Source organism: Parambassis ranga, chromosome 3, assembly GCF_900634625.1.
Source record: "Parambassis ranga chromosome 3, fParRan2.1, whole genome shotgun sequence".
Lineage (NCBI taxonomy): Eukaryota > Metazoa > Chordata > Actinopteri > Ambassidae > Parambassis > Parambassis ranga.
In genome coordinates this window covers 25258036-25546393 of record NC_041024.1, presented here as the reverse complement: position 1 = coordinate 25546393, position 288358 = coordinate 25258036, and the positions used below count along the sequence as shown (strand labels likewise).

General features: G+C 40.7%; 3 protein-coding genes across 6 annotated transcripts; all 3 read right to left on the bottom strand.

Annotated features, from left to right (window-relative positions):
- Positions 1 to 41645: 41645 nt before the first annotated feature.
- mex3b (mex-3 RNA binding family member B) lies at positions 41646 to 46430 on the bottom strand. Its single transcript, XM_028402027.1, has 2 exons — positions 45836 to 46430; positions 41646 to 44192 (listed from the first exon to the last, which is right to left on the bottom strand). The coding sequence occupies exons 1-2, from the start codon at positions 46056 to 46058 to the stop codon at positions 42787 to 42789; spliced, it is 1629 nt and encodes a 542-aa protein (XP_028257828.1). The 5' UTR covers positions 46059 to 46430; the 3' UTR covers positions 41646 to 42786.
- Positions 46431 to 78002: 31572 nt separating this feature from the next.
- Positions 78003 to 128195, bottom strand: efl1 (elongation factor like GTPase 1). 2 transcript variants are annotated; one of them, XM_028402176.1, is made up of 23 exons: positions 127976 to 128195; positions 127752 to 127867; positions 127338 to 127405; positions 127162 to 127246; positions 126602 to 126735; positions 125885 to 126022; positions 125563 to 125777; positions 123371 to 123494; positions 119881 to 119960; positions 119374 to 119510; positions 119160 to 119282; positions 115617 to 115716; positions 108542 to 108708; positions 107970 to 108133; positions 106973 to 107108; positions 91162 to 91293; positions 90864 to 91011; positions 84843 to 84972; positions 84116 to 84239; positions 83375 to 83579; positions 82756 to 83279; positions 82144 to 82328; positions 78003 to 78587 (listed from the first exon to the last, which is right to left on the bottom strand). In XM_028402176.1, the coding sequence occupies exons 2-23, from the start codon at positions 127840 to 127842 to the stop codon at positions 78399 to 78401; spliced, it is 3399 nt and encodes a 1132-aa protein (XP_028257977.1). In that variant the 5' UTR covers positions 127843 to 127867; positions 127976 to 128195; the 3' UTR covers positions 78003 to 78398. The 2 variants fall into 2 exon arrangements, with proteins under 2 accessions (XP_028257977.1, XP_028257978.1); XM_028402177.1 differs by having other exon boundaries at positions 127752 to 127796; positions 128022 to 128032.
- Positions 128196 to 132727: 4532 nt separating this feature from the next.
- On the bottom strand, positions 132728 to 287893 carry adamtsl3 (ADAMTS-like 3). Of its 3 annotated transcripts, XM_028402649.1 has the most exons (33): positions 287665 to 287893; positions 285205 to 285311; positions 267686 to 267805; positions 199197 to 199324; positions 194674 to 194719; positions 191159 to 191395; positions 183765 to 183891; positions 177935 to 178009; positions 172455 to 172612; positions 170787 to 170898; positions 170538 to 170676; positions 169635 to 169685; positions 166077 to 166287; positions 165826 to 165973; positions 164353 to 164437; positions 160737 to 161032; positions 160527 to 160656; positions 157432 to 157642; positions 157176 to 157355; positions 155840 to 155993; positions 150011 to 150691; positions 149523 to 149721; positions 146137 to 146261; positions 144942 to 145082; positions 142167 to 142349; positions 141958 to 142083; positions 140612 to 140866; positions 139219 to 139402; positions 138091 to 138295; positions 137909 to 138012; positions 137011 to 137225; positions 135364 to 135498; positions 132728 to 134525 (listed from the first exon to the last, which is right to left on the bottom strand). In XM_028402649.1, exons 2-32 carry the CDS (start codon positions 285262 to 285264, stop codon positions 135380 to 135382), a joined length of 5205 nt encoding a protein of 1734 aa, XP_028258450.1. In that variant the 5' UTR covers positions 285265 to 285311; positions 287665 to 287893; the 3' UTR covers positions 132728 to 134525; positions 135364 to 135379. The 3 variants fall into 3 exon arrangements, with proteins under 3 accessions (XP_028258450.1, XP_028258449.1, XP_028258452.1); XM_028402648.1 differs by lacking the exon at positions 132728 to 134525 and having other exon boundaries at positions 134650 to 135498; XM_028402651.1 differs by lacking the exon at positions 132728 to 134525 and having other exon boundaries at positions 135374 to 135498; positions 136945 to 137225.
- Between the last annotated feature and the right edge of the window lie 465 nt (positions 287894 to 288358).

Below are 288358 nucleotides of genomic sequence, written 5' to 3'. Positions count from 1 at the left end.
TCATTTCGGCCGCTTGTATTCGCGATCTCATTCTTTCAGTCATCACCCATGCTCATGACCATAGATGAGGGTAGGAACGTAGATTGACCAATAAATCTTCACCACAACAGACCGGTACAGCGGCCGCATTACTGTGGAGGCCGCACCGATCCGCCTGTCAATCTCCCGCTCCATTTTCCCCTCACTCGTGAACGAGACCCCGAGATACACAAACTCCTCCACTTGGGGCAGGAGCTCTCCTCCCACCCAGAGAGGACAAGCCACCTTTTTCCAGTCGAGAACCATGATTCTGATTCGCATCCCGGCCGCTTCACACTCGGTTGCAAACCGTCCCAGTGCACACTGGAGGTCCTGGCTCAATGACGCCAACAGGACAACATCATATGCAAAAAGCAGTGATGAAATCCTGTGGTTCCCGAACCAGACCCCTCCGGTCCCTCGCTGTGCCTAGAAATTCTGTCCATAAAAATTCTGAACAGAACCGGTGACAAAGGGCCAACATGCACCAGGAAAAGGTCTGACTTACTGCGAACCAAACTCCTGCTCCGGTCCTGACAGCCCTTAACAAAGGGCCACAGACCCTATACTCCCAGAGCACCTCCCACAAAATGCCACGAGGAACATGGTCGAACGCCTTCTCCAAATCCACAAAACACAGGTGGACTGGTTGGGCGAACTCCCATGAACCCTCCAGCATCCGTGGAGGGTATAGAACTGGTTCAGCGTTCCACGGCCAGGACAAAAACCACATTGCTCCGCCTGAATTCGAGGTTCGACTATACACCAAATTCTCCTCTCCAGTACCCTAGCATAGACTTTCCCAGGGAGGCTGAGGAAAAATGTTTTTACAGTCTAAATTTTACACGAGCCGGTGCTTTAATTTGCAGAAGAAGATGTCATTAACACAATTTCACACACAACACAGATAAAACAAAGGTGCCACACTGAACTGGACACTGAGGCACTTAAACACAGCACAGTAATAGATAGTTTAATTTAAGTGAGGAACGTTTTATGGATTGAGAGCAGATCAATAGTTACAAAATGAAAAGTCTCACATTCAAGTTACCCAAGAAAAAAAAAAGTTTCCTGGGCAAATTGGGCTTATCATTGACCACCAACCTCATGGTTGTCTAACCATGAGGTTGGTGGTCCTGGCTGCATGCTAATTTGTCCCTGTGTAGCTGGCCCTGTTGGATTCATTCAGTGCCACTCTTTTGTGTAGAAAAGTAAATACAGACCATTTACTGTAAATGTCCTGCTGCTGGGCTAGGTGCACCCCAATCACCTTACTTGTTGCTTTAAAAAGCTTTCCCAGTCTGTATTTACTGGACATTGAAAGACTTTTACACCAAACCAGACTGGAAAATGAGGACATATTATATATAAAAAACTGATCAAATAGTCAATAAAGGAATAAAGATATGCATTGTGTCTTGTATTTCCCAGGTGTTACACAAAAAAATGCATGTTAGAATAACGTTTGCTGCACAACAGTTAACTGAGTAACTCACTTTAGCTTGCAGACCAATAGGTATCCAAAACAAGGCCATGGATGTGCCACATGGATGAGGCACCAGTGCGATATCTGTTAATTGACAGATCAATGCTTTCACACCCACACAACTCATTTAATGATTTCTCTGATCTAAATATTGTGCCTTCCACATGACCTCTTGTGAAACTGCTTTCTTCTCTTTAATGAGGCAGGAGAGAGATCATCACAGTGCATCAACAGGACAGCTTACTGATGTAGTAAAAGCTTTTAAGTGTAGACATACCTTTAGCAGTTTAAATTTCCTATTGCTAGATTATTCACCAAAGGCGATTTATAAGACTGTTGGATGAAAATGATTAAAAACAGCTTAAAGGAACTAAAAATGATCAACGGGACATGAAATTGAAGCATGCTAACCACATAGCTAGATTGCACAGCCAATGAAGTGGTTCATATCATGGCTGCAACTAGTACAGTGTACAAGTGTACTGCATTGTCTGTTAAAGGTAGGGGTAGGAGATTTTGAAAACTCGGTGATAGTCAGCCAGATTTTGAAAGTAAACACACACCGAAGCCACGCCTCCCAACCAAGTCTGTGACTTCGGCCATCATGCACGTACCTCTCTGATGCGCGCAGAACAGGAAGAAGAGAGCAGCCAACTATACGCGCAGGTGCGCCTCATAGGATTGGCTGATGTTTTTAGTGTTTTATTGCTTCCACAGATGATTAATATTCTTCGTTTTGAAGCAAAACTGCAGAACTAATTGGTTGCTATCGGATTGTAAAGAGAAGTTTAACTCTTGTTAAACAAAAAGGGCATCAGAATGAAATCTCCTACCCTACCTTTAAGCTGTTTGCGGTTAAGCGGTTTGTTAGAAGATGTCAAAATACTGAACACAAATAATGTTTATAATAAGCAAAGTATGTCAGTGTTAACAGTTAGCATAACAACAGGTAGTGCAATGTGACATGATACTCAACTATTCAGCACCAACAGTTATAGTGCTACAGAAGCAAGGACAGTTTAAACAGTGTTTTGTTAGCTTATGTGAAAAATGTTTTTACACTCACACTATATTTGAATATGTGTGTATGTATTATCTTTTTTTCTACAAAAGGACACATTTGGATGTTGTGGATTATTATTACATGTTTGGGAGTAGACCACGAATAAAAGAGTTCTCTTTTGTCTCTTATTAATAGCTAATAAAGGGAATACAACTTATTAAATAGTTGGACAAGTTTAACAACAATTGTTTTGTGACAGAAAGAACATAAAGATCTTTGTGGAGACTGTTATGGTGGAGTAAAAAAATTCAAATGTCACTGCCTTGATGAAATTTCCTCTGTGAAAACAGACTTAAAAATCTCATAATGAGTAGATGAATAGCTGCTTCAATCATACTGAGCTGATCCTGCTGTGAGCTGCTAAATGCCAGGAGAAATACTAATTTAATCAGAGGGAAGCTGAGGGAGAGCAGTGAGGGAAGCAGATCAGCAAGAGAGATAACCCAGCTAGTAGTTGTATGTTTGAACATGCTTTGGTCGGTTTGCATTGTTAGCTGATCTGCAAATGAGTACCACATGCAGTCAAGGAGTGGATGAATTAATTCTATCTATCTATCTATCTATCTATCTATCTATCTATCTATCTATCTATCTATCTATCTATCTATCTATCTAATTGTCTGCCTAAACTCCCAATACAGCCAAAGGAGGAGGTGGAGCATGAGAGGAGGCAGGTGTGCAGTCTTACGGGGTCTGACTGTGTGTGGTTCTCTGTGGGTGTGGTTTCTAGGTGGTGATCTCCTGGACAGTGCCTCCCTGCCCTGCTCATTGAACACACCTGCGTGCAACCAGTGAGCCACGCTGATTATAAGACCCCATTTACACATAGGTATTTTGAAAAACAAATATATCCTACCCTCCGTTTTCAAAAATAACATTGTGCATACATCATCTTTTTCAAAAAAGTTTCCATTTACATTTAACCTGCATAAATACGCCCCAAGAGCCATCATAACTATGCCAGGCCTGTGGGTGGCAGTGTAGGCAGAAGGAGAAAGCCGTGCAAGCCAATCAGAAGCCTCATCAACGCAGTCTGGCTCTTTGTGTCAGAAGTTGTTCCAAAATTTCTGAACCTTGAGACATAACATGTCTCTGCTCCTCTACATAGTAAGAGGAGCTGTATTTGCAAATGCAAACATGTAAAAGTGCTTACACCAACAGAAATGCAAACGCTACCCGGAAAGCTTCTATTACTAGACTACAGCCTACTCTGGCAGCCGTACTACACAAAAAAAGGTTGCACGAACTGACGCGTAGATTGCCGCAAACTCCGTTTTTACAGTTTTTAGAAAGATTCATTTTCAGAGGCGAAAACCCTGTTCATGTGTAAAAGAAAGGCACAAACACCGGGCAAAGTCTTTGATTTTACAGATACCCGGCTATGTGTAAACAGGATTTAAGAGGATCTGCCTTCCAGTACCTCCTTTCCTCCTTTGTTCTGTCATCCACTGTTGTTACTTCTGAGCCCTTTTTTTGACCAACTCGGTTTTTCTCTTTGCCTGCAGTTCCCTCCTGGTTTTCCTTGTGGCTTCTTTCTCTGCGTTTCTTCCTGGCTGCCAATCTGGAGATCCCACTGACTGCTTCTGTCCCCTTTTGCACATTTAGTCATGCCCTGTCTGAACATTCTGCATTTGGGTCCTAGTGTGAACTTTGGTAATACCTAACCTACCTACCTGTCACCTGTCACTCACAGCAGGCACACCCATAATTATGTAGAACTAAATGATTATGTAGAAGTACAATTTAATTTAGAATTTTAAATCCACAAATTTCAAAAGATTGAGTTACAAAAATATCCCTTTCCATACAGTTGTCACAAAAAGTGATCCAAAATGGTTTCTGTACCAGGCTCTAGACAGGCTTAGTTCTGTTCATTTTGCAAACTCTGCAAAAGCGAGTCAATACCATAGACTCCCATGTTAAAATCAATCATGGAAGCTTTATCTATAGTTTTTACTGACAATGGTATTCACCCACTCTTGGAGCCAACCCCTAGATGCTGTGGGGGGGAACTGCAGTTTTTAACACCTGCATGGGCTTAATTTCTGAGCCCTAGATGTTGCTGATTGATTCACAGATGCTCCAATCAAGTAGATTGTTTTTCTTTTCTCCTTTTCCTCTTGCTTCCCTCACTCCTCTCAGCTGAATCTCTGGCACAGTGTGTACTAAGCAGTCTAAGCAGGGACACCCAAACTTCCCTCTCACCAGACACTTCTTCCAGCTCCTCTGGGGGAATCCCGAGGCGTTCCCAGGCCAGCCGAGAGACATAGTCTCTCCACCGCGTCCTGGGTCTTCCCCGGGGCCTCCTCCCAGTGGGACATGCCCGGAACACCTCCCCAGGGAGGCGTCCAGGAGGCATCCGAACCAGATGCCCGAGCCACCTCAGCTGGCTCCTCTCGATGTGGAGGAGCAGCGGCTCTACTCCGAGCTCCTCTCGGGTGACTGAGCTTCTCACCCTATCTCTAAGGGAGCGCCCAGCCACCCTTCGAAGGAAACTCATTTCGGCCGCCTGTATTCGCGATCTCATTCTTTCGGTCACTACCCAAAGCTCATGACCATAGGTGAGGGTAGGAACGTAGATTGACCGGTAAATCGAGAGCTTCGCCTTCCGGCTCAGCTCCTTCTTCACCACAACAGACCGGTACAGCGACCGCATTACTGCGGAAGCTGCACCGATCCGTCTGTCAATCTCCCGCTCCATTTTCCCCTCACTCGTGAACGAGACCCCGAGATACACAAACTCCTCCACTTGGGGCAGGAACTCTCCTCCGACCCAGAGAGGACAGACTACCTTTTTCCGGTCGAGAACCATGGCCTCAGACTTGGAGGTGCTGATTCTCATCCCAGCCGCTTCACACTCGGCTGCAAACCGTCCCAGTGCACACTGGAGGTCCCGGCTCGATGAAGCCAACAGGACAACATCATCTGCAAAAAGCAGAGATGAAATCCTATGGTTCCCGAACCAGATCCCCTCCGGCCCCTCGCTGCGCCTAGAAATTCTGTCCATAAAAATTATGAACAGAACCGGTGACAAAGGGCAGCCCTGCCGGAGTCCAACATGCACTGGGAACAGGTCTGACTTACTGCCGGCAATACGAACCAAACTCCTGCTCCGGCCATACAGGGACCTAACGGCCCTCAGCAGAGGGCCACGGACCCCATACTCCCAGAGCACCTCCCACAAGATGCCGCGAGGGACACGGTCGAACGCCTTCTCCAAGTCCACAAAACACATGTGGACTGGTTGGGCGAACTCCCATGAACCCTCCAGCACCCTGCGGAGGGTATAGAGCTGGTCCAGTGTTCCGCGGCCAGGACGAAAACCACATTGCTCCTCCTTAATCCGAGGTTCGACTATAGGCCTAATTCTCCTCTCCAGTACCCTGGCGTAGACCTTCCCAGGGAGGCTGAGGAGTGTGATCCCCCTGTAGTTGGAGCACACCCTCCGGTCCCCCTTTTTAAAAAGAGGGACCACCACCCCGGTCTGCCAGTCCAGCGGCACTGCCCCCAATTGCCACGCGATGTTGCAGAGGCGTGTCAACCAAGACAGCCCCACAACATCCAGAGACTTAAGGTACCCAGGGCGAATCTCATCCACCCCCGGTGCCTTGCCGCCGGGGAGCTTTTTGACTACCTCGGCAACTTCAGCACAGGTGATGAACGAGTCCACCACTGAGTCATCAGCCTCCGCTTCCATAATGGAAGGCGTGTTGGTGGGATTGAGGAGGCCCTCAAAGTACTCTTTCCACCGTCCAACCACCCCCTCAGTCGAGGTCAACAGCTCCCCACCTCCACTGAATACAGTGTTGGCAGAGTACTGCTTCCCCCTCCTGAGGCGCCGGACGGTTTGCCAGAATCTCTTTGAGGCTGACCGATAGTCCTCCTCCATGGCCTCCCCGAACTCCTCCCAGGCCCGAGTTTTTGCCTCTACAACTGCCCTTGCTGCAGCACACTTGGCCTGCCGAGCTTAACTACTTGCTTAACTACATTACACCTTTAAATCTTTGGTTAGATCAATAAGTTTAGATGTAGTTAAAGGAGCAAGCACAAAATAAGACACTCTCATATTACGTCTTTCTCTCTTGTTGGACAGATGTCACAGGCTACATTGACAAACTAGCCCATCTAGTGTCTGAATATGGATTACAAAAGGAACAATATGCAGCTAGCTGGTTTCATTTAAGCAGCAAGAAATTAATCCCAAGCAGAAATGTTGCAAAATTGCAGTTTAACCCCTCTAGGGGTTGGCTCCATGAGTAATCCCAGTAGCAGTGTCATACAATGACTAGCAAGGCGCGCCACACAGGCACAGGTGAAGTGTCTTGCCCAAGGACACACAACAATGACTTAGGGAGGAGTTGGGATCCAACCACCAACCTTCCATTTATTGGACAACCCTGCTATACCACTGAGCCACTGCTGCCCCAAGTGAACATGTTTACAACCGTTCTAAGGTTCTCCTCTCACACTCCTCATGCTTGCCTGTATTGGGAGTTTAGTGGACTTTGACACTGCCAACATGGTGACAGTCGAAGCTTCCCACAGAGGCTCACATGGATATAAACATAATGTCATCAAAAGTTGTTTTAAGCTTAAGTTAATATCCTAAATGTATTTTCACAACATTTCAAACTCCAAGATGCTAAAAATGAGTCAATGAGTGTTCCCACATTTGAAATGCTGAAGAGGAACAACCAAATCACTTTCTGCCACCTTGGTTAAGAACAGCACATGGGAGAGAGAACAGATATTTGTGGTAACTTATTTAATTATCACTTTTACTGTTTGTTCATAACTTAAGAGCAGTGAAGACACATCTTTTGAACATTTTGTTTCATTGTATTGTATGTTTTACTATTATTATCTTTACATTAACGGTACGTTAGCATGGATGCTGCAACCCAAATTTGGAATAGTTGGGCGCATGTGTAAAATGTACATACAATCAGGATGCAATCTTTCTAGCATTTGCTGCAAAGCATATAATATAAAAATAGGAGGCTGCAATTTGTAGAGCCGGACATGGAAACTGTTTTCCCTGATGACTGTAGGATAATGCTGTCCTAAAAACAAGGGTTACTCCTGCAACAGCCCATTTTTGCAGCTTATAAAACACCACATTGTTCAAATGCACAGCTGTTGGTGCAGGTAATTAAAAACATTTGTGGTTTCAGTTTCAGTGGAGTGTCATACATACTGATTGTAAAAGGAACTGACTGAACACCAGACATGGCCATTATGGCCAATATAATTGAAACCACATTCTCATCAAGACCTGCACAAAGGTTTCATGTGAAAACACACTACATTAAAACACTCGACAGGAGTGACACTGTAAATCTTCATGACTGTTACAATCAACAGTCTCCAGGTGTGGATTAATGGTGCAGTAGGAGATGGGATGTCAGAGAGTTGATGGTAAAGGAGAGGTATATTAATCAGTCAAAAATTGGGATCCAGGTCTTTGGTAAAGCTTACTTGTACATCAGTGTTGTTAAAGACGTTTGAATCTCTGTTGTACAGTAAATGGTATGGCTGATCTTTATGCTTTAACAAGAAAAGCAGGGTTGACTGAATCATCAAAGTGGACCAGCTCACTCCCTCTCAGAGGTGTTTCACTTTACAACCATGACAGCATGTGACTGAGGTGAAGCCTGTGTCCATTGCTACTTTTTATGGTGTCTTTCCACCATTCACTCCCCAGTTTATGTGCTAATATTTGCTAATTTAAGTGTAAATTATTTAAGTTGGAGGGGGCCTGTTAACTGACATGGGTGGGGAGCTAGAAGTGGATTTAAACTGAAAGCATCATTAAGGGTTTTGCCATAGTGGGAAGGATTATACATGTAGGAAAGGGGAAATAAGGCTTATGTAAAAGAGACCAAAGCTGGGAAATAACTGACTTCTTTTCACTTGCTTATGTGTATTCTTACAATATAACAGAACAGACATAATTGTTTTTCACCAATTATGTTCAGCTCAAACATGTATGTATTGATGAATACAAATGAATATAGTAAATTAAGGAAAGCACAAAACGGCACCATGTAAACCATGATGAGTTTCAGTATTAGAAACAGTTTACTTGCAGAAAACAATGGTGAACGGTCCCAGTGAGACATGGAGGGCAGAGTGCTGGTCAGCACAGAGGACTAAGGATCACTTCAGTCACAAAACAGAATCACAAAGGCGCCCAGTTTTCATTCTACTAGCTGCTGCACACTTTACAGTTACAGATGTATAAGAAAACATCTAATGAAATTCATTTTCACTGACTACAATAAAAGAACTGTTTGGGGAAATATATAAGGTGTTGCCCTTGTTTGAGTAAAACCTTTCCGTTCATAGTGTTACAAGTAGTTTGTCATCTAATATTTACGTAGAGAAGATTGAAGCAAGGCGTCTGGACTTGTAGAGTTTTCTAGAAGACGTTTCGCTGCTCATCCAAGCAGCTTCATCAGTTCTAACTGTTTGGTGGGGAAACATGGTTTATATGTGGTTACAGACCTAAGTGGGTGGGTCTGGGTAAAACTTTAAAAAACTTACAAACAATAGCACTAAATGTTTCCATACTTACCTGTGATGTTCTGGCTGACTGGGCCAGGTGTGTCTAACGACTGGCTAACGACTATGAAACTGCCGGAGGGGGACTGGTTGACAGCCCTTTGTTCTTACTGTGAGTATGTGTAAACTTCCTGGGAATGGATGGAATCACTGCATTGTATGTGGTAGAAAGATGATGTCTGAGGCCACCACCTCTGTTAAGGGAAGGTTTTTCCAGCTTAACATAGATGGCTTCCTTAACTCCTCTTTCATAGCACCTTTCCTCCCTGTCTAAAATGTGAACGTTGTTGTCCTCAAAGGAGTGTCCTTTGTCTTTGAGGTGGAGGTGAACAGCTGAGTCTTGTCCTGAAGAGGTGGCTCTCCTGTGCTGAGCCATTCTTCTGTGGAGTGGTTGTTTAGTTTCTCCAATGTACAGATCAGAGCATTCCTCACTGCACTGGACTGCATATATCACATTGCTGTGTTTCTCCCTGGGAATCTTATCCTTCGGGTGAACCAGTCTCTGTCTCAGTGTTGTCATAGGTTTGAAATGGACCGGGATGTCATGGTTGTTGAAGATCCTGCGGAGTTTCTCTGATACTCCTGACACATATGGAATGGAGATGTTCTTTCTCCGCCTGGTGTTGTCCTTCTTCTTGTTGTTGGGGGGTCTTGTTTTTGTGGCTTTGATGAGTGCCCACTTCGGGTAGCCACATGTTTGCAGGGCCTTCCTGATGTGGTGTTGCTCCTTCTTCTTCCCCTCTGAGCTGGTGGGTACAGTTTGTGCTCTGTGCTGCAGGGTCCTGATGACTCCAAGTTTGTGTTCCAGTGGGTGGTGTGAATCAAACAACAGGTACTGGTTCGTGTGTGTGGGTTTCCTGTACACTTCCACATTGAGGCTCCTGTCTTCCTCAATATGTACTGTGCAGTCCAAGAAGGCCAGATTGTTGTCCTTGGTGTCCTCGCGAGTGAACTTGATGTTATTATCCACTGCGTTGATGTGTTCTGTGAACCGTTCCACTTCGTTAGTCTTGATTTTGACCCAGGTGTCATCCACATATCTAAACCAGTGGGTGGGGGTGGTTCCAGGATAGGAACTCAGGGCTCTTCTCTCCACTTCTTCCATGTAGAGGTTGGCCACAATAGGAGACACAGGTGATCCCATCGCACAGCCGTGCTTCTGTCTGTAAAAGTTCCCATTGTACTGGAAATAAGTGGTGGTCAGGCAGAGGTCCAGCAGGTCACAGATGTGGTCTGGCGTTAGGTTGGTTCTCTCCTTGAGTGTGCTGTCTTGTGTGAGGCAAGTCCTTACCATCTCTGTGGCTTCTGATGTAGGGATGCAGGTGAACAAGGAGGTGACATCAAATGAGACCATGGTGTCATCTGGGTCCATTTGGATCTTCTCCACTTTGTTCACAAAGTCCTGCGAGTTGTGAATGTGATGTGGTGTGTCACCTACCAGTGGTGTCAGGAGTTCAGCCAAGTGCTTAGCCACGTTGTATGTGACTGAGTTTGTGCTGCTGACGATGGGTCTGAGGGGGACTCCTTCCTTGTGTATCTTGGGGAGTCCATACAGGCGTGGAGTGGCTTCCCCCGGATACAGTCGAAAATAGAGCTTGCGGTTGATGATTTGGTCCTTCTCCAGTTTTTGTAGGTAGCTGACTAGTTTCTTCTTGTAGTTTCCGGTGGGGTCCCTCTTCAGTGTCTCATATGTGGCTGTGTCACTGAGTTCTGTCACTTTGGCGTGGTAGTCCTGTGTGTTGAGCACCACTGTGCATCTTCCTTTGTCTGCTGATAAGATGGTTATGTCCCGGTCCTTTTGTAGTGTAATCAGGGCCTTCCTTTCATCACTGGAGAGGTTGGATGGCGGTGCTTTAGCAGTGGAGAGTGTGGCTGTGACCTTCAAGCGGAGTTGCTCAGCTTCTGTGTCTGTCAGGTTGTTGTTCTTGATGGCTGACTCTGTGGCTGTGATGAGGTCCACCACTGGAATCTGCTCTGGCGAGATGGCAAAGTTGAGTCCTTTGGCCAACACGTCTTTTTCTAATATCTAATATTTACTCACACAGCCCAGTATTCTATTTGTATTTGACCCATAAGTTAGAAAAAACAATTTGGAATTTGGAGTCATGGGAACAGTAGTGTTACGTTTCCAAAGTTGCAAGGGATTGCCACACAACCTGACGACACAGAAAAGCTATCAACCAGACACAGTGGAACAGGAGAGCTAACTGAACCATGATACAATCAATATATCGAGGGACATCAGAGGCCTAAGACCAAAAAAAATCATTTTTTATGCTGCTAGTTAAAATGACAATGGCCAAATGGTAAAATAATTAGTTTTTTGATCAGATCGTATAATCTGAATTGCATGAGTTTTTCATGTAATCTACTGCATTTGGACTGTGTTCCAGTTCACACTTCTCACACATCTTAAGTATTCAACAAAACAGACAGACTTGTCAATCCAGTCCCATGCATACAGTATATGCAGAACATACTTTGTTGCTGCAGTCAACCAGACAGACGGTCAGAGTTCAATCATATTGAGTTGTTTTCTGGGACTTTCTCAGTGGGCTCATCAGGCTTACTGCAATGGCTTTTTATTGATCACAGATATTCTGTCTGATGCTACAGCCCTGAACTATCAACAATGCACTTGCCTGAGCTTTTCTGTGTTCCTCTGTGAAGATGTCCATTATGGTTTAGCTAATGGATCAATATCTGACATGGAGAATCACCACGGTCACACTAAGATGTAATTCATTTTAATTTAATTTTATTCATATAGCCCCTTTTACAATCAAACTGTTAATGCTTTTCAGAAACCCAGACCCTGTTGAGCAAGTGAGAACTTGCTCTTATGTGTGAAGGGGAACAGGGCAACAATGGTGGACCTTCCACATCTGGTGCTTATGATATCAAACAGGCTACGTATTTTGTAGTGCTCAGTACTGCTCTTGTTCCTCGTCACACAAACTAGCAGGTGATAGTTTTCATGGGTTTATGTCTCATGTCTCTCCTCCATGCTGGTACAACAGGGAGACACAGTAATCTTACTTTGAGCACAAGGGACACTAACTAAAAGCATCAGTTAAGAAGTAAAAGGATGTCTATGGGGTCTATCTTGCAGACATTGGGGTGTGCCTTTTCCTGCAGAACTGTCCTCATGGCCAGAGATAAAACCGACTCAAACCTAGAATCTTCTGATCCGTAGTCAAAGATTTTTTTCCATTGTACCACAATCTTTATACACATTGGAACAGAATTCTGGAATTCAGTTACACATTACTAGCCCTTTTGGTTTAATAGCTGTTCTTGCCTCACTTTCTACTTTAAATGTGCCAATTAGGATTGAGATGTAGAGGAACTTCATGGAAATTGTGTTTGTTGGCACCTTACAGTCACATGCACATTTGGAAACATCATAGATAGTAACAGTGGGAGATTTTCTAGCTTACACAGAGAAGAAAACCTTTACTTTTATTTAAACTTCTTAAAATACAGAGTCATTTTGGAGATGAAATGATTAAAATTTAGAAGATGGAGTATACTTAACCAAGAGCCTAACCTAGACTGATACCTACCAAAATGCATTATAACCATATATCTATTTAACAATATATATATATATCTGGTTAAGCCTCAAGCAGAACCTTAATGTCGGAACCTTGGGTTGCTGCAACCACAACGCAGAGTACTAACCATTATATGATCACAGACCTGTTGTTACATTGCTGTTCCTGTGTTACCCAAATGGCAACACATTTGTGACTTTATTACTTCAAGGTGGAAAGGAACTTCATTGAAATTGTGAGCGCTGGCACGTAGCAGTTGTAAGCACATTTGTAAATGTGTTGTCTGTCTCCATTGTATCCAGTGTGCGCTTGCAGTCTTCCAGCACTCTGCCTGTCTGGCCATAGATATGCTACCCAATTATATACACACACACACAAACAAACACATCAAATTATATGTCATGTACAAATATATACAATAAACTTAAATACAATAAGTTTTTTCCAGACATTAGAAAACTGTACCAGTGTATTGTCTTTGGTGGTGTGTAGTTCATCAGCTTCAGGATCCATATCTGTCGGTAAATAGTCATAAAAGAACAACAATAGCAGAAGAACAAGAACAAGAAGGCCAAGCATAATGTTTATCAGAACATTAGCCTAACATAACATAATAGGTTATTGTTGTTGTTTAAACACAATATGTGTGTACTGTGTTATCATATAATTAAGAGTTTGTAGCACTTTTTACAACAAAAAAGGGTGGCCCATGCCTGCCATGACCCGGAGTCAAACTGGGGTTGCTGCGACCACAACGCAGAGTACTAACCACTATACAATCACAGCCTTCTCTTTTTGTTGCTGTCCTTGTGTTGTCATAACCTCAAAACAAATATTACTTCAAGATGAGAGAAACTTCATGTAAATTGTGAGCACTGGCACCAACCAGCAGTTGTAGGCACATTTTTAAATGCGATGATCCAAAGATTTTCTGGCATATACAGAACACCAAGATTTGATTTTTAATGACATAGACATTTTCTTTTGTGTGTACATAATTTGTCCTTCATGACCATGTGCGAACAACAGTATCACTGGTTAAATGTGAAAGTTGAGCCATACCATAGGAAAATGTCATTTATTATGACAATTCTGTCCAAGACATAACGTTTACCTGAAGCTGAAGTAACCTGGAGCTAACTGCTAAGCATTGTACAATCACAGGTTTGTTTAGTTTTGTACCTCTTGTCTCATCTCTTTCAGAGATGCACAATTTTTCCAGCTAACAGAACATGTTAAAGAAATTCTTGAAGAACAGGTGTTTATACATTTCTATAAAAACATTTCTTTAGGTATCAAGTAAGTAGTTAAAACATGTATCAAACATAGATGAGGGTGTGAACTACAATGTGCTGTGAGCTAGTCTGAAACTGAACCTAGACTCTTCTGAGCCATATGGATGGGGTGTTTTCTAACAGCTGTCTTACTCTAAGATCAGGCCTTATCAAGTATCAGGGCAGTTTGTTTAATTTTTGAGAAAGTCTGGTGACACAAAAGGGTAGTAAATTTTAAAAATGCTGCTACACAAAAACTAATAATGCACCAAACTCAATATTTTAGCTAAATATTTAAGAATATATCACTGAGTTTTCAAAACAAAGAGAGGAAGAGGTTGGAGCATTTTTTACCAGAAAAAATGTTGACCCGTGCCATGACCCGGAGTTGAATCTGGTTGAGTGGAGGATACCATGAGTGAGGGTGGCTTCCTCAGTCGGGGATGGGATGTAGTTCTGCTGAACTATTATTACAATGTTACAGAGGACTATTTATTTCTTTGTTCCAACTTCCAAGTGGCCTATAGCCTAAAACATCATAATAATAAATTATTTTAACACATGTATAAATGACTCATTCTTGACAAAAGGCAAAAGATCTGTGTGCATGCGCGTGTTTGAATTATGTCAGGCTGTAAACAGGTTCAGGCTTTAAAAAGCTGTCAATCAAAATTTTCAGGCTCGGGTGGGGCTAAATTTTGTTGGGTTCGGGCCGAACCGGGTCTAACTGTTAAGGACCGATTACAGCTCTAGTTCTGGGTACATACTAGCTTAAAGAATCATTAATGGTTTAAACTTTGACACTTGAACTAGTGACTGGTTCCTGGTATAAATCAAGTCTGGCTGTTTCCCTTCCTGACACATTTTATGACTACCAGCAGCCAGACTACAAAGAAGCTGTTACATTAGCAGTGACTTACGCCAGTGACTTTATCCGAGCCACATGGTCTCTGTGCACAGTGCTGATCAACACCGCCTGGGAAGTCTGCTTCACCAGAACTGTAGGCATGTGCGCTGTGTTTTGTGTTTTGTTTGTTCAGTGTATGTGTCTAAACATGGTCACATTGTGCATGTTGCATGTTCTCAATGCTTATCTGTTCCTCTCTATGAGCATATGTGCACACACATGCATGTGTACTCCATTAACTTCAAGCAGGTCTATAATAACTCTGTGACCCAAAGTCCCACACCTCATCCCTTACCGATCGCAGACTGTGCTCTCAGGACAGCAGTGAGAGGGAGCTGGTATAATGGGAGAGGGACCAGTGATAGTTGACGAGTCTCTGATAGAGACAGAGGAAAGCTCAGAGAATGATAGGGTGACTTGCAGTACTCAAGTCCATCCATCTTTCTTTTTAACCCTGTGCAGTGGGCTGGTGCCTCTCAGCCATCAGGGTACAGCTTGGACAGCTCAGCTGACTGACAGCAAACAAAAATTTGCATGTTTTTAGGTATGTGAAAGGAAGCTCCAAGAAACCCCACGCAGTCACAGACAGAACATGCAAACTCAAGCCAGATTTTACATAGGAACACTCTTTCTGTAAAGCAATAGTATTACCTACCCTGCTCCTGGTCAATCCAAATACAGGCAAATATGTGGAGAAAAGGTGGACAAGCGGTTGTGTACGTAGGCAAGTATCATTTGTAGCAGTCATACTCTTGGTTATGCAACCTATTCAGTCTTCTACACTGAGGTAATAAATTAATGGGTAATTTATCAGAGTGTTAGTATGTTTATTTATGCTGTAAAGTTGGACAGTTTAACATGTACTCACTCTCTAAAGCCAGCCTCAAGTGGCCATTTGAAGAGCTGCCATTTGGCCTAATTTCTCAGCCCCTAAAACATGGTGGATTGAATGCACTCTATAGATTATGCTAATCTCTTGTTTGGGAACAATCATATCATAATCTTAATATTTTCAAATACCACTTATAGTTTTCCTATTCGTACTCAAAGGGGTGTTGCGACTGATTGAGCATTTACCCAGGAAGAAACCCATAATTACAATAAACCTACATTAAAGGAATATTTGCATTCAAACTATGTTCTCAAAAAATGTCACTACCACTTTGCCACAATAATTTAATTCAACAACAATGTCAGTGACCCTATATTCATCATGCCTAACTAGGACTTTGTATGTATGTATACCTTACATTAGCTAAGAGGAGTTTGGAGAGGGGCATCTTTCTCCTTCATCCTCCCTCCCTGCTTTCTAGGCAGTCATCCACAAATGGGCCAGCCTTTCCCAGTGCGCGCCCTGACAGGTCGTTCTTCATGCATGACAGAGGCCACTGCTGCCACACAGGACCAACACATGTACCAGTCTGTAGCCCAGTTTAAACCACATAGCAGCGACTGAGAAGGTCATAAGAGTATATTAGAGGTAATCAAATGACAAAATAAAGTGTTCTTGTGACTGTTTCATTCTATACATAGACACAGTTCTTCACGTAATAAAGACATATGGATGAGGAAGTGGTTAATGACTTTCATTATGCTGAGATCTGTGCTTTCTCACACCTGCATTTGCAGCACAGTGGACTAAAACAAAGCCTGGTAATACAATAGAGACATATGGTTGCAGGACCCCAGAAGTTGATGTTGGTTACTATAAATATTTGTAAAACACACACACACACATTGGCACAATGCCTTTTCAGAATCACATCATTCTCTTGGGAAGACCAGCTGTGTCAATGCACATCTGTGCTAGACCAGCTGTCCCACCTACTATAAACTGTACTGTATGTCCCAGAAGAATTGTAAATTTGTGTGTTTGTGTGCAACCATTGTCAGAATAAATGGGAAGAGTGTGTGCAAACTCTACGTAGATGGGGTTTAGGCAACTCAAGGACAGTGAGACCTGCCTGAAGCCACCCCAGCATTATCTTGGCAGTTTTATTTGTTCTACCATTGTGCTGAAAGGACAGTCCAAGGAATCAAAACTTTTAAAAGTTTGCAATGTTAGGGCCTGAGGAAGTTCTTAAGCAACTGTATATTTATGTGCTGTACATGTTTAGGGTTAACGCTTTCTGGGGAGTGTGGGGATTAAACTGACTCTTGGCCTCAATTGAAAGCTCTGTTAGAATAAAATGGCAATGCAGAACACTCTGTTTCTGTAGGGTTCCTGTTGATGGTGTGACAGACCAAAGGAAAGTTAAATTTAAAGGGCTCATTAGAGACAGTGTTTAGTCACTAAAGGACAGGGTCATATGGCTAAGGGGTCAGACTGCCAAACAATCAGCCACCACAGATGGGTGCTGTCTTCTTACATTTGGTCCTCAAGCTATTTTCAGCTAATCTTGTAAAACAAGCTACATGCCTACTAAATGAATGCCAGATTTTGAACTGTCATGCCATAAGAAATTTCTTTATGTAGAAAAAAATAAAAATTATTGCTTTACTTATTATAATAATTAAAATAGTTTTTCAAAAGTAGTTATAGTAATATTCAACCTCCTCTGACTTTGACTAAAATTGCTTTATGCGCCGCTTGTGGTGAGACCAATGGTAAATTGTTTATGTAGAAGTACCTAGTAGAAGTAAAAAAAGTGAGAAATAGTATCTGCTTGGAAAGTGAATGACCAATGTTTGGCATCCAAGTCTGAAATTTTGACTTTTTAACATAATGTAAAAATATATCACTGGTTTAGGCTACACTCAAAGATAAAATCTGTTGGATTTACTTAAAAATGTTATGTCAAGGGGTTCCACATAACTCTGTTAAGCAGGTTTTAAAAAAAATTGTTTACATATGATCTACTTTATACATTTAAGTATATTTTAAACCAGAAACTTAAGTAACTGCTACTTAACTGGATTACTCTGTTTTAAGTATAAAGCTTACATTAAACTTATATGATATGGTTAAGTTGTGAATAATATGAATATACATTAAAGTAATACAAGATTATTAAGTAAGATTAACTCGATGTAGTTAAGTTGGTCTTAAATGAGTATATTTTGTCCAGTGAATGCCTAATGATGTATAGAAAAAGCTCCTAAAACAACATTTGTCAAAACAGCACTTTTATTTAGAGCAGCCCCAGTTTTTCCAGGTAACACAATAAAAACAGGTACTACAGCTCAACTGAAGAGAACACATAAAAACATATTTAGGCACATTGAATAGCCTCCAGGTTAACGCAGGGTAACAACAATGATCAGTCCAGCAGTTTGTTTTTCAACACCTGGACTTTCGCTGAAAGGCAACGTGAATCGAGCTCCATCAGGACCTTTTGAATAAATTCGAAAGTGTACCTGAGGTCAAAGGTCAGGGTAGCTCAGGTCCAGGTCATAGATGATACCGAACAGTAGGGACAAGCACTGGCAACATCTTTGAGTCCCTCAAGCACCTGCACGCCAGAAGATGCCAGAATCTTCGGGTGCCTGATCAGCATCTGCAACAGGATGTGTGATCACATAGATGTCAATGACCATCTTTTCCATTTCTGCACTCGTTTTATCAGGGGTCTCACTCTAAAAACAGACAAAGAAGGGAAAACTGTTTTAAAACAACAAATCGTACAGAAGCTTCAACTGAAAGCACACAACTGACATGAAACATGCACCATACTATTACTACACCTTAACTGACTCAGCTACAAAATAGCTTTTTTCTTCTTGAAAGAGATGATATTGAGATAATTTAATTTCTAGTCTTTGTTTGCATATCTGCTTTATTTGAGAGGAAAAGAAAGAGGAAGGGCAGAGGGAGCGAAGATGACACAGAACATATGATTTACCAAGATTGAATGCCTCAGTGAACAAGTTTGAATTTTACCTCTACATTCACTTGGATTTAAAGGGCCAAAGAAGCTCAAACCATGTTTCAAATCTAAGGATTCCAAAATAATACATCTATACACTTAAAAAGTATCAGTAATAAAATGATGCTTGATTTGTAATTTTTGTGCTTAGTATTTGTGTCATTGTCTTTGTTCTTTAAGTAAATTATCATTCAGTGATTTCATGATGGAATTGGACAATAAAGTTAAAATGGTGGAAAATATGAAAATGAAAATATCCTATCAAGAAAAACCCCATAACAACTGGTATTGTATAGTTTTTTTTAAAGTGTACAAATAATATACTGTGATGTTGTTAAGCGCAAAGACAGTGAAGGTAAAAGTCCACACCTCACCATCAGAGAGGCATTAAATCGTGGCAACTTAGTGTAATAGACACAGTGTTGAGAGCATATGGAACCCTATATTCAATGTTCATTTCAATGAAAATAACACTCCGTACTCGTACACCAGCTTTGCAGGGTCTTCATTAAGATACACTGCTAGCGCCCGGAGGATGCCATCTCTCCTTTTTGCGATTGAGTCATTCTGCAAAGCACATTACATCAACAGCATTTTATGTACATTTACCATCAGCTAACCTGTAGTGTTTTAGAAGATCTTGTTGATGCAGTTGTCCCACACTCTTTACAAGCCCACATACGTATCTGTTGTAAGAAAAGAAAAATGTTTTTTTTATTAACATTTTTAAACAATACTTCCCCTTCAAAAACGAATATTAAATGGTTAAAAATTTAAAACAGGCATCACTGCGCCGTTGCATTTGTAATAAACAGAAAATATCTGTAGCATATTCGTTATGACTTTAACCTGTCTGACTTTTCAATGAAAGGCTGCTTCAAAACTGACTCCATCTCTGTATTGTATGTGGCTGCATGACAGCAGGGGCTTCTAAAATTTCCAGGGGCATATTTGTTAGAGTTGTCTATATTAATCACAGATATACATATTAATTGATTGATTTTAATGTGCAATCTCAAATCTCAAGTCTCACGTCAAGTCTTGTTGCACTCTAAATTACCCGTAGGTGTGAGTGTGAATGGTTGTCTGTCTGTATGTTGCCCTGTGATGGACTGGTGACCTGTCCAGGGTGTACCCCGCCTCTCACCTGTAGATAGCTGGGATAGGCTCCAGGTCCCTGTGACCCTGCACTGCAGGACAAAGCGGGTTCGGATGATAGATGGATCAATATTTTCATCTGGTCTTGTCATTAGAAGTTCCACATTTCCACATCAAACTGCACTACTATCACTGAGGCTGATGGGCTACTTTTAAACATCCTGATGTCTGCCCACAACTCTTTCAAATGTTTTTTACAGCCCATGGGTCACGAGTGGTGAAAAGCTTGCTTTCTACCTCATTTCACCACAACCATTATACCTCATGCCATCCTCTTGTATCTGAAGGGTGCCAGCCTTTGAGTATGGTGCCGTGGTGAGAGACTGGAACATTAAAACATGTGGAGGTGGCCCACAGCCAGGTAGATAAAATGAGAGATGATAGATGCCATTGAATTAAGTAGGAATATGATCACATGATGGAAAGCTGTAGAATATATATCTACAACCCTTTTTAGCTGTAATAAATCAAATACGGTACATATAGATCCTTATTTCTTTATCAGTGTGAATGTTAATCTTAATAACAGGAAGCTAACCTTACAAGAGAGCGGCCAGTGTACAGCAATGTACGGGTTTTGACTTTATTCTCACCTTTTGGTCTTTCATTAATGCAAAGACTTCTTCTGGGGCCCCTTGAACACGCATAAATCTTGTTAAATCCAATATTTTCGGACTAGTTACACATGGAGGACCGTGACTCAATGTCGCTCTCTCACTTAAGTTTGCAGTTATCTTGCCTCCCCAGTTTCCTTGCTTTGGCTGTGGTCTGACCTAAAATAAGTGAAAGAAAATGGATGGATGAAAATATTCTGACTATGATTGTAGAATTTTAAGTGGGCTGGTTGGTTTGAGAAATGCACAACCAAAAAACACTACAAATGTTTTGAAAAAAGTAGTCTTTTCTAGACACTGCCTAGAAGAAGCAACACTAAGGTTTGAAAATGGTCATTTACAGCATGCCTCAAACTGGAGAGGACCCTCAAGGAAACTCAAGGATTTGAGCATCATAAATCTGGAGAATCAGGACCGTATTAGGTACAGTGAGCTTATTGAAGCCTTGTTCACTGAGCTTGTTCGTTTCAACATGTAATACCCTTTAGGTATGCCAAGGCCTAGTCTCAAGTAGGTTCCTGTTTGCCTACCTTTCTACCAGCTTTATATTCCCCTCAGCAGCCATTATTGTGTTAAATTCCAGTTCAAATTTTTCAATGGCTCTGTTGGGTAGTGATGAGAGAGTTGTAATATTAGATGATAAAGTTGCATTTGATTTATTGTACTGTCTTCTGTTCTGCCATCTTCGTCTGTTTTACCTGTTTGGGCATACTGGGTGTAAAGGGATGTCGAATGCTTTCATACATACAGGGCAACAAGTAAATCAAGACCTTAAATGAGGAAGAGGACCTACCCTACACAGTCAATAATAAGGTGCTCAACTGATGACAGTGGGAACACATTTAGAGAACGCCCACTGTCTGACGACACACGCTTTGTCATGAACACTAGCAGCAGCTGACCAAAAATAAATCCCTCTGTTATGTGTTAATATTACTTGATTTAATGCATATGTGATCACTGTGTCTTTACCTCCTGTTGTTGTGTCACCACAGAGATATTCTCAACTTATCAACTTGTTCATGAGGCAGTAACTGAAGAATGTCGCTTGCTGAGCTACTACTTGCTCAGTACAATTACCTCACAGACCAGTGTGATTATACTGACACACAGTTTGAGTGGCTTTAGGATGTTTCTTGCAAATGCACACACATAATTTAAGAGCGCTGTTGTGGTTTTTAATAAGTGTGGAAAAAACTGAGGAGCAATCCTTACTAGACCTAGTCCTAACTAAATCTGATAACAAGCTGGAAATTAAGGGACAGAGAAAGACATTCTACTGTAGATGTACACAAAGAGTGTGATTACCAGACAAACATGACTAAGAATCTTACTTAGGTAGGTAATTTATTCAGCAGGGAGAAAATACCTGGTATTTATTCACTTATAATGAATCATTTTACTTTTATTTTGAAAAATTAAATGTGCCATTTTTAACAATATTACAGGATACAAGCTAAAACACAGTTTCTAAACCAAACAAATAGACACACAAAAAGTGAGAGCTCAGATACAGCACATGCTAACACTTTGCGATCAAGGCCACATCTGCCTCGTCTCCACTGCCTGCTGGCTAGGATCTATATGTGAAAACAGCCGGGCCTCTATTTCTAACAGCATACCCCTGCTCAATAATCACGATGGTAATTTTAGGCTGTGCTCAGCGTCAGTGACAAGGCTGAGCCATCATTAGTATGTGATGAAGGCAGCCACTGTATGGGGTCATGGAGGGGATGCTGGAGTGCTGCCAGGACGTTGGATAGGATCAGACCGTAAACCAGAGCCAGGCTTTGTTACAGTTCTTGTTGCATGCTTAGCTGATGAAGGTTATTGATCAGAATAAATTCTGTTCTTTTTCAGTCCTCATCAAGCTTGGTCAAGGCGAGCTGTCAGGGTAATATGAGTGTTAGCATTTTTTGTCATGGTGAAAGCAGAATTCACAGCCTCAGAGCTTGCATATCCCCCCACATGCTGCCACCTGCTCCACAGTGGGGTGTGGGGATGTGGCAGTTTATTGGGGGGTGGGGGTTCCAGGCATAGCAGGGGAGCTCAGTCACTGTGGAGCAGCCAAATCCCAGCTGCTAATCAGTGCTGGAGTGATTCTGAACGCCTGAGCTGCCATATTAGATTTGTCTGAAGATCAGTGAAAATGCTCAAACCTGCCAACCTTTTTACTGACATGCTTTTAGACAGGGTAGCATTTCTATTTCATCAAACCCATGACAGTGTTACCATGTGCTACAGAAGTATTAGAGGCATGACACATCTGTTGCTTTCTCATTTTCTTGTATGTAATTCATGCCTAAGCTGTTGCTAGACAAGCCCAGCACCTGTCTGTATTTTAATGCCAAAAGAGATATGTCTGCATGCCTGCATAGACAAGCACACATTTAAACACTACATACACACTGCAGCTGCAGCCCACTCTGCACCTCTCAGCACAGCTCTCCAGGAGCAACAGTACAAATGAGTCAGGAAAATGTGTAGGTGGACTCTACATTCAACCCAGTCATTAGAGGGACGGGTGTGTGTGCATGTGTGTGCTCGGGTTCTAAGAAGCTTTTAATTCCTGTTGTACTTGTAAGCCTCCTCTGTTCATGTTCATATTTGGTTTTTGTTCATTTCAATTACTGTGCTTAGCCATGCTGGGGATAGAAATGGGTTCTCTCCTCTTCACTAATTAAATTTGCCCAAGTGGCTTAGGAAGCACACTTTATTAGTTAATGATGTGATCTGTAGTGTACAGGTCATTGTGAACTAGGCTCACTGGGCAACCACAACCAGTCACTTCATGAACAATGACATTCTACTGTGTATACATAATCAACACTCACTCTGTAGAAGACCGTTTTAGTAAGCGCAGGCAGTGAGCGTGACAAACACAGTGAACTGGATGCAGTGACCTTCGTGGCTGTTTGGCAGAAAGTCACACATTTATGTTGGCTTAATGTTGACTGCTGTCATCCGTAACTATGGCAACAACCAGGAGGGCAAAGTGTAATTAAAATGTTTCTGCATTTAACTTCAGGGACTGTCCTTCATAGACTAAGCAAATGATTAAAGTAATATTTAATCACTGAAAGAACTTTGTTTGGGACCAGAGGAAGCAGAATCTGTGTGGTTCCATTATGCCTAATGTAAGTAAAACCTTATCACAATGCACAAAGTTAGGTTTGTGGTGAATGATAAACTGCACTGACAGCGACTCCACCAGCTGTCCCTGCATTATCCCTGCATAGTACCAGACACCTCTGCAATGACTCTCCTTTCTGAATAGCAGTGCCTGACTTTCTAATCAGGTGACCTCTTCCTCTTCCATTTTTTTCCATACATTCTCTTAACCTGCTCATCAGTATCAGGTTATGGATCATTAGGCAGCAGCATCCAGCAGAGAAAAAGTGATTTAACTAGTGTGCAGGGTTTTTTATTTTGAAAAATACCTGGCTTTGCTGTCTATCACATCCATTTGTGCGTCTTGACCAGCACTTCAAGACGTCAAGGCGGTGTCGGCCTGCTGGTCAAGACGGTGTTGGCCCTTGGTGTAAAGAAAGGCTGGAGATGGGTGGTGGCTGTCCTCACTACTGGGGGTAGGCACAATACAGACAGAAGTCGAGGCCACACAACTATTCACAGCTACAACTATACACTCTCAGAATCACGGTCACACCTATGGCCAATTAAGAGTCCTATTGACCTAACATGCATGTTTTTGAAGGAGGAAGCCAGAGAAAACCCCTGCAGGCACAGAGGGAATGTGCTAATTCATTCTTCCTTTCACTTCCACCTAATTCCTCTGCAGCATTCTCTGGTTTTAAATGTTGTCTGTCTTACTGTTATAAAGATATTTCTGTATCAATTTTAGTGGTGAGCAAACCTTGTGTCCAGACTACTTGCGACTTTCTGAAAGTATGTTACATAAAATACACTGCTGTGCTTGCTTCCTGGGCTGCATTCCCTCAGCACTCCTTAACCTCTCTCTCTCTCTGTTTTTTCTCTCGCTCTCTCACAGACAGTCTGACTGGCCTCCTGAGTCCGCTGTGACTCCAAAAATACAAAGAGGAAATGCTTACAGAGTGATATCATGTTCAGGAAAAGAACAGAAAAGCTTTCAAAAAGCTTGTCAAGTTAGAGTATTTTTCCAACCTGTTCATTTCTCATCAAAATTACATCTTTGTCTTCCAACGTTGCTCCTACTAGTTCTCTTGTGACATTGTAGATTGTTTTTAATGCAAATGCATGTGCACTGATTAGTCTTATATGATATATGTCCATTATATTACATAGGCAACTTATTCATAACATTACAACCCAGTGAGATCCATGGCCTCGTATGGGCTGGTGAGATTATCATGCAGGCACATAATTGTGTAGCAGCTAAATGGCAGTTAATGTCAAAAGCACTTTTTGAATCAGACATGTTGTAGGATGTGGTCCTAATTTAAATACATCTGATTGATGTTAATGAGAACAGTCATGTTGGATTGTAGGCTTTTAATGTGTGGACTGCTCAGTACATCATGTTGAGGTCTCCTACCAGTGTAAGACAATGGCTAATAAGGGTTGCTTCACCAAACCTACAGAATGTCTGAACACTATGCTAGAGTAACAGCAGGCTTTCATAAACCACATGCATCTCACAAATACAAATGTGAACCATTACGGTGAGTAAATCCATCCACACACAAAAAAAATCTGAATTGAACTATGTGGCTTGTGATGTATACATGTTTGCCTCGTTTTTTATAAACTGGGATATGTGGCCAACCTGCCGGCAGTCCTCCCACATGGACTAAAAACAGGCTCAGAAACCTGTGGGTGACATCAAAGAAAGTTTGTCCATATTTATTTACAGCCTGTGGCAGCAGTATCATATCTAAGTTGCTTCTGATATGTATCAATGGCTTCTACATAGGAAACACTACATAGTGGATAACTCTTTAAGTTTTCAATGTCCTGATATACAGTCTGTCAGAAATGTCTATTTTGAACCAGTTTGTATATTGAATTTTTTTGAGGCTGTATTTCTCTTGTCTTTGTGTCAAACAAGGTTTGCATTGTAACATCGTGTGTGCCAGTAAAGATATTACAACAGCATGCAGTGACAGTATGCTATTTCTAGACCTCCTGCTGTGCAGCAGATAGACCATTGCAGCTCCAGCACATTCAAACTTCCCTTCACCCCCATCCACTACAAACATTCTTTCCTCCATAGCACAAAATAAATCCCATGTTTCTTTCTTTTCTTAGTATCTGAAGGAGAAGGTCACCAGGCTATATTTACTTCTATAAGTAACCTTCATACAACATGATCCTTAGTTACACGAACAATCAATAGCACACACACACACACTCATACATGCTTCCACACAAACCTTTGTGTGGAATCAGAACAGAGCTGTTTCATATAAAAAATCATACATAAAAAAACTGTCTGTGTTTCTTCATATTTGCCACTTCCTCTCTTGTTTGTGTGCTCCGGGCTCTATATCACATTGTTTGTTTATATGTGTTTATGCTGCTAAGAGCTTGATCACATGCAGTATCAGATAATACATGCCATCAGATATTAATTCAGCATCTTTGGCCTATCATCATTTCTTGTTTGCTCACAAATATTTCCCTGTACATTAAAAAATCTGAAAACCAAATTTTTTTGTTCGCAGCAGTTTGGTTCCTCACTTGCTCCCATATACAGCTAACATCAGCCATCCAAACACACTCAGCTTAGGGAGAAAACACAAACACACACACAAGCACAGAGGAGGGGGTCTTCCCACTCAGTTCATGAATGTGTAAGGCCCTCTGTGCTGCTCTCTGAGCCGGAGGGGGAAAACTCAGCAGCAGCAACAGCAGCAGCAGCAAAGCAGCCGTTTGCATCACTTCACACACTGTCTGATCAACATAAGAAATGGGTCAGTAGGGTGGGGGGCTGTTAGACGGGGGTTTGTCAGGGAAATAGAGCTCCCAGTTCAGAAGAGCATGGCAAATGTTTTACAGTAGAAGCACTGCAGGGAGAAAGAGGGGGATGGAGAAAGTGCTAGGAGGAGGAAGGAGATGAGCATGGTGAGAAGAGGTCAGCGGGTTCATCGCGGATAAATGCAACCAGTCATATATGCAATATGTTTTTGTATATTGTTATTACACATAACTGTTGAACATGTTTTGTTGCTAATTGGCTTAAAGCACTGAGCTCTGTCTAAAATGTAGAACATGCTGACAGGGCTGGTATAACTCTGATCTACATTTATCATCGTTATTCCAGTTTTATATTTATTTATTATAAAACATGTCCATCACACAAACATGGACTGCTCTGAATGTGCAGTGCTAGACTCTGCAGGCATTGTAACTGTGTTGTGTTGACATTTTTATGTTTGGGGATAAAGGATATTTGTCCCTATCCCCCTGCTAAATGGGATGTTAGTCAACTATAAGAAATCTGTAAACAGACAATATACAGACAAAAATGGATTTCTTGATTTTCCCTGGGAGAAAGTGTGTGACCAGCATATTCAACGTAACACACTCAAAATGATAATGTGATCATAAGTTTCCTTAATAGACTTAGCATATATATAATATTTGTACACTTAAGCAAAAATAAAATCTAAATACAAATAAAGGTATTTTTCAAATATAAGATGCATCAGACAAAATTGAGTGTAATCTTTTGTTGGCTCTTTCACATACTGTTACATCATGAATACAAGTGGCCGAAATACGTTTTCGTTAAAGGGTGGTTGGGCGCTTCCTTGGAGATTGGTCACTATGACAAACTAAAAATAATTAGAATAAAAGTTAACTGATCCAAAGCAGGATTGAATAATTACAGATACAGTGGTTGAGAACACGCTGAATGAAAGACATGAGTCAGGCCGATCAATCTCTGTAGGGGCAACAATTACTTCCAAAGCCAATCAAGAAGGCAGGCCTCAACACAGCTTGCCATTCTCATGCATGCGGCAGCCTGGATAATCATCTGCCAATCACTGACAGGAAGCCTGAATGAAAGCACAGGGGGTTGAAGACACAAGGCAGCTGTTTATTAACCCCTTGTTTGCTGTTGCCGTTTTTATTCGATCAATCAACTCAACTTCCAGCAGTTACAGAGACCATAATGGACTCCATTGTGCTTTATGGAAATGAATGTGTGTGTGTGATGGTGGTGAGGGGTGCACATACATGCCAGGGATCAGAACTTTGATGTTGGAGGCCACTTGGACCTGTCGACAGCTGTGGATGTAAACACACACACAGTGTGAGGTAATGACGATGACCACTGATCAAGAGATTTTCGCTCCTTAAACCGTTACAGGCCGAGCTTTCAGCAGAGAGATTATTGTGCATTCATGACTTCACATACAGCAGCATTCCTTCTACAGCTAAGCTGTACTACATAATCCTGTCCAAAGAGAACCCACACACTTCTACATGCAGTGGAGATCTACACTAAACCATAATATACAGTAGCTGATGATTAGCCATGAAGATTAACTCCAGAAGTCAGGATTTCTAGCCAAGTAAAAGCCTAATACTGCGTGTCCCTGTGTATGTGTATGTCAGCATTATTCATCACTGTGGCAACTGCAAGAATGTAAATATAATACATTTAGTAGAATTTAGGATTCAAGACAAACAGCACACACACAGACTCAAACACAATATATAATCAGCTCCGGAAAATGACCTACTTTCTCACCAGCCCTGCACTTTTAGTTTCTACTATTCTACAGTCACATTCAAAAGTTAGTACAGCCTCTTTTAATTCTTGTCTAATGTGTGTGTGTGTGTGTGTGTGTGTGTGTGTAAAGCATAATACAATCATGTGATTGTTGTGGTTTTAGCTAAGTGGCCCCCATGATATAATAGTTTATAGATCCACCTCTAGTAGCAATAACTTGAAGTAATGATGCAGCAAAACAACCCTCTCCACTGCTGTGCTTAACAGTGGCCATGCAGTGTTTCTTTTCTCCTGGTAACAAACAAACAAACTGTACGTGGTCAGTCTTCTTCTCATTGTGCTGTCACATTAACACTGAGCATGCTCAGTGAGGTCTGTAGGCTCTGACATGTAGCTCTTGGGTTTTTTTGTGTTTCTCTGATCTTGTGGTGAATTAGCTGGGACGTCCACTCCTGTGAAGACTGACAGCTGTCTTGAATGTTTCCACTTGTGAATAATCTTTCTCACTGTTGTCTATAAAACTCTGTGTTAAACACTGGTGTCATGGGTGAGAGGCAGGGTACACTGGACAGGTCACCAGTCCATCACAGGGCAACATACAGACAGACAACAGTTCACACTCACACCTATGGGCAATTTAGAGTCACCAATGAACCCAACAAGCACATCTTTATAATGTGGGAGAAAGCCGGAGGACCCGGGAGAACATGCAAACTCTACACAGAAAGGCCCCAGCCAGAATCGAACGAGGAACCTTCTTGCTGTGAGGTGAGTGCTCCCACTATTCATATAACAACATAAAACCTGATTGGTTGAATAGCGCAGCCAAATGTTGTTTGGTGTTAAGCCGTTTTATACCAGAAGCGTAATGCAAGAAGTGCGACAGCCGCTGTGAAACACTTCTATTTTAGTCAATGAGACTATTTACACCAGACGCGTAGCAGTGCGCTTCAGAAGCTCCGCACTGCTCTGACCCCGGAGCACCCACAGAGATTGCAGAGCACACACGTGTGCCAGCCTACACTTGTCATTGATTTGACATGACCACTCCCCCGCTATCAACACATTGCATTGTGATGTTAGATAAACTGGTGGCAACTTGCTGATAAAACTAGCATAGCGGTTGATTTAGCCAACAAAATGGACAAATGTAGCTCTCAGCGTAAGTTCAATCAGGAAGACTCTATTTCCCATCATTCACCATTTATCCCTATCCGCTTCCTAATCTTTCTCCCTCTATCCCTCACTCCTCTGCTCCCCCTCTCTTCCGCTCACTTAGTCAGGTGCTTAATAGAAAGCACCTCCCTCACCAATGAGCTGTCGCTTTCTATCCCTCTCCTGACCAATCACAGCTTAGCACGAAATTTAAAAGTCTTCGTCTCTTCTCCAGCTGTCTTCTGATCGAACCCGGCAACCCTCCTCCACCCCAAGCACCACCAGATCCACGCCAGTAAGGTCTCCTATTTCCTGCCCTCCAGCTCTCCACCACCACCAGGTCTAGACCCCGGGGGGGATCTTATGATCCAGCAGCCTCTCCTCTTGCGTTTTCCCCCCTTTCCGGATGTGGTCTTCACGATGGGGTCTAGGACGCCAATGCACATTCAAACTTTGTACTTAATAAATCTTTCTCATTCAGTTCGCTGAGTCTCTCATGATTGAAATGTGTGATAAACATACCAAAAACATCCACCGACCAGACACCGAAAGTGTGTAAACTGTGTGTGTGTTTGTGAAAGTGTACGCGTTGCTGGAGTAAGCAGAGGTTTCCGTAACATGCTCTGTAACCCAGCCTGATACATGCAGAGAGGACATTAACCATCATGTATACAGGCCCATTACTTCGTGATTTTGTAAATCTCGTGGGAGCTTGTAACATACGCACGGATGTGCTACGCTTGAGAAATGCATGGTGGCGCATTAATGTCGCTTTGGAGATGCGGTAAAAACGCACCACTCACACGCTGCAGTTGTTTAGCTGCTGGCATCCGGGGTCAGTCTGACACAATGCAGTGTTGATTGTAACTAGCACTCAGATTTTCCAAAATGAAAAAACTGTGCCAGTAAAGAGGGGGTGGTTCAGATGGGGCCTTTGAAATGATAGAAAAGTTGGGCTCCCAGGTTAAATCAAGTCCAGCTCCACGTGTGAGTGAGCTTAATGTTACTGCTCTGTTTCCCTTTTTAAGCACTCTACTGTACACACTGACATCCAGAGAGAGGAGCCTCGCAGCACTGAAACAAAACATCTCAGAGCACACAACAATAATTACTGATCCAAAGACTTCTACGCCTACTTAATTGCACTGCCTGCTTAAAAATCCCAGGGCAAGAAGATACAAAAGGAGTGCATATGAAAAATGCATAAGGGAGACCGTCTTATCTATCATTAGGATTGCTTTGTTGTGTTCTGCCAGCCACCCCTGTTATTACGTTTTCTCTGCTCCAAACAGTCCCCTGCTACTGACTCATTCTGCTCTTTCATAAAGTATTCTCCTAAAACAACAGCCAGACATCCTACACACATACAAGCCTTCATATAATCTTGTGATGATATCACTGAATACATTTTATCCAGTATCTGCTGAGACTGAAACCATTATCATCTACACATATACTGTCTGTCTGCAGTAGCGGGTGTTCCAAACCAGGAAGTGATTTTACAGGAGATACTTTGATAAAGAGGAGAAAAGAGAATTTAAAAAATCTGTCAGAGCATTTCTTGTCACTGAAAGAAAACGTTAGCAAACGGTGGCCTCATGCTGCGTAGGTGTCATGATGCGATATGCACACCCTCTCCATTCATTCTAGCCTGTGAAACCATGTGGCTGAGTGATAACATTTTACGCAGTGAGATCTCTGTTGAATTTCTGTGACGCCTCCCCCACTGTCTCCCTCCAGGTTGCCTGTTGAGGGAATGAAAGAGAGGCTGCATCCTCCTCATGAGATATGCAGTGGCTCTCATTCAGCAGCCTGATTTACTCACTAATCTGTGCCACTTTGGCCCTCTACTGTCTCTGCGTGGGGGGAAGAGAGGGCTTTGTCTTGGAAATGCCTGCTGTATTTAACCCTGAGCGCTGTTGCGTTGGCTTCCCCTGAGTTTTCTGCCAGCGGCCAAACATTGGTAATGCAAATTGTCTTCAGCCATGCTGACAGAATAAAATAGAAGAATGTCCTACTGCTGGGGTTTCTAAAAACTAAGATACTTGCTCTACATACATAATTTATTTCATACAAGCAAAAACTGAATTTTGTGGTGCCCTATATTTTCAGCTTTATACCAATTTTATAGGGCCCTGTCTCAGTTAATATATGTACACAAAAAAGGCATGATGAAAAGTTTGGAAAGAAATGGACATTATTAAATTGGTTACACACCTATACAATTATCCCCACAATCCCACAGTCCATGCTTAGTAACATTATGTGGAGAGGTTTGTCGGGTGTATCTGGAATTTCACCAGTCCAGGTAAAATCTTAGCAATTGTACTAGAATTTTGTTACAAAAATGTTCAATTTTCATTCTATTGTAGCCATAAGCATGAAAGGCAGTTTGTCAGATGTGGTCTTGTTGTCCGATGTGAATATCTTCAAGTGAGGATTGCAGCATCATGAATGATTTTAAAAACCTTTCTGTGCATTATCAATAACATATGCATCAGTGGTGATATTAATAAGAATGAGCTTGCCTGGCTAGCCGTACCCATTCACTTAGACAAAACTATGTCTATGAAATGTGTTTAAATCCCTCTCCTCTACAAACAGTGCCACCTCGGAACAAACCCTATGGTACCAATCATAACTGCATAACCAAAAAGGACGTACGGATTACGTAAGGATACGTAAGGATTTTCTGCTTGGCTCATTGGAAAATATTTGCAGAATTGCTAATAACAAGTTTTAAGTTTTTATGGAAAAACAGACAAAAGTCATTCACCAGTGTATCTACTCACTTCACCTCATTTGTGATGTTAGTTTATTCTACATCCACTGTTACTGCCCAGTGGACATCAAAGTCAGATCCACAAAGACCACACACGTTCTAGTTGGTCAGGCTATGAACTAACATGAAGAGCATGAACACGTGGAACATTTTCATCCAATGGTTCATCACAAAATATGAAAAATATATAAGAATCATTTATCATCAAATACGTATTTGATGTCTTGTGTGAGAAAGTCTGTCTTGCAAGATTTCATTTATCAACCCAAGCAGAGAGTTGGGTCAAGTGTAAGCCCAGATGTTAACATTTATGCTGATTTCCTTGGCTCTGTCCTATCAGGACACAAACACAATGCATCTTTTATGTAATGGCAAAATGACAAATGAATCAGCTCACACATTCCAAATCTGACAACCAATAATCGGTGATCAGTGACCACTGGTGACAGCATGTAAAGCCTAAATTAAAACTACTGTATTTTCCGGACTAGTAGTCACACTTTTTTTTATCCTTTGGCTGGGTATGCGACTTTTACTCAGGTGTGACTTATATATGAAAAAATATAGAATTAGTTAGCCTTGTGTCCTGACATCCCATTACAAATATAATGGCAGCTGTTCTGTCCCTCTCCTGACGGTTCTCTTCCACCTCCAGCTTGTCCACATTGCTTTGCATTCCGAGCATAGGTGATGCTCACGTTCATGGAACGTGTGCTTGCAGCTGAGCCGATAGGCCGATAGGTCGCTAATTCCAGACAGCTATAGCGCACAGTAGTCTGCCTTTTATTCATTTACAGGATATTTATAGCAATTTCTGTGTGGTGAAGAAGCTAATCATTTCTCCGCATGAGGACTTGTTGAAATGTGTGTGTCTCACTCTCAATGACCTGCAGCCGCACCACTTAAGTTAGGAGGAATTCAAGAGGCAACGTTACGCTAAAAACTTAGTTATTTATGCTGGCCAGCTGGTGCAACTAATACTCCAGTGCGACTTATCTATCGGTATGTTTTTTCTTCATTACGTATTTTTTGGATGGTGCCACTTATGGTATTTTGAGTTCAAATCTCATTATACTGTCTTGTACCCTACACTATATAGGCTACTGTAATGCGTGTCATCATATAAAATCAATAACCTACATTGTGTGTGAATTTAAAACCACATCCCCATTACATTTAGTCTTTTTAAGCTTGGGTAAGCTAGGCTAACTATGTTGTGAGCATGCACGCACACACAAATAAAGTCTAAGCTTATATCTGCACTTCATAAAGCCTTCATAAATCAGTCTAATTTCATCTAAGCTAATCCAGCTATCCATCCAAGGTGTGAATGCAGCACAGAGGGACAGACTGGGTCTTTTTTTTATTTTGCTTACTGCCATGTCGTGAGTCAGTGTCAGCTCGCCAGACAGCATAAGACTGAACCGGATGCAGTTGGCACATTTGCATAAAGCCAGGATGGAGTTCGGCTCACATCTTGCAAGCGTGGGCAACAGTCTTACTTTAGTCAGCCACAACACAAGCAACATTTGGAGGGAGCTGCAAATCACTGTGTGGCATTAAGTGTATATGGGGAGGGGTAAATATAGAAGTGATGCACAGAGAAAGCATACAGCGTGTAATGATCTGCTTCTATTAGGAAATGCTTAGACTGCACCTATCCTCCTACACATACACACACACACGGGATAATCAGCAGTAGTGTGTGTGTGTAGGTTTATACATTTAATGGTTCAAAGTAAAGTTTAGACCACAGGACTGTGGGCAAACATGGAAGTGAGAGGTGAAAGTGGCAGGACTCAAAGGTCGGCACAGTGTGTGTGTGAGAGAGAGAGATACAGCGACAGAGGGCAGACACTGGCCTGATATGTCTCTGCTGATACACTCTCCGTCTGGCATAATAAAGACCATGTGGAGTCAGACAAACTGTGACCGCTGTGCTCTGCGAAGGATAAAAATCCATTATGCACATAGAGACACCCCCCCTACACACACACACACACAGTGAGAAAGAGAGAAAGAAATAAAGAAAGAAAGAGAGAGACGTGCCTCAGAACCCTGCTCATTTATAATGCATATGCCTAGCTTGGGCTTTGAACAACAAATCCAATGCTTTTTTCCTCCACCCCTCCTCCTCTTCCTCCATCATGGAGGGGAAAACCCACAGCCTGCTCTGACTGCTTCTTACAGGCAGGCTTCTTACACGCTGGAGGTTTATCCATTATGAGGTTTTGAAGTCAGCTTGTGTAGACCACACTGAACAGCTAAGATCGGATTCTGGACGTAAGGATTAGAGTGCAAAAGTATTTATTAGGCTAATCTTTACTGCATGAAAGTGTTAAGGTACACCACATGAGCAACCACACTATATGATCTAACACAATTCAAAACTATTTGTTGTGTAACCAGTAAACCATTCAGTTTGCACTTGGACTAGACTAGAGAATCAGACTTCTGCTTTTCATTTATTTATCAGATTGTGGCTTTGTTGATCCAACCTGCAGGGAATGGATGTTCTACTAACTTATCATGTCTTGTTAACTTTACAGTGTTATCTTTGGAGCCAAACAGAGGACAAGAAAAGCAAGACACTAAAAAACAACTGATAGAAAAAATTTATTGTGAATGTAGAGCCTGAAGCAGAAAACATGCACTGACAAAAGCACTTACAGCTAACACTGTGATAGCTCGGTTTGCAAGCTTAGGCTTTGTTTGTCCAGCTCAATCAGCGAAAGCCCAGCTTTCTTTTAGTCAAACCTGCTTCATGGTGAACCCCAGTGTAGGAAAACAAGACAAGGAACACAGGCTGTGAACATGTGGGTGAAACAGTGGGTAACACAGAGAATATGGTAAGAAAGTATAACAGACAAACTGACAAAGCCACAGGGGAAGCACCTCAACTAAACACACAGGTGAGAGTAACGAGACAGCTTCCAAGGGTACGTACTTCTAGTGCAGAGTGCAGCTACTCCAAAGGGACGTTTGCATACATGTAGTCCAGAGTGGGACATACTATGATGCCATAATGTGAATATTGTTGACAAAATGATTGCACCATATTTCCTTTCCCTGAGATATAACAAAATGCCATTAGCCAAGCTGGCAGAACCGCTGTTGCTTTGAAATGTTATGAAATCTTAAGGTTGATTGATGTTTCTGCACCCTATGTTTCTTCCACCATAAATGAAGCAAGCACAGTATGGAATGAGAAGCAGTGGCAGTAGCAGAGATTCTAATGGTGCATGTAGTTTAGTTCCTGTGCTACAGACATGGAGACTAAAAATGAGTGGATCATGTTGGAGTTGGAGTTAATATATTTTCAAAATTCAAACTTAATGAGAAAATCCCATCCTACCAAGCAGACCCATACCATCTATGAGTGGAACAACACTTGTTCTGTCCTGTCAAGGTTTGTTAGAAGCGAACACAGGTGAAGGACAAAAGGTAATGTTCTAAAGATTGGGTTTTATTCAAAAAGGTCGAACAAATAGGCAACAAGTAGGAACTAAGAACACAAACCTGGAAAGAGGGAACCACCAGGAACACACAAGGTTACAAACAAGACAGCCTGGAAAGAGCAAAGGGGAACACAGGATGTAAGCCTCAAATGCACTGTATGATTTTGGGGATGTTTGTGTTCTGGCACACTACATTATACACACAAATGATTTCTCTGGCATATTATACTTTACACAGCCCCATTTCCCTCCACAAAAGGGTTACATGTCAGAGGCAAATCAAGGAAATGATGACCAATGAGACCCAATCAGGTTACATCACACACCAGAGTTATGTTAGCACTGGACTTATATAAAAACATTATTTTCCAACAATTCCAGTTATAAAAGACTAAATTGGCATGCAGTGTCAACTGCTTGTTTGGGGGGAAAAGTATGTTTAAATGGGTGAATCACATCAAGTAATGGCTAGACTACAGAGTGGTGACAAGCAGGGAGCACAGCATGAATAAAATATAGATATTCACCCCAGTTTTGTAGAAAGGAGGAGTGTGTGTGTGTCTCTGAGTCTAAATGGAGGTCCATTAATGCATGAGATGTAGGTCAAAGCATGGAAGATCCCAGACATGCTCTGCTGTTCCTCTGCTGTTAACACAGACTGGCACACCAGACATATTTATGTGCAGCCAAATGCTCAGCCAGATGGAGCTTTTTAAAATATACACCACGGATGAGGAGTTGTCATCTCTCTCAAAGATCAAGGCTGCTATCCTGTTTCTATTCTGCGTGAAAGCCATCAAAGGAAGTAAGGGACAATTCACATCCTCAGCACTTTCCAGGTTTTCTCATTTTTCTCACAGAACAAATTGATTTCCACCTCTACAAACTTGCTACCTACAGATTTGGATAAATGGATGAAATATTAGCAGCAGATCATCTAAGTCCTGGAAGTTGGAAGGTGGGGGCTTCCATGGTTCAGACTTGTTTGTCTGACACATCCCAAAAATACCTCTAGGGGTGAGAGCACTGACAAAATGCAAAAGTGAGCAAGCAAATCAGGCAGAAAGGATGAGAGCAGAGAAATGGTCTGTGGTCAGCACCTGCAGAACCTCTCCTTTATAGGGGCTGTCTTGATAATTGCCTCTCATTTCCACCTGTTGTCTGTTCCATTTGTTGTGTGTTCCCTTTATTTTATTTAGCAGTGTAGTATGTAGCCTTAATAATTCTTACCAGAAAGAGCTTCCTGATGCATGCAACGATAACAATAGCAACAGATGGCGATAGCAATAGGAACTACTGAATAAACTATTATCCCGCTTTGATTTTAGTTAGAATCATGTGCACACACTGGACCTCATAAAGGCAAGAGCTATGCTGGTGATATGCAGCTGTATTATCATATCATATTATCTGCAAAGCCAGAGAAAAAAACGATCAGTTAGTGAAACCAAGGCATGTCTTAAGACATAGGACTGCATGACTTGTAATTGAATACTGACAAAAACTGAACTAATAGTTTTTGATCCCAAACATCTCAAGAATAGGTCATGTGACCATATTGTTTTTTCATTAGTTTGGTGCCCAGTGCAAGTCTCTAAACAGCTTTCAGGAGCATCCTGTTTTAGAGTGATGCTGGAAACAAATTCATGCATTTGTTACTTGTATTATTATCAGGATATCCAAATAACTCTGAGAAGTCTGCAACTGATCCAGAAGAGCAGCAAGAGTACTGACAGAAACTGACAGAGATCATATTTATCCTGTTCATATGCTCCCAGTAAAATCCACAATAAACTTTGAATTTTTCTACTTGCCGACATGACCTTGAGATGCCAAACTCTACTCGTACTTGCAGGACCGAATCCTACCTTACGTGCAAAATAGAACACTCCACTCTCTTACGGCTGAGCCTTCAGTTATTAGGCACCTCTCTTGTGGAACCAGCCCCCAGTTTGTGTTCTGGAGGCAGAAACCACTTCCACCTTTCAGATTCAACTTAAATCCTTCCTGTCTGACAAAGCCTACAGTTAACCTGAGCTATAGTGTGCTAGGACCTATAGTTATAGCCATCAGAGTTATGAGTAAAGCTACAGCTAGAGCTATAGGCCAATGCTGCTGAGGAGCCCCAGCACCATCCACTGTGCAGTTCGCACCCCTCAGGCTGGCTCCGTTGATTCATTCATAATTCATTAACTCTGTCTGTGTCTCTGTCTGCAGGTCTCTCTGCCTCTAGAGCTACATGTTGACTTGCAGTCCAGCCCTCTGACCCATCCAGTGTTTATTGTCTCACTTGTCTATCTTAAGAATACTAGAACACATAAATACCACACTGACTTTATACCTTAATAACAAAATACTGATGTTTGCTGGTTGTTTGTTGCTCTCTTTCTGCTATCCTCTCTCATATCTACCTCCTCTTCTCCTCCTTTACCCATCTGGCCATCAGGCAGAGGGTCCCACCCACTTGCCTCTGTTTGACTTAACTTCTTGCTCGGGGTCAGGATCTAGTTTCTCTACAGATAATTCCGATTTTAAAAGACACTATACAAATAAAATTGAATTGAATTGAAATCCTGTTGTCCTCAGAGAATGAGAAAGCAGCATCAGGGACACTGTCAAAACAAAGCCAAACTGGCCCAAGTGGCACCAAAGACATTGCTGTATGTCGACAAGCAGCATTGTTACTGGTTTTTGTGGGGCGATGTGGGTCTGGTTTTGTGGATGCTACCTGTAGGTATTGCCAGTGTCCTCTCCGTAATACCTTTCCATTAACCCATTTACAGTGCAAATCTAATCCAGCCTGTACACCCACTCTCACTCCATTTGCATGTGGAGGGTGCGCCACATTAAGTGCTGTTCCAAGTCAGCAGACATCAAGTGGGAGTGGGTTACAACGCCCTCCAACACCAACTGCATCAGTCGATGATCACTGATCACACTCCTGGCAAGGGCAGCACCTGTTTCATGTCAATAAAGGAAACCTGCAATTGGAAGCTCTGAAGTGTTATTTCAGAAGACAACCACAGTAGGATATATTGACAAGAGAGAGAAAAAATGTACATATGGAAAATTGTTACTTTTTTGTTCACTGTAATTTTAGTGACCTGAATTACATGTTATTGTGCTAAATCTGCGGCATGTTGTACCTTCAAATGTCACTTGTATCATAAAAATGACTAGTTTAATCAGATGAACTGTGAGTCAGGATCATTTCTTTCCTTCCTTGGACAGGAGAGGCACAGACCTTCTTCTTCTGACCAGTAGTAGCAGCATGTGAACTCCATTAGTTGCATATTTGACTAAAAACACTTGTCAGCTCTTTTCCGCGGTGGTAAGATTGCTTCCTAATAATATGGTTTACGGGGCCAGTTTCTGTGTGTCTGTGTTAGATGTTTCCATTTTAAACTTATCATTAGAGCCTGCTCTGTCCGCATTTACTATCTTGCAGCGAAGCATGTGTTTAAACGTCAATGTTTCCAGCACAACCACATGACATGATGAGGATGCACTTGAGAACATGGGGGAGGGAAAAAACAAGCAGAGCAGAAGCTGTTCTGTTATGACAGAGGGCAAAGGATTCTAAGTGGTTTTATAAATACTCTTAGCTTTGCTATTAAAATTAAATCAGGGTGTGACCTAGATGCAGATTTTGAGTGATATGTTGGAATGCAGGTGCTTTATTACTTATAATTATTGTGCTTTAGAAAGATCATCAAGATTTCCATTGGACATGCTCCTGGATTAGCATAGGTGTCCTTGTCACAGCTTCACTTTCTCTCAGCACAGAGAAAAATGAATACCATATAAATACCACACACTTCTCTCTTTGTGTCATTGTGGGTCAATTATTGTCAATCAAAACACCAAACATACACATGTTTTTCTAATTTGTTATTTCAATTTCTATACTCAGGTGAGTTTTACCAGTCATCCTAATTCTTTTTCTATTCATTGTACTGAGTGGAACTGGCTGCAGGGGATGTTTTCCAGACCTATTGCCTAAGAGAATTTGAATGGGTATGGCTGGTCAAGCAAACTTTTACTACTACAAATCAGGGCCCTTGTTTCTGATCTCAAATACTACTACTACCATAAAGGTTTGCTCTTAGTTGGTTAATGCACAAACAGAACTGACAAAAAGGTTGATTTGCCCAACAACATAAAAATGATCTACAACTTTTTCATCCGAAAATGTCAAACACCCCCTATAATTTGATACTTTATAATATATATATAATTTGATACCCCCTGCACCTTCAAAGCCTGAATGTATTGTGACCAGTTTTTTCAAGTCCTATAAACTGTATGCAATATTATTTATGTTATCATCTTTGTATTTTCCTGCAACAGCCAGGAGCTGAAATGATGTCAGGATAACAGCATCTGCTGCAGGGTTTTGAACACACCTCAGTTCTGCTAAAATGAAGACTGCATGTACAAAAACATCAAATGCTGCTGCCTGCAGGATTATCACACTTTACAACTTCGGCTAAAGGTCAGAACAACACAGTTGACACAAGTGTCAACTGGCTGCTAGCTAACATCAACCTGTAACATTACCTTTTGTGTTAAGGGTCATCTAGAAGGAAAAGAAACAGCATTACTTCTCTGAACCCTTGTACTTTTTTTAATGTGTTGGATTTCAAGGCAGAGTCCAACTATCTAAACTATGGTGCTTTTTCCTATTTTTTACTATTTTTTTTATTTTAAAAAAAAATATTTCTAATGAAATAGTTACTCTTCACTAGTGTCACTCACTTACAGCCAGTGACACAAGAAATTCACATAGCACATGTTTCTTTTTTTTGTTTCAGTTCACATAAGAGGAGAATAAGCATGAACTTTTCAAAAGCCAGTCAATGAAGCCATTGGGGCTGTTTCCAGTTTAAATAATTTCCTTTTTAACTCAGTTACAGCCCCTTGGGGGGCTGTAACTGTGTCCACTTCAGGTGTGTGCTGTGTGATGAGAAAAGTGTCTTCTCACACTTCTCAGTGGACACCTGAAATGAGGATAACTTTACTACAGAAGATTTAGTGTTAAAGCAAACAAAACAAAAAAATCCCAAATGTCTTAAAGATAGGCCAGAAATGTAAGTGAACCCAACCTGAAGGCATAGCAGTGAAATGTGCTGACTGCAGTGGAAAGAGAAAAAGAGAGGGTTGGCAAAGGGGGGTGGGGGGTGCTCAACAAAACACAGCTCTGCTGCTTTTTATTGGTATTTGCGTAGTCATGGTTTTCCTCTGTCCAAGGTGAAGTGCTAAAGTATTACTGCATGTTTTAACAGACTCCACAGAGGAACCCTTTAGAGACATGATCTCCACCTGGGTCTCTTCAAAGCACCTACAGACAATGTTGATTGTAAAAGGTGCTATATAAATAAAATTGAATTAAAAATCCTTGTTTTTCATACGGGAATTATGTCACCAGAACTGTCCTGGACCAGTTATCTGCAGGGTTGCACTCACTTTTTACCATTTATAAAGCTGATTATTTAAGCAGTGAACACTTTCAAAATAAAGTAAATGCAGTTTCCAGGATTTAAACAAACCAAATTCGTTGATTGTTTTTTTTGTGTGTGATTATATGACAATAAAGGGACTTCCATTACAAACCAGTTATAAATCACACAAACTAATCAAACACCACACTATAAACTCTCAGTGGTTTGATAAACTGTTCCATTAGTCCATCAGCACCCAGCGGAGCCAGATTATGGTCTTTTGCAGCATTGTACCTGTATAAGAATAGGCCACATAGCACTTCTAATTAGTGATAAGGCCACACAAGTACGCCTGTCAAGGCATACCCTCAATAATTAGGCCAGTGATGATCCCTGTAACAATCCCAAACCTCAGGAAGAACACGGAAAGCAGATGACTCATGAATGTACCATTTTTATTGGACTTATATAGAAATACTTAAAAAAACATGAAGTAGCACCATTACTTACTTTTTATCATGTATAACTTTAAATGTCAGAAAAATAAAACTCTTGATACATTTTCAAATCTTGTCTCAGCAAATATAATATTAGTATTTGACCATGAGGTTAAAGGCCCTTTATCATAAAATAAAATATACTTTGTTCTTAAACTTTGCTCAATAAAGTACATTTACGCTCAAGTAACTTCACCTACATATACATAAAGAAGTGGTAAACAAATGTATTAAAATAGAAATACTAAAACTATAGTGGTGCAACAGAAGCCTGTAATTCCCACTGGAATCTAATTCATACAAATTTTTAGAAAGCATAAACGGTTTCTTTGTGTTCAACTTACTAAGTTTTGTACAGTTCAATGTTTTATAATAATATAGAATAAAATATGCTTTATATTAGTGAATAAAAATATGCTGGGTGAAGCAGATTTAAAAGACATTTTTTGCTGAACCTATAAAAACTCCATCCCAACAGAATACTGTCAAATACAATACACAATTTTGTAGACTTGGATTTCCTCCCACAGTCGTGTGATATTAAAATAATACAGTGATCAATGCCATAAGGCCATACTAAAAAATAAACAATATTTCAACCCAGCTACAAAAAAGTTCACTGAACTTAAATTAAAATATCTGTAAACATCTTTGCAATAAGAAATATAATCTTTCAAGTCAAAAAAGAATAAAATACTTCAATCTGTATTAATGTCATTTAAAACTTTCAACTCGTGGAAATTGTTTTTATACATATATATGTAGGATATGTCGTTGCTCTCCCCTGCTCTCGTGTGGTGTCTGACCTCGAGCTGCAGTATCTTTGTATCAAAGTCAATAGTCCTGCTTGGCTGGAAGCCCTCTGCTTCCTAGCCACAGCCTCCCCTCTCACTACATTCGATGGGCAAATCTAGAAGGCTCATCCTTCTAACAGTCTACACTTTGACGTACGTACCACTGTCTGAGTCTTTTTCTCTTCATAAATATAGGGTACAATTAACTAGAACTATTGATTACTATACTGTAATATTTAAAACATGCACTTAGATGTTGAAAATATTTCCCCAAGCTACAGTATATTATTAACAACTCTGACGGAGAAGGGGCATCTGTCCCTCCTGGATACTGCAGCCTCTTACATACATATGTATATCTATGTACACTTTCCAAATTGATGATTGGGTGTTCTCATTAAAGCGGTATGAAGAGTCTGTTGTTGCTATTGTACCCTTGTCTCGCTGATGAGACGGTCAGAGTCACACTCCTTATGAAAATATACGTATAGCCTGAGTGACGCCGGTGTGGCAGACAGGGCATTTGGGCTCGCTCCTCTCGCAGATACGATTGGCACATTCCATACAGAAGAGGTTGTGCCCACAGGGAACCAGGGCAGCAATGACCTCACTCTCAAAGCACACTGAACAATCGCGGCTGCCTTTTCGGCTGGTGCCAGATGAGGTGGAGGAGGAGGAAGAGGAGGAGGACGAAGAGGCTGAGGAGTCACACGGAACCCCGGGGAGGTGGGGGCCGGGCAAGGAGGCGATAGAGCTTGAATAACCAGGGAAACTGAGTGGGCCCCCACCTGGGTCACTGCGCACCCTTCGGGCCAGTGGGTGCTCATTGGGCCCTCCGGCGTGGTTATGAAGGGGAGGTGACAACCTAGGCTGCGGGGTGCACCCATTGACCCTTCTCTGGCTGACCACTAGCCCGTTGGCGTTAGTGGACGTGTTGGATGGGAACATGGCTGAGTTGGAGGTGGGGGAGCTGCCTCCATTAGAGGAGGGGGTCATGCGACTATCATATTGGGACCACAGGAGGCCTGGCGGGGCTGGTGTGGGATCAAAACCTGGAGAGGAGTCAAAAGTCAGATCAGCGCAGTCAGGCGAGATTACCTCACTTCCGTAAACAAACCCGTTGCCATTGGTGTTGACGTTAATGTTGTTGTTATTGTTGTTGCCGTTGTTGTTGGTGGTGGTGTAACTGAGGGCTGGGCTTGGGGGGCTGTAGTCGGCTATGCGTGAACTGTTGTTACCAAAGTAGGAGTCTGTGGAGGCGCTGCCCAGGGAAGATGATGAGTCGTTGCGGTAGTTGGAGAAAGGTTTGCGCACCGAGCTGGGTGTCATTCCAGCACTGGGTTTGGACCACAGTGTGGCATTCCCATGCAGATCAAAACCCACATCAGTCCCATTGGCGTGGAAGTCGTTTTCATCCTGAAGCTCAATAAGGCCTCCTGTCCTCATGGCAATGTGGGCTTCGATCTCCTCGCGTGCCCGGTCCACATTCTCCGGCATCCCAGTCACCTCAAACACCGGCTCCTTGTCTCGGCTTGGTGTCACAATGTAGGTGTGGGTCTGTTGCTGGATGCGCTTGATAGTAGCCCCTTTGGGACCAACAACCAGACCAACCACACGGTAAGGCACCCGAACCTGGATGGTGGTCTGTCCAGGCAAATTGGGCGGTCCGGGAACCGGGGTGCCGCTCCCATTCAGGCTGGTGTTTTTGTTCCTGGAGGCTCGGATCATGGAGAAGTGCTCGGCAGCAGAGATGATCTCCCTCCTGGCCATGGCTACATCCTCCCTCCTGCCAGTCACCACAAAAACTGGCTCCTCACCTCGAACCGGGGTCTTGATGTAGGTGTTGGTCTTTGCTCGCAGTGCTTTGATCTTGCAGCCTAGGGAAAGAAAGAAGGAAAAACACCATTATACAATTTCATATGGACTACTACATGTATTGCTGTCTTTCACAATGCCATGCACCGCAATTAGAGAAAAACAAACCAGGTGCTAACAACACGAATCACTATAAAAAAAACACTTCTACATGAATGACATCAACAGCTGCTATATAGCAGCATAATAGGAATTATGGAAAGCTGGGAACAGCTACATAAACACTTTATAGTCTGGCAGTGGTGCATTAGGTTGCATTCCAACCCCCACCTCAGACACAGACACACAACTCTTTATCATCAAAATGGGCCCAGCTGAGGAAGTCGCCCTGGAAGTCTGACATAATTAGCAGAGCAACGCCAACTGAGTGGGACGAGTGATGTAACCAGCAGAGAAGGGCACTTACATTCTCTAAATAACAACAGAAAGTATGACAGTTAACACCTGCCGTTAAATGTGTCTGGAGTGACCACTTGTGACTGGATGTCTGTATGCAAATAAACACCTACACTGTTTTGGCTCATTCAGACAAAACGTGATTTTTAACCCCAGGGGGGGATCCAAACAGTATGGACCAGTCAACACATTGGTGTACTGGAAAACCAAATGGCATATCATGTATTGTGGTCAAACCCCAAATTTGTGATATATTAAATGTAAATTGGCACACTTATCTACTTATAACTGGGCCTTATGACAGTCAACCACTCCTATTGAGTTAGCATCACCACTGGGTTAGATAAGGATAAGAGTCACTTACATGAGGCCTAAAAATAATCTTATAACCTGATATAACTCATAACAAGTGAGGGCACTGGATGTAAACACGACACTGCACTAGAGTCACAGCTTGGAGTTCCTTCCAGGTCCTTTGTTTTGTTTGTTTTTGTTTTTTCTGGGAACAGCAGCAGCAGAAGCAGCAGCAGCACAGGGAGGGGATTCCGCATATGTAACCAAGCACCAGTACCGCCCTGCAGCCCTACAGCTGGAAGTCTGTGCAGCTATGGGCGTCTGCTGCCTGTGGCAAGGTAAGATCGTGACCGTTGTCCTAATTTGATCTTGTAGTGATCATTACCGCGGTCAGGAGTCGATTTAAGAGGACAAAACACACTCACACAATGTGGGGTTATATCAGGCAACGATGTGACCTACATGTTACCAGATGATTATAATAACAGCCATCATGTCAGCTACACTACATCCAAAGGAGCTTCTTCTAAGCCTTAAGTCCACTGATTTTATAATTTGATGATTTTTCTACTACACACTTAATGGTATGACCTACTACATTTTCGAAGATGCCTAGTAGAGTGCTTTAATTCGGCACAGACAACATAATCCCACTTATTTCACTTAAATCCAGCTCCTTGAATTGGTACTCGCTGCCGCTGTGTATTTATAGAGGATGAACAATGTGTGACTAACCGGCGGGACAGTAACAAAGTTCGTGCTCACTGCCTGTACTGTAACACAGACCAGTCAGATACATGTAATTAAACTGTGCATTAAAAACGACTGTGTGGACAGTATAACGTGCATTATGTGGATGTGTACTGGCATTCCGTTCCTCCCACATAGGATCTAGATGTGTTTGGGTGTCTGCACTGTCCAGCTGCATGGCAAATAAAAACACCGAAACACACACCTTGTCTGCCCACAATCTCAGCCACATGCTCGGAGCTGGGAACTGGGACGCACTCGGTCATGTTGACGCTCTTTTTCCGGGGTTCCTGGTTGTTGTCGTACAAGGAATTCTCGTCGTTGTCCAAGCCAAGCAGGGAGAGCTGATCCAAGGCGATCTGCAGGGCTCTCTGGTCGTCCAGCGCATCCCCTTGGACGCTGTTGTCGGCAAACAGCGAGCTGGGCATCTCTGCGGCTCCGCAGCGTTGCGGATTCGGATAAAAAGGCAAAAAAAGAAGGAGGGTAAAAGAAGGAGTGATCAGGGGAGAAAGAAGGAGAGGGGAGGAGGGGAGAGGCACCGGACCCGGTTTTCAAAGACAACTGGTCAGTGCAAATAAATCAGTGCGGCTGAGTGGGGAAAGGAAAACAGTGCAAGGAGCTGCAAAAAACGTCCACCCCTTTGTTTTCCCGATAGAAGCTGGATGCCCCGAGCCGAGCCGAGCTGCGAAATAAAACGGAAAGACCGCGAAGAAAAGCGTGTTTATTCCAGGGCCGGCGGTGCTGAGAGTAATAATATTCCTTCCCTGACAAAGGACCCCTCCCCGGCTTCCTTCCCTCAGGTCCTCTGTTGCTTCTGTCTGAATCCTCGCAGAGCCAGACAGAGAGAGATGTGCGGTGACGTCACCGCCAGGGCAGGGACGATGCGGTGCAGCGAGGTATTTGCATACCCGGCAGCTGATTGGCAGGAAAGTGTTGATTGGGCGTGTCAATACAAAGCCACGCCCATTTCTTTGTTCCTAGTCTTGTTTGCTCCTGGCTCAGGCTGCTGGCATGACAGCACTGCCACATGAAGTTACAACAGTAATATGAAGTCAATAAACCAGCAGACATATTTATGAGGCATCATCTGTGTTTTTCTTCAGTCTGTCTGAGCTGTTTGGGGTTTTCCTGCAGTTGACCACACACACAATATTATCAATTTATATGATGGGACTGCCTGTAACACATGGCTAGAACAACATTAGTGCTGGTTTGAATTTGTACTGTTGTAGTCTAGGAATAATACTTTGTTTTTTTATTTTCCCAGAATTAAATGAAGAAGATAGTTCGGTTTAACTTGGATTATAAAATGATATTTATTTTAATGGAGATAGAACAGAATAGAATAGAATAGAATGTATTGACACATGTGATACAAGTACACAGTGATACAAACATGGTCAAACAGTAAAGACCTACTGAGCATTATTGCATTATTTAACCCAGCCATATGTGGTTCTTTTTATTGTCTAGTCACATGTGTCCATTATAATTGCATCACAATGTGTATATAATTATACAGTCACTGTATGTTGGAAAAGGCCAGGTCACAGAGAAGTTGCAAACTTCTGATAAGCAAAATTTAATAAACAATTTGAAAACAAATCTGAAAATACCCGACCTTGCATCACAACTTAATCAGGACATGAGTGAATTCTCTGGAACTCAAGCTTTTAAAATTTGTAAGGGAGCTTTTTGTTTCATAATGTTTGTGTTTAAGTCCAGCAGTAGTAACTACAAGCAGTTAGCATTCTGCCTTTGTCCTTGGTGTAGTGTGGCGTTATGAAGCTTTTCATCAAGAACATTGCAGTCTGATGAGTTGGTAGTCTTTGTGGAAGGCTACGGGAGAGAGGCAGGAGGAGGAGGAGGATGGTGGTGGAGAGGGGGTGGGGGTGTTCGGTCAGGGGGCTTTTGGCCAGCACAAAAGGGATTTGAAGCCGATTCAAAACCGTTAAGACTAGAAGCAGTTTGCTTTGTCACCTCAATCCTGGACTACAATACCAATGCTAATGAGGAACCCCTCAGGAACCAGAGGAGGTGATGGGATGGGACCTTGTTAATATTTGACACCTCAACCACCCATCCCTCCCTGCTCCCCACCTCTCCATTCCCTGCAATCCTGCAATGTGTTTTCCATAATCCTGCATTATAAACGATGAACAGTAGACATGTACTTCTAATTCAGAATCATAATATTGACATGATATGTGTGTTTGGTTATTCTCAAAGAGATGTCCCAGAATCTTAGTACTAGCCAATATGAATTAAGTACTGGTACTAAAATCCTCAAGTTCTGTTCCTAGAGTTTTTCTGGTTGCTAAAATCCCAAATTCAATTCTTATCAACTGACTGTTTAATCCTTACAGGTATGCACTGGTGCATTCAAGACATTCAACATAGCTAAAAAAACAGAAAGGCACATGTATCTACTGGGATTAGGAAAGATATTAAAGTTAGTTGTTGTTAAACCCATGTGGTGGGGGAAATAACAGATGCATTTTTTTCTTTTTTTGTTTTGTTCATTTTTGGTTCTTGTAAAGGTGGAGGTTTAAAAGAACTTAAAACGGTAGCAGCTGGCAAACAAATAGCCATGACAATTCTTTAGAAGCTGTTTTGACCACATTACTGAAGCCATTGACTTTGAAATTCAAATTCAAGCTACTTTCAGTTTTGTTGGACAACCCCCTGAAGCCTGATGAGGACCACTGACCATTCATTTGTTGTGAGGGAAAAGTTTCACAGTGGGTTGTAATCTGAGTGTTATTTTAATATTTGAAAATAATTTCAAATGTTTAGCCAGACAAACGGACACTAATATTTTTATCTTTCTTTTTAAGTCTTCCAATGTTAATTAAGCACCTATCCTGGTATCCGCCAGAATCATAATAATAATGTCCAATATAATATCCAAGTATTAAGCCCTGCAGAAATCACAGTAGTGTTAGAATAGAAAAATGCACCCTCATTGACTGTTCTTACAGAGAAATAATCCCACGGACCACTTCTTGCTGCTGCATTTATCTGCATTTTCATCTCTCTATACAGGCTTGTAACATTTGTTCTGTAAGTCGCTAAGCAGTGGATGCCAATAAGTGCCTGGTGTTTGCTGTGGTGTGCATGGACCCACAGTGCGTCCCACTGCTCTTTCTTAAGTCCAGATGGACACTGATTGCAGCATCATCGCGGATATTTGTTGTTTGGTATTAGGCGTTAGCCAGCTGCTTAAAGGCGATTACCCGTATGCCTTTTAATGAGAGAAAGAAAAGCTTAGCCCACTCTAACCCAGAGAGCGGCAGAGACAGACAGGGCTTAGTGATCGCTCTGCCAGTCACTGCGCTGTAGCTGCAGGGCTGCAGACACAGACACTGGGTCACAGTAAACAGCAGGTCACAGGATACAGAGCAGCCTGTCTGCACACTGCTGCTCACTCTAACACCCTGACCTCATGCGCACGCATACAGTAGAGGCTTCCTGTTGCCTCTGCAGGTTATTCACACTACTGTACTGCGTGATTTTTTTCAAATGTGTGCCTAGTTACAGCTACAATATGTAAACACAGAAATGTGACTAGATCAATTTTGCCCCTGATTTCCAGTTTAAAGCTGCATGATTAGCTAACTATTGTAGCCTGCTCACGTCACATTCTGCTGTGTGTGTAAACAGGTATACAAGTAGATGTCAACTTTATTATGTCATAATGTGTCAGATATCATTTTGAACTACTTCTGCTGCCACCAAGTGGCCAGATATACATTGTTATAAAATAGATTTTACAAGGGCTCTATGATAATTGTTTCTATACTAGTGCTCATATAAAACCTATGTGTCTATACCACTGCACAGTAATCAGTATCCAAAAGAATGCGATTCAATGGTTGCTACTTCTTTCGTGGCCCCTTCTATTTAACCTATAATGTGAGCACAAACAAAAGAAAACAGTGTCTGTCCATAATGGTATGTTTCAGTGTGTCTAATAAAGGTGCTGCTTAGATGAGGGAGGCAGTGGGATGCTGAAGGACTGTATGATGACTTCAAGAGAACAAAAATCAAAGGTCAGAACATGAGGAAATACCTCTATCTTGGTTTCATGAAACCCCCAGAGCTTCATCCATATTTTATACACTGAAGCTACCACTGGGGAAAGTCGACAATATTGGTGGTTATGTTCTGCTTAACATGCCACATTCATATGCTAAAGGAACATATGGACAAATACAACTTGCTAATTAATGTTAACAAAACATGTTATTGTGTTACAGGATATCATTCACACATAGGACTGATACAGCTGTTAAGCATGAGGAGGCAGGGCTACATGCAATGTGGCAGGCTTTAGCTTAGTACAATCTACTTGGTTTAAACTTTAAAACTGCGTAGTTAGGTTTAGATAAATATTGGATTAAAACATACCCTTTTTAGACATTTTCTGAGACAAAAATGTCCCAATTCTTTGTGTCACTTCCAGCCACCATGGTGACAAGTGTCACCTTGAACAACACAGTTAACTTGTGCTAAAAGTGGCGACCTAGTGAAGAGAGTAGACAACAAAAAAGTGCCAAAGCCTGTAGTTCCACAAGTGGCTTCTTGAGTCTGGCTCCAAAAGTAGTGCCTGTCTTTGGATGATATCAACATGTGTCTTTTCGTACAGTCTAGTATTTGCATATTTCTTCACTGACTGAATGAATTTAGGAATGTCCTTGTTCAAATAAGTTGATATTAACCCTCCTGTTTCTAATCCCAACACTGCAGAAAAAAAAATGTTAACTGCTGAAAAAAAGCTGAGGCTTGAAAGACGAGAGCTTTCAAGGATGTCTTTGGTAGAACAAGGTTTTTCAGTCAGCATTACAGCCATTCAGGAAAATAACAACAGATGACAAAGGAAGGAAAACAGGAAATGTGTGATTCATTCTTGTTGACAGCTCTGGAGGTAAAGGTACGGATGGGTGTGAGCTCATCAGTATGCATGTAGTGTAATCTCTTTTGTGTGTTTTTTTTCTTCACGCTGACTGCTTGATGTAACTGCTGGAGAAATAACAAGGTTTGATGTACATGCAGAGAGGCGGTCTGCTTTGAAGTGTTTAGAGCTATAGAAATGGTGCAGGCTATGTGTTGTTGCTGGATCCTGAGGTATGGATGCAGTGCTGTCTGCCTCCACCCCTTTCCATCTCTCTCTCTCTTCTCATCCCTCTCTCTCTCTCTCTCTCTCTCCCCCCTATTTGCTTCTTCCATGCCTCCTTCCTTTCTTTCTCCCTGCTCCCTCCTCTTGTGTTTCTTACATCTCTGTATCTCCACCCTCCCTCTCCTCCCTCCCTCTCCTGTTCGCTCTGACACACTGAACTGAAGTGGCACTGCTTCCCTGCACTGTGATTGGCTGCCTGCCAGACGCTCGGTGAGCCAAGCAGCACAGCGGCAGGGCAGCTGGAGCCGCCAGCACACAATGCAGCACAACACACCGTTCACCCTCCTCCTCCTTCTTCATCCCACCATCCCCTCCTCCTCCTCCTTCTTCTTCTTGTCCTCCTCCTCGTCTTCCTCCTTCCCCTCAACAGCCAGCCACAACCAGCCACAATCCAGCTCTTTGTCTTTGCCTTCCTCCCTCTCATTCTCGTCTCATATTCAGTCAATAGCTGACTGTGGCATCAGAAAAACCAAATTCCAAATTTTGGCTAGAGCTAAACATATGTCTTACTCACCTAAGATGAACTAATAATGCAGTTCTTCTGTGAAATGAAAAATTATCTGACCTTATAAAGCTAGTTTTTAAAATAAAGAAATCATTTTTTATTTGCCTTTTTTTTTACATTAGGATAAGATCATTGTATTTTTTTTTCATTCCAGTTTTTTCCTTTGTGCTTTGCTTTATCCTAACCCACCCAGGAAGCTTTTAACACATCACATTTTTATTTTTATAATAATAAGCTTAGCATAATGATTGTAATCTATGAATTAAATTATGTTTCCAGTGTTGATCAGTGAGGCACCAGCGTGTGGGTGGATCCATTTTCTGAGGCCTGGAAAGAATAACATGGCGATCCAGATACGAAAGCCTTCGTTAGTGTTTTAACTAACTACAATAGCTCACTATTACATTGCTAACATGCACTAGTATCCATCAACTTCCTTAACCCGCTCTGTACTACAGGACCCAAATAATGAAGAAGGGCATGTGTGCAATACGAATCCAATGAAGACCCATGGATTATTTTCTCCACTGGTGTGAGTGGGGTTTAAATGCAATCTGCTTCTATAGAAGCAGGTCACTCTCCTGCCTTTACTGTATTCAAACACAATTTGTTTTTGTTAGAAAGCTGTTTCTGAGAAAGAGGATTCATCTGTAATGATAGATGTTTCTACTGTTGATAATAACAATATATATAATACCTAATGTCTGTGCATTAATTCACAGTGTATCAATATAAAAGTGAAAAGCATTATACAGTCAAGCAAAAACGCAACATGTCCACTCTCACTGCGAATTCTCACTCACACAGCTCCTGTGGTGATGTCAGGGCTCTGGTTATTGTGTGGAAGGGGCTTATGGTATATGTCCAGCTACCTAATCATAAAGAAACATATTATATCATTTAATCATGAGAACCTATTGGAATCTGCTTTTTTCAATCCCGGATTAAAAACTGCACATATGAATATCCACCTCTGTGTTCAGACTCCGTGCAGTAATGTCTACTAAAAGCTTGCTGATCACCAGGCAGCCCAGCAAGAAACCCCCTTCCCTCTTCCTTGCCAGTGCCTCTGCCAAATGCATATACGAGGCCGGTGTATAAACAGTGACAGGAGGGGGAGTAAGTGTGGAGGTAAAACACTCAATCACATCTTCTCCTGGCTCAGCAGAATCCAGTGGCCAGCACTTATGAATGGAACATAGAGAAAAGGCATTTATAAAACACAGCCGTGCCTTATAGAGAGTTGTCTTTCTGGGCAACCAGCCCTTCAGATGTGTTTTTTTCTGTATTATATTCCCAGTCACAATTATAGTGAGTCACATAAATGTAATCAGTATAAATAAAATAAACTGTGCCATTTGATGGGTCACATAAAACACTGCAATGGCGTTTACCGAAGTGATTCTAGCTAGGCAGTGGAATCAATAAGATGAGTAACCTGTAGTCACTATCATGTACAGAGTGTTTATTGTTCTTTATTTGTTGTATATAAAGGGATCTAGCTATAGTCACATGATCTGTCATTCACATTACCCTGCCTTTTTTTACTCTGTTCTTTTACAGTTTTTTTCTGATTGCTTAAGCACATTTCTGTAACTATTGGCTATTTGTGCAAAACTCTACACACAAATAAAAAAACCTTACACCAAATCAGCAAAACATTGTAGATCTCTTGCAAAAGCCAATACATCTTGCTTAACTCTTCAAACCTTTGTAAAAATGGTATTTTTGTACCACACAGTTAACACAACCCATCATATTACTAAGCACACAATGTGCCAACTACACACTGATGGTATCAACTGAAAACACATCTGGCTTTTGCTTTCTCTGTGCACAAGGTCTGTCTATGTGAGGTCAAACCTTTGTCATAAATAGTTCTATAAACACACAGGGATTCAAATTTCAAGTATGAATGTTTATTCACACACATCAAAACAAACACAAGAAAACATACAATTTCACTGAAAGAGAGAGAGAGAGAGAAAATCAGTCTCATTTCATCAACATCACATGCAATGTCTTCTAGTCCAAGGCACCGGGGAACATGTCTCCTGGAGTGCCGTATCTAGGCCTGACATGATGCCTGGTCCATATCCTCGCATGCCTCCTTCCAGATGCTGGATGTCTAGTAATTCTGTGGAGTAACAGTTTCAGTTTTACATGTACAGTATTGATGTTTTTCTCATTAGAGTGTGGTACTACTACAAAACTTAGAGTGAAGGAACTGTACTAACCCATTCTCATCAATATGTCCTTATGATGCTTGCTACAGTGTAGCGGCTCAGGCTGAACCCGTTGTCCAGCTTCCCTCAGGGTCAGTCCATGGTTGATCACATGATCCACTATTGTAGCTCCGATGACATCAGTAATTCTATTTCTTCTTACCCTTCCTCCTTCCTCTTCATCTCCTTGTCCTCTTCCTCTAAATTCACGTCCTAGTCTTCGTCCTCCTCCTCTTCCTCATGTTCCTCCTCTAATTCTCTCTCTTCTCAGTCTTCTTCTCCCTCCATTGTTCTCCACACTGAAGCTTACCTGAGGCTTATTCACAGAGCTCATGCTGATTGCAAAGTGAACTAATGATGTAAAACAGTTCTCACATGTGACAGTGTAGCCAGACAGTTGGCAAAATAGTGTAAATACCAGCCATAAATGTGTGTAGTTTTACTAGGAGTGTGTTGATCATTTGGAAATTGTGTGTAAAGCAGTGAGTTGTGTTTACAGTTCAGCAAAAAGAGTGCTGTGAAGTTGATTATATTTATACATTTGCAAATTGTGTGTTACAAAAGTGCAAATTGAGTGTAAAGCAGTTTTTTTGCTTTTAGTTTTGCAAACTCAGTGATTTTGTTAAAACTATTAATAGTTTTAGAAATTGTGCTATAAGAATCATTGTTAGTGTTTAAGCAATCAGAAAAAACTGTATATTTATACAATTGCAAATTGTGTGTTACAAAAGTGCAAATTGAGTGTAAAGCAGTTTTTTTGCTTTTAGTTTTGCAAACTCAGTGAGTGATTTTGCTAAAACTATTAATAGTTTTAGAAATTGTGCTATAAGAATCATTGTTAGTGTTTAAGCAATCAGAAAAAACTGTAATGCAAGAATCTCTGTATAAAAAAAGCTCACCACAGCAGTCAGTGTTATTCATTTAAATACTATAAAATATAGTATTTTTACATTATATACTAACTCAAGTAGAACTACTGGACCTAAAAACAGAGCACTGGTAAGGGCCTCATCCTAAATCCCTCTTCCTCAGCTAGAAAGCTGCAGGCGTTCCTATATAAACATTAGATCATGGTTTTCTGAGTCTCTGGGTGGGGCTGCCTGCCCTGCTGCATGTAGAGAGGAAAAGATGGATGGATGGATACAGGGGATGAATGATTTCTCCAGGCAAGCTGGTAGAGATGGTACATTACAGACACTGAGACGGAGAATGGGTGCTGAGTGATGTTTCCATGCCGGAAATCAGATCCTAATGGACTGGAGAATGGCACCAGTGGGCAAGATCCAGTAGAGCTCAGAGACTGCAGTAACTCACAATGAACAGAGCCTGCCTGCATTAGTCTGTGATGGAGATAACACTAATGCCTCTTTGGCGACACTTTAAACCACATGGTAAGGCTACTTTTGATACTTTTGATTCATATTCCTACTGCTTATGCTGCTAGATATTAGTAATAATAATAATAATAATAATAGCAGCAGGACACCAAAAACCTCATAGCACACTTGTCCCACACAGAGAGCAGTGTTGCATTTGTCATAGTATTACTTCTTGTGTCTGGATACATTAAGATATACAGAACCTTTAGTATGATTTTCACCCAGCTTTGTATGCATCATACAGCCTTCCTGTCACCTTCAGATTCTCTTACTAAGGCCAATGTGCTGACTGGATGCAGGTCTGCATGGTGACTTCCATCTGAAGTAACTGTGGGCACACATGGGTGCAAAAAAGGTCTCCACCCTTAACTCAGCAACAACAACAAACGCCTAAAGTACTGCCATATTTTGCTGCTGCTGAAAGTGTGTATTTTTAATGGGAAACTGCCTGTAGCAGGTTTGGCCTTATGAAACCAGCCTTTGTCCCAGTAACTGCGCCTGGTCACTACTTTGAACTGCTGGGGAGTGTGTGTGTGTGTGTGTGTGTGTGTGTGTGTGTGTGTGTGTGTGTGTGTGTCACTAGATCCACCAGTGCTGCATGGATTAGTCCGAAAATTGTCTCACTTTCAAATCAAGAATTAGTAATATAATTAGCAAGTTAAAGAGAGTTTACTTTTTATGATCTCCAACACATAGAGAAAGGATTTGAGGTGTAGTCTTCAGTTTTCTTGTCTTCCTTGAGAACTTTCTGTTTTATTTTGAAAGTTGAGTTTTCTATTTAAACTACTGTAAAAATTATAGCTGTGTCCTGAACTGATGTCGGTCCCGTTTGCAGGCCTGGTCCAAATATGGATTTGGACAAATAGAGGCCTCAGTTATAAGCCTGGTCTGATTTTTAGATTTTGGCTGTATAAACTCTTCTAAAACCCAACCGATCGCCTGTTTCAGCCAGTTCTACCCAGCACAAATATTCTAAGACAACCGTTCACACTGGGGAAATCAATCTGGCTAGAGCAGGATTCAGGCCGTATATGGATAGTTTTTTTTCTGAGTCTGAACAACGCAAATGCAGATATATCCGAGGTGGAGGTGGATCTAGCCGGATTGGCTCAAACATGGCTTAGGTCTGTACGCAAATGCGGCTAGCGAATCCGGCTAGCAACGTGATACTTCAGGTTCAAGGGGACAGTGTCCAGGTCACGTAGAAAAGCTGTATGTAAACAACCGTCGCACTATGACAGCTTTGCCGCGAGTTTATTTTCCACAGGGCTACAAAGGAATAAACTGCTTTTTAAACCGGAAAAAAACAAAAGAACTAACAACATAGGACAAAAAAAACACACATGACGCGGTCCTACCACAGCCTGAACAGACTCTGTATATTACGAGGCAGATTTGAAAATAGGTCTGAATGTATCCAGTTTAAAGGGTATCCTGATTCAATCCTACTCTAGCTCGTTTGACTTTCTCCAGTGTGAACGGGGCCTAATAGTTACTGCTTGCTTGACATCCCTCTAGAATTCATTTGTTCAATTTAATGCCCTACACCAGTGGTCCCCAACCACCGGGCCGGGGACCGGTACCGGTCCGTGGGTCATTTGGTACCGGGCCGCACAGAAAGACTGAGCAAAACATATATTTTTCATTATCTGAGTCTGAAAGCTGTTTCATTTATAAATCGATCAGATTCATCCGCCTGTGCCTTTAAGCACCTGCCCTTGTCTCGGTCACGGGATACGGCCCCAAAATTAAGCCCACAAGCTAGCAAAAATGAATAAAAAACAAACGTCTTTGGAGAGCTTCTTCGGAAAGGGGAAAAGGCCTAACAAGGAGACAGAAGAAGAGGAGCCTACCCCTTCAAAGAAAAAGAAACCCGCATTTAAAAGACTATATCAGGAGTCCTATTTAAAATACGGATTTATTGCAACAGGTGATTCTCACACACCAAGTCATGATACCGGTCCGTGGTGCAAAAAAGGTTGGGGACCGCTGCCCTACACCATACCATCAAATCCCAATGTGTTTTTTTTTTCTATTAAAATATTTTCTCACACCTCTTGTTTTTGTTATGCTGCCGGCATCAGCAGACAAAAAGTTCATGACCTGTCTTTGTTTACTCTTCACGTATTCTCAGAAGCCAAGTGCCACCATGGCGACAAAGAATGATAATGATAAACGATGAACAGGCTTGTGATTAATTTTGGGATTGTTTAATAGGTGTGTGGCTTAACAGTATGGATGGACGTGAGCCAATAAATGGTCATTATTTGGACATTTCCCACTATCATCTTTTCAGTCTTATCTCTCTACGTGCACATGAGGTTGGCCTGTAACACTAGATCCAAGGGATTTCATATCAATTAAAATGGTCTTATGCTAAAGGGAGGACATTTACAATGACTTAAATTATCAATTTGATCATGTTTTCTCATTTTTGAAGAGCAAATGTTTTCGCCAGAAAAATTAAAGGCCTGCCCCAAATAGCTGCCTGTCCCAAAGTTTCCGGGCTATAATTTGAAGTTTTACGCTTGCTTTGTCTTTGGCATTTAGTCTGTACTGCCAACTGCCTTCTCAGTGTAGATCTCTTTTCTCTGTTTGCCTTTAGTATTTTTTAATAAAGCTAGCATTATTTTTGCTTCCTGCCTCCTTCATCTGCAATTTAAAACAACTGGCCTCTAATATTTTGAACTACACAAACTAGAATGCCCGAAACCAGATATTATGTGGAAATAAGGTAGAAGCCCCATGTAGGACAAACGTTATGTTCAACAGTTAGCACCCCGCTTCTAATTCTATGCTTTTTGTGTAAAAACACAAAATAAAACTTTTAGAAGACTCTGGTATACAGAGGAGTTCATGGTTGATTCAATGACTGCAAGGTGTCCAGATCCTGTAGCTGTAAAAGTCCAGATCATCAGTCCTCCTCCACCGTGCTTGATAGTGTGTATGAGGTGTTTCATGCTGTGTTTTTTTGTGGTTTTCAGCAGACATGCTGGTGATCATTATGAAAAAACAACTCCACTGTGGTCTCATGTGTCCATAGGACATTGTTCCACAAGTGTTGTTCTTTGTTCAGATCAGTTTAGTGAACCTCAGTCCTGCTTCCATGTGCCTTTTAGGCAGAAGAGTCTTGTATCCTAGAAGATCCTCACCTTGTTGTTTTGGCTTGGAACAGATTCCTAAGCCTTATAATCTTCTGAACTGTTAGCCATGCAGGCCATGGTCATGTATGCTAATGTCAGAGCATGCTGAAAAAGACATTGTATTTGCCTTTATCCTTTGCTTTTCCCAGGCATTACAGGGTTACACACAGCTCCATCATAGGTTTATTTTGTTTTATTAACCACAGTAGGATATATTTAGGTCTAAATATAACATTACTAATGTGACAAACAAAATACTTTTTTTTTACTATCTACTATCTAACTAACTCTGATCAAGGTCTAGTAAACGATTTTAGAAAATGACTTACTGTTACTTTTTTGCTGTCATTTATTTTAAATTGCACTTTGTTTTGAAAAGTCCTTTATAAACAATAATATAGCATTATCACAGAATGAAAAATAATAGCAATAGAATGATAGAAACCGTATTGCATATAACCTTCATATGATTAAATATTTTATTGTAATTTCCAGCTATTATCCTTTAAACGTGTTTAGCATTTGCTCTAAATGAAATATGTCAACATTGTATTAATGGAAAGGGGGAAATGGACTTTGAGTTGTTTATGTTTACAAATCTTATTAAAACTTTTAAAGAGACATTTAGCCCAGGTTTGCTACATTATATTAGCAGATGGAACTGCGGCTATTCTGTCTGTTAGAGCTTTATGAACTTGGCAAATATTCAGCAAAGAACAGGAACATTCCATTCACTAATCTGCCTTCAGGCTGTCCAGAGCGAGCACAGTGATATCATGTTGTATATGTATTTATGTCATTCAGCGTGGAATTGGGTCAGTCATGAATACTATGAGAAGAAAACTAACATAAGCTTGTGTTGTGTTTGTTCTGTAGACTGCAGAGTCCTGAAAACAGAAGGTAATATAAAGGAACAATAGTGAATCATTTCCAGGATGGGTGTTGCATATCCCTGCTCTGCAAAGAGGTAGATGGATGGACAGAAAAAAGGAGCTGTGATTCTTGTCTCCATCGACCCTAGGCTATATTGATTGGCTGCTTGGCAGTGATCCAGAACAAGGCGAGTCTCCTGGCCTCTCAGCTCTCTCAGAAAGGCACTGCTGCAGTGGGCTTTCCAGAGCTCAATGATGGCCCTGTTCTCTCCATGTGGGTCAGGCCACCATCTGATAACCTAGCAAGTCTCAGCACACAGTGTATAAGCCAGGACTCTTGTTCCTGTCCTTGTCTCCTCTTTGTCTGGAATCCTGAGCCTATAAAAGAATGGGAGTCAGCTCATGAAGGCATCCATTACTCCTCTGGTTTAAGACAATGCAGACAAAAAACAGAAAAATTCAAGCAGCGGCATGAACTTTAAACAAGCATTTAGCCATTTATCCAGAGCATTGGATATACTTTGGATAAATGGCTGAAGACTCACTGTGTAAACAGGGACGTTTGTGTACCAGCAGTGCTACTTCAGAGCGAGCAATAAAATGGGCATAGCTGGTGCAAGTGAGGACAAAAGTCATGTCCTCAGGTAGATGTTTTTGATGTTTTTGTTTTGTGTAGATAAATGATTGTAATAATGCTCTCAAAGGCCATATGGATTCTGTGTGTTAAATTTATTGATCCACTTTCTTTCTGTTCCCCTCTTCTGGCCAATCATCCATGCTAAGTGAATCCATAGACCGCAAAGTCCACTTACTAGGTTTGTGAACATGGCCACTTGCCAGATATGCCAGTCTGGATGCAGCACACTCTCATTGGTCAGGTTTCCATCACCTCATATTATGACGCTGCAGGGGCCTTCTTAGTGTGACAAAAAATCTTCCTGTCTGTGGGAGAATGTCCAAGGCACACTGAAAATTCATTTTCACATGCTGCTTATGTTCACTTGTGCCATTATTTTTTTCTTTCAGTCTCTATTTAGTTTAGTTAGCTTTATGTATAAAAACACTTAGTTGCACAGTTAGCTCTGCTGTCGTACAGCAACAAGGTGCTTAGTTTGATTCTGCTTTGGCCCCTTTGTGTGAATTATCTCCAGATTCTTCAGCTTCCTCCCACGTACCAAAGACATTCATGTAAAGGTAACTGGGGAGTTTAAATTGGGCATAAGTGTGAGTGGAGACTGCTTGTCTCGTCTCTCTGTGCTCAGAGTGTACCAAACTGTGATAGGCTCCAATGCCCCTGGATATCTGTAGTACAGGACATGTGGGTTAAAAAATAGATTGATAATTAGTTGGTTAGGGTTTAAGGATAGAAAATCTTAGTTACTATTTAAGAGGCAATGTATCATAGCATCTATTTCTGCCACTAAAGCACTAAAGCTCTTTAATACCTCAGCACTATAGGTGCTGTACTATATACTATACTTGATTTATATATATATATATATATATATATAGTATATACAAGCCAATATACACTATATTACCAACAGTATTCGCTCACCCATCCAAATGATCAGAATCAGGTGTCCTAATCACTTGGCCTGGCCACAGGTGTATAAAATCAAGCACTTAGGCATGCCGACTGTTTTTACAAACACTGGACTCTAGAGCAGTGGAGACGCGTTCTCTGAAATGATGAATCACGCTTTTCCATCTGGCAATCTGATGGACGAGTCTGGGTTTGGGGGTTGCCAGGGGAACGATACATTTCAGACTGCATTGTGCAGACTGTGAAATTTGGTGGAAGAGGAATTTAGGTGTGGGTTGTTTTTCAGGAGTTGGGCTTGGCCCCTTAGTTCCAGTAAAAGGAACTTTGAATGCTTCATGATACCAAAGCAGTTTGGACAATTCCATGCTCCCAAACTTGTAGGAAGAGTTTGGAGCGTGTCCCTTCCTCTTCCAACATAACTGTGCACCTGTGCACAAAGCAAGGTCCATAAAGACATGGATGACAGAGTCTGGTGTGGATGAACTGTGGCCTGCACAGAGTCCTGACCTGAACCCGATAGAACACCTTTGGGATGAATTGGAGCGGAGACTGAAAGCCAGGCCTTCTCGACCAACATCAGTGTGTGACCTCACCAATGCGCTTTTGGAAGAATGGTCAAAAATTCCTATAAACACACTCAACCTTGTGGACAGCCTTCCCAGATGAGTTGAAGCTGTAATAGCTGCAAAAGGTGGACCGACATCATATTGAACCCTATGGGTTATGAATGGGATGGCACTTAAGCTCATATGTGACTCAAGGCAGGTGAGCAAATACTTTTGGTAATATAATGTAGATCCTCCATGTCAGCCAGCCTGTTGTTGTAGAGAGTACAGGAACATTTAATGACTTTCACTACATTCACTTTTGCTGTAGCAATAAAAAGTGTAAACATTTCCTTCTTCTGCTTCTTCACTTGAAAACCTTGTGGTTCCGTATTGCATTCAATGGTATTGATATCTGCAGATATGCACTATTAGTAATGCAACAATGGGACTAATGTATCACAAGTATCCAACAGAGCCATTTATATCATGTAGTTTAGAAGACAATAAAGGAAGTGCTGTTGATACGATGGATTTTCTTTCACTCCTGTGTCCTAAGTAGTAACACTTAGACTAAAATACTTCAATTTAGGACACAAAAGGCCCAACTACGGACAACTTTCAAGCTGATCATGCAAAAGACAAAGATAAATAGCAAGGTACCTAAGGAGGAATCAAACCAAACAAGCAGAGAGAGAAAAATCCATGGACTAAATACACCAGCAGGCAAGTAATGAGACCCAGGTGAAACAAATCAGAGGCCAGGTCTGTTCGCTCATTTCCAGCGAGTGGACAGTCCAGGCAACAGTTCAATAAAAACATGAGAAATGTCTCTTAATGACTAATAAGAAAGTTTGTATTTCATCATCTAAATCTTTATGGATATAAAAGTAAAACCATGACATACATTTGGCTTTTAAATTGAAGTGGCTCACCAGCCATGGTTGGCAATACTGCTAAATTTCTAAATACTGAATCCCTAAAACAGTGTGTTGTTTAAGGCCAGGATTTAATAATTGCAGGATTGTCACTCCAAACTCCTACTGTGTAAAGCATGATGCTGTCAGGGGGAGAAGAATCTCTGTGCGCATGCTTGAGTGTAAGAGATTGTGTGTGTGCCACATACATATTAATTTGGATACATTAAACACAGCTTCTACTCACATTTTTACGGAGCCCCCCTGATGACATTCGTGGCCACGAATTAGTATTCTTATTGACGGGGTGCACAGGAGCGGGCTGCCCAGCCAGGGAGCACCCTTTCCGGGCAGCAGGTAGAGCATCCCTCTCTGGGGAATGTGCTAGAGCGCTAGAGAGCTCCAAGAGCGCAGGTGATCAGGGTGCCCAGCCAGGATGCATGCCTCCCCAGGCAGCAGGGAGCAATGATTGCGAGCCATTGGAGGAATTAAAGCGACACAATTTTCCCAGAGAGGGACGCTTATTGTACCCACTGCCCGGGAAGGGTGTTTCGTGGCCACGAATCACTATTTCGTGCGAACAAATTAGTATTTCGTGGCCACGATTTATTTATTTTTTCACCATGTCATCAGAGGGGCTTCGTACATTTCCACTCAGGTTGTTTTTTATATTTTAATATTCCAAGCACCACTCTTACTACAAAAGTAATTGTAATTGATTATGTATGTAGGGTTTGTTGTTGTTGGACTCTTTCAAACTATGCTGAAAGGTAGTATACTGTACTTAAAGATATGTCAAATAAAGGTAACCTTGTATATTCTTTTCACAACTGAAAACAAAATAAAAATGCAGCATTATATGGACCCTGCAATAGGGATTCTTCCAAGTTGTACAAGTAACTCACCTGTCTTCCATTGACACCTCATATGATAGGCAACCCTGTTAAGGATCACATGAAAATGCATCAATATAGTCAATTATGATGTATTTAAATAAAAATAAAATTAGACTTAAGTGGTGCACTGTACAGAGCCACGCATTATTATTTTATTTTATTTTGTATCCAATGTCACCAGAGGGGCTCTGTAGCACTGATTATAATGTGTGTCTTAATCCTGAAAAGTCAGCCCAAGAGTGGAGCATTTACATTACCTTACATGGTGCATGCATCCGAAGTGTGCACAATACTGCATAATATTTTTATATTTATTATATATTACTTAAAATTAGCATTGTTTATTAAACATTATTCATTGTTTATTATATTCATATTAATTAGCATACTATTACTAAAGAATTCAAGTAATTCAAACCTGAGCCAGCTTTTCAAAGCTGAGTTTCAGAAATATTTTTCAGAAAATTCTGAAAAATATTGTGAGGCTAAAGCAAAGGACGCCTCTCTAAGTTTAGTTTATCTGACCTTGACTCATTCCACTAGGAAAGCATCTGATGTAACATGCATGGAGAGGGTGAGAGGACAATACAGAAGAAGTGTTCTTTTCCTCTTTTGTAATGTCCTTTTGTAATATTATTTTTCAAATTCTCAGCATTAGATGTTGGAGAGTATTCCACACTGCCAAGCAATAGTCAAACTACAGCTACCCCAACCTCTGACTTACTCTCTTTATTCACTTCCAACCTACTCATCCACCCACACACTCCCAGTAAGAGTGCCCAGCCCTGCAGCAGCCTTACTGGGAGTCAAAGCGCCATCGCTCTGTTAGGTTGGAGGCAGCCATTCCAGACAGCTTCCAAACTGCATTAACAGACTGCTTACAGCACTGTGGTGACATGTGTAGATCAGACTGTAAGTGAAAAGTCATCTATGGATTTGAATGATGAACTGGATCTATTTTTTTTAGCTAGAAACAAATTTTCCAACTCCATTTGTTTATTCCATTCATGTGGTAATCCCTTTCCTGACCACCTGCTCCTATGAGATTTTTATTGGGTTCCATCTCCAATGAAGTCTTCTAATACAGCTGTGATGTAAAGGATATTAACCAAATCCAAAAACGCTTCACGCTTCAGTTCGTTATCAAAGCACCACCAGAAGACATCTTGGCATATTCCAGTTTTACATTCCTACACAGGCTCAGCGTGTAGGCGGGTGGGTTGGAGTGAACAGGAGGGTGGTCATGGTGGGTGTTGGTTTTTTGGATCCTTTAGGAGGGAAAAGGCTGACTGCGGGGTGGAGAGGGGTGCTTCTAACAACGGTCTGATAGAGAGCCTGGCTCACAGTGCCTGAGGACACTGATCTGAGGTCACCTCATCTCGCTTATTTACCTTCTCTGCTTTGCCTTGGGATTTGAGAGTGTGCAGGCCGATTTGAGATCAGAGCCCTGGGGCAACTGATGAGACATGAAGTCTGCTCTTAGCAGGAGTGCAGCTGGAGGTTGAGTCATGGGGTTCAGACAGCAAACACACCCACACAAAAATACAAATCTAGACCATGAAACCTCAAAAATATGTAACAAATGTAAAATGGAATAAACAAAAATCAATGGCTAGAGGGTCACATTTCCCAGTGTCATTTAAACACCTCATGATTGGGAGCTTTCCTAATTGTCTGCTATGGTAATCACCCTAAAGATATGAGTTTCTACCTAACTGATACATTGACATGATTTTTCATTAACAGACAGATTATGCAAATAAATCATGCTAACATATTGAATGCAATTATTCAAATGACAGTTTGTTAAGCACTTGAGAGAAATATGGTTTATGAACAAACGAATCGGAAGCTCAAGGGTACTCTGGATAATTTCTAGCGCTTTAAAATGCAAATACTGCTTCCACTTCGCAAAGCTAAAAAAGATAATACTTGGTCATTTCAATAACACATTCTTTTCACTTGACAAAGAGGGCCAACACTTGCATAAATGTAACTGTGTGGGTGGATAGAGAGCTTGGAGAGAGATTAAGCCATTTAAGGAGACAAATATACAGCCAATCCTAACTAGCCAGCTGAACAGATCAGGCTTACTAAGAGAGGAAAAAATCAGCTACAGTAAGATGGGAAATGTTCTTCAATTTTTAGTAATTAACCAGGGTCAGCAGAACTCATTTATTTGACTCCACAAGGCATTTATATTGGCTGAAAGGCAGCCTCAGTCACATAATCACCTCTCTGAATACCAAACGACTTGATTACAGGAGCTGGAGGTGTTTGAGATGAGCCTGCAGAGTGCACTACACTGTCTGCACCTCTCAAAATGCTAAATCAAGTGTAACGGATAGCTGCAGAATGCAATTTGTAGAAGACAAGCAGTGATACATTTTCACAAAGAAACCTGGAACAGAATAACATGCATATACTGAACCCAGGCTTGTCCATTCATACCATGCTCTTGGCTAGTGTTCTGTTCATTTTCCTAGCTGACTGCACTCCACTGCAAAGATTTTTTACATTTTTTTTTTTTGCAGTGACCGTATTAATTTCCGCAAGACTTTTCTTGATTGTTGACAAAGAAGCATGTTCACTAACATCCCATGATCCTGTGTTTTGTTTGCTGATGTAATCTTTAGTTCTTGGTTATTTCAGTGTATTTAGGGTTTCATGATGTGTGTTTGTTATTTTGTTGCCTTTGTATTTTTTGTTTCATGTTTATCTTGATAGGATCAGTTGCCTCCTGTATCTGTGTGTGTTTTACTTCCTTTACTTCCCCACCCTAATGTGTCTCACCTGTGTCTTATTGTCTCCCTCTCCCTCGTGTATTTGGTGTGTGTTGTCTGTGCACTCGCTGCCAGATTGTCTTGTGTGGTTACTTGTGTTTGCAACCAAGCCTTCCAGCTGTTTTTCTTTTCTTTCTGGGTATTTTTTTGTATTTTGAGCCTTTGGATTACTTGTGCCTGTTTTTCAAGTTAGCCTTAGCCTGCCCTCTTTGTGTACTGACCTCTGAAATAAACCTGTTTTTTGTGAATGGAATGCCTGCGACAGAGTCTTCTCACCTGCAATCCTGACAATCCAAGCATTCTGTGCTAAAGTTTTATCACCAAATAAATAAAAATGCACAGACCTAATCATGTTGTGTTTTTCCAGTCATCTTGTGGCACATGCCTTTGTAGAACTCTTTAGTTTTTGCCAAGCACCTATGGTCTTTGAGAAGGGATTTGTTTATTTTCACTTTATTACCCCTTTACAGTGACAGCCAAATCCACTTTGGTCTTGAATGTAAATGTAAAAAAATACACCAAAACATCTTATCAAAACCATCCGAATGATTGCAGCTTGTAATTCATATTGAATGTGCTGTAATGCAGAGACTTTGTAAATTCCCTTTATATATTGCAGTAAGCACAAAAAGTGCACTAACCAAAGAAAATGATCATATCAGATTTATTTGGTTTCACTACAAGGAGCCTCAGCTCCTTAACATAATATTGTTTCACAATGTAACATATTTTGTATTGCATAATGTATTGTATTGTATCATATCATATCGTACCATAATGTAACCTGTTGAAATGGTATTGTGTAATGTATTACATCATACATTATACCATCATGTAATGTTTTATATTGAAACATATTCCAGCGCAATGTGTTGTATTATACCATATTGTACTGTTACTGAATATATAGTAATCTAACATAACCTGTTGTATCAGAAAGTAATATGTTGCATCTTGCTGTAATGTAACATATCATATGTCATAGCATGCCATGTCGTACTGTAATATAAGGTATTGTAATATAACATTATCGACTATGGTGTTGTAATGTAAATATTGTACTGTAATGTAATGTGTTGTAGTGTAATTTAATGTCAGATTCCTAGTCTTTTGAATCTGTTGATATGATTGGTTATTAGTAATATTTGAAAAGGGCCTCTTTCTCTGTGGTGGAATCAGGCGAGACTGGAATATCAAAACAGTGACAGTGAGTTCTGTGGTTGTTGTGGCCCAAAGTCAGACTGTTCTCTTCCTCTGGCTGCTGTTTCTAATAATAACTATTAACTAGTTCTAACCTCTAGTAGCTCCAGGATGTTTGCAGACATCTCCATAGAGAGCAGGGTTTTGACAGGAACTCGGCGCTCAGTGCAAACTCACAAATCCTCGCTGCAGGGATTGTCCATACACACATATACACACACACTGGACTCTCATTTTGACACTGTACTCCAAACAAAATCACATGTGGCATTTTTGCAGATGCTGTCACACTGTTGTAGCACACAGCACTGTGAGCACATTTTAGAGGAAAGTCTGTCTAAGTCTGTCTAATGCACAGACAACAGATGGAGGAGCTTGTGATTCACAGTAGGAAATGCTTCAACCGACAACTCATATGTTATTATTGACCATTAGGTCAACCTGGAGGCAGCGAACCTATGTGCATCATAATTCATTTTTTTGCAAATCCACCTAAAAATAACAATAAATAATTTCATCTGAGGGGTCTCAGGGTTTCAGCTGTCAATAAGCATAAATTAAATTTAAGTTTGCCAATTAAGCTCACTCAAACATTACGAAAATAATATGATCCATAGAGCCACATTAGTCATATTGATGGTAAACAAGTGTTTTAAAGGAAAGAAGGAAAAAAGGATCTACAAACAATTCTACAAACAGTTCTACAAACAATGTGAAGCCAAGCTTTTTAACATTTACTCCTAACATATTTGCTGCAAGGATTGTAAAATAGTGTAATATTAAATCACGACTCTCCTCCTTGGACCGCCACCTTATCATGGTGGAGGGGTTTGAGTGCCCGGATGATCCTAGGAGCTATGTTGTCGGGTTAATGCCAAGGCAGCAGGGTCTCCCAAGGCAAACCCCCGGACCTGTTTGCATGGTGCAGCCGGGGCCTCACCCTGGAGCCAGGCCCAGGGGTTGGGGCTCAAAAGCGAGCGCCTGGTGGCTAGGCCTTTCCCCACGGGGCCTGGCCAGGCTCAGCCCAAATAAGTGATGTTGGGCCAACCGTAAGAGGCCGGTGCAAAGTGGATTGGCTGCTTAGACTGCTGCCCCTGCAACCCAGCCCCGGATAAGTGGTTGAAAATGGATGGCTGGATGGATCATGACTCTATTGGCTTCGCCTTATTTCTGTACAATATACTGTAAATTCAGGCAGGATTGGTCAGTTTTTTCTGTGCATAATCACATACAGCAACATGTTTGAAAACTATTATAAGAGAAAACTGACTGAAGCTTATTATTAAATTATTTATTAATTAATTATTTGCTTTTTATGTATTTTTGTTTATGTATGTATTTTTTGTGTGTTCTCTTCACTTTCTTTACATCATTCTCTCAAAACACTATAAGACCAGTCAAACAAAGATAGAATGTAGGTTTCCTGTGATTTCACAGCTGTAGACATCACACAGCAGCAGATCAATATGGGTGTCTCTGAAGAAAGGGACCATGAGCCTCTGGCACAGCAGCTGTGACTTCATCCATTATTTAAATCTTCTGACGTATCAATGATCTTACAATAACCTTTTCAGCTGAGAGCTTTCTGCAGTATAAACAGACAGCTACGGAACACATGCTTGATTTTAATGTGACTTTAAAGGTGTGCAGTGCTAAGCTCACAGGCCTTTTTTGTCCTTTTTGTAAGAAAAAAGTAATAAGGCTATATAAGATGCAGGTTTTGCAACCAAAGAGCAACTGTTTTGAAAAGAATTGTCAGTCATCATTACCAAATAAAATATTATATCATTTTGGGAATTGTTTTTGTCATCAAAATAATCAAATAAATTAAATTAAATATTAGAATGTCATTTATTATCCTATTTCTTTCCTTTTGGGCAAAGATTCTTTTGCAGAACTAAATGCATTCAATTCACCAAAGCAGTCTGTGGATGAACTTGGAACATGACCTGAGTCCCTTCCCTCTCTAATAAACCTTGGTTTAGGAATGTTCCCAGTCAACAAGTGACACGTTTTATGTTTTAGATGTCGTTATAGTGACCTGTGCTGAATACATTTTAGCTGAAAGCATGTCATTTAATGTTCACCTGAAGTAAATTCAGTTTCCAGCAAGGCTAGTGTCCAGCAGAGCACACGTTTCCATTACTTCTAAGAACTTGACATCCATTCACTTCCTGGAGACTTACCTTAAACCAAGTCTTCATAGTAGAATTTAATGACCATATGGTCTGTCAAATGATTGTCATTACTGTCTACAGAACACTAGCAGGACATTCTCGCATAGGGCTGCATGCATGGAGACACACACATCTCTCAGCAGGGGTCACATCTCTTTAGCCTTTAATTGGACAACTCATGTATAGTCCATTACCTCAGCAGCTCATCTGACTCCATTGCATCAACTCATCAAGTCTGCTGCCACACACTAGTAACTGTTACCCACTGCCTGGGCTGTATTTCTTCCTTATTGTATTTCTGGAGAAGCAGCACAGAGAACAGCAGCGTTCCGTGGTGGAGAAGCACTGTGTCAGGAGGGCTTTTTTTCTTGGAAATGGATTCCTGTGTAGATCAGGCTGTGTGCAAAGACAGCAATCCTCCGGCAAGCTGGGGTCTTCAGAGAGCGTGGGTGAGAGCCTATAGCAGAGTTTTGCACAGTCAGTACAGAGAGTATATTCCTGTGTGTGTGTGTAATACAGAAAGCTTTTATCAAGCACCTACACGAGTCTGATGCCGTCTTGTACTGTATCTTTCTGATCCAAGTGTGTTCCGAGTGATCCGAGTGTTTATTACAGACAAAAGCAGCTTGCTATGCCCACTTGGTCTGCAATGTTCACTCTCCACCAGTCCGTGGATCATTTGTGTCCGGGCTACAGCACAGGAAAAAATGATTTATGTCACTTTTAACCATCAGAGTGTGCAGGGTCTTTTATGTGGAAAAATGATCTAAACCATAAATACTTGACTTGGCAGGAACTCTGATTATGGCAACTTGTATTTTCAATTTTGATGGTTAGCATAACTGCATTGGCATAAAAAAAGCTATGGCAAGGTAAGCAGGAGGGACTCCTACTCCTGTCTGTGAATGTTATTTATGAGATGTTTATTTATTATATATTTATTAGTCTGACCAATAACAAACTGTGGATTTATGCAGTAATTTTTATCTGCATAAATCTTTAGCATATGTTTTGTTATAATGTGGAATTATAGAGCAAAGTGAATGAGGCAGTTAAAGAGGGGTTGTGGTTGTGCAGAGATCTGTGTGTGCCTTAAGCCCCTAGTTATATGTTGTTGCAAGCCTCCTCTATCTGCAAAACATTTTCCTACAAATATGTTTTTAGAATTGAGATATCATTTAAGGTGGCACATAGAGGTCGGTTTTCAGGTCAGAGGAAGGAGGACAGAGGATTCAGGAGACGAGCAGGCGCAGAGTAGAGAAATGAGAAGAGCTAGACTTTGTGGCATGAATAAATGAATGCTATACTCTTTACACTGTAAAATATTCAGTGTGTAATAATGCAAAAACCTAAACGCAACCTTTTTAGCAAAACGTTCAGTTCAAAGTCCCCTCTTATCGCTTCCATAGGATTTAATTGTGTGAGCTGCAGCAGGTGCTGCTGATGATCAGTCCTTGATGAACTGATCATCAGCAGGTGTACAGACCTCTATAAAAACAGAGGTTTTGACAGTTTGCTGCTCTGGAACATTCAGGTGTGTGTGTTAACACAATGACAAGAGAGAAAGACAGAAACAATGGTGTTAGAGAAGCAGCTGTTGCTGCACATCAATCTGAAAGACTTATAAAACCATTTCAAACTATTTGGAGTTCAACGTTCTACAGTGAGAAAGATCATTCACAAGTGGAAACATTCAAGACAGCTGTCAGTCTTCACAGGAGTGGACGTCCCAGCTAATTCAGCCCAAGATCAGAGAAATACAAAAAACCCAAGAGCTACAGCTGAACAATGTCCTATGGACAGATGAGACCAAAGTGGAGTTGTTTGGTCTTAATGATCACCACCATGTCATGCCAAAAGAAAGGGGTAGGCTACTAACATTTCAACATGACTACTTCAAGTCTCTTCATTTATGCACAAATGTTAAAACATGTTATGACTGTGCAGAGTTCAGTTACATGTCCAGAGATGCCCTAACTTAAACCAAACCCTCATGAAGCAGCAGCACACTGCAGCTGTCTGCTTTTCTCAACACCACCTATTACACCAGCTTTATGCTTTTCTGTCAGTTTCAATCTCTGCTGTGTCTCCAGTGTCAGCTCCTGCAGGCTGGAGTCAGTGAGGCAGAGAGCATGCGGCAGTGTGATCTAATGGACTATTACAGTACACAGTCAAACAATCATCGAGGTCTGCTGGATGCTGCATTAGCATCCTGAGCTAATCCTTGCACACACAGTACACAGAGTAGAAGAAAGTAGAGGCTTTCATTGAGTGTGACCAAGACTCACACAAATGGGTGTAAGGTCAGACTACTAAAGGCCTCAGTTCTCACATGCTTGGAACACAAGAACAAAACACACAGTCTTTAACACAGGCCTGTTGGCCTGGCACAAGCTGGCACAGAGGCCCGAGTAATTGGACCCTCAACACACTCTGCTCCTTTACAGCTTGAACAAATGAGAGAGGGAGAATGAATGAAAGCAGCTGGCACATGATTAGAGAGCCAGCTAAAGATTTGTGTAGCAGATAATTCAGCATACAACACCAGTATGACAAAGCATTCACTTAACCACATCACCGTCCTGGCATCAGTGTAAGACCGAGTGAGTGAGCTTGGCTCAAATCAAGCAGACAAATACCTCAAACAAAAGAAGTCCACACACAGACACACAAGTTCCCAATTCATCTGTTTTGTTATATGTCTTGTCCAATATGTTAGCGGGGTTAATTGTAAAAAATCTGAGGTATAACAGCTTTTTTAGGACTGGGTGTGTCAAGCAAATTGAAATTTTAATTTCAATAATCCTACTGACAGTGTACACATTAAGTCCCTAAAAAATAAAGAAATAGGGGTGATCAAGTTACCAAACAGAAGATGGAGCTTGGTGAATTTGTGAAATCGGTGTAAATCTACAAAACGTGACTGTAAGGCTGCTTTTATTAAATTGAACACTTCCAAGCACCAGTTTTGTCACCTCTGCGCTGAGTGTCTTTTCCCTAACTTAAAAATACAATACAGTATATTTAAGAGGATCAACTGTAATATATATAAGATAAGAAAGGAGTGTAGCAAAACAACCCACAGTGCGACAGATATGTAGAGACCATAAGGAAGACACGAGGAGAGCAGTCTGAGCAGTTTGTAACTTTTCTAACCATAACCAGTCCCACCTCTCAGGTGCAGCCACTTCTCAGGCTGTTTCCTAACAAAGTAGAGCAGAACAGGGAGTCAGGAGTGTGTGTGTGTGTGTGTGTGTGTCAGGGCCGTGTATGTCTCAGATGGACAGCAGAGTGTATGTTGTGTCTACAGAGAGCTTTTAAAGAGGTTCCTGTAATTTCTCCAGAAGATTAGCACTGCAGAACACATCGTGTCAGCAGAGCCATATAGAGAAAGAAAGGGGGTAGATAGTGTGTAGACAGAAAGGACATACGCCATATGGCAGCAGTCAAAACAAACTGTATGGAGAGCCAGGAGATAGAAACGTGCTGTGTTACTGAAAACTCACAGAAGCTTTCCCCTCTAAGACCAATATACAATATTTATTTATCACTGTGGACTCATATAAGTAAATCTGGATAACTTCTTTATAGAGGATGTCTGACTTGCCATGGCCATGGCTGAAGCGTGTGACAGAAATGTTTTTTTTTGCAGTTAATTGCAGAATAATGTAAAAACTGCTTTGTAGAAGCTGTAAACTTTATTATACATGTTCAACTGCTTATTAATGTGAAATCTAACCAGACAATCAGATGCATGTAGACATGGCAAAGACGACCTGCTGAAGTCCAAAGTGAGCATCAGAATGTGGAAGAAAGATGATGTCAGTGACTCAGAACGTGGCATGTTTGTTGGTCTGAGTGTTTCAGGGATTTTTATGCATGGTTTTGAAAAAAAGTGGACCTAAGGTGGCTAATGAATGTGTGACATGCAGAACTTCCAGTGGGCAAGTACATGTGTTTTGCAGATGATGCATTTATTTACCATTTTAAATGGAGATGATCGATTTTTTTGGTTGTATTGTTGGATGTAAATACTGGAATAAGTTGGTTAGCTTTCTTTCACTCCACTTAACTGTTCCATCCCACAGCCCTCTCTGCAGCACATCAGTCTCCCCTACTTCCTCTCTTCTCTTCAGACACTACAGCTTCTCCAAAATATTTAGCACTGATTATGTGTAACATAATGTTAACAAGCTGTGTCCACAAGAAAATCAGCTGTCTCCAGTGAATCCACACACACACAACCACAGGGGAAATCTGCCGAAACTAAACCTTTAAGATGTGTGCAAATGCTCACACTAATACTGTCTAATGTGTTTATGTTGACACAGCTCAGCCTAATAAGACAGTGTGTGTTTTTGTGTTGAGAAGGAGGTGAATAACGTAATGGCAGAGGTTGCCCAGCTCAGCTCACCAGAAACAAAGGCATTTCATTTGAGCGCCTCCAGCCAGGCCTCACCTCGCCTCACCTCTCTAAAGACAACAGCCTGCTGCTGCTGCTCACTCAACACAATAAACTGCTCTCTGCTTTCCACACATGTCTGCTCTTTACAGCCTGCCGGGGCAAAGACAGGAAGAGGCATGCTGATGCAGCAAAAAGGAGGCCTCTATCAGGAGATTCTAGAAATCTGTTTGTTGTATCAGAGATTCTGTTTCTTGTAATATCTTTGCTCTTACATTTCCCATTTGGCATCTGCCAAAGACTGTTTCATATACATATTTTTTCTAAGAAGGGATTTCTTCAGTTGTCAGATATCACAATTTTAATGGAGATACTTTAATGGCTTTGCTGGTGGCTGACAGCTGCAGAAAGAGCATCTAGCAGGTTGTCACACATTCAGAGAGAATAAAAAGTCTGAGAGTGAGGTCATGACAGTGTGAGGATGCTTTCAGTAAGCCAATTACATGTTAGAGCTGGCTGACATCATCAAGTTTCTGCAAATGGTCTGTTTTTTTTATTTCGATTTCTGTCCACACAGAGATGAAAATGGCCGTATCTGCTAAAGTTTTCTATATTTAAGGCATTTCAGAGGTGCGAAAATGATGGTTCCAGGGTGGATAAGTTTGAAAACGATGTTTCCATGTCTATGTGTGGACGCCCGCTACTTTACTTAAACGATGACGACACAGCTCCACCTCCCCCTCAACCCGTATGCGCTCACTCCGACAACAACAAACTACTGATGCGTGCATTTCCTGAAACAACAGAGTCTTTACGGAAAATGTTTTGGAAACAAAAACGACTTGGTCTCCGTGTGGACGGGGCCTAAGGAGATGCACTTCCATGCAGTCCTCCAGCATCACTATGGCATGCTGCCTGCTGGTGATAACACTCAGCGACTGTCAAATACTGACTGGTTGGAAAGTTGTCTGAACCCAGAATGTAGCAAGGCAAAAATAATATATTTAATAACACTGTTTCTCTCCTGTGTACGTCTGCAGGGACAAAGCAGAGAAACTGCAATAAAAAAACAGGCAAAAGCTGCTTGCAGCATTGGTTTTTCAAATGTCTGTGGGTGCTCTCATTCATCCAGGTCATAGTCATGTCCAAGAGTTTAAATTGAGGCAACTGGACTCAAGGATTATTTATGTATTTGTTTAGAGAGATGGAGATTAATGGGTCTAAGACCAAAGCCAAGTTTTCCCATAAATTAAAAGGTTGTTACACTAAATTTGGAAATTTACACACACTTGCAGTGATTATAGAAAAAGTTAACTATAGAAATGCACACTAAACAGTAGTCTCTACCAAAAGTGAGCTCAATCCTACACCTGTGGGTAAACATATGTTTAACCAAAGGCATAAGCTCTGAGTAACACCAAGATGTTTGAATACTTCTTTTTCCAGGTTGAACAAAGCAGCACCTCAGAGACATCACTTTTCACTTACTAACTTTACTTAGATTACTAACAAACTAAAAGTGTGTGTTACAGCTGTCTGGCCTGTAAATAAGCCATGTGAGATGTAAATAGTGCAGGTCTCTCTTTCTCTCCCTCTCTCACACAAACACACACATCAACAAGAGGGAGAAGTCAGTTCTGCCTGTGTGTAAATCTTCACATCTTCACATCTTTCTTAAGTATTTACGGGACACACACCACCTCAGCAAGCAAGAGATGGTACACCCCATTAATGTTAACAATTCCATTTTGACTGCTACATCTTGTGCATGTGTGTGCATTTTTGTAACCGCTGGCCTTAAAAACCATCCACTTCCTTTACACAGCTCATATTCAGATCACAGCTCAGTGATTACTTCCCTTCCTGTCTCTCTAATACACACATACACAAACACACACTCATACCCTGAGGCACCTCGGGGCATTTTCTTCCTCTGTGTGACCCCTGAATGCCCCTTTAGCTCTGCCCTCAACCATTAACATCCACCCAAAGACACCTGGACTAAAACTGTGACACACAAGGTCTCCATCAATCAACAACCCCCCCCCCCCCCCTCTCTGTGTGTGTGAGAGAGTGTGTGTCCTTTGTGCTCTCATGTTACCTCTCTCCGCACATTGATACTGATCTTGATCTTTCGGGGTGGGAGTGGAAGCATGAGGGAAGATGGAGGGTGTGTTAACACAAAGTACTCCTTCTAGAACATTCAACTCTTCTGATGACACTTTACATTTACTCCAACAAAGTCGGTTTTAGTCATGTATTAGTTGTGTATCCACTACATCACAGAAGGATGTTAGTCAGGTTGAAGAAAATAAAGAGATTTTGATTTTTGAAATTGAGTCAGATAAAAGATGCAAGAGAGCTGCATCATGGGTCTTGTAGGAGCTTGTAAACCTTGTCTTACAGTGACTCTCTGGTTGCTTCCACATCCTTAAAATGTTAAAGGTGGTGATTCACAAGAACAATGTCGTGCAGTAGATACTTGGTGCAACAAAGAAACAGACTGACGATGATCCAACTAGTCAATGAAAAGCAACAGGGAACCAACAGGAAACAACAAAGAGAAAAGGCAAAAGAGCAAAACCCAAACTAAGCTGTGATGAATCCACCAAGTTCTGATATTTAAACTCAAAAATCTGTGTTCTGTGCTGTCACTGCTTTCAGTCAAAAAAAAGAAACACAGAAAACACTGGTCAGGGATACCCTGTAGAAAATAAAATAATACCAGGTAAATGAAGTTCTTTCCAATAAATGATACTATTAATACAATAAATACATTTAAAATAACCTAAATAAATATTTAAAGAACGAAACGTTTGTGCAACTGGACAGATGCAGAAAAATTATCAAGGAAAACACAAAGAGGCTGCGGCACAGCTGTAACACCAAGGGTATGGCTTCAGGCTTGCAAAGGAAGCATGTGGTTACAAACTGTACTACAGATACAGTAATGGAATATGTACACATTACACTCTCTTGTAATGACCAACACCTCTGTGTATTCAAGTTGGATTTCCAGCAGGCAGACAAAACCAATCAGAGAATGCATGTGATGTGCAACAACCAGACTAGCATCAACTAAAGATGTCCACAATGGCATAAAGTAGAGTGGGTGAATGACTGTTGTTGGTTTTGCTATAAAAGATAAAAGCTCCAAGGTGTTATTAGCAATCCTGCAACATTCTTTGAATGAGACAAGCAGCAAGTCATCAACTAAACCCCTTTTGGATGGTCATGATTGGTACAAAAGGGTTTGTAGAGTGGAACCGGCTGTGAAGGAGAGGGATTCCAGGCATATTTCATGGAGAGAAAGTGAATAGACCTGTTCTCATCTCCAATAAACAAAACAAAACACATAGCTCCACATCCATCCAGCCATCCATCTTTGATATCACATTCCAGCTCATGTGTGCCCTCTGACGGGCTCATCTTGGTTTTATCACATCATTAGCAACAAGTGATTGTCTTGTAAGCTGTCATTGTGTGCAACCTCTACTCCCTCTATTCAAAGTGTATTGCGGTGCAGGATGTGTTAATGTACTTAGAGTTAAAAAAAAGACTGAATGAGATCTACAAAGTGTGCCTAATGAGGGAAAATTATGTATGGTTTTGCAAAAAAAATAAAAATAATTGTGTTTAGGCTATTTGATTTGGAGAATAGGATTACACTGCAAGTGTCATACAGCCCAACACGTGTAAGAAAAAAAAATTACTTTGTGAAAAGTCTGAGGTGTGAGTAGAGCAAAGAGAAGTGTGTGACAACATACTCTGCTGAGGGTGTGTGTTTACATGCCTGCAGCCTTTGCTCATAATTAAAACCCTTTTTTTCATTTTTTCCATGTTTGTATTTTCTGGATCACAAAGCTGTCTTTAGGCTAGGTAATGAAATGTTCAAGCCAGAGGTTAGGGGGTGGGTGGATTTGTAGAATTAATTCAAGCCTCCTGACCAAAGCAAAATGACCACGATTTGTTGTGAAAAAAAAGACCTTTTCAATTATGCATGGCTGTAACTGACTCCTATGCGATGCAAGCCCATCCTGTTTGTTGCATTAGGTGAGGTCTCACAGGAGGAGCTGCCAGCCATTAGCAGGCTGTGGACCAGCGGGGTGGGGGGTGGAGGGAATAAGGCTATTTGCAGCCTTTGTGAGAGCGTGACACATGGACAGATCGGACTGTTAAAGTGTTGTTTGATTGCATTAGTGCAGAAATTGAGTGTTGATTTAATATGTAATTATATCTGTTTTAGTGTGACTGTGGAATTGTATTTAAAGTAATTAGACAACAGAAGGATGATTACAGAAACTTTTTTTCTTCAAAAATGTTTTATATGCATGTTTGTGGAGGAACTACACATTTTAACATCAATTCAGTCATTGTGTGCTAATTGTGCAGTGCACTATAAAAACCTGATATAGAAGCAGCACAATCGTGGCTGCAAACATGTCATTGTGCAGTACCACAGCTAGAAAGGCATGAATCATACAAAATAAAAATAAATAAACTGGATTTACAGTCTCTACAAACCAGTTTTCACTCTATTCTGGAGATCAGCCATTGAAAAATGAATAAACAATTTCAAGAAGAAAACGCAACACTGGAAATATGAAATTACAACGTTTTATTTATCATTCAGTACTGAACAATGTCTGACTGGTCAGTATTTACTGTACATGCTGTCTTGAAGCATAAACATCCAGGGACCTGCAGAGCGAAGCAATCGTCTTCATTGATGACAACAAGTACGCATCCTTCACTCTACATCCAATGCTGTGTTTCATGTAATCTGCAGGTAGAGTCTGACTACATGCAACTTGCAGTATGAAGACGTCTTTGGAAACAGAGCGACAGCTGCATGTGGACCTGACATCTATCCCTCAGCTGACTATCATGGCGGTCACGCTGGATGAGCACACGCTGATTCTGGATGGATCCGTGCAATGTGTCTTTCTCTGTCTGACAGGAGCAGTTGGTACAGACTGTATCTTCTTTTGCATCTACTCTACTTGTTCTTGCCGAGCGTCCTCTGCTTCTCTGCGTGCTCCACTATCTTCTCTTCCACGTAGAGGCCTTTGCGACGGCGGACGGCGTTCATGTATTTGAGGGCCTGATTTGCTGAGTCAGCTTTCTCTCCAAAGTGCAGGTACTCTTCTTCTGTGGTGGGAACCCAGTATGGATCACTGCTGATCACCTGGAAGGAAAGAGAGATTATTTTACAACATAAGTACACAATTACTGTAAACACTTTTTAATGGACTTTCAATATGTCTAAATTGATTTTAGTGTTTTAATGTTCTATTTTATTGTTATCTTTAGCTCTATTGCCTTGTTTTAGATTTTCTTTCCATATTTCCAATGTTTCCTCATTCTACAAAAAACTAGACTCACTGAAAAATGACGATGGATAGATAGATTCACTGATTCCTGTTTTTTTAATATGCATTTTAAACCCACAAAATATAAACCATGAATTACATATAATAAAAAGAAGTACAAATATATTAAAAAAATGTTCTCTGATCCACTCACTTATTAACTGATGGTTGGTATCAAAACACTGAAGACCAAAACTCCTTCTGTCACTACACTAGATCAACCAGGAACACAACTGTTGGGATCTCTCTCTCTCTCACACACACACAACCCATAAAGCTCAAAAGACATGAGCGGAGTGTGTGTGTGTGTGTGTGTGTGTGTGGATGGGTCATGTCCAGACAAGTGCTCTGAATGCTGCAAATTGATGCGTGACACACACACACACACCCACTCACACAATTACAGTAGCAGCACACAGGCAGTATGGTCCTGCCCCTGGCTCTGGTTACACTGGGACAGATGGCAGAGAGTGAGCTGCAACAACGGATAGACCACGGGAGACACACACAGCGCACCTGCGCAGTGCTGGAGCACAATAGGACCCAGCAGGGGGTGAAGAGGGGTGGGGCTTTGTGTAACAGTCAAGTGCTTGACTGCCTAGCTGTCTGAATTAAGGGTGGTGGAGACACAATTTCAGGAGGATATTTCCATTGTTCCACTTGATCATTCACAGAGAGCAGCGACAGGAGCAGTTGTGTAACAATAACAAAAGACAGACGTACTTTATCATCTCTGCACAGCTGGCCCATTTGTGAAGATTATCCTGCTGAACAAAACGTGTCAGTAAAGATGCTATCCTCCAAGTTGGGTAACAAAAAAATATATCATTCCTGCTGTAATATAAACAGCAGGAGTGTTGGTGTACTAAGCATCAGCGTATTCAATTTACACACTTCAGTAGTTCCACTTGTTCAGCTGCCCGTTAATCTAAGCAGCCAATCAGATGTCAGCAGCTGGGTTCATTTTTTGCATGTAGACATGGACTGTGTTCGAAATCACTCCCTAATCACGATATAGAGCCCTATATAGTGCCTTCATCATTTTGTGGTGCTGTCCGACATCTAAGTGAGCAATTAAAGCTGAAAGCAGCATTGCGGGCCCTCGCACACTTTGCGATCCGCGGGGCCATCACTGTCTCCTCTCCTCTCATTTCCAGAGACGTACAACAAACACATGTTTACAACAGAAATTTCCAGAAAAGTGGCATGGTGGTTCCAGTGGTCCAAGCACACTTATTTAGGTTGCTACACAACCTGTGTTTGCATTGATCTGCCTGTTGTGTGTAGTTGTGTTGTAATCCCATATATAATGCATATATTTGTACTTTTACTTTCCAGTATGTTTCATAAATTTGATTTTTGAAAGAATTATCTGTGCTAAAGTGAAATCAGGCTTATCATGTCCAACGATGTATAACACAGACACAGTCACTGTCAGACAGATGCTTTGGTGGATCAATACAATACCTACTCACACAATTCTCCAGTCCGTTGCTCAACAAAAGCTCCATTCTGATGGAAATCTAATGTAAACGTCCCCACAGGAGCCACTAACCCTCCAGTTACACAACAATACAAGGCTTAGAATCAGCTCTCTCTGCCTCTGTGCTCATTCATATGTTAATTCAATATCCTGGCCATATCAAATCGCTGTCAGAAGGAATGCTGACATCAGCACTGAGCAGCAGGAGAGTCCTGAAGCTAAGAGGGTGGAGTTGGGAGGGGGGGATGGTGGGTGTTCAAGACAAGCTCTTTGTCGGGAAGCGTCTGCACATGAACTACGTAAATCAGGCAGACAACTTTTGATGAGGCAAAGACAATTGCTGCAGGACAATAAGCCTGCTGGACATGTGTGTTACAAAGCACTTTGAGATGATGAAGATAGTCACGGTCATACAAAGGTTCTACAGCCTCTGCGGTGGTTAGTGTTCTATCATGTGTTTTCAGACTGCAGGACTGATGTCTGCTGATATTTTAATTGATAGAGTGTCCATGTTAGCTGAGACTTTTTTACATAGTGTGAGCAGGCCTCGTCTCCATTCAATAAAACACTATCAACGCTTTCTGGAGCTCATGTATCAAAGCATGGCAGTTCAATGAATTGGACAGTGGCTTCACAGTAAGTTGCAAGTAGTTGACATGTTGGAAAGTTAATAAAAAATGGCCCAGTCCTTTTCCCTTTTCAATATACTCTATTCAGTATATAAATATTGAAACATTTAAAGAGGCTCCCCTCTCCTTTCCTGGTACTAGCCAATCATGTTTGTTTTAGATTTAGACGTATCACCTTTGGTGTGCACATGGCATGTACACATGAGTGTGCATGATCACAACCACTGTATGTCTCTATCTCTCTCTGATAATATCACAATCATTATATTGATTCATTATATTATCATTATATCAAGTTCAAAGAAAAAAACTAAATCATTAGAAAACCTCCTATTAAGGATTAGTTTATTTTGTTTTAGTTTTTATGCATGCATTTATAATAAGTAACAAATAATAATGTAATACATTTAAAACAATGTATTTAAAAAAATCATTGTTTTATTTTATTTTTATTGATGATACATAAAACATGTATGTGTCATCAAAGAGACAAAGAGAAATACCTTAATGGAATTCAATATATTTACTGTGAGTTATTAAAGTGTGCTGTCAATGTGAGGCCTTCAGTTCAAAAGCTGAAGGTACATTTTGCATGAACGAGCTGAAAACGGTTCAGCAAGCAGATATTGGAGACTGAGAGACAATCATACAAGGTGAATGGGCCAGTGTGTACTGTAAGTTCATGGCGGTTTCATGCCTTTACTACTGGCACAAGGCAAAGATTCAAATCAAAACAATGTAAATCATGATGAGAACACTGTGAGACACGTTGAGTATCATCTGTCTCTGCTTGCAGACAACTTGACCCATTACCCCAACTGACACTGTCCATATGGCCTGCAGGATGTAGAGACACACGCTAGCCAGCCAAGCGGCAGGTATAATGGCCTAACGCACATGTTGTCTAACGCCGCTTTGATTCCAACTCCCCTGAGGAACTGCCTCATTAACCAGACGGCCTCATTGACCTGCAGCCTCACAGCGCAAGCTCGGGCACACTGCCTGTGTGTGTGAGCGTGTGTGTATATTGTTTTGACAACAATATACTCTTGCATTCACATTCATTCTGATCTCCAACAAAGCATCTAATCAACTGATCAACCTGTCAAAACTAAAGAAAAGCCTACAGCTGTCACATTATAATATAAAATGTTTGGTGGATGGATGTTGAGCTGTTTTCTTCTCATTTTTTTTAACATATTGTAGCTGCTAATGCTAATACAGCCTAGTTGCGCAAAAAGTTTGAGTGACAATGATCACCTCCCAGTGGCTGAAGACCAGCTGCGGACTGGCCAATCCACTGGTCCTCTTGCGGATCTCATCTGCAAATCCGAAGCTCTCTGCTACAGGCAGAACAGCTCTGATGATGAACATGTCCGTCCCCTCCTTCATCTCTTCCTGGATGACCCGACCCTCCCGTTTCCCCAGGACGCCGTACACTCGGCCTGATGCAGGAAACACAGAATAGTTAGGGAAAGATGGAGCTCTCCAAGCCTGATCTTTAGCATGGATGCTATCTCTGTACTGTTTCTTGTTACACAGTAAGTGACTCACTCATTCTGATGTTGTGTGATGGTGTTTTTATACAAGTATACAAGTCAACATTTAAATATAGAAAATCTAAAAGGAGGACAGCATTAGAATAAATTATTGAAGACCGAGCTTTAGTATCTGTAATTATGAATAATGGTTAATGTTGGTTATGATTGTAAATACTCATATAAATACAGTATATGTTTTCTAAGACATCCAGAAAACACTGAAAGAGATAAACAAAGAGACAGAGTCTCAAAACTTGCACAAATACACTTAATTTACATGTATAGCCTAAAAATGCTAGACAAGTTTTAGACTTAAAACTTTATTTCTTACCCAGCACTTCTGCCGTGGCCATGATGTCACAGGTATACATAGCAGCCATGAGTCTTTGTGGCTGAGACTGGAAGGCACGTCTGCATGCTTCCTTCATGGCAGCAATCAGTTGGCCAGACACCGGCCCGTAGCAGTCTGCAGAGGTGGCTTCTGTCCTACGTGCAGCCTGGCTAGGCCCCGCTGCTGTCCTCTCTGCCTGTGCAGGCGTCTCACTGCTTCCTTCTGCCCCATTGTCTGCTATAGCCTCATGGGATATGGAGTCCTCTTCCAAGGAGTCCTGATGTTGTGGTGGGGCTGAAGACTGGATGTCCCACCTCTCCACAGAGAAGCAAACTCCCATCAGGGGCTCCTCACACAAAGGCCCTGACAGAGTTGCTAGCTGGAAGCCACTAACGATGCTGTTGTCGAAGTCTCGTAGGACAGCAGCTGGAGTCTCGCTAGCTTCGTCTCCCTGGCCCAGACACTGCCACACTGAGGGCCGCTGGTAGCCCTCCACACTGTTCAGGAGAATGTTGGGACCATACCTAGGAAGAAGAACAAGAATAAAGGCTTCTCTCTCATTCTATAATTTCAATACAAATCCCTTCTGATTAGCAATAGAACATCACTGCAGTCTGACCTTCGAGGTCCAAAAGCCCAGATCCGTTCCACTGCGTTCCTCCACTTCCTTCCCTGCAGCAGGCTCTGCAGTTTGGTCCTTAGTCCAGCAATGGCCTCCATGGTCCTGAGGCTGATGTCCAGACTTTTTCCCTCTCTTAGGGACATGTTTACCTGCTCCAGAGTCCGGATCACCTCCGAGTTACTCTCCAGCAGGTGGGTTACCTCTGACCAGAAGAACATTATTCATTTAAGTCATACACCAGTGAGAGCATTCCTATAATAAACCTGAGCTGAACTCATCAGAGGAGTTCACAACAAAGTGGAGAGCCATGCCACAGGCCAAGGGAGGAACACCACTGTATAATTTGGTGTATTACATTACCAATGCTAATTGATGTCTGCACACATCGCTTCAACTCAATAAAGTCTGTGGCTGTTTCATTTACTCTGAAGTTTTATGCCTGAGTTTCAAGAGCTTCTTGGACTAAACACCCATGTACATTTGCCAATGGCCTGATAATCAGATGCACTTCACAGTGATTGCTAAGGCCTGTGAAAACAAGGTGAAAACAAGGGCAGCATTTGCATTCTTGTGCAGCATTGTTCTCACAGGGTGTTGTTCTGCTTGTTGGTGTTATGGTATGGCATTGCAGATTAACCACGCTTTTTTCCTATGACATGGCTGGAGACACAAGATACAACACTAGTGTTTTAGGTATCCTGGGACGTCCAGTCAGCTTGGTATGTGTCCAGGTCTTACCCTGTGGTAGAGGAATTGCTCGGACGCTGACTGTGGCTAGTCTCTTGGGAGTAGTGATGGTAACAACGCCACTGGAGTCCATATGTAGAGTGTCAGAGCGACTTTGAGAAGTCTCTTCTTTCACCTAGCAACACATACAGATTCACCAAACAAAAAAGAAATGAAGTTCAAAGAGAGTCAAATAGTGCAGACGAGACTGACAAAGACAGGAAGTGAAATGTCTGGAGAGCTCTGGTAAGATGTGAAATTGAAGTGACACAAGATTCATGCAGGAATGGACTGCAAGTTTCAGCAGAGAAAACCTCCAAAACAGATTGAAGTACGCTAAAGACAAAGAACATGGTTCTCACAGCTAAACACAGCGGTGGCAGTGGCAATGGTGTGGTGATAGCTGGAACTGGTGATCTTGTCAAAGTGGGAGGAATCATGAAAAAAGAAGAGCTGAATGCCTTGAAAGAAAACTTAAATCAATAAGCCCTAGAACTAGGTCTTAGTTGTGCTATTTTCTTCTGAATGACAATGACCTGAAACATAGTTATCTTATAGTGAAGCACTACCTCCAGAAGACCATGTGTGTTCTAAAGACCAGGGTCCATGTAGACTATCAAATCAGAAGGAGCTTGAGAAATTCTCCAAAGAAGAATGGGCAAGGATTCCTCGACGTGCCTCATACTTGTCGAAAACTACACCTAGGCTGTATTCGCTATTAACAATATGTCCTGCTCACCTGATGAATGATGGCTACTTTCTGTTGCTTGCCCAGCTCCTCGTTTACCATGTCTACTTTTGGAGGACGAACCACTGTTTCTCTAAATGGAATGATGGGCTTTGATGCGCTGATCTCAATTTTGGCAAACCTTTAAGACAAAATTAAACAAAAACATTAAGTGTGCTTTGCATTATTTATTTGATCTATTTTCAGGTATCATTTTTATATAAAGTTAAATACACACAAAAAATGGGCAGTTCTAACTAATTTGTGTCACACACCTTGATCTCTGATTTCCCTGCTATTCAACTAATACATTATTATAAACTGTGGAGGAAAATAATAATTACATGCAGATTTATTACATTATAATCTGACATGTTTAATATTCTCACTTGACAATAAATTCAGCACTTTGTGGATGAACTGTTGCTTGAAACAATGAATATTTTTAAACCAGAATATTTTTATTTTTATGTCACAGTGCTTAATTGAAACACATTATCTGACCACACTGTTGCTCTGAGTGACACACTGCATTCTATCACTACAACAAGCACAGAAGTTTCAGTCAGCCATATATACACCATGCTGCAGTTGAAATAGAACATCAACTGTGGATTCAGGAGGAAACAATCACTACAATGTGCTTATTCCTTCTGTCCAGTGGGCCTGATGCCTGTCTTACTCCAAACAGTTTACTACAAGAGATGTGTCCTGCTAACCTTTAATCTCATGTGTATGGAAAACACAACATGTTGGCTGGAGCAACACACACTGATTAAACTGCCACTCTGTATTATAGGCTTTACTGAACAGCACAGATGCTGCTTGGTTGGCCCAGGGGTCACTGGGTCATTCCAAAACAAAATGTCTGAGTTAAGGTGGCTGAGACAGCATTACTTACAAACATAGACAGAGGAAATGCACCCTCATCTAATCCAGTTATCTGCAGTAGACATGGCTGACATAACAGTCTTCTGTATTCATCAACAAGATTGAATTTTTTTTTTATCCATGACAAATAAACATTTTAATCATTTTACATAACATTAATGAGTGATTAATTCCCACTTTGTGTTGTCCCTAAGCAAAGCCAATCATAACTTTAACCCTAACGCTATTGTATTGCTATTCAATGTTATTGTAAATAGTATTCCAGCTAAAACTATTTTTTCCAAATTATGGACAGAAAACAGAGCACATACAAAACAAACAGAAATAGACTGTTGAAATCACAAACTAAATAGTCCACATGCAGGTGATTTACCAATCAGCTGCATACGTGAGCACTGATTAACATAACAGCCTCTGATTACTTGGCACCTGACCCACTTCTGATGAGAGAGAGAGAGAGAGAGAGAGGGGGAGAAGTGCCAATCCCTTGTGATGTCACAGTCTTGTGTTCGCTCAAGTGGCAGAGCAGTGCTGACCTCATTCTGAGTGTAACACGCTGCTGGTCAGGCCGTCCGCCAGCGATGTCACACGCCAATGTCTAGTCTAGCAGCTAGTTAGCCAGACAGCCTGTATACGGACTAGCCATCCAGTCACACCACCAGCCAGCCACAAGCCAATGAACCAAAACATAGGCCAATCATCTAGTTGCCAAGGTGCCCATCCGGCCAATCAGCCTTCTGCTGAGCTAAGGAGCCAGGCGGCTGGCCGGTCCCTGTCCTCCTTTGCCATCCCCTTTGTCCCAAGCTGTCTGGCCTGGCTCTAAACATAGCAGCAGCACTACACATGGCCTCTTTTCCTTTGCTGGAATCCCTCGAACACAGTGCAACACAGCAGAGAGGAATCCTAATCCATTTCACACTGACAGAGACTTACTCACAAATCTTGTCTCAGACAGCAAAAAAGAGCCAATTAACTCTGTGAAAAACATATATTATTGAATGAATAGCAAAACAACTGCAAACTAGTCTAATCCATTTTTATTATGACACAATGAGATTAAGGTATTGACTACAATTCTTATGATAAGATGCATTATATAGTTAGGTGTTTATCATCACATTCCATGCATGGTGTTTATAAAACACCATGCTCACACCAATGGCAAGTATTCAATAGAGTCACACCTCTGTTTATTCAATGTAAACCTCAGAAATCACACTGAAGAGGGCCTTATCTTCAAACGTGATGAGGTGTACACACAAAGCAAATGTGCAGACTGTCTGCACATAAATAACATAGCCATGCTCCAATATATAGAGAAAAACCACTTCATTATGAAAACATGTAGAAATCTCAGCAGGAGCATCATGCAAATATAAGTACAATAATAATAGAGTTTTTCATCAACACACATGCTATTTTGCAACTGGTGGTGTAATGAAAGGGGGAAAAACTACCATAAATAAAACCACCATTCATACTTTCTAGAGCATTATCCAGAGCAGGATCCATATTAAATTATTGCATTTTTGACCGAAGACAAAGGAGGGTAGTATGACTAGGATATGTGCAGGAGTCAAGTGGGGTGTCACAACTGTGGAGAGGTAATACTATTCATAAAAACAACTGATCCTATGATTACCTCTATAACAGTGAGAAACAGCACTAAATATTGCCACTCTGACCGATCAGACATATCATTTTGTAACAAAAGAACCATTCAAACTGCTAGAGTTAGTGTATGGGTATTACCTGTTTACAGTCAATCATAAATGATGGTGATGCTAATATTGAAACTTACCTAACCTTATGCTGAAGATGGATTGTCACATAGAATGGTCTAGGAGTTTACTGTCAAAATTGTTTGCTTATTTATGTAGCACTATGTAGAATCCATACTAAAATATAATAATAATAAAAAATAATCTAAAATATCGCACTTGAATATTTAATCTTATTACAAGAAGATGGCTGGTATTAACTGTTCTCAGCACAGCCAAGGAGTGAAGTGCAGTTTGTGGGCCACAGATTCACATCTGAGCTTTTGTGTGGATTATGGGGTCCTGTTTGCCTCATTGAGCTGAGACCTCCAGCTCCTATTGGAACAATTTGCAGCCAAGTGTGAAGCAGTGGGGATGACAATCACCGTCTCTAAGTTGGTCTTAAGTTAGAAAAGAGTGAAATGCCCTCTCAGGATTGAGGACAAGAAACTGCGTGAGGTAAGAAGTATTTTAGGTCACCAGTGAATGGGGGTGCTGACAAATGGACTGGTGCGGTGTCCACAGTAATGCAGGTTCTGCTAAGGTCCGCTGTGATAAAGAAAGATGCCGAGTCCCATCTGAGATAGGGTTAGGAGCTCTGTCATCAGGGAAGTTACTGGTGTAGAGCTGCACCTGCTCCAGGAAAGGATGCCTGCTGGCTCAATGGCAGGTGGACAAAAACGTTTTCCACCCAGCATAACCAACCCAACCCCCATAAAGCCCCCTACTGTAAAAGCTCTCTGACCATATTTGCTGTAATGTAACTGCACGAATGGCTGAGCATAAATACAGAAGCAGCATTATCAGTGATGAAGCCAGTGAGCACTCATGATAGCCTGAGAGTGCCTCTGCAGGAACAGGAGAGCCTGACGTTCCTCTCTGGAGTACTCAGACCTACATGGTAAAGTGGCTAGATGGAAGTCGCTGCTGAGTGAAAGTCACACACAGAGCACCTGGAGTTTGCCAAACAGCTGTGAATGCTGTCTGGCCAAAGGATGAGAACATTTCACATGTAGCTGAACACTAGGAACAGCACAATGAAAACAATACATCACTTATCATGCAGTTATGATGAAGTTGCATGTTTATGCAGGATCAAGAGAAGACAGGTCTGTAAGTAAAGTCAAATACAGACTGGTCCTTGTTCTATCACAAATGATATCACAAATTGATAGAACATGTTGCAGCAGCCACGCTTTGTACAGACAGCCCTTTGGGCTGCTACTGGCTAACAGGAGAGTCCATCAACATGATGCTGCACACCCGGAGGCAAGTGGACAGGTGTGCCGAAAAGGTATGCTGATCATCACAGACAGGGAAAGGGAAAGAGATCTGAAGTATAGTTATATTTGTCAGTAAGTATATCAGTAAGACACTGCTTACAAAATGAACTTTGAATATGTCGTCAACGTTTTGGGACTTGGAGCCATGTTGTAAAATACAATAAAATTATCAGATTGTAGTAAAACTTAGTAAGATACCATAGGATGTAATTGTGTGAGCTGCAGCAGGTGCTGCTGATGATCAGTCCTTGATGAACTGATCATCAGCAGGTGTACAGACCTCCATAAAAACAGATGTTTTGACAGTTTGGAACATTCAGGTGTGTGTTAACACAATGACAAGAGAGAAAGACACAAACCATGGTGTTAGAGAAGCAGCTGTTGCTGCACATCAATCTGAAAGACTTATAAAACCATTTCAAACTATTTGGAGTTCAACATTCTACAGAGAGAAAGATTATTCACAAGTGGAAACATTCAAGACAGCTGTCAGTCTTCACAGGAGTGGACGTCCCAGCTAATTCAGCCCAAGATCAGAGAAATACAAAAAAACCCAAGAGCTACATGTCAGAGCCTACAGACCTCACTGAGCATGCTCAGTGTTAATGTGACAGCACAACTGAACAAGTACAGTGTGTTTGTTTGTTACCAGGAGAAAGACTCTTCTGTCTAAAAAGCACATGGAAGCAGGACTGAGGTTCACTAAACTGCATCTGAACAAAGAACAACACTTGTGGAACAATGTCCTATGGACAGATGAGACCACAGTGGAGATGTTTGGTCTTAATGATCACCAGCATGTCTGCTGAAAACCAAACACAGCATGAAACACCTCATACACACTGAGGACTGATGATCTGGACTTGTTTTACAGCTACAGGATCTGGACACCTTGCAGTCATTGAGTGGACCATGAACTCCTCTGTATACCAGAGTGTTCTAGAGACAAATGTGAGGACATCTGTCTGACAGTGGAAGCTTGGTATTTGGGTAAAGTGGTACAGTAGGTTAAATCAATAAGGGATCACAGCTCGATTTCACATGTGAGTCACTTCCAATATGAGCACTGGCAGAAAAATCAACATACACACGACTTTGAACACAGCTTAATATGAAACACACTGGGTTTATTATCATCTCAACAGCTATGCCTGAAAAGTGGCTCCTCTGATTTTCTATGAACTGATTGATTTCCATTCCCTGCTGAGCTGAATGAACAGACACGGCTTACTGTCTTGAATAAATGAATAAATACAGCAACACTAAAGATCTGAATATATGCTTTTCAAAATGTATGTGTAAATGTCTGACCTATTACTGTACACACACTATCTGTATGGTGTACTGTTAGAGTGTATGATTGATTGCTTATACATTTACGGTCCCTCTCCTTTTGACCTGTAAAGCATGGCAGCCATTATGTCTAAAGGAAAATTATGATTTGATTTAACTTTGATCAAACTTGTTTCTGTGGAGCGCACTGTGAGTGTGTGAAATATGCAGTAGAACGGTATAAATGTGGCAACAATAGACTCAGCAGTAACATCTGCATCCTTAAATACTTCTCAGTGTAGTATACAATATTATAAAAAACCATATCATGTCCATACAAACGTCCACTCTGCCTTCTTTTTCACCATGTAGACACCATGTAACTTCCACTACAGAACTACTACTACTACGTAAAAAAGTTTTGCTGTCCTCCTATCTGCTGTCAGTACTCTCACATTGTTTCTCTAAGCAGCTGACAGCATCCAGTCCATAGAAAGAGATCAATATTTGATGATAGTCACATAATAACGGTGCTTGTTCCATCCCTATCACGCGACAAACTCTGGGAACTTCTTTCCTTTTTATAACTTACTTGTGTTATTTGTATTAGGACTTACAAATGATACATAATATGCTTTAACTGACAGGAAGATGCTGAAATATAGTGCAAAGTGAATGCTCCACTCATGCTCCACCTCTTTGCCTGTATTAGGAGTTTAGGCAACAACAGTCAGGGCCTCTCAGAAGGACTTGAGCTTCCTTCATTACTATGTACTGTCTATAATCACTACATGAATACACTGTTTTTTAACAGTAGCAGTACTGACCTGTCTCTGAGGTCGTCCAGGCAGCGCTGCAAATGAACCTCACCAGCAGTGACCAAAACATGCTCTCCTGTTTCTTGGATCAGAACCTCAGCACAGGGATCTGCCTGGTTTAGCAACCGCATCCCACGCACCAGCTTTGGCATCTCACCTAACACAAAACAAATCAAGTGGAGATTCATCTGTATTAACAGTTCATTAGTCATAATATTCAGTGTGAAGAAACACAAATGGTTAGTTTTTGTGACTGACTGATCCCAACTATACGAGGGTTTATGTATGCATTTGCTGCAGGATTTACTTGGATGTTTGGGTTCTATGGCCACCCGAACAATAGGTGTGGCCTCAAAGTTGAGCGGGGTGAAGGGCGGGCAGGCAGGTGCAGTGGACAGGGTGGCGGACTTCAGGACATACTCCTCCAGTCCTCCGATACCTGGAAGAAGACAGAATTAGAACAACAACAATCAACTGCATCATCTTTAAATGTGTCCCAGAGCTGCCATATACAAGAGGAACAGGAGTGCATATTGTTATGGCAACTCCTTTAATGTTTCCAAAAAGCTATAACCTGAACAAATCAATAATCCTGACTCGGTAGCCTGGCTAGCCATCCTAATTCTTTTTCTACTCTATAAAAAGAATTAGTCCGTGGATTAGAGGAAGGTTTTCAGGGGGCAGTACCAATGGATGCAAAATAAACTGCCTCTGGATGAATTTAGATAGACTTACAACCAGGTGTTATTAGCAATTCTGTAAGTATTTCTTTAACAAAGCAAGTCATCACATAAAGCCCGACCCATTTTAGATAAACAATTTGTATGATAGGGTTTGTACTGAGTGAAGCTGGTTGTGATGGGAGGGATTCCAGACCCATTTAACAGGAGGATTTTCAGTAGACACAGGAGCATATGGTTGGCCAGGCCACTGGCTCAGTACATATACGTTTGTTGGTAATATAAGAATTTTAAAGCTCACCTCAACACTCTGAGGTTATCAGTTGAATATTAAGCACTTTAAAGTGCACGAGAGACAAGTAATAAATAAATATTTAAGTGTGGAATTGGTGATGTGTGTGGCCACTTGAGTAACTGCACTTGAGACACTTGTTCTAACAAAACTCCTGATACAAATGTGAAGAACAAAGTGCAGAGCTACACTGTTGAACACTTGCTGCTTGTTTGCTTGCATTTTCCTCCCTGTTTTTGTCCGGTAGATTTTTTTAAAAGACTTTTCCAATTCTCACAGTGAAGATGAAAATCATAACACCAGCTAGACCTACATAGACTTTTATACATTGCAGGTTTCATAACCACACTGTGTGTGTCTGTGCACAGGGCATGCACACATAGACACACAAGGCTAAGAGCTGGCTGGCTTGCAGGACTTTGTTGGCTGCTCCTTATGTAACTTGATACTGTAATTACTCGAAGGTGGCTTGATCCCCAGAGGCCTTCCGATCCAACAAAGAACAATAAAAGATGGAAAAGAATGATCCCATCCAGCCTAAAACTGCTGCTGCAGACATTCAACAGACTTCATCTGAGTGCAGCAGCTTGAAAAACAATGCAGGTCTTGACAAAGCAAGATGTGAAACATACATACACACACGTTCACAAGTTCAGGGTAAAGCATGGCCACAAGCCAACATGACATAACTCCTGCACCAAAGGAAAAGTTCAATCAAGTAGAAATCCAAGTTTGGATAAGTGGATCACATCATTCTACAGATGCTTTTCTTAGTGAATGTCATTTCATACTCTTAACTACAGTTAAAACCTTTTTAAGAGGGGCTTGCAAATTATTATTCTACACTGAAAATAGTGCAAAGACAACACATTAAATACTGAAACCGACATTTTCTTGTCTTTAGAAAAACATATGCTCATTTTAAATCGGATGCCAGCAACATATTTGAATTGCTCACACACACTCTGTTACGTCCAACTGCGGAGCTCGGAATGATTCAAGCCTAAAGACATTTCCTCCAACCACAAAGACAGTTGGCTGTGACTCTGCTTATATAAAGATGATTTTCCCCATCCTTTCCCACCGCACAGGACTGAATGATGTAATGAAAACTGAGAGGATGTACTGCATGAAAGCAGAGACAGAGATACATACAGGATCATGTGGTTTCAAAAAGTTGATCCCTTAATTTAATCATTTTCACTAATATTACTATTTTTATTACTCCTGAGAAATCAATTTGTAATTCTCAAGCAACAACCTCTGTGGCTAAGAAATGAAGCCCACGCTGAAGTGCTAACAATTGCAGTTCCCCTCTGCAGCCTCTAGGCACTGAGTCGGTCTTAATAAAACTCCATGTTAAAATGTCCAGCTTTACAAGAGAAACAAATATGTGTAATGTCTGGTAAAAATGTAATAGATTCTGAATTTGTGACAACTACACATGTCCTTTCTGGAACCCATGGGATTTTAATACTGAAAAAAAAGAATGGTTGTCTACCTCCGTGACATAGACATCGAGGCAGCATATACACATTTCAAATACTTCTATCTATCTCTGTGTCTGTCTGACACAGTTTTGCAAAAAAATGATCCTTAAAATATGTGTAATCGAAAGTACAACTCAAGAAATAACTTATCTCTCCATTCATTCATATAGAATTAGGGTCCCATTGGATCCACAGCACTATTGCTGCCAGCATGGTGTTGGTCAGAGCTTCTCACAGAGAATCAAAATGACTCCTCAGAAACCTATCCATAGTTGTATACAGTCTATGCTTATGCCTTACTTCTTATCACATGTAAAGTTTTGGATCAATGAAATTGGCACCATAACATTGGTTCTCTATGCAGTCAGTTCAGATATCTAAACACATTGTAGACACCATAGGTTCAATATTCACTGTAACAAGTCAAGAGATTTCAAGAGATTCCAAAAAATGTTAATAAAGTGGGATCCGTATGACCTACTGCTCACATGCAAGTGAAAAAAAAATAGCAGCTCCACCTTAAATATATTTATATTTACATTTAGTGTTTTTGCAGCCTCTGCAAGCCAGTTTTTACTCATTCCAAACATCAAGTGCAGAAATCCTGCAGATCAGCCAAGTCATGTGACTGCTGATCACAAGTGATAATCACGGCTGTGTAGCTGCAATGACAAGTGGAGATTTGTTTGTACTTTCTGATGAAAACTAATGACACGTGCATTTGAGGAACATTGGAAACACTAAGGGATTTTATTGTATTTATATAAGCATGTGCTTCAAGACCTTTTGAGGTTTTGAAGGTTAAACTTCAAAAAAATGTTACTATGTACGACACAGAGAAGCCACTATGGCAGGGGGGCTTCTTCAGAAAGAAAACAATACTGTTGCAGACATCAGGTGTACATGTATGTATGGATGGTGACATCCAGCACCACGAACACCCAAGCCTGACTTTAAAAAAATGTGATTTCTTCATCATTGTTTGAGAGAGCTGCAGCTTAGGAAAGAAGAGGAAGTGGGACTGACTTATACATGGATGTAATACAGGAAGTCTGTCATCCTCAGGAGGCACAGCTGAACCAGACTTATGGCATGAATTAAGTTCTACTTTTTGTCACCTTAGGAAAAAAATGCTTTTGAGAAGTGCTGCAGCAGTGGAAAAAAACAGCAGACTGAAAAGCAATAAATATGATGTGGGGCTGGAAATTGTTAAATGTTCAGTGTGGATTGTGTTTTATTAAGTACAAGGCCAGAGCCTTGGAAATGCTGCTCCTTTTAACATCCTATGGAATTTCCCTTGCACTGGAAAGTCCCACTTATGCTTCAAAGAGCCAAGTGTGCGTGTGTGTGCGTGTTGTTTGTTGCATGTGTGCATGTAGTCTAGATATGAGCATATTTTAACTGCATCGGCAGTGATGGGGAGCTGCACTGCTGGCCAAATAATACACTTTACTGTATTACTGCTGCTGGGTGATCTAAAAATAATAACACAATAAATTTGGATACATTTGCCATTTTTTACAAATTAAGAAGGAAGTCATGTTGGTACTAGAATTACAGGCACCTATACTAAACAATCAAGCTTAACTATCATGGAATGTTTCAGAACTGCTTAACTTGCTAGTGGGGTGCAGGGATTTACACATTTGAGTACTGTATTTTCCGGAATATAGATTGCACCGGCTAAAAAATGTGTAATAAAAACTAACTCAATAGGTGTCCTTTATGTAACATAACAGTTATTCAGACAACTATAGCATAAATGGACATGGACAATCCCTCCCACCCTCTCCACAACACTGTGGACAGACTGAGAAGCAGCTTCAGCAACAGACTCCTGCTGCCCTGCTGCTCTAAGGAACGGGACAGGAAGTCATTCCTGCCGTCCGCCATCAGACTCTATAACTCCTCTGTGACTGTCAGAGCTGTGCTCACTAACTCGGACTAAAGCATCACCACAGGTGCATTTCAAACTTCTCAGTTACAGTAACTGTGTTTTTATCTTTTTATCTTCTCTTTGATCTGCTTTATGTGTGTGTATGTACATTTTCTAAACGTGTGCACTGATTTGCATTTGTACAGGCAGCCAGTGGCAGCATTTAAATAATCAGTGGAAGACACTGAAGCCCTGTTCATACAGGATCGTTTCTAGATGTGGAGCTGGTGTAGCATAGTTACAGCCACAGGTAGAAAGCTCTTTTTATTGGATAGATATTCTTAGAAAATAAATGTATGAAAATGATCACCTCTCTCATTTTCTTGAAACAACACAGTGTAGATTTCTGGTTAAATATAGTCAAGGTGAAAATAACTATTCATACTTAATTATCCAACATTTCAATAACACACCCTGGTCTGTATGTGTATGTGTGTGTGTGTGTGGGGTATATGGTAGCACTTTTAAAGGTCTCCCCTGTGACTGACTGAACACCTTTCTCATGACTCAACCAGGATCTGTGAGATGGTAAGGGGGCTGGTGGCATGACATACGTCAACAGTGTGTGATGCATGCCTGGGCAAAGAACAAAACAGCTCATGCATTCACACCAGTCACCTTTTTGCTTTTTGAAAGCTGACGCATGAGCACTGACAAATATAATGCCCCCAGTCTCCCTGCGTTTTAGGCTCCAAATAAGCCTAATTACAGAGGGTCCTGCTGTAAAAGTTGCACTGTGACAAATGAGTCACCTGTAGCTTAGGTGATGTTTATTGTTTCACTCTGAATAGAAGCTGCGGACTTCTGCTCAGGGCATGACCTGGAGTGTTTTGCATGTGTTTTAAACAAGATGCCCTGTCACCTTGATTAGCTCGTCTCCAGGATACCACGATTCAAATTGCATGCTGCTTAGCTGATACGCCTGTAGGATGTTCCTGCATGGAGCAAACCAGTGTCATTTCTAGACAAGTGTACTTGTACAGTTTGACATCACAACACTCGTTCGCCAACCTCACCGAGTCTGGGTGGCAAAGGCAATGTTTTCAACCCATTCTAAAGTTTACAGACCTGTCCTCCTTACACAACAGGACATATAGCTATATAGTCAGCCTAACAAAATGGAATCTGTGCACTAGCTTTCTTGTTCATCAAGTTATTGGGAATTGATGCTATGAACCCCTCAGCTGGCCCCACCAGCCTTTTCAGTCTACTGCTGCTCTCTATGACACAGTTAAGTCAGAACCCTATGTATTATCTTGTTTCAACAATACTGTATTTCTGCCAAGAATATGTGGCAAATGACAAACTGTGTGGAACATTCGTCCCTCACAAGGTGTAAATACATTGTACTAAACTCCATGTATCAAAAAGTTTTCACCACATCTTTGATGAACAGACTACTTTAACATGTGCAGGTACATTAAAAGTAAATAATTAGAGGAGGAGAGCTGATCAGGTCCGTGGGGAGAAACTTCCTGTTATTCCTTAGTGTAATACAAGGGGCCCGTCATTCATCTCAGTGCTATTAAAATGTCTGCATTTTCCGCCTCAGTGGAACGATTAGATGTTTGTTGATTTCTATGCTATTATACCAGAGGGAATCAGGCCCACAGCTATTTAAAGGCTGAAAAAAGCCACTCCACAGAGATCTTAGACTTCTCTTCAGTTACAGCCAGTCTACATTCAAATGTATTTCCTCTTCAGCTCTGGCAAGACAGACGCATGACTCATAGATGTATTCTTAACAGTGTAGGCTGAAATGTCAGGGCGACTGCTGGCTTCATAAAGCACATTTTTTATATATATATATTTTCAATAGAGCTTGAATGAAAAGAAAAGAAAAAAAGGTATATTCTGACATGCCTATAGTTGCCTTAAGTTTCTTTTGTGCAGAGCTTTTGAGACCTGTTGCCATACACAATGACATGATTCCCTCTATGTAATCCTTTATATAGTGTTTTTAGCAGAGGAAGGCTCGAGGATGATGGCGAAGAAGCAGGTCAGAAGGTAGGAAAAGCAGACAGAAAATAAAGGCAAAAATGTCCAACACTGCAGGCTTATTGCTCACCTCAGCTCACCTCTTTGCCTGTATTTGAACTATACACATATGATGTCTGATTCTAAAGATAAATTGTGTGCATTGAAAGATGTGGTCCACAATGCAAACAAATTAAACATTTCTTTACATATTTGTAACAAAATGTGACTTAGAATTTGTAAAATGATTATGTATTATCATATATGGAATCCATAGTGCAACTCAAACGAGATCAAACAATTATTTGTCTCTCTCCATAGACCACCGAATTAGGGACCCATTAGAAGGGGATGACAGGCGTGCCTCTTTCCTTCATCCCATGGTTACACTGCTGGTTTCTCTTACCATCATTGCCTTAAACTGCTAAAGGCAGGTCTGAATAATCAGTAATGGGCAGTAATCAGATTTGGTGAGACATTATCACTATAGCAGAGCTGTCCCTGCTCTGTGTAACTTCATCTGGGTCTGTTACAGCCTTTGTTTCTCTGCGCTCTTTGTCTGGAGTGTTAGAAGTGAATCACCCACTCATTTTCACTCCTCACATACGCCATCTATTGGCTGTGTTCAAATCTGTCAGCATGCCTGCACCGCATGGCTCAGACAAAGAATGAGGGCAGGCTGCCAGCAGCTCTCGTACAGAACAATGGAGAAGAGGAGAATGGAATGGCAGAGAGATGTCTGTGATGCTGTGGGATGAGGTCAGGCAGGACCTGGATCAGAGCTGAAGATCAGGTCGCCGCTGTACAGGTGAAACAATGAAGGTGAGCAGGAAATGTAGGTTAGCGGCCAAACTCTGGGGGTGGGGTTGGGGACAGCTACCTGCCAGAGGAGGAGTCCCTCCCCTCTGCCCTCTCCTCTCAACACACACATGCCCACACATACTTTCTCCTTCTCTCCTGGATGTCTATTTAGGCCACTGACTTTTTAGCTCAAAATTCTTAGGGCTGACCCACCTAGGCTGTTTTTCTTACATGATAAGCAGAAGTAATAAGTGAGAAACACTTTGACAGACACGACTAATGCAAGCAGACCTACTAACAAATGAGAATTATTTGAACAACACTTTTCCAACACCAGCAAACACCAGCAAACATGGCCTTTAAGCCTAGTAGGTCAAGACTGACTTGGTTTCACCCCACAGGAGCTCTGAAAACACACTCAAAACACTTCGGGGGCATCCTGTTTTATTTTATTAATCCTGTTTTATTTTATTAATCCTGTTTTATTTTATTAATCCTGTTTTATTTTATTAATCCGGTTTTATTTTATCAATCTTTTTATTTTATTGAATTTTATTGCATTTTAGCTAATTACTCATTGATTTTTACTTTTAGTTTTTATTGAAAAGCACTTTGTAACTGTGAGTTTTGAAAAGTGAAATAATATAAAGTTATTATTATTTTCTGCTGCAGACCAGGCCCAGAATGTGGAAATATGTTTTTTTGCATTTCTTTCTTTCTTTGACTTTTTTGGTCATAACCCAAGTAGTATGTGCACAGTGCACAGTAACACCACAACAAAGCCTTGATTGCACAACGAAAAGCTAAAGATTCAACCTAAAGATTTACAATGACAGTGTCTAAAAAATCCATCATATCCTGTCCACAGATGTGTCACTGTTCTCGAGTGTAATCCATTAGTCTTCTCAAAGAAGAACCTAACTCCATTCCCATGAACATCAAAAGACACTTGAGAGACAATAACAAGCGACAGCTGTGAGATTCTAGCTTGTGAGAACAACATCCAGGCACAATCATTTGTAAATGATATAATAGAAAATCACATAGTGGTTGGTCTTTTTCCACATCAAAACAGAAACAGGTCATTTTGTATTTTCCAGTGTCTGTGTCAAACCCTGTGTTCTTACATTGAACCTGCTGGCTATCTGTTGTTAATGTCCTACCGGCCACAACTATTATGAAGCTTCTGTTTTGCAAACATTTTACATACACGTACATTATTTTTCCCTCTGGGGTAAACTTTCCACACTGGCTTTAGAAAACTGCTTTAGAAGTAGTCAAAGGTTGCAGTTTCACATTTCTCTTAGATCATCTTTCACTGTAAATACACATAAAAGTCATTCTGATAATAAACTTCCAGCTCAAAATCCTGTCTGAATCAACAGTTCTCAAAGCTTGACATACTACACGATTCAGGAAGAACCACATCAGAAGAAGTGGTCAGTTCCACTCGGTACAAACCCTATCGACTTGCAGTTTGCCTTGTTCAAAAATATTTGCAGAATTGCTACACCTCAGATTTTCAAGTTTTTATAGCAAAACGGACTGCAGTCATTTTATGGTGTACATACCCCACTGCACGCTGTTTCATCCATTTTGTTGGTTGTCACCTATGTTACATGCTTTCTTTATCTGATTGGTTTTTATGTCTATCCAAATGTGTCCAGAGGGAGTTTATTCTCCATCCATTGGTACTGCCCCCCTGGAACTCCAACCTGAACCTGAGACCAGACTGTTTGCATAGGGTAGAAAAAGAACTAGAGGATTCTCTTCCTAGATACATATTTGCTAAATCAGACTAGCAGACTTATTTATGTGACCTTCATAACCTGAGAATACATTTCAGGATGTGAAAAAAATATCTAGATCAACGAGATGAGAGAGAGAGAGAGAGAGAGAGGTGGAGGGGAGACCAGACCTAGACAGGGATAGGCAGTGAAGAAAAATGCAGTGGAGGAGAAATAAGCAGAGGAGAGGAGAGGAGGGGTTTGGAGGGAGGAGGTGGTCAATAAATTTCCGAGGGGAGAGTGGAGGACTGATGAGGTGGAGAACGCTTCATGGCTGTGGGATCCCAGCAGGGCTTGGCTGAGACTGAAAACTGTGTCAAGGACGAGGATGAGTCAGGAGCATCAGAAAACTCTGAGTGCTGTATGGACGTTCAGGATCCACATGCAGAGAGGTTTTCTCCGGGTTCGCACCAAAGCAAACACGTAGATGGGTTAATATGATCAAACTGATGCAACACACTCATCTGCCTTTCAAGAATGTGATATGTCATCATCAGTTGTTGATGGATTTTTCATAAACAGATGCTTTTTTGGGGGGGACTTTTCCAAAATGACTCAATAGCTGTGGGATCTTGCGTGGGCTGCAGGCATCCTTTTAATATTGTGTGTAGTAAATCAGTTTCAGGCATCAATAAATGTCTATCTGCATGGAAGTTAGAAGAACTTTAACAACTTCACTGTTGGACCTTTATATGCCATTAAGTGAGGCGGCATGCACCCCTTCAAATACATTCAAATGTGGGTTTGTCCTGAACTGAGGCACCAGATGTTTTCTTACTCAGAAACATCTGGCAGAAAATAGTTCTGGAAAGCAGCAGCGCTCTCAAAAGATAGTGGTGACTGGAAGAACCATCTGTCACTGTCAATCACAGGCTACCTTTTACCAATCAGATCAACATACGAACAAAAGTATGTGGACACCCATATGTGTCAGCTGGCCCTCTCCAGCCAAATAAGCAATAGAAAGTCTGGTAAAGGACGTTGAGGGAAGGCATTGGGTGGCATTGAAGTCAGGACAGGAAATCCAAACAATCATTAGCTGCAGCACTGAGAGTTCCCTCATAAAAACGGTATGCTGAAGTTGCACATGGCGTCCATTTACGTTTGGTCATATAGTGTACCTGAATACAAGTTTGTCCTGCAGAGAGCATAACTTTTTAAGTCAAATTTTATGTTTGCTATGAACAATGGGTTTGGAATTTTCATATTGGAAAATTTCTCTGAACCGTTTGTTTAGCATGTCTTCCAAATCTCATGTGTGTGCGCATTTTTGAGCGTATCTAAAAATACCTCATTTATACTGATCTCGGTCTGAGAAAAAGTTTCCCTGGCTTCCACCACAGACCAAAAATAAATGTGTGTGACAGCACATGTTTACTTTAGAAATCAAACTTCTAATCATCTGCATACGGCAATAACAATATCGGTTTTTACAATGAAACCCCTTCCAGTTTTATGCCCCAGGTAAACATGGTTTTCATTGTGACAAAGCTAGATTTCTGGAAGAGAAGATTAAAAAGCAAAATGACTCTTTATGAAGATGGACTGGGGGGTATGCTTTACATAATCTGAGGTGGAACACAGCGGGAGCCGGTGTCAGATGAACCCAGCTGGCCTCTGCCGTCACCCCTGGTGTGGTTGACATCAGTAAAATCATTCAGTCGGTGCGTTCTGTTAAAGATCTGGGTCGCTAGTCACCGCTGGCATGCAGAGAGAGAGAAGCCTAATGCAAAACAAATGTTTTCATAAAGTCGCCCAGTGTTGAATCAGCATCATTCATTTCACTCAGACTCGTTTTTCTCAGTCTTTTTTCCCTCCCTGAGGATTGACTTGGATGACGGGCTGTGGCTGTGTCTCGTCAGACAGCTGCTTTCCATTAGGTCCTGATGATTAGAGTTTGATGCTGCCCACGTCTTTAACCCCTGTGACAAACCGTTGGCCTTAGTAAGCTCACCATCAAACACCATCGAGCTGGCTGTGTACTTTCTCTCAGCTGCAATCACAGATAAATCCTAGCGTTGGCTGGGTGTACGGTACTAATGGAAAACACTGAGGAGAGCTAAACAAAGGACTTTTGTGAAGGTAGACTTTCAATGGCTGTGCTAGTTTCACTACATCAGTACATTTATTGGGGACCAAGCAAACCAAACTTACCCAGGCTCTACCAATTTATTTATAATTGATTCTTTTTGTTAGCAAAGACAAACTTACCCAACGGGGAAAAAAACAATCAACACACATCTGTCCTTGCCAAAATGTAAAGGTGCTTCTTAAAGCTCTACTGCCCTCTGTACCGTAATTTCCCTCAGACTACAATTATCACATACAAGCCCGCATTTATTTCTGCCCAGACTCTTGAGATATAATATTCTGATAAGGTTGAGCTGATACCTGTAACCTTGACTCCTGTCTTCATTCTGGTACCAGTTCATCTGGTTAAGTGACCAGTGCTCGCAGCCTCTGTGTTTACATTCTTAAATCTTTCTCTGACTGTAGACTTCGACAATGACACAGTTACCTCCTCCAGAGGTAGCTGTGTCACATCTTGGTGTTTCATTTCAAATGAAATGTGGTGGTGTAGAGAGGACATTGTTCCAGAACAATGGCTCAATGACCAAAGAGCGGAAATCCAAAAGCATAAAAGGGGTTGCTGCCTAACCTATTACACAGAACCATCTGGGGTGGTCACAACAGAGAGGTGCTTCTACAGAATACCTATGAGGTGAATGTATTGATCTGTCAGTCACTGTCTACTGCTAAGCAACTTTAATCAATCAAATCAACAAATTACAGAGAACACAAAAGCTGCTGAGGATGCTTGACAAATCCATACCAGCCATGTATTTGCTCACAGAGACCTGATTGGATTGGACTATCAAGCATGTAGTTTGAAACCTGCAAAATGGATTCGACTGTGTTCCAGCTGTTTTGTAGTCAACTGCTGCAGCTACGAATTTGACACATTATTAGTTAACACCTAAAGGTAGAGTAGGAGATTTCATTCTGATGCACTTTTTGTTAAATTAGAGTAACTTCTCTTTACAATCCGATAACAACCGATTAGTTTGGCAGTTTCACATTAACGAAGAATATGAATCATCTGTGAAAGCTATACAACACTAAAAACATCAGCCAATCCTCTGGAACGACCCTGCGCGGAGGGTCGTCACTCTCTTCCTGCTCCAGAGAGGTACGTGCATGATGGCTGAAGTCACAGACTGCAGCTTATCTTCATGTAATGCGCGTCCATGTGATTGGAGGCGTGGCTTCGGGGGGAGCTCTGAGAGAAAGGGGCGTGTGTTTACTTTCCAAATCTGGCTGACTCTCACTGAGCTTTCAAAATCTCCTACCCTACCTTTAAACAACTACCACCTATGGATTTACATGACTATATACTGCCCTGCAAAATATATCACCGACTGGATTTAACTAAGCAAATTGATAAGAGCCCTCAACTGTATACTTACTGCAATGATTAATATGTTTAAGTTCAACATAAGTTATGTCAAATTGTTGGCCTATATCAAACAAAGAAACCTACTTAAACTACAAAAATTGAACAGTCAAATGGGTTTTTAAAACCTGAAACATAGTGTTGCACCAAGAAATACAGTCTAAAAAAATCTTGCATGTTTGTAATTGGATATCACTTAAATACTTGTAGAACTCAGAGCTAGGGTTAACTGTGAAAAGAGCATTTACGCATGAAAAGTCTGAGAAGAATTTAAGAGTTTGAGACTAATCTATTGTATAGCCTTAAGAAAACCACTTATCAGTAAGGTTAATGCACAGAAAAACAAAACATTCTTATAAATCAAAACTGCTTCCAAATTAGCAAAGATTCCATTTAACATGATCACAAACCTAAAAGCTAATTTTAACTGATTCATACATTTCTTTTCATTACTTTTCCAGACCTAAGAAAGTAAGAATTCAGTGACTTTTCTCTGATATTCATGAGAATTACAATCCTTTTTTTCCCCCCTTTCTCGGTCTCCATGTTTCTGGCATTTAATGAAACCACGTAAATAGGAGACAATATTTTTAAAACCCGGAATGGAAAACCTTGTTTATTGCCTGACTGAAGCTGCAGGTAGGATAGAAGAGTGAGCTGCAACATGATGGGAGGCCTTCATTTCCTGAGGCTGCTGTTTCCAACAGCTGGCAGGAAACAGAGGAGGGCAGTGCTTACAGTACAGCAGCTGCCTTTCCTTTGTCTGTCTGCCTGTGTATGTGTATGTGTGCATGTTATTCATTTAAAACAGCCCTCGTGTAGGGGGGTCTCACTCCCACATGCACTCGGATGATACACTGACTGCAGACACACAAAGACAAACATAGCGCTTTGTCATGCAGTCTGTGCGGTGTGCCATCATGTGGTTAACAAGAAAATGATGTTTTCCACATCAAATGCTGCTTTGTGTGTGTATTAGTGTGCGAAAGTTTTGTGTGCGTGGTTCTCTCTTTATCCAATTACTTGCTCCAGCCGTCAGATAATAATGGGAGTCTAATCAAGGCCAAGCCTGGTGGGGTTTACACACTGGCAACTTCCTCCCCTGCCCACAGTCCACTAACAGGACAGAAATGATGGCTCCCACATGGCCCAACCACACACACACACATACACACAAAAGTCAAAATGGGTTTTGGCGGATCGAAGGGCAGAAATGGTTTCCACCCTGCCTGCCAGTCCAACTTTCTGCTTAGTCATCAAGCTTCTTAATGGAATGTAATGTTATCCCAGTGGAAACAGGAAGACTATGTGTTACAGTATCATGAGCATAAAGGAAAACACCTTTAGGTGTATCACCTACTGCGGAGTGTGAGCAAAGGCACCATTAATGGGGAGATACATTTTTTTTTCTATGAATTCATAGATGCATGTCTACATGTTGTAACTCGTGTCATTTGGTGACACAATCAACAAATGTGGAACAACCACAGAGCATGTGTATGCTACACAGCTATTGTCTGTAATTCCTGTTTTTTCTGGAATGCTTCTTGCCTTTGTGTTTGTTTATTTATTTTATGGCATTCTTTAAACCAATCAGGACTCAACATGTGCAAGACATCATCACTGAAGGATGCAGGACTGCCTGGAAGAGTGTTTCTGTAGCCTCATCTTTGATTGAATTCCCATAATCCTTCATTCTGTGCAGGCAGAATGCGAACAAACAACTACTGATTTCTCACATCACCTAAATAAATGGGTGTTTTGGTGTGGATCACAATGTTTATGCTATTGTGTTTTTATACTTTCAGAGGTAGCTGAATAATGAAATCTCTTTCATTATTGAACAATGACAATAAAGACCTCTATTCTACACAGCCCGGTTTTGTACATATTGATATCAGTTAGGCACTGACAAAGCTAGCGGTCTATCTAATGCTTGTCAAATGCTTGGACCATACGACACCTGTGTGGCTTTTTTACATTTCATATACTCTACATGTGACGCAAAAAGTTTACATGAAGAGGACTTGTCAATGTAAAACATGAATGCAGTTTGCTGGTTAAAACACAGCCACGCCAACACAGCAAATATATTGTAAAAGAAGCCTCATTTTTGTACTTTGGTAGCTTCTAATTTTTTTTACTTCTATATGCAATCAAGTCAGGATTATAATATCCGTAAGCGACAATCAGTGGTACTTAAAAGAGCCGAGAAGTCTGACTCAGTCTCATTTAATAAGGCTTTATCTGCAGGCCACTCCCAAACACATTAACTGCCCACTCAAGGGCAGACTGTCTTATTGATAATGCCTTGCTGGTGTACAGCCTGCCCCATGTCAATACCAACTGATGACTGGATGTCAATATCCTAATGCATGCCTGATTCATAATTCATTACAGTCTCACAGGAGGATTCACATAGGTCAGTCTTCTGTTCTGGTAGCTCAAAGTGCCCAGAAACATTCATGTCAGGTTTTCAACTTTCAAGTAACAACCAGCCTGTATGAGCATACACAATGACACACACACACACCTGTTATATAGGCATCAGCAGGTCAAAGGGTAAAAAAATACAATATAAATACATATTAACGCTATAATACTATTTATAAAATAGACTTTGAGCTACATCAGGTTGACCACAGAACATTTATCATTACATAGTTAGTGTCTACTGAGGCTGGGGCTTGCAGAGAGCGCAAAAATCATTTAATTAGGTGTAATGTGTGTCCAGCTAAGCAGGTCATCCATACGTTTTTTTTCAGAGAATACAGGTGATAGTAAATGTGTTGAATGGAAATCTGTCAGCAGACTGAAACCAGGAATGCAGACACAGAAATGATGTGAGGTTTTTGGATAAATACTCTGCACATCTGTAATGTTTAGTCAAATGGATAAGGTGTTTGGAAGAGGGAAGCCTTCTCACTGACAGTGATTGATGATGTGGGAGTAGAATGCTGGTTTTAGGAGGGAGACGTGCAGAAGACAAACATATGTTCAGTATCAGTATCTTTAGTCACAATACATGCTGACATTTCAGTACAATTTGATGTCATTTTCTTAGGGTGGTGATGCTATTTAAGTGTCAGACGGTTAACCAAATACTACTAGTTAGTAGTTAGTTAATAATAATATGAATAATACTAATAACAATAATAATATGGATAATGTTGTTAAGACACAAGCAGAAGAGAAACATGCCGGCTATTGGTATTTTAAGTCATTGCAAAAATATGCTGAGTGAAGAAAAAGAGGGAAGATAATAATAAGAAAAAAAGGAAAGAACAATGAGGACGAGGATAAACACGAGGAGGAGGAAGAGAAGAAAAAGAAAAGAATAAGAAGCACCTTTGGTATGGTCTCAGTGGGCTTAAGGGGCTGTATCAACCTAGTTAGTGAGCGAGCTAATGATTAAGAAATAATTACAAAATGACAGGACAAATGAGTACATTTTAGTGGTTGACAAACAAAAAGAAAAAAACAGAAGGCTACATATTATATGAGCTGTTTAAGTGTAATCTGAAGGCTGACACATAAGGCGAAACATGATGGTTAAAGCTTTCATTCAGAAACTGCACGCCTATAACTTTTTTCGCAGTGTTAATCATGTCAAAGGCCACAGACTTTCCGCCTTATTTAATATTGATTAGACTCCAACTCCAACTTTGTGCAATAGATTTCACAGAAACAGACATATTTACCCAGGACATTTCCTGCAGGGACTTCTTCCAGCTCCTCCAGCTCTCTTCCCATCAGGAGGAACAGGCTCTCCATGGTACAACAGGACAGATGAGGAACATCAGACACACAGTCTGAAGCACTGTATCCCTCAGGCAGCTGACAGAAAGCATGGAAAGCAACGAGACATAAGTGCTGCACTTATAGGTAGCTCAGCAGATATACAGTGTAAATGACAGTATAATGTTGGTAATACAGCCACGTATTACATACAGATATTAGTGATGATATTATGCAATGTTATGAGGGAATTGTATGTAAAAACATTGCAGTGATATTTCTCTTATTGTCTGATTTAGCATTTTTCACAATTTATTTGCAGGATCAGAGAGTGATTTTTGGATTTACTGAGATTTTGTAGTATTTTGTATATATATATATATATATATATATATATATATATATATATATATATATATATATATATATATATATATATATATATATATATATATATATATATATAGTGAAAACCCGATATTGTGGCATCCTTTGATCATGTGAAAGATACCAAAGAGTATCTAAATTCTAATAGAACACATACTTCGCAGCTGAGCCAAACTGTAAATAACTTATCAGCCATGACATCACGGCCACCTGCTTATTACTCTGACTGGTCTGCACCTACACAGACACATTAACTCATCTGTTTGGTAAGCCTTCACTCCCCATGTGCATCAGTGAGTCTTGGCCACCCATGACCCTGTCATTGGTTTACCTCCTCTTTCCTTGGACAGCTTTTCATCTAATTGCTAATTCTGCTTCTAAGACATTAGCTATAAGGAGAAAATGTTCATTTGCTGCCTAATACATCCACCCAGTGACAGGTGCCATTTTAACCAGATAATCAGTGTTATTCACCGCATGTCAGTGCTCACATTGTTATAGCTGACTGTAAGTTGGTAAAGCATAATTGATTTAGAAAAATGTGTGGGGCAGATGTCATGACGGTGAGGTTACCATGCTCAGGCCATGGGTGGGGTCATACTTTGGTCCCAGTACAAACACTCTCTGTCCCTTTTTGACCACACCACTGTAGACCCGGGCAAATGCTATGAAGACCTCTTTCGGCTCCTCTTCGTCTGCTGGTTTTGAGTCTTTCAGGGTCAAATTCTCCATCTTAGCTGAAAGAGAAAAAACAAACAAACAATTGATCATTGTGGTCACCAAGTAGACAAGCAACCAGAGACCGTTGGACCTTAAATCTGCCTTTGTGTTCAGGCAGGAAGAGTCCATAGAACTCTGATTAAAATAGAGGAAGGCAGGAATGTCAGAGGCAGCCTTACACCAGCGAGAAAAAGTGGAATAACAAATGCTAATGTGTGTTAGCAGGAGCTAATCATGTCTGTGTGCACAGAGCAAAGAATATACCCATGGGGTCAAGATGGGCAGTAGCATCAAACTGTCTTAATTAGGAACACCAAACAAAGCCCTCTAACTGAACACCTAGTGGGGATGTGTGTTTATGATGGATTAAATAGAAGTGCTCATGTTTAATGGAGGAGATAAAAGTCCACAGCAGATGAGCTTACCTGTGCTAAGTCCTGCAGGTTGTCCGTCCTGTGGTAGGTTCTCCGAGTGTGTTGAGTGTGTGGGCTCTTTGTTGTTCTCTGCTCCTGTCTGTTCAGCTGCCATCCTGTCAGCGTGTCTCTGTCTTGCCAGCTCCCTGCGCTGAGCAATCTCATCCTGGGTCAATGGCCTAAACAAATAGAAGATTCTATTGTCACTATGGTGATATTCAAAAGTTAGTACCCCTCTTTAAATTCTATGTTTGATTCTTCTATGCATCTGCAATTAGCCAAAAGGAGTTGAATAATATTAAACCAGCCCAGTACGGTTTATTACAGAAACACAAATGAAAGTAGACTTTGCAAGATCATCTGATCGTACTGGGTTATAGTATTAGGCCACTACAACCAATTAATATGACAAGATGCATGTATGTACTGTATGTACATACAGTATAACTTTTTTAGTGTCATTATTTATTTAGAAAAAATTAAGGTTCTGTTTTCAAATTTGTGTAAACATTAGGGCACATTATGGCAAAAAAGTTATGTTGTTGTTCATCTGAAGTTATGTTTTCCTAAAACTAAAACCCACTATCATCATATAAACACATCAAAGCAAAAAAATAAAAAATAAAAAATAATGGGGATATTATATTTTGAACATGCTGTATGTTTTACATACTGCAGTTGTATGACCAATGTTTTAGTAACTGTTCACAGACATACAGAAGCAGTCTGACTAGCACTGCCATTTTAAGGTGAACTCAAGTTCAGGTGTGAGCTGTAAAAACAGAACATAATTATCCCTGCATTAGGTTTGCCACATGACCTGTGTTTGTGTGTATCTACTGCAGTCTGTGTGGTTAGAGTGTAAGTGTATGTATGCGTATGCATGCCCTCTTCAAAAAGACCACAGTGACTATAGCAACACAGCTGCTCACAATAGGCCTGAGTGACGGCATCCAGCGCAGAGTTCAGTTCCATGATGACAAACCACTTAAAAAAGCCCATAATTTGCCCCTGACAACAGCAGCAGGCCTGTCGGCTGACTGAGACTGATTGCACCTCTCTTTAGCATAAATTGGATATAAATGGGGCCAAAGCCTGAATTCAGGATTCTAAGAGGAAACCACAAAAGAGCAAACCCCACTGGATGATGGCCTGGCCTTAAGAACAAATAACTTCTGACTTACAGCTTCAAACTGCATGAGTCAGCGCTCTCATGGAAGCTCACATTATTTATCCGAATCCAAAAAGACAAACAAACCAACTGCAGACAGATGTTGAAGTGAAAGCTGTCAATTCTACGTGATATTTGCTGTAGGTGTTTGAGCAGTTCTAGGCTAAACAAACAAACTCTGCGTAATACACACACACACAGGCCTTCAGGCTTCCCATCAGAGGTTAAATCAGTCGCTCATTGGTGATCATGGGAATGCCAGGACTTGGTTTCTGGCCTCGCCCACTGTGGTTATGAAGTAATAGCTTCCAAACACTGGAGCTGGGCAATCGCAACCACAAGTAGACTTTTTAACATTGCGAGGACAGAGGGAAAAAGTGTGCTGGAAAATTAAACAATGAACTGATATTGAAGCTGTCTGTGAAACACACAAATCATTATTATGGCTAAAGGTTTTTGTCCTTCCATTCTGTCTGAAACACTAAATTCAACATTGGTTGTATTCTTTTTGATATTTGCAGGCTTGCAGTTCAAACCCCATTTACAGAAAAGTTGGAACACGTTCTAAAAAGGTATTAAAAACTAAAATCTAATTTAAGTCACTTGAACCTATATATATCAAAGGGACAAAGACAAAAGACTTTTTTTGTTGATCTATTTAACTCTGTTAAACATAAAGCTAGAAATTGATGTCTCCAACACACTCACTGGCAATTGAAGACACTGACTGCTGCAGTTTTGAGAGCTTATTGCCTGTTCTTGCTGGGAGCAAGAACTGAGCTGCTCAACAGTGTGTGGCTACTATTTTCTGATTTTCCTCTTCATAACCCACCTTACTTTTTCAATAGGAGACAGACTTAGACAGTAGGCAAGTCTTAGTCTTCAGTTTGCGGCAGAGCAGATCTGTGTATTACTGAAATCTCCCAGTACAGCATAATGTCACTAAGAGTGAAGACAGTGAAGACACTGAAGACACTATTAGACACTATTAGTCATGTTCAAAAATCTCTTAATTGTTTTTGTGGAAAGATGAGACCAAAGTGGACTTGTTTGGTCTTAATGACCACCACCATGTCTGCTGAAAACCAAACACAGCATGAAACACCTCATACATCAACATATCAGTATCGAGCCTTTCTTGTTGTAATTACTAAATCGGACAATTAAACCTGCAATGTTGATGAAGATTCTCAGTCATCCAGGTCATCATACGTAGAGAAGATTGAAACAAGGCGTCTGGACTTGTAGAGTTTTCTAGAAGACGTTTCGCTGCTCATCCAAGCAGCTTCATCAGTTCTGACTGTTTGGTGGGGAAACATGGTTTATATGTGGTGGAGGACCTCAGTGGGTGGGTCTGGGTAAAACTTTAAAAAACTTGCAAACAATAGCACTAAAGTTTCCATACTTACCTGTGATGTTCTGGCTGACTGGGCCAGGTGTGTCTAACGACTGGCTAACGACTACACATTACACACTAACATGTGGCTACCCGAAGCGGGCACTCATCAAAGCCACAAAAACAAGACCCCCCAACAACAAGAAGAAGGACGACACCAGGCGGAGAAAGAACATCTCCATTCCATATGTGTCAGGAGTATCAGAGAAACTCCGCAGGATCTTCAACAACCATGACATCCCGGTCTATTTCAAACCTATGACAACACTGAGACAGAGACTGGTTCACCTGAAGGACAAGATTCCCAGGGAGAAACACAGCAATGTGATATATGCAGTCCAGTGCAGTGAGGAATGCTCTGATCTGTACATTGGAGAAACTAAACAACCACTCCACAGAAGAATGGCTCAGCACAGGAGAGCCACCTCTTCAGGACAAGACTCAGCTGTTCACCTCCACCTCAAAGACAAAGGACACTCCTTTGAGGACAACAACGTTCACATTTTAGACAGGGAGGAAAGGTGGTATGAAAGAGGAGTCAAGGAAGCATCTATGTTAAGCTGGAAAAACCTTCCCTTAACAGAGGTGGTGGCCTCAGACATCATCTTTCTACCACATACAATGCAGTGATTCCATCCATTCCCAGGAAGTTTGCACATACTCACAGTAAGAACAAAGGGCTGTCAATCAGTCCCCCTCCGGCAGTTTCATAGTCGTTAGCCAGTCGTTAGACACACCTGGCCCAGTCAGCCAGAACATCACAGGTAAGTATGGAAACATTTAGTGCTATTGTTTATTTAAGTTTTACCCAGACCCACCCACTGAGGTCTGTAACCACATATAAACCATGTTTCCCACCAAACAGTTAGAACTGATGAAGCTGCTTGGATGAGCAGCGAAACCTCTTCTAGAAAACTCTACAAGTCCAGACGCCTTGCTTCAATCTTCTCTACATAAACCTGCAATGTAATGCAGAGCAAGCGTATGCAGACAGCTACTATGTTAGCAGTTTCTGACATTTTCAAAAACCTTCACACCGCAGTCATGCTCGCCCTGGGTATGTTGAGGGTATCGTAAAGTACCAACTGAAGACAGCAGAGGGCTGTGCTACAGTAGAAAGCAGTATGAGTATGAAGCGATGGGCTGCCACAGAAGTGTCAGTGGTGTGAATGTGTGCCTGTGCCTGTAGGGGGCAAAAGAGAAGCTCTCATAGGCCCATTAGCTGAGATTTTGGACAGGCTTTGCAGTCTCACACTGTGATGACCTTTTCTTTCCTTCTCATACTGTGTGTTTCTTCTCTCTCTCTCTTTCACATATCTGTATCTGCTCATCCCCATCCTCCCACCCTCCTCTGACAGCCTGTCTACTGTATATCTTCTTTTCTCAGCTCGCCACTCCATTTCCCTGGAAGTGCATTGGTAGAGTCTGCAATTAGGATCCACCACTGTGACAGGAGGGGAGAGAAGAGCCAGAAGGCTGAAAGTAGAATATTTCTGTTCTGCACCAGATAGGGTGCAGATCAAGAACGTGAAAACAAGGAGAGGTCGTGGAGCATAGTATATGCACCTCATACCTGACCAAAACAAGCTCTTTTTTCTTCCAAACTTCAGATTTCTGAGTTCAGATGCTGATTTGTTTCATAAAAATGTATCAGATGTGGAGAAAAAATCCTGACACCCCATGATATTTGAAATATGTTCTGTCGCCCACATTGTTACCAAATCATAAATCCATCTGGTTTCTTTTGACTCAATGTTTTTTGTCAAGGACTGCAGATTAACCATGTTTTAATCACACCAGATTGATCCTATTTATCAAAATAAATAGAATTATTCATCATTTGTAACAAAGTAGAGCTATAGATCAATACATTGTGACTGAAAGAAAAGTGACACAATGACCTTTTAAATCTATACCAACACGTGTTCATAAACAGCCTTGTGCACTCATGGATACTGGCTAAAGCTATATTAAGAACAGAACTACAGAAGTCTAAGGGGGGAAAAGAAGGGATTTTAGGACAATGCATTCTAACATTTGATGTGTGATCACTCCATCTCTCTTCCAAACAAACTGCTTCATACAGTCTGATCAGCTGTTGTAGTTATGTTAAATGTTAAGCAATGTTAAAACAAAATCTGATCAGGGCCTTAAAGTTTCTTTAGCTCTTGTTATCACATATCTTTCTCAAAGGGGAAAACCATCCTAATAACAAACTTAACTACACAGTGTCCATAGTTTGGCATTCACATCCTGGGATGTTCCACCTGTTTATGCCTTTTATAAATGGAATTGTGGTCAATATAATCTAGCTTTTTTGTCTTTCTTTTTTTTTACCCAATTAATCAAAAAATACATATTGTAAAATAAGTGCTTGCCTAAATATTCAGTAGCTGCACTTTTTGCTGCACCCACAACACTGTGTCTATGTGGTCTCAATCAAGTTTGCACATCTCCATACTGCAATTTACTTCATTTTTCTTTGCAAATCCGCTCAGGTTCTGTTAAGTTGCACTGGAATTGGATTGAGGTTTGGGTTTTGACGCGACCACTCCAGAACATTGACCTTGGAGTCTTTAAACTATTCTACGTAGCATGCTTTGGGCATTATATTGCTGTAAAACAAATTTTCTACCAAGTCTGGTAGACTGAATAAGATTGACCTCCAGGACTTCCCCATTATTTTTGCTGCATTCTTTTTACCCTCTGCCTTCACAACCTTATGCTTCTGAAGGCTGAAGACCTGCTGCTGAGATTCCCCGCAGCATCACATCACACCACATGACTTTGGGCAAACTCTTTAAACTCTATTTAATATAAGCTCCTTTTAACAGTGACACCCATTCCTTAAGCTTTGATGGGTAACAACTGTTGTATGTTGTAGCCTCTCTTACTAGTCTCCTCCTTGCATGCTTACTTAAGTGTGTAAGGACTGCCTGCTCTGGGCAGTTATACATGCTATATTCTTTCCTTTTCTTAGTGATAAATTTTAACAGCAACATTGATTGACCAGTGACTGAACCTTAAACACACAGGTGACTTTATACTATAATCACTGAAACACATTTGATGAGCTCCATTTCACTAGTACCAGTTGGATGGAGCCCTCATCTCACCCTGTCAGGCTACAGCCACTTGTATAAGTGGGAGACGACACCAATGAAAGAAAGCACAGTCAGATTTGCACACAGGGGAGAATTGGGATGCCTGTAAGGGGACAGCCAACCTCTACAGCCCATTCCAACAAGTACAGTCAAACCAAAAGAATGCGTTCCCAACTTCATGATGAAACACTGCCTGGTAATAAACAATGCTCCTTGCCCACATTGCTCACACCTGTCCACATTCAGTATCATTGGAGCATAATAATGAAAAGTAAATATCAGCATACACAATTTACTGCCATATTTAGCCATATGAAACAGCTAGGGTGGTTGTGGGAGTGTGATGCTGAGACCTAGGAAGGTTTGTGACCCATTAGTCTGAAAAATAATGTTTGAAGATGTGTGGCTTGTGACAAATATGTCTAATATTTAGTTTGGTGTACTGTGCAATAGAATCCCTCAAAACCTGACACCACATTTACTTCTCACATAGGAATCAATAGACCTGTCTCCAAAAGGAGTGGGGACTGAGTGAGGCGGACCACTCAGAGCACCGATTGTGTTTGACAATTCATCCCGTTCACCTAGCTACTAAAAATATGAATACGCTAATAAAGCTATATTTAATTACAAGTAACCACGAAATTGACCTGAATTTCAATTTAGGCATGTCGCAGACTTCCTTATGTCAAACTGGTAAGGCTGATGCAATTAGTGCAATGCTAACTTGTTGTCACAAGAGTTCACTATGCTGTAGTAGGGCAGTGAGACAATGAGCTCACTCTGGACCATCAATAGCTTACACACATGCTTCACAGACCAGGCTATTAAACAAACGCTGTAATGACTTCTCAACATCAATCTCTGTCTCCTGTAAGCATCTGCTTCCAACGAGAAATGGCAGCAGTCCACTCTTTGCTGTAGCATGTCAGGCCTTTTAGGCTTGAGCGCAGCTTTTGCTATTCATCTCACATAAGGAAGTAGAAGACCTTGTCTCCCATCTTCATAAAGGCCTTGAAGAAAGGATCTGTGTCAGGCTTAGATTAATGGCCCAGACAATGAAGAAGAGATCTGTGTGATGTTTCAGTGTACTCATATCCTCAAGCGAAACAAGCAGGCTGGATCAGACCGACTCCATCGATCACTGACTGTGGAGGAGTTGGGAGAGTTGTGGTTTACCCTCAAGTCACCTCCAAGAAGGACACACAGATCGGGGACAGCTAAATCCCATTCTGGGAGGAAAAAAAAAGGAACAGGTCTTGGCACAAGCACAGTGCCATCAATGTGTTGGAGAGAGGACCTGTGTCTTTATAGCTGACTTCCCTAAACCAAATAAACACCAAAACAATCCAGACAAATAAACACACAAAAATATGAATATTTTAAGGTGACATTAGTAATGCAAGACACAGTTACCTCTGTCTGTACTGAGGCAGGGCCTTGGGGTCCACAGCAAACATCTTTGACACAAAGACGATGACCGGAGCGTTTTCCTCACTTGAACACTGGAGGAAGGCTAAAAAATACAATTAGAGGAACACAAAGGTCAAACACATTTGAAATCACTACACAGGAGTCAGATAAGGTCTAGCTGTCTAATATACCATTACACATTGAATTTGTATTATGAACTTGTGCTTCTAAAATACTCTGAAGTAATGAAATGAGTTTAAGTAAAGGAAGCCTATTTACAGTCACGTTCATAAATACTGGAACAACAAGTTCCAATATTTAGTATTTGTCCACAACCACATTAAAATTGAAATGAAACAATCAAGATGCAAGCAAAGTCAAGACTTTCTGCTTTCTACATTAACCATCCAGTTTTCATACACACACTTTTTGGCAGCTCTTACATAAGAGAACAAGTGGCTGACAAGCAGCTGCATGTCCAGGTGTGTCCTGTCCCCTCGTTACTCCATGACTACTTAATCAATAAAAGTCTTGGAGGTTGTTCTGAGTGATACATTTGCATTTGGTAGGTGTTGACTGGAGCTGTCAACATGAGGAGGAGGTGTCTAGTGAAGGAGGCATCATTAGGCTGAGAAACACACTAAACCCATCAGAGAGAGGGAACAATGCAACAGTCTTCTTACAAAGAAGGAATCAACCAACAAGTTGTAGAAATATTCAAGCATGTAAATACAGAGGCTGCAACCACTGGCCATTTAACCAGATGAACTGGTACAAGAATGAAGTCAGGAGAAATAAGTATAAAGGAAAGGAACAGCTCATGATCCTAACCATACAACATCTTAAATCAAACATGGATGAGGACGAGCTATACGTTAATATGCATAAAAGAGCCCGTTTTGACTGATCTAAAGGGAATTAACAGAAAAAGTCTTCAGAGAAGCAGACAACAGCCAGATGGCTGCAGACCAAACATTCCCTTCTGTGAGTAAAGGTCAGAAACATCTTGTGAGTGAGACGATTAGGGACTGACTGATGCAAAGGCAGTGAGAGTTTAAAAACAACTTCATTTAGAAGAGTGTGATAGCTTCTATTTCTGTGCTGTCTGTGCCTGTGAAAATGTGACCAGGCTGCCAGGGACAAGTTTCCACTGTACAATATGTATTGTGTGAATATTTCTAGTCTTTCAGGGAAAATAAAAAAAATATTGCTATGTACTAATCTCTGCATGATATGTATATTTCCTACATAATGTAAAATTTTACAGTGATCAACTTCAACTGGTATACAAGCTAAAATACCCTAATAATCATAACGATGCCATCAATATGACAACATAGGGATGATAATAAAAAACAAACACTTTCTATAAAGTAACATTTGGTGCAGTGTTTCCACTGCCTAATGCAACGTCCTCAGCTCTCTCTGCCACAGGTTTAATGAGATAGGGCCTCTGCTTCTGGTAAGTAGCCAAGGTGCTATTGAGGAAATGTCCTGCATTTCACCCTTAAATTTCTGTGCCTTTATTTATTATTTATTTATTTGCTTACGTATTTACTGAAAATGCACCAACAGATCCATTAGATCTTCAAGTAGGAATTTTCCCATTATGCCAACAATTACCTGCTTCTGGTGGTTTTAATCACAACAGTCCAGCTCTGTGGAAAGGTCTGTTGTCTTTTTTTTTAAAAAAAACATAAAACATGTCTTTCTATCATAGCCACTCTCAGATTTAAGTACTTCTCACACCAAGGCTCAGGGTGGCGTGGTGTTGGACCTTAGCCAAACTGAGGTTAATGCCACACATAATGCAGTAGGAGGTGAAAAACCACACATGAATCTTGGACATATAGCCAGACCATGGTAGAAAAGCACTATGTATTGTGACTAGCTTGTATTGTATGGTTTTCATCAAAAAAATAAAACAAAAATACCTAACTCATCCTATTGATATTCAAATTGAATAGGAATTATTAAAAAGCTTAGAGAGAGTTTATATTTACAAGCTACAACTAAATTAATCAATGACTTATAATCCCTGTTTATTTTCTGCAAATGAATGAACTATTTGCATTTTAAGCCCAACTATTTTGATAGATTTATATTTGGATTCTTTTCATTTTCAATTCCAAGGTTACAAAGAAGTCTGAATTATTACCAAATGAATTATGGTTCCCAAACAACATTTACTATGCATAGCGTACATCCAGTGTGATAATATGCAGCATTAATATTGGACTGGAACTAATTAGGAGTTCCAAAGCTATCAGCGCAGCATAAATTAAATGGGGTTGAGATGCTTCTTTGTTTGTTACATCTGATCTGTCCAACACTAACTGCAGATACAGCTTCCATGTATACACAAGTTCCAGAGGTGGCACAAGATCATAAAGTCTGTAAACACTAGGATTACTGTATGTTTTTTTGCACCTTTGTCCTAGTAGGTAGCATCAGATATATATCACTCGCCTTCATGAAATGAAATGTTGGAATCGGAGAAAAGTTGACATTGATTTATATTCCCTGTGTCCTCTGTACATCACAAATGATTATTAAGGATTATAAAACCCCTGCATATGTGCAGTGCATGTGTGAAAGACGCTGTCCAGACTATAAACCCAGTGGCTGCATGTATGAATGCAAATCTTTAACCTACCAGCTACCAGCTGTGGGTAATGTTGGCAATAGCAAAACACACATTTATCTGTGTCATACTTTTTTCTGTGCTTCACACCCTTCAAACACTTGTAGTTTTGATAACTACACAAAACACATTCTTAGTAAACCCTCATACTCTGCTGCTGCCACCGTTTTTCTGAAGCAGCCACAGTGCACCTGGTGCAGCTGCGTGTAGGAATAGGACTAATCGGGAAATGTCCAGACCTGATGCTCCAGGCTTTAACCCAAGCAAGTAGGGCTTTATTCAGTAAGTGTAACAAGGACAAATAGGAGGTTTTTAAAGTTGTTCCAGTTGGGGCTGGGTTTGTGCCAATGCTAGAGAACACTAGACACATCATTTAAACAATAATAACAATAATAATAATAATAATATAATAATAACTTACATACAATGAAAACCATTTATGCATAAGAGGCAGAGATACCATATCGGGTATGTGCAAAGGCCTCTCTGTGCATCACAGTTTGTTGGTTAGAGCAACCGATAGAGTTGCTGTTGAGTTGCTGCTCGTAATAGCTCAGCACTAGTCATGTGCCAGGCTACATTCCTGCCTTATCACATATTTAATTATAAATCTTAATGTGTTAATGTTGCCACAGCAAAAGCTTATTGTAATGAAATGGAAACATATGTGGGTGTAACACAATTAGCATCAACATCAGCTAGACTATAATGGCATATAACAATAACAATAACAATGAAATACTTTCCCACTATTGGTGAAACATGTAATTCAATAAATGAATACACTTCACGACCCGGCCCCAGGTAAGCGACAGAAAATGGATGGATGGACTTCACGATTAAATCTCACACTAAACATTTTGATCAGTGTCAAAGCAAGCTGTATGTGGATGTGTGTGTACCTGTTTTCAGTTCTTGTGTCTGGTGTGGGAGTGAGTCAAATCTGCGTGCTCCAACACTCATCAGTTTCTCCACCCTCTCTGCTGCCATGTCCAGTGGACTGGGAAGCTTCTCACACACCATCACTGCAGGCTGAGTTAAAGAAAACAACAAAGAAAACAGACAAGCTGACACGAACAAAAGTAGAAGCTGCCGGTGGACTCTCACAAAGGATACTGAGGACAGCCTGGGACACAGGTAACCACTGGCTGCAGATAGCCGACAGGAGGACTTTGGGATCAGAGTGACGCATGTCCCTGGCCATCACCTTTAACCCGAGTGATGTTACCACCTTCTCCACCTTCTCCTTGTCTCTGGTCAGATACAAAGACAACAGCTTTACAGTGAGACCAAGAAGCATGGAGAGCAACATGAGTTGGATGTTTGGTGATGTAGCTTCTGATGATGGAGCTAACCCTAACCTAGTGCTCTTGTAGGATATGAAAGAAAGCAAACTCCACGAAAATAAATAAAGCTATCTGCAATTCCACAAGCAGCCACTTGAAGCTAGCTGCAAAAAAGTTAACTTTACAGTAGAAATAAGCATGTTTGCAGTCTGGTACCTGTTTTGGTCTCTAGAGAGTTTCCATATTCATGGCAATGGGGCCATTAATGCATAATGTTTTGTATGGTTATGGTAGACAAGTCCGTCCTTTAAGAACGTCGTAGCAGTTTTTAACCTACCTCCTCATGACAACTGCATCATATAAACTCCAAATGTTATCCAGCACAAGCTGCACAAACAGTGGCTTCTTTCCTTTGGCCTGCAGGAAATAGGGTGACAAAGAGAGACAGACAAAGATGAGGCGATAAGAAAAATAAAAACTCAGACTTTTTTGTGTCTTCACAGTTTTGTTCTTGGAACACACATTAGGATCACCAGCTCACACTAAAGTCTCCCAGTGAATCCTCGACAAATGAGATTTCTGTGGGTTACCTTTGGAAAGCTCACATTAGGATTACTTGTGCCACCACAGGCTATCACGTTGTGGCAATTTCAACACAGTGAATTTCTCTACAGAGTTTTGTGCAGAATATTAACAACTTTACACCAACAAACATATACATACACCTCACTTGAAAGTTTGGGAACCCTGTATGTTTCTGCACAAATACGACCAAAATATCAGCTGATTTACATGTTGAAGGCTGTGGAAATGTAGAAAATTCCAAAGGGCTCACAAATGTTCGAGCAGCACTCTAGGTACATACATGTACATTATACCTGTTGTTCTTTGTTGGGGAGACAGTGTTTCCCACAGACCAGTTGGCAATTTGTGGTGGTATCTCGGCGAATCGGTCATCAGAGTTTATACAGGTTAAATATACACCTGTTTGCTTATCTAATGACAGTTTTTAAAGCTCCCTTGTAAGTTTTTACTCGAATTTGTGCTTATAGTTCTAATCTTTAGATTATGTGTCATTCAGGGAATGGATTACAAAAACAGCAGAAGCTGAAGGTTTTTATTTCACTATATAAACTCAACACTGGCCTCAGCCCATATGTCAACCTGTTGTATGTAAAATGACATTTTCTGTTAAAAAAGAGGTTAAAATAAATAATGTGATATAACCACACAATTACATTAATAACATAAATAATATAATTAGATATATGGAACTACTAAAGGCACGACAAGGCAACCAACTCATAAATAAAACACGCGCAGCGCAAATAAAGTTTATCTCGACCGTGTTTCACCTTAAATTACCGAACTGTTTGCTGCATTACCAGCTCTGTCTGTGCTGAATTAGGGTGCGCGATGTTCCATCATCATAACGTTGACTGTCTTCTCTGTGCAAATATCCGCCGTTTCAGGTTTTCCTTCAACAGACTATAGGCGTCAGGCACTACGCATAGAGAGGAGGAGCGGGCCGATCAGCTGCTGTCGGAGTGTGCGCTTATGTGTGAACGCATGTGCGCGAACGAGAACAGGAGGGAGAGAGAGAGTTGCACGGAGTTGAATGAACGGAAAGATAGCTATATTATCAAAACACGGAATCAAGGGTGCTGATTATGTGGTGGTCCACCACGAATTGGTCTATGTCTGAGAAACCCCAGGAGATGCACATGATAAAGGCTAAAGCTAGTACATACTAAAATCATAAAATCCACTACTGGCAGCACATAAATGATGCAAATCATATTTTCATATACATATTTCTAAAAACAGGAAAACAACTTATGTGTATTTAAACTAGATGTCAATAACAAGAAATACATGTCATGGAAACTAAAAATGTTAAGAGCTAAAAGTGATCATGGTGTTCTGCACACACAATAGAAAAGGTCAAGCTGCATAGTCCATTCCCATCCTGTGAGTGCACTGCCTTCTAAAAAGCCTCTCTATTTCATTCATGACCCCAAATGCCAGTGAATGGGGAGAAAGCTTGAATAAGAGGTTGACCTCTCCACCGCCTTGCTTGGCAGGCACTGATGCCTCCTCTGCTCACCCCCTGACAGTTATAATGCCGGCACGGCAGGAAACACACTGAAACATTCATCGTTCAATATCTGAGAGATGAGCAGCAGCTGAATGTTTGCTGGCAAAAGAGTTCAATCTCATAAACACACAGTCTTTAAAGGGGGCATGGGTCATTGATTGCCTACAACTGAATGATCTGAGAAGAATCATAGCTGACAGAGGTCTACAAAAAATAAGGGAGAAATGTTTAGGATTTTTGCCGCACTTTGCTAAGTCTATCATTTCTTTTAGCCTTAGCATCAGCAGGCTTTTATGCAGTTTGATTCTAATAAGTATAAACAAAGGATTATCTGTGAAATTGTGTTTCATATGAGGGTGTAGCTGTTTTGTTGCATGCCTCTGTTTTGTGTCCTGTTCTCTGTGTGTGTTTAGTGGTCAGTGATGTTTACCAGCACCAACAACATTTTAGATAATGACAGCTCCTTCCATTTCTAACACTGCAGCAGAGAGGCTGCTCTGCACAGCTGGAGACACAAACAGCAACACCACATGTCATATTCTGTTAGTCAACTGCAATACATTACTGTCTCTGAGCCAGAGATGGGTTATGATTTTTTAATATACAAACTGTAAATGTAACTATTGTCTGAAATATGTATTCTCCCACTACTGTGGCCCAGTAAGCAATGTATTAGTGGCACAGGAAGGTGGCAGTGACACTGGAGCCTATCCCAGCTGTCAATGGGAGGAGTCTCCACTCGCATAAATCTCCCATAAATCTAACATGCACCCATGCAAGCACAGAAAACTCCACACAGGAAGGTCCGAGCTAGATTTGAGCCTTCTTTCTGTGAAGAAACAGTGCTAACCACTGCACCACATTCCCACCAGTACAGAAGTGCTGTGAGGAAACTCCATATCCATTAACCTGTCAGTCAACCACAACAAAGCACATTCATTTTGAAGTGAAGCACACAGCGAAACCTATTCACAGATTAGTCAACAGCATATTTGATGTTCCACATGCAGAGCATCCAAAAGTTGATAGCTCGCTTTGGTGATAGTGATTCTGACTGGATCAAAGGCTCTGGTCCTACCGTAACACATTTGGCCATGTGACTGGCTGTGCCTTTCTCTGTTGTCATGTGTGCAGATACATTGGTTGGCACTGGCAGCACCAAAACACATGCAAGACAGTGCAAGACAGTTGTTGGAATTTTAGGTCCCCACCAATGTCAAAAGCAAATCTACACCCTTGCAATTATATCTGTGCAGTGACTGGATTTATAATTTCTGATTTTCTGAAGTAAGATCTATTTTCAATTAAAAGTGATTTCAAACAGCTGCTGTTCATTCTGAGCTCACTAATTGACCCAATGATAACAACCCAAGAAAAATATTAGCCTGAGCCCAGAAGGGCTTGTGACATAGTGTAAGATGTTTTTTTTTTTCATTTACAGAATCACTTTCTCCCCTTTTGCTCATTTTATTTATTTACTTATTTTTTATTTGATTTATTTGATTTGACACTGCACTACTAAAGCTGAAGACCCTTCTTATAAGTGTGACTGTATTTGCTGTAACCATAAGTGAAGGAAAGTGTGGAAACAAGTATGTATGAGCTGCTGATTATGTGAGTCGGCTGTGATCTTGACTTTTTTTGGCAGTTTAAACAAAAGCACATGAGAAAAATAAGAAAAACATGCGGAAAACATTTTAAAAAACACTCGCCCCCTTTGCGTCATTACCTGAGCTCCTTTCATGATCTTCTTTGCTTTTGTGTTGAGGTAGAAATCTCCCCACAAGGTCTTGAGCAGCACCTCTGCCCTGATCCCCATCCTCTGACTGTAGATGGAGACAAACTGCTGGACACTGAAACACAAAGTCACATTCTTACTCTAATGTTTAAAACCAAAAAGTCTTACAAAGCACCTAAAAGTGTTCAAGTCAACTTCATCAGCGAAGTGGAGCTTCTGTGTTTCTAAACATGAACTTCATAGGGTGAAAATGATTGCATATTTATTTGGATATCAGCTTCCTCTCCTTTGCAATAAATGTGAGCCTTTGATTTTGAGGTGAAAAAGACAGCTCTGCTGGGACTTAATTGGTTTATTTATGGCAGCGGGTGATCGCAAGGACACAGCTACCATCCAGAAGTAGGTCTTCATGTCCTCACGGTTGAATAGCACACATCAACCTGCAGTATGGAGAGCACATGACTGGGTTTAAATGCACATTATATGTGCTTAAATCTGTTAATTACCAGAAATAAAGATTGTTTTCTTTAAAGGTCCTTTAGTGGATTGAAGAAAGAGGTCTTTTAAGGTAAGAAAGAAGCAGGCAGGGGTTCATTCACTGTTTTTAATGATCATTAATGCGTTAAATCTGGCATTAGAGCACCATCTGGTGGCTGTGTGAACATTTACAGATATGTTCAAAAGTTTGTATCCTCTCTAATTTTATATTTTTTGATCATCAGCAGGTGTACAGACCTCTGTAAAAACAGAGGTTTTGACAGTTTGCTGCTCTGGAACATTCAGGTGTGTGTTAACACAATGACAAGAGAGAAAGACACAAACAATGGTGTTAGAGAAGCAGCTGTTGCTGCACATCAATCTGAAAGACTTGTAAAACCATTTCAAACTATTTGTTTGAGTTCAATGTTCTACAGAGAGAAGACAGTTACAAAAAACCCAAGAACTACATGTCAGAGCCTATAGACCTCACTGAGCATGCTCAGTGTTAATGTGACAGCACAACTAGAAGAAGACTGAACAAGTACAGTTTGTTTGTTTGTTACCAGGAGAAAGACTCTTCTGTCTAAAAAGCACATGGAAGCAGGACTGAGGTTCACTAAACTGATCTGAACAAAGAACAACACTTGTGGAACAATGTCCTATGGACACATGAGACCACAGTGGAGTTGTTTGGTCTTAATGATCACCAGCATGTCTGCTGAAAACCAAACACAGCATGAGGAATAAAACAATTAAGGATTTGGAATGGACTAGTCAAAGTCCAGACCTCAGGTTATTGCTGCTAAAGGTGGATCTACAAGCTACTGAAACATGAGGGGTTACATAATAAATGTGATACCTTTCATGTCAATAAATAATGGCACACTATAAGTATATACAGTGGGTACGGAAAGTATTCAGACCCCCTGTACATGTTTCACTCTTTGTTATATTGCAGCCATTTGCTAAAACCATTTAAGTTCATTTTTTCCTCTTTAATGTACACACAGCACCACATACTGAATTGTTGACATTTTGCAGATGTATTAAAAAAGAAAAAGTAAAATATGACATGGTCCTAAGTATCAGAGCCTTTGCTGTGACTCATATATTGAACTCAGGTGAGTCCGTTCCTTCTGATCATCTTCAGATGGTTCTACACCTTCATCTGAGTCCAGCTGTGTTTGATGATACTGATTGGACTTGATGAGGACAGACACACACCTGTCTGTATGAGACCTTACAGCTCACAGTGCATGTTAGAGCACATGAGGATCATGAGGTCAAAGGAACTGGTAAAACGACTTAAAAGAAGGGGTACTAACTTTTTAAACATGACTGTACTTTACCTGTGTGTAAGCCAGTATACAGTAGAAAAAAATACTAAATAAATGTAGTTATTAGTAGTTTCAGCGATGAACTAACAAACCGAACCGACCCAGGTCCACTGTGTGTCAGGTAGTCTTCACCACTTTAACTCACCTAATTACTTAACAGCACTATCATTTTCGCTCATAATTAATTTAAGCTCATTATCAAAATCAAATGAAAACAAACGAATATCCAGACAGTGAGCAGTGAGCGTTTGGGCTCCTGAAGGTCTAGTATCCTGGGAGCCCAGGAGCAGCTGTTGTCATTTATAGAGCCGTGTGTGTCTACACTGCTTTTATTCATTGTAGAAAACTCAAAAGGATCACTCTCACCTGAAGCCCCATCCATCTATGGCACTGGCAAAAACCACGTTTCCCTGGTCAGGAGAAAAGTAGAGGTGGGAGTCATCCACCTCCTCCAGCCCAGCACTCCAGTCATAAACCTGATCTCCACTCAACACCTCACTGTCTTTGTCCTCGTCCTTCTGCTTCTCCGCTCGCTCCTCCAGCACTTTGGATGTGAATAAAGTCCCCGTCACTGCGTTCACCTACAAGGAATGAGATACACAAGTCTTCAAAAGCCTGCAAAATGTCTTTGTAATGCACCACATGTGGTTTCGATGTGGGGTCAGTCAGTACACGCTGGGCTTCTCACCTGTTCCAGAATCTTCTGCAGGTGGATGTAAGCTTCCTGAGAGGTGAGCTTCAGCTCCATGATCAGTCGGTCTATCTTATTGATAACCAGAACGGGCCTGATGTTCTCCAGCCAGGCCTGACGGAGCACCACCTGGGTCTGAAAGCCACCAAGATTTACACAGGTAAAAAACACATGTCTCATCGTTACACAACATTACATCCAATTTACATTTTACTTCAACCTCCTTCTGGGAAAGGTAACAACATTTTCACATATAAAAAAATATTTAATATTTGAAGTTTTAGACTTTAATAGACTTGAGACTTTTCTGAATGTTACTTGATGTCTACGGCATCCCTATTACATTTTCATAAACAGTGGAAGCTGTTGAGCTATCTTTGTTTAAACCTTTTGCAGGAATAGAAAGTCATCCATGTGCAAGTAAAAAGACCATCCTTGAGGGAATGTGTGAGCCAACCAAGATAAACATGGGTGGCCTCCAGTCACTGATTAAAATTGTGCTTTATTAAAGTGTGCTATAATAGACCAGTTTACAGTTAGGGAAATAATAATTTGAGCCTGCTGATTTTCTGTTTTTCTGCTGAGGTTGTGTTACATTGCATAATAAATAAATAATATTGCTTGAATCTTGTATCTTGAATGAGAAAGCAACCTTGTGTATATATTTTACAAGACAGATTCATCTGAAAACACACCCTTTATTTTTTCATGTACCTGTGGACATACTCCCTCCACAGCATCGACTACGACGATGGATCCGTCACACAGTCTGACAGCAGTGGAAACTTCTGAGGAAAAGTCAACGTGACCAGGAGAGTCGATCAGGTTTATTAAGAACTCCTGATCTCCTAAGAAGACAAGACACAGAAACGCTACTTAGCAGCTCAGATACAGCAAATGACACAGGAAATTCTCTTAACATATACAAGACCTAAAGAGGATACATTTCTTTATTATTTTAAGCAATATTGGGTTTCTTACTTTTACCCTTTTTAGTTTCAAATAACAAAACATGGCTCCTTTAGTTAACAGTTGAAATGTAAATGGAAATCTGCAACCTTTTATTTAATCATAATTTCTTCCATATGCAGACAATAGCAGTCCATAAGACATCACATATTTATAAAACTCTTGGTGCTCCATTTCAATTAGGAGATCTCAGAAAATAAGTCTCCCCTGATCACCCCTCTTAAAGCAGGAACAGAGAGGGAAGAGCAATGCTTTCGCACAAAATGTGGACATATGATAAATGTTTGTTTTTTCTGATGGCGTACCATTTCTGTGGTGCAGAGAGATGGCACTGGACTTCATTGTGATGCCTCTGACTTGTTCGTCCTCCCTGCTGTCCAAATACCTCAACTGTTAACAAAGAAAGGGATTATGAGAGCAGACAGTTTCAACCGAACACAACATTTTACAGCATGACTGTCACAAAGGTGAAAACACCTACCTTCCCAGCCAGTCTGCTAGATATGATACCATTGCTTGCGACTAAGCAGTCAGCCAGAGTGGTTTTACCTGAAAAGAAGTGAATTATTTTACTGCCTTACAATTTACATAACACACAACTCATTACATTTTTAACAAAAAATAAGAAGTTAAAATGTTACTGTTTTTCTGGTAAAATCATAAGCAATTCTTATTTGCTGATATCAGTCCAAGTATCAACATGAATAAAATCTGTTTTTAAAATCTTTTTTAAACATAATATGTAAAAATAATTAATCATATTAGTTGTTTATGCTTAGTAGTTTATGTACCATTAACGGCAAAACAACTATATAACTTTTTAGTGATGAGCTCATCATTTACAGTTATTATTATACTGTGTGTACAATATTCACTTATGAGTGGGTAAACTCACCGTGGTCAACATGTGCCAGAATGCACAGGTTCCTGATGTTAGCAGGGTTCCTCTGCAGTGCAATGATCTTATCCAAGCTGGTGTGTCCCATGGTGAACACCGGCAACAGCAAAAGCCTGGTTAACAGTCCACAGTCTAAAGCTTCTGTTAGCTGAATAGCTATCGAGTTAGCTACTCAGCGCAAAAAACACGATGAATGGATGTAAAGAGAAGGAGAGGCTGACCTGTCAGTGAGCCCAGGCAGCCGAACCCTGCTAACACTGTTAGCGGTATTCAAACTTCTCACGGAGACAATAATAAGTTCGACTTTGATTTCAGAGTCTACACACGACTCCTCTGCCGCACACTATGGCGTTCCGTATGATTCAATACACCCGTACTGTGAGAATAAACACATATTTTAAAGACATGTGGACTGTTTCCACTCACGTTGTTTTCCCGGAAGTGCATAAGAAACATTAGCCACGCCCACTCGCTATCGTTGGTGTTGCATTTAGGTTCCCACCGTGAAAACAAATTTTCATATGATAATGGACGCTGTGTTGCCTCTTGTCCTTGGGGAATGAATAAAAACACACAATGGCAGGAAACGTAGCACATTTTGAATAAATTACAGTTTTGCTAAGAGCGAAGTTAAGAGCGCTTGTTAATAACAAACAACGTAGCCTACTATATGAAGTTACTTAACAGTAAATAAATGAATGCCAAAAGTTAGACAATTCTAACATGGAAAACATCAGTAAATATTTACTATTTGTTGCAGACACACAGGCCATTGTTCACATAATTAAATAGTGTCAGTAAAACGGTGATAAATTACTGATATCTAAAGCAAGAGAATTGTCGGATATGGAAGTGCTGCACACCCAGGCTAAAAAAAAAAACAGATCAACATTATAATGTAAAACGTTTCTTTTTATGACAAGATGTTTTTTTACATTATGATATAATCATATAAATTGTATATCATGTTATTACAACATATAAACCTATGTTTGTTTTATGCCATGGTGATGCTACAATGCTGAGTGGTAGGCTAGTTCAGAACCAAGTGTGTTTCACAGGGAGTCCATCTCTGGCCCTCCACCTACTCAAGACCAGTTTATCTACTAGTATTTATCAGTCATGTCAAACACTTCACAGTATAATGTGACATTTTGTTTTTACAACTTGTTTCATGTTATAACATGATTTTAATAACTTTTCATGTTATAAGATGATACTGCAGTGCCTGTGTAGCCAGATTTGTAGTGCTCTTGTTACTGTGTGTTATCTCACACAAACCTTATACCCCTCGCACGGAGGGACATAAGGAGCTAGAAAAGCAGGCGAACTATGAGATGCATCCAGATGAAACGTCCTGATTTTGTCATAGGCTGAAACATATTTATTCAATACATCCCTATTTTGATGAAACCTTACACAGCTCCATACCACGCAGATCATATTCTGGTATAACATCATATGATAATGTATGGGCAGCAGTGGCCCAGTGGTAGAGCAGGGTTGTCCAATAACCAGAAGGTTGGTGGTTCCTCCCTAGTCTCCCTGTTGTGTGTCCTTGGGCATTGGGACATTGCCTCCAGTGCGCTCACTGTATGAATGTGTATGAATGAATCGGCGGTGGTCGGAGAGGCCGTAGGCGCCCCTTGGCAGCCACGTCTCTGTCACTCTCCCCCTGGGGAGCTGTGGCTACATCTGTACAATGAATGGGAAAGGTGTGAATGAATAATGCATCTGTAAAGCGTCTCTGAGTGTCCTAAAAAGCGCTATATATGTTCGATGTATTATTATTATTATTATTATTATTATTATTATATGACATGGATTGAGACTGCACCCAAACAAAGACACACATCAAAACTAAGCTTTCTTAACATAATGCTGAAAAAGCCAGGAATCCAACAACAGAAGGTCAAAAGTACAGTCACCAAGAACAAATGAAAGCTGCTGCAGTTTGAGAAAAGCTGTTCATTTTAAGCACTCATGAAGGAATAATAATTTTGAGGTGATATCATTTTTCCTGTGTGAGTTCATTGACCGGTATCATTGCAAACTAGCATGCAGACAGACATAACGTTTTACTACTACAAATTTAAAGAACGTTTTACTGTTGCTAACAAATACACACGTTTAATGAAACTTTGGATAAGATGGGAGTCAAAGTCAGCTTTATTGTCAAAACTGCTATATGTGCTGGACATACAGAGAATCGAAATTGCGTTACTCCTTCCTCCTTCTGGGGTCTCCTGTGATGCGGAGGGCCTTTCGGGTGAGATGGCTGTCGTAGAGGTCTTGGAGGGAGGGGAGAGGGACGCCGGTAATCCTCTCAGCTGCTCTCACTATGCGATGAAGCGTCTTCCTGCAGGTGGCGGTGCAGGCTCCGTACCACACAGTGATGCAGCTGGACAGGATGCTCTCAACAGCCCCTCTGTAGAAGGTGCACAGGATGGAGGGAGGGGCTCTGGCTCTTCTGAGCTTGTGGAGGAAGTAGAGGCGCTGCTGTGTCTTCTTGGTCAGTGATGCAGTGTTGTTAGTCCAGGAGAGGTCCTCAGTGATGTGCACACCCAGGAACTTGGTGCTGCTCACCTGCTCCACAGCAGCACCATCGATAAACAGGGGTGTGCTGACTGTGTGCTCTCCTGTAGTCCACAACCATCTCCTTTGTCTTCTCCACATTCAGGGAGAGGTTGTGGTCTCTGCACCACGTGGCCAGAAGGTGCAACTCTTTTCTGGAGACCCACCAAAGTTGTGTCATCCGCAAACTTCACAAAGATGCTGGTATTGTGTGTTGGTGCGCAGTCGGGAGGGAGGGAGGCATAAAGAAGAAAAGTTTTACTATGACTTTTATAAAGTTGAAACTTATTGGAGTCTTATAATCACATACATTATAAAAATAGCAGGTGAAATACATGAACTGCGATAAACATGCTGCCCGAATGTTTTAATAGGTTAAATCATAAACAAAATGTGCCGGCCCATTCACCCAAATGTTCCACACGTTTACAGGTAACACCTTCAGTGTTACAGAAACACATCATGTGCTGGGTTCATTTTTTAAATTCATGGTAGAAATGCTTGTATAGGCCAGAAATGCAAAATCTGTCTGTCAGATAACAGGTGAAACTTCTAAATGTAATCAATCTTGTTATTGCAGTACACTCATGGGGTTAGTTTAAAAAGCTTTACATTAAGAGCTGTTTCAGCAAAAAAATATGTACATGTTTTAATAAGTCAATCACATATTTTACGAAGTTGGTCAGAATGAAAAAATAAAAACTGTCTAAAACATATATATTTAATGAAGGACAGAATGAAGCATTATAGTGTAATGTTTGTGTGGGCACCCGTAAGCTTGTTCAAATATTTTTATTGTGATGCCTATAGTCAATTTACTGAGTTGCATTGGAATACAATAATGATAACTTCAAATGTTAAATAAATATAAATACATTTACAAAGCCTTAAGGGAACAGGACCCTCCCCATCCCTCCCAGTATTGAGTTTCATGTTTATAAGTCTTGATTTGCCCTCCCCTCCAAGTGAGAGATCAGTGCTCTCTGTTCAAATTCCTCCAGTCTAATACTAAGGATGTAGCAGATTCTCTCCAGTCAGTGTTGTTATCCGTTCTTCTTCCATGAGTTTCTTTGGACAAAGCGGAGAGGAGACAGGAGGTGAGAGCTTGTCCTTTTAAGTTTTTATGCTGTCTAGACATAGTAATAGAATCAACAAGGGCTCGGGGTGGATTAGCATTTCTCTGAAATTCTGGAAAAGGTTTTTCATGAAACAACAACCCTCCAACAGTTCTAAACGCTTTCAAGTTCTTACCTCCTAATGTCTCCAACCCAAAACAAAAGTTTAACCTAAGCAGATGGGAAACAGGTTCTTCTTTGAGCAGCAGGCTTCCAATAATGAGAGCAGCAGGATTGTAAAGTATCTCATTATTCCTGAGAAATAGCACATGTGTTTATTTATTTGAATGAAAACTTCTCTTGGAATTTCTGAGATAAGTGTCTTGTTAGTGGAGGAAAAACAGAGCTCACTTGTGAATACAGTATGCTTGTGGAACAGTGTGACCCTGAGGCAAATTGCAGACTGTTTCAAATTATGTATCACATGTTGTTAAGTTCTCATTATCCTCAATGACCTTAATAACGTCAAGGTTGCCTGATGCTTTCCTGCATGACTGTAGATTATAATGCCTACCTTAGTGTTTCCTTTGTGTTCATGTCATGTGGCAGGTAGGTTTACAGCATTTAGGAAGAGTGTTGCTGATGAATTGATCATCATTGATCAAAACACAGCAGCTAATCTGAATGTCTGAAAAATAAATGAATCATGTATGGTCCAGTCAAAGTCTAGATCTCAACGCAACTGAAATACTGTGAATGTCCAAAAACCTCAATGAACTGAATCAATGTTTGTGAAGAAGAATGCACCAAAATTCCTCCACAATAATGTGAGACTGATAAAGTCATACAGGAAACTATTACTGCAAGTTATTGCTGCTAAAGGTGGATCTACAAGATGCTGAGTCATGAGGAGTACTTTGTGTTGTCCAAATTATTTCTTTTCTTTTTGTGTTGCTAAAAAAAAATAAAAAAAGGTGAAAAAAGCTACATGTTGTAGTGTGTGTGTGAGGATGTATTTGGCTAATACTAAGGCCCACTATGATCTGATATCACTCTTGACCCACTTTTGCACAGATACATTTTTTTCCAAGCATAAACATGATATTTTGGCCTCACTTGTGTGATGCTTGCACAGGGAGTTGAGTTGTTATTCCTTATATAGTCTATGCTAACACAATCACTTATTGCCCAACGGATCAAACCCACTGACAGGTACCGTAGTGACAGATAATAAGTGTTATTACCTTCACCTGTCAGTGCTTAGAACTCACTTTGCACTTAAGTTTCCACATATTGTACATACTGGGCAAGGATTACAAAACACATAAAAGAGAGCCTTATTGATAAAGTGATCAAACTGTCTTTATTCCTTTGCACTGTTATCTAAAGCAAGTGATACTACCTCATGTTCTTCCAGTCAAGCTGGAAGTCCACGAGCAGTATAATGTAGCCACATGTTGTATAATCATCAGTAGGCAGGAAGCAACACTGAAGAATGCACGTTACTGAGTGCTGTCTGACAGCGGAGTGTTTGAACACATGCAAATAAAACCATGTGAGTGGTAACAAACTCACCACCCCATCAACATATACAATAACTTTATATTCTTAAACAGGAGTTAAAAAAGACACCGAAACCATGAATAAGTACGAAAATAAGTCTCACACAATTTACATACACTTAATATATTGCACTTAGAACACAGTATATACAAGACATTTTACAATGCAGCACACGGTAACTGTATGATAACTAACACAAAGGTAACATAAAGACAGAATCAGCGTGGTGCTGCTGCCTCTGAGCCGACTCTTCTTCATTTGTCCATTTGTTCATTCATTTGTTATTTTCATGGATGAGAATCAGAGAGTGGAATTAATGTGATATGAATTCATGCGTTAACACCTGACACTCCTCTAGCAGCAGTACCTTCACATAAGTAAATGGTCATTAGGGACAATCATATTTGCTATTTTAAATCAATCTGTCAGTAGTAGATGAGTGTGGCAGAGGACTGGAACCGACAACCTATTACCTCTATAAAAATGTCATTCTTTACCAAAATATTTCCTTTGAAAAAAACATTTAAAAATAAAGATTTTTTCCTGCCGGGATCATGCTGCACACACACAAGTGGTGTTTTGTCATAACACTTGTGAAAGCTTCATGGGAAAAGTGAAATATATAAGTCTATATATCAAGTTTAGACTTGAGAAAACGATTCAAGCAGTTCAAAGAGAATCAAACAGAACAAGACTGGCAGAGGCAGGAAGAGAAACATGTGGAAGGTTCTGGAAGGAAAGCTAGGGAGAGATGTGTCTAAAGAGCCGAGAACAACTGCAGAGACACTAGTGAGGGTTTAACCAAGAGAAGACAGTCACCAGAGTCCTGCACAGGAATGGACTGCCAGGAAACCTTCTGCAGAAAAGACACCTTCAGACCAGACTGAAGTCTGCTAGAGACAACCTGGAGACAGATTACACACACAGGAAGTGTGCCATTTAGTCAGAGGAAACTAAACTAGAGCTCTTTGGTCACAGAGGTGTTGACTGAAGAACAAAAGCAGAAGCTTATAATGCAAGTCAAGGACTTAATCATAAATTCAAATTTTGTTACTTGTAAGTTTTGGAAAATAATTTCTAGTCTAGTAAAAATAGTACGTTTGGAAATTATTACTATTCAACCATTCATCCAAATGTAGGAAATATGTGGAAAAAGAATAACATTTTTTTTCTCCATCTGTAGGTGATTTTAGTCTTTAATCTGTGTCAGGGTGAATGTTAGCAGCACATTAGCAGAGCAACAGCTCACAAAAGGGGCATTCAGGGACAGTATAGTCACCCACGTCACTGCCATCATGTTTTTGAAATGAATTACACTTAAAGCATTTGAAATATGCTTTGTGTCACATGCAGATCTGACACTGTTAAACATTCCATTTGCCATCAGTTCACTTTCGTATTTTGGAGCTGCCTCATAACTCCTACACCATCAGTCAGCTCTGATCCCATCTGTCCTTCCCACTCCTAACACATTAGCCTCGGACATCCCAGGGCCTCAGGAATTCTGTCATCACCCTGCTGTCTCTCTCTTCTTCCACCAAGTTGTGCTTTGGGGCTTCACCTGGCTGAACAGGGTCAACTGCACAATAGGAGAGTATTGAGAACCTCTACCACTGACTCTGATGTAACCATGGCCTTTAAAAAACCTTTAAAAAGTAGAAAATGTCACTAAGCAAAGGTCAGCACACATGAGATTTTTTTTAAAATGTTTAGTAACCTCTTTATGTAAGGCCCGATTTACTCACTCATGTATGTTTTTTATTATTTCTATCCCTGACCCAGTTAAATGCTTAGGAAGACTATTTCAGGTGTTGAAGAACTTTTAACATTTATGAATGTTACGAATGTTAAGAAGTTTTTTTGTAGTAATAGTTGGATTTCACCTTTATGTATGGACAACATGGCTTAATTGTTACTGTAGTCGCTGGAATCAGCTGGAATCTCCACCCCTTGTTTTATATGAGCCATTTAAAAGAAACACTTGTGAACAACTACATAAATAAATAAAGATAGGTTTAAGGAGAAAAAGCATGGCTGCTAACATGCAATGAAGGATGTTTTCTGATACAAATTAATACTTTTAATCCTCTTTACAGTTCTACAATAAAAATATCATCATATGACCCTTCAATATTTTTTTAACCTCTCTGGAAACTAGATGTTTTTGTAGGATAGTCCAAACACTCAGTTTGATCCACATAGTGAACACATGTCTTCATATCAGGAGGTTGGGTCCGAATCATAAAATAAAGCCCAATCAACTTTTTTTTTTTTTTTTTAATTTTAGGCTTGTCAAATTTCCTTCCAGGAAGTGAAAGAGTCCAGTTTGCATACACTATGTGCAGTTCTTGAAGCATTTTCAGACAGATAAAGTCTGTCTGTAGTCTTTGCAGTAATTTTGCCTCATGTTTTCACACCTGCGTGCCACTGCCACTAGGTGGAGTCCACGTCCTGTGAGCAGGATCCACAGCATCTCTGTTTGTACATATCCACATAACACAGCTTCAGTCTTTTCACCACCCTGCAGTACTGGGTGGTGTCCTTACAATCACCTGCAGGGGAACAAAATACTGGATGTCAGCACTAAAGAAATAAACAACACATGTGTGACACAGTATGTCACAGTCATTTGGTACAAAGGACGATGTTGTTCCCTATAGGTGGCATTTTACTTCAGCTGTAACTAATGTCCAACTTGTATTTGTACACTTTAAACATTTTATTTACATTTTATTTGAGAGTAGTTTGTAGTTAGTTAGCAGCCTATATCCAAAAGTAGTAATTTGATACAACAGTATCACCTGTATAAATACAAATTGTGTCTACACAGCTAGGATAGGCTCCAGCTCCTCCGGGTTTAGAAAATGGATGGATGGATTGGTGTTTGATCTATCAGACTTTATGCAGTCATCTCCCTCTAAAGGTTTAGCATCAGATTAGGTCTACTAGGACATGGCAGAAACACTAGAGGAAGGTGCTTTTTGTTACAACATTAAAAATGACAGAGACACAAAAGATGAGCACCTATCCTGAAGTGCATCTTAAAAGTTTTTTTCTGTATTTGTGCATGATTATGACCATTGTTGCTGCTCGTCAGGCTGGAAAAGGTTAAACAGCCATCTCTGAAGACTTTGGACTCCACAAATCCACAGACGACGGATTATGTCAAATCCATCATGATCCTCCCAAGGAAGGGTGTATCAAAGAGAATCAATACAACATTAGCCTTAAGGTCATAAAGGATCCCAGTGTAGCCTCTAAGCACATAAAGACCTCTGTCCCACTGGGTAATGTTATTGTTGAGGAATCCACCACCAGGAGAAGACTGAACAACCATGATGAGCATGTCACAGCTGCAAGGAGGAAGTCACTGCTGTCCAACAAGATCACTGCTGCCTGCCTGCAGTTTGATAAAGATCATGTGGACAAACAAAAAACCTGCTGGGAAAATATTTAGTGGACAGATGAGACCAGAACAAACGTATTTGTAACGTATAAATGAGAAGCATAACGCTGGGAGGAAGAATGACACTGCAGTCCAGTATATGAACCTATCCCATCTGTAAACATGGTGGTGGTAGTATCATTGTGAAAACATAGATCCATCCACATACTTTTGCTACATATATGTATATATATATATATATATATATATATGTAATATTGGATTGGGATATTTTCTAAAAAATAAATTAGGTGCTAGAATCAGCTGATGTTTTGGGTCATATTTATGCTGAAACATAGAACATCCTACTTTTAAGCAGCACTGTATTTCTCTAAGTTTTCTAAGTGCTACCTAGTGTTTCCCTGAAAACTATAAACTGTGATAAGAGCAAATGTGATCATATTTATTATCATTTTCAGTGGCACTTCAGTATCATGTAATATTGTCATGAATGTGTAAACCAGTTTGAAGAGCTTGATAAAACCATATGTAATTGAATGCATTCAGTGCATGCTTTTACACAAGATTCACTGATAAAAGTCATGATTCCTACCTTGGTTACAAACTTATTAATCACTCCTCGCAGTTAGAATCATCTCATACTGACTTGCCGACTTACTCCCACATGCAGTTCTGTTGCAGTGCTGCCAGGTGGAGGGCTGCTGGAGCCAGGCGCAGTGCTGGTCAGCCAAAGTCCTACCGGTCCTGCGGTGAACACAGTCCATCCTACGGGACTGAAAACCGCTCCCACAGGCTACTGTGCATGCCCGCCATGCCCCAGGGCGCCATTGGACATCACATAGGTCAGAGGAACAGTTACGCAATGATACAGGCCTGGAAGAGAACAGTTGCAGATTTAATTCATAAAACAATGCAAGATACTTTTACAAGGTCTCTGAAAAATTCTTAAGTCAATTTGCTGCTAGACCAAGCAAATGGTAGAAGTTTATTTTGAGACTGACCTCATATACAGACATTAAATCAATGAAGTAGGCACAGTTTGCAAAACATTTGAAGAGAATACCCAGCACAAGAAGATACTCACATTGTTAGTACTCTGACCTGGTGGAACTAAATTTATTAACAACCAGTTGGACAACTCTTTGTGTACTGATGGATGTATACGAAATGCAAAGAAATAGGTTTCTTGTGAGGAAAGCGCTCAGAGCTCAGAAGAGTGTTGGGCAAGAAGTCACAGACAACACAACTACTTAATAAAATAAGGTGCCAGACTTTAGTGATGGGTGGTAATTACATTAGGCTTCTGTGTGTAGATTGTAGTTCTTAATACTTTAGATGATCTGAGGTCTAAAAATATATAAAATGTGAAATGAGAGTTTCCAGACAGAAATAACTAAACAGGAAGACACCTAGAGGAGATCGTAAAGTGCCAGAGTGAAACCCAGGAAAAAACACATGGGCAGGTATGAACAGCTTCTGGCTTAAGTTCATAATATTGTACTGCTAATTGCTAGGGTACCTCCTGGTGGTAAACAACAATAAATAAAGTATTGTACCTGTTCTGGAGATCACAGTCTGTGTAGGCGGATCCATTCGCATGCTGGCAGGTGACAGATCTCTTCTGTACTGTGGTGGTGGGGCCTAAACACCTCCCTGAACACTGAAATTGAGTAACAGAGTTACCAATGTGTTTTCTATAGTGCATAATGTGACACATGTGACAGTGTATCCACAGTACCTTTCCCCATGGACTGGTTACCCACATGGGACAGTTATTGGCGGTGCACTGCTCTGTGTCTGCTGGCCGGCTCATCCTCTTGCAGGCAGCTGCTGCCAGAGACCTCAGTCCACCTTTGGCATCCAGCTGCTGACAGGAAACCTGCCTCTGTTTCCAGCCGCCCCCACATGTGGCCGAGCATTTTGACCACTCTGATACTGACCATCTAAAATCATGACATTAAAAAAAAGACATAGTGAATTTCCATTGTCACCTCCTTGTACTACACAGTGGCTGTAAACTGCTGCAGGGATGGACATTATAGAAATCACACTGTGCAGCCCAGTCTTCTTTTGTAGAAGTCCCTGTGCTTCAAGTCATTGCCTACATCTACAGTCTATAATCCGAAGCCATAGAATGGAAGAGAGTTGTTAGACAGACTTGACATTGCAGGGGAAGGCCACGCTGCCTGTAGTCTGAATGTGGGAGATGCTATGGGAGGACAAAGTGGGCTGTGGTTTAGAAGGGTATGCCCACACATACCGCTTACAGTATACCTACACTCAACAGATGTTCAAGAATATTTTTCCAGGTTGGGGTGACCACATACACAGTATGCCACTATAGATGAAGCTCACATGATGTCACCCATAGGTTAAGTGATGTTTTGAGTCTCTAAAGGGTGTAAACATGTTTGTTTCTGATGTAAAGTTAGGCATTTTAACATTTCAACAACATGATTCTAGCTAACAGTGAGTCATTCCTGTTTCATTAGTGAGCGTCTGACTGTGTGTGGCAGCAGAGTGAGTGTGGGTAGGAGGGAGCTGAATGATGGGCTATATGATGGGTAGCGGCAGGCTGGCAGAGCTGGAAACAGCAGGGATCTGATCTGCTGAGAGTATTTCTGTTGTGATCTGAATGCTTCTCCTGAATTCATTAGCTTCATAGCCTCCGTGTTTTCCCCTCATTACAGTCTCTGTGTGAAATAATCTACTGCCGCATTCTGTGTATGTATACCTACACAGAAAAGCAATACTCCTGTCAGGACTGCATGGCAGCTTTAGCATACTGTAGTACTTCTTCTGGTCCAGTATTTGACTGAACTGAATGATCTAAATCCAGAAATGCATAATCTCAATGTCATGGTACCTGGGAGGGCAGTCCTTCCTGTTGCAGGCAACCGGGGAGATGCCGGGTTTGGGGATGTGGCGACACATGTTGGGCGGGACATCTTTTTCATCCAGAGTGACACAGTGGATCCTCCTCATCAAAGTTCCTCTGTTTCCACAGGAGGCACTGCAGGTGGTCCAGTCTCCAAAGCGCCAGGCAACCTCTTTGGTTCAAACACAAATATTAAACACCATCCAAAGACTGGAAGCGCACATCAATGTTCTGCAAAGAATCTAATTTGTGATTTTCTTGTTTTAAAAGGCCCACTGCAGAGGAAGCAAAGTGCCCGAGGCAAAGCAGAGGCAGCTGGTGGAAGCACTATATAATGCATAAAAATGGAACACAATGATGCACTGAGTTACTCTGTGGATCGCTGGAACACAGCATACTGATGGAGTCTACACTATTTTTTTTTCTATCAGTATTGCCAAATAAACAAATCACATAGCATAAGTTAGATTAAAGTGTGGGCTAAAATGTATTATGCTTTTATTTTAAATTGGAAAAAAGTACATACATATATTGGAATTGATTAGACTGTGTTTATTCCTCTCACAGCAACTAAACAAACCATGCATTTGAACAAGTTCAATATAAAAGACTTTTCTCCTCACTTCTTAGCCTATAGAGATTTTTTCAGCCTTCATGTTTACAAATTTCTGAAATGATCAGATTTCATCATCTTCCTTGAGCCAATCAAGTTGTCAGAATACGACCCAGAACCTTCCAATCACGACTGTAACCAGCTTGGAGTTGCTGGCTTCACTCCACCACTGTCTAACCTTTGTTATCTTCCAGCTCCATATTACATGTACAGTCATGTTCAAAAGTTAGCAAATACTAATTCTATACGTCTTTTTGTGTTAAATCAACAATCTCCTGATCACAGGGGACCTCAGTATCCGGCAAATACTAGCATAATTTCCAACAGTGGCCCCTACATCCTATTGTCCTACTACATCAGCCACCTGATGACACATGCTTTCTTTCGGGCAAGTGATCGAATATGTTGTCTGTGTTAAATTTTATATAATCAATACATGCAAGGCAGCTTCCAAAATAAAAAAAATCTTCTATTTCCCACATACTTATTATGAGTGCAAGCCTAAGCAGAAATCTGATCTTCTCTTCCCCACTGATTATTATTGTTTACATGTCATTTGTTCAGATGCTTTGGTGGTACAATGATCACATCCTTGAGTCTCGGACTAAGATGTAAATATTGCACACATGTAGTAGGAAGGATTTGGTGTTTAGTAACTATTCTTTAATGCATTTTATTACTTTTGACTGGTGATTCCATACATGCAGTTACGGCTCTATCCCCATTCATGCAGACATGATGAATGACTGAAATGTCTGCTTCTCTTACCTTCAGTGTGAACGTGTATCCAGGCAGACAGCATCAGCCCTGTACTGTTAATAAAGGTCTGGCATCTGTACCGGCCTGTGAACTTCCCCTGCAGTGTGTTGACCTGAAGCACACGGCCTCCCACCAGCATCGTGTACTGCAGAGCCCGACCTGGAACTGCACCATGGGTGTGAGCTGGACGTGAAACCTCCTTCAGGGTCTGATTGTTATAGTCCCAGCGCACAGGCAATTTGTGGTCAGGGACTACAGGACAACCTGTTTAAACAGACAGGGGCAGGAACTTACGAAGGTTTTTTACTTTACTCATGCAAATGTGAAAAACTATGTCTATGTACAATTGCACATTGCTGAATTAAGAGTTTTTCTAATGTGAGAACAAACTGATCTAAAACAATCTCAACATGAATAAATAAATGTTTAGAAACACTCCATAACTCAAACTCAATATGCAATTTACAAAGGTTACTTTTGCTTGGAAAAATCTGAGCTGTTACAATAATTGTATTAACATAATGTCCACCTCTGACCTGCTGGACTTGATGCTCTGTCTGCTGCATTATGGTACTCTAGTTAACGTCTAGTTGCATATTTGCAGTTTCCATGGTAACAAAATAGCAGTGGACATACCAGAATGCAATACCACTTTGTACCACATTAGTAAGTTAATATAGTGTTTAGCATGCCCTCATTAAACATTTGTATGTATAATGTAGACATGCGCACACCATAATCTATATGCTGATCTGCTAGTAAAGCTACATGGTCTCTGCTTGTTGTGAGCACCAGAGATCTATTCCCCTCTGACGCCAGATAAGGGCCGTGGGAGGATGAGGAGGCCCTCATTCATTACGCTCAGAAAGTAATTCTGCTTCTCTCCTTCATGCAGAGCTGATGTTTAACATCTGTTCATGTGTGGTTGCACTCCTGGGGCACTCCTGTGTTATTACAAGGAAAACACTGAATAAAGGTGTTTCTGCACAATGTAAGGGCCAGCAAAATAAGAGATGTGAGCAGGCACATAGAGAGTCTCGACAGCCAGCACTGTGATTTCAGAGACCGCTGCATCTGTTTTCACTGAGATGCGACCCAAATAAAGCTGTCTGTGGTAAGTCTTCTCTTTACTTTGCAACACTGAGTTCATGACCCTTTTAATTTGTAATTTTTATAATAGTTTTTGTTAGAATAGAATGCATGACATAACAGAGAACCTACTTTTTTCCTAAAGAAAGGTACTACAACTGTAACGTTATAGGGACTGATACATCTTTCATTACCATGAAACAGGACACATTTGCTGACCACATTTGAAGAAGCCTTTGAAATATGAGGAAAGATAGGTTATGTACCGATACGCAGAATGTCTCTAGGTTTAATGAAGACACTTGTTCCACGGCGTGATGCCATCAGGACCCTTCGCCTGTTCAGCTCTTGTGGCACAGGAAGAAGCCTGCTTCCTGCAGTCTGGTATGGCTCTGTATGCACACACAATATTTTTCCTGATAAGAATAGATGAGCATGTGTGAGTGTGTAAATACATGTTGAGAGGTAAACCCACCGTAGACGTGAAGAACAGTTGAGGTTATGTACACTCCCATGATGTTAGTGGCACTGCAGGAGTATGTGCCTTGGTTGTACAGAGAAACATTTCTAATCCACAGTGAGCCAGATGGCAGGGAAACAGCGTTGACATCTAATGGTCCCTTGTTCTTCTGCCATTTCACTGAGGGTTCAGGAAGTCCTGACAGATGGAACATGGAAATATATATCAGTTAGTTAGGTTTGTCTGTGAAATAAATGAGGATGGTAATTTAGATCAGAACGTCTAAGGTAGCTTAAAGAATCTGGGGCTGTTTTTAATCGCTTGGCCTGAAACTCACTCAAAACTATCTTAATTATTGTTCCCCCACAGGGGAAATTCACAGTGTTACAGCAGGACCGTTAGAAGCACACCTAAGAAGAAAAAAGTAGCAAAGCAGTCCACAGTAGGTGCAGGCAGTAGTGGGTGCTGCTGGGAAGACATGACTGGGGGAGGGCTGAATGGCTGATCAATCTGTTGAAGAAGAGGTTCAGGTCATTCACCCACTTCTGATCCCCCGTCGGCTGGAGGTTGCTCCCCTTGTAGCCAGAGATGTTCTTCAGGCCCTTCCAGACACCACTGATGTTGTTGTCCTGCAGCTGAGCCTCCAGTTTCCTCCTGTATATGTCCTTCCCCTCTCTGATCCTCCGCCTCAGTTCCTTTTGCACAGTCTGCAGCTCCTCCCTGTTTCCTGACTTGAAGGCCATGCCAGGGGTAATCCAGGGCTTGCTGTTGGAGAAGCAGCGTACCTTCCTGGTAGGTACGGAGGTCTCCATGCAGAAGTTGATGTAGTCTGTTACACACTGAGTGAGGCCATCTATGTCCTCCCCATGGTCCTCTAGTAGACTTCCCACACAGTGGAACCATAGCAGTCTTGCAGGGCATCCTCAGTTTCGTCGGTCCATCTCCTCACTGTGCGAGTGACTGGTGGTGGCCTGCTCACAAGGGGTTTGTACACTGGCTAGATGTGCACCAGGTTATGGTCAGATCTTCCCAGAGGGGGGAGGGGTGATGTCACATAGACCTACTTGATGTTGGCAAAGAATACATCCAGTGTTTTATTGTCTCTGGTTGGGCAGGTGACATACTGTGTGAATGTGGGCAGTGTGGATGATGGAGAGGCATGATTGAAGTCACCAGAGATAAGGAGGATGTTGGATGTTGGCTCTGCAGCCTGCTTGTTACAGAGTGTAAAACATCACAGGCCGTGTCAGCATTAGCAGAAGGAGGAACTACGCTGCTATCGCGATAACATGTGAGAGTTCCCTCGACAGGTAAAATGACCTCATGCTAACGGCTAGCAGCTCAATGTCCTTACTGCAGATCTGTTCTTTAATAGTGATGTGCCCAGGATTACACCATCTATCATTAACAAACAATGCCAGCCCTCCTGCTTTCCTCCTACCTCTTACAGCTGATCCCTCGTGTAACCAATGGGGCCTCCACTGCGCGTGTGGTCCGCGGTTACGTGTGAGACCAGAGCAAACTTCACAATCTTGGTATCGATCAGTTTATAGTTTATTTTTAAAAGCAAGAAAGAAGAAGAAGAAAAGTAATTATAGAAAAATGGCTGCATCCACCGGAAGGGGTGGGCGCCAATAAAAAAGTGTGACCTGACTTTGGAACTGATTACTTTACCTGGACTTACAGAGCCTACAACTCCATTTTGAACAAGTGGACAATGCAAAAAAACATCAAAGTCTGCAACACTTAGTTCTGCATAGTGTAAGACAGTTAGTAGATACCACATGCCATTTGTCTTTGTTGTTCCCATTTTCTGTCTTCTAAGTCTACTTAGGTTGGGATTTTTGCATGCTCTGTCACTCCTCCAACTGCACTTGGCATTAGCACCTTTTCAACAGCTCTAAGTCAGTGAATGAACTGGTAAAAGACAGCAAAGGTAACAACAACAGTCTTTAACTGTTAATCATGTATGAGAATCTTCATGCACTCTTGCTCTCCTGGTGGTTTTCTTAGGCTATGAGTCTCCCAGTTGCTGTTTAAATATTTACATTACTTAGTTGGTACTGTATTGGTTATTCTAGAAACAAATGATAATTACATTTACATACAGGTGGACACAAAATTAGAAAATTATTATTGTAGAATCTCTTAAGCTTCTTCAGATTTGGTGGGAGAGGTGATGCTTCAGGTCATTGTCATGTTGGAAGAGAAAATGAGACCCAAGACCCAGGTTTACTGTAGACTGCTTTAGGTTTTCTCTCACGATATTCAGATTCTGTCTTTTTTTATGATTCCTTCCACCACTAAATTGCCAGTTCCAGACGCAATGAAGCATTCTCACAGAATCTCACTCCTGACCTGTCTTTTCTTTCTCCAAACAAAGACATCGTCTCTGTGACCGTCTCTTGGACTTTTTTCTGCCTTTTCTGCAGAAACTTAGTTTCACCCTGGCGGTCCATTCTTGTGCACGACTCCAGTGACTGTCTTCTCTGACACTTCAGTTCCAGACTTGGTTAAATCATTGACTACTTTCCTGGCACTCTTTAGTGTTCTTCCCTGAGCCTTCTACATGTTTTATTTACTCAGTGGAAATTCTTTTCAAACGAGATACAATGCTAAACATGTTGAGTCTATAGTCTTTACACCGGGATAGCAGCACAGACACTATCACAGTCTGTCTTGGGTAAATGTTTTTAGAGCAGAGTGTAGAATAAAAACACATAAATGCAGTGCATCTAGCATATGAAATAGGTATTTATAAATGTTTCTATCTACATTTTTAAGACTCACCTGTGACGGGGCAGTTTAAAGTGAGGTTTGTGCCCCGGAGGACACTGACTTTTCCCCCGACTGTCGCCCTCAAGTTGTGGCCTAACAGATCCTCAGGGTCTGAAACAATCATCCCCCGTAAGCCTGTAAACCTTGGTGGCTCTGCAAAGTCACATAAAGAAGTGTATCACTCTCTCAGACCTGTCTCACAATCCAACATACTGTTATTGTAGATTCTAAAAAACACTCTGCATATCTGGGTTCTTTTTGGATTATTTACAGTATGACAATACCACTGCTTCCTTGGCCAAACACACCCAAGAGTATTGTAATTGAATCAAATAAATAAATCATCAAATATAAATATATATCATAATGACCTTTCCCTAGAAAGCTAGGCTTATCATGTAGATTCTAGTGTCAGTGCTGATTGCTGAATGCTGAATTTAGGAAACATCATTATGAAACAGACCCGTAATCTGGACTCAAGATGGAAATTTCCATCAGCATCCCTATCTCAAAAGAAAAAAAGGGTGAAGTCAGCACTATGATGAGCACAAAGGAATTCAAAGTCATGCAAATTACTGATTCCGATGCCAAAAGAGAGGTAAAAGACTGCCTTGAAGCCTCAAAAATATCTGGTTTTCATTAAAAACCTTTCACAAGATTATGGCAGCAGACCACCAAGATGTATCAGTAGCAGTTTATTTGGTGGTATAATGAAGATTTTTCCCACATTTCTATCTGTGGTTTAGGAAAGTGACATGTGTAGCCTCTGAGTCAGACTCAGCCCACAGATGACTATGCTTGGCTGTGCACCAAATTCCAGAAATGGACATGTGATGGGAACAGCTGAACACCCTCATCACACACAAATAACCTTTTTTTAAGATTTGAAGACGGTCATATTGCATGGGACAAAGCCAAAAAGGGTCCAGAAATGATGGTGATCATCTGTGAGTTTCAGAGGCCTGGAAGTACGCCACTCATAATACTAGGTGCTCAGAGATACTGTATTTAGTTTGTGTATCTTCTACCATATCTACATATTACTCATTACATGCAATACTTCAATATGCAATTTGTAAATATCTCTGTAATACATTGATTTTCTTTATTGAATTATATCAATATATCGATACAGTGTTACATTAAAATTACATATAATAATGCTAAAAAACGTTACTTTCTTCTAACAGAATAAAAGAAAACACACCTGCAATTACTAGCTGAGACGTCTCTGTGTCTGAGCCATGTGTGTTGGTCGCGCTGCACTTGTACTGGCCTTTGTCAGATGGTACGGGATCAATGATGCGAAGGCCTCTAACATCCCAGAAAATCCTGCCAACACACAAACCAAGGTACTTGAATGAAATGAAATACAACTTTGGATAAACAACAACATAATATATATTATATAAAACATATAACACTTTAAACTGCCATTATTTATTTATCAAAAATGAAGCCAATGAGTACAAAAAAAATTTGTGGACAACCCTAAGTACCCCCCTGTGATTCAAAATTTTGAAGATCCACCTTTAACACCAATAACTTGATGTAATAGTTTCCTGTATGACTTCAGTATCAGTGTATCATATCATTGTAGAGGAGATTTGGTCCATTCTTCTTCACAACATTAATTAAGTTTATTGAGTTTTGACTAGACCATTTATTTATTTTCTGTCATTCTGACATAGATCATTGTCTTGTATGACCCAGTTTACACTCATTATACTATATCTCACTGTAGAACGTTGAACTCCACATGAAATGAAAAACCATTTCATCATCTTTCATCAGACACCATTGTTTATGTCTTTTTCTCTTATTGGGTTAACACAAACCTGAATGTTCCAGAGCAGCAAACTGTCAAAACATCACATTTTATAGAGGTCTGTAGTGAGTGTTGTGAGTCAGTGAATTCCCTCCACCGCAGACACAACTGCACATAATACTGACGCAGTTTTCTGTTTAATAAAATAAATAAATAATAAAACAGACCCCAGTAAATCTGATAAAAAAATCTTTCTTTTAAAATGTCAGCCTCAGCATAGCTTCAAAAAGGTGGATGTTATCTTCGGTTCACTCACAGCTACATTGCTTTAATAAAATAAAGTCAAGGGCAAATACAGAACATTTTGTTTTAGTCCGGCGTCCACAGGCTCTGAAAATGTCAATCATGACAGAGATTTGAAAATTTCACATAAAAATGGGATCAATTAGATGATCAATACTAAGTTTTGTCTTGGTGCATCTTATACATGCACATAGACTGACGCTGTCTTATCCATGTAAACCATCACTAATGTTGTTTATTGTGGGGCTTCAATTAGTAGCTGCCCACATTCCTAAATTTTAGTCTCCATTAAAAAGGTGCCTGGTGTCATCCCCATCCTTGTAGTAGTGATTAACCTACAAGTTAGTGTTTCTTTTGTTTTCTGTAGCACACAGATATTGATATTATATCTGTGGCTGTGGCTTAGGTGGTAGAGTGGTATGTCCACTAACCGTGGTTCGATCCCTGCCCTGGTTGAAACCCAATGTGCCCTTGGGAAAGACACTTAACCTTAAGTTACGTGAAGTGTTGTGAAGTAGTCTAAATCGAGAAGTATATAAGTACAGACCATTGTCTGACTCATTTTAGCAACCACACACGTACGGACTGATTTATGGTGTTTGTCATTACGCCATGGATAAATGTGTAAGTGTCTGCAGTCAGTGCACTGTGACAAGCTTATCTGATGTTGGGCTGTGTTGGTTTAGTTGTCAACTCCTTAGTTTATGTTCATAAGACAAGTTATTCAAGTTATGGAGCAGTGTATTGTAACCATTGTTGTTTCCAATATATGCCAGTTCCTTTTTCCATCGGCATGTAAATAAATACATGCATACCCATTACATTGCATTAAACTCTATATTTAAACTAAAATTAAACTCCACTGTGTTGCTTTAAAGTTTTCATGTGGAAGAACTTAAAGAAATGTGAATGTATTTTTACAAAAATGTAAATGGACCTTCCCCCCGTTCTATAACATCTAATATTCTTATAACCTGTGAACTGTTTTCTAAAGACTCAGTGCTTTTCAATGATCTATATTTCTAAATTCACAAACATTCGTTGAGCCTGTTTGAGTTCAGGAACAGCCTAGTTCTTAATGACTATATACATTAATAGCAGGGCATGTTGTGTGAGATATCACAGCACTCTCTCTCTACATCTGTCAGTCAGAGTGTGATTGGCAGCTCTTTGAGCACTGTGGTGTGATGGCTTCCACATGCAGCTGTCTGTTCTAGTAGCAGTGAGTGGCCCGATCTGCATTGCAAAAACTGGGTGGGATAGTTAATAAAGCACTTTACAATGCAAGTGCAATGCAAGATGTATGGTTTACCTCTTTTTTCAATCAGTATTCATAGGACCACTGCTTCTCAATGAACTCAAAAGCAAAGTTCACTTCTTTGACACTGATAATGCTGTACATCCGCAGGCTGTTAAAATATGTATCACAGCTAAAAAAATATGATGCATAAGCTCATTTGAACTATTCCTCATGCATAAAGTAAAATGATGATTCAGGGTTCTCAGTTAAAATCTGTCCTTGGTTTCAACAGTGAACAAGTTGCTCTGTTGAGTGCTGCACATAAAAATAGAAATCCTGATGTGTGTGTATGTGTGTGTGTACACTTTCTGAACTATAAATCATTTACAATATTCTCCTTACTGACTCAAGTGGACGAATCAGGTAGGCTGGAAACCTGCAGATCTGTGACAATTATACTGAGATATAAGTTTTATTTTGCTAATATTAAGCTGTTATTTTAACTCATCTTAGCCATAGGTTAAAAAAGTAGCTTCTGTGCCACAACTGCACAGAACATGTATTTCAGGTGTTTCCACAGAATACTGCGTGTGTTGTAAAATACAATAACATTAATATTGACAGGTTTAACCAATTTTGGTACATTAGAGCCCATATAAGTGAGAGGATACATTAGAGAAAGAGGGAGAGAGTGAGGCCAATAGTTTCATAGCAATGGCGAGTCAAACATAGTGAGGAGATGAATGTATGGTGACAAAACTTTAGGAAACTAGTGCAATAAGTTGTTGCTGGAACTGGATTTCTTTTTCTTTCAGACACTTTTGAGTTGATGTTAACTTAAAGCTGGGATCGCACAGGGTTATGGCTGCGCTATGTTTTTGTCATTTTTACACACGTTATGTGCTGGACTCTAGACACTACACTTTGTATTATAATTATAATTAATAATTATAATTAATATTTATAATACCGCATTATATATTATTCTGTTTCTGTTGTTTGACAACAAAGTGAGTCACTATTTAAGTGTGACTGAGTCAGGGTCCAATCATGGTGTTTTACATTTACATTTTAAAAATGTAAACTACCTGTTCAATCTGGTTAGTGCACATTGACGTGACTGGGGCACCAATATTGACTTTTCTTTTGGAGAGCATAGCAGAGCAGAGTGTCACTTCTGGGATGCTTCTGGTGGGACAGCGCACATTTGGGTAGCACGGTGCTGCTACAATGCGTCTCAAACGTGCCTGGTGGAACTCAAGGGTACTAGCATATGTGTTACCTGTTAGTGCGTGTCAGCAGGATTCCATCTTTGCTCCAACTGATTTTGGGATACGGAGGGCCCGCTACAAAACACTGTATGGTCACAGAATGTGCTTTGTGGGTGAGAAAGACATTCTGTCCAATACCAATACTGATGTCCCGCTGAGCAGGCAGTGGAAGGATCTGTTGCTGTCTGATGATCACAGGTTTGCTTGCAACTGTGGCGAATACAACAGGAAGGTACAAATGTTACACTCATCAGTCAATATTACACCACCTATAATTGGATGCATTCAGTGGTTGGGCATCTGCATACTTGATTATCAACTGAAAACTTAAAGGACTAAAGAAATGTGGAGAAAGTACGGGTATGAAAACACTGCAGATAAACAACTGTCCACTAGAGGCAGACTACAACTACTTAATTCTTTTCTTACAGAAAAAATAATTTAAGGCATTTTAGAAATGTTCCAGTTAAAGGCACTAAGAACCATGCCAGGTAATTACCTTTAGCTTTTTTAGTTCTGTTTGTAGTTCTGGTCCAGAGCTGGTCCGGAGGCAAGTGGGTCAGCAGTGAGGCTATAAATGCTGAGGCCGCCTCCTGCTTGATCTCTCTCCTGTCAGCCTGCAGGGTGATATTAATCAGCCTCTCTTTCACCTGTGGTTGCAGAGAGACCTCCTGTTCACCAGGCGGCAATAGAGACACAGTAACGCCAAACCAGCTCCACCTTTCGTGCGTCCAACAGTTAGGCAACATGTCCTCCATGTTGAAACCAGGAGGGTCAGAAGAGACTGTGTCTATAGACCTGCTTTTATTGCCAATCAGTTGGAGAGTCAAAATGTCAGACCTGGGTCCAACAACACATTTATACACCCCGATGTCCTCTGATCCCAAAAAGCGGATCTTTAGAGAGGCAGAGTTAGTGATGTGTACACGTTTGGAGATGGTCAGTGCTCTTTCATCTTTGAACCACTCGATGGAGCTTTTGGGGAACGTTGTAACAGGGCATTTAATGACCAAAGAGGTGTTGGGTAGGAGGTAGGCATGGCCACCAATGGTTAGATGGATTTGTTTTTCTTTTTGGGTCTGGATGTAAATACGGTGAATACTTAAAAGTTCAGGACATGATTTGACCTCCGGATTATAGGGGGGCGGAGTCTCTTTAGGTTTCTTCTTCTTGTGTTTTGCTGAAAGAAAAGAAAAGAAAAGAAAATGCTGTGTTTTTATGCATTTTCTTTATTTTTTTTATTTATAAAAGTTGTCATAATTTATCAGTAATGTTTGAGTTGTGGACAAAAGCATTTATTATATATTACAATAAGGGATGGATTACTGAACAGACATACTAGGCCCAGGGGACCAAGGGCCAATGTTATCCATCCTGATAACACTGGGTTGGCACTTATGTGGCCTTTTCCCTGTCTGGGCCCAGAGGCCCACTGACTCATAATCCATCCCTGATTACAACTGACACAAAAGTTCAGAAGTCATTAGTTATGTCACTATGTCTCTAGTAAAGTTAGTATGCTAACCAGCTAGCTGCAGACCATACCCCAGCAATCCTACAACCAACCTACACTTTGTGACGATTACTGTAGCTAAGATCAGTTTTGCTCAAAATTTTATTCTTAACAGAATGCATAATTATGGGTGTGATTGCTTTGAGTGACAGGAGGATGTTGAATCAGAGAATAAACTCCACTAGCACTCCACCTCTCGCCAACTGTGATGATGCCAAGGTTGCAGCAAATAGTCAGAGCCACCCAAACAAATGAGAAAGAAACCTACGGTAACATCACAGAAGCTTTGTCCAGACTAGTTTTAAAAAAATAATTGTTCTTATACTCTGCTCCTACACCTATTTATGCTAATACTAGTTATAGCAAAGCTCATCATGATTAAAGTCACTTCAGTATCTATTTAAGAGAAACAACAACAACCTCATTTCAGTACAAACTCCATTACAAGTTATTATTTGAAATGAGTAACAGATGTAAAGTCTCTTTACTCTGACCTGTCGGGAGGAAGTGTATATTAATGTGTCTGTGTTTATTTTAATATGTACTATACCTAACATTGCCTTAGAGAGCTACAGTAAGTGAATTCCACAGAGCCTGGAGGGGGACCTGGGCCAAACACTGTGGCACTGTTATTTGTGTACTGTTCCATCAGCTGAAGGCATAGCACAGAAACACAGTGACGAATAGGAGCAGTTTGGATCATCATGAGTAATGATGATTGTAAACCTTACTGACTGATGATCACACTTACACTATGAGAAAAAGCCTCACTTGATTTTTTGCCTTCTAAAGCCCCAAAGGGAAACATACTTTGCATTATTATTGTATTAATAAAATATTGGTACAGAATGTTCACAGAAATAAGTCTTTTTCTTATTTACTCTGCTATGACTCGTCATTGTCTATCCTTGCTGTGAAGACATACATCAACCTTATTTGCTAAGTCTAGCTGGAGCCAATAATTATTAAATAAGTACATTTTGTTCTTTAAAAGGCTTCTGGTTACTTGGCAAACTCTGATCACTGACATCCCATGTTAGCTTCAGTGAATTCTATAATTATTTTCTGGACAGTCCCAGGCTTCTCTGCGTGTGCATACTCAATTAAGTATTTTTAGGGAAAATACAGTTCTCATTCTGAAATACCTGGAGGCTGATTTAGACCACGTTGATGTGTGTTTAAAAAAACTAAATAATAATCGATATCCAACCAATACACATGGAGACTCCCTTGCATGCAGGCCTCTGTCATGCCAAGAGTGAGTAGCTTGTTCGTGATGATTCTATACACACAAAACTAGTTTGTATTATTTATACTTTTGTTACTTGCACCTCCTGTTGATTCAAATGTTAGGGTAATTTATTGTACAAAAGCTGAGTTTTAGGTGTGGGTGTGTGAAGAAGAACAAGTTGTTTGTACCTCTGTGTCGGTTGTTTCCTTTTCTTGTATGTATTTTATAATCTTCTTCATCATGATTTAGTTCCCCCTCAAACATAAAATTCTATTTCCAATGGAGCTGTCCTTACAAAAATAAAATATAAAAACCTTTTTATTTACAACAAAGATAAACAAAGATAGCCTGCAGCTCCAGTTATATTGTTGATGCTCCTCTCCAGCGTCTTTAAAGCCTTGTGTAATACAATGCAGAACCATCCTGCACACTTTTTGCAGTTGTAGAGATGTGTGACTGTGAATGTGGAGTGGAGGAACAGATTTCTGATGTGGACCATACACCATGGTGTCCCTATGTCCCAAATATGAGCTACTGTCACTAATAAAAGGTAACATGTTATGAGTAATCATTGTTCCAGTATAAAGAGTATGCACAGATGTCACCTCCCCTGCCAGAACACCTTTGCCCAAGTGGGACTGAGTGGCAAAACAACCAGCACCATGGCTGCCCTCAGAAGGGAAAACTGTGAAAATGGAAGAATATGGCCGTGTCATTCATATGTACTTATAAATATTGATGCCTGGAAAATACAGGACACAAAGCCAGAATGCTCCAACAGCCTTGAAACTAAATAATGATATACACTCAACAAAAATATAAACGCAACACTTTTGTTTTTGCTCCCATGTTTCATGAGATGGACTTGAAGATCTAAACTTCATTCCAGATACACAATATTACCATTCCTCTCAAACATTGTTCACAAATCTGTCTAAATGTGTGATAGTGAGCACTTCTGCTTTGCTGAGATAATCCATCCCACCTCACAGGTGTGCCACATCAAGATGCTGATCTGACATCATGATTAGTGCACAGGTGTACCTCAAACTGCCCACAATAAAAGGCCACCCTGAAATGTGCAGTTTTGTCTCACAGCAAAATGCCACAGATGCCACAAGCATTGAGGGAGCGTGCAATTGGCATGCTGACAGCAGGAATGTCAACCAGATCTGTTGCTCATGCATTGAATGTTCATTTCTCCAAAGGCGTTTCAGAGAATATGGCAGTACATCCAACCGGCCTCACAACCACAGACCACGAGCCAGCCCAGGACCTCCACATCCAGCAGGTTAACCTCCGAGATCGTCTGAGACCAGCCACTCAGACAGCTGCTGAAACAATTGGTTTGCATAACCAAACAATTTCTGCACAAACTGTCAGAAACCGTCTCAGGGAAGCTCAACTGCATGCTCGTCGTCCTCATCGGGGTCTTAACCTGACTCCAGATCGTCGCCGTAACAGACTTGAGTGGGCAAATGCTCACATTCGATGGCGTCTAGCACGTTGGAGAGGTGTTCTCTTCACGGATGAATCTCGGTTTACATTGTTCAGGGCAGATGGCAGACAGTGTGTGTGGCGTCGTGTGGGTGAGCGCTTTGCTGATGTCAATGTTGTGGATCGAGTGGCCCATGGTGGTGGTGGGGTCATGGTATGGGCAGGCATCTGTTATGGACGAAGAACACAGGTGCATTTTATTGATGGCATTTTGAATGCACAGAGATACTGTGATGAGATCCTGAGGCCCATTGTTGTGCCATACATCCATGAACATCACCTCATGTTTCAGCAAGATAATGCACGGCCCCATGTTGCAAGGATCTGTACACAATTCTTGGAAGCTGAAAATGTCCCAGTTCTTGCATGGCCAGCATACTCACCGGACATGTCACCCATTGAACATGTTTGGGATGTGCTTGACCGGCGTATACGACAGCGTGCACCAGTTCCCACTAATATCCAGCAACTTCGCACAGCCATTGAAGAGGAGTACACCAACATTCCACAGGCCACAATAGACAATCTGATAAACTCTATGCGAAGAAGATGTGTTGCACTGCATGAGGCAAATGGTGGTCACACCAGATACTGACTGGTTCTGAGTCCCCAGACCGCCAATAAAGCAGAAACAAAATGCACATTTCAGGGTGGCCTTTTATTGTGGGCAGTTTAAGGTACACCTGTGCACTAATCATGATGTCAGATCAGCATCTTGATGTGGCACACCTGTGAGGTGGGATGGATTATCTCAGCAAAGCAGAAGTGCTCACTATCACACATTTAGACAGATTTGTGAACAATGTTTGAGAGGAATGGTAATATTGTGTATCTGGAATGAAGTTTAGATCTTCAAGTCCATCTCATGAAACATGGGAGCAAAAACAAAAGTGTTGCGTTTATATTTTTGTTGAGTGTAGTATTAGGGGGTGATTGAATTCCACTTTTTGGAGAATGTGTTGTGCTTATGTAACTGGCCACCTCTTTTCCCATTTGGATTAATTGGGAGTTAATTGGACTCAATACATAGATTCAAACTCACTCAGAAATCTGTGTGTGACATCACAAGTCTGTCCTTCATCATCATCCATTTAGTCTGAGGTGCAGACTTTAAAAGTCAGTCTCCTGCTTTGGTCATATTTCTAATGTAAAGTCAGTGAACTCCTACTGAACTGGATGCATGATTTCCACATTCCTCCTATATGTTAGGACTAACCATACTGCATGCTATGTTACCATGAAGATAGGCCTGATTGTGTTGTTCCCACAAATTAGAATCTTCAAAAAGAAAACAGGATCTGTTGATAGCTTGATAAAGTGAGACCCTGCATGGGGCTGGGGTGTGTATACGTTTCCCCCAGCCCCATGGGTAATCACTCTCCAGCTGCATGTAAATACAAACCAAGCTGCATTCAGTCTGTCACAGCCACAGCTCTCATTAGAGAGGGTTTAAATCCGAATGCACAAAGCACCAGCTCAGACTGCTTTTGTTTAGTATAGGACTACAATTTAAAAAAAACACTAGTAAATATTTGTACTGTTGTAAATCATTTGGTTCCGTGCTTCCAAAACTCTGCCCTAAATATAGATTCAATTGACTACACAGTTTTATTGTATATATGGTCATGGCAGGGAGGGGTCAGCTGGGCCTGGAGTTATCATTATTTATGTATATCTGTATTTATTTCAACACAGTTTGTTTGGGCAGGCTCTTTCAAAAGAATACTTGGAAAGTTATTGGGTGAACCATATGTCAGCCTTCCTCTGTCGTGAGGTACGAGTAAGACAGTAGGCTATAGTAGTATGCCTAAGAGATTATCTGAAGGAGTATGACAGTAAATGCGATGATAATGATAATGAGTGTAGTATATTAGTATGCCATAGACCGTATGAGAGTATGAGTGATGCATTATGTCTCAAATAGCCTCTCATACTTACTGTCAAGAGTAAGATAGTGAGTGATAGTATTGATGTATTAGTATAAAAACAAAAACATAGAGAAAAACAAGGTTAAGTGTCTCAAAATGTGTATATTTGTTTCATAAACGTATTCAAATGTAGTGAGTGTGTATGTGAGTGTGTCTTACTGTGACAGGCCATCATGCGACAGGTCCGTACAAGTGGTGGGGAGGGTAAGTCTGAGCATAGCTCCCTGGCCAATTTAACCTGACGGCCCATGGCTGTCAACTGCTGACACACTGGCTCCCTGCGCTGGATCCCCAGGCCACAGGACACAGAGCACTATGAGTAAGTGAGACATAACAGAAATGGTTAGGACTAACGAATCAAATTATTGCTATTGAAAGTATTGCTGCACAAAACGCTTGGTATTTTAGATTTTTGACGTTAGATGATGCCATCATCTATTCCGGTTAGTGCACAACTTGTTGTGCTCAATTTGAAACAATACTACTCTATTGAAAGCAGTTTCCCCCTCACCCTCTGACCTCTCCTCCACTCTCCTTAGTCTAACTCGTACTGGTAATATCGTCTCATGATCTGTGTTTACTGTCTTCCTCGTAGTTTTGTGCCTCGCTCTCTCTCTCTCTCTTTGCAGGTCTCAAGACCTGCATACTGACCTGCAGTCCGGCCCCTGATCGCTCCTGTGCTCATCGACTTTACTAGCCCCTGCTGCTCATCTTTGCTTTGATTACTATCAAATTACTATTACTACTTATGGACTGACGATATATATAGAAATCCATTATAATATAATCACTGTTTCATCTTGTGTCATGTTTGCTCTGTACTGCATCATGTTTGTATCATGTTTGCTTCTCTCTCTCTCTCTCTCTCTCTCTCTCTCTCTCCTTCATCCTCTCTGTCCTGTCTCCCTCTTCTTCTCCTCCTCTACCCGTCCGACTAGCAGCAGGACTGGTTCCCCCTTAAGTTGACGGGTCCTGCTCGAGGTTTCTTCCTCTTAAAGGGAGTTTTTCCTTGCCACAGTGCTCTTAGGGTTCGGGTTCTGGGTCTCATGCTCTGAGTTTCTGTTTTGAGACAATTTCTGATTGTAAAATGCTCTATATAAATAAAATTGAATTGAATTGAAATTCCCACATTACAGAAGTAAGTACAGTGTACTTACAAAAAAGGACAAACACACAGAGCAGACAGGTGCAACTAATTTGGGGAAAGCTGCCAATCAAACAGAAGGGACAATCATGGGCATAAGGTTAAGAGAGTAAAAAGATTTAATGTCACTGTCCAAAATCAATCCATTGTCCACTACTGATGGTTCACACCTGTGTGATTTCCTGTCTCACACTGATGTGATTTACCTGTGTCTCTCTCTCTGGGCACCTGCAACCCTCAGTCTTTATCAGTTCATTGTAGCATTTGTCTCACATTCTAGCAGTTTCTTTTTGTCAATATGTTGTTATGACAAGCTTTTTGTCTATGTATCTGTCTATTTCTGGTCCTCACCTTGCCCCACTCTCCTCCTGCCATATAGGGCAGACAATCAACGTAGCCACAGCCTCTGTCAGCAGTTGGCTTAACTCCATTGCAAGTCCAATCATCCAGCCTCCTATAGGCCCCTGTGGAGAGGAGTTGCTTACAGTAGACCTTCCGGACCTGGACACCGCGACCACAGGACTGGGAGCACTAGGAAGAAGGAAGCAGAAGAAGATGTCAAGTCTACAAAGAGATTCTGTTTCCAATCGTGGGAACATATCCACACCTGCTCCCATGGTTCGGTCTCCCAGCCAGGCGGACAATCCACCTGGTTGCAGGGCTGCAGGATGGCAGGTTTGAAGTCTCTACACTGGTCTTCCGAAATAGTTAGAATATTCTGCTGGTCAATAGACAGCAGACGCATACAGAACACACTCCTGGTCTGTATTCCAACTCCACAGGATGCAGAGCAGCTGGTCCATGCAGTCACCTCCCATCTGCAGACACAGATGAAACATGTAAGACACATAAGATGCAAGCTCTGTCTAAGTAACTGTGGAAAAGCATATTATCTTTGTGGCCCAGGTGCTTCTTGTCTATTAGAAGAATGTGTTCATCTGATGCTTAACCATTTGTAGAAGGAGTTGGAGTTGTATCTGGCATTGATAACTGATTATAAATGTAATGTTATTTTTTTCCACCTAACCAATTAAATGTTATGCCTACACTAAAGAGACTGAAATGGATCTAATGTCACTTGCTATATGTGATTGTGCCTCCACTCCTGACCTTGGAGAAGTAAGACAACAAGTGGAAAGAAATACTACAGCAAAGGACCTTCAGCATAACAAAATTAAACACAAAAGTCACATATCTCACAACTGTGTTGTTGTCAGGTTGTGCTGACAACAACCTGGAGCTGAATGCCCAGAAGACAGTGGAGATGACAGTAGACTTTCGGAAAGTGCCAGCTCCATCACCCCCCCTCACCCTGACAGACACCTCCATCTCCACAGTGGACTCTTTCCGCTTCCTGGGTACCACCATCACCCAGGACCTCAAGTGGGAGCTCACCGTCAGCTCCCTCATCAAAAAGGCCCAGCAGAGGATGTACTTCCTGCGGCAGCTGAGGAAACTCAAGGTGCCAGCCAGGATGATGGTTCAGTTCTACACGGCCATCATTGAGTCCATCCTCACCTCCTCCATCACAGTGTGGTACGCTGGGGCCACTGCCAGGGACAGGCACAGACTGCAGCGTGTTGTGCGCTCTGCTGAGAAGGTGATCGGCTGCAGCCTGCCATCTATCGAGGACCTGTACGTCTCCAGGACTCTGAGGCGTGCAGGTCGGATCACAGCTGACCCTTCTCACCCTGGACACGGACTCTTTGAGCCACTCCCCTCAGGCAGGAGGTTACGGTCCATTCGGACCAGAACCTCACGCCACAAGAACAGCTTCTTCCCCTCTGCTGTTGGACTGTTAAACTGTAATTAATGCACTGCTCTGCACTGTCTTCAGAAGGTCACTTTAGTATAGTCACTGCACAATGACGACTATTTGCACTGTTTACTCCATCTTGCACTACTTGCACACGAGTACCACCTCACCGATCCATGTGGTACCTGTTACATCATTACATTACACTGTTCCATTCGATCATATAAGGGTCTATGTTTACCATTTCATCTGCACAGTATTTTATGTTCTGTTCATTGTATGTCTGTTACGCCATGTCTGTCATGTAAATTTAGCCTTACTTTAGTTTATTTACTTAATTTTATCTTAGTTTTTATCTTATTGCATGTTAATTGTTATATGTTCTTTGTATGCACCAATCACTAAGGCAAATTCCTAGTAATGTGAACCCCCTTCACTTACATGGCAATAAACATGATTCTGATTCTGATTCTGATTCTGAACATGTATGTGAAAATACACTGCTTAAAAAAATAAAGGGAACACTTAAAGAACACAATGAATCGGTTTCAGCTGCTGTTGGTGGAAATGAGAGGCAGTTATTAAGACAGCCCTATAAAGGAGAGGTTCTGCAGGTGCTGACCACAGACCATTTCTCTGCTCTCATCCTTTCTGCCTGATGTTTGATCACATTATTTTGTCAGTGCTTTCACTGTAGCATGAGGCGATGGGTCAGTGTGGGGAGGCTTTTCTTTGGAGGGCAACACAGACCTCCATGTGCTAGCTAAAGCTACCCTGACTGCCATTAGGTACCAGGATGAGATTTTATGTGGCTCAAGTGTATCAGCAGTTCCTGCATGAGGAAGGGCAATTGATTGATTGAGTTGACTGATGCTTTAATCCAGGTCTGGGAGGAGATCCCTCAGGACAACATCCACTGCCTCATCAGGAACATGCCCAGGCATTGTAGGGAGGTCATACAGGCACGTGGAGGCCACACACACTACTGAGCCTCATTGTGACTTGTCTCGAGGAACTTCCACTCAAGTTGGATCAGCCTGTAATGTGATTTTCCACTTTTATTTTTCCAAATCCAGACCTCCATGGGTTAATAATTTTGAATTATATTAATCACTTTTATATTATTTTGTTCTCAACGTATATGTAATGAATGAAGATGTTCAACTGGAACATTTCATTCATTAATATCTAGGATGTGTATTTTAGTGTTACCTTTATTGTTTTGAGCAGTGTATATTACGGACTAGTAATTGTGGTGCTCAATTGGAAGATTGGTTCATGTCTTTTTCCATCAATGTGGCATTCAGAACAGACTGAGTACACATTTTATTTATATAGTTTGGCTAGGCCAAAATGACAGATATGAAAGCCCTCAGAAGGGCTATATTTCCTTATATTTCCTACTTGTAAAGTTGCTTCTGTGGCAGTGTTTGGCCAGTGATCACATATGAACTTTTGAACTTTTCATTTTTGTGTTTACAGCATAGACTGTATAAAGACAGACGTCACAATAGTTCTTCAAAAGCGAGAGTGAAACAGGTTTCCTGTTGTGTGAAACTAAAATTCGTCCCGAAATTGATTTTCCCTTTTATAAGATATTTTGGCCTTGCTTTTGTACAATTAGAAGAGGTGGATGGTCTAGAAATAACAAAGAAATAACAGCTACCTGTCTACCAGTCCATGTCTTAGGATTAAATACATCCTGCCCTTCACCAGTTCTGGATATATATAATTATCTTGGTATTTACATTATTCTTCCTCTCTTTCCTCGTGTGTTGGTGCTGTGAAACCTCAGCAGAACCTAAACAGCTGTAGCCACTACTACAATCGACGCTCCTGTCATACTGACTCTCCTAGCACCAACAACATAGAGCCTCTGTTGTGATTTTGGCCCCTGCCTTGATTGGCCCGGCTTGTAGTCCAGCTTTTGGCCTGCACTCTCTTACCTTGGAGGGCATGGCTCAGGGTTACAGATGCGGATCATTGTGGATGGTCTGCTGGATGCATCACAAAGAGAATCCTCCACCTCCTCACCTCGCTGCCTGTTAACACACCTCACAACTGCTCTCTGTTTTCCTGAGCAAAGACAAAATCCTGGTGTGCATACACAGCATTTCAAAACAGCCAAAATCCAACATCGAGTTGATAATGCTTACCAGCAGCACATGTGGCTGAGCAGGCAGTGAAGCCCCTATAGTCCCAGCTGTAAAGCTCCTCTCCCTGGATGTATGAAGCTCCATGTTCTTGAAGGCTTGAGGTGATTCCTGTAAATTTGGTACATGGACCCTGGTTACAGGACCTCTCCAGCTGAGGTTTATCTTCACTGCACTCCTCCTCTGGTAGGTCCACCTCTGCCTTTGTAAATGAGAGCAGAACCTGACATTTCACATCCCGACTTTGCCTGCCAGGTCCACAGGTGGTGCTGCAGGGCGACCAAGGCCCAGGTACAAACCTAGAAATGATAATGCAGAAACTGTGTTTGAGGATTATTCAGCTGAACACACTGGTCATCAGGAAAACATAAAAAGAGGATGATACTTCCAGGCTTTTGAAATGAATATATACAGTGGAGATGTGATACTTGCTTGAAATTTTTTTTATGTTTGTTAATCGTCTGTTTTAATTTAAACCATGATCTTTACCTAAAACTAATCAATCACTTTTAATGACTTACCCTTAAAGTTAAATCTGCTATATTGACCGGGTCACGATACGTCCCGTACTTTGCTGTGAAATATGCTCTCACAAGTTACTGTCAGTGTAACAGTTGTCAGTTTCTGTCACTACATGCAAGCAAGCAAGTTTTTTTTTTTTTGACAGAAATATCTTTAAAGACCTGTATTCACAGACAAGTATATCTTCTGTGTAGAGATAGGAATCCCTGTTCCTGAATATCATTTGTGGGAAGTGCATTGAAATGTTAAAATGTGCCTTTGTTGACTTTACAGGCAGCGAGAACAACATTTATCTCCTTTTTTCAGATGACATGACAATGTGATCGCTGCACCACCTTACTGACACTAAAGCACAGATAGAAACTGCTGACTGACAGATGTAAGTATTATCAACCAAATAATTATGATTTCATTTCAATTCAACCAGTTTAGAGCTACTAGTCATACATAATGAGGGTAGTGAAGTGACTCAGAAGCAATTGCATCTGGCTGGCTTGGACTGAAGTACAGGCTTTAAACACATTTGTGTTTAAAGTAAAACAAACACGTGCCCTAAAATTACTGAGACAACAGAAAACAACTGTAGTTTTCTTTAGGTAAGTTCAGTTAGAGGCTGCACTCAACAGTCATGTTCACATGGTCTCATCTGTTCATAGGACATTGTTCCAAAAGTGTTTGTTCAGATGCAGTTTTTTAAACCTCAGCTGTGCTCTTTAAACAGAAGAGTCTTTCTTCCAAACAAAGTTGTTCAGTCTTTTTCTGATAATGGCTTTATAAGTCTTTCCAGATTGATCAGCAGCACCTGCTGCAGCTCATACAATTAAATCCTATGGAAGAGATTTTTTTTTCTTTTTGGCTTAATTTTTACAAAATAAAATAAAGTTATACGTTCAGTTTTTTTGTTGTCTGTCTGAAGTTATTTGCCTAACAATAAGACCAACTATGACCAGATGATATTTGTGTTTTTACACACACAGGATACTAACTTTATAACATGACTGTATTAAACCACTGATTTCTGAGATTCTTCTTGATAAGAATTGCACATTGTAGATTCATCGTAGAAATATAGCATTTACCATTTTATACTAACATTGTTATGTAAATACAGTTAACACTTGTTTCATGTAGTGTATAAGATATTATACATTTAAAAATACCTCTATTTGGCATGTGTGGGTTTAAGATTATAAACCCCGATAAATAAATACATAAATACATATTGTAAGTTAGAATATATGGCCTTTTATCTGTCTAAGAATGGTGTGATCAACAAACAAGCTAGAGGTCAAAAAAATGTTAAAATCATGTGAAAATTCTTTTTGGTTCCGTCTGTAAAATATGTTGCATAACTTTACCACCAAACAGGGCAGTCATTTCTCAGGGATATCTCTTGGCTGTTTGATCTTCCAGTTTCATTCACAAACAGCTTGTTTTGGCTGTTTGATCTTCCAGTTTCATTCATTTCATTTATTCATTTCAGTAGATGTGTGTGCAAAGTATCTGTAATATGTATGTATCGGATCATCTATATACAGTTGCATCACTATGGCCTTTACCAGCAAAACCTCATATCCACACTAGCCATGCAAACACACTTGAAACCAGATCCAGTGAGAAATAATTACTCCTAATTCAGGAAAGGAGTACATTAAGTTAATCCCTCTGCCAAAATACTTAAATTAAACTCACTTTAGGTCAAACCAACAGACCCCAATCACTGCTGCATGTCCACTAATGTTTCCCTTTAAATTAATTGACAGTAATCCCAAGCAAAACAGCTTGTTTTGGCTGTTTGATCTTCCAGTTTCATTCATTTCATTTATTCATTTCAGTAGATGTGTGTGCAAAGTATCTGTAATATGTGTATGAGACGTTTTTCAAGATTTTAATGAGCATATGTGTCTGTGGCCAGTGTCTCAGGCGTGCGTGTGATCTCTGAAAGATGATGGATCCCAGAGAGGCTATCAGAGTGAAGCAGGCCCAGAGCAGCAGGTGATAATCACATGCTTATCATCAGCAGTGGTAGGAGAGGAAACAAAGCCAGACAGATTCACACAGTCTCTGGATAAGCTAGCTGTGTGAATGTGAATGTGTGGTTGTACAGTTATATATGAGTATAACAAGTGAGTATTCTGTGTGGGGTGTGCTGTGGGATTTTTTACATGTAAAATATGTGCTGTGGCTCAAAAAGTCCAGTGTTGGGAATCACTGGACAGCACTGTCAATAACCATCAACTGCAAAAATAATCTGGGAACCAGTCGTTTAATGCTAACCTTTTAGTCTGATTATTAAAAAAAGAAGGTCAGAAGGACATACTGTAGAAGATATCGCTTCCATTTGTTTCTAGAGTCTGATTGTGTGATTGTTGTGAATGTGTTGTAGTAACACTTTGGCTGTAAATATAGGGTAAGAAATGAATAAAACCACTGCTTTTATTGTCATTGCATTATGTGTGTGTATCTGTTATTGTCATTATCTGGGTCTGAAGGGGTTGAATTTGCTATGAAGACCTGGCAGCTGCACATTTATTATCCAGCCTACTATCCTTCTTCTATTAACCCGCTTATCCCGCTATCCAGCCTACTACTATTGGTTACTTAATAATAAACAGTAGTTTGCCTGAGTAGATTTGTTTTAGCACAGGGGTGGGTCATCAAGAATGCAAAGGGGTTCTAATTTTTTCTCGTTATTTTTTTCTGTGTCTCACCTCTTCTCAAAAAGCATTCAGTAATGTTTTCTTTTTTCATTCTTAATTATTAACAGAGAAAACACAGTGTCAACTGTGTGTTGATATTATGGTGAAAAACAAGTGTTCTGACTAGTTGACAGTTAATAATGAGTAATGAGCAATTAGAAGAGACTCCATAAACATTTTTGCAGAAGAGAAATATTAATATTAATATTACATGACTTTTCATATAGTCACGTGCACGTCAGCGTGTGTTTTTAACAGTCCCAAATTCTCAATGCAACAATAGCCGGTAGGCCCTTGCTTGGCTGCTTTTTTTGTGGTGTTGTTCCAAATTGCTCTGAGACCTGTACTTACTGGCATTATGTGTGTGTGTGTGTGTGTGTGTGCATGAATATACTCACGTGGGGTTCTCTGTAGCATTGTAGTGTTCCTCCAGTTCATGGGCTTGTTTTAACCACGGGAGTTTGGCTTCTACAGGCAGGGATTCTGGCAGAGACACAGATAGTTATACTACAAGCTCTTCTGCTTGAAGCCCAAGTCAAACTGCTATCTGAATGATGTGTCTCATTCTGGTTTTGATCATATACAGGATATGACTTTACAAGGACCATGAGTAACATGAATGTTCATGATCACAACACTATCTAGGTTTCGGATCATCTATATACAGTTGCATCACTATGGCCTTTACCAGCAAAACCTCATATCCACACTAGCCATGCAAACACACTTGAAACCAGATCCAGTGAGAAATAATTACTCCTAATTCAGGAAAGGAGTACATTAAGTTAATCCCTCTGCCAAAATACTTAAATTAAACTCACTTTAGGTCAAACCAACAGACCCCAATCACTGCTGCATGTCCACTAATGTTTCCCTTTAAATTAATTGACAGTAATCCCAAGCAAAACAGCTTGTTTTGTCTGTGATTTTTGTCTAGACTAGCATGAAGTCATGAAGTGTGTGTGTAAGAAAGGGAGCAAAGAACAGGATGTAAGGTTACACAGAGCTTGGATGAAAACAACTACAACGCATGATTCAAAGATGGACATTATTTGGATGTTAAAATAAATGCCTAACATGACCATGCCTAATATTACTTTTCATTATTTCCAACATCAAAGGAAGCATAGCAGGGCTGCAAGAAAGTAGAGAGGAAAACACTGCTCCCAAAAAAGTTTGTGAAAGCTAGAGATCCACTGAGAAATATTTTGTAGACAGGTGAGACCAGAATAGAATTTGTTTGGCTTGAATGAGAAGCTTAACGTTGAGAGAAAGAATGACACTGCATTCTAGTTCATGAACCTATCCCATCTGTTAAACAGGGTGGTGGTGGTATCATGGTTTGGGCTTGTTTTGCTGCATCTGAACTGACTCGTCAGTTGATGGAACAATGGATTCTTAATTATACCAGTGAATTCAACAAGGAAGGTCATGACAACAACCACAAAACAAAACTTTACAAAAGAATGGTTAAAGGAGAGCAACATTATTAATGAAGTGGTCAGGTCAAAGTTCTGACATTATTCCAAATAAAATGTCAAAACCAGCAGTTCATGTGAGGAAACCAGCCAACATTTCTGAAGAGCAGTTAAACTTCTAGATGTTTGTGTTGCTGCACAAGATTGTACTGAAAGCAAAGGTTCACATTTGTTGCAACTTGCATAAAATTGAAGCACAGTAAAATATGATTGTTTCATTTATTTGATTGGTTTCTCTTATTCTTCTTTCAGGACTTATGTGAAAATCAGCTGACGCTTTAGGTCATATAAATATTAGAAATTACAAAGGGTTCACAGCCAATCATCACTGTGTGTGTTGCAGACTCTGTGTCTGATGTGTGTGAGACTGTGCTGTGATTGTTAGTGTGGTACCTCTGGACTTGTGGCAGGCCACAGGGACGAGACAGTCTTCCTTAATGTGAGGTTTGAGTGATGCTTCACAGCCTCCGATGTGCTGCCCTCGATGGTCGATGCACAGAACCACACGGTACCGCAGACCACGGCCACATGTCACTGTACACTGTGATAGGATGGCAACACACACATATATCAATCCAAGTGGTGCTTAGGTTGTTATTTTTGACTAAAATAAGAAACAGAACATATTTTTCCCAGACACTGACCTGAGACCACTCCATGGCCACCCACTGTGGGCATGAGAAGGTGTTGCAGATCTGTCGTGTGACAGGTCGAGGGGAGTGGGTGCACTTCCAGTCTTCCACCTGAGAGAACTGGCCGTGGGTGTCCTCCTCCACACACTGCACACTACGATCCTGCCAGCCGCCACCTTCACCACAGGAAACCGAGCACTGGGTCCAGGGGCCCTGCTCCCATCTGCACACAAACAGGAGCCACCCTTTTCATTTTTATTCAATCTATTTCAACTTTGATTGCGTTTATTGCTAGGGACACAACAGACACTTCATTTTACAGTGTCCATACCACAGTACATCTAAACTAAATCAGGAGATGTTACACTGTAGATTGTAACATCATGAGATAGATGTGGACATTAAGGCACATGTCATACAGTACAGTACAGTCTGAAGCTTTTACACACATACAGTTAGACACATTTATTCACCCTATGGAAATGTCATTCTTTTACAAATATTTCCCACATCCTGTTTAATAGAGGAAAGAAATTTCAGCTAGTTTTCAAACAAACTAGTTGTATTTACCTTGTACACAGATGCTAAATTATTCAAAGCTTTAAATTAACAAGGTCAAAATGATGTCCCCCTCTGATGCTTATAGTCAATGGTGTATCCTTTGTATTTGATACCAGCCTGGAATCAAACACACACAAGTTTGACTCTTGTCTCCTGAGGAATCCATTCCAGGGGGCTAGAGGATCGCAACCAAAGTGTCCCTGTGGGAGCTTTGTTCAAACAGGCACATGGGCACTGATCAGTGGTGATAATTGTCTTGTAATGGTTGCCCTGATGTAACATTCCCATCAGAGTTACAATGAATGCTATGTAGGAATACATGCAGTTTATTTGAAGTCATGATGCATGTGTGGTTGTGTTCTAGAGGCTCTAAGGATAAAATATTTGCACATGTTGATTTAGTCATTAAATCCTATTTAGCAATATATCAAATATTTTGAAATGCCAGTATTACTAGGTCAGAATATGCCTTCATTCGTAATTTACTTTCATTCTTTCGTTTTTTCAGGAAATGGTGCTGTAGTGGCCTGGCCCCCCAAATTCAAAGTCTGAGGGAATAGATCTAATCTAAAGAAATTTCTACAAGGAGCAAATTGAAGAATGCAACAGCAAAGCTGAAAAACACAACTGCTTTGGCCAAGGCTCACACCAACTCCATACTACAACTTTCAATCTTTGTTGAGGCGTGCAGAGTGATGCAACATCATTTCTATGAAAAGCATCATGAGCTTATCTGACTCACTTACACAGCTAATATCTCTTTAGGTTGTAGATTAGGGAGCTATCCGTAATAACAAACAGACCTTTCTGATTGCACAAAGAGTGCTACAACATTTACTAGACCATATTATAATTAAGGGTGTTCTTCACAATATGTTGTATTGTGATGTAGTCAGATAATAGCAGTGATTAGGCCTGTGACTTAATCAGGTAAAGAGGACTGATGCAAGGCAAACGTAATATAAATATGGTAAAAAAAGAAAGAAAAAACACGAACAAGGCTAAATAGATACTCAGTGTCATTATAACAGCATTTTATTCATATCTTTATAATAATACTATTCCCTCTTTTGAAAGTAGATTATTAGCAGCAGAGTAAAATGATGTGAAATAATAATAAATAATAAATACTACTTCAACCCAAAACAGGGTTTACCAACTACAAAGAAATGTTACAGACTCCAGGCTGTGTTGAATACTTATTTCTGATCGGTTGATCATGGCATCCTGAACATCCCACAACAGTGATATGGACACTGTTTTTGAAGGGAGATTACCCTAAAGTAACGGTGTAATGAGCAAGATGCTACCTATTTATTTGGTGCTTCAAATGTAGTGGGTGCAATCTTATAATCAACTGCAGGTAGCCAGTGCATTGATGAGAAGATGGACAGATATGTAATTTCTGGTATATTATAAATTACAGTGGTATTCTGGTGACTGTGTTCTGGATTAATTAAAGGGATTAAAAATATTTTTAGTTTAGAAAAAAAGGTAGTTCAGTGCAGTAGGCATGCTGAGTCAAGTGATTTTGTGAATATGAAGGACACATTATTGTATGATCCTAGCATGTTTGTGAGGTTGTGTTTCTCTCCAATCATATTCCAATCTAGGGATTTTTTGGCAAGCCATCTATAAGAGCAGATCAAAAGTGAAGGCATTTCCTTGAGGTTGTTAGGATCCTAACTAACGCATACCTTTTATGTGTGCATCATCTGCATAAAAGTAAAAACTGATGTGATTTTAGGTGTCGAGCAAAAGCAACACCAAGGTGCAGTGCAAACCAATATCTGCCCATCCCACTTATGCTCATCAACTGCTTTAAACAGGACAGGAGAATGGTGTGGTCAACCATTTCAACACCTTCTATTACTAAAACACTGCCAAAGGATTTCTTATGTCAGCAAGCCATTCATGATTTACTAATCCTTCAACTCTTTGTGTTCTCTGTAAGACTTTACATTTTTAGCATCTATTAGTTCATGACAACGTTTTGATTAATTCAAGACTCTGATTGTGAGTCACCAAACTCAAGAAATTGGGTAATTTTAAATTTTAGTTTCTTAAATAAACAATAAAATATTGAAATCTTTCTACAATTTTAATTGAACCTTCACTCATCATGCATCAAGCATTTAATTAGGTTAGCTTCTAAATTATAATAATATTAATTAGCCTCCAAAAAACTAAAAAATAAAACTTTTAAAAAGTACTCAGCAAAAAAATGAAGGAAATGATATATGCTCAGCCTTTTTTTCCACATTTATTGTATAATCTGTGCTCTAGTGCTCAACAGTAGAGGATCATGTCTGAACTGATGGGTTGTTACCATTCTTTCTCAGTGACAGAGTGAGTTGTCACCCCTGATCATACCCAATGAGACCACTGTGTCAGAAGCTGAAAATAGAACATCTACAGCACACAGCCAGCTACTTTTTTAGAGGAGGTGTTAACAACACTGTATGCAAAACCTCTTCTCAGTGGATTCATGAACGTCAGTGAGAAGACAAGGGAGGCCTGCTGACTGACGGGTAATGCTTTGCTGTTGCAGGCAGCTGCAATGGAATTTAGAGAAAAGATGTTTATGTTTTTGTTGGATGCTTTTTTGAATGTTTTTTTTCTCCTCAAAATGTTTGGAGAAATAGATTGGAGTGGGCATGTGTATTTTTATTGTTTTTTCCTGGGGAGAAGATGGGTAGTGAAAGTGTAAGGAGAGCAACAGTCCCAGAGGCATCATGAACCCCACCCACATGAGTTTTAGCCACCATTCGCCTCTATGCCTACAGATGATGTTCATCAGCTCCATGTGTCATCCTGGCCATCCTGCCAAAATGTGACCATCTGTTGTTATTTTGTCACTTGGTCTCATGTTTTTTTCTGTGATAAATTTACATAAGGTTTTATGCAGCAAGAGCTGTTTCTATAATTCCGGTCTTTCTGATTTAAACACATTATTTTGGACTCTAGCCAGTATTTTTATTGAAACTGCCCACTTCCTGTGTTACTCACCGAGGCAGAGGCTGGAAGTGATCGTATGGCATAACCTCTTTGAATCCATCACTGCAGGAAGAAAAAAAGACACAAAACACTGTAAGCAGCATATTAGACATAAATGCCATAAACATTAAGTGTTTATTGGCAAAGATACAAAATAAAAAGCTCTCACTGAGTCTCACAGATAACCTAGTCTTTCATAATAAATAAAAATTATTAAAAATAAAAATTACAGAATTTGAATTTCATTTTTAAATCAAAAGTATAAAATACACCCAAAAGATGTATATGTTTATTTATTTGACATAAAAAAACAAAACAAAAAGAAGACTTTTAACAATAATGTCTGATTATGGCTCCTGGATAACCATTTTAAGGGTAATGCTCTTTGTATTGACTAGGCATCTAACTTTTAGTCTTTAAATCACATTACCAACCTTTGCACTCTTAATAATAATTATTAATACTTATTCATAAACAGCATTTAATGGGTGTGATAGCTTGACCTAATAGCATAAGGCTCATAAACTGCTTCAATATGCAAAAATTGGAAAGTGATGATTTATTTTTCAGCTAATCTGGAACCTATTAGTAAGATTATCTGTAGAATTACACTCATACTGAACAGTCATTCTCTATCTTCCCATTACATTCCCACAAGTGGCTCCTTTGAGTTCATCCTGAGAGCATTGTAATGTATCTAATACAACATTTTGCACCACATTTTAGTGGTACTAATAACTTGCAATAGTTGTACAAAAAAATCCAGATTTTCTTCTCTTGAAGCAGGAGTTGATAAACCTAAATGGTTTAAATTAATATCTTTCTCAAACATTTGAGTTGAACTTGTAGGGGAAACGTTTGTATATCTGGTTCAGGGTCTGATTTGTTTAAAATGCAGTGTGGAGTTATCTTCACCTCTCTGGGCAAGGGTCCATGTTGCACTCTTTGAGCTTTGGCGTGGGTTTGGTGTTTTCAGGATAGCTGTTACAGTGGTGCTCGAGTACGGTCTGGTTGACGCGGATGTCTACGCACTCAGCTGAGTTCAGCTGATAGCCTAAGGAGAGGAAACCCAGCACACAATGTTCAGCTCTGCAGATACAGATGGAAGAGCTGATGAGCTAATACAGCATTTATGTCACTATTCAAACTGTAAGGAGGCCTTACCTCCTCCACAAGTGACCGAACAGGGAAAGAAGTCAGTCTCTCTCCACCGGTACCTGATTGGCTGGTAGAACAGAAACTGGACAACAGTGTCTTCAGGGCCTCCATATTTCATCTGAACAACATGTAAGGTGACAGCAGAACAGATAAGAGTGGTATACTGAAGAGTGAGGCGAAAAGAGAAAAGCTCAGGAAAACATCCAGCAAAAATTGAAGAGACACTCCGTGGATTTTGCCAGAGCAAATTTATGAGCCATCCATTGTAGTCTGAAGGCAGAAATGAAATGTTGTGTGGCTGTTTAATTCTGATTGTCCTTGCTTATATTTCTAAAACATGTAGGCCAAACAGTTCTAATGAAGTGGGACACCTCTGTTAAAGTAGTCTAGCAAATTTTGTAACTTTTTTTCAATAAATATCCATTTTCCCTTCCCATTGTTCATGGACAAGCATCACCCTAAAAATGATGGCAGAAGACTTAAAACTATCAGAGACCTTTCAATCTCCCTTTCAGCTTTCAGGTTAGAAAGCAAAAGAATTACAGCAGCATCTTTCAAAGGAAACTAAGCTGCCCCTCCTTTCCTTTTGATGATGTAATTGGCTTGTAAATCATGCATAACAGACTTTGCAGCTTTGGATGTGATTTAGCTTTGTGGACTGAGCTTTTTTCACAATCTGGTAACATGTGTTGACAATAACCACAATCACCATTAGATAATCCAAACATTTGACATCATTTTCAAGTATTATGTTTTCACAGAAATAAAAACTGTTTATGATAGTAAGAAAACATGAGAAACTTTTTTCTTAAATCTAATGAGATTTTTGATCACCTACACATCTGTACATGACAGACTGATAATGGATGTTTTAATATAACTAAATAAATAACTGGTATAACATAAGATAAAAATGTAGACAATCCATATCTTTTAGAATGGTAGCATATACCACAGATGTATTCTGTATCCTGATCATTTCTGGCATATAACGATAAATATGACTACCGTAATCAGTCAAGTTTGAAATGTACGGAGAGTATACTGACAGTGTCATGACCCTGTGTTCCTTTTTGGTTTTGTTCTCCTTGGTTTGGGTTTTTAGTTTAATCCGTTTTCAGTTATTGTTGTTTTCCTGTAGTTCTAGGGCTAGTGTTTTGTCCCTCTGGGTTTTTGTTTAGTTCTTGTATCTTGTTGTCCTTGTGGTGTTTGTCTTGCCTTGTCTTGTGCTTCCTGTTTTACCTTGATAGTCCTGTCCTCCTTGTGTTTTGTCTTGTGTTTTACTTCCTGTGATTTCCCGCCTTGTGTGATTACCTGCTCCTCCCTAATGTGTCTCACCTGTGCCTGTTTTTGATCTTGCTCTGCCTTGTTTGCTGCCTAGTTTTTTAACCTTGCTTTGCTGAGCCAGGTTATTGTCTCCACGCCAAGTGTGATTTTTAGTTTTGTGAATTTTTGTTTTTGGCCCTCCTAGCCCTGAATAAAGACTGTCATTACAACAGTAATATTGCTGCTGGCACCAACCACAAAATCTAATTAAAATATCCCTCCAAAGCTAAATATTATACAGCTGTGTAATTTATTTATATTGTTGCTCTAGTATCTGTAATACAATATGTATATTCAGAAGCCAAAAGTCCTAATGTGTTTTGGCTTGTTCTCATTCCTTTGCTTTACCTTGATAATATAGTCAGCATTGAGTGGGCCAGGTGTCTTGAGTGTCTGTCTGTCAGCCACTCTTTGAAAGTCCAGGGAGGTGTTTCCAATCTTGTAGGAGCCCGTAGACACCAGACTGGTCTCCTCTTTCTTCCCCTGAAGAGAGACGGCTTCAATAACTGAGGGAAGGACAAAGAAAGAAGACATTTATTAAACAACATTTACAGTGTACTCACATGATTTCTTTCTCAAAAGGGGTGGATGCAGAAATAAGTAATACAAAAATGTAAAGCTGTTTGTGAAATGTATTGTTTAGTTTACAAAAAGTAGTTTTGTCATCTAATATTGAAATATGGAACTGCTCCTAACCAGGGCCGTAGTGTGCATACGACAATGAAAGATGCAACAATGTGTTGGTACAATCAGATAAGGTATGGCAAACCAGATATGATCGTACATGAACACAAATGAAGTCTACGATTCATTATTTAATACAAAAAAGAATACCGACTGTAATTTACAGAAGGTAGGTTACAGATTTAGCATTCGTTTTTCACAAAAATGTGACATGGTGGCAGTGGACATGCCATGCAGTGGTGTCGTTCCCTATGGGCACTTCCTCCCATGTGGTTTTTGTGGGATATGCCTTTCTATTCCAGAACCTCCCCAGCAGGCACATTCACAAAGCTAATCAGTCAGTGCTTTAGTCAGACAAATGGAAACATTCTGCAAAGCTGAGCTTTGTACTAGGCTATCACAAGTACTACTGCAGCTACCTTAGAAGTTCATCTGTGTGTATTTGTAGAGAGCCACCTATGGTGTGATGGACATTTTTTTTACATTTTTTGTAACACTGTTAATGAGAGGGAATATTAGAGCAGGCTTTAAATATAAATCCTACAGGTATCGTCTATAGATGTATGACACCCTCAGTGCTTTAGTTGGACCATGCTCAGTCAGAATTTTTTTGAAGGAGCTGTTTAAATCCTGCAAGGATTCAGCCCTGTTCCATCCACTTGCATTTTGCTGACAGATTGGATTATTACCACAACACCATTAGAAATGAGTGACTATGAAATGATGCTGGACACATTCCTCAGAGAATTTAGCCCATACCGACATGACAGCAGTACACAGTTGCTGCAGATTTAGTGGCTGATTGAGATCTGATGATTGTGGAGGCCATTCAAATGCTGTAAACACATGTTTGAGATGATGTGAGTTTTGTGACATCTCCTTTACAGCAGCAGCAGAAGCAGCTTGATGCAAGGCAGGATGGATCCATGCTTTATTTTTTTTACCACCAAGTTCTGATCTGAATGTGTCAGCAGAAATGGAGACTCATAAGACCAGGCAAGGAGTTTCTTCTACTGTCCAATGCAAGGGTGTAGATTTGCTGTTGACATTGGTGGGGACCTAAGATTCTAACAACTGTCTCGCACTCGCTGTCTTGCATGTGTTTTGGTGCTGCCAACCATTGTAGTTGCAGATGTGACAGCAGGGAAAGGCACAGCCAGTCACATGGTCATATGTGTTACAGTAGGAACAGAGCCCTTGATATAACCCAGTCAGAATCAGAATATCAAGGGCTTTGGTTTGGACCAAAGATAGGAGGTTGTTAGGATGCCAGAAAAGAACGGAATATAACCCTTCCTGCACCTAATGAGAAACTGTTGTTTTTTTGTTTTTTTTGGAGAGATCAAATTGTTGGTTGGGACGCGTCACCTCCGTCCATGCTAAAACTACGTCCTTGGTCCAATGTCCGTGAGTCTGTGTGAATTGTAGCCTCAGTTTTTTGAACTTCAGCAGGTGATATTCACCATGTCTACATACCACAGCACCACCACTAGCATCTCCGAAGCAGGGCACATGTTCCTACTCCTGACTGCTTAGGCAGCTTGGCAAAAGGTGACTGATGTTTATATATCTCTTTGAGTTGCCCAATATCAACTTCACACTTTCTGGAGGATGTTAGACCTGATTGGTTGCTGTTCTTTCTTTTGCTGTGGCTGCGATTCAAAGAGCACAGATGTTGGTGTGCTTACAAATTGCTTTGCGGAAATATTAACAAAATCTATAATTTCAAAAATCACAACATAAAAAACTACATTTTGGCATTTATTACAGCTTTTTCCCTCAAACCTTTCACAACTTTAAACATTTAACACAGCTATAGTCTTTGCCCTATCATGACCAGAAACCATTCACAACACAACATGTGTATATAGAGCCTCATGCTGCCAATAGAGAAATATGATTACACTTCTGATAATATTTAGTTTCAGAGGAGTTCATGAACTTAGACGCTGGATGTGCATGTTTAAGTTCCACTCTGCTTCTTTAGAGTCTCTCTCTCTCTCTCTCCCTTGTGCCCTGCCACTCCTTTTCTGGTAGTAGATGAATAATCTGCTAAAGTAATTATCAGAAGCATGTGACAGAGCACACTCTCAATAAATCTTGCAGCTTGGAACTTGTGGTAAAGTTAGCAGGGTAAAGTTTGTGGACATGTGTTTGGTTTGTCTGCATTCATTAAAGGAACTCCTTTCAACTCACACAAACAAATGCTCAAAATTCTCTCAGGATGTACTTCACATGGCTTAGCCTATGTAGGCATTGGTTTATTTATGATGAAAAAATGCCCATGGATTTAGATGTGATACAGTTCAAGTTCGCATAAAGGAGTAGAAATAAAACGAACGAGCTGTTCACCTGGCTCTATGTAGTGGCTGGATTCACACATACACTGTATATAAATTATTTTTACATGAAGCTGAAATACTCCCTGTGGCACCTAAAGTTGTACGGAGGGCAAATGCACCAGGTATAGGACCCCAGTTTGACACAAGCACATGGCACCAACACAAAGAGCTGTCCTCAGCATTAGCTAGGCTTATGATGCATCTGTGTGTGATATGGTCAAAGTGAGACCACCATGACTTGGAATAAATCATCTACCCATGGGATGGTAAGGAAAGTTACAAAATAAACACTGATTCATTAGACATGACTAAATATTTTATATATTCAATCCACAGTCTAACACCAAAATTAAACCAAATAGGTGTAAACACTCAAATATTAAATGTAAGAGATGCATAATAAACACTAAGTAAAGATGTCTTTTAGACCCCATCCCTTCTCTGCTCCTTAAGGATGTTACTTCTCTGATCGGAGACTCCATATTAGGCCAGATCAACCTGTCTCTGGCAACAGGATATGTACCACAGGCTTTTAAAACTGCTGTAGGAAACTACAGACCGATCTCCAACCTCACCTTTATGTCTAAGATACTTGAAAGGGTGCCTGTAAGTCAGCTAAATGTTCACCTGCATAGGAACAGTCTGTTTGATGTGTTTCAGTCTGGATTCAGAGCCCATCACAGCACAGAAACAGCACTGGTTAAAGTTACTAACGACCTCCTCATGGCATCAGACCGTTGACTCTCTGTGCTCATTCCACTGGATCTCAGTGCTGCCTTTGACACTGTAGATCACAGCATTTTACTACACAGATTAGAACATGAGATTAGGATTACAGGGACAGCACTAGGCTGGTTTAAGTAATACTTCTGATTAGATTTGTTCATGTTTAACCCACATGGACTGTTCGCAAACACTACCCTAATGTGATGTTCGGGGACAAAAACGTCCCCTAACTTTAACGGTTTTAAAAATATATTAGATAAATATTTTTTTGAATTTTTTTTGCATAGACCTTTTAATTAACTTCAGTTCTAATCAACAGTAGTGAAAAAATCATTTTCCCCGAGGATTTTAACCCTTTAATCACCAATTTTATAAGGGGTGGTGCTGAAAATTGAAAAAAAAACACACAAAATGGCTCATTTTTAATAGAAAAGGTGAATATGGAATGGATTCTTTTTAACCTTTATTACAGTCTAACACATTAGGGGGTAAATTTTGCCCACAGTGTACCGTTGACCTATGAAAAATTTTAAAATCATATTAACAAAATTTATGTAAAATTAAGCTTGTTGAGGAAAAATGATTCAATTTGTCCACATATTGACAAAGTTATGGCCAAAATAAACAGAAAAATTTCTCTCAGAGGACAAAAATGTCCCGAACAACACATGAGGGTTAAATCAGTTCAGTGCTCGGACCAATCCTGGTTCATACTACGTTTGTGTGATTAACTGTGTTTGCTGTCTTCCTCTCTCTCTCTCTCTCTTTGCAGGTCTCTCTGCCTCCAGACCTGCAGTCCAGCCCCTGAATATTCCAATGCTTATTGCCTAGATCAGTCTCTGCTGTTAATCTTTGTTTTAATTTGATTTGATTGCTGCAGCTCTTCAAGCGCTAATAAACTTGTATTTGAAATGGTTCAAATATGCTTTATTTTCAAAATATTAATAAAAATCCAACATCCATTTAACACTGAAGTCTATGAGAGAGCCCTTCAATGAGGGTCATCTGCCAAATTAATTAAGAAACCTTTATAACCTTTATAACCTATGGGGAAATTGCTTAAGGCAGCCCAGCAAAGAGCGCCATACACCAGTGAGTACACTGGAGGCTATGCAGGTAAAGTGCCTTGCCCAAGAACACACAACAGTGACTAGGGAGGAGTTGGGATTGAACCACCAACCTTCCAGTTATTGGACAACCCACTGCCACTGCTGCCCATGCTATTGTTATGCAAATGTATCTCCTCCTACAAATTTCAAGCCACGGACCCCATTTTCAGCTTAAAACATTCACAAGATGTTGCTCCATAAAACCTGTATTCAGAATTTTCTAATTCCTTATCATGAGTTTTAGCCCGTTTCTTAGTTTAACATGGGGGTGTATTGCGTGGCTCAGAGTAGATGATGTCACACTCAGAGTGTGGGAGTGAAAAAAATTCAACCAGATTCTGTGTCTCTATCCTGCTGCCACGTCTTTTATCTGGCTGAGTGCCAGTCTTTTCCTCATTCACAGCCCATATAGATGGTGAAGCCACTGAAAAAGTTACCTATTCTCTAACTTGCCGCCATCTCCACATCTTTTACTGGATTAACATGAAATCGCACACATTTGTAGTACAAACGCTTGTGATGCTCACGGTTTTTAAATTTTTGTCTGAGTGCTTCGGTTTGGACACACCAAGCAGTTGTTCGGAGGGTGCAACCCCCATTAAAATACATGGGATCTGCCCTGAGAGGAGTAAAAGGAGATTCACCAGCTGTCTCTCCAACATTATTTAAGCTTAATTAGACAGGCAGAGCTGTTACCATGGTGACATGCTGATGTTGTATGATGTTTGTACATGTTTGTTCCTCTCTCTCTCTCCTTCATCCTCTCTGTCCTGTCTACCTCTTCTTCTCCTCTACCTGGCCGACTGTCAGCAGAAGGGTTCTCCTTATGAGTTGGGTCCCGCTCATGGTTTCTTCCTTGCCACAGTTGCTCTTAACGGGGTTCAGGCTCTGGGTTTCTATAAAGCACCTTGAGACAATTGTGATTGTAAAAAGCACTATAAAAATAAAATTGAATTGAACTGCTCACCTATCATATCAGGGCCTTTAGCAATAACTCGGAGAATTCGACTTCCTGCTGGCACTTCAAGCACCGTCTTCAGAGCTGCAGGCAGACACAGAGATGGAAAAGTTTTATTTCATAGCGCAATACTAGGCACAATAGAGAATACTATATAAGATAAAATATAATATATAGTGACAAAATGAAAAGAAAATAGTCAACAAGGAAACATTGTATGCTACAATAAAACTGACTGTCAGTGGCCATATATGAAGTATAGTTGTCCCACTAGCACTCACATCTACTACCCCCTAATGTATTTATAGCACTCATGCCTTTATGTTTATTTATATTGGTACGATAATACGGTAATTGCTTAAAAGTGGTAAATTGGTGTGTCTGCTATCACTTCCTCTTCTCACAAATCACTCAGTGAGTCACATGTTTTTGCAAGTTTATTTTTGACCTTGTCAAAATCTTGTCAGCACAATTAAAAAAGATCAAAATCTGTTGATGAGAAGATGTCTTTGTCTGGAGAGACACAAAACATACACTGATGTCATTTTGCAGAAACAAAAACTTGTATCACAAACTTTTTTATTATATTGTATTATATGCTAAATCTATGTAAAAGGCATTATTGATGAAACAAATCCAATTCTTTGTGGCTATCTACTTGGATGCTGGTAGCAGAAACCTCTGTGGGTGAGAAATCAGGCAACTGAGTAAGTAAAAATTGCAGTTCACCAAAACCCCACCCAGTGAACCCAATCAGGGTTCACCTTTGTTTATTTAAGTCCTGTGCTCCCCTTTGTCTGTGTCGCGTCATCTTGTTGCCTTGCATGTGTTGTGTACCCCTCATCCTTCCCTGGTTTTTCATTGTAAGTCTCAGCTGTCTTTTGAGTTCAAGTTTTGGATTTTTTTTTTTTTTTACTGTATCATGTTTCTCAATAAATCTGACTGAGAAGCTCACTTTTCTGTCTGCGCCTGAGTCCTCTCATCCACAAACCCTGACACTGTCCCTTTATACAGTCCCTACATGGCTGCTCTGATGACTTGGTTTGCTCAGAATCTTTAATGCGCTTTGTGCAAACCAGTGTTGTGCTTGTGTTTCCAGCAGTGGTGGAGGAAGTAATGAAGCTTGGTATACCAATCTCCTATCCTACTTTTAAGTATACTTAAGAGCTGCAGTCTGTGACTTCGGCCATCATGCACGTACCTCTCTGGTGCGCAGAGCAGGAAGAGAGTGACAACCAGCCAATACTCCGCACAGGGTCGTCCCAGAGGATTGGCTGATGTTTTTAGCGTTTTATAGCTTCCACAGATGATTAATATTCTTCATTTTAATGCGAAACTGCCGAACTAATCGGTTGCTATCGGATTGTAAAGAGAAGTTACACTAATTCAACAAAAAGTGCATCAGAATGAAATCTCCTACCCTACCTTTAGGTAAAAGTACAATTACCCATCAAAATATATACTCAAGTGCTGCATCAATAATCCTACTTAAGTAAAAGTCTTAAGTACTTTCTGTTAAATGTATTGAAAGTATTGAAAGTAAAAGCACTCACGCACCAAATATATATTATTGATTTCCATTGCAAAGAATATGTGATAAATAATCAAAGAAATCATCTTAAATTTAAAATTGACAATGTGTAGTTAATTTAAATTTTCAGTACCCAGAAGCAGCTATGGACAGGTCTGTGTGTCATGAGGCAGGCTGTGGGCATCAAGTGAACAGAGAGGCTGGTAATAAAAAAATTCATCATTTTTACTGTGTCAGTATTCCTGCTTTAGATTAATGTTATGATTAATGCTAATCAGACATTAATGGATGGACCTGTGTTAGCAGACAGCAGCTAACTAGTTAGCTAACGGAGCCAGAGCACCGGCATCATGACTGAGGCTCATTATAGAAACACAGCTGGCAGAGTGATACCACCTCCATGCAGAGTCTGACTTCACATCAGTCCAGCAGCACAATTGTATGAATATATGAATGTCTGTATTATGCTTCAATTTTCATGATCTCTAGATAGCTCTGTGTTTTCGGTTATATCCCTTGGTTTACTGTTTTTGAAGTAGTCTAGTTTTGTTTCAGTTTCCCTAGCTGTGGGATATATGTTTTTATTAGTTCTGTTTCTTGTACATTTCTCTTCTTGTTGGGTTAGTTGACTTTATGTTAATGTGTAGTTTAAGTTGTTTTCTTGTCATCCGTGAACTTCCTGTTTTATTGTTTATTATCTAGTTTCCTTGTGTGTTTGCTCTCTATTAAGTCTTCTCTGTTGACCTTTTGTTTTTGTTTATTTTTATTTTTTTTTTAATTTTTGTTCTTTTTCATGGCTTTATTTAAATAAATCTCCCCTTTTGCTGGATTTGGTTTTCTGCATTTGGGTCCAAACTCCCCAACTGCAAACCATAATATGTAACGTTAACATAGAATTCCCCACAGCACATTATTTTATCCACTCACCTATGGCTCTTTTTGTAGTCTCCATTAGCCTTCCTACACTTCCACCCTTTTAAAGTGGTTCACAGTCAACTGAAATTCATTTATATACAGCCACAAATATACATCTGTGTTGATCTGATCTCAAATCTCTTTCCGTTTGGGCTTTTCTTGGCTACAGTGCACCAAAGAAAGAGAAGACGGACACGGATAGACAAAACAAAAAAAAATTCATTGAGTATGGAAGATAACATATGATGGGATATCATTTCAGCATTTACAAATCATAGATCTGACATGCTATGAAGGTCAGATCTATCCATTGTTTACCGAGCAGTGAGTTAAGGAGGCCGCCACCCCTAAATCTGCCCGTTTTACAGTCGCACAGCAGCTCTGATCACCTCTGCAGATCTAAATAACATCCACATGTGTGCTCTTAAATGTCAGCGAGCCTTGCTAACTAGTCAATCATGAGACTCTCTTGTGTACGCTGTGTACACAAACAGCAAGGTATTTACTGCTATGGAAGGATTTCAGCGTGAAGATATGCTTCCTGACTTTTAATGACAGAGGTGCTTCTTCCTGTTTGGTTGACGGTTGTAATAAGGTGAGACCTTTCTGGACCAATGGACTGTTAATTCTGTTTTCTACATTTTATGAAAGTTTGTTTTTCTTGTGCCAAAAATGAAGCTCAAACAATTAAGCTGCACTGGCAGCCAGCCACTGGGCTTAAACCCCACCTAACATCATTATGCTTGGAAGCTGCTAGTGCAAGGCCTTAAATAAATAAGAGCAATGAAATCAATTCAGCTGCAGCCATTTACATTTTTTTCCTGTACACTAAAAAGAAGATTAAATATAAATAAAGAAATAAAAAAATATATGTCAACAACTATGAGCTCATATATTGGATGTATAAACTGAGGCTTTAGGGAATCCTGCAGAAAAATTAATATTCCAAATGCAATGCTTGATAAATAGTGGAGTCATGAATAATGGATAAGGAAGAACAAAGATGATTTTCTGTGCCTGTAAATAAAATGGCTTTGCCCGGTAAACTTAAATGATCGTGATTGGTTTTCTGTATCAGCTCTGGGACATTAATGCTGAGGGCAAGGATAGGGAGGACCTGAGAGACTCAAACATACAAATGAGTTTGACAGGCATAGCTGATCCAGGCCAGGAAACATTGACACTTGTCTGAGACAAGCTTCACAGGTTCCGCACTGGCCTGGAATTAAAAGAGTGCTGGCCACAGGTCATACTTCAGGCCACTTCTTGATGCCAAGCCAGACTACAAAATAAAACTCCAGTATTTTCATAGCCATGTTAAGTTACAAAAGCAAGCTCTACCCTGAGGTATATGTGATGGAATCAGGACATAAAGAGACACGTTTAGAGTTTTATTTGGTTTAGGGTTTGTCAATTAAAACCTTAAGTAAGATACAGAAATGGCTAAAACTGCAGCATTTTATAATAAATGGCCAATTTTGGGAAAATGTATAAATTGAAACTGTAATATTTAGCACACAACATTTATGATGAACATTAATCATAATTTTCATTGTGCAAGGCATATTACCATGTCTGCTCCCACATAAAAATCTTGTGTTTCTGTCCACAAACATCTGTGTGGCTTTTCAGGGTAGGAATCCTGGGGTTAATTTCAAAACCTTTGGCTAGCTCAGCTGTCACATTACCAGATGGTGTTGCTGGTGGACCACAGAAAGATGCTATGCTGCTGCTGTCTGCAGCCAACAGCAGTCTTGTGGCTACTACCTTGCATATGGGACTTTACTGCATTAAATTCCATCGATGCTACGCTTATTGTTTTCTTGCAAAGTGTGCAAGAAAACACCAAAACATTCACTGCCGGGCGGCCCGAGGCGCAGGTACGGCACATCGTTTTAATAATTTTGGAGTTAAAGCTTGAATAACAATAAAATGTAATACCTCATGAAATGGCGATTAAGACTTAAGACTTTTAAAGGGCCTTAATTTTCCTACATTTGATTTATCAGCTTTTAATACTTTTTAAGATCCCACTGACACCCTGCTTTTCCATAACATACTAATTAATAGCCAATGGCTTAACTTTTATCCATGTTAGCCATGTTTTGGACATTCTTGGTTGCTGGTGTTTTTGTTTTTTTTTGTGTTCTCAGGTATGCTGATGTGACTGGGACCACACCTGCACCTCATGTCCCAATTACCCAATTACCCTGCCGACTATTTTTTAGGACCTCTTATACCTCCGCTCCTGGCCAGTCCTGGTAACCACCACTTTGCACAGCAGCTTTCAGCATGCCGGAAACTCACCGTAGTTTTGATCTCTCTTGTGGGAGATCTTGAGCTGTGATCCCTACATTTGTATAGCTATGGTCCAGAGTCTAATCACCTCTCTTTGGAACTAAACCACATCTTGTTTCAGTATGCACTAATTATAAATTCAAAAGTAATGGTAGATATTGCAGCCAGCTTCCTGATGTTTTAATAGCCTTATCGCTGTCAAGACCACATAAAAAAATTACATTTTCTACCTCTTCTTGTTATACTTCTAGATTTTATGTTTATTTTTTTCATAATACGCACCACAAAGACATAAAGAAATACAGTATAGTCCATAATAAAATCATGAATGTAAATAAACAGTGCCACATTTTTAAAAACCAGTCTGAAAGTGTGGCAAATGCGTGGGTGAAGCCACAGGGCAATATGAGTCCAATATTATTAAATGAAATACAAATGCCAAGATGGCACATGGTCAGTTTAAGGAAATTTATTATCTAAGCTAAGTAGGTTAACTGGGCAGAGCTGCAGTATATGTCCTGTCTACAGCAATGAAACCAGAAGACTGATATAAGACCTGTGCTTAGGGATTTAGGCCCCGTTCACACTGGAGAAAGTCATTCCAGCTAGAGTAGGATTGAGCCCAGACAGCCTTTAAACTGGATGCGTTCAGACCTATTTTCAAATCTGGCTAGCACACAGTTGTGTCCGCACTCAATCCGGCTTCATCCAGCGTGCTTGCTGTTCTCCAAACCACTAGGTGGCGCCTCGTAATATGGCTAATAATGTGGCAAGCCGGATTCACTAGCCACATTTGCGTTCACACCTGAGCCACATTTGAGCCAATCCTGCTAGATCCACCTCTCGAGGGTGGATCTAGCCGGCTTGAAATCAAACTGGATTCAGCTGGATTGGAGGTGTTCACACTCGGAAAAAAACACATCTGGATTGATCTGGATGCGGCCAAATCCTGCTTAAGCCACATTTTTTCCCCAGTGTGAACGGGGCCTTAGAGGCCTCAGTTTAAAGGATTGGCCTAGAGAACATAAATCATTTCATTACAAAGAAAAAAATAAAAGCAGATAAACAGTATGAGTTTGGTGGTCAGATACCCACACTGGTCTGGTGTCAGGTGGGGCAGGGCCTGTCCACGTAACAGTCGACATGTGGAGCCATCACCTCCGCAGACACCACAGTGGTCCTCCTTGGCACCACTCGCCAGCTGCCGATCACAACCCACCTCCTGCAAATGCAGCAGGATAACAAGACAGAAAAGATGTATCAATGTAGTACATACAAATGCCAGATTTTGGTTTAGTGTAGCATTTGACTTTTAAAACATACATTAAATGATAATTTAGTAAAGTGTTTATGACTATGGAAAACTAATTCAGTCAAAATTAAATAAATCTAACAAATACATAAACAAGAAAGTAGAAGGTAAAAAATTGATAAATAAATAGGGCAAAGGAAATAAATGTAAAATAATAAAGATAGATAGATTTAGATTTGTTTTTTTTAATTTTATTTGGACTAAAAGCAATCATGCTGAGAAGCCATCAATTTCTCTGAATAGAGTCATATGTCTGTACTGTGTGGAGGATTAATGACCTTTTCTTTTGTCTCTGCATACAGCATAATACAATTCAACTTGAAAAACAAAGCACAAAGTGAAAGAAGCATGTATAATCAGTTCCATCTCTGTATTTCTTTTCAGGTCACAGAAACCTTGTACACAGGCTGCAGTAATACAAATGCATGACAAATTAAGTGTGATCCCAGAATTACTGTGCAGGCAGTGTTTCCAAAATCCCCATGAGATGCAATTCTTACAAACGTGGCAGCACATTTAAATGAGGTTTTCCTTGGTTAAAAGCAAAAACAGCACAGTTCTAGAACAAATAACGTATAATTAATCATTTTGAATCAACTTCAAAGACTCAATTGGACATGAAGTATTTTACAAGTATGTCTGAAGCCTTAGTTATTACAGAGAACTGGTAAAATCAACAAAGGAGATTCAACATAGAGGGCAGGAACACAGAGGAACACATGCGCCGACACCGTGGATAAGCAGACTGACAAAGACCGAGGGAAACACAGGACTTAAATACAAACAGGATAACAAGACACAAGTGAGATACATTATGGTGGGCCAAGCAGCTATGCTGCTCTAGGCCTACGTTGTCGGGGGGCACAAACATGATCCACTGAGCAGTTTCCCTCTCACCCTCCGACCTCTCCTCTACTCTCCTTAGTCTGTCTCATACCGGTAATATCGTCTCATAATCCGTGTTTACTGTCTTCCTCGTAGTTTTGTGCCTCACTCTCTCTCTCTCTCTCTCTTTGCAGGTCTCAAGACCTGCATACTGACCTGCAGTCTGGCCCCTGATCTCTCCTGTGCTCATCGACTTCATCAGCCCCTGCTGCTCATCTTTGCTTTGATTACTATCAAATTACTATTACTACTTATGGACTGACAATATATATAGAAATCCATTATAATATAATCACTGTTTCATCTTGCTGTCATGTTTGCTCTGTACTGTATCATGTTTGCTCCTCTCTCTATCTCTCTCTCTCTCTCTCTCTCTCTCTCTCCTTCATCCTCTCTGTCCTGTCGCCCTCTTCTTCTCCTCCTCTACCCGGCCGACTGGCAGCAGAACTGGTTCCCCCTTAAGTTGACGGGTCCTGCTCAAGGTTTCTTCCTCTAAAGGGAGTTTTTCCCTTGCCACAGTGCTCTTAAAGGGGGTTCAGGTACTGGGTCTCATGCCCTGGGTTTCTGTGAAGCGCTTTCAGACAATTTCTGATTGTAAAATGCGCTATATAAAAAAAACTGAACTGAATTGAATTGAATCCCAAACAAGGGAAACACAAGGAAGTAAGACACACAGGAATACTAGGGGGAACAAGGATTTCTAAATAAAACAGGAAACACAAGACAATTACCAACATACAGATCACAGAATCACAGGAGGTCAGGGCAGGAATGAAAACTAAACAGAGAACAAATCAAAGAAACACAGAATCATAACACTGACCAGGTTCATGTTTGTTTGCTATCATTGCTAATAATGCAAGGCGTGACCATGCACTAGTTCATCTGTGCTATCCAGTGTGTACTTACAATAGAAGGGCTGCATATGGACACGTGGCAATGTCCATTTTGCAATTACCTCTAGCGTTGAATTAGTTATGTGTTACTGCATAGATTCATAGAAGTACACTGTACTGTACACAGGTAGGCTTACTTTTTCTTCTAATGTAGCTGTTAAAGCAATAAACTTTACCTTTTACTTCATGACTTTTTATGCTATTTGTTGTTTGTTTTATTTTTTGTTTGTTTGTTGCCAAAATGTAGCCAAGCTACAGTGTGTTTACACATTAGTCTCGCCAATTGAGAGTAGTGGTCCTTAAGTGGTCTCAAAACATCTCATGACTAAAATGAAGAAGTAGTCCCCTATGTTGCCTCGACACTACATCTCTATGCCTGTATTTGAAAAAAACCTGGGGTTAGGTGGACATGGGTGCTGTCCAGAGCCCACACTGAGCTTAATGACTGCGCTCCAGCAAACCTATTGGTGACATCACATAAGGTTTAACCACTTTGACGTATCTGAAATAGCTCAGCTGGGAACGCGTTAGACAAAAGATCTCAAGCTCCCTGGTTCAATCCTGGGTTTTGGCAGTTGTGTGTCATTTTAGCACAATTTCCCAGCTTGTGATGAATAAAGGTGTTCTGTTCTGTTCTGTTCTGTTCTATTCTATCTTTATTTGCAGTCTGTGGTCAGGAATAAAAGTTACAAGAACAACACTGCCACTGTTTCTTCTTTTTATTTACCAATGGTAGTTGCCTGTGAATTTCAAACATGTAACAAGTTGGTAAGAACAAAAAACTATAAATTATATAAATTATAAATTGCGTAGTGTACATTTACACAATGTGGCCAAAAATAAATATGAAACATCGGCTAGAATTGGGAAATGTTAATACTGCAGTCTACTAGATGTGCATCTGAGGATTGTTTGTAATATTGGTAGATTTACTGATTAACTGTTCGAGCTTTAGATAATATATTGAGTATAGTGATTTAGATGATATGATGGCTTGGTGTCCACATACTTATATACACTCAAAGATAGATCACTTGAGATCGATTCACAGTACCTCTCCATATGCACACGCAGACCTACAATCTAATGCAAATACTGCTGTCATGTGGACTAACTCTGACAGGCTGACAAATCAAAGTGACTGGTACACACACATGGCATAATACACCAAAGCTCTCTTCCTCTTTACCCCTTGGAGTTGTATTTATTTCCTTCCCTCCTTGTTTACAGCTTGATTTTATGCTGCTGTGTGGTGTATTATTAATCCATATATGCACCAGAGGAGGGATTGGCCTCATTCCGTCACTGATAAAGGTTCTGCTATAGTGCCACAGCAACCCAACATCCCACCTTGTGCTGCCTCCTCCATTAGTGGGTGATGCCATTTCAAAACTGTCATGCCCAGGGCCTCTCTGCATGCCAGGGCCAGCAGCAGTTCATCCATTACTGTTTGTACACCTGTGCACATCTAGCCTGATGGTTAGGTTGGGTGCACCAGAAGCAGCCTGAGCAAACCTCCAGACAGTGTTCTCTACACATCCTGGTGCAACCTTTAAACTAAATTAGCTTCTCTTCACTGGCTTCCGGTAAAATTCAGAATAGACTTTAAAATGGTCATCCTTATGAATATGAGCCTCCACATGAACTAGCTCCACTATACCTTCAGGATCTAACAGTTCAATATATTCCTAATAGAACACTCAGATCTCAGAGTGCAGGTTTACTTGTAGTTCCTAGGATTCAAGTAGAATGGGAGGACGAGCCTTTAGCTATCAACTATGGAACCAGTTACCAATCTGGGTCCGAGAGGCAGACACTGCCTCCACCTTTAAGACCAGACTTAAAACCTTTCTGTTTAGTAAAGCATAGTTAGCATAAACATAGTGTGTAGGGCTGATAGGCACAGATAAAGTCCGTTCTTGACATCCAACCACAGGCAGAAAAGGCTGACTAACTGTGGGTCTTTAAACTCTAAGTCTTCATTCACACAACATGATCCTCTGAGCAGTTCCCTGTTCCCTCAAATTCCCCTCAACCCCTCTTACCTCTCCTCTTTTCTCATCAGTCTGATTCATACTAGTGATCATGTCATCAACTGTGTTTGCTGGTCAGCATGACGTGATTATAAAATGCGCTATATACCGTATTTTCCGGACTGTAAGTCGCACCAGCAGGCCAGCGTAAATCACTACGTTTCCAGCGTAACGTTGCCTCTTGAATTCCTATTAACTTAAGTGCTACGGCTGCAGGTCATTGAGAGTGAGACACACGCATTTCAACAAGTTCTCATGTGGAGAAATGATTAGCTTCTTCACTGCACAGAAATTCCTATAAATATCCTGTAAATGAGTAAAAGGCAGACTACTGTGAGCTCATATAGCTGTCTGGAAGCACAAGCATTCCATGAATGTGTGCGCCACCTATGCTCGAAATGCAAAGTGTGGACAAGCTGGAGGTGGAAGAGAACCGTCAGGAGAGGGACAGAACAGCTACCATTATATTGGTAATGGGACGTCAAGTCGCACCTGAGTATAAGTCGCATATCTAGCCAAAGGATGAAAAAAAGTGTGACTTATAGTCTGGAAAATATCTTAACAAATTGTCTTTCATTTGAGTGGTATCAGTCCTGTTCACTGACATATAATGCTAGAAGTAATTAATTTCAGAAGGCGTTCCTTAATATTAAAAGCTATGAAACATGTTAATAGTTTTGGCTAAATATCTCTAAACATCAACTTTAGTGGCATTTCTCCTTCACTTTATGTGTACAGTACAACAGCATACCAACAACAGAAGGGAAGTAAGTCCATTTCTAAATATTCATAAATCACTTTGTGGTCCTTTGAACTGCACTTTCTTGCATTATATAAGATACTAAATATTAGATATTCCACGTTTAAGCATCCCGTTCCATTTCCTTGGAGCAGGATTCCAATGCTGTTCACATTCAAAAACAGACTGGGAAATGGAAAAATCACATTTGATATTGCATGTTTTAGCATGTGAGAAAATCCCCTACAGATATGTGGCTTATGGTTACTGAGCTGTGGTGTAATTCTACGGATTAAATGCACTTAATGCTGTGTAGAACCTCTAGTCTGTGCCACCTGTGCTACAAAATGTCAGATTACTCTAAATAAGAAAGGGCGAGATTGCGAAAACATATTTATCCCCACTGCAGCTGACATACATGGTTACTGCAAAAGCAGCTTTAAAATGTACCAAGGAACACAGCCCAGTATTCTTTGAGCCTGATATTGTCCTCATGTTGATTTGTTGTTGGAAAAGATGTTTTTTGCTTTGCTTTGCTTATATTCAGAAGTAAGTGACACTGTAACAGGTATGTTGCTATATAAGTCAGTTTTTACCCAGCTGCAATGACCTTGTGCCTACAGTCTGATGTTTTGTGTAGTAGTATTGGTAAATGCCTTTGGATGATAAGACTGACTGTCTTCTGACAATAACATATGCCAGTGTATGGGAGGTATTAGATGGAAGAACAGGTTCCTGTGGTTTAACAGGAACAGGTCTAAAGACTGAAGGTATAACAGTCTTGCATGATGACTAAAGTCTAAATAGGAACAAACCACATCCACCCATCAAAGTGACAGGACAACCTAAATGTTGATGAAGATTCTCAGTCATCCATGTCATATTAATTCAGAAGGTTGAAGCAAGGCGCCTGGACTTGTAGAATGTTCTTGAAGATGTTTTGCTGATGAGCAGAACTGATGAAGCTGCTTGGATGAGCAGTGAAACATCTTCAAGAGAACTCTACAAGTCCAGACGCCTTGCTTCAATCGTCTCTAGGACAACCTAAACTACCCCATATGAACCAGACATGGTATGAATGGTTTAGTTTTTACAGACAGCTCATGGCTACAGTTTAGAGCTCCTGGTGTCATCTGGTCACTGGACCATTACGGTCCGCTTTGGGAGGTTGAAGCTGTGAATGGTGAGTCTGAGGTTCATGAGTTTGTATAAGTGCCTCATGACTGTTATTTTTTTTTAATTTTTACTTAGATTGGGGTTAAAAACAACTGGGAAAGTTGGTGTTAGGTAGGTAGCAGTGTCGGTCTCTCTCTGCTGGCCTGTGGCTTTGCTTTGTTTCCTTCGGGTGCACTGGGCACTGGAGCCAAACATGCATCTGCTTCTAAATCGCCCATCTACCCTTAAGGATCCCTAAGGTGTCTAGAGCACAGGTACTACCACGGAGGGTAACAGGGAGAACGAGCGATGAGTGGTGCGCCACTCACCTGTACCTGTGCTCTAGGCACCCTTTGTAGTAAACAGTTTTGCCATCTTTGTAATTGCTTTTTGTTTTTCCCAGGCCCACCCGGCTCTGGTGTTTTTTTCTGCCACTGCCGCCATTCCTAAGCGTGCACCTTCCTCGTGGCTTTTGATCTCCCCAGTGGACACTTTTAGTTGGTTTTAGTAAGATTAATAAACTTGATTTTAAACTTCAGTCCAGCCTTTGGATTCTTTTGTTTTTGTTAACATGATTATGTTATGTTATGTATGCCTTGATGTTATCTGATCACTGGATGGTTCTACAGTGTTGTTATATTTAAGACTAAAAAGTAAGATATCTGGAATTTCTGTGATAACACTAGTTGCATTACAAAGACTTTACCTAATGGCCATTAAACAGGATCTAAACACTAAACTGTAATGTTGGTATTAAACCTCTTCATGTAAACACTTTTTTTTTGGTTTGTTAAAAGAGAAGGTAGCAGAGGAGATGAGCAGTTGAGCTGGGTCTGAATAATAATGGCTGAGCTATCACTGACTGAAACCTCGGGATGACAGCTGTGGATGGGAAAAGGTGTAAGCTTCTTATGACTGGTATATGCAGATATGAAATAATAATACACAGATTCAAGTGTTAGACTGTGAATGTTTCTTTTTTTGAGTGGAGGGGGTGAGCAGGTGGAGTGTTGTGAAGACATCTGGTGATGGTACACCACCATATCAGCTGTTGCTGGGGAGAGTTTGAATCTCATTTCTTACCCTGCCCCTGGTTCATTCCTTTTGAGAGCTGGACATGAACACTTAGCTGCTGATAACAGGTTGGTACATCACTGCTGCTTTCTGCTACATCATCAAGTGTGATACATGTGTTCCTTGCACAGTCTCTAATCAAACTACCAGCAGAGGAGTGAAAGCAGTCCACAGTGAACCCTGCTGTCTGTGTACTAAAACTAAATATAGTGTGGTATGATTATGACACTGCAGGGACCACAATTCCCATGTTCCAGTAAGTCCTTTCATTTTATGTTTTCTCATAACTACATGTGGTGGTACACTGGCTTCAAAGCAAAGCAGCAACATGGTTTTCTACTCTCATACCATCTGCTCTAATTGTACAAGCGTGAACTTAGAATGCACAACTTTACCTGACAAACTCCACTGATGCACATGTCAAAGGCATCCGCCCGGCATCGAGTCCCGTCCAGCACCTTAGGGGCCAGTTCAACAACCAGATTTGTGCCATTTGGCTGGCAGTGTAGTGCACAGGGTGCAGAGGGGTCATAAGGAGCTGGGACCCACTTGTAGGTAAAACCTCGATACTTGATGTCTTCGTGAGCTGAGCACTGCTGGGCCCTGAAATCTCCTGCCTCTGCAGGGCAGACCTGGGGAGAGGAGCAGCATATAATAAACTCATCTGAAAAGCTCAAGTGAAAAACAAAACAATTTCAGACACTATTCACAATATTTTGTTACTGTCATTAATTTCATCTTTGCTGTCACAAAATTAAAACGCTCTGTCGCCACCAGATAAACCAATATTGAATCCATAGCAAGACATACATTTTGCATATTAAAGGTTATATTAGCCAATGAATTCATGCTTTTTTGTTGACTTTATACTGTGGTACATGTATGCTAACAAGCAGACCTGACCAGCAGTGGTTGATTTCAGGCTAAACCATAATCTCTTTCAAAATGAACCAAGCACTTAGTGACAACCTAAAAAAAAATAATAAAAAGGGAGATATAAAGCCAACGTCTTGAAAAACGAATGGTCAGAAATGAGATACAGATCTCTTTTACCTCCTTCTACCCCTACTACTGCATTGGGCTTCATACAGCCTCAATCAAAATTCACACTGAATCTGAAATTATATATTTTATTAATCATGCACACAATATATAAGAAAATGTAGTATAGTGATTAACAAAAGGATTTTCCAGTTTTATGCATTATACTCCTGTGAAAGTTGTATTTCCATTCATCCTTCGTATGACCCCACTTTTTCCTTTAGTACAGGGCCATGGGGGGCTGGAGCCTATCCCAGCTATCTACGGGTGAGAGGCGCTTAACACCCAGGACAATCCAATCCATCGCAGGCAGACAAACAACCATTAACTCACACTTAAATATTGTATTTATTTTCTTTATTTATGTATTTTTGCAAACATCTGCTGATGTGCTCTTTGATGTTCAGTTAAGTTGTGGACTGAATGCGTGGCAGATATTCTGGAGGATCTGGCTTCATGTTCCAATGAACATTTGGTGAATCTGAGGATGTTGCCCTCTTAACACAAATTCTGTGTTATCATGTCACATGCTAATGTACCATGCTGTCTGAAACTCTACACTTCTATCTGTTAATTTAAACAGATCTGCAATAGGCCTTATAAACTATTGGCCTAAATCTGTGTTTGTGTGGCTCCCGATGAATAACGCAGCTTGTCTGGCCAGGACAGAGGAGGTAATGCTGCAGAAAAGCTGTTAACGGCTTAACACCGGTACGCTTCTCTGGACTGAAAACTGTCTCAGATCAATAAGAGATGCTTGTTTCTCTGAGTGACGACTGGCAGACTTTTGGCAGCTGATAGTGTGGTCCTCTTCTCCCTGACTGAGTACTGGACACGTCTGACACGTCACCTCCACTCAGTCACACTCTGCCAGACTATGTATTGTTGAGGCGCCTATATGGAGCTAACTAAACAGAACCTTCCATTCAGACAGATTTAGTCTCCATGTGTAAAGTGGAGAGATGGGATAAATATTATCCTGGGAACAGTTCCCACTGGATGTGAATGAATCTCTACGATGAATCCAGACCAAACCACAGTAGTGTGGAAAATAAGCTCATCTGATTTTAAATTGTGTGAAGCAGTTGTTTCTAAACCCTGTGTGTGGCCTGTGTGGAGATAGGTGATACTAAAACAGACTTATGGCTATGAGAACATGTGAAGATCTTAGCTTTTGTTTTTTGTATGGTAGCTTACACATAAAACTATCCCCAAGATCTCTCAAAGATGACTACTGAACTTCAACTTCACGTTGACATGATATACTATCCACAAGCGCTTTGAGTACCTGAGGACCATTAACCATTTAACAGTGCAGTATATTCCCCAGCTCTGCACTCTCTTCTGATGAGTGTTCTGTTTGACCCCTTTTGGCAACATTTGCTTCAAACTTCACTGGAGTTCATGCTTGATTGACACATTTTTGTTATTTTATTTTTCTATATCTTTCCTTTTTAAAGTGTACAAACCTATGGAACGGATTGCATAAAACCCTTAAAAAAGGCCTTCCAGCACCAAAGTCAGGCACCACAAGTGAACCCCTGTGGAAATGGGTATGTAAACAAGGCAAGAGGGGGGCTTTATGTAAGGCTAAAGGCTAACAGGCCACTGCTACCTAGCCCACTGTTAGCTAATGTGTGGTCACTGGAGAACAAACTTTACAAGGTGAGGCCAGGCTTACAACACAGTGATTTTTACAGAGACCTGGCTGTCAGCCAAGGTACTGCAATAAGCTATGCAGATACACACTCACTTTGTTCACCAAGGAGGCTGCAATGTCAGCCAGTAAGGTAGAAGTGTGGAGAACAAGAGACCAATGGAGTTTAGTAAGGTGCCCCATGATGACATCAGCAAGCTGAAAACAGCTCACCCCATCACTATTTTTATCGTCAAGGGAGACTTCAATCACTGCAACACACTGACTATGCTCTTTAGGCATGTAAACATCCACAATCTATATCAGAACACACTTGAGAAATATCCTGGATCCATACAAACTTTGGACTCTCAGATCACATCTACCTGTTCTTGTATCTAGCCTACAGACTCAAACAAATAAATCCAGTGAGTAAACAAGTCCAGCTTTGGTCCACAGAAACATCATGCAAGACTGTTATACCTGAGATGCTGGACACCTTACAGTATGCTTATCAAACTATCACAGCACTAACACCATATATGCAGCTCTTCACATCACCTACTCCCATCTGGAGAACATAGCAACATTAGGATGCTTTCATTTATACAGCTTTGTTTTCAATATAGTCATCTTAACCAATCATTATAACCAACTTTCGAATTCCACACTTGCTGCAGGACGTCCTCACCTTATTTTAAAGTCTGCTTTGTTTTTAGCTTTTCTCGGGGTCATGGTATGATAGTATTTATGAAGCATGTTAGCATTGATTTTTCAACTTCAACTGAAGTGCTTTAGGAATATTTGCTAGTTGGCTATGGTTACTGTGGGAACAGAAATCCAAGCAATGTTTTTGTCAAACCTAAGCAATAGGATTCTTTGCACTCGGACCAATATGTGACAAGATATAAACCCTCAATAACATTCTAAAAGAATAGAAAATATCCTCAAATAACATTTGAAAATGTTCTAGTATCGAGGCTTACAATACCATTCACTGAATAACCTTGTATCCTTAGGGTATGAATAGTTTGTATGTTTGTATGTGGAACACAATATTGTAATGGTATGGATGAACTTGCCTGTCCTGATCACCTTTTATTATACTTTACAAATAAACCAGAAACATTGAGACTTTCAAACACCATGATAGCTGCCTCTCTACATATTTTTGTATCACCTTTACAGTAAATGAACATGCATAAATAACATCATCATAACATCCAGACTCACCATGTTACTACAGGTTCTGTAGCGGATGTTTTTGCCCTCACAGCTTCTGCAACGGAAAAAAAACCCATAGAGTCCATTAGTCAGGAAATGTAACTACATCAGAACAGTTATCATTTAAATGCTTTGACAGTTAATATCACTGACTAGCTCTCCTATCACTGCCATCCATGCAGAGCATCTCTTCTGTTTTCTTTTCATCTCAAGGATTTTGTGTCAGCAGCAACATAATACATTTGCATATCCTGCTAATTATTAGCTTACCTTGTTCACCACATTTATTTTTATCTACTGAGCTCACATTAAGTAAGCTGATAGTGAGATGTGTAGACAACTGTGTTTTGATGATTAGACACCACTCACTTTTCATTTCATTTACCAGAGCATTAGGCGGTTTGGCATGCTTATCCCATCTCATTTATATGCAGTCTGCTGTGTTTTTAGTTTGTTTTCTATGTTTTTACAGTTTTACATTAAACTTTGTTGAACTTTTCCAAGTTCACTCTGAATAGGGCCTGCAGGTAAATTCCTAAAATGCAAAGTAAATGTGATAGATGATTTTACTCAGGCACAAACATATTCATGCCCAGAAAAATACCTGTGCAAGTACATACACACACATCTGTGGGGTGAAAACACACTCCACCTGTAGCACACAAAACCCAGCCAGATGCCGTCACAGCACTTCACTGGGCTCCAGCTGGCATAGCCCAAATGTCAGGTAACACAAAACACACACACACAGTGTCTGAATGAACTTGAGCCTTGTGTGAAATGTGCCATTGCTGAACGTTCCTTTCCCTGACAGCATGGACACACTGTTAAATCCGTTCCACCTTGTTAGCAACAATAACAACAGCCAATCTCATGGTGTGTCGTAAAATGTACATTTTTCCTGGCGGCTCACAATAACATTAGACCAATATAGTAGCAGCTCATTTACCCTGGTGTAAAGTAGGCTTGCTGTAATCTGCCATTTAGTCTAGATAGCGAGCTGAGAATCACACTACAGTCATTCAGCCAACTCCAAGTTAAACCAGGCACAGACAACAGCAGGCCATGGCTTTGATTTGCAGATATATTTTGACCAATGGTCAGCACAATGATATCACACACTTTTGAATATGCATTTCTTAGGTCATTCTTATATCTAATTTCATTAACCATCATGTTTGTCACGTATGCCATGGCAACCCAAATGTCAGTTCCTCATTTGGTGCAACTATGGTGCAATCATCCACCAGATGCATCCTGTTTTTCACCAGCAATACTGTTTAGGCCAGGGGACTTATTACCATGACTAATTTCTACCTATTTCTTATAAACACATACACAATTGTCCTCATATGACCCAAGTCTAACAGAAAGATGATCTGAAAGATATGTTCGATTACTGGATAATAGATATTCTGACAATTTATTAATCATTACATCATGAATTACTGTTAATTTTTATTTTTAATTTTTACTTCAGCCTATAGCCTTCTTTTAGTGGAAGCTAATCCTGAGATCTCAACTCCACTTGACAATACTAATGGACCAATTAATAGATTTTTCCCATTGAAATGCATGAACTACTCAACCATGGTTGGTCACACTGTGTGTGTGTGTGTGTGTGCACGCACTCTGTTTTTCAGGCTCTGTCTGCAGCTATAGCTTCCACTCTATGTCTTTTTCATACAAAGTGAGTTAGAGTCTCTCTCTGTCTCTCTCTCTCTCTCACACACACACACATAATCCGTATAAAGTTGATTCACTGTCCTAGCCAGGATAATTCACAATAGTGGATCAGATGCATATGTGTCTTCGTGTATAAATAAGGAGCCACTCATCCAGCTAAGACTGCTATTTTTAAGAAGCCTTTTAATGGTGAGCAACAAATAACAGTCCTGTTGAGTTTATGCTGTAAAATGGTAGTTACTATTAAGCATTTAAATTTACTGTCAAGTCAGGCTGATAATAAAAGCATTCTAAACGTGAGTTATGCCTTTGAGGTAATCTTTCAGCACAAAATATACAGCTGGCAAAATGAAAAGGGATGATTGTGACTTTAGTCTTTAGTCCAATTGAAAGCTGAAGAAATGTGATATTACAGCCTGTCAGGACACAAGATGAAATCATAATAATATATCAATGCATTCAACACTGGCTAATGAAAAAGAACTTTCTGACTAAAGAAAAGAAGCCACTTTTTTGTAACCACTGTGTGTGGACTGAACCACTATTCTGAACAGAACTACAGTATGTGAGGAAGATAAAGGATGCATGAGAAGATGGGGTTAATGGTAGTATTAACCAAAGCATAAAGTAAGTGAGTTTTGTCAACAATTTACCAGAAAAATGTGCAACACCTTCTCATGAACAGCACATTCAGTAAAGTGATCTATGGATAAGTTATTGGCAAATAACCAAGATGCCAGAACTAGAGAATCTAGCTGACGAAATATGGCCTTGGGGCACTAAAAGACATGGAGGCGTGGATGGTGGCTATACAAACAAAAATATTAGCAGCACAATAAATTTTTGCTGAATAAGCTTAATTTTACATACATTTTGTTAATATGATTTAAAAATTTTTCATAGGTCAATAATACACTGTGGGCAAATTTTACCCCCTTTACTTTAATTGTTTTGAAAAATATATCAGATAAATGTTTTTTTCATATTTTTTTGCATACACCTTTTAATTAACTTCAGTTCTGCTCAAAAGTAATAAAAAAATAATTTTCCCCCAGGATTTTAACCCTTTAATCACCAATTTCATAATTGAACTGAAGTCAATTAAAAGGTTTATGCAAAAAAAAAATGAAAAAAACATTTATCTGATATATTTTTTAAACAGTTTTTTTTAAAAGGACGTTTTTGTCCCGAACAACACAAAAGGGTAGTGTTTGCGAAAGTTACCAAGGGTTGGGACATGAAGGTCTGCTTGACTGAGACATTCAAAGAAATTTGAATGGGTCGCAAAATCCATCTATCCATCTTCAAAACCTGCTGAGCCAAAAGGCGAAGCGCTCAATTTACCGGAAAGGACGACCTAGAGTTACCTCTGCTGCATCCCATGCTTACTAGGACCATTATTTGTTTTTCAAAAGAAATCACACTTATTTCACCAAGGAGAGTGATAGACTGCTGCATCAGATGACCAGGCCCCCATAATCATCTGACCAGAAATGGTTTGGGATGAGTTGAATCACAGACTAAAAAGCAGAGCAGCAAGTGTTTAACAACTCTTTCAAGACTGTAGAAATTCTAAACCAAGTGACAACCTCATAGAGGTGACTGAGAGAATGACAGGAGTGTGTAAAGCTGTCATCAAAGCAACACACACAACTTTTGAACACAATGTCAAAAGTCACACTTGATACTAAATTCTTCACCGATTTTGTCCAACTGCCCACACAGCTGGTTGACTGGCTTGTTAGTTGTTGTTTTCTACTAGCTTGAGTAAATCTTCTAATGCAGAGGAAGTCTGAACAAATCAGGACTTCCGATCACTTCCAGCTGGCCTCATTCACCCAGTCTCACCCAACTGAACACAAGAACCTCATTAGACTTCAAACAGTCTACAAGAAGTCACACTGATAACATTGCCATCAGGGAGGACTTTTCAGGATGCCTTAAACATGACATATGACAATTCCTTTTATATTTATTTTAAATGTAAATTGCACATGTAAAAATTTAATTTAAAAAAAACAATTTTCTCCTTTTTACTTTTATTTTAGGACTACCTATTTTTACACGGTACCTGCTAGGACATTGTAGCATTGCAATGTGTATTTACTGTGTGGTTACTATGAATGCAGCACAAAATAAAGGGGGAACTTTATCAGTTGCATGGTTGAGAGAGTGGGCCAGAGCTGCAGTCAGATATAATGGAGACAAATGCTTTGCCGGGAGGCTATAGAAACATGCCACAGTACACAGTCTGACTGTGATTACTTTCAAACAAACAGCAGAGCAGAATCAGACTGACAGTGAGAGCAGACAACTCCCTTTTCAGTTCCAAACCTACTTGATGCAGAACATACAGACACCCAAGCCAAGAGACCATGTCCAAAACAGCCTGTCCTCATAAGGAAACCAACATCTAGTGTCCAAATGTGGTTGTATGAATAAGGTGCAAAGTAGCCCTGAAAATGGCAGAGAAGCTTGTTGCACATGGGGGAACTTGTATTAATCATGTGTAATCCAACAGTCATATACTGACTTGTATGTTTATGATAATCTTTGTGCATACTTCACAAAATTAATTTCTTTAAAGACTGAAGCTGCTTGTGACCTCAGTACTTATTTAACAGGTATAGCCCCCCGTTCTATAGTTTGTGGCATACAAAAATTTGATGTATGAGATAAGCAGATTTACTGTCGCAGTCCACTGACAGTTTGTCATTAAGCAGCGTAGTCAGCCTCAGCGGTGAGCCAAAACCCATAAGCCTCACATTTGGAAGTTTTTTTTAATCATCAGATTCTGCCATAAAGTATCTCCAAGATGCTTTCGAAAGGTGTTTAATGAGGCTTACCCGCCATTGAGGCAGCGTCGCAGAGAATAAGAGGCTCCACCTCCACAGGTTCGAGAACAGTCGCTCCATGGGCCCCAGGCATCCCAACCAATCTCCCTGTCTTCATCTGAGCGAGTCACCCTGGAGGCCTGCAGAATGAGAAATACCATCACAACACATGTCAAGGAGCAGATGGCCAGGTTGCTAAAAGTCCACCAATGAAAGCAGAGTGATACTTCACTTTGTTCAACCATTTTAAACACATCTTAGAAAGCAAATTTGTCCAATCTCTGGACACCATTTTTAGCGACTCCCACCCCAAACATGACACACTATGCACACTATAGTTGCGATCACTGGGCGTGACAGATGTGCACACACAGGTTGTTTTGATGGCCTATATGTTCTACTTCTTACAGTAACACAGCTGAAAAAGTTGCTATAGACTTTAAAGTGACTGCTCTGCACCAAGAAGGTGTGAAAACTACTCAGTAATAAAGCTTGATACAGCTTAAGCTAAAAAAGCTTAAAGTCCCAGTGGGATATGGTGAAAGTGTGCCATGCTGGCAGAGATCATTTCTGTTCCCACAGTGACAGCAAATATACCCACAGTGAGATAACACAACAGACGTTTAGCCCAAAAAGACAAACATTTTTACTAGAACCCTGCCTGGACCTTCCCCCACGCCAACTCCATACATTACAGGCCAGTAGAATTAGTTTGCTCATACAAATACCTGGACTTCATGTTTCATGAATTACTCTCCAAATGTAAAAGTTTTTACTTGAATGTGTCCTTAGTTTAGTTCTAATCTTTAGATTGGATAGGAATTGATTACAAAAACAGCTGAAGCTGAATTATTTCACAATATAAACTCAACACTGACCTCAGCCCATATGTTAACCTGTTCTTGTGTTGTAAAATTACATTTTCTGGTAAAATAAAAAATAACCATATACATACATTAATAACATAAATCATATAATTATATATGGAACAACTAAAGGCACAACAAGGCAACTAACTCATAAATAAAACAGCTTTTGGTGTTATTATTCTTTATTTGACTATGGGCATATGACATGGTTTATCTTAACCGTAACTGTGTTTCACCTTAAGGGAGGGAGAGAGAGAGTTGCGGAGTTGAATGAAGGATAGCTATATTATAAAATCTCGTTGGCGAAAAAAACACGGAATCAATTTGTGGCAGCGGGTGTTGATTAAGTGGCGGCCGACCACAAATTGTATGTATGGACTGAAAACATAAATGACTTGGCAGCCATTGCAAAAGCTAAGTAGTGTCAACATGTTTTCAGCTAAAACAATTAGGGAATATGAATTGAAATGCCAGAGAATTACTGGATGTCTGACTTTAATAATGGCTCCTGCGTCTCAGTGGAAACAACACAATCATGAATGGAGAGAACTCAACTGTGTTTGTGTTGTTTAATACATAGACACAAATCATAAAATCTGTGTATATTTTAAAATTCATTTTAATGTGCCCACCAGTGTAGCCATAGTGGACATAATCAGCCACATCATGAATTTTTGTCATGAGTGTGTGGAGGCTGATACTTGTTAATGCAGCTAAAATTAAAATAGAAAAAGTTAAAGGCTGTTTAAATCTCTGAAAACCTGTTGCTGAATGTCAATAAACCTTCTCAGACAGGATGAGGCTGTTAAGGCATTACAATCTTGATGTGTGAACTCATCACACCTAGTATCTGCTGGTAAAAATGGTCTTTATGACAGACCTCCACCTGTTGAACAAAGGTAAGGCCAATATGGCAATATTGGAAAAAGACACCATAAAACATCTTCAAACCAGTCTGCTGACTGTCAGCAGACTGGGAGCAGAGCTATTTAGAATTACAAACATATCAATAAGGAGCACTTGAACACAGATCAGTATTTGAGTAGTTCTTTAAGCTTTCCGTGAAGTACGTGTCCAATTACACTAAGAGTCAGCCAGCCACCAGGGGGCAATCCAGATGTTATGGTGTCACATTGCAAAAGGGGATCAGAGTTTTATTTTAGTTGTGTTTCTCTTGCCCTCTATCCTGGATAATCTGTTGAGCTGTTATCAATCGTAGTAATGAAATGTTAAAGTTCACTGCATTTGTACTTAACAGAAATTATTATGTTTAGGTCATACAGGATATGGAGTACAGTGATTTCAAGCTATTGTTGCACATTGTGTCCCACTGGGAGTATCCTCCATAGTGTGAGAGTCAGCAGTCAGTCAGAGAAGGCCACGGGTCGCGCTCTGCTAAAGTGATCCATCACCTCACCCTCTGTGGAACCTGAACAGTAGCATTACCTCACAGTCTTGTGATACAGCCCCCGCCGCGACAGCCTCCATACATCCCACCCCGACCTATCTTATCTGCTGTGTTAAAAGCTCAGATGAAAGACAAGGAGCCATGCAGAGTGAGACTTTGATAGAGAAAGTGGTTGAGGACAGTTTTCCTGGCTGTGTGTCACCAAAAATAGGAAAATTGGCTTCCATGGGTCAGTGATGTCACCACAGACCCTGTGGTGCCAGAGAAAGAAGGAATCCCACCCTGGCTGCCTGTGTGTGTGTGTGGGTGTAAGGGGAAAATTGAAGCACAATGAAGTATTTATGGAAAATACTGTAAGTCAGAGAACTCAAGCCTTCAATACTACTTTAAAATTGTGTCTTTCACCCCCTTGTGCCATCGGGCCAATTGTCAAAATATGTATTTAAACAATTGGAACAACTCTTCCAAGCAAAGTGATATTGCAGGCTCTATACCAAAACAGTTTTTCTTGTGTCAGTAAAACTCGCAGCACATGAAAAAAACTCTAATTCCTCTGACAATGTTATTTATGCCTGGTCAACCAGAATTAACATTTCTGACATGCCTCTGCAGGTTTCATTTCACCCTGCCTCCCAGGCCTGGATCACTGGCTGACAGTGTAGCTGGCAGAGCAAAACACTTTGCAGTTTTCAAACTTGTTCTGTTGTGCCTACATATTTAGGATCAATCTGTAAGTCTTGGACTCTTATACTGCAGTGGAAGTCAGTATTTACTTGCTTTTTTTTCACCTGCTGCATTCAAAGAGACAGACTGATCCACTAGAGAGGAATTAGACACGTTAGCACTCCACTAATAGGATAAAACCACCTTTTGTTGTCGGGCTCAGCCGGCTAACAGCTATCACAGACCTCCAACAGTAATAACATCGGCATGAGGAGAATCTGTCCAGCCCAGGCTTTTTTTTTGGCCAGCCGGGTCTATTGTCTGAGCAGTGCATAGTTCAGTATCAGCAATCTATCTGTCTACTGTCAGGCCAAATGACAAGGGCATGTACAGTATATTTTTCAATTTCCCATAATAACAGGTTAACTTGACAGGCTACTCAATGACCTCCAATGGCAATGCTAAGCATTATTTAATGAAAGCACTCCATCGCACAACAGATGGATGAAAGAGTTGTTAATGTCCATTAGGCTTGAAAAGCTGAGATTCTCCCTTAATGGCTCCTTGAATTCATTTGTAGGGACTTGGAGACCGTCTTAAGTCATATTTAATCTTTTTCATCTCTGCGTGAGTGTGACTGAGCACCCCCCCCTTTTTTATTTTATTTCCTTTTTGGTTGATATTTGTTTAATTTTTGCTGAATTGATTTATTGTTTTCCTTTTTTATGTTTAAGTTGTATGTATTAGGTGTTGGTTACATGTTGTTATTGAAATCACATCGGGAACTGTGGGATGGCAACTGGGAAAACAAAACAAAAAACTGCAGAATGGAAGTTATCTCTGTTACACTGAAATGTCTTGTTGCCGCCCTTGAAGTTGCTTCCAATAAAGAAAGTTATATAAAAAAAAAAGAAAATAAAACATACAAATGTGAAGGCTGATTAGAAAGTGGGGTAGCCTGCCCAAGCCATACTATTGACTCCATGAAAATTCACTCCCTGAAATGGGTCTGGAATCCCACCAGTTCCACTCACTGCAAACCCTATGGTACCAATTGAGTGTTTGATCTAAAATGAAGTGGGCCTTATGTGATGACTTGCTGCTTATATCATTTAAACATGTGCAGAATTGCTAATAACAACTTGGAATTTCAACTTTTTGTTTGTTTGTTCGAGCAAAACCAAAAATCTTCTTTTACTGTTGTTCACACTGTTTTGGATGTCTTGTTCATACTAGTCTGGTTGTAGCTCTGGCTGTAGAAAAGGAATTGGGGTGCATGGCTAAGCTAAAAGTGAGAAATATCTAAGTACCAAAAACAAGTGAAACAGCATCTGCTTCTGTTACATCATTCTTTCCAGAGGATTCTTAATTGTAAATGACTGCTGGGAAGTTCTTATTTAAACCCATCTGTAGGAAGCCAAGTTTCTTATTCCAGAGAACCATCTGGATAACTGCTTTGGGAAACTGTTTGGAAAGGACAGATTGGATGATTCATCTGTCAATCATTATCTATCATGAGCCAACTTAGAACTGAGGATCTTTGAAAACAAGCAGTTTTGAAGAACTTCTTGCCATCATCACCTTAGGCTGTCATTATAACTAAAACAACATCATAACTGCAAATACTTCCTGAGAGGATTGTGATTGGTCCAAACCAAGCAGCAACCTCCATGGCAGCCTCTAATAAAGAAAATACAATAATGTTGAGTGTTGAAGTACTCTGTGCGGGGCCCAGTGTTAGTCAAATATGCCAGTAATTCAAAATATTACTTGTAAGTCAATTCTCTATTTAAACCTTTATCTTGGACTATAAGGAATGGCGAAAGTTAAAAATTAGAATTGTTCCCACTAAGAGTGTTTCTAAATAAAGCAAAACGAGTAATGCTTAATCACAAATTATGAATTTAGTGAAAAGAAAAAAATCTGCGCAATGTACACAAAATAATAATAACAACAATAAAATGAATGAGATCTATATTGTGTTCCAAGTTGTGTTTGGTTTATGTCCTTTTGAACCTGTTTCACACAAATCTTTAGCTTATCTAAACAAAAAGGGCCCCCCACACACTAAATAAAAATTCCCCACCATAAACAAATGTCCTTCGGCAAGCACACACAATGTCTCGTAGTGAATTTTCTCAGCTAAATGTCTCTTCAATGTGCTCAGTCCAAGCTTATTTAGCTTAAAAATTAGCGCACAGTAGCAGCATATACTTGTTGATACAATAGCATCACACTAGCAAGTAATATAGCAATGCCATTACAGCAAAAGCTAACACGCTAATAGCGATGTTTTACACTTCCTTTTCTATCAGTTTGACACAATAAACATTCCACTACAAAGTATTTACCTTACAAATCTTCAAGAAACCTCCCGTTATACAGTGGCAAACTTGGCTCACCAATATAGAAATCTCTGTAGGTTTACACTCTTGTACTTCTGTGTCTCTCGCCTATATTCTCTCTACAGCTTATGTGCACGCTGTTTCTCGCCAAACATCCCACCTTAGAATTACTTTGAATGGCTATCATTTCGCACGCACCCACTGCCAAAAGGTTAGCTCGTGCCACGTGACCACGTTTCTGCATACACAACAAACAAACTATGCACAATAACACAGTTCCTGAATCTTTTTTTTTAATTTTTTTAATATATATATATAGGGTGCAGCTAGTTACAGACATAGTTACAGCTACAGACATTTTATGGTGTCTTACTGTCTTGTTGCTATATGTGATATCAGTGTGGTGTGAAGTTTGGTAAAGGTGCATAGGCACCATTTTGGCTATGCTCAGTAAACACAAGCATGACAAACAGCAGAGGGTTTTATGAAGGGTGCACTGCGTTGTTGATCAAGACTGGACTTACAGTTGTCTGTGGTATTTTGAGGCCAGGCCTCCTAGTGTGAGGGCTCTGCTGCAATCAGTAAGGGAATGAGCTTAATCGTTTTTAATGAGTCCAACCTGCCAGCTGTATGAATGAGGTGGACTTAACAGGTCAAGGTAGTCAACCAGATTCTTGATATATTTGAAAAAAAAATTAAAACAAATCTTTCTGTCAGGCATGTGCAGAGGGGGGGTGGGGGTGCTACCTTTACCTTTGAGGCCCAAAGTGCCCTTTTGTCAAAGTTAATTTTTATTTTATTTTATTTTATTTTATATCATTATTGTGTGTGACAGTCAGTCTGTGTGGTCCAAAATAATAGTAAATGGACCGATATAATAATAACTTAGATCTATGTTGGTCGGTCACATGATCCACGATCTGCCCTCTCTGCCCTGTAGCTGAGTGCTGCTAAGCTGGGAGACGGTCGGCCACTGCTGGTGGCGACACCGAGGGAGTGAACTGCTGGTCCGGTGAGCAGGTTCTGCAGCGCCGGTATGTTTGTGCACGGTGTAGTTTTCCAGGATGACTGACGAAGTGAAGTGAGCCATGAGTGTCCAGTGTGACGTCTGACTGCACACACTTCTAACAAGTTACAGCCGCTAGTTAACCAGACCACAGACAGCACTGCACACTCACAGCTGTAGCAATTAGCGACCGATCAGCCAATCAGATAATAGAGTTTCTTGTTGCCAGGTGAGGTCTGAGATTCAGCTGCAAGCACACCGCGCAGCAGACGTTATGGCATATAGGGCAGGCCAGGAGTGAGAGACAGGGAGCGGGTTTCCTTCTATATTGATCCTCCCTTTGTTTTTCAGTCACTTCATTGAACTGCTTGTGTGTGCTGATCAACACAAGCAGACACATCAGCACAGATTCATGGTGAACTAAGTTACCTGTTGTGCAGCGTTTTTGCAGCTTTTTTGGAGGCTTTGAGTAATCTGTTTCTAATCTGTTTAATCTGATCTGTTCTGTGAAGTCTCTAAAATCTGACAGTCCAGCTGATGGTCTCATTGGGAATACAGTGAAACAGAAATGTGGTTTTTGTGGTTAGGCCTATAGTCATGGTGGCACAGAGGTAGACAGTAACAGATGTAAACCTGTTTTGTTATAATAATCTTGGTTGACAGAACTGTTTTCTTTTCAGTTGGTTTTGTATTTGTCATCATTGCTTAAAATAAATGAGTTATTATTGAATCTCTCAGTAATAGTTGTTGAGTTAAGCCTTTATAAAAATAGGTGTTGAAATCCACCAGAATGCAGGAAATGGCTTCTACTTCATTAAACATTTTCTGGGGGAGGACCCCCAGACCTCCCTCCCCCGGGGATGCCCCCCCCGCCCAATATTTTTACAGTTTATAAATTCAACTTAACACATTATCTTTATACGTCCTAAACGGTGTTCCAAACTCATGCTCCATGTGCCCTATTTTCACTTTGAGCACCTGCCCGTCCAAAGGTCTCTGCACATCCCCTGCTTTGAATGAATTAATATTATTTTCAGGAGTATTGAGTGTTTTACTTATTTAGAGACAAGGACATAGAGAAAAGAGATGTTTGTTTTGTGAGATGTGATACCACTTTCTAATGTAATTTACATTCATCCAAGAGTATCACAAAACACTCAGTCCTGGTTAGATCAGGCACAGGCATATTCATAACCATGTCTGACTTTAGCACAAGCACATCACAGTTACAGTTACGCATACTTTTCTCCATAAAACAATGTCACATAGTAAACAACATGAATAATAGCTGTCTTTCCCAGTGGAAAGATGTGTCCCTGAAAACTACATCCAACAAAGTTCACTCATGGAACATGAGTGCATTGAAATATCACAGTGTGTTCAAAATGAATACATCATAAAATGTATATCATAAGATTTTTAGTCAGTGAGTACTGCTAGCCCATCTACAACAACTGTTGGCCCTGGTGGCCAAAGTCATTTCACTTCATTCATTTAGAAATCCATTAGCTGTTAAAAATAGCTAGTCTTCCTGGAGTCTATACAACATGCTGCCACAATACATTCACATTATTTTCCAATGATGACATAAATAAAGTAGAATACAAATACACAAAAACAACCCAGCAACCAAAACAAAGACATTATTAACATTATTTCCCTAATAAATCTGCAAACTCTATAGATTATGTTGACAGTTATATATAAAAAAGTAAAATACAGTATAAATTAAGATTAAGATTAACTTTATTAATCCCTGTGGGGAAATTCAGTTGTAGTAGCAGCATTTTAAAAGGATAAATACAATAAACACAGCAAAAACCCTTTTATACACATACACACACACACATAAAGCAGATCAAGGGAAAAATGAAAAGATAAAAACACAGTTAATGTAACTGAGTAGTTTGAAATGCACCTGTGGTGATGATTTAGTCCGAGTTTGTGAGCACAGCTCTGACAGTCACAGAGGAGTTATAGAGTCTGATGGCGGACAGCAGGAATGACTTCCTGTACCGTTCCTTAGAGCCGCAGGGCAGCAGGAGTCTGTTGCTGAAGCTGCTTCTCAATAGAACTATTGTTCATTCTATTGTTCATACTATGGGTTCTGAAAACAATACGCTTTGTCTTTGTCTCTGCAACATTTATTTATTATTTGTTATCCATTCCACTATTGAATTAAGATCCTCTGCCAAGACTTCAAGTTCCACTATTGAAGTTTGTGATGAATAAATTGTAGAATCATCAGTGTACATAGATACTTTTGTATTTTTAGTGGCCAATGGCAAGTCATTTGTAAATATAGAATACAAAAGTGGCCCAGGCAACTTCCCTGTGGAACACCACAAGAAACGGGTTTTTCTTCTAAAAAAAACTTTCATTAAAGAACATGGTTTGTCTTTAAGTAGCTCTGCAGCCAACGTACTGCATTAGACTAAAACCATAACATTGCATTTAGTATAATAAAAGATTGTGAACAAGTGGCAACCTTCGGGGCTCAAACTTGAAGCCAATGCGGAAGTGTCAAAACACGCTGCAACCGCTGGGGGCTGGTAATTTCCCATAGACTCCCATGTTAAAGTGGCCATTTCAGCAGAAATGAACATGTTTACAGCCTAGTACAAAAACCCATTCTGGTCTCAAATGATAGGTTCCCTTCTAGTGTCAATTGTACGGGGGTGAATTTTTTTACAACTCACTCGTTTTAATTATATTCAGACTTAAAATTACACATAATTATGGCATTGCCGCTTGAGCGACAGACTATTATTTTATGTCCACCTTTGGGAACTTTTGTTTTCCTTACTATCACTACTAGGTTATGATCACTACAGGTGCTGATATTAGAGCAGAGGTCCCCAGAGTTTGTAATTATATGATCTATCAATGTAGAACTTTTAGAACCATCCTTCCTCAGACATTCTCTAGTTGGTTTGGTCACAACTTGATTTAAACCACAAGCTTCTGTGATAGAGCAGAGCTTTCTTAGAGGGCATTGCTGAGACATCCAATCAATATTTAAATCTCCCTGAGATATATTTCATTATGATTCTATCATCATACATAAATGTTCTAAATAATCAGTATTCGCATTTGGTGGCCTGTCACAACAACAGACCAGTAGTGGTTTCAAATGGGGTATGTGTACTTCAAGCCATAGAAATTCAATGTTATCTATCATTAAATCATTTCTCTTTTTGACTGGTATGTGTTCTTGAATGTAAATGGCCACCCCACCCCCGCATTTCTGTCTTGACTACGGTATGTATAACCTTGTATATTTAATGCACAATCTTCAAATGTTGCATTCAAACGAGTCTCTGATATTGCCAAAATATGTATTTTGCCTTTTAATAGAATATTTGAGATCTCAGTTAATTTATTTCTAAGGCTACACATATTTAAATGTGCCACCTTCAGTCCTTATTAATTAATATCACTCTATTACTCATATTTATTAATTGAACCATCATAGAGCAGCAGCCACTGCATAAATCAATCATATATCTGCTCCTGACAACAACAAACAAAACACCAAAACATATACACATAGAAAGCACCATAAATAATATAAATCCCACTAGTCTGTGATCATTTGTGTGAACTAAGATTGTTTTCTCCTTGTAGTCCTGCTTAAAGAAAAATTATTAACTCGTAGTTCCACCAAAAAGTTAACTGAAATTCTGTTCCATCTATTTTATAGTCCTAACTCAAAAACAGTTGATCAGTCCCTCATCCTCTTCTCACAATTGCGGTGAGCTATCGCAGACATCATGTGGTCATGTGACAACTCACCCAATCAGCAATGTTGCCGGTATGACCGCTGACCGGAAGTGGGGAAAGAGGGGAAACTTTTGGAATCATCATGACTCTGGAGGAACATTACCAACTTCGCCGGATCGTCAAAGATATTATGGTTGTGGCCATCGGATACTTTTATAGTAGTGGGATAAATCAGAAAACCCTGAAAACCAGCCTTTCGGGCCTTTTCCATTGCAGGATAGCAGAATTTGTGTTTGACTCGTGTTTCCACACTATATTCAGCGGTGAAGCGGACATCTTTGCCTCCCATCTCCAGCAGTGAGTCTCTTGCAGAATTTAAAAAAACCTTGCTCTGGCAGGCACACAAAAATCAACACTGGATTTAATCTTGCTCTGAGGGGGACCAATATGATGCACTGGTAATTTCTGGTGGTGTGTCTTTCAGTGTAGGGAACCACAGTGCTGTGATATATTGTGTGGCATTAGATCCTTCTTTTTTTCAGGCAGCTCAAGAATGCAAATATTGTTCCTTCTGCTACGATCTTCTAGCTCTGCTAGATCTTTTCCACCACGTCAGTTAATTTTTTTGACAGTGATTGTTTGCTCCACATTTTCAGTGTGCTTTGTCAAAGTTGAGTGATCTGCGGTTAGTCCTTTGATATCCTCCTTCAGCAACATTAGATGTGACTGTATGAAATAAAATCTCTGCCTGTTAAGATGAGTAAATCTCTGCTGAGAGGTAGCGTCAGCCTTGGAGAAATGCTTCTCTAGTGCAGCGGTGAGCTCAGTTGACGCCATTGTTTGGCGATTTTGATTGTTGAGTTGATCTTGTTCCATGCGGCATGTGCAAGATGGATCAATAAATCCACCTTCAGTAGCATGAAGTACAGATCTCTAACTTGTGCCAACGTTGACCTGTTATTCAATGAAATTAGAAGAACTACTGCTTTAACTTGAATGACGTAGCTACTCCTCAGCAACCATGTTTCCAAACATTGTGCTCATGATAACCATTCAGTTGCCATCTAAACAGGAAGAAGCCTAACTATTTTTTAAACAAACTGTACAAAAACATCTTTTGTGGACACTTTTTTTCAAAAAACATGAAGGTATTGGTAATTAAAGGTAATTTACTTAGCACCTTATATCTCTATATTACAGCCATGCAACATATATTGTGCTCAGTCATACTGCTTACTGTACTTCTTGGATTTTTATTGACACTTATTCAATGTAACTTGATACCTCTGGCAAAAGAATTTCCTTTGGCATTAATAAAGTTGTATCTTATCTTATCTTATCTTATCTTATCTTATCTTATCTTATCTTATCTTATCTTGTTGTATATACGGAGCAATTTATGTTCTTGGCAAATGGAAATTAATTGGTAGTTATAGTATACCTGACTTTTAGATTCTTAAGCCACACAAATGCATAATGGTTCTACATACAGAATCTACATAGCAACAGGAGCAGCTTATTTTATATATACAGTTGAAGTGCGAAATAGTGCTACAATTTCTAGACTGCACTCATTATTATTAACTATTGTAGCTCTGGCCAGCATTATGAAACATCAGGTAGAGCAATATAGTAAAACAAAACAGTCAGTGTTTTAAAATGGATGAGAACTTTGGGAGCCAATGAATTCACAAAATAAAATAAAATAATGGAGTACATTATGTATGATAATGTCATCAGCACAACAGTGATATGAGATACCACACTACCACCTAATAATTTGTCCAAGCGGGAAAGACCCATGTGGGACACCGCCTGTGTTGTGTGGTGTGAGACCTATATTGACTCATCAGCCAATCTAACTTCCATCTGTATCTACAGGTAGATACTATTAGAAACCACTCCAGTGCTGATTTGAAAATGCCCACCAGCTCCCTGTTTAGTGGCATATCATGCTTAACAATATTAAAAACAGATGTGAAGTCTAATAACAGCAGGATTGCCATAGCATGGCAGTGTTAAATGACAGAAGAGTAACACATAAGCCTTCCTAGGAAACCCATCTAATCACAAATCAGGCAGATTTTCTCTTTTGCCTGTCAAACCAAGAAGCTAAGCCAGAGACTGACAGCTCTGTCATCATGTGTGCACACACAGTACATCATAAAAAATAATGCTCTTTGTCATGCTGCCAATGACAAAAAAGTCTTTGTACCATTTTGCTTTAATAGGTAATTAGGCACTTAGAAAAAACATTAAATAATGTGATCCATAATTAATGTTTAATCCACACAGAGATTCCCTACATGAAGTCCAAACATGACCTGGGGTTCACATTTCCATAGTTTTCCATAATTCTTTTGGAAAAGGCAACCCTGTGTTTTGAACAGAGAACTAAGAAGTAGCTCAGGGATTTGAGGTTTTGTAAGAAGAGGCTGGATCCTGGATGTGGATCCTCTCTGACTTCCTGCTCCAAAGGACCAGCCAGTTCCGTTTATCATTCTACCCCAGAGACATATTACATATCATCCACATTAAGTACAACTCTGACTCTCAAATGAACCACACAGGCATGTTAGAAAATCCCAAGGTTTCTTACTGGAAATAATTGTACTTGTACTGTAATTATTAAGCCAAGGTTTTTTGTTTTTGTTTTTGCCATAGATGTGTGTCTCCTGTGTGCTTCCACCTCTCGTTGCTCTGCAGCAGGTGATTGAGCCCACCTGTCTCCACTTGCTCATCAGGGCTGAGAATACAAAGGCTTTGAGAGCTGGCAGCCTTCGTTGCATGCTTTTTGCTTGCTTTATCTACAGGAAGGAGGCTGATTGTTGCACAGCTGTGTTCTTTAGTTCCACCTATTATTTTGCTAATATATTTCTAATTTGTCAAATTTCAACTCCCTTGAATTGATTTATAATCATTACCCCCCTCTTCTTCCAGACTTTCTCTGTTGTTGTAACATTTTTGGGGCTTGTCTGGAATATGGTAAGATCAGGAGTTGGATTTATTGTAGGACAGATACCATTTATTTACCTCTTGCTGCCCAGATGTTATCTAAGAATTTCCACAGCTTCCGTCAGATACAGACTGATCTTATTTTTATATGGGGCCCTGAGAGTGAGTTCTGCCAGAGGTTTTTGTTTCTGGACTCCATTTGCAGAGGTTTACCCTTTACTAGGCGTACTGGACTAGGCAGAGGATGCCTTTGGAGGGACCTAGACTGAGACCCCTTTTACACATAGCCGGGTATTTTGAAAAACAAATATTTCCTTCCCTCCGTTTTTCAAAATAGCATCGTGCACACATCATCGTTTTCAAAAAAGTTTCTGTTTACATTGACCTGCATAAATACGCTCCCAAGAGCCATCATAACTACGCCAAGCCTGTGGATGGCAGTGTAGGAAGAAGGAGAAAGCCGTGCAAGCCAATCAGAAGCCTGGCTCTTTGTGTCAGAAGTTGTTCCAAAATTGCTGAACCTCGAGACCTAAGGTTAAGGAAGCAAATACAGAAGGTTTGTCAACTAGGTGTGTTGTGTCATCCAGAGGGTATAGTGAAATGGCTCACAAAGCCTAAGTTTGAGTTTGAACCAGGGCAACTGGACTAGAAGTTTTTTGAAGACATTTTGCTACACCCCTAAAGGCAGCCATACACTGCGATTTTTGTTTTTCAATCGCGTCATTTATTTTCAGGAACAGTGCATATTAATTAACATGTCTGTAAATATGCCAGGGTTAGACAAAGGGCTATTTTTCATCTGTAGTCCCTAGACAGATGTGAAAAGTCATCCTGCCCTGCCTGCGGTCAGCAAACGATTCATGTTCTCACACTATACGACCCGATTATCTGATGCTCACAGTGTACGTCCATACACAACATGTATCTCTTGTATCTGAAACTGCAACGTAAAAAGAAGATGAAGAAGAAAAAGAACCTGGAAGTGGGGAGACGCTCAGCTGAGAATTTGAGAATGCTCACCAAAGAGAAACATGCTGCCTTGTCAATTTGTGCCATTCTGTGCGCAAAAATGAAATGAAATGAAATCCAAATTTACTTGTTTTCACTTCCACTTCTGTGTTTGCGCATGGGCAGTGTGAGAGGTTGAGTTAAACTGGCGCAACGACGCAATTAAGCTGAAACTCGGGTCAATCCCCAAAATAGTTGCATCAGTATAAAATTGTCTTATAATGGGGAAAAAAATGCACATTGTATGCCAGCTTTAAGGAAACGCATCTCATATAATGCAGTGCTAATTTCTCTCCCCAGAAGGTTTCACCCCAACTTCCACAGATGCCACATAAAACCCTGACTTCTGCACCAAACAGAACTGATGAAGATGCTTGCAGGAGCAGTGAAGCATCTTCAAAGGACACAAAGAGCAGGGGCATGATGAAAGAAAAGAAGTTTATGTAACGTTGACTGAATGTTAATTAACTTTTACTATTCAATATGCAATGTCTTCTACAGTACATTACACTCAAGAAATGCAATTAAAATCAATTTGAATTTTAGTTAAATCTAAGAAGAATGGATTTTATGTGTCTTTATGGATGTAATATATACGATAGTCTACTATGTAAGTCTATGTATGTATGTGTTCTGTATTCTTTCAGTGCTCTCAAACTTCAGTATGACGTCCAAGCTTCTGGGGTCAGGAGGATGTTCAGATGTAGGACCACTGTTTAATAGGTGTGGTCTCATAGGGAGGCTGTTACACTTTTTGGCTTTGTGTCTATGCTTTGTTGTGTGTCTCCCTCTCACATGCTTCTCCAGGCAATTTCTCCACTCTCTTTGGCAGGTGACTGAGTGCACCTGTCTCCACTTGCCCATCAGGGTTGGGAGTACAAAGGCTTTGAAAGGGAGGTGCAGCCGCTGCTAGTGGGCCTTTTGGCAGCTTCTTGCTGTGTGTTTTCATTAACTTCTTACAAAGAAAATGGCTGTTTATTGAATAATAAAGAGTTTTTTTTTATTTTAGATTTTTTTTCTGTCAATCTCAGATCCAGAACTCTTCAGTAGCAGAACAATTAAAGGTGGCAAATATCTTTTAATCTGGACATCCAGTATTCCAGATCTTCTAATTATCATACATCTCACTGATCGAATGTGTGGTTTAATGCACAGTATGCTTACAAAATGGCACTACTTCATGAAAACACCTGTGATGTAAAATGTGCTTCTATGTAGATGCAGTAAATAAAGATGTAGTTTTTCACTTTATTGTTCTAAATTTATATTAGTGGCAATCGTTTTGTGTCTATAATACTCTATAGCTATGTTGTTGTTTTTTTTCCAGGAAGCAGTGATGACCCAGATGCTTTTCTCATACTGGCGGGTGATTTCAAACATGCAGACCCAGAGACTGTGTTTCCAAAACTTCACAAACACATAGACTTACCAACTCGTGGTAACAACACACTGGACATTGTTTTCACTACCCACAGAGGCGCATACAAGGCCCTCCCCCTCCCCACCTCAGAGCTTCTGATCAAATCACTGTTATGCTAATGCCAGCTTACACACCACGGGTAAAAGTTGCGTCGGTCCGAAAAGAAGTGTGGCCGGAGGGAGCCACAGGAGCTTTACAGGACTGTTTTAACACAACAGACTGGGATGTGTTTAAGCAGGCTGCAACCCACAACAACTGCACTGACCTCCAGGAGTACTCAGAGACTGTCACTGCTTACATCACCAAATGTATTGATGATGTAACTCAAACCAGGACTGTCAGCATTCAAGCCAGTCAGAAACCATGGCTGACAGGGGTATTTACAGGCTACTGAGGTCCAGGAACGCTGCCTTCGGAGCAGGTGACGAGACCAGCCTAAGGTTAGCCAGAGCCAACCTGCCCCGTGGCATCAGGAAGGCAAAGAGGCAGTACCCAGGAGGGTTGCCCACCACTTCAGCGACAGCAGGGACACCCGGAGCCTGTGGCGGGGGATACAGACCATCACAGACTACAAGCCCCCACCACAGACCTGTGACAGCAGCAGCTCTCTGCTGAACCTGCTGAATGACTTCTTCTGATGCTTTGAAGCACTCAACAGCCCTTCTCCATAAAAGATCACATCCTCTCCCACTGACCAGGTAGTTTCCCTGTCCCAAGCCAGCGTGAAGAGATCTCTTAGCCAGATCAACGCACGCAAAGCTCCTGGTCCTGACAACATACCTGGCCATGTGCTCAGAGACTGTGCTGAGGAGCTCGCTGAGGTGTTTACAGACATCCTCAACATCTCACTGAGCCAGGCTGTTGTTCCCACCTGCTTCAAAGCCACCACAATCATCCCCGTGCCAAAAAGGTCCACCCCAGCCTGCTTCAATGACTACCGTCCAGTAGCACTCACACCCATCATCGTGAAGTGCTTTGAACTGTTGGTCAAGAAACAAACTGGACCAGCTTGGGCTGAACACCTTGCTGTGCAACTGGCTGCTGGACTTCCTCACCGGGAGACCTCAGACAGTGTGGGTCGGCAGAAACACATCCAGCACCATCATAATGAACACCGGGGCCCCCCAAGGATGTGTGCTGAGCCCCCTCCTCTTCACTCTGCTGACCCATGACTGCATGCCAACACACAACACCAACAGCTTTGTAAAGTTTGCGGACGACACAACTGTGGTGGGTCTCATCACCAGTGGAGGTGAAACTAACTACAGGAATGAGGTGCACCTTCTGGCCGAGTGGTGCAGAGACCACAACCTCTCCCTGAACATGGAGAAGATGAAGGAGATGGTTGTGGACTTCAGGAGAGCACACAGTCAGCACAACCCTCTGACCATCAACGGTGCTGCTGTGGAGCAGGTGAGCAGCACCAAGTTCCTGGGTGTGCACATCACTGAGGACCTCTCCTGGACTAACAACACTGCATCACTGACCAAGAAGGCACAGCAGCGCCTCTACTTCCTCCACAAGCTCAGAAGAACCAGAGCCCCTCCCTCCATCCTGTGCACCTTCTACAGAGGGGCTGTTGAGAGCATCCTGTCCAGCTCCATCACTGTGTGGTACGAAGCCTGCACCACCACCTGCAGGAAGACACTTCATCGCATAGTGAGAGCAGCTGAGAGGATTATCGGCGTCCCTCTCCCCTCCCTCCAAGACCTCTACGACAACCGTCTCACCTGAAAGGCCCTCCGCATCACAGGAGACCCCACCCACCCTTCCCACTGCTTCTTTAGTCTGCTGCCATCCGGAAAGAGACTGTGCAGCCTCCGGGCCAGGACCAGCAGACTGAGGGCAGCTTCATCCACCAGGCTGTCAGGAAGCTGAACTCTCTCCCTGCTGTGCCCCACTTTTCCCCTCTTCCCCCTACAAAAGGACCCTGATTTTGACTTTGACTAAATTACAGGGATTATTAAATCTGTTTTAAGACTACTTTGTCAAATATTTCTGCTGGTTCGGAAGTAGCAGAGCGTTCCTAAATCCACTTCCCCCAGCCACTAATTCTTCCATTTCATTTTTCATTTCACTGTCACCTAGAAAAAAAGTGTTTGCACACACAGAAAACCCAAAATAACCTTCTTCAGCCCTTCAGGGTTTTGTTTAGGTATCGTCTGTATCACAAACCTCTGAGAAGCCTTGTACTTGCTGTCATAGTGCATGTGTCCCACCCACAGTAGAAACATCTTCTATTTTTGTAATGCATTCAAGACTAAAACTAATGTCAGCCCAATACTTTATTTTCTTTTGTGAGGCAATGTTCGTATATAAACAACACAACTGCAATTTTTCTCTTCATTGACTTTTAATTATATTTCAGTTCCTAAACAACAGACAATCTGTTTGTATGTGCCTAAAAAAATGTGTGTGTTTATTGTACAGCTATCTTGTGAGGACATTTTGGCCCATCCTCACTTGTTTAGACCCTTTAAAATGGCTATTTGAAGGTTAAGAGTTAGTTAGAATGAGGCACTTAGTTGTGATGGTTAAGGTTAAGGCAAGGGACCATTATGTTAATGAATGTCCTTACAAATATAGTCATATGAAACTATATGTGTGTCTGTTATAGAAAGACAAAAGCAGCCGTAAACAAAGGCCTCAAAGCTCTAAGTACAATTCTTAGTCCACCTCTTTTTAAGAAGACGGACTGAAGAGTAAGTTGGACCTTTTCCCGGTGCATGTTGGACTCCAGCAGGGCTGCTCTTTGTCACCAGTTCTGTTCCTAATTTTTATGGACAGAATTTCTAGGCACAGCGAGGGGCTGGAGGTAGTCTGGTTTAGGAACCACAGGATTGCATCTCTGCTTTTTTGAGATGATGTTGTCCTGTTGGCTTCAACCAGGACCCTCAGTGTGCAGTGGGACGGTTTGTAGCCAAGTGTGAAGCGGTAGGGATGAGAATCAGCACCTCCAAGTCTGAGGCCATGGTTCTCAACTGGAACAAGATGGCTTGTCCTCTCTGGGTGGGAGGAGAGCTTCTGCCCCAAGTGGAGGAGTTTGTGTATCTGTAATGGAGCAGAAGATTGACAGGCGCATTGGTGCAGCTTCTGCAGTAATACGGTCTCTGTAGCCTACCGGTCTGTCATGAAGGAGCTGAGCCGAAGCGCGAAACTCTCGAATTACCGGTCAATCTACATTCCTACTCTCACCTCTGGTCATGAGCTTTGGGTAGTGACTGAAAGAATGAGATCACGAATACAAGCGGCCAAATAGAGTATAGGGTGGCTTGGCGCTCCCTTAGATAAGGTGACGAGCTCGATCACCCGAGAGGAGCTCCGAGTAGAGCCGCTGCTCCTCCACATCGAGAAGAGTCAGCTGAGGTGGCTCGGGCATCTGTTGGATGCCCCCTGGACACCTTGCTAGGATGGTTTTCCTGGCATGTCCCACTGGAAGGAGACCCCAGGGGAGACCCAGGACATTTTGGAGAGACTATCTCTCTCGGCTGGCCTGGGACCACCTCAGGATTCCCCCAGAAGAGCTAGAAGAAGTGTCCGGTGAGATGGAAGTCTGAGTGTCTCTGCTTAGACTGCTGCAGACTCCCGCAACCCGGCCCCTGATAAGTGGTTGAAGATGGATGGATGGATGGATTAAAGGTATGTATACAATCTCCCACAAAAAAGATTTACTTTTAGTTCTAAACTTAGAGAAAGAATGTTATATACTCTATGTGCGCAGCATCTGAGTGCAATAAAGTGCAGTTGTTTCTGGAGAACATCTTTCATTTTGAGTATTTACATTGGCCTGGCAGTGCTCCTTTCATCCAGCCACTGATACAGCTACAGCACTACTGTGCAGGCCATCCTGGCATATAGGCAGCACTCCCTCAGAGCTGTACAGAGTCAGTGCTTCACAGCAAAAGAAATACCACAGAGCTGTCAAACAAGATGTTATACAAGGATGGAATACAAAAGGAAAGCTGTGGGAAACAGCTCAGAGAAAGGCCGGCCTTTATAGCTACATTTCTGTTCAGTGTTTGGACTGAAGCGACTGCTGTAGAATTACACAAATTAAGTTTCTGTGATAATGCTGCAGTCATTTTAATGTTCTTCATATGAGAGCAATTTTTTTTTTTCAAAGAACACCATTCATACATAACAAACTGAACTTTTAAAAATGAATTAGCAGCTGTGCCTCTGGCTGCTGCATGTACTGTTATTAAATAAAGTGATATGGCTTTTAAAGTATTTCCTCTTTGCATCACCAGCTGACACCCCTGTGAATCTGCTGTAACCTAGCAACCTTGAAATCCGCAATCATGACACAGTCTTGTTTTGATGGAGATAGAAATGTCAATTTTCTTTGTTTTGAGAAGAAATGAAGATGCTTCACCGTGGACATAAAATTTGACAGGCTGAACTCTGTCACATTAACTAAGTATTTAGTCTTTTAAATAACCAATGGTGCAATATATCTAAATACACACCGTCTGTATGTTTATGATAAACTGGGGCTATGCCCCTTTATGGGCTGAGGAAATAATTTGAGTAACATTGCTGTCCACAGACTAGACTGGGTCACACTGAAGCACAGACCTCCATAGACTGCGTCCATCTGAGGATGCAGCCCCTCAATTAAGACAAACCTTTAGCTGCATCAGAAATAAACAAGGTAAAGAGTTGTGCCGCCATGGTAGAAAAACAAATGATGAAACTTGATTCCAACATGAGAAGGTGTCTGATGTAATAATTCTCTTGCTGATTGCCTGTATGATTGATGCATGCACTTGACTGTATATTGTTCTCAGCCTGAACCCTCAAAACCCCGTCACACAGCAGCTTCTGTTTTGGAATTCAGTTGAGATTGTACAGTTGGAAACAGATAGCTGAGACGTTACACTGCAGCAGCTGAGGTCAAAACCAGACTTTAATACAGCGGCATCTTGACAGTTGATGTCAGTAAACTGCAAAATAGTGAGTCATGTTCACCAGCCAGAGCAGCCAGTCTGTCATGCTTCATGCTGAAGAAATGAGACAGATAAAATTCCTAATGTGTCCAAATTCTAGCAGACAGATAGAATGGACACTGCACCATACATAAACTGTATTTGTGAGAAAAAAGGCCTCTCTCTTGCTTGTGTATGAAGGAGAAGCTGCTCTGCAGTTACCTCAAGGCGATCAGCTGACCGAGCCACACTTGCAGCAACTGGTGCATGGCACTTTTTTATTAAGTGCTGCGTGGTCATAAATCAGCTTCTTCATTGTTTGAAAAAAAGGCTACAGGAGAGCTTTATGTTTGTGTTATAATTCACAGCACAGACAAGTCAGTGCTCTACATTTCTCATCTCAGTGACACTGAAGGTAGAAGTGTATCATGGTATGAGTCTATTTGTCAGAGCAGATTCATCAGAATGTGAGGCTTCGTCCTTTTTTTTTGCAGTTCACTACACACACCATACAATCAGTGAAGACAGCTATGCCTGCAGATACTTAGTCTATTTAAGTTAGGTTAAATGTATCCTATAAAATGTTAAATAAAGATTAAAAACATTACATACTGTAGGTTTTTTAATTTCTCCCCCACTGATCGTCACACTTCTTCTTCTTCTTCTTTCAACTGTTTCCTTCAGGGGTCAGTGAATCATCTGTTTCCACCTAACTCTTAATTACATTTTTTTACTTTTACTTTTTGGTAATTTTAACTATGTTTTAACAGTCTGCTGTTATGCAGGTTTATAGCCTGATTCCCATTTAACCTATTGTCAAAGCCCTTCCAACCCCTGCATGAACTGTCAGATCCTAGAGCCCATTTCCTATCTGTGGCTGTGCCTGTGAAGAATGAGAGCTGTTCTTTTGCTCAATTTAATTAGTAAGCACTTTTAATTCCAGCTTCATGTGTTTCTCTCAATAATCCTCCAGTCTGTTTTCTCAGCAGCAGCCATAGGTGGAGCCTACCTTCAATGCTTTTAGAGCAGTGCCATACAAACTGTGTGCCACTGTCTTAAGCAGTTATTACCACTACACTGATTTTTGCCTTCAGTAATGCTTGAACACTGTAAAATGCTGAAAATCTGCAGAAAGAACGAATCGAGATCATTCTAAAACACAGCAGGGCAACATAAAGTGTGGAACAGCAGAGGAGGAGGAGGATTTGTCAGCTTTTGATTTGAATAAATCCACAGCAAGTCTCATTCACTAATTTCAAAAAGCCAATTTCTGTCTGTGTTCGGTCTTTGTATCTTCCTCTTCAGTGGATGACTTGAGTCAGGGTTGGAGAAAATAAATTGCACTGAACACAACTATTTTTCTCTTCTTTACAAATTGATTTGTGTTTCAGAGATTGATGCAGACTGGCAATGATAATTACACATGATCATTTCCACATTTTTAAGTACAGAGAAATAAAACCAACTTGAAGGAAACACTGCAAACTATTGTGTTATTTCACTGTATCAAATCACTACATTTTATGTCCATAATATTCACAGTGCCTGTTCTTTGTGGTTGTGGTTCTGTGAGTAAAGGTACAAAAGGACAATGATGGAGTTTTTGAGCCAGCAGGTTGTAACACTGAACTGAACGATGTGTGAAAGGGCAAGATGGCACAACACAACACTCCATAAAAAAAGACACATCTCTGATGGTGCAACACTAGTATTTCCTTTGAAATCATGCACCAAGGCACCATTACAACAACTTTGTTTTAGAGTTATGAAAGAGAAGCTAATGATGAAGAGATTTTAAATTTGCTTTACTAACATTATCCTCAACAGGATTGTGGGAAACTGGAGCACATCAGTATCAAGTTTGTGTGTCTGGTTTTAAAATAAAACATAACTAACCTGGTTAATTATATCATTGTATACATGCGCTGATATCCAGGTATCCAGGTTGCAACACTGCAGTCTTTACCAGCAGAGAAACCTGGATAGGGTGTTTAAATCCAGCAGCATGCACAGAACAGGATACTGTAAAAACAGATCATATCATATAGGGTAACTACTGTACCACTGTGCTGCATTTCTTGATAAAATACGAAAGATTAGTTCAAGTGAACATTATACATATTTACAGGTTATTGTGTATCAGACAGAAAAACGCTCAATACCTCCACGAACCGGCAGTGACACTTGGAACTGATGCCACATCCACCTCTGTCACTCTCTTCATTGAAGTTAGACAGGGCAACTCCCCATAGGTCTAAGGATGGCCATGTGTGGCATGGTTCAGACAGCTATAGATAAATAGAGTTGCTTTCTTTATGTAATGTAACTATGCTGCAATGCTTTAGTGACATGCACAGTTCGGCTCGGCACTTCCAGTTCTATGCTGTTATGGCTCCACAAACATATGTAATTCAATCTATTATTTGCTGCACACTGATAAAAATTGTATTTTATTTATTTTGTAAAATTGTCACTTTGTTATGATGTTATGTCACACAGCCATTTTTCCTGCCAAGGTATAGGTTTTCAAAAGTTAGGAAGTAGGTAGAGTGGTGGATTTGCATCCTCCGACACCACCCTGTGCAGAGCTGCATTACCATCATGAACGTGACTTTCATTTATGAAGTTGGCCACTTTAACCTGGAGATCTAGGGGGGTTGACTCACTTTTGGAGCCAGCCCCTAGAGGCTGTAGGGTGAATTGCAATATTTAAAACTACCACATGGGCTTCATGTCTCAGCCCTGGAGGTTGGTTGGAATATGGTTGGTTAGGCATTAAACCTCATGGTATTTTCATTGGGATCATTCCTTTTGTTAAATTTCTTTAAGGCTCCTTTAAAAATTAATCATGTTATGGGATGAGACTAGGTTGTTAATAGTAATAATAAGGCTCCATTCAGAGCCACAGTTCACTTGGTCTACACAAATCTATCAGCCAAATGACCCCAAGCTCACAGTCCCACTCACACTGACCCAGCTTTGTCTTCACTGATTCTCTATCCACTTTGGCTAATGAGCAGAGATGAAACATATTGCTTTCAACAGCAGAAAGTGAAGTTCAGCATGTTAAAAATAGTCCTTCTTCTTCTCGGTCTTAGGAACTTGTTAAGCCCCTCTGCCTGTTTCCTAGAACTTACTCAGCTGTCAGGGACTTCTTAGAGAAACACACACAAACACACACACTGCAAGAGAGAGAAAGTCCTGCGGGGGGCCTAGACATTCACTGTATTTGAATACCAAGTATAGAATAAACATCAAAAAGACTGCAGACAGAGATGGAAGAGGGTAAAGAAGAGATGCATGGTGAAAAGAAGAAAATGGAGAAGCAGGATGAAAGGTGAGAGGAGTGATGGGGGGGGGGTTATCCCATGGGAGGGATAACAATAGTATGAATGAAGGAAATGAGTCCCGAGGCCTGCTGGGCTAATGATGAGGAAACTGAGGAACCCTGCGACGTCTTGCCCCTTCTGATCAAGCTCAAAATAGACACACACACACAAACATGTGCTTCTTACTATACTTGTGAGGACCCTTGTGGACAGCTCTAACCTTCCAAGCATTACCATGCTGAGCCTAATCTAAGCTGCTTGTGATACTTAAAAATAGTTTAGCCTCTTCAGTTTATACACATATTGTTAGCTTGAATGTTTCCACTTGCACTTCCAGAGCAACTTCTGCCAGTAATCCAGGAGCAGTTTGGTGGAGATCTGTGTGTTTTCCAGCATGATGGAGCACAATGTCACAATGCCAAAGTGATAACCAAGGGGCTTGGAGAGCGTGCCACAACGAACTGCAGAAGTTATGAAGAAAAAAAGGTCAACACTGTAAATATTGACTCTTCGTGCAAATTTGATTTATTTGGCAAAAAATATCATTGAAAGTTATGAAATTATTATAATTCTTTTTCAATTTACCATTGAAACATGTGTAAAAATAATCACAAGCACCTGAAGCAGGGAAGTTTGTAAAATTTGTAATTTTTTTTCATATTCTTCAACCTAACCAGGTGCTGTGTGGGACTGACATAATGAAATAAATCTAGTTAGCACAAACAGCAATGAGATGAATCCAGCTGGACATGAAAGAGCAGAGCAGAGGTGGGCAGTCTCCACCAAACTGAATCACCACAAGAATGTTCCAACTATTATGGGGATGTGAAGGAAAGAAGAGTGTGTGTGTGCGTGGGGGTGAATAGGTTGAGAAATGAAGGCAAATATTTGGTTGCTAACAGTGATCAGTTGCACATGTCAGGCAATGGGAGCAGGTCAGAGGGGGGAGCCAGAAGGATAGATTAAAGGATAGGAAGAAGAATCCAGTTGGCTTAAAAGGCCTGATAAATCTAAGAGGTGCAGCATTTATGTCAGTTTATCTCAAAGTCAAAGTCAAAGTCAGCTTTATTGTCAAATCTGCTATATGTGCTGGACATACAGAGAATCGAAATTGCGTTACTCTTCACTCCGCAACATATAACATGTAACTAAAAACTAAAGATAAATATAAAGTGTAAAAAAATGTACCTACAATGAGGCACACACAAAAATGGTTTAAATTATAACAGCTTATTGAGACTGGTATGAGAGTGCAAAAGATGTAATGGTGCAGTTGGCATAATGTAAACGGTCCAGGAATAGTTTAAGTTATAGCAGCTTATATGAGACTGGTATGACATGACTAAGGTGCAAGAGGATGCACAGGGTAAAGTGGCTGGTGCACAGAGTTCCTTTGGTAAAGTGGCTGGTACAATGAATATCTAATGAATGTCCAGACCCATCTGTCCATTAGATAATATGCTGCACATGTGCCTACCATGACTTGAAGGTGCACTGAGAGTGTGCTTACAATGCAATATCTGAACATGTGTGTGCCTATATACTCATATAAAACACCCAGCCTGTGCATTGCATTACCCTTGAGCATTTGATATGGAACACAAACAAGCAGCTATTTCTCATGAATTGCTTCACTTGATTGGACAGGAGGAATAACAACCTGCTGAAATGTCCCCTTCAATCAGACTTGTTTGCTTTTATGAGCACAGCAGTTGTATTTGCCTCACTAAACCTCAAACCCAGTGGCATGGAACAACTCCACACAAGCAAAGGCAGTTTGGTTAGAGACTATTGACTTCCCTGTGAACAGTTGTCAGTGCATCACAATTTTAATGTCACAGCTGCACTGCTGTCTCTGTGTCTGCTAATTTATATATTATGTATTATATTTATATTTATATTTTTTCATTTGTTTTTTATTTATTTGTCTTTACAGGCAGCTGCCTGATGTTAGCCCAAAATGGTGACTTGGAAGGAAATTGTTTTCTGTTGTGAATGTATGTTTTATAAGACAAATCGTGATCTTTACCCCTTAAACTGTTTTTTAATGTTTAACTTTAACCAGTAGTTTTTCATGCCTAACTTCAACTTCTACCCGGCCGACTGTCAGCAGGAAGGTTCCCCTCGGGGTCCTGTTCAAGGTTTCTTCCTGTTAAAAGGGAGTTTTTCCTGACACTGTTGCTCTTAAGGGGGTTCAAGCTCTAGGTCTCTGTAAACAGACAATTCTAAGTGTAAAAAGAAAATAATACTTATTTATAAAAAAAAATACTGTAAATAATATTCACTTCAATTGAACTGCAAGTGACCGTACTTTGTTGGCTGTATTGGTCTCATGATCTGATGACGGGAATTTAACCAAGTGTTGTATCTAGCAGGAGGACTATATCTTTGTTTTCATCACAAACATCAACGTAAATTCATTTTCATTTTCAGTCAGAGTTCTGGCATTAAAAAGCAGGGTAGAAACACATTTTATAAGGCAAAACTTTTCCACCATTTTCAGCTTCATGCTAATGAGTTCCACTCCCCTAACTACACATATGCCGTGGTCATTTTAAGGCCTGGAATATTTGGACCTTGCAGTTTTGTTTAGTGATAAAAGGCTTGGAAATATGAGTGCTTGCATAATCATGCATCAAATTACATTAAATATCGTAGTAGTAAATAGTATTTGCTTTTCATGACCCATTTTAAAAGTAGGGTAGGAGATTTTGAAAACTCAGCGAGTCAGCCAGATTTTGAAAGTAAACACACGCCCCTTTCTCCCGGAGCTCACCCCGAAGCCACGCCTCCAACCAGTCTGTGACTTCGGACATCATGCACGTACGTGGTGCACAGAGCAGGAAGAGAGTGACAACCAGCCAATACTCCTCGCAGGGGCGCCTCGTAGGATTGGCTGATGTTTTTAGTGTTTTATAGCTTCCACAGATGATTATTGCCGAACTAATTGGTTGCTATCGGATTGTAAAGAGAAGTTACACTAATTTAACAAAAAGTGCATCAGAATGAAATCTCCTACCCTACCTTTAAGAAAAACCTTATATTTTTCTCCCGATGCATGAAATATCAGGCATGAATAAAACTAGTTTCAAAAATCTGTCTATTAGTCCACATAGACCTCCATGTTAAAATGTCCAGCTATACAGCAGAAATAAACATATTTACAGCCCTAGTTTCCCTTTATACAGTATAGTAACAGTTGACCAGACCACTTTTGCTGCACTTACATGCCCTTACACACAGACAGATCATTTAATTCCTGCCCAATGCAGCTGCTGTCAGATATCTAGTCTGGCAGCCAGTTCTGGGGGGAATGCAGGATAATGGAACATCCGATGAGACGCTGTAGCCAGGACTGAGACTTAGCAGACCATACAAGCTCTGCAACCGCAGATCTGCACTTTAGAAAGCAGGCAGGGACCAGAATTACAGAGTGAAGGATGGTGGCGAATAAGAACAAGGCCAGAGTGATTCCCCAGACCAAAAGGGAGGCAAGCAGAGTAGCTACTGAGGTAAGATATAAAACTACTGATTGTTATACTGGAGCTGTTCAGCATACACAACAGCAGACTTCAGTGGAACTGAGCAGACAATAAGTAAGTGCATTAAAGTGGGACAAACCCCTGACTTAAAGATTACACTGAGAGATAAAAGGCTGCTGCAAGAAAGTCCAGCAAGGCAGGAATATAACACTATTATAAACATCAGTGGAAACAAGTGGAAAGTTATTTATGTCCATTCCATTCCCTGTGCAGGTTAAGAACAATTGTGAAATCATGTTTGGAGAAAACCTTCCTAGCCAAGAAGTGAAAAGCACAAACTCATGATTCATGACTCACTGATAGAAGAAATCAGAAAAAAATCAGAAATATTGAATATGTTTTGTGTAAAGATACACTGTTAGAGAGGAAATCATAACTGTGATTAGAAACAGTTGGAGATGACTAGTAATGTGTGACAAAAGTGTAGACAGTAATCATAATACAAAATGATTATACATTATATTATAAATTATATAATCTAAAATCTATTGCAGCAGCTGGTTCATTTCTGCATGTAGACATGGTGAAGACGACCTGCTGAAGTTCAGAGTGAGCATCAGAATGTGGAAGAAAGGTGATCTCAGTGACTCTGAACGTGGCATGGTTGTTGGTCTGAGTGTTTCAGGGATTTTCACACACAACCATCTCTAGTGTTTACAGAGAACGCTCTGAAACAGAGAAAATATGCAGCGAGCAGCAGTTCTCTGCTGATGTCAGAGGTCAGAGGAGAATGGTCAGACTGGTTGGAGCTGATAGAAAGACAACAGGAACTCAAATAAGCACCACTTCCAACCGAGGTCTGCAGAAGAGCATCTCTGAACGCACAACAGCCTTGAAGCAGACGGACTACAGCAGCAGAAGAACACACAAGGGGAGTTCACTGCACTCAGATGTCCTCCACAGTCAGCAGATCTCAGCCTAATAAAGAACCTTTGGAAGTGCTGGAACAGGAGATTCACATCATGGATGTGCAGCCAACAAATCTGCAGCAGCTGTGTGATGCTGTCATGTCAATGTGGACCAAAACACCTGAGGGAAGTTTTAACGACCTGTTGTTAAAGCTGATGACAAAAGAAGGTCCAACTCGGTACTAGCAAGGTGAACCTAAGTAGATAGTGTTTGGAATAGAATAGAAATACTTCATTGATCCCAAGCTGGGGATTTTGCTATTACAGCAGCAATAAACAGACATTTAGCATACTAAACATATACCCCTACTGGTGAAAATAAAACGCATAGACATTATTTACAGAAAATAGAAATATTGTATATGATTTTAACAGGTTCAACTACTATAGTGTTCGGAAATATTAGTTTAGGAGTTCTGTACCATTTTTTAGCAACAATCAGCGGATACCAATAAGTGCTACCTTACACATTTTATATTGTTCTTATATATATTATATCCTACATTGTTGCTCTGATGTGCGCTTCTTCCGATGTGTTGTGGGTGATGAGATGTGGATCTTGTTTAGAATCTAGATAAGACACACAGTGAAAGGCACAAAACACTGGACAGTACAGAGGATGTTCTGAACCCATACTTGACTTCTTAAGGAAAGTACTCTATAGGAAATGTACAGTACTATAAGATTTACAAAGTATGTATATAAACATACATAAATATTATATTACATAAAAAATGTAATCAATTTAAAAAGGCCAACTCAAAGTACAGTTCACGTAAAAACTAATGCTGCATTTCCACCATTAGTAAACTTACTGAGGCCAAAACACACTGTAATGGAAGGTAGTGATGAGGTTAGTGTAGTTAAGGCAAAGCCCCTATAAACCTATGCACATGGAGTCTAGCAGGTGGCTCAGTGTTTTACATGTTTTATGACTGTAAGAGACAGAAGCTGTGATTATTTAATTGTATAAATCCACACAGTTATGTCTAAGAGTTAAACTTCCTAAATAAAGTAAATACTCATTCATTTTTGCCAATCCTCAAACATAAACACCAAAATGAGTTAATCTTATTAAATCCAAAGATTATCCCCATGGATGGAAATTCATTTGAATCCCAACAAATCTGCAGCCTCTTCACAGTTGTTGGCCGTTTCTTTGTACAGTCAGCACTAATTAAATTGTACAAGAAAAAATACACAAGAGGATGAGAGGAGAAATGGGGAAAGAGCAGGGTAAAAATAACAGCACACAGAAATAGTTTTTCACAGGAAGCCATCACTTCGTTGTATGGAGTATACCACTGTGATGCAGGGGTGGCAGAGAGCTGGACAGGCAAACTGCAAAAGGGGGACAGTGAGAAGAAGTAGAGACAAGAGACAGTAGGACATATTGTGACAATAATTTGGTGCTGTATAACTACGTAAAGAACAACTTAATCCAAGTTTTTAAAGTCAGAACTGTCATGCCACATTTTTCACCATATTCCACCAATTACCGGATCAGTTTACTAACAACTTGAATACACAGGTTGTGATTTGACAAGAGGGTATGAACATGTCAGCCAGCAGTCTCATTCTACTATGTAAAAAGTAAAGTCGGCAGTCCACAATATCCATGTGTATGTGTCATTAATGCAGTACCAGCATGGTGTAAAAGAACATGTGATAAGTGGTTAAAGTTTGACGCAAAGTTCCAAAGTTCCACGCTATAGCCCATTGGCCAGATCAACAACATGATTTTTAAAGGCTCTGTCAGAGATTACAACCTATCATATGTAACCTAGTAAAGCGATTTAATTCTGTGTTGACATAACGCTCCCTCAGTCTGAGATGTGTGCCGAATTTGGGCAGCCATAAGCAGTCAGCTGTGAGCTGCAGCCCCCGGGCCACGCAGAGCTGTGGAGGAGGTCTCACCCTGACAGAAGAATTTAAGAGGGTCAAGTGAAAGGCAGCTAATTGGACTGGTCTGGCAGAGTGATCGGTAACCCCAAAACACACCAGATTGAACCTGCCCCTACCCATTCCCTATTTACATCAATTGAATTAGAAGTTGTACACACACACACACACACAGACAGATGTATGTATTTCCTCTGGGAAAGCAGATATGTTCCACTCAGTGCCACAATATTTCAATGTTCAATGTGCTAGAAACACAGCAGTCCTACTTCATCTAGGCACACCTGTTAACCAAAAAGCTCAATCACACCAGCTGTGAGTGTGCTGCAAATCACTGCACACACCACACATAACACATAAAGTACATGATAAAATCCCTGGTGCAAAAAGAAAAAACAAGATTACAGTCAGAGCAAGATAACCTGAACAAGGGAATCCAGGATTTCTCTGCCCTGGATCCTGCAGGATCTAAAGGGGGTAAATGATCCACAAAGTCCTCTACAAGATGGTTCTCAAGTTGGTGACTTAAAGATCTGGCCTTGAAAAGAGCTAAAACTGCTGGTCTTCTGTAGTACCTACTAAAAGTGGGCCAAGGAAGGACAACACCCAAGGGTCTTTAATGCATGTGGAGAGCAAAGTCTGGCCCATGTGGGAGTGCTATTGTACCGTAAATCTCTGAAAACATTCATGCTGGCTGTGATGAAAAGACCTAGAACATGCAGTGAAATGTGATTGCTGACACCTGTTCACTGCTAAATGTGCTACTAAAAGCATTAGAGCTGGAAGGAGTACAGCACTGGGAATATAGTTTTAATGTCGTGGCTGATCAGTATATATCCCTTGGAGCCCACACAAACCTTTGAGTACACTCGTGCAAATAATAAAGAGCCCAAATTGGCAAATGGTTGGCAACTTGTGATTGGCAGCAGTGTGGTTAGCACCAAGACTTTTTCAAGTCCAACAATCAATCTTAGTCTTCCTTGCTACTATTATGCATAGGTTCTCAGTCAGATCATTGCACACTGGTGAAGGCTATAGCTTCAGAAGTAGAGTGTTATCAGTACCTTCAAGCATATATATAGATGACATCAACACTCAGGGAAGCTGAAAGTTTGCTGGGTATAGAGGCAAATTAATAATTGTTAAGATTCAAGATGAAACATTATCCACAAATCTATCAATAAAGTGAATCCGACACCTGAATGAATTGCTATGTCTCAGTTAGGTCAGTGTGCACTGAATGGCAGAGTTTAAGTCCTAACAGGACACAAAAGTGGTATCCTTATTCATACTCCGCCTTGTCCTGAACCACAGGGTCAAGGGGATGCTGGAGAAAATCCCAGCTGTCAATGGGGTAGGTGCAGTGTTCTCACTTGTCCAGGCTGAAGCAGGCCTAACAGAGGGACGCACAACCACTCACGACTCACCGCTCACATTCACAGTCAATTAGAGTACTCAGTTAACTCCACAACCCCAGAAAACCCACGTCATTCTAACCAGGAACCTGCTTGGTGTAGTTCAACCCTTCACAGTAAGAAGGTTCCTCCAGCTGTAACATTTCAAGTTCATGACTAGACAAAAAGAACCATTTGTGGGTACATTGTATTTAAAGCTTGATTCTATTGAAATTGAATTGTCAGTCAGTGATTGTGCCTCAGCACACACCAACACACCAGATCAAATAGCTACACCATACAGAACACACTAAAGCACCTCTCAGATGTTTTTAAAAAAGTACCTGCTATGAACTAATGTCATCATATAGTGCTTATTGTTATCACGGAAAGCCCAGCAAGCCCCCAGTCTCAGTCTAACTGATGTAGTTATTTTAAGAGCATACAGCTGCTGGTAAAAAAAGCAGGCCCTGCTTTGCATTAGCTCAGGTCTTTCCGGCAGACAGAGAACATTTAGTATGTATTTAAATTGTAATTACTATAACTCCCATGGGGTGAAGTAAACTGCAAGGAGGACATCAAGGAAGGAAATTAATATCAGTTTTTCCCATAGGTGCATCATGCATTTGTCAGAGTAATTACACTCCCCTAGCAAAGATATGAATTAATTAGAGCAATATGAAGGAAATTCATGTTTTGGCCATATGGGAACAGTCAGGGACTACACTCCCATCTTTTAACCTCACACAGCCAATGAAAGATATTTTACAGAGGAGTCTGTATTTAGTGAGTTTTCCATTAAACCCTGCATAATTATTCTTCTTTAAAGGAACTGGATACCTCAGTTCATCACTGGTGTGCCGAATACGTCAGTGCCAAAGGACTACTTCAGAGAAACTGACATCAAGGAAAATAAACTTTGGATGAATTAGGAGAAAAGTGCATAGACAGATGGAGCAGCTACTGAACGGCTGCGAGTCAGGCCAATGGTGGGTGTAAGGTTGATGTAAGCTGCTGCAATGTAATGTGGAATTATACAGCCCAATATCCATTAGACCAACTAGGTCCTGACCTCACAGACTCACCACATCCAAATTCAAACAAGTTCAAACAACCCCCAGCCCACAGTCAGCCAAAAAAAGCAGAATATGCAATATAATTATATATACATGTAATAAATGTAGTTATATATAATAATAAAAACAAATAAATAGAATCTGTAAAAAATAAGACAAAAAAATCATATGATGCCAACTCTGACACAATCTGTGAATCTCTGTGTTTGTGTTTCAATAAATATTATTATTACTATATTAATTAAGCTAATATAATTTAATATTTAATATGAAATACATGCAGGTTTAAAGTGAAAACTATAAAAAAATACAAGTGTAAATATACCTGAACATAAGTGAAACTGAATAAATTAAGCATACAGTATAGCAGCCATTTGGAGGAGTTACAATGCAAGAATGAATAGTTAATACAACATAAAAGTGATATGTAGACAAAACCTTAATAGAAGCCAAGTTATTTAAGGACAAACACATTTGTATGTGCGCAGGCATATTTATTTTGTATTTTTTGCTTATGGGAAATAAGGGTAAATAATGTGTAAATAAAACTGTGGTTTTTCACTGGTGCAGGTATGCTCTCAGTGTGAGTTCCAAGGTATAGTGGATGAAGTGGGATGCAAACACTGACCTGAATAAAAGAAAATTTCTACAGTGAATAAAGCAGTTTACAGAAAAAAGTGGGGCAAGTGTGGGTGGTGTCTCTAAAATGACAAGAGAGAAACTTAATCAACAGGAAACCAGGACAAATGAACAAATGACAGAGAAAACCAAGGTGCTAACATTTCTTAATCTGCCCCTGAATTTGAGATTACTAGCACAATCTCAGGGCCAGATTTATTGATGATCATCACCAAGATTGACTGAAAGAAGTGAAAACAACGGTTTTTTCACTTTTTTTAGGGGGACCGAAAATAGCTAAAACCTCCTAATATGGCTCCCTGACTTGTTTCTAAAAGGCACAAAATCAGCACTTCCTCGTTGTCATATGAACCGCGGTGAAAACAAATAAACACCTTAATAGATGAGGGAGAGGCAGGACTGCTGCTGCAGAAAACGCTCAATGGATCATTGTGTCACAGGGACAGTCACTAAGAGAGACTTTTCTAGTCCTCAGAACAAGGACTCAAACAGTAAACACAAAACACAGTGTAACCATGGTTTCTGGAAAAAGCAGCTGAGGCCAGGTCAGGTGGATGTGTTACACTGAAAGTAATGGGTGCCTGGAAATTGATCCAGGTGCATCTCCTGGGTAGGAAGACTAGGATAAGCAGCCAGGACATTTAATAATGAAATGTCCTGGCTGCATTCCACACTCCAGACCTGCACCGCAGCGCATAATGTACCTTTAACTGACCTTCACTGGCATCATATGCAAAGAATATTGACATTAAAGAAGATTGGAAAGAGACAAATACATATATAGATTAGCTTCCGGTGCGGCCTCGAGGTAGCAGCCAGCCAGAGAAGCTCCGCACACCGCGGTTGTATTAAGTTGTTTTTCGTAATTTTTCATCTCCACATTGTATCCATGTATCATATATTGTGCTCATACTGCGTACTGTACTCTTATTTTTGGATTATAGTGACACTTATACTATTATACTCTGTACTTAACTGCATGTAATGCAACTGGATACCTCTGGCACAAGAATTTCCTTCGGGATTAATAAAGTTTTATCTTATCTTATCTTATCTTATCTTATCTTATCTTATCTTATCTTATATATATAGTTACTGTAAAAGAAGTGGATACATGAGTTATAGTGCAGTCTACTGCTGGTGCTTACAAAAGTACAGACAAAATATTATAAACATCTCCTGGCACCACATATCAACTTTTGAGAGATTCAATAAAAAGTGAACATCAGACCCTTCGTGGAGGTAGAATTTATTGCAGAGCTGTTGTATTAAATTGCCTCTGTTTCCCTGTGTCACTTCTATACACAGCCATTTGTTTGGTGTATATTATAATTTGATATCTAGATAATAAGCAAGGAGAAATGGGTGTGGTGTTGTTGCTGCTGATAAATTACTGATGCTAGACAATGACATCATTTTGTATGCAATAAAATAAAAAAAAATAAAAAATAAAATGTAGTGTGCGTGCGTGTGAAACATGTGTTGCCTGTTACAGACGCTTCTGACTCCCTTTTCGGATTTTCTATCTTTATATTACTTTATTCTCAATGTAAAGGTTTTTATACAGTAGCGAATATGTTTCTTCTTCTTTAAACAACTCAGGGATTTAAATGCTGTCTAGGTATTTAGATATTTATTATATATTTATATTTCATATTTCAATTTATCTTTTCTTCTATTTGTCTGTAACAAACAAGAATTTCTCCTCATGGACAAATAAAGTAATTCTGATTCTGATTCTGAAATGCAAGTGACTTTTAAGAGAAAATGAAACACTGACTAGTCAGAGTTAGTTTAAAAGATGGATTATCTGTAAATTATTGATTGTTTACACTGTCAATAAAGCAGATGAAAACCACAAAAAAAGTTTTGCAGTGCACATTTTCTAACATGTATAGTACCATCTTTGTACAGCTGTAGTCGGCATCTTCAAGTAACATGTTAGTTCAAAGAGTCCTTGCTTTTTCAAGGCGGAATTGCTCTTTTTGCTCTGCCACGTGATCGTCGCTCAGCAACACCACTTTGTTTACACCAGGGATCAGCTGACTGTGCTGAAGCCAGCCGGCTTAGCAATGACGAGCAAGAATATTCCGGCTAAACTTTGGAGGAAGACACATCGGGTTGCAGAGGGAACGGATCTCTAAGGAGGAGGAAAAGAGCCCAGTCCACGAAAAATAAAAAATATTTTGAAGTATTTCTGATTCTGATTCTGAAAATCACTAAGTTTGCTGTATGGCTAACCAGAAGTGACAGATGACTTGAATACAGACCTAAAAACCAGAATCAAAGTCAGGAAGCCTTTATTATCATTGTATAACTAGAGCATACGACACAATTAGGGATACATGTTTAATAGTCAACAAACAGGAAGGATAGTGGTGGTGTGCTGGCTAGCAAGATAGACATAACGTGAGGGAATGTTTGACACGGCTCCCTCTGTGTTTGAGTGTCCCTCTTACAAGACAGCTCTACAGGCTGTCGGACTCAGTAAGGAACCAGGTCAAGACCCTGTTCTGTCAGAAATCAGTCTCAGGTTGGTTGGTTGGTTGGTTGGCTGTACACCTGGTCTCCAATACCTCCAACAGTTTATCTTTTGTGACAGACAACATATTTTTATAGGTTACATAAAAGAAAATATTCTAAATGAGCTGGCAATTTGGCCAACGAAAATAGTATTCCATGTATATTTACCTGCAGCCCACACGAATGCTGCTCAAAGTAGATCATTTTTTTAGCTTAATTCTGTAATGATGAAAAGAAAAAAGAGTCATTTTTTTATGCTGTCTCACAGCAAAACAACAAAACTGCTGACTACTTTCCTGCCGTTCAAAATTAAACACTTCCTGTCAGTAAATCTTGACAATCAAGCATGTTGAGCATGTTTCATATGAAACAACACAAACTCATTTTAGCCAGTGAAACCAAATGATTCACAACGAGGCACACATGATCAAAAACAGTGTCATACATTCAGGATATCTCCTGTAATGTCACAGACACAATAGAATGACTGACTGCCCTCTCAGATTGTAAAGTGACAACTAAAATGTAGCTTTTGAATTCCCTGGGCGGCTCAACACTACAACAGCTATGATCCAATGAACAAACAGTCTGACATGTTGTCAAGGGACACATCCGCAAAATAAACAGACACAGCACATCACAGAATGAATCAGGCCCACAGTGAGCTGAGTCTGTTTTCTTCTCCTGCTGCTCACAAAAAAAATTATTCATCTTCCTCACACACTGTCTCAACACCCACTGTGTGGCACTAAGCTCACCTCCCCTGCTGGACTGATGAAAGCGAGAGGCAAACACGTGGAAAGACTACCTTTTCTCTTGGTTCTGCTGTGATTCTGTGTGGAATGTTTGAGCAGGATGTCATTGCAGTGTATTAGTACTAAAAACTTAAATTAACCACCTGATTATGTCCACCCTCTGCCTACACCATTACAGCAGCAGCAGCAGCCTGAACCACTGATACAAGGCAGGATGGATCCATGCTTTATGTTGTTTACACCAAACTCTGACTGACCGTCTGAATGTGTCAGCACAAATGGAGACTCATCAGAGCAGGCAGAGTTTTTACAATCTTCTATTGTCCAGTGTTGGTGGGTCTGTGTGAGTTGTAGCCTCAGTTTGCTGTTCTTAGCTGACAGCAGTGGCACCAGCTGTGTTCTTCTGCTGCTGTAGTCCATCTGCTTCAAGGCTGTTGTGCGTTCAGAGATGCTCTTCTGCACACCTCGGTTGGTGCTTCTTTGAGTTCCTGTTGTCTTTCTATCAGCTCCAACCAGTCTGACCATTCACAGGGAACATTCACTATCAGTTCAAGTTATATACATACTTATGATAATGTTTTGTTTTCCATTAACCACAGTGAGCACAAAATTGTTTGCTTGTTCATGTTTTTGTCTGTTTACTTCGTGCAGCAGCTGGATACTCACAAATCCTGAGATCACAAACGCACACAAACACACTCTGTCAGGCAACAGAACAGTGTTAATCATTAACACTAACTGCTACTCTCTAGCTTTCAAAGACCGTCAGCACCTTGTTGTGTTTTCCAATTTATTGATTGTAATAAAGTGTTTGATACACAGTGACTGACAGATGATTCATCTTCACCTACTAGGTTTCCTAGGACATAAAAACATAACAGACAGCTAAAACACAACTGAACTAAATGTACAGTCCTGTGCAGAAATTAGTATCCTTTTTTTAATTTATTTTTTTATTTTGTTTTTGTTTTTGTATGTGTTATAGTGGGCCTTTGTATTAGGCAAACGCAACTTCAGATGAGCAACAACATACTTTTTAAATATGTAATATGCATTTTTGCAATACAAATGTTTGTCTGAAGTTGGTCAGATAATATATTCTATTATGTCTTTTTAATAACTAACTTTTATGACTGTAATACTAAAATACAGTATTGGGAATCTCAACAACAACAACACAGAAATGCAGTTGTAACATTTTGGTTGAATCTACTAGTAATGCACTGTAGCTCAATGGAAAGTGCTGGATTAGCTTTAAAGGCAGCCAGAGTCACCCCAGAGTGCTCCTGAGTGACCAAAGGGGGGGCAGCCATGGCCTTATGGCTCTTACATCTAAAAGCATCCAGTAAATGAAGTAATCTCTCTCTCTCTCTCTCTCTCTCTCTCTCTCTCTCTCACATACACAGCTTTTAGAGTGACATTTAGCCATGGTAAGAGTTATTCTTATCCCCATGGACTCCCTGTGGGGTTAAATAACATCTTCACAAACAGCCTGCAGCCTCCGCTCTGCATATAGATCAGGATTTGTCTGTGACACTGAATGAGGGGTGTGTGGTGGCAGTTTCTAATCCCTAAAAAGTCACTTGGGTAAAAGGCCAAAAAGGATTGAACAGGGACTCAACCAGGTGCATGAGACACTGTAAAAAGAATAAAGCACACACTGAAAAAGTTTCTAACGTGAAGAGTGTGACATTTGTTAGCCTTTAAACAGAGTGCACATGATTCAAGAACACAATGCCCTGCCAAAAAATAAAAATAAAAACAACCGGAAGAGAAAGAAGAAAAAAAGGAAAGGGAAGAATAAGTCTGCCGCAGTGCAGATTAAAATTCAACTGAAGCTGTCCCACATTGTAAATATGCATGTGATTCCAGTATAATGGCAGTCATATCAGTGAGTTCTGGGCCAAACACAAAGTTGTAGCAATTAGATGGCAGGAGATGGGGGAAAAACATCATTAATAAATTCCAGCATGCACCAGCATGTGTCCTAGAAGACAGATGGGAATAATCACACTGCAGGCTGACCCGTGTCCTGCACTGGGACAAACAGTTCCACTCCTCTCCAAGACAAGAGGAAGGCCACATACTCTTCTTCTGCTTTAAATATGTTGTTTGAATTTTTATGATCCCAACTACAGAGAAAGTTTGTAATTTATTTTCAACAGTACAATGGATTTTGCGCAGTGCTGAATGGGTTCACTAAGAGTCACACTTTTAGTATAAAGAAATTACATGTGGTGAGATAAGTGGTGTGTGATAATACACATCTTAACTGGATGTCAAGCAGCTAACTTTAGCCACCATGAGCTACTGGTCATACCAGAGCAAGCAAGCTTGTAAAAGCAATTCCTTAGTAATAGCAAATCAGCTGCTGCTAATTAACCCTGATTATATGAGCAGTAACAGGACATATTTACACTGGACTGCTCTTTGAAGAACCTAATCCTCATTTTCTATTCCTGTACATGGGCCAGTTATATTTATATACATTTGAAGTTTGAGATGCATGATATTTACCAGGGACAGCACTGTATAGGGTATACTGAGAAATTATATTGTCATTATTTATTAACTTTCCAGCACTGTGTTTACCAAACAAGGTGTCAACTTAACATCAATACATCCACTCAGCAGCAAGTACTACTGTGGAAACAGATTGTGGAAACACAAAATTACCCCAAGCATCTTTTTTCTCCATTCAGAAATCAGTTGGAAATACATTCAAGTCAAGTCAAGTCAAGTCAAGTCAGCTTTATTGTCAACTCTGCTATATGTGCTGAACATACAGAGAATCGAAATTGCGTTACTCTTCACTCCGCAACATATAACATGTAACTAAAAACTAAAGATAAATATAAAGTGTAAAAAAATGTACCTACAATGAGGCACACACAATACAATACAATACAATACAAGGCACATAATGAAGGCACAATGCAGTAAGAGTGCAAAAGATGTATAGTGCAAGTCAGTGCAGTTGGCATAATATAAACAGGAATGGTTTAACTTATAACAGCTTATTGAGACTGGTATGAGAGTGCAAAAGATGCAATGGTGCAAGTCAGTGCAGTTGGCATAATGTAACAGTCCAGGAATAGTTTAAGTTATAGCAGCTTATATGAGACTGGTGTGACATGACAGGGTAAAAAGTGACTGGTGCACAGAGTTCCTTTGGTAAAGTGGCTGGTACAAAGAGTTCCTATCTTGGGTGGTGGTAGGGGTGAGGGGATGGTGGTAGGGGTAGGGGGTGGGGGGTGGTGTCAGGGAAGGGGGAGAAAGTGGGGCACAGCAGGGAGAGAGTTCAGCTTCCTGACAGCCTGGTGGATGAAGCTGTCCCTCAGTCTGCTGGTCCTGGCCCGGAGGCTGCGCAGTCTCTTTCCTGATGGCAGCAGACTGAAGAAGCGGTGTGAAGGGTGGGTGGGGTCTCCTGTGATGCGGAGGGCCTTTCGGGTGAGACGGCTGTCGTAGAGGTCTTGGAGGGAGGGGAGAGGGACGCCGGTGATCCTCTCAGCTGCTCTCACTATGCGATGAAGCGTCTTCCTGCAGGTGGCGGTGCAGGCTCCGTACCACACAGTGATGCAGCTGGACAGGATGCTCTCAACAGCCCCTCTGTAGAAGGTGCACAGGATGGAGGGAGGGGCTCTGGCTCTTTTGAGCTTGCGGAGGAAGTAGAGGCGCTGCTGTGCCTTCTTGGTCAGGGATGCAGTGTTGTTAGTCCAGGAGAGGTCCTCAGTGATGTGCACACCCAGGAACTTGGTGCTGCTCACCTGCCCCACAGCAGCACCGTCGATGGTCAGAGGGGTGTGCTGACTCTGTGCTCTCCTGTAGTCCACAACCATCTCCTTTGTCTTCTCCACATTCAGGGAGAGGCTGTGGTCTCTGCACCACCTGGCCAGAAGGTGCACCTCATTCCTGTAGTATGTTTCATCTCCACCGGAGATGAGACCCACCACAGTTGTGTCGTCCGCAAACTTCACAAAGATGTTGGTGTTGTGTGTTGGCGTGCAGTCATGGGTCAGCAGAGTGAAGAGGAGGGGGCTCAGCACACATCCTTGGGGAGCCCCGGTGTTCATTATGATGGTGCTGGATGTGTTTCTGCCGACCCGCACTGTCTGAGGTCTCCCGGTGAGGAAGTCCAGCAGCCAGTTGCACAGCAAGGAGTTCAGCCCCAGCTGGTCCAGTTTGTTGATGAGCTGCTGTGGGATGATGGTGTTGAATGCTGAGCTGAAGTCTATGAACAGCATTCGAACGTATGAGTCTTTATTTTCCAGGTGGGTGAGAGCTGTGTGGAGTGCTGTGGAAACAGCATCACTGGTTGACCGGTTGGGCCGATATGCAAACTGGAAGGGGTCCAGAGAGGGAGGAAGGGCCGTCTTGATGTGATTCATGACTAACCGTTCAAAGCACTTCATGATGATGGGTGTGAGTGCTACTGGACGGTAGTCATTGAAGCAGGCGGGGGTGGACTTCTTCGGCACAGGGATGATCGTGGTGGCTTTGAAGCAGGTGGGGACAACAGCCTGGCTCAGTGAGATGTTGAAGATGTCTGTAAACACCTCAGCGAGCTCCTCAGCACAGTCTCTGAGCACACGGCCAGGTATGTTGTCAGGACCGGGAGCTTTGTGTGCGTTGATCTGGCTGAGAGATGTCTTCACGCTGGCTCGGGACAGGGAAAATACCTGGTCAGTGGGAGAGGATGTGATCTTTTGTGCAGGAGTGCTGTTGAGTGCTTCAAAGCGTCCGAAGAAGTCATTCAGCTGGTTCAGCAGAGAGGTGTCGCTGTCACAGGTCTGTGGTGGGGGCTTGTAGTCTGTGATGGTCTGTATCCCCCGCCACAGGCTCCGGGTGTCCCTGCTGTCGCTGAAGTGGTGGGCAACCCTCCTGGAGTACTGTCTCTTCGCCTTCCTGATGCCACGGGACAGGTCGGCTCTGGCTAACTTTAGGCTGGTGTCGTCGCCTCTTCTGAAGGCAGCGTTCCTGGCCCTCAGCAGCCTGTAGACCTCCCCTGTCAGCCATGGTTTCTGACTGGCTCGAATGCTGACAGTCCTGGTTTCAGTTACATCATCAATGCATTTGGTGATGTAAGCAGTGACAGTCTCTGAGTACTCCTGGAGGTCAGTGCAGTTGTTGTGGGTTGCAGCCTGCTTAAACACATCCCAGTCTGTTGTGCTGAAACAGTCCTGTAAAGCTCCTGTGGCTCCCTCCGGCCACACTCTCACTTCTTTTCGGACCGGTTTGACAACTTTTACCAGTGGTCTGTATGCTGGCATTAGCATAACAGTGATGTGATCAGAAGCTCCGAGGTGGGGGAGGGGGAGGGCTTTGTACGCGCCTCTCTGGGTGGTGTAAACATTGTCCAGTGTGTTGTTGCCACGAGTTGGAAAGTCTATGTGTTTGTGAAGTTTTGGAAACACAGTCTTGGGGTCTGCATGGTTGAAATCACCCGCCAGGATGAGAAAAGCATCCGGGTGGGCTGTCTGCTGCTCACTGACCTGCAGGTAGAGCTCATTCAGTGCGTCGCTCCTGTTGTTGTTGCTGGAGCTCGGCGGGATGTACGCAGCTACAAGCAGTATAGCTGTAAACTCCCGTGGCAGGTAAAACGGCCGGCACTTAATAATAATAAGCTCCGCAAGTGGCGAGCAGTGTTTTGAGACCACAGCAGCGTCCCGACACCAAGAGTCATTGATGTAAACACAGAGCCCGCCGCCGCGGGTCTTACCTCCTTCAACCAAGGCTCTGTCCGCTCTGAAACACGCTAGGCGGTCGAGCTGAATGGCGGAGTCCGGGATGCTGTCGTTCAGCCATGTTTCCGTAAACACAAACACACAACACTCCCTTATAGTCCTCTGTGTGGCGCGAAGTAGCCGGATATAGTCCATTTTGTTGTCCAAAGAGCGTACGTTGGCCAGTACGATGCTAGGGATGGCCGGCTTATGTGGGTTAGCCGCTAGCCTGGTCCGTATCCCTCCGCGCTTGCCCCTCTTCTGCTTCCTTTCACACCGCCTGTGGCGCTTCCACTGCGGGCGAGATGGTGTTGCAGGGGCCGGTAGAGGTGCCGGCAGGCGGAGTAGTCCACAGTCCCGTAGCTCTTCAGCGATTGCAGGGTCTAACTCAACATTTACAGTTCTGCTGATGTTAAAAAGTAGCTCACGGCTGTATGTGCGCTTCCTGACATACAAACACGGCGATGACTTGCTATAAGTCTGCGGCACGTGTAACATAGAACACGAAAACAATGAAGAATCGGGAGAGAGAGAAGCCGCCGCACGTGTCTGCGCCGCCATCTTGGATCATACAAGAGTTCAAATACATTTGACTTGACTTGGATTGAGATAGGTTTCTTTAATATCAGTATATACACTGATCAGTTATATTTTTATCACTGTTATGGCCCATTCATTATGACCATAGCAAGGGAGGAAGACAAGCTGTCAAATTAAATGATCAATTTAGCTCAACCCCGATGGAAACCTCCAATCCAAACACAACAGCACCATAGCAACCAGTAGACCCTGTGGTCATTACCCCACACCTTACAAACCCACTAAAGGGACAGAACCCACATACACCCCAAAATGCTGCAGAGCCCAAATTAGAGCAAGTGTTTCCTTTTCAATCACTGAATAGTTCAGTTGATGCTTATTAAACGCCTTTAAAAAGAAACACACAGGTCTATCCACCCACTCATTGTCTGGCTGCAGAAACACAGCCCCAGCACCAACAAAACCAGCATCAACCTCTAATTTGAAAGATCCCACCAAAGAGCTGTTAAACAGGAGCATTACAGATAAGGTCCACTTAGTAATCATAAATACCAGATTCCCTATACCTTGCCTGCAACGCCGCCAGTAAACTGGGAAACGGACACACAATTACGCTATATAAACAGTAAAATTCATTATTCTAATTATTTTGTAGCCATAGAACCAATTTGTTTTGACCTGCTCATTATGACCATAGCTTGGGAGGAAGACACGCTGCCAAATTAAATTTATTTATCCAGATAAAAACAAACTAATATGAGGTGTGGAAATGAGTATCAGTGGTGTCTGTAAATGCATTGCAGAGATGAGTGTGTGTGAGATGGATGTTGTAAATACACAACGTGGAGTCAGGGCCCAGCAACAGGCAGTGCTGGGCGGAGCCTAATATCTTGCAGAAAACCGGCCAGGTGCTCTGCCTTACTGATCAGTTTAGCTCCACCCTGATGGAAAGCTGCAATCCAAACACAGCAGCACCATAGCAACCAGTAGGCCCTGTGGCCGTCACAAGCACTGAGGTGAAGTGAATAACACTAATTATCTGGTTTCCATGGTATCTGTCAGTAGGTGGGACATATTAGCCAGCTAGTAAAAAAATGTGTGGACAATGAGTCAGTACATATTAAAAAGAGAAGTGGTGAACAAGTCTCATTGATGCAATTAAGGCTGGTCTGTGTGGTCTGAGCCAACAGACGAGCTACTGAAGCTTAAATTGCTGGAAAACTTCCTGCTGGTTCTGATAGAAAGGTGTCAGCCTAACCAGTTTGTTATGAAGCTACCAAGCAGTCAGGGTGTCCATGCTGACCCCTGCTTACTGCTGAAAGTTCCCACAATGGAATCACATTTTCAATCACATTTTCCTTGACATAACATGGATGGCCGTGTGTGTGTGTTGCTTACCTTCAAACCATACGGCACCAGGATGCACCATGGGAAGAAAGTAAACCAGCAGAGGCAGTGTTTTGCAAGTGTTATGGACAATGTTCCATGTGGATGTTATTTTTACAGCAGCTAAGCATTGTTGTAGACCCTTCAGAGGTCTAGTGGAGTTCATGCCTCTATGGTTCAGGGCATTGTTGGAGGCAAAAGTGGGGCATGCGCAATAGAAGCCACAGATGGTCACATTTTGGTATATAAGTGCTAAATCAACGTTTAGAATCGAAATGTCTTAATGTAGTCTTTCTATCAGGACGGCACAGGGAGAGGATCAGACATGCAGCAGCAGACACGGCAAGGCAGACAGCAACCAGGTGGGAGTGAAAGTAGTCTGGTACACAGGAAGGCAGTCCAGCGAAAGCAAAGGCACAAAGGGGCTTGACCAAGGCAGTGTTGTAGTCCGAAACACAGTTCGTTGACAAAGGGAATCCTCCAAGCAAAAGTATCGGCAAGGGATTGGCACCCCTCAGTAGACTGTGTTCCAGGCAAAAGTCGGTAACCAAGGGCAGTCCTCCAGGCGACAGTGCCGATAGGGAACAGGCTGAAAAACGGGTTTGGGTCTGTAAAAGTCCTATCCAGTAAGAAGTACAGAAAGGGACAAAGCAGGAGACGAGAAACTAGGAACAAATTAGTCATGAACAACAAGGGCTTAGAAGAAGCACGATAGCACTCATTTGGTGATGAAACAGAAGTCGATACTGCATTATCATGGTCTTCTTGACAGCAGTAAAGTAATACTCAAGTGTAAATACTTAAAGCAGTAAACACTTTGTTTTGCAACTAGTTATTCTCTTTTTGTCAATCAGTGTATATTTGCTTTAGCACTGGATCTCTCCATGTCCTGGCCTGCTATGTCCTGCTGAAATCTTATTATATCTTTCATCAGTTTAATGCACTGGACAGCTGCTTCTCAAAGGGTTAAAAAAAATAGAGACAGACATGAGTATTTCTGCCAAATCTAAACCCAAATCAGGAGGGCCAGACAGAAAATGCACATAGGCTACAAGCTTCTGACTTCACCCAAACAACCCATCATTTTCTTATTCAAACAGCTTTTTTATACTCTGATTGTAATCGTTTGTTCTTTGCTGAAAGCAGTCTAAATCAATGAAAGGTTAATGTAGTGGTAAATCTATGCATGTTAGCCCCTCCTCCTGTCACGTTGTAATAAAATCAACTGATTGATTGTGTGTGTTTGTGCTGTGCAGGGCATCAAATCGCATCATTCACGTCAGGTTGGCCGAGGGATTGAGGAAGGTTGCCATAGCTACGACAGAGGTGACCCCATCCACGCCTGGGCAGCAAGAGACATGGAGAGCAAGGGGAGCGTTTTGCATTCATTGGCTTGTTTGATTGGATCAGTGTGGAGAAGGCTGCAAAGCTAACTGACTGGTGCCTTGACCCAGGGTCAACCAGGAATGAATGGGATGAAAGAAGTGGGGCAGGAGAGAACAGAGCAGAGAAAAGGTGATATATGGTTCTGGTACAGGTTGTAGCCTTGAATTGGGAAGCCTATCAAACAGGCTGTTTTAATCCTCTCTGATGACATTTCCTCACACGAATTGCATGTTTGGCTGATTTTTTTACCTATGCCAGAAACAACAGATCTGGATTTGAAGCTGACATACAGGCACATAAAAGCTCACTAAAGTACAGAGAACGAAGTTCTAACTAACTCTGGTGTACTAAGTGAAACCAAGTGCTTCGCTATCACTAGCATTACTTTAGCTTTCACTTATGGTTAGGTTGATGCATAAAACCGCATAGCGGCACCCACATAGAGAAAGCAACCTATAACCAGAGGCTATAATCCTCCTTCAGTGACACAGGTTCATATCTACTATGCCCTTTGCTGCTTATGTTTATGTGCTCATGTTATTCTTCATCTCGCTGCCTGTTGTCTCCTATCTCAACCATCAATTAAGACCCACAAATTACTTAATAACATAAAAACTTGGCTAGGCTTAAGCCCTAATTGCATGGGATTAGTTTTACCTGGGGTCCTGTATAATAATTGCAGAGCTCGTCTCTGATTTTAATCCCATTTCTGTCTCATGTGAGTTATTTGCTGAAAAATAAATATAGGAATTACCTACAATATTTTACACCGCAGTTCTGTAATAATTCTAGTCTTTTGTGAATCACCATCTCTTTGATTTAGGACATTATTCTTAATTTAGTAACCATCTTTCTTCTGCGTCTCTTCCTGTCAACACAAATAATAAGCGCATGTTTGGATTGGATCTCAGACAACAGCTGAGAGCAGCTCCAGGCATGCTCACTTAACCGTCCATTACTTTACTAGCACTTTTGGAGGCAAGACCTGTACACGTCTGTCTTAAAAAGACACAGCTTTATTAGAACATAGAACTGCAATTAATAGAACGTGCTCTATGGACGATAAAACGATCTCTCCGTTCTGGTAGATCGCCGGTACGTTCAAATCCTTCACGATCATTTATCGTCAAATTTATCTTCTGCCTGTCTCCTTTTTCTTCTTTCTTCCTGTCTGTCTTTCGCCTGTCTCCTTTCCACAACTATCCCTATCCCCATCTTCGTGTTGCCCAGGCTGTATCGGTCCTGGTGGTCTACACTTTTGTTGTAGTCCCGGCTGTCCTGGTAGTCTGGTAGTGTATTCCTGGTCGTGTAGGTTGTCCTGGTCTAGGTAGCCTTGATAGTGTATGTGGAACAGCCTGTCCCATTTGTGTTCTGGTGTCTCTGCGACACATTCTTTCTTTGGTGGGTTCTGTAATTTTTTCCATCTTGGAGCACGGAGGATTTCCTGCTCTCTGTCCTCCAACTGTGTGACCTTGGCCTTGATCTGTTCTGGTGTCTATGTGACACATTCTCTCTTTGGAGGTTACAGTGATTTTAATCGTGTTGGCAGTCTTTCTACCAGCTCTTTGGTCCCACGGTCTATACTTGGCCCTGCTCTTGGACAGTTGGTTGCAGGGATCCTTGCTCTCAGCAATCAGGTCACTGTCACGTTGCTTGAGCTCCTCTGGTTCGTTTGCTTCCTGCTCCTGTTTCAGCTGATCTTCTAAGGAGGACCTGTCCTCTGACAGTTGGTTTATTATACTGTCTTTTTCCTGGATGGTCTTGTTGGCCTTCTGTAGGTCACACCTCAGGATGCAGACCTCTTTGGCCAGCTCCTCACACTTAGAAAACCACTGGCTATATTTTTCGGTAGCCTTTCTGTGGTTTTCACTGAGCTGTTCCCACTTTACCCTTGACCCTAGAGTCACCTTTTGCTGCAGAGTCAGAGACTGGTCTACACACTCCTTCAACTGTCTGAACCTGGCCTTGCTCTTGGCCAGTTCGTTGCAGACATGAGTGTTTTCAGCAGACAGGTCCGTAATGACATTAGCCTGATAAACCACCTCTGAATGAAGTTTGCTGTTATGTTTCTTGAGCTCATCAAGGTATATCTCAATGCTTTCTCTTGATTCCTGCTCACGTTTCAGCTGATCTTCGAAGGAGGACCTGTCCTCTGACAGTTGGTTTATCACACTGTCTTTTTCCTGGACGGTCTTGTTGGCCTTCTGTAGGTCACTCCTCAGGGTGCAGACCTCGTTGGCCAGCTCCTCATACTTGGAAGAACACTGGGTATGTTCTTCGGCAGCCTTTCTGAGATTTTCATTTTCTTTTGTGAGGACGGTCCCGTTGGCCTTTTCCAGTCCAGTGATCAAGCCATCTGATTCCACAATAAACTGCTTCACCGTCTGTCCTTTCTTCTCGCGCTTCTCTCGTTCTTTGCACTCTTTCTTCTCTTGCTTCTCTTGTTCTTGGCGCTCTTTCATCGCACGCTTCTCTTGTTTTTGGCGCTCGTTCTTCTCGTGCTTCTCTTGTTTTTGGCGCTCTTTCTTCTCGCGCTTCTCTTGTTCTTGGCGCTCTTTCATCGCACGCTTCTCTTGTTCTTGGCGCTCTTTCATCGCACGCTTCTCTTGTTTTTGGCGCTCTTTCTTCTCGCGCTTCTCTCTTGATTGCAGAAGCTGAAGCATTGCTTTGAACTCTAAAAATATTAAAAAAACACATCAGAATGCATATGAATAGAAGCTGAATGGCAGAACAAGAGCTGAATTACTCTGAACACAAGCTGAATCAGTCATAAGAGCAGCTGAATTAATCTGAACAGCAGCTGGATAATTGCTTTGAATAGGAGGTGAATTGTCTGATCTTGGAATAATAGCTGAGGCTTAGGGAGACTAAATGATTTTCATGTGGACATGTTGTTTTGCGATTCTGGAATCAGATCTACTAATTCCAGCCTGTAACCCTTCTCCTTATGTCCATTGCAGATATGGCAAACAACAGATCATCAGCCAAATAATACCATCTACTGTAACTTTAAGTAGACAACAGCTTCCTCCCAGCTTTTTTTTTGAGTTGAGTCTAACATCAATGTAACTTCACAGAGAGCTCCACCGTCTCTACAGTCCCTGGGTTTACATTTCTCTGGTCTCTCTATCACACAGAATGGAGTTCGCCCCAATACGCACAGACACACACACACAGCATGTGCGTAAATGCACACGACTCTCTCTCCCTCTCTCTCTCTGAATGAACGCGATGAAGTTGCACTTATCACTCACTACTGTTAGTACTCACCACGAATCTGACTGTATGAAGAAACCTGTTGCTAAGATGTTAGCCTCCTCTGCAGCTGTGTTTCTCCTTCTTCTCTGATCCTTCTGTTCTCCGCGTTTAGTCCAGTAATCACGCTTGAAATTATTCTCCTTTAGGACGCCTATTGCTTTGCACTTCAGGCAGGTTCGTCTCCACGGAACTCCCCAAAATATCCTGCTGTGTCTGTCTTTGGAACTGACCAACAATACCTTTATTGCAAAAAGGTGTACCTTTATATACCTTTGGGCTGTTACCGTGGTGACAGGCTGACACAGGATCAAAGGTATGCCTTTGAATCAAAGGCATGCCTGCCTGTATCCATGGCAACCTGAGTGTTTATTGCTGCTCTTAATGCCCCTGACTGCAGCTCTCTCTGTCCCCCTCCTAATGTGTTTCCAATGTAAAAACACCCTCTAAACAACTTCTGTTTTTGTCCCAACTGAAGCCTTCAGACAAAAAATATGGACACCACCAGAATCACAAGATGTTGCTCTACAACACAGTATATGCGATGTGGACATGTAGCAAACAGCTCCATAGCGATGAATATGGCAGATATCATAATGATTGACAAAGAAGTAATACCGAATACTATACAGCTGAAGGATGATCAATATGACAGATATAATGCCTAAAGTCTGATAAAGACTACAAATATGGCTGTTTTGTATGCTTCTTGTGTGACAGCCTGTCACCATGGTAACAGCTCTGCCTGCCTAATTAAGCTTAAGTAATGTTGGAGAGAGAGGTGTGTCAGCCTCCTGTTACTCCTCTCAGGGCAGATCCCATGTATTTTAATGGGGGGTTGCACCCTCTGAACAAGTGCTTGGTGTGTCCAAACCGAAACACTCAGACAAAAAATTTAAAAACTAATGACAGTAAATAGAAAGACAAATAAATAAGTTTATGTTTGTGACAGGTTCTGATACGCAGGAGTTTTCAAGTGTACATTTTTTAGTTAGGATGCTAGCAGATATGCAGTTTAGCTAAGTTACTTCTGGCTGGCTATGCTAGCTTAGATTGCTAGCCTTCTAATTTTACACACACACACACAACAGTAAAAAATGGACTGTACCCTGCACATACACACTGACTGTTTACATGCTGACATGTTTGCATGCAGTAACAGTAACTGCAATACTGTTTATCTATTTCTTTCTTTATGCACCTTAATATCCAATCCAACTGCACATGTACAGCTGTTTACCTCCTGACAATTGCACTATGATTCATTCTCTGCTCAATTTGCACAACAGCTGATGTAGCACACATGCACATTTACATGTATATGTATGTAGCTTCATTTACTTCCATAGTTTATATTTTTGTGTACTTATTTGCATCTTTTTGCTCTTCAAATTGCTCTTTTGCAAATTCTATTTTGACTTCTTAAACCTTTATGGCATTCAGTGTGAGCAGCAAAGTAAGAATTTCATTGTACAGGGAAACCAGTTTCTATACTGTGCACATGACAATAAGCCCTTTGAATCTTGAATCTTGAAAACAGAGCACCACAAGCCAGGGGCTCGAGGCAGACCTGGATGCTAAATTTTAATTAATTTGAACAACCCTACCCAGCAGGCTTACATGATTAGCAGACCAATCATTAGCTTTAATTACACATTCAAGCAGCTTACAAACGGCCAGCTAGCATTCAGCAGCTAACTGTAACTTAGCATGATGCTATTGGGAAACATTAAGTAAACTGCATCCTGTTTGTGTTGAGCTCAATGCTGAAAACATTAGGAGAGTGATGTTCTCTCTGGCTCCAAGGTGGAGTTACCTTCAACGGGTGGAGGCGGAGCCACTTTGTCCATCTTTATTTACAGTTTATGGATGAGGTGGTTTAAGTCCGACGCAGTGCTCAGTAGGGGTGGGCGATATGGCAAAAAATTTATATCACGATTCTTTAATGATAAAATCACGATCTCGATTTTATCACGATTTGTTTTTACATTGACACTAATTTGCATGTTTCTGTGTAAATGACTTCAGGTAGCCTACTCAAAAAAAAAACTATCAGTAGATTTTAAAGGCAAACAACGTGCACTCAGTATTAGTTTTCAATAAACATGAAAATTTAAATAACAATTACAGAACAAAATAAAGTTTTATTTCAAATAGGTTAAAAGGAAGACTAATGTAGTTCTGTAAAGTATTATTCAACAGTCATTTAAACAGACTGAAGTGTGCCTCCTAAGGTTAAACAGTAAATACAGTATTGAGACTTAAGTAACTCTTAAAGTTCAATGTGATTTAGAACAAATGATCAAACTTTAATGGGAATCATATCTAAGGACAAACGGAGCTGCTGCTGTCAGCTCTGTCCACCGTTTAGTCCTCATATGGAGCCTCTTCATCAAATGCCTGCGTTATTGTTTTGGTGACGTCATCAGCTGCTGCCTCTGTCTGCATCTGATGTACACATGGGGCCCTCCCACTGCGCACACACACACACACACACACACACACACACACACACACAGGTGTAGAAGAGCTGCTGACGGCACAACAGCAGCGAACCTGAATATAAGGAGCTGGTAATGTTCAGAGAGGTGGGCGCGTATGTGCTCGTAGCATTGTAATACATTCGTACACACGCGGCCCTTCCACCGCGACACACGTCGCGCGCGCACACACACAGGCTTAAGCTGGATCCATACTCCGCGAGACAAAGACATTTTTCCCCCCTGCAGACGTTACGCCCACAAAATGACGTCATTTTTTGTCTCTGACCGCCCGCTGATCCGCACTCCTGTGCACAGGGTCCGGGCCGAACTTTGTCTTTCAAGGCTGTGCGGCAACCATGCTGTGATTGGTCGGAATTTATTGTGGGCGTGATGAAAGTGGAGAAGCGCAAGAGCCTCTCCAGGTATATAGGTAGGTGTATAAACAGCACTGATTCAACAGATTTAGATAAGACCATACTGGTTTTGCATGATGAGCAATAAAAGAAAGAAAGAAAGGCAAGTTAGGGTGATTTGTCACCAATAACTCCAGACAGCCATTCACACATACCAGATGGTGACTGTTATTACCATTCTATATACTCCTACATACCCGGGCATAATAGGCTCGTTAACAATGTCTGTATATCTTTGCTATTGTTACTTTTAATGTCGCATCTTCACAGCTCATCACCGGACAGTTTGAAGTATCGCAGGCACATTGGAACACAGTAGATGTGCAAATGTGGTCATAAAGGCACAAACACTGAATCTTTGCTATTGTTACTTTTAATGTCGCATTTTCACAACTCATCGCCGGACATCTCACGCTGTTGCAGGCAGCCTCTCTGTATAATGCCCTCTTGCCATGGCACAAGTCCTTGTGGTGTGTTAAAAACTCAGTAAAGTCTTTCCTTATAGTTTAGTGGGCGGGCCGTATGAGGAGTTCTGCACACACGCGTCTCGCGGAGTATGGTACCTCAGTGCGGAAAAGACCCTTTTTTTGTATCTCTTACCACCCGTGGAGCGCGTTCTCCGCTCTTTGTCTCGCGGAGTATGGATCCAGCTTTAGAACACGCGCCGCCGCTGCCGGCAGAAACAGCACCGAACATAACGGTGGAGTTTGTTTTTAGGGACCAGTTCCTCTGTTCTCTTTTCGTTTTCAGCCGTAGCTTCCTAACAGGGAGGCTGTCATTGGTTGGTCGTGTTCACATTAAGCGCACTGAGAGTTGGCCGAGGAAAAAAAACTCATGCGTCTGCGCGAACATAGAACTGCAATTAATAGAACGTGCTCTATGGACGATAAAACGATCTCTCCGTTCTGGTAGATCGCCGGTACGTTCAAATCCTTCACGATCATTTATCGTCAAATCGCACACCCCTAATCTGAACCCACTTTGTCCTGCACTGCAGGGTCATGGGGGGCTTGAGCCTATCTCAGCTATCTACGGGTGCAATAAGTACATAAGACAGCAGGCTTTTGGGTAATATTTATGCAGAAATATAGAACATTCTAAAGGGTTTACAAACTTTCAGTCACCTCTGTGTGACAGATACCCCTGTGGCATGCATGTCTTTCATGTGTCTTACCATGGCCCTCCTTAATTATGCTATCTTACTCTTAACGATGCAACAGGCATGTAATACTCACATCATGTTTAATCTGCTAGTTACAGCTCTGATTACACAATGTTACATCATTTTGTTTTTTAAATATATATCTAAGTGATAATTAGATGTCACATGAATTGCAGAGAGTGATGTTCTCCAGGCATGCTTCTAAGATCTTCTTGTAAACCAAATAACTGGAAAAACTGGAAAGATGTAAACGACTTCAGTGTTACTGGATCAACCCATATCACAAAGCAAATTGTTAAGGAACGATGAAACCTTTTTTTCTAAATCTACTCACTACAGGAGAGAACGCATGATAGGATAAACCTAATCCCAGAGAAAATTCTTTTGCCAGAGGACATAAATAAGACAAACTATAAAAATGATAAAGTTTGCAGATTGAGAAGTAACAACATGAATAACTGCACACATTTACAATTTACAAAGTGCAAATGCCATGATGATAAAGATGCAGTTAATGATGGAGTGGCTGGCTGGGGATGGTTTTTAAGCCAGTATAGACCATTTGCTTCATCCTGGGCTCTGCTTCCTCACACACTGATTCTTTGGATTCTGACATGAGGCCCTATGAAGGAGTTAGAGCTTTGCCCATGACCAAGCATGGATCATGTAGACTTGATGCTTATTCATCCCTCTAGTGGGAAAAAGAGGAACTACATGTAGGTCAGTAGCTGCTTGGCATTGTAACCTACGGTAAGTATATCTACTGCGCCAGACAGAGCTCATTGCAGCTTGACATTGCTATATATGAAATGCAATGGTCATACATGTAATACAAGCTTACAATAAAAGTCAGGGACCTAAAAAGGTTAACTAACCTGGCTTTGACAAGCTAGCTGTTAGCAAAAAGCGAATAAATAATGTGTAATAAGTAATAAGAGTAATATAAATCTCATTTTCATCACCCATCTATGATTAGCAGACCTAAAGAACTTATACAGTAAGACTATGTCCCGGCAGGTCTGTCACCCTTTAATGTCCATTGAAACATTTCTGTTGTGGGTATTTACATTTTATATCTGGTTTGTGTTTAAGGAAAAACTTGTTGTTCGCTTGTGTTATCTATGTTTACATCATGTCTCTGTGTTTAGTCATGTTGTGACTCCCCCAGATCCTACCACCACCACTCACCATCCACTCATCATCCACCAGCTTAATGCTACAATAACACTCTGTGTGATTAATGGGCACGGAGAAAAGGTTTGACATAATGAACGCTCATTTCTACAAATTGTATCAGCCCTTCATACACAGAGACTCATGGTTGGCTGTTAAAACTAAGGGCCCTTCAACTTCAGAGGCTGCCTAGCAAGAAATCTTATGTAATGTGTGTATATGTGTGTTGGAGGGAGAGAGAACCGTGCATACTTAGATGTGTGTAAGGACTGTGAAATTTATTTGGCTGCTTGTTACCCTTAGCCATACCTCACTGAGTATTCCAGATGTTCCAGACAGAGGCTGGTATAGAAACCCCGGGCTATGGACATTAGTGTGTGTATGTTTCATAACTGGCAGGTAAAGCCACAGCTCCAGGCAAAGCCACGGTTCACTTTATAGACCGATGCAGGCTCAATTCCAGGACAACAGCAGAGGAAAGTGTTAAGACCAGATGTCACAGCTGATCACTCTGCAGCTTGTTGGACCACGGGGCAACTTTTAACGTCTGCTTTTACTCAGGAAAGCAATATAGCGATTAAACACTGGATCCAGACGCATGAATACAAACTGGAATTTGCAAACTGTCTGCTCACATTTTATTCACAGCTATGCATGACAGTTTTGATTCAAACTTTACAACAGCCACGGAGAAACAAGTCTCCAAAACAAATTGCTATGTTCCATTCATGCAGTTCCACATCACACACCACCTCCTCATGTATTTTATGGAGCATCACATTTGACAGCATCATATAGAGTATATAAAGCCAAAGCCTAGACTTTTGATGCAGTTTTGACCAGTAACACCCTGGAGGTCACTGAAAGATAGCCACATCATCCATGATAGCAGGCAAGAGGGGTGGGGATTCTGTAACAATTCTGCGAGCCTTACTGCTAATATGTTTCTGCACAAAGCAGGGCTAGCCAGTGTATCTAGATACAGCATGGGCTCACTAGACCACCTTGTAGTACACAACTGTCACAACTGTCCCACAAAATACATCCTTACACTGAAATGCTATATTTGTCCTCTGTAATGTATGATGTTTGTTCCTCTCTCTCTTTCATCCTCTCTGTCCTGTTTACCTCTTCTTCTCCTCCTCTACCCAGCTGGCCATCATCTTGTCCTCAAGTGCTTTCCCGGGGGTCAGGCTCCCAGTCTCTGTAAAGCGCCTATAGAGACAATTCTGACTGTAAAAAGCACTTTACAATCTGAGACTGAATTGGAAAAAGGGGATGTGTATGTCTTCAGTGTGGAGGTTTCAGAAACTGTGTCTGATAGCAGAGTTGGTAGTTGGAATATTTGCTTAGCATTTGTCATGAGAGAAGAATCCAAATAACATTCCTTTAACAATACAACTGCAGCTTCCACTGCTTCTACAAAATGATTCATGCCTGAAAAGGGTTGACTGATGCAGTCGCATGCTGTCTAAACACTCCCATTGAAGTCTATCAGAATACTGTTGATTGAAAGGTGACAACAACCTTCAGATACATACCACTAGATAGACCACCCCTCATCTAAAGCCTGGGAAATAAACATGGTTTTATGCCCCCCCGACACCATGAGCTGTGTTGTTTTTACCCACTTTGTTTTATACTCCCCTGCAGGCATCTAAAACTACTAGGTTTAGACATTAACACAGGGCAGGGTTGCTTAAAGATCATAATTTGTCACAACACACATGAATACATAACATTAAGCTTAAATCTTAAATCTTTGGCGACCATCACAAAGAGTCCCCGCCTCCATGAACATGTAGAGATTTAGGCAGAGAAATAAGCACACACTGTATGTTGCTGTTATCCTGGTAAGGGTGAGCTGGAAATAAAATGTGGAAGTGCCAAAAAAAAAAAACGCAGTTCCTACTGTGCCCTCATGGCTACCGTTGTAGCCATGAGAAACACGCATAGACCAATCAGGTTGGAGGATTTGTTTCTAATACACAAACAATTGGTGGAAAAGTGGAGGTGAGTTATACTAGAGGGCTATATTGAGCTGTTTCTATATATAAGAAAAGAAAGAATATGTATAAGTTGTACTTTGAGTTTGTTCCCCATTGGCATCCACTGTTACAACAGCCACACAGGTCACTCAGCCACTCAGTCAATTGATTAGTTTCATGTCAGCATCCACAATATGAGGCATAGTAAAACAAACAAAGAGTAACATTATGTTACTAGGTTCAGCCTTTATTTATTGATTTATTCACACAGTTGAAGCAGCAGGTGCATCTGGAAGTGATCCATGAAAAATCTATGAAAGGCCACTCAGAGAAGAAAGAAATCTCCTGATTATTGCAGAATATGAATAGCTTAGCGTCTCATTTTGTCTGCTATTTCATGTTGTCAGCAGAAAATAATATGTATGCAGCCACAAGAAATGGAAAATGAAAGTAGTTCATTGTAATAATTAGACGTATGATAAAAGCATGTTTGAAAAATGTGTGATGTAAAAGTGATGGATTATTCATCAAGATTTTGAATCCAACAGAAACCAGCACAAAGACAGTGGGATGGGTTTAGACTTCAATGGCATCAACCGAAGCAATGAACTCCAAAGTCTGTCCATTTTAAATCAGATTAAAAAAGAAAGAACATTCTGATGCTTTTGAAACACAAGTAGATTTATTAACTGTAATATTTGTGGCGATTAAGCTTTTCCACTAAAGGAGGTAGAGATGTATGGCATGGTAGCATGTTGTTATGCTTGTATATTTGAAGTCAAGGATGTTGAGTCTGAGGAAAAGTAAGAACAAAACACAATCATTACAATGATTATAATGATTATAAATTATTATAATCATTATAAAACTATTAGCATGCAATGTTATAATCTCTATTTTAGTTTCATATTTTTTGGATGATAATGTGTTTTTCAATGACAAGTTTTAGATTTTTTTCACGTCAGTCTTTTCAGTGACAATGTTTTTTGTTTTGTGTGTATTTTTAGTTTGACTGCTTTTTACATTCAGGTTTCTCTCACTGTTGTAGAGCAGAAATTTGAAAAGACAGAGGATAACACAGTAAGAATCCATTCATAGCCGCCAGCGGCAGAGTCGCTGACTGATAAATGCCTGCAGTTCATTGGCGGGCCTCTCAGTCCACACACTACAGTACCTGCTTTGTGAATTCTGTACTCCTATGGGGCTCACATTCTTGGAAATAACACACACGATGTTAATGTGTGTGCACTTCTGTACGTGTCATGTTACTAATTTCAACCATTAGAGCAACTCTTTTCCAGGATTAGGGTTAAGGCATACAGTGCATGGCTAATGGGACTGAAATCCACACTGCCACACCAAGGGGTCAGGACGAGGAAAGAGGACGGGGCTGTGGTATGAAGCACAGATGATGATGGTGCAGAGAAATGGAACACCTTGCTTTAGGAGTGGTGAATATCAAGCTGCGATGACAACACATGAGCCGGCGCACTGTTTTATCCTTCTCAGCTGTACTCCGGGTGCAGAAACTCTTTGAGAGACTCGGTCATTATGTGACAATATAGCGATTCCCATTGTTTGAAAAAGTGCAGCAATGAATGTTGCATGACAGACACAATATACACCCGCCTGCCGAGGGACAGTACGAGGCAGCTGCAAAAACAAATGTAGACATGTTGCTGTTACAGGATGCTCACATCGTCCTCAAAACAAACAAACAAACAAAAAAACACCACATTTGCACAGTAGAACACATCCTCCGGATACGATCCATGGTTATGTATAGACTAGATTGAGTGTATTTCAGATGCTGTGCATTGTATTGGACTCATCCTACACAATGTTATGGGTAAAGGAATTAAAAACTGATGATTGATAACACTCCTGTTGATGTGATAAATGTGGAGCTGAGGCATAATGGGATGCAGTCAGGTACAATGTTAAAGGGCAGATAATGTCACCTGCTGCTGGGTATTGTTTAGACATGCTTAGCTAGGAGACGTCATATTCACCCAGACACCTCAGTGAGATAGTGTTACACTATCAGTAATCAGTTTCTATGACAGGACAAAAGGATGTCACACTTAAACCTGAATGTACCTTCAGCCCTTGTGTGTATGTGTGTGATGTGTGCACAAACAGAGTTATTTACATGAACAGCACTTAGCCCACTCAGATGGAAAACCTTTTAAGAATCTGTTAGTGAAGAGCTTGAGAGGATAGAAAAAAAATCTCTTGCGATGCTACAACTCCAAACACACACTCATCTTTGCTATGAGCTTTATTCAGCCTGATGTGCCGGCCCAAGCTCTATCTTACTGTTGCTGGTTGTATCTAATATTATAATGGCTATAATCATGACAATAAATATAAAACTGTCTGACTGATCCTTCACTGTTTTGAATTGCTTAACTATCTAAGGGTTTCCCTTACCAATACTAGGCTTTATGTCCATGATTGGCAATATGTCGATGAAGAACTGATAAAGCTGCATGCAGCGAAGCGTCTTCAAGAAAACTCCACAAGACCTGGTTTCAAGCCCTGTAATACCCAAGTTTTTGCATCATTAAGTTTTAGTTTTTAGTAGTTTTTGTTTTGTGCACTCAACTAGTTTAACTGCAGAAGTCCAGATCATCAGTCCTCCACCACCGTGCTTGACAGTGTGTATGAGGTGTTTCATGCTGTGTTTGGTTTTCAGCAGACATGCTGGTGATCATTAAGACCAAACAACTGCACTTTGGTCTCATCTGTCCATAGGACATTGTTCCACATACCACAAGTGTTCCTGAAAGCCATAAAACAGCCACGTGTAAAGGTTTAATCATCTTAATAAAAACAGAAAGAAAAAGCTCAAACTGTCATCATGGTGTTTCTCACTCTCTATAAATGGCCACTCCTCTAGGAGTTCTACACATGCGGAGCCCCCGAGAATACTCAAACACAACACACCAACCAGCTCACAGGAACGCACACAGCATTCACAAAACACTATGTGCATTTAAGTAGATACACAGTACAGATATTCACAAGTCCCAATCTCATCATCATAAATCAATCTGCCAACCAAGGAGCAGCATTTATGAGCAACCCGCAGCATGCAGGCCAAACACACACTCACACCACAGACCGCAGCGTGGCTGCAGGGTATTACGTCTCTAGTAAGTGTCAACTTAAAACTATACGCTGGACCTAACAGCTAGTAGCCCACAGCCACAGCATGCCTCTTAAATGCCATTAGAAAACCATTTCCACTCAACAGCCTGTCTGTCTCTGCACCACGGCTGGCAGGGGACACCAATGCCAATTCTAACCACCTAAGTACTGATTTTAGAATTTTTGTAGTTTCAGTATTTTATTAAATATGGTTTAGTGTAGAATGCAAAAAAAAAAACAAAGCAAAAGGTAACAGGCTGAATACTTCCCTACTAAGAAAACATGATAACAGATTGATACTTTCAGACTATATTAAAAGTACTTGTGATAAGTCATAACATATTTCATTTGTTCAGATAAATACACACTTGAGTGTAAACCTAACCAACTAGTTTGAATGTTTGTTAAACTACTATGTCCTGCACTGTAACACTGAGGTCCCACGAGGAAACAGGGCTTTGCCGTGGTCAGCGTGACATACAGTCCCACTGGAAGCCGTTTAAAAGCAGAGTACTTTTTTTGCCTTCCAGTGAGTGGGATTACTAGTTTAAAAAATGGATGCTTTTCTGTGGCCGTCCACCTGTTTTATTTGTTTTTTAATGTTGGTCATGTGTTGTTCTTGCTTAATCTGCTTGTTAAAGATTGACACACTTTTAATAGAGAGCTGCTTCTAAAAGACACTGCAGCATAACCAGTGGGGCTGAATGGTGGGAGAGACTCTGAACATCTGGCTGTAGAACTTAAACAACATGGTCACCAACCCTGCAATCATTCATTGATTGTCTTATCCCGATTTATCCCAGTTGTTTGGCTGGAGGCTATGCCAGCATGTGTCACTAAGTCAATAGTTTGGTCAATCACAGAGTGACAAACTATGGCCAATTTAGTGTCCCCAATTAACTTTGGGATGCGGGTGGAAGGTGGAATAACCTACACTGAAAGGTCCCAACCCGACTCGAACCAGGATCATTCATGAGGCAGCAGTGCTAACCACTGCACCACCACTGCCTGCACTGCAATCAAAGATTCCAAAACCTCTGACAGTCAATGGCACACAAATCTCGCACAAATTTGGCACACAAGAGTCTGTGAATGACTGCTAGTGTAATGTGTGAGCCAGTACATACATTATAGTGTCTATAGCTTGTTCTAATGCTTTAAAAAATCAATTAATTAACAATAAATGTTCAAATTAGCCACAGGTGAAATTCTGCTGTTATCTAGTATATCTGAAATCTAAAAGCATCTGAAATGTTCCAACAGAATATCTCTATCCTCTTTGATTCATGTGTGCTGCCATTGATCTTCACCTTGTTCTCATCCAGCCCCACAAAACACCCTTTTAAATCCATTTCACAGACAGAATAGAAGCAAAGGTCTGCCTTCAAAAAGAGGCAGTTTTATGCCTGTCTGAGGCAGCATGACCTTATGTCCTGCATCTGTAATGCAGGTACAGCATAACACATAGCAGACTTGTTTTTCCATTCCTCCTAATATATCAAGACTACATGACAAACAGAAAGATAAATATATATATCCATTTTCTTTAGGGAAAGTGCAGAGAATATAAAACATGCAATAAGAAAAGGAAAGAGGAAAAACAGCCTTGGATGAGCAAGAATCAGAGCAAGACACAAAACCAGACTGAGATGAAGCTGCTGCTGCCCTCTGCGTCATCTTCTCTATTTCTGGCTCCCTTTTCTGTCAGACAATGAACAATAAGTGGCGTCAGAGCTGGAAGAGTCTGACATGTCAACATTTTGGAGCCTTCAGTCGTTCATGCACCATGCTTTGATATAAAAATTGTATAACCTGTGCCCAGTCGTACTGTAAGAAATGCTAGCTGAGATCCATGCGAGCCAGTTCTGAGCCAAGCCTGTCTCCCTGCTGTGACAGCGAATGCACAGAATGTAATTTGATTTATGTGCTAACCAGTTTTGTTTTTAATATGAATCAGTATTCGAGGCTGCAATGCCAGAGGCAGATAAGAGATCCAGGAACACGCACATTATATTTAAAAAAAAACACATACACATGCTCACGCACTGTTTACACTGCAAGGACCTCAGTTTATTCTGATACCATTTTTATTGTGTGCAACTAAATGTTTGAAAAAAAACAGTATTTCCACTGCTATGCTATTTCCTAATGTTACATCATTATGAGTGTTTATAAATTACTGATGGTTTATTAATCGTAAATCTCTTCAACCTCCCCCTGTTGTGTGGCAAGATTGCAGCTCTCCATTTTCAGAAAGCATTTATTCCATTGTGTATATATAGCAAATATCAATCAAAGTGCTTTGGTTGTTTTGATTTAGAGGAGCCATTTACAGTTGTGTTTGTTTGGCAAAAGGAGCATATGTTTATTATTTTACAGAGTTATACAAAGCCATTTAAGGGATGTATAATGGATATGGTGGTTACTATACAAGCTCACTGTAGGTTTTGGTTGGATCACAACCACATTGTTATTTCTTCTCAGTTTAGTCTAAGGGGGCCTTCTGGTGAACCAAAGGACTTCCTGATGCTTAACAAAGCTGCAGCTAGTGGGTGGCGGATCTTCCCTCCTCTTGACCTGTATGCTCCCATTTTAGTCACATGATTAATAGTAAAAAAGCACCTATACTGTACTGCATAAGTGCTTAAACACCTGGTATTATGTGATATACTTCATGTTTGAGGTTTGATGGCATCCTAACAAACACTGTGGTTCCTACATCAGGTGAATACACAACTGTCATCCATCCTTGCTCATACAGCTCAGCTTTCAACTTCCCACATGTGTAAAGCTTTTATCTGTCTTCTGTGATGGTGAGCTGAAACATTTTTGTTAGCTTTAGTAAAGTAAGTTTGAAGTGATGTAACACTGTTTTTATCCAGTTTCCACTTGAAATGATGAAATTAGATGTGTAAATACATCTTCCAAAGGGACAGATGAACACATCTTCAGTTTGGTGTTCTTTCTTGCTTGGATTGAACTCATGCCGGAAGGTATAAATTGCGACTACAAGCTCTACTTCATGTTTGAACATCTCCCTTTGCCCCCACTCCCTCATGTAATACCTCCCAGTCTTAGTTAGCTAGCTAGTGGTTTTCCACATTGTGATAGTTGTGCACCCTCTTCTGTTGTTGAGGACAGCCATGGACCCACTCAGCTCTAACAGATCAAAACTGTTCTGCACCAGCAGTCTGATTTTGGAGATAATGAGACCTCTTCCAAGCACAGACTTCTCAGGTTAGCATAAAGGATCCGTGTGATGACTCTGAATGAAAGAACTACAGGTTGCTTAACATGGTTGTAACTAGTGGGTACCCCAGCATAGATAGAGTGCACATCTCACCTTTTGAAGACTGGGTGAGGAAGGCAGCAATGTAAAAATGTAATGCCTCAGTGACCCTTCCCCTCCCTCTGCACCAGTGAAGTTGATTTGTGGACTCTGGCCCAGCACATCAGTTTCCAGCGACAGACTGGCACACATTCAATGCTGACTGTTAGTTCATCCATGAATGCCCTGATTGGTGGTGCTGTAGGCCAGCTCTAATTTTTGGCACTCGTTGGTGAGCATGAACATACTGTAGCCAAGGAGAACAGGGTCATTACAAGCACACTGTTTGGGGAGCAGGAATTGGCTGTTAACAACCTTTGATAGCCACTCGAACACCAAGATATCGTTCCTGCTGGACAGAAAAACTAACAGCATATCCACTGGCCTGCAGACTATTATTGAACTGTGGCCACCGACACAATCAAGCCAAATAAAAAGAATCAGCTGTAGTAACTATGTTGACCACCACAGCTTCTGAATGGCTGCAGTGATGAGAAATAGAAGCAAAAAGTAAATACACTGTACTTTACAGGCAAGAGGGGGTGGCTCCTCCTGCTGCCAGTGTTTAATAAGTAAGTGATGATAACTATCTGACCTTTCTGTCATGTAACGATCTTTTCATGTGGCTGTTATTCCAGCCATAGTAGTATCCTCAGGAATAAAACTGCAGAGAAGTGTAGAAAAGAAAACAGCAGCCTGGGTGATGAGCTACAAATCAACTGATTTTTATCTTTTATATGTAATAGTACAATACAACAACAAATAGATGCAACTGTTGCTGCACATCAATCAGAAATACTTACAAAACCATTTCAAACTATTTGGAGTTCAATCATTATTTAGTTAATAGTTATTAGTTATTTAGTTAATTCAGCCCAAGATCAGAGAAATACAAAAAAAGAAAAGAAACAAGAGTTACATAGTGGAGTTGTTTGGTCTTAATGATCACCACCATATCTAAAACCAAACATAGCATTTCAGCAAAAACACCTAAGACCCACTGTCAAGCACGGTGGTGGAGGACTGATGATTTGGGCTACAGGATCTGGACACCGTGCAGTCATTGAGTGGACCATGTACTCCTCTACCTGGGTATTCTAGAGACAAATGTGAGGACATCTGTCTGATGCAAAACCAAGTTAAAACTTGGTGGAAATTAGGTCATGCAACAGAAGAATGATCTAAAGCACAGCTGCAAATATACATGAGAATAGCTGAAAAATAACAGAATCAAGTTTTTAAAATGGTATAATCAAAGTCCAGACCTCACCCCACTTAAATGAACTGAAACAAGACTTTTACAATAAAACAGGAAACAAGACCAATCCACATGAAACACAAAACACAACTACAAACACACAGGGGGACCCAAGAACAAAATTAAAAACAACCTACACAAGAACACAATGATCATGTCACCCATAAACCTCTAAATTCTAAAAGGTTTAGAGGAAGGCAGTGGGTGAGCTGCAACCTCTGTATGAAGTGACTATCGTTTGGTGGAAGGACATGGTCAAAACTGAGCATGTCTCCAGCATTTTGAGATCTGTGATGAAGTATCACTGAAATATAAAACTGATCCACAGACCTGAGTGTATAGATGTGAATGCAACATCTATAAATCAAACCTAATTTTAGTAATGAAAGTATGAAAAAACACTGTGCTCAGTGAAGGTACCAGTGCTGCCAGACTAGACACAGCTGGTGCTGGCACAAAGGTCATTGAAATTATCTAAGTCTAGGGGATATTTTAATGTTCTGCCCATCACTATACATTGCTGGCATAGATGAACCAAGACTAAGACTATTATTTACAGCAAATAAATAATAATTTTTGGACCAACTGTTTTGTTTTTTTTTTGTAGTTGTTTTTAGTTTTTTTTAATTTTAGAATTAAACACTTTTCATTAGGGTCTATGTAATGTGTTCTGAGATGATTCTGTTATCATTTCTATATCAAAGAATGCATTGTGAGATCTCATTACCTCTTTGAGGTAACGCACTGTGAGCCGCATGGTAAGGACATTGATGGGCTTATAGGGTGCATCACAGACTACATGAATTTCTGTGTAGACTGCAACGTTCCAACAAGAACTGTTAAATATTTCCCAAATAACTAGCCGTGGGTAACAAAACAGATAAAAGCTGTCCTCAATGAGAAGAAGCAGGCTTTCAGAGGCGGCAACAGGGACGAGCTGAGGGCTATTCAGAGAGACCTGAAGGTGAAAACCAGAGAGGCTAAGGAAAACTACAGGAGGAAGCTGGAGTGGAAGCTCCAGTGGAACAACATGAGGGAGGTTAGAAGTGGCATGAGGACCATCACAGGTTTCAGACCAGCTAGCAGAGGCTTTTAGTAGTGTGGAAAGGGTCAATGACTTAAACCTGTTCTTTAACAGATTTGATACTGCGGCCCCGGACCTTGCTGTCTGTTCTGCCAGCTGTTTGAAGTAGTTAGATGAGAAACTGAAAGCGATGAAGGTAGATCTGCAGAGGTTTTCTAATGACTCTGCCATAGTTGGATGTATCAGCAAGGGTGGGGAGTATGAGAGACTATGATGGGCAGCTTTGTCATGTAGTGTAAGCACAACCATCTGCTGTGACAAAGACAAAGGAGCTGGTTGTGGACCTGAGGAGGGCCAAGACACACATGGATTATAAAAACCTGGGAGTGTTTCTGAACAATAAACTCGAACGGACTTAGAACACTGAAGCCCTCTACAAGAAGGGCTATTTTCTGAGGAGGCTTCGGTTTGTTAACATCTGTCGGACCATGCTGAGGATGTTTTATTTCTTTATGGTGGTGATTGGACTGTTTTATGCACAGTTATAAACTAGGATATTTCCAGGTATAGGCCACCAAAAAAAAACAGGATGTCTGTTCACCCTTACAGGTGTGCCTACATTGCAAAGCAGCTGGATACTTGTGAGACACACAAATAAATCTTTCCAGGCTTCAAGCTATGTACTCGCATTGGATCACAGATGGCACAGACCAATCAGTGTCCTGTAAGGGAGGAAATATGTTCATGTTTTTCTGTGTGTGTGTGGCCTACTTAGAGACAAAAGTGAGAATTGACCTAACTACCACTCTTGCTAACTGTGATAGACAGTGACTGACATCTGATACATCTGGTATTGCCTGCTGCTCCATAAAAAAATAAGGCAGATATGTCTTATGTATAGGGTGAATTAAGGGTGACTTGCAGGACAGATTTAAATGTAAATGCAAAGGGAAGGTGTTTCTTAATCATAAGAGGTATTGTGTATGCTGCCCAGAAACCTCTTTTTTGTAACATTGGGTGGTTGGAACAACTCATTTTATCATAAGATGTTATTGATTTTGCAACAATTTATTTATACAATTTCACAGGCAATTTTCTTTATCATAATTTAAAATTCCAACTCATTTAGTTACATTAAACTTTTAGTGATTCATTTAAAATGTATACAGTAAAGTTCAATGAATGAAGCACTTTAAATCAAACATGATTTAAAGTGCTATTTTCCACACACTCTAGGTACATTAGAAATTAAGAGAATGCCCAGCAAAGGTGAGGACTCAGGCAGACCATAATAATAAAACCAGAATTTTCCCATGCTTCTTTCCAAAAGAACTCATTTTAAAGTGATATACACCATGTCCACATTTCAATTAAATGTTTGCAATAATGTCAAATCAATTTTCAAGTCAATTCTGTTTATATAGTGCTTGTCTGAAGGTGCTTTACAGAGACCCAGAGCCTGAGTCCATTGTGTGTAACTCAAGCGGCAACCTTCGGGGCTCAAAGTGGAAGCCCATGCGGAAGTGTCAAAACTTGTAATTCACGCTGCAACAGCTGGGGGTTGGCTCCAAAAGCGAGTAATTTCCCATAGACTCCCATGTTAAAATGGCCGATTTCACAGCAGAAAAGAACATGTTTACAGCCTGGTACAAAAAATCGCTGTGGTCTCAGATGATAGGTTCTCTTCTAGTGTCAATTGTAGGGGGGGTGAATTTTTTTACAACTCACTCGTTTCAATTGTATTCGGACTTAAAATTACGCCTAATTATGGGCGTTGCCGCTTGAGTGACAGACAGTTGACGTATCACAGCGTGAGTTTCCTGCTTCCACAATCGCCCGCCCCCCTAAACCCCGCTCGTGCCCCCCCTCTTTGTCCATATTCGGAGTTTTAGTTGACGTGACGCTGCCAACATGGCGGCGGTCATCACGTCCCGGAACCTCCCACTGAGACTCAAAACGGCTCTTCACAAACAAACGGGTGACGTCACGGAGGCTCTGTCCATAGTTTTTACTGTCAATGGTGTAACTACATGTAACTAAGATAACATGGCCTGTATACAAGCAAGAAAAAATAAATAGTGTAGAATTGTAAATTGTAGAATTTGATTAAAAAGCTAATGCAATTTCTGATAAAGTAATAACAAACAAGCTAGAATTGGATAAATGAACTCTGAGATCTCAGTTAGCTGATTACCTACGGCACACTAAGTGAACACAGGGTGAGAAGTAAGGCTACAAGACATTTCGAATGAATTTCTTTCTATTCTGAATATAAACGCTCTAAAGAAATGTGCTTTATGCACTAATATCCGTGGCTCAGAAGCCACAGCCTCTTTTGCGCAGCAGTAGAACAACAATCCTGAACACTGCATACAGCTAGACAGAGGTCCAGACAATCATCCACACAGAAAACAAGGTCCCTGTGTTTCATTAGAGACCATTTATATATATTTGTCAGCTGCACGCCTTTCGAAATACATGTTCTTAACCTGGGTTATGGTTGAGCAGTGCAGACAGATCTCCTTATTAACTGCACTCAAATGCCAGATGGATCACTTTACTGCACTGTGCTGCTTTATTGAATCAAATGGCAGAAACCCTCTGTATTACATAAGTTATGAGGAGAAGAATGGGTGCATTGAGTGTGTCTGACAGAACATACAGAGGCTTAATTTTCAGTGTGGCATAAAAAGTAATGAAATGCTCTCAGAACAATTTGCATTTTTTCCCTTTTTCTTTTAAACAGCAAAGGGTAGATAATTACCTTGCTCTCCTCATCAAAGCACACAGAACTCTACTCTACAGGAATGCAATATGAGATCAAAACTACTTCTACGTACAGTACTTTTAAAATGCAAGCCTTAAACTCCAAACCATCAGAACCAACAGCTGTGAAAGCTTTTGTAAAATGAGCTTTCTCTGTGCATGTGCATGGATAAATTGCTTATAAAGCAAGCGTTTGAAACCAATGTATTTGTCTGTATAGCTAAAGCATCACAGGTCACAAACTAAGAACACATATGTATTTCCAATAAGTAAACGCCCACGGCCCTGGCACAAGTCAGTATAGGGGCCAACGTAAAAAGTGTTATATGTAGCTCTTAGCCTAATCAGGCGTAGCGTAATCTTCCGCTCACTTAGACACTTAATAGAAAGCACCTCCCTCACCAATCAGCTGTTGCTTTCTGTCCCTCTCCTGACCAATCACAGCTTAGCACAAAATTTAAAAGTCTCCATCTCCCCTCCAGCTTTCTTCTGATCGAACCCAGCAACCCTCCTCCACCCCAAGCACCACCAGATCCACGCCAGTTCAGGCCTCCTATCTCCTGCCCTCCAGCTCTCCACCACCACCAGGTCTAGACCCCAGGGGGGGCTTCTGATCCAGTGGCCTCTCCTCTTCCCCCCTTTTCGGATTTGGTCTTCACAACGGGGTCTAGGACGCCAATGCACATTCAAAACTTTGTACTTAATAAACCTTTCTCATTCAGTTGGCTGTGTCTCTCATGATTGAAATGCTATAACCAGCATTTAAATATTGGATCTCCATTAAAACACATGTACCAACAGCCTGGCCAGCTATCCTTATTCTTTTTCTACTATATGCAAAGAATCAGTCTGGTCTCTGTGGATTCAAGTGTGATTTCCAGGAGGCAGTTCCAGCAGAATAAACTGCCTCCGGATGCAACCACTCAACCTATTCAACTATGGCATAGTTGAATAGCCTAATCACATGAACAGCTCTGGACTGCATTGCCATTGTATTTCAGTTTGCTTCCAGATACTGTATCTGCACCCACTTTTGCAAAACCATCACCAATAAAGAGCAGATCACTGACCTGGTCGTCATATCTGTAGGTTAGAAACTGATCCTCCGTAGCATCCTCCATGAAGCTTCCCTGTGGTGAGAGGGCGAACTCTGGTAGAAACACTGCAGCCTGGGACTGACCCTCTGAACTCTGTCAAAACAGACAATAAATAAGATCAGTAATATACAGGAAGGAAAAATATTACAGTAAAATCAATCTTGTTGCTGCTAAATCTGGCCCATGTTACTCCAAAGTTTGTACAGTGGGCATGAAGCCAAGTCTTCAGTTAGAATTCCTAAACAGATTATTAGAAAGAATCTACTGCATCCACCTCTTTCTTAACTATTAACCCCCCCCCCTTCATAAATTCAGCTACATGTGCATGTTTTTCTATTATGTCCACTGTTTTTGACACAGAGAATGATGGTGATAAGGATAACGGGGACCTGCACACTAAGACTGCATAGAAATAACTGGCATTCAGAGGACTCTCCAAAGAGGCTACACAAATGTGTGTGTGTTTGTTCAAGCCACTTGAAATATGTGTGAGAGAGGATCCCCATTAAGATTAGTGGGAGTGGTGTCTCCTGCAGGCTTTTAAAGCCACTTAGAGACAGGCACAGCGTAAGTGCCACTGGTATGCATTTCCCTGGAGAGTCTGGCACACTTTTGTCATTCACTTGCCCTATTCACCGGATGTAGACAAAAGGTATAGTCAGCCATTGCCCAGGTTGATCATATGACATTCTACTTCCCTACTGCTATCTGCATGTTAACGTGTTCTAAATACTCAGCTACAGTAATCAGAAGGAAACGCCAACCACTGACGCCTACAGCGTGAAAATGGCAAGGATCTGATTTGAGCAATAGGGTCTAATGTAAAGGTTCATTATCATCCATCAGACTTTTGGATGTGGGCTGAACCTCTTTCAGGACTGGAGATCTTAAAAAGTAGATTGTATTTGTGCACTAGCAGTGTGTGGAGAACTGTCAAGGTAATGTTTGCTGCTAAAAAAGATTGCTGTGCCCAACTTTGAAATGATAATGGTCCTCAAAAGAACTACTTTCTGGTTTATGGGTTTCCAACAATACCACAGATCACTACATGGAGCCTGAAGCCGTTGCTACGCAACATTATCCGCTGCACACCAGGGACAACAGCTGTTGTGATCTGAATTCTTTTTCACCTTTCACATTTGTTGAAACGTATTATTGTTCACACCCTAGCATTTAGACCAAGTCTGACCCCTTCACAACGCCACCTCACCCCACACAATTCACAATTTGACCCCCAAGGACTATGAACATAAATTAAAATAAACCCAATCACTGCACTTTTGACACTTCATGTTGACTTCTTAAGGGCTATGGCATAGTGACAGAGCCTTGCACTTGCAGCAGCAACCCTGGCTAACTTGCGTCCACATGCATTGTAAAGGGTTGCAGCCTAAAACCTATGTCATCTGCACTAACTGTTATTGATGCTTTCATTAGACTATTACTTTAGAAATGCTATATAGAAATGATTCTTTATACTGCCTGTCACTATTGGAACCCAGTCAACTGGAATCCCCCTTCTATCCACTTGCTTTGTCTGCTCTAGATTCTCTAGTATAGCTCATAACAGCATTACAAATTGGGACTGCATTCACTTATAAATATAATAAACTGGGATCTTATCTCAGATTAGGATCTACCAAGACTATGCTAAGAACCTATGTCTTCCCTGTCATAGAACAGCCAGCCATTCTTGGCAGTCACATCAAGTCAAGCACATCAATGTCTATGTCTATATAGTACATGTTGAATGACTCATTTTGCAAAACATGTTTAATGTATGGGTTAACACCAGTTATGAATTTGTGCTTTTAAACACAAATTCATAACTGGTGGTAACCCATAGTAAAACACATTTTATAAGGAAAACCATTCCCTTTCTGCACTTGTTACTTTTGGCTACCATCACAACCGGTCCTGCCTGCATGAATACATATGCACACATGCTCCATTTTCAAGGACTGAAATCTCGATCTTATGACCCCTTGAGGTCTAAACTAGGCCAGTGACACCATACAGGACAAAGTGGGTAGAATGGATAGATGAATGGAGGGCTATAATTTATACAGAGGGCTTCTTAAAAAATAGTAATAAAATGTCATCTCTTCCTGGGAGCCCAATATCTTAATCATCTTATCCCATGAGCAAATGACTACTTTTAATTCCTATTGTGATTGAACACTTAAGTGATTGCTATTTTTGACATGTCATAAAACACTTAAATAAAAGGAAAGCAACAGGTGTCCCACAGTCTGAATGATTAATATTATTATTATGACAGATTACATCGGCCACTGACTGTGGAGGATATAACTATAAATAAAAAACCTACTGCTGAACTTTTAGTTGCTCCTTAGGTTGCACATAAATCCAGTGTCAGCGTATTTGAGTCATTTGATTCCATGTTAAAATATTTACAGAGGCAGTTTTAAGAGCAAGTGAAAGTGACTGTACAGACTGTGGCTTGTTGCCTTTTGCCACACTTAATAATTAGAGAAATTGTGCTGTGACAGCTGTTTGTTCTGATACAGTGCTCTGTCAAGGTCAGTATGAACAACTTGAGTAATCTGTCTATCTGTCTGAAAGGGGCATCATTTGTCATCCCATGAGAGAACTATGGCCATTAAGCTACACACGTACACACACTCCACACACTGAGGGAAAGTCAGACTGTCAATCTGTGAAGTTACTGAGTCGTAGCTGTGCAGCTCGGTGCAGAGCAGGTCCTCTAATTGAGTTTACACACCATTGGAAGGAGAGTGTCAGGACAGCCTTCACACTTTCAGCACCCTGCAGCGGCTGGTTCACGCTGGATCACCGGCTCACTTCACAAGAGCCACTGCTGGGATAATAATACAAGTAAGGCCTCCACCACCCAAGGGATGACACTGTACCACAGGAAGCAGCTGCTTCAGAGCCAGAGGAGGGGTTATTTGTTAAAGTCACTATGGGAACTTGTAGGCAGCAGGTCAGTTCATATCAAGAAGGCTGAAAGACCGATTTGTTCAGTTGATCACAAATATTTAAGTAGGGCCTCTGAAGCACTTTCAAGGACTAGTAAATATGTATAAAAATGAGGGCTGTTAATGATTCAGACCATCCTCACTCAGCATCCCTTTGCTGTTTTAGGTTTGATCTTCGACCAAAGACACAGCACACATGAACGCAGATCTACTGATTCTAAACTATAGGTTCTGTTGGTGCATTTAGTGTAAGTGTTCAATGATTTCTAAGCTTATATAAATGTATATAATCTGCTAGCTATAAGGCATTATAGAATTACAATGACCAGACTAATAATTTGTAAAGAAACAAAACTTAGGATGGCTGCTGGACAGGCTACTTATTATATTTAGTTAACAATAAAAAAGAAAGTAAGTGTAAGGAGAGCCTGTCCAACATACAGAGTAGTTCTATCGATTCTAGATGCAGGCTTATTTAGTTTAAATAATGACAGATGTGGTGCTGCAGGAGGATCACTGTTTCAGCTGCCACTGTCCACAACACAGTAATTCTGGGACAACATATTGAATTAGTTCTAAATAATATATATGAAATATTCTGGCTTTTTGACAGGACGTTGGTCCATTCTATCTATCAAAAGCATGCTCTGAAACCAGGCAATAAACTGGAAGTCTCCATCCTCTCCAATAGTTATGAGATGCTAAAAATGACCAGATGCATTTTAGTAAACATAATTCACAAAAGAGGTGTGGAAGCCATTGTTGCCATTGCTTAATGAGACATACCAGGACAGTTAATAACCTTATGGCCTGTTTGAAATAATATGCCGGTACCTCAGCTCATATGCGCATTTTTTTGTTTCGTGTGTCTTGATGTTTGCTTTTTCTTTCCTTTCCTTTCTGTGTATCTGAAGGGTCAGTCTTCCATTGTGCTCCTTATTTATATAGTTGTGTCCTCTATGTCTTTTGTGTATTTCGACATGCTTTTTTGTTCTGTTTTTTAATAAAGCTAAATAACACATGGAAAAAAGTAAATGAAGTACTGAAACTTCTGTGTAAATCAGTGTTAATTTTGTTGACGAATCATTTTCGTCATAGTTTTCGTTAACGACCTTTTTTTGCTGATAAAAAAAAACTAACGCACGGTGCCAAAAATGAAGACGAAATGTACTGACACTTCCGTCAATGAATAAAAACGAGACGAAATTATTGATGGAGACGAGATCCAATCAGAGCAAATTTTGTTTGTGGAAGGGAGGGACGAATCAGGAGACGGCGGCAGAGAGCCAATCAGAAGTGATCTCTCTGTGTAAGGACGTTCCCCCGTGATGCTGGAAGAAGGCGTCCTCATACATGGTAACACAAAACAGGAGAAGAACAGACATATGGACACGTTTGATGCCAAGACAAACAAGACGGTTTGCAAAACGTGTGGAGCGACTATCGGCGGTAAAAACACAACAAACCTGAAGCGACATTTGCAGACGAGTCACTTAACTTCCGTTCATACACGTGACAAAATCTATAAATGAAGACACCGCTGCTGATGGTTTTACAGCATGTGACCTGTTTGTAAGTTGTCACTGAAGTGTTTTGCTGTAGTTATGGAGGATTCATGAAGAAAGTCATGACTGAACAGTGTATTCAGGGAGAGCAGCTCACTGTTCACTGCTGCTTTTGTGAAAAGGTAATAGCAATTAAATAAAGAGATGTTTGTTTCAAACACAAGTTAAAGCTGTGCCTGTTTTTATTGCACAATCAAACCTTAAATATTTCATGAAAAAATATATATCATAGAATTTTAGTCGACTAAATCCACGGCAGATTTAGTCGACTAAAATTCTTTGATATTTAGTCGACTAAAATTCTTTGATATTTAGTCGACTAAAACTAGACTAAAAGTTAAAAAATGTTGATGACTAAAATGTGACTAAAATAAAAACTAAATCAGAAATTGCTGCCAAAATTAACACTGGTGTAAATAAAGTGTAAAAAAGAAGAACACCAGCTGGAAATACAGAAATATCTTTAAGGATATCGCACAACTTATTAGAATGAAAACATAGCTTCCTGATTATTGTGTTTGCAAAAGTTGTGACACAGGTTGTATGAGTCACCTGAGAGAGCGGAGCGGGTGAGTTATACCTGCAGTTAACGATTTGTTATTGCTCACACCAGAGCAGGGAGAGCTGGTATTTAAGCTGGAAAGTTGCTCTGCCTGTGTCTGCAGTGTTTTGGAGCAAACTACAGCAGAAAACAGCACTGCAGTATCGCTGCATCTTCTTGGCTTTCATCAACAAATGCATGATGTACTGTATAAAAGCTCCTGCAGCCACCTGAAGGCAGCAGGACAGACTCTCAGTGACACAACAGAGCCGTTCCAACAACCATCCACTGGGCCCTAAGCAGTAAACATGTGCACTAAGTACATCACAAACCAAAGGAAAGTAAATATTCACTGGATATAAGGATCACACTGGGTTACTTCAATTATTAATATAAACACCTGAAAACAGCTACATCTGCTCTCTGGTGCATTATCAGTTACATATAGGGCTACTCGAGCTGATTACTGTGTTTCTGGCAAAATTGTTTTGTAAGATAGTCTAATCTAGTCTCTGTAATTTTGAATATCTATAAAAATGTTTTAGTATTGTATATTATTATTATTAGTAGTAGTAGTAATGATTATTAGTGCTATTAGTGCAATAAGGACATAAACATAAATATGGAAATAAAATATGAACCTATCCTGGGAGGTCCAAAACAAAAAAGGCTGCCACTGGGACAAGCCCTAATGAGCTGGTACAAATGCACTTACAGGTTCCATTATTCTGCAATGTTTTTCTGGTGAGGATGGACTGGATAAATGGGCCAAATGATTTATTTTATTAATACTGGACGACTTGGATGCTAAACAGCAGTTTAGCTGTGGTGCTGTGGCCTCAGTCTTGCCTCCTCTAAACAATTGTCAGTGCAAGAGGGAAATCAAATCAACTTATGAGAATATGATGTGACATGAAATTGAAGCATACAAGAAACACACTGCCCAAGATGGCTCCTCTAAGATGCCAGTGTGTGGAGGACAGCAGAAGGTGGTAGTCTCACAGGTAGAAGAAAAGAATTCGAGATTTAATTGGAGTGGCAGTGGCAGGTGTCCACTCAGACAGTCCAGCTGACAGAGTTGCTGCTCCAGGCACATCAGCTGCTTCAGAACACGACACACAGAGATCCACTGTGAGGCACATCAGGAACCAGCAGCGGTGCATTTACAGACACAGCAGGTGCAGGACGCTGTGATGGTGAAAGCAGCAGTATGTAAACCTTTCAGAATCTGAAGAGTAGCTTTTATAAGACAAACGGTATTTATTTAGTCAGTGAATTCACCGTTGTGTTTATCATCATTGCAGGCAATAAGCCTAAAATGTTCTTTTTCCTTCAACAAGAGAACATGTAATTATTATTATAAATATTTTATTATAGATATAAGATAACCAAGTTTTCCAAAAATAAATAAATAATTGTTACAAAAAGGGAGACATCGTTTAGATGTGTTGATGCCAAACAATATTTTTATGTGTGCCTGGATGTGCTCAGTCCCAGCATGGAACTACAACTGACAAGTTTACCTCCTCCATCTGAGGTGTCGGTCTCAGATGGCTTGTTCTTTACGATACAAAAAACCTACACAAAACTGTAGCTTCAAAGCTCAACACTCAGCTGTTCTACAGGACCTATGTGAATCTACGCATAGATGTCACTTTTCCACCGGAACACTCCCGCCTCCCTGGCTGGGAGTAAAACAGATGACTATCTGCTTAAATTGAAGGCTATCAGTGATCCTCAAAAGAAGCAGTGGTCTTCTACCCGTGACAGCACCCTCCACATCTATGATCATAGACTATTAAGCCATGAAGCAGTGAAACAGCCTCACATAACACACAACAAACCATGTAGCAATTATTCCAGTGGGGAAAACAACAATCACAGTTGTTAATCGTATTATCTTCACACAGAAACACTAAACAATACAGGTAGTTCAGGGTTGTTTAAAATGCTATCAATGGGAAACAGTCAAATCCTCCCTTCTTTTTCTATACACAATATAACAGCCTGAATGCCCTACTGTAACAATCTGTGGCATATCCCACTTCCTGTTTGGGGCAGGTTGAACATTCAACCTGGTGGCAACTCAGCTACACTTGGTCAGTGTAATTATTCCTTACATGTGAACAATGACCATATACATGGTGATGGAAACAAAATGACCAGAAATGAGGCTAGCATGCTATTCAATGCGTGCCTATGTTCTCTAATGCTAACCCTCACTAGCTTTAGGCTGCACAGAGGAGAATGATATGAATGAATGAACAAAAATAACCAGTAACACAGCGCACAATAAAAGTATTGCTTTTTTTTCACCATAGTTCCAAAGTAACAGCATTAATTTGAAATCTGTTTCCTAAAGATTCAAAATCAGTATTAAGACTGTACAAACAGAAGTGTCTTTATAATGCTATGGCAGACTAGGCTCAAGGTCAATATAGAGCCTGTATATTTAGACATAGTGAGATCAAAGCCTTTCATCCTACTGTTCCAACCTCTATAATAAGAAAAGATTATCTTTCAGTCAGCCTTGTGAGCTTGTTAGACACATTTTATTTGTTGATGGAAAGAAAGTCATCTGTTTGCTTTAGGGCAGAAAAAGAAAAACATATTTGATAGTTCCTAAAGAGAGTAGAGGTATTTGTACATATATAATGGTGATTCACTTCATTCTTAAACTCCACAACTATAACTAACTGTTATTATTATTAATACAGTGTATTTCCCTCAAGCCCAAACTCATATCCCTTATGACATCAAAGTCAACAGAAAACAGACATTTTTATATATCTATATCTTATCCATATGCTCGTAGATATCAGCTGTGCATTTCTCCTACTATTACACAAGTGATTGTTCTCCTTCACCATATATAGCTATCCTCACTTCAGAAGTGAAGTACAGGTATGCCTACGTTCACCTCCAGAGCACTTATGTTCAGAGTATTACGCTGAATGAAGGGGGGTCTATGGGTATCATCTCACCTCGCTACATGGAAACAAATGCACACTGTTAGAGCTCATACCAAACTACTTCATAAGAAATATCTGGATTTAAAACAGATCTTAAGTCTATTAAGTATTAACTACAACTATAGTCATATGTGTAGGTTTGTGCAAGTGAGTCTTGAGCAAGAGACTAAAAAAAACTTTAGATTTTTATTTCTTAAAACTTTTTGTCAGACTTTTTCAAACCTTGTATTACGCAAAATCATATTCCTTTTTGTGTGTGTGTAGTGGCAACCTCCGGGGCTCAGACTTGAAGCCCATGTGGAAGTGTCAAAACTTGTAGTTCACGCCGCAACCACTGGGGGCTGGCTCCAGCAGCGAGTCATTTCCCATAAACTCCCATGTTAAAATGGCCGACTTCACAGCAGAAATGAACATGTTTACAGCCTGGTACAAAAAACCACTCTGGTCTCAAATGATAAGTTCTCTTCTAGTGTCAAATGTACGGGAGGTGATTTTTTTTATAACTCAATTATAGGTGTGTGTTAACACAATGACAAGAGAGAAAGACATAAACAATGGTGTTAGAGAAGCAGCTGTTGCTGCACATCAATCTGAAAGACTTATAAAACCATTTCAAACTATTTGGAGTTCAACGTTCTACAGTGAGAAAGATTATTCACAAGTGGAAACATTCAAGACAGCTGTCAGTCTTCACAGGTACTGTACTTATATAGCATTTGTTTTACCTACTTGAATTACTTGACATTTACCCTTTCACGCACACGTTCACCCACTTATGGTGCAACCACTGGGAGCAATTTGTAGTTAAGTGTCTTGCCGAAGGACACATGGACATGCAATGCAAAAAAATAGAAATACTAAAGGGCCCAAATTCTTCAACTTATTGTTACTTAATGGATTTACAAGCTATTATTGAATCATAGGGGGTACTTTGTGTTTTTTTTCTTTTTGGCCTCAGTTTTGCTAAATTAATAATGGCACAGTAAAGTATAGAATAGAAAAAATTAAAAAGAGGATATATGTTGCTGTTTGAGGGGTTGTAATAATACTAATACTACATCCCAAGGATTTTGTTTTTTTTTTTTTACACAAAAATCATAGAAAATCAAAGAGGAGGTCCAACATTTGAATATTATGTGAAGGAATCCAGACTGAAGTCATCACACTACTGTTTACTTGTTTCCTGAGCTTGTTTCCTGAAGATAAGGAGTGGACGACACAAACAGCAACAGAGGAGATTCCATCATATTTGTTTTCTGGGTGCAGCATAGTATCATCACTCCAAGAGATAAAGTGCTAACTGAGCATGCTAGCAGAGCCTCTTCTACATTATGCTACAAACAAATCAATCACCCTCTTATCAGGAGTCCCTGCATGGAAGATAAGGTGTGTGATTGAAACAGCTGTCACTTAAAGGTGTGTGCATGCAGTTTCTTTGTGTTTACACAACTTAAAATGAACATCACACAGCTTGTCTGTTCAGATTATTAAGACATGAAAACCATAAATAGAGCACAGGGGGAGTGGGTGCTGTAGAGATGAATGGAGGGGGAGCTGGCTCTCACTGATCCACTTTTATATATAACCAAACCTTGTGGAACATCTTATCAGACTGACGCTGCAGGTCACAAGAATGCCGAGTGCTTTCACTGAATACAGAGCAGCGTGATGCAGCTTTATGCTGCTGTGGGAGTGACAGTCACACAAATCAGACCGCTGAAAGCAGCCACTTGTTCAGCAGCTCTGTAGTCATGGAGGTATGATGACTGAGGGATTCTGTAATCAGAGTGTAATTCAGAATTTCAAACTCACAAACACACACTTCACACTGCTACTGGACTAGGAAATTATACTTTGATCTGCAGTTAAAAGTGAGGATTGATATCTTGCAGTATACACAGTATAACAAATAATAATAAAACACATGTAAAAGCTTCAAGGCAAACGTGAAAGAAATAAGTTTAGAAAAAACATTGTTATTGCTACAAAGCAAAGCTATCAAAGAACTTCAAGTTTGAAGAACTGGTGTGAGAGGTTTTATCAACCCAATGATTGATTCTAACTTGATAAATTTGGTTGACAGGATAAACGCTGAAGTTGGTCCTCCTTAAATGTGATTTTATTTAACCATGGAAATAAAGACAACAATCCCTGTATCATTTATAAATAGGCTCTTTCAAGGAAGTGTGCTCACCTAAGCAGTCAGCAATTACTTTGATGTGTACTCATTAACGGCAGGATGAGAAGAGGAGATGTTCAACACTGCTGATAGACGTGAAAGACAGAAACGATGATGACTCAAAGTGAATGGCAGCACTGTCTGTGTGTATGAATGAGCTGTCTGTCACCTCTCCGTCCATGTAGAGACGCAAAAACCATGTACGCAGTAAGTGTGAGGGGTGAAGCGGTGCCTGGTGTTGGCCCCTGGCTCACAGTAGTTTGTGTGAAGACACACAGTTATCTTTTCACTCCTCAAGAGCCAACATTACCTGATACAGAGCCTGAGCTGTGTGTGTGTGTGTGTGTGAGCACGAAGGTTTAAGAGCTTGACAGCTGCCAGTGGATTTAAAGCACCACTAACCTGTCAGGAAGTTAGAAGCAGGAAATGAAACAGAGAATCCAAAGTACTGCATACATCTATATTTAGTCATAACCGGTGGAGGAACAAAGTGAGCACAAACCACCATGAGGAGAGGTTCTCTGTAAACTCAAGGATGTGAAACCACCGTGTACATGGACTCCAGACACTGCTCACAACTGTTTAAATGTAACTTCAGGCAAAAGAAAAAGGGTTTTAATGTTAACAGGAATTAACATCTGCCTATTGTGCATACAACAGCGACTGAGTACGCTGAGCAAAAAGGGTGTTTTTAATGAAAAGCTGATGACTAAAATGTCTATGAACGCAATAAATAACAAAAATCCAATGGAGCAAAACCAGTAAACAAGGTGCAAAAAAACCTAGAACAACCTGACAATGAACACTGTTAAGGGAAAAACAGTTAAAGGCAAGGTGAGGAAAAGAAGCTGACAGACACGGAAAGAGCACATAGACTCAATACTCAAGGTGAGGGTAAGGAGCAGAGGTGGAATCAATAAGAGGAGGGAAAACCACAATCATAACACAGTTAACTGAATCAAATGTCAATGTTACATATCTTCACCTCCAGAGAGAGAGAGATGGTACCATAACTCCATGAACAAACAGGGTCTATCATTATCATTGTCAGGACCTCGGTAAAGCTGCAGGTTACATTTAAGAAGCAGTGTGTGGTGGAAAGACACCAAAACAAACAAAATAAAACAGTGGCCCGAACAACACAACAGTACACCTTCATGTGTAAGCATTCCAACATGTGCATCCAGGTTTTTTAGGTTTTCTATTTTAATGAGTTGAATTATTTGATTGTTTCTATTGTATAAATCTGTGGGGTAAAAAGAATCTTGAGAGAACCACTCCACATATCTGGTTATTTAAACCTTATTTCTGCTGGTATCTGGAGTCTCTCTTATTTACTTAAACACATTCAAACCTTTATCTGTAACGCTGCAATTACAAGCAGCCGCTTACTTGTAAGTTAACAAGATAATGGCAAAGGTAAAGAGCAAGATGAAATTTAATAAAGCCACATATGAACCAGGGCTTGTTCCCAGCCAGGAAGGAAGGAGAGAAAAAAAGGGGGAGGAAAGAGGTGGTGAGCAGGGCTCAAATAATAATAAACCCCAGAACTCCAATTCGCCATAAAGACGTGGAAAGATAACCACATTCCTGTCGTAATGAATCCACTACTGAATAATAAACTTGAACCAAGCTGTGAATAAATAATGACAATGCTGATAAGAGGGGCGGGTTGGGCCTACTCAGCAGACCACATGGAGGTTTTTTCAGATGGATATCTTAATCGTTCCTCGCCTGGGTTTGAGTTTCCTTTGAACAGAGCTGCCTCTGAGAGTGTGGAGGACCAGGGGCTGGGATGATTGACACTGAAAGCTTGTTTTCAGGCTTTTGGTGCTAATGCCACTGAGGATCTAATGGACTCAAAGTTTGCTGAAAAGTCGGCCAAAGCACAGGCCCTGGTGTCTGCCACTTCTGTTTTTTTTCCCACGAAAGGGGAATGAAAGAGCCCCAACAGCTATATAACATAATACATTCTGTGCTCCGAAGACTCAGAGTTCTCCTGAGTCTTCTCCATGTTGCCAACATCACACTGCACCACTGCCACTTCCAGTTTTGTGATTCTTACCATGTGAACTTCAGCCTCAGTATCCTGTTCTTAGAAGCAGCATTTAGTGTGCTCCACTGCTTCAAGATTCACAGATATTCTTTTTCCATCAAACTTATTTACATGCTTCATATTTACATGCCTAAAAAGCACTGAATTGCTGCCTTCTGATTGGCTGATCGACTTTATGTTAATGAGCAGTTGAACAGCTGGACATAATGATGAAAATAGCTTAAATATCTCAGACCTGTTGTTTATTATTGGATGGAAGCATCCGTTTATTTATTTAGCATTCCAAATGACTCTTGTGCAAAATGTTGCAATTAGCATTAGCTCAGGCGATCAGTCAAATGTTGTTGTGCTGTATATTTTGATACTCTGTAGAAAATCAATAGCATACACAGTAGCTGTGTCCCAATTGAGGGGCTGCATCCTCTGAAGGATATTATGACGAACAGCTCCTGTAGCCTAGCAACCTGCTAGGCTACACATCTTCACATTTTCTTTTCAGCCTTTAAGTTCAGTTTGTGCAAATTGCTATAAAAAAATCAGAGTTGCTGGCATGCATTGAATCTTGGGATATATTTGGCCCTGAAGATCTACATCCTTTATTACCAGGAAAAAGGCCAATGCATTTCTCAGCTGCATTTTAAAAGGCCCTTCTGAATGGGACAGCCTTGTTGGATCGCAGTGGCACAATCAGTCTACAAAAGGATGCGACCTCTCAATTGGGACACAGGACTGATTCCCTCTGCTGCTGAGTGGTATAATTGTGTTCGCAAATCAATAAATGAAGGGCAAAGGGTGGTTAATATTTGTAGAGAGGTAGTTATGAAAGGCCGAGCCATAACTAAAAAGTTATCTGAGCTGTTCCACATGTTCTCCTGGAAAGAATTCCTAGTGTTGCAGTCATTTAAAATAACTCCAAAGGATTGAGGAAGTTCACAGCCTTGTTTTTCATGTCATGTCAGCAGCATGTTGCTGGTCTGGTGGCATGCTCTCTGGCTCTCTGCTTTTTTCCCTTCCAGTCCCTGGCTGCTCTCTGCAGTTCCTCCATCTCTGTCAACACACAATGGCAATAGCAAACTGCATTCCTTCTAGCCATTCCTCATAGCTAGTTGGCATCACAGACAATGCTGTTTTCAGAGAGCGCTGAAAGAAAAGGCCTGGTGCTTTCGTCCGGTTGTTTGGGAGTACAGGGGAAGAGGAAGCTGGTGTCGGTGAGAGTGGATTTTTGGCTGAACAGGGGCAATGCTCAGTGTGAGAGATGGAAGAACTCAGAACCAATATTCTAGATGGGTGGTATTTAAGCAGCTGTCCCTGCAGAGAGGTTGAAGGATGGCAGGAAAAGGCTGGCACCAGTAAGGCCGGGTCAAGAGGAAACAGACTCTCACTCTACGTCCCTCTTTTCTCTGCCTTCTGTGCAATTATGCCATTAACAAGCTTTGTCCTTTTCTTTTGACTCATTTCCTCACCATTGTACTATTACTTTCAAAACACAGCATTGTAAAATATCAGTGACCAAACGGGGGCTATTTAAGGTCAAATCCAGAAAAAGAAAAAAGTCTGACATCAGCTGGGTCACTGCTCTAAATCTTACAGCACGTCTACAACAACAATAAAAGGCAATCAGGCGTGATTGTGATCCCACATCTGCTCATGATAATCCACGCAGCTAGCCAAGCGTGCACCCTGAACCTCTAGCCAACACCCCCATTCGCCCACACACACACAGACACACACCTCTCACCCCTTTTTGTCCACTGCACCCAAAACAAATCATGGCTTTACAAAGTCAGCCGATAAATGACTTCTCACATAGCAAACTCTTGGAGGCCGCCAATCAGCTGAACAATGACTTTTTAAATACACCTGCACACTGCGTTCTCTGACCTTGCAAGACAGCTCTGATTATTTCTGTGCACTGAACCATAAACTTGAAAATGAGAGATGATGTTTCAGATTTATATATAATTTACCTAAAAGAGCTTCAGCAACTCTAAGTATAACGGATGATTTTTTTCCATGTTATTTCATGTTATTCCTTTTAGGAAGACATATAAGGGTTTTATTGTCTTATAGATATAGAATCTAGATATAGATATATAATATATACAGATATATATACAGATATATATTATAAAATATCAGCAATTAGCTTTTAAACTTATTATTGTTCCTTATTTTTTTCAAATACAGGTGACAAACTGCATTCAATCCTCAAATCAACCTTTATCTATCCCTCTACTATTTATGATTGTGGAGAAAGGTATCACCTGTAATGTGGACAATATTTTGGTTGCCCCTTCTGATGAGTCCTCAGACCACAAACTTTGTGCCTGGAGAGAATATTTGCAGAAACCTATATCCTTAGAGGAATGTGTTTAATCATGCACTCATACACACAAAGTCAATACTCAGCTTAGACTGCTTCAACGCCATTGGATGATGAGGACATATGTAATAAAAGTAAAGATTAAGAGATTTCACAGTAATATGAGAGACTGGTGGATCAAGTGTGGGTGGGAAAATGGACTGTTTTTTAGGTTGCACAAGTCAAATGTCGATGATTTAAATTTCACTCTATTGCTTGCCATAAGAGTTATTATATTATCATGGAAAAAGACAAGTAAACCTCTGCTTATCAATTGGATCAAAGAACTATGTATTGCTTAACCTCTGGATAAAAAACAAACACCATACAGGTAAACAGGAACTCTTACAGAAAATATTCGACCCCTTCCACTTTGTTTAGATAAAGCTCATGGTTTAGGTTCATTCCTACAGACAACATTTTGCAAGGCAAAAAAACATATATCATCATCATCAACGTGCAGTGTAGCTAGATAGGACCACATGTTGGTACTGGGTATATACTGGTGAAAGGCCTAGAAAAAGTAACTTTTGTTTGCTGTCTGATATTTCTTTAGTTGCTGAGTCACTGTTGTGTTTTTGTTGGGCAGGATAAAGAAATGAATTTATCACACATACCAGCACTCTTTACAACCTGTGGCCATATAATCAATCATTTTAAGGAAAACTAATGAAACCATCTACACATCTTGATTGACAGCAACCCAAAGAGGATCTCTGTGTGGAACACTATTCTTGGATTATACATAAATAAAATGATCAGAGATGACCTGCGGTATTTTAATGTTCCTGCATAACTGTACAAGCAATGATGAATTATGTATTAATCTTAACTGCAACTACGATTACACCAATTAAATGCACCTTTAATTGACAACCATCATCAGTGGACCTTATACATCAATGGGTTATTATTCACACCTCAGAATGCTGCAGCTGTGCCAATTAGAAACAACAGGAGTGCACTCTGAACACTTTGCTTTTAATTGGACTTTGCACATTTTAGTGGGTGATTTTAGAATTTGAATTACCATGGATACAGAAGCAGATGGTGCAGGATTTCCATAGTAATAATCCAACTAGGGCCACTGACAGTAATTAATTAAGAAATGTACCAAAGCAGTTATCTGTATAATTATTTTCTCTCATACATAAGGTAAGATTTTGACATGATCTGACAGAGAATTATAGCCATAATGATGCAGCAGTATTGATGGGGTAGCTTTGGGATCCCAACTTCCAATTAGTCACTATATGGATCAGTCCATGACTGGAGCAGATATGTGATTGGATGTAACTCAGGTTAACCTTAGTTATCATTAGGGTTTAAAGAAGATGAAGATGAGCTGATTTTTAGCGAGGGATCAGTAGCTAAGGGCACCGCTCACCCGGTGGGATCCTGGCATGACTTCAGGCCAAACTGGGAGCAGTCCACTGGCGGAGCGCTTCTGAACGCTGCCAATAGACTAAATGTAAAAATCATTTCTATACACTGTATGGTCTGAAGTTCAATAGCTCCAGTTATTACAGTTATTAGGAAGGCCTTGCAAATGCAAAAACCACAATATGAATGCAAAAGCCTGACAAGAGAAGTTGGAAGTTATTCCCACAATGGATTTATATGAAAGTGGTTGACTCCACAATATTTTGCTCACAAAGTTAATGAGGAGGACAAATGTAAAACTGTAAGCTATAGGGAAGATTGTAAGCATGCAACATTTCTCCTCCTCATTCAAAATCTGCATCTCTGGACACAACAACAGGCTGACCTCTGCCATAAATACACCTCTTGGTGCCTACTGGTTCTCATGACAACACTTGAGGACACTCTGTGTGTCCCGTGTCTAACCGAACACGGTCTACATGCAGTGTTTATGTGGCATAACCGTGTAATGTGGCACAGTGAGCAACACTTTGTCTGTTCCCTGTCCCAGCAGCTTTACACAAGTCAACATGATACTACTTAAGGATCCAGCATGTGACACTAAAGTGTCTCAGCATGTGCTAGTGCAAAGGTGGTGCACACTTACCAGAACGCAGAGGCATTTATCAGAAGATAAATACTACGTGTCTGTTCAGTAACATATGTGTTTATCTGCATCTTTGATGTTGAGCTACATTTTAAATGTGTCATTAATTCATCCAGATGGTTACTCACAATAAACTTCCTTTGATGTTTAAAATATGAAAGAACAAACTCCACATGGCTTGTGTACATTTTATGAGGGGCGAGCACGATGTCCAACCTTCAAACTTGAATTCTCACTTCACCAGAATAGCAGGCGATCAATAGTAAACACCGCAATGTTTGAAGTCCCAACCCCTCTGAAAATAGATGGAACAAATATTCCTTCTTCCTTGAAGGGCTCAGACCCAACAGGCAGCTCAGTAACAAAATAAAACCCGCACTAAAAACATCTCAATGTGTATTTCATCCTCTCACTAACACTCGCGTTCCAAATAAAGACCTCTTTGCTGAGTTGATCATGGAGCACACCGGGTCCACAGCAGCCTGTTGTCGGGGATTAAGTAGCTGCTATATTTGCCAGAGAAAGTCCTCTGCTTCATATAAGGAAGTGACATTCACCCCTGCTCATACACATGCACAGAGATTCCAGCAGGCTCTGCACTCTTCCGACCTGTGCAAACAATTTGATTTGGACGGGTCAGATCAAATTAGGCAGCAGGGCTAACAGCAGCCAGAGTGAGCAGTCAGCAGCTGGGCCTGCACTGTATGAACCCTGTCAAGGTTGCTCTAATTGCAACCATTGGATTGGTTATAGAGCACCAGGAAGATGTTCCATATGGAGAGAAATGCTTCTAATACACTCCACAAAGCATTTCTTATTCTGTACCTGCACAGAAGGAAGCAGGAGGAAGATGAGGACAGTCCTCCACAGGATGAACAACTCCATCTCCAGCTGGGTTTTCCCCAAAGTTAGTGTCAGAGCAGGGTCCAGACCTGTACAGGGAACAAAACACTACAATCAACAACAATCACACATACTGTATGTCGTATGCAGTTAAAAGAGGTGGTTAGTCAATCAATCTTAAATTTATGTAGCACATTCTATACAAAAAACCTATGCATGCACACACAAGCCATCCAACAGTGTAACACATGTTAAAAATAGGGATTCAAAACTGGGACAAAGAAAACATGATGTGTTTTCTTTCAATGATACAAGTACGAGGAATATATAATAATAATAATATATAGAACGAGGAAACCCAAGAGAAATGGAGATAAACGCTGAAAACAAGGCAATAGATCAATATAATAGAATGTTAAAATAAAATATATAGTCTCACTACTAAATCTTAAATATAAGCTTAAAATGTACTAAAAGCAGGTTTCATAATTATACAATAGAAGCAATATCTATCAATATATATAAGAAAATCAAACCATAAAATACAATAATACTCTGAGATTATTAAGGAGTAGGTAAGCAAATAATAATTAATATAACTGACCAGGGTAAAACCAGGGTAAAAGGTAGGTTTTAAATGTATAGATACATGCATTATACATACACATCTCCTCTTAATTCAATGTTATTGTAAATATAACAACTCATTAATTTATGAAATAAGATGCTTAACATTTATGATGTTACATTACCAGGCCAAGTATAAGATCACTTCACATCGTCTCCACCTCACATTGCACCCTTATGTATATCCTGGTTATACTGTAGTTGACAGTGTAGAGAAATTTAACTGTATTTAGAAGAATAACAATTTATATTTACATATAGTTATATTTTATGTTTCTGATGTGTACAGATATGCATGTGTGTTTTTTATTTGTTCATGTATTTATCTACACTGCATATAAAATAATAAACAATAATAAACCACCCTGACCCTGCGCTGCAGGACAAGGCGGGTTCAAAGGATGGAGGGATGATAAATAAACCAATTAACCTCATTTTTGTGACCATTTCTTTACAATCAAAATTGTCCTTTACAGAAACCCAGGGAAGACAACCTGTTGATGGCTGGCCATGCAAAAGGAGGAGGACAGGGGTTAGATGGGCCTACCTCCTGCAAACATACATTAAACGTCATTTATACAGCAGAATTGAAACACGACAGAAAACTGCTACACAACAAATACAACTATGAGATCCAATTCAGAGATGCAGATAAGAGTAGAAGAGGTATCCACACATGGAAAGGCAGTAAGAACAAATAGCAAGGTTTTAACAGTGATGAGGAAGGCGATGACTCACTCTGGAGGGGAAGGCTAAGCCACCATCCCCACTGAGTTCCATTCTGAGTGCAGGGACAGCGAAACACACATAGGTTGCTACATAGGGTCCAAATATAACACCAAATCATTTAAAGCTAGTCCATTCAGACAATAATAAGCAAGCAACATGATGTTAACCCTGTACTAAACACATAGCCAGCGCAAGGGTCCAGCGTTAGAGAAACGTGCTCAGGGTTGTGTGCCAGGAGAGAAGCCAAGCTGCGCTGCAACTGTCTGGATTTCACTGTCTGGCCCAGTATGATGTCTAGATGTACAGAAGCACAAGTGACCTCCTTAAAAAACAAATGTTTGACCCATGCTAACGATCTAAATCGAAAGAAACAATAGAATTGGAGCCCAAATCTAGCTTTCAAAATTAGCCAGGCTTTTTGGCATGGGGCTTTAAGCAGGCTGAGGTAACACAGACTGGTCCTGTGGAAAGGCCATGGTGGTGCAGTGGCAAAATCTAGTTTTGTTTGTTTTGTGGCAGGAACTATTTTTACTAACCAACAACCATCATGTTAAGGTATATCAGAGTATCATCAGCATAGCAGTGATAGGCTTATATATATATTTCACTGCATACATACAGTGAAAACAGTGAAACAGTAACTGTGGTACAGCTTATGCTGTGTGCTCAGTTATTTATACAAATGTGTATGTCTACACTTTCATAACAGTAGCTACACATTTTATGGGAACTGTAGCTATGATTTACAGTCTTTTACACTAGTAATGAGGATTTTCCAGCAGGTTTGGATCGTGTATCTTTGAATAGGTTTAAAACTATATTTTTACTCAAGGATCCTGACAGGTTCTGCTTCCTAAGGGCTCCATGCATCAGGACAGGTGCTCAATATCCCACCTCTGTAATCCTGTGTTACTTTATTATTATTTAATCATTGAAAATAATATGAATACTTATACACAATAATATGGGGAGTGAAAGTTGGTCATTCAGTCATCTATTAATAAAAAATTAGCTTTTACAGCTTCATATATACTCTGTTCATTCGGACAGCATCCGCAGGTGAGAGCTAGAGAATAAACACCTTACCTTCAGGAGAGAGGTCCTGCGCTGCCTATGCGCTCACGCGGAGATGCAACATCAATTATTCTCTACCACGACCGCGACCGAGCGCCAAAAACACAGAGTCCACACCCCAAGACACGTCCACAAACGTCCCACAAGTGACCGCAGATCCGCGGGAGAGGTCGATACTTTGTGTCTCCGGTAAAAGTGAATCCAGCCTCCCAGCTGCTCAAAGCCAGTCTGCCTCCCTCACACACAAGTTGGGACCAGAGTCAAGTTAGACATGGAAGTACAACTTCCGCTCAGTATTTTCAAAATAAAATGTCGTTCTCCTCATCCATAGAATGTTGCTCCACTTGCAGGGGGGGGGTTCTAAAGTCCTGGCCCAACAGCTGGGAATTTTCCAATCAGCATCCATCACTAAATATGAAAATAATGTATATTATAATATCTCAATAAATATAAATACGCTTTAAAAACAGGAGGACGTCTGTGCTGTAGTTTAAAGTTCGTCAGCCCAGCACAGCCTTTGGAAACATTTTGTTTGTTTGTTTGAAAAATAAAATCATTTGACTTCCGGTAAAGCCCCGGTTGTCACGAGCAGCTTGACGTCGCGCTGCGTAGGCGAACCTGATGACCAAGCTCTCTGTCCCATGTGGTGGAGGAGCGGAGGAAAGGAGGAGCAGAGCAGTCATCTCCATCAGGCGCACGCTCCGCA

What these genes read in the sequence shown, in the direction of transcription:
- efl1 (XM_028402176.1), bottom strand. Translation starts at nt 127,842, where the DNA reads ATGGGACACACCAGCTTGGATAAGATCATTGCACTGCAGAGGAACCCT. An exon ending in GATGCAGTTGTCATGAGGAG is followed by an intron (nt 119,511 to 119,880) that starts GTAGGTTAAAAA and finishes GTATCTGACCAG; the next exon opens with AGACAAGGAGAAGGTGGAGA. An exon ending in AAGTAGCCATCATTCATCAG is followed by an intron (nt 84,240 to 84,842) that starts GTGAGCAGGACA and finishes ATGTGTTGCTAG; the next exon opens with GTGAAAGAAGAGACTTCTCA.
- adamtsl3 (XM_028402649.1), bottom strand. Translation starts at nt 285,264, where the DNA reads ATGGAGTTGTTCATCCTGTGGAGGACTGTCCTCATCTTCCTCCTGCTT. An exon ending in AATGCTACAGAGAACCCCAC is followed by an intron (nt 161,033 to 164,352) that starts GTGAGTATATTC and finishes TATCATTTCTAG; the next exon opens with GTTTGTACCTGGGCCTTGGT. An exon ending in CTCAGCCACATGTGCTGCTG is followed by an intron (nt 160,657 to 160,736) that starts GTAAGCATTATC and finishes GTCTTTGCTCAG; the next exon opens with GAAAACAGAGAGCAGTTGTG.
- mex3b (XM_028402027.1), bottom strand. Translation starts at nt 46,058, where the DNA reads ATGCCCAGCTCGCTGTTTGCCGACAACAGCGTCCAAGGGGATGCGCTG. An exon ending in TGAGATTGTGGGCAGACAAG is followed by an intron (nt 44,193 to 45,835) that starts GTGTGTGTTTCG and finishes TTCTTTCCCTAG; the next exon opens with GCTGCAAGATCAAAGCACTG.